This window comes from Euprymna scolopes, chromosome 41 (genome assembly GCF_053919585.1).
Source record: "Euprymna scolopes isolate OS-2025 chromosome 41, ASM5391958v1, whole genome shotgun sequence".
NCBI lineage: Eukaryota > Metazoa > Mollusca > Cephalopoda > Sepiida > Sepiolidae > Euprymna > Euprymna scolopes.
Genome location: NC_136522.1, coordinates 45380438 through 45629179, shown reverse-complemented (window position 1 = coordinate 45629179; position 248742 = coordinate 45380438). Strand labels below are relative to the sequence as shown.

General features: G+C 33.3%; 6 protein-coding genes and 1 pseudogene across 7 annotated transcripts; 2 read left to right on the top strand and 5 right to left on the bottom strand.

Annotated features, from left to right (window-relative positions):
* The first annotated feature begins 27935 nt into the window (after nucleotides 1-27935).
* Nucleotides 27936-59486, top strand: LOC145266499 (ATP-dependent RNA helicase with zinc finger domain-like). 2 transcript variants are annotated; one of them, XR_013864725.1, is made up of 10 exons: nucleotides 27936-28145; nucleotides 33104-33210; nucleotides 34193-34223; nucleotides 35646-35726; nucleotides 37509-37604; nucleotides 38240-38299; nucleotides 39080-39496; nucleotides 41242-42582; nucleotides 45646-45850; nucleotides 46727-46834. XR_013864725.1 is itself a non-coding variant. In XM_080122227.1 (9 exons), the coding sequence occupies exons 1-9, from the start codon at nucleotides 45773-45775 to the stop codon at nucleotides 58116-58118; spliced, it is 2592 nt and encodes an 863-aa protein (XP_079978353.1). In that variant the 5' UTR covers nucleotides 45705-45772; the 3' UTR covers nucleotides 58119-59486. The 2 variants fall into 2 exon arrangements, 1 of the variants encoding a protein (XP_079978353.1); XM_080122227.1 differs by lacking the exons at nucleotides 27936-28145; nucleotides 33104-33210; nucleotides 34193-34223; ... (3 more) ...; nucleotides 39080-39496; nucleotides 41242-42582 and adding exons at nucleotides 48265-48767; nucleotides 49333-49797; nucleotides 50968-51159; ... (2 more) ...; nucleotides 56508-56589; nucleotides 57733-59486 and having other exon boundaries at nucleotides 45705-45850.
* An 8685-nt stretch (nucleotides 59487-68171) lies between these two features.
* LOC145266501 (cytochrome b-245 chaperone 1-like) lies at nucleotides 68172-136175 on the bottom strand. The gene is made up of 4 exons (XM_080122229.1): nucleotides 135875-136175; nucleotides 79198-79291; nucleotides 77440-77584; nucleotides 68172-68398 (listed from the first exon to the last, which is right to left on the bottom strand). The coding sequence occupies exons 2-4, from the start codon at nucleotides 79214-79216 to the stop codon at nucleotides 68260-68262; spliced, it is 303 nt and encodes a 100-aa protein (XP_079978355.1). The 5' UTR covers nucleotides 79217-79291; nucleotides 135875-136175; the 3' UTR covers nucleotides 68172-68259.
* LOC145266675 (uncharacterized) lies at nucleotides 81522-82108 on the bottom strand. The gene is made up of 2 exons (XM_080122602.1): nucleotides 81859-82108; nucleotides 81522-81655 (listed from the first exon to the last, which is right to left on the bottom strand). Exons 1-2 carry the CDS (start codon nucleotides 82106-82108, stop codon nucleotides 81522-81524), a joined length of 384 nt encoding a protein of 127 aa, XP_079978728.1.
* LOC145266674 (ARL14 effector protein-like) lies at nucleotides 124487-124855 on the bottom strand. Its single transcript, XM_080122600.1, has one exon. The coding sequence runs from the start codon at nucleotides 124853-124855 to the stop codon at nucleotides 124487-124489; it is 369 nt and encodes a 122-aa protein (XP_079978726.1).
* A 469-nt stretch (nucleotides 136176-136644) lies between the features above and the next one.
* On the top strand, nucleotides 136645-167955 carry LOC145266673 (3'-5' exoribonuclease HELZ2-like). The gene is made up of 18 exons (XM_080122599.1): nucleotides 136645-136833; nucleotides 141794-141900; nucleotides 142874-142904; nucleotides 144458-144538; nucleotides 146281-146376; nucleotides 147013-147072; nucleotides 147578-147994; nucleotides 149737-151077; nucleotides 153353-153644; nucleotides 154145-154349; nucleotides 156145-156252; nucleotides 157689-158191; nucleotides 158781-159245; nucleotides 160415-160606; nucleotides 161027-161393; nucleotides 164082-164492; nucleotides 166141-166222; nucleotides 167356-167955. Exons 2-18 carry the CDS (start codon nucleotides 141829-141831, stop codon nucleotides 167739-167741), a joined length of 5109 nt encoding a protein of 1702 aa, XP_079978725.1. The 5' UTR covers nucleotides 136645-136833; nucleotides 141794-141828; the 3' UTR covers nucleotides 167742-167955.
* Nucleotides 167956-177378: 9423 nt separating this feature from the next.
* On the bottom strand, nucleotides 177379-188700 carry LOC145266502 (cytochrome b-245 chaperone 1 homolog). The gene is made up of 3 exons (XM_080122230.1): nucleotides 188606-188700; nucleotides 186832-186976; nucleotides 177379-178336 (listed from the first exon to the last, which is right to left on the bottom strand). Exons 1-3 carry the CDS (start codon nucleotides 188622-188624, stop codon nucleotides 178198-178200), a joined length of 303 nt encoding a protein of 100 aa, XP_079978356.1. The 5' UTR covers nucleotides 188625-188700; the 3' UTR covers nucleotides 177379-178197.
* Nucleotides 188701-227892: 39192 nt separating this feature from the next.
* On the bottom strand, nucleotides 227893-228011 carry LOC145266793 (U2 spliceosomal RNA; annotated as a pseudogene).
* Between the last annotated feature and the right edge of the window lie 20731 nt (nucleotides 228012-248742).

Sequence of the window (248742 nt, the reverse complement as noted above, 5' to 3'; positions counted from 1 at the left end):
GTCTTAAAATTTGGTGTTGCAAAATTCCCCCCCCCCCCAACTTCAATTGAAGTATGGCAAGGGGCATAATAAATAACTAGGGAAACTCTCTCCATAAACTCCATTCGCTGTTTTTTTTTTTTCTTAAGAGTCTCATCTAATTTTATGAATTAATCCATTGTTACCAATACACCAAATTTTAATTTTTTTTTTTTCCTGGGTCCGGCTGCAATTGCAGTGCACCTTATGCTGTGTGTGTTTTTTTTTTTTTTTTTTTTTTTTTTTTTTTTTTTTTTTATATAACCTTTAGTAGGCTCAATCAATTTGCTTATAACAAACTGCAAAGGATTTACAAGAACTCTTGCCAAATTTTGTGGAGAGATTGCTATGAAAATGCTGGTTGTCCAGTGGTCATAATGTGGTTTTGGGTCTGTTCGTTTGCATGAGCCTTTATAGGCTGATGCAGTTTTTCCGTATAGTGTAGATGAAGTTGCAACGCTAATCCCAGTTCCATTTAGACACTAAGTCCCTGTGACTTTGATAGTGGTTGTGATGTCTTCATGTGGACGGCCAGATTAGTGGGCGAAGAGGATAGCATCAAGCAAGGTGGTTCTAATAACTATGTACTATTAGGTTGGTGCAAACATGTTTGACGTTCAACCTAGTCAAACATTTTTACACCAACTTAATATTTGAGATCCAGTCTGATTAATATTGAATTAGTTCTGTCTTATTGAACCATGAACTGCTTGAAGTTGAAATGCCATGGTATTCAAGGTAAATCTGTTCATGCTGATAACTACACTTGTGTCAAAGAATTAAGGCCATTATGGTCACACATTAGGCTGAACAAATACCAACTGGGCTTTGTGTCTGCAAAGAGGTTGGCACTTGTAGGCCTGGTCCCCAAAATGCTAACTAAATCAACATCAGTTTGTTTTACAATCATGACTAGAACTGTGGGTACAGCTTTGAATCTGTTTATGACTTTGTTGCCTCTTTCATAAGTTGAGTTTAAGGTCTCTCAACTCCTCCTGTATCTGGCCCATTTCATTTTCAACATATAGTGAGTGGTGTCTGGGGTTATTTGTTTTTTACCTAGTATACCCTTTGGTGCAACTGGCAATATATTTGTCGGCTGAGCAAGCCAAAATATCAAGGTGTTTCTGTTGACGTTAGAGCAAAAACTTGTAACCAGTCCATCCATAAGCCCCAGAATAGGTTCTACCATAGCATTATTCCCTAGGCGGCTGTTCATTAGAGGCTGGTATGGGTTTTTATTATCCTGAGTCCTATTGATGACTAGGTCTCTGAAGTCTTTCTCTGATCGTCCTGTTTCCTTGATTTCTTTGAGGGCCTCTGATTGGTGGTAGGATACAGATTTTTTTTTTTTAATGTAAGGAGCTCTATTTCCATTCCTTAATATTACATTTAAAGAAATTTTGTGTTTGCATAATTTGATTTGTATGGGTTTAATTAAAGATTGGTTGACTAAAATGTCACTATTTAAGAAATATTGAAGCTGTGAATTTGCAAGCTCTATAAAAAATCTTTAAAAAGAAAATGAAACTATGGATTTTTCTTTCAAATGAAATAGAATTTTTTTTAATAGACAATTCAAAGCATAATTTGGTGCATTAATTTATTTTAAGAGAAAAACTCTCCACAGATTTGTACTATAAACTTGTCAAATCTTAATTGCGATAAAATAAAAACAGTTTAATCTAACTTTCAAGTCTTCATATATTTCTGTAGAAAGATTTAATTTCTTTTTCCAAGTTACATTTGTTAGCCAGTCTCAAAGTACTTTTTTTTTCTTTTTTTTTTTTAATTCAAAAAATTTATTTTAAGGTATTTAATTTTGAGCCAATTAGTTAAATTGTTAAAAAGGTGCAACAAAACAAGTCATGCTTTCCCTTAGTTTATGAAAGGATCCAATGCAAGAACATAAAGTACAGGTGACAGCAGACAACCTGAGGCTCAGCTGCATGCTGTTTATTTGTACCAGTATTGTTGGTTGGCAATACAGCTTAGAAATCCATTTACAGAATGAATTGTCAATCACTATGGATTGATAGATGCTGAATAGTTTTTTTTATTCCTACTCCTTATTTATATATCTGGGCATTTTTATTAATAAAATTTATCAAATGCTGGGAATTTTCTAGATGAGTCAAGCTTGAAGAGCAAAAATGGTGAAAGTTTGGATTAAGAGTATAAAACAGGACAACGCCGGAATTCATTGACCTTATGCTTATTTCTTTATAAAAACTTTTTTAGTGAATAAGTATTATCAATATAAGAATTTATTTTATCCCCCCTCCCCCAAGGATACAGCAATATAAGGTCAGAAATGGTTGCAACTGAATATTATACTAAGGATGTAAGGGAGATAAGCCCCTTTATTTTATTTCACATAGCAATTTTAGAATTCATTTCAGAAAAACTAATTAGCATGTCTAATTTAAGAGATTATAGACCAACATGTCACCCCAATATTTATTAGCCTGGTTCTTAATTTTTTTATAAAAACTTTATTTTATAGCAAATAAATATGCTTCACCATTCTGTATAAGCAGGAACTACACTTTATTCCTTGTCAAAAAGCTTGGTCTTTGCAAGTCACAATACAAATAAATTATGAAAAAGATAGTTCTTCTGGGCAATTGAATTTTAATTTATGACTTAACTTTGTAGAGCTTAATAGCTTGTTCAAATTCTTTTTCCTTTACTTTGTAACTTAATCCATTTTTTTTTTTTTTTTTTTTTTTTTTTTTTTACTAGAGTGGGTCTTTTTCTTAAAGTTGGAATAATAAACTTAGCATAGTATTTTTCTTGTAGAAAGAACACTTTACATTTTAGGAAATTCCCTTGTTTTAATATTTTAAGTAAATCACTTTTATATTCCAACAGCCAAACCTGCAACCTCAAGACAATGGTCGTAATATATATATATATATATATATATATATACACACACTGATTCTATTTTTTTTTTTTTTTCGTATTCATATTGAATGAAATGGAAAAAAGGCTTTTAATAAGAAAATACAACTTTGTTATATATGGGTCGTGGAATTGCATTCATCTGGAAAAGATCTAGCTAATTTGCATATTCTCTTAAACATTCATTTTAACTCCTTTTTTTTTTTCTTTTTTTTATGGGATCATTTAGTTACGTGAATTTTGGCTATCACCATTGAACGCTTGAGCCGGCTCCATCCGTTGAGTTAGCTGTATCTCGAATTGAGGTTCGGCGATCCGATTCCAGCGTTATATTCCGTAGAGTCGAGGGTCCAGAATCAGCTTAGTCTTCCTTCACTGTCCTGATCCAGGTCTTCAGCTGTCCTCCATGTCGCTTCTTCCAGCCCTGTAGTGGAGGCAGGTCAATGGCCCGGCAGATGAAGTCAGTCGGCTGTTGACGAAGGACATGGCCAAACCAACATAGTCTCTTCAAGTGGATGGTTTAGGGCAGAGAGGACGTCTTGCAGCACATGCGGACATCAGTGTTGGTGACAAATTGCTGCCAGCAAACCCGAAGGATGCGGCGTAGGCACTGATGATCAAACACTCCAAGTTTATGCTGATCAGCGACCCGCATATGCCACGTTTCACCTCCATACAAGGTGCAACAAAACAAGTCATGCTGTCCCTTAGTTTATGAAAGGATCCAATGCAAGAACATAAAGTACAGGCGACAGCAGACAACCTGAGGCTCAGCTGCATGCTGTTTATTTGTACCAGTATTGTTGGTTGGCAATACAGCTTAGAAATCCATTTACAGAATGAATTGTCAATCACTATGGATTGATAGATGCTGAATAGTTTTTTTTTTATTCCTACTCCTTATTTATATATCTGGGCATTTTTATTAATAAAATTTATCAAATGCTGGGAATTTTCTAGACTTTTTGCTTTGACAAATCACAAATTTGCAAAGTCTAGTGGGATAATCATTTCTAATCCCTACTGCCTCTTAACAAAGAGACGTTGCTAGACTTTATCATTATTTCTCTAAATATTAGTTGCCTGCCTTTTTAAATACAAAAATCTTTACAAGAATAGAGAACCCATATGGCAGAGGGCTGCAACCGAGCTCTTGCAATCGGACACCATGTACATTTGTGGCATCTGTAACAGCCTGTCGATCCAGGATAGGCTTGCAGTCACAGTTGCTGCAATTCAGCAACAGACTAAAACTGGAGGCGCAGAACTCCTCGTCTCCTAACACAAATGGATGCCAACAACTAATCTATGCTTTAATCTCAATTATTTAGTGCATCTTTTTTTTTTTTTTTTTTTTTTTTTTTTTTTTTTTTTCCCCGGAGTGCCCTCTGTAATCACAACGGACAGGGGCTCAGTTTCAATCAACTCTTTTTGCTGAATTCAACCATTTGTTGGGAACAAAACACATTAAGACTACTGCCTACCATCCTTGTGCAAACGGTATGGTGGAACGATTTCATAGACAAAAGCATCTTTGGCTATGAATGAAAACAAAGCGGACTTGTCAGACAATTTGCCACTAATTCTAACAATTCGCAACACTGAAGGAAGATTTGCAGAGCACACCTGCAGAATTAGTTTTCGGATCAGCACTGATTTTTACCGGGACAATTCTGCGAAAACAATACAGACATTTCCCCAACGACAACTTTTGTGACGGATTTAAAACATAAAATGTCATTAAAATTCACTCCAACCAAAAAGCCAGACACTAACATTTTCGTTCCAAGCGATATTCACACCTGTAAATACGTTTTCATCAGGAACAACGCAGTCAAAAAACCACTGTCCCAATTATTCCGGACCTTATCTAGTTCTCGACAGAAGTGAAAGTATTTTACCATATTAAAAAGAGATAAAAAGACACTATTGCAATAGACGGACTTAAACCTGCATTCATAGACGAACAATTACACATTTCTCCTAGTCCAATACAAGAACATACACACCCAAAAACGGACAAAGAAATTACAAAAAACAACACACCACAAACAACAAAAACAGATCGAAAAGTTCATGGGCCAAAACATTTCAAACAATACATAACTGATTATAAAAAAAAAAGAAAAAAAAATATACACTAACAAAAACGAAGTGTGTGTGTGTGTGTGTATATATATATATATATATATATATATATATATATATGACGAATGAACTTTTTCTGGGTCAACGGCCAACTAGCACCGTGTATATTTGTGTATTGGGGTGGAGAGGGCTCCCGTAAGCCGTGGTGAAGGCAACCTTTCTAGGAGAAGCAAATCTCTGATATAAAAAACCATAAAGCGGAAGACCATTACCCGCATTAAGCTGGTCTGCAGTTTAACTTGTTGCTGGCTATCTTGCTCTTGCTTGTTGCTGGATCTCAACATTTTGAACCGAGAGAGAGACTTGGCTGTTGTACAAAGCTAAGACTCTGTAACATCATCTGTGTATAGATACTCCCTCAGGCATTTGGGCTTATGGACTTTAAGTCTCTGAGGGAGTGGCACTCGTCTGACAAGATGTTGCAATCATCATATATATGTGGGGGAGTCTTGTTCGAACGTGTTTTTCCTCATATACACACCCATATGTATGCACGCATGTATATACGCACACATGCACGCATATACACATCCTCATACACACACCCACATGTACGCACGCACATATGCACAGACATGTACATATATTCACGTTCATATATATACACACGCGCTAACATGCACACATGTATGCATACACGGGAAACGTCACTTCCTCTGAAAGGAATTCTAGACATGCGCAGTCAGAACACTTACCCCGATATAAAAGTCAACAACACCGGAAATGGTTGCAACTGAATATTATAATCTTGTAAGAGAGATAAGTCCTTTTTATTTTATTTCACAAAACAATTTCAGAATTCATTTCAGAAAAACTATTTAATTTTTGTTAATTAGCATGTCTGATTTAAGAAGTTATAGACCAACATGTCACCCCAATATTTTGTAATATTTGTTTATTGGTTGTTATAACTGACAAAGTTGATACAAATATTAGTTTGAGAGGAATATTTTATTTTATTTTTTTTACATACTTTTAGAATTCTGTGTCTGCTCTTCAGTGTGACAAAGTAGAAGCCTGGAGACTGTCCAATCCTTTTTAGGTCAATCATCAGTCAGAGAGAGAGGCAACAGCAGAAGAGAAAAGGGAAAAGATTTTTGGGTATCTTGGTTAGTTGAGTTCTTTTAGAGAAAGAGAGGATTAAAGAAACAATGCCTTTTCTTCATGGTAGTAGTATGTGGCCTGAGGTCACTTAGGTTCACTCCTACAATTTATTTGCCTTGTTTTTATAAATTTTATTTTTTTTATAAAAACTTTATTTTATAGCAAATAAATATGCTTCACCATTCTGTATAAGCAGGAGCTACACTTTATTCCTTGTCAAAAAGCTTGGTCTTTGCAAGTCACAATACAAATAAATTATGAAAAAGAGTTCTTCTGGGCAGTTTAATTTTGATTTATGACCTTTAACTTTGTAGAGCTTAATAGCTTGTTCAAATTCTTTTTCCTTTTTTTACTTTGTAACTTAATCCATTGATTTGTGTGAGACTAGGAAAGGCTCCCACAATCCTAGTTCTTTTAATTCAATTTAACATGTAGTTCGCCTCTTTCTCAATTCAATTAATTTTTCATATTTTGTATGACTGGTGGATGTATATGTCCACCAGTCCACTAGAGATTTCTTTCTCCTTCCATTTTAGTCTATGTTCGACCACTCCCATTTTTTTTTTTTTTTTTTTTTTTTTTACTAGAGTGGGTCTTTATTTTCTTAAAGTTGGAATAATAAACTTAGCATAGTATTTTTTTTGTAGAAAGAACACTTAACATTTTAGGAAATTCCCTTGTTTTGATATTTTAAGTAAATCACTTTTATATTCCAACAGCCAAACTGGCAACCTCAAGGCAATGGTCCTAATATATATATATATATATTACTGATTTTTTTTTTTTTTTTTTTTTTTTTTCGTATTCATATTGAATGAAATGGAAAAAGGGCTATTAATAAGAAAATACAGCTTTGTTATGAGTCGTGGAAAAGATCTAGCTAACTTGCATATTCTTTTAAACATTCATTTTAATTCCCTACTTTTTTTTTGAGATCATTTAGTTAGGAATTGCATGTAATTATATTAATGCAGATATTCTACATGATTTTTATTTGCATAAAAGGTTATAGTAAACGTAAACCTTTTAATATATATATATATATATATATATATTTTTGTCTGCTTTATATATGTATTTTATTCAAAAAAATTTGTCTAGCAAACTCCTGTAAATTTTAGGTCTTGAAACTTCAAATATAGGGCATTTGAACCCATGCAAATTTTTATATTTGGGTTTTAGCCAGGGGAAAAACTGTACAAGTGCGTTTACAATAAAAAAACAAAACTGGAATTGCCAGGTGATGGTTGGACGACGGCATTACGAATATGCATGCGTAATGTAATAGCTTTTAGTTTGTGTTTCAACTTGCAGCAAACATGTCTTCATAGCTCGGCCATTACGATCAAATTAAATTTTTGTTTTATGCGATTGCATATGGACACCTTGAGAATCTTCCCGAAAAAAAGCAGTTATTTTTAAGTTTAAACTTTCGTACATTAATTTAACCTAAAATGATGAATAATCTTAATGATGAATAAGCTTACAGAATTTATTTCCATGAGGAAAATAATTTTTGGTTAGTGTTCTAAAATGCTACAATGTCTCTGAAATGAAAAATCATTTTACGTCCAATTAATATTGAAGCAGATCTCCATCCTAAATTCTTAAATAATTGTTTTGTTTATTTTTCCACCAAGTTTTTGTAATCGCCTAAAAAAATAGAATCTTGTTTTATTTTAAGAGTAATCTAACCGAGAGACTCGATATACTACTACTACTACTACTACTTGTAAGTTCTTATATATTATAAGTTTAAATATGAGAAAAGAATAAAATTATAAAAATAGTAATTCTTCTAATCTATAAAACAGTTTAAATGTATTTAGAATGTATTTGTAGAAATACAATTACATTTTAATGTTGGCAAAATGTCCATATCTTTCAGTGGAAACAAACCACCCAAAGGTTTCAAGAATTTACTAGTAGTCCCGATGTTATTGCTTCTATACCCAAGAAAGCTTAATTTTACAATTAGATCCGATCGGGTGTGCAGAAACGAATATCCGAAATCAACCCAAAAGCTCTATTAGTGCCATGCACTGACTATTCATTAAATTTGCCTTGTGTACATACCGCTTCTGTAGTTGTTCACTCTGTTAATTTTTTCTTTTTTTCATATTAGACTGGTTGTTCTTGTTCTTTTCTGAATCTACACATCGCTGGGACGTCTTTATTCAGTTGACCGGTCTAAGTATCAAGCAGACTGTGGAAACTTTGGAGTAGTCGAGCAGATGCTGTAAATGTTGTGATAAAAGAATTATTGGGAATCGTCATTGTTCTGGAGCAGCTCACAGGAGAAAATGCAACCACAATATCAGATTCATCTTTAATTCTCAACTCTGTATTGTTGTTTCTTTTATTTCTGAGCCCTTGAAAAACTATTCTCCTAGAAACCAATGATGCCCAGAAGTATTTAAAAAAAAAGGGCTGGATCTGCAACAAAGTTCTGTCAGGCTGACGGCATTAAAAGATTGCTTTCTCCAAAATAAAGTAAAGATGGTGGATACTGCAATAGACGAGTCAAAAAAAACTGCTCTGAAATGGGGATAAGCATGGAGCATCATATCCGCAAAAAGAAACGAATGGGTGGTGAACGATTGACTGATGCAGTACTGGGGTTTCATACTAAGTTGAGACGGGTTGACTGAAGAAATATCTTGCAGATTACAAGTTCACAATCTTGCAAATAAGCACGCTTTTCTTACACTGTCAAATCTGCTAGATGATAATTATGATTGTCAGCTTGAAGTTGACGAAGATATAAAGATAAATTCTTTGCTAAAGTGAAGAGATTACAGTATTTGTGAAAGTTTCAGGAAAAGATAAAATCAATGGACCTCTTGAACGTTATACAGTTACCACTTTAGGGATTCCATCAATAATATTGTGATTTTGCTGCGCATTTTCCTTACACGACCTATTAGCATTGCCATCTGTGAGCGCACCTTGACACTGAAGTTCATAAAAAAAAAAACCCTTCCTTTTGATCAAAAATGAACCAGACAAGGTTTACAGACTTGGCAATCCTCTCCATAGATAGGGAACTTGTCGATAGTGAATTTTGATAGTTATTGATAACTTTGCTTGGAAAAAAAAAAAAAAAAAAAAAAAGCCAAAAGCATGTTTGTAAATTTTCAATAGGTGTCAGAATTTTTGAAATTTGACACCCCTGACAAAAAACTGCGAATAAAATATAAAAAAACTCGTAATTTCTCTTTAAAGTGGGTTGTTTAATAGTTTTTCGAAGTATATTCCATAAAAAAAAATAAAGTCGTTTAAAAAAAAATAGAAATATTTTACTTTTTAAAGTGTTTACAAAGTGCCTGCGAGCCTTCATGCAACCATTTTGTTTACATAATGAAATCCAATTGAATTTTATGAGTTAGATTTTTAAAGTGAAAAAATTGAAAAAATTATCAATTTTTCTATTGGTTCAATTTTTACAATATTTTCAGGTTCAATGTGAAATTTTATGCTCCTTCCAATAAACCGAATATAATATAATCTAGACAAGTGTTTTTTTAAATCCCTCCCCACCACTGAAATGTTTATTAAAATGAAAATAATTTTCTCACCTCAAATTTATATATAAAAAATTGAAGATAAAATATCAATAAATAAAATGAGCTAATTTAAAACAAAAAAGTTATTTGCAAATTTACCTGTAAAGTCCAAAGTTTAAAACCTTCTTTAAAGAAAAATTTAATGTGGTTTTTAAAGTGAAACCTTATGTTCTTATACGGCACAGAAAGTTTCTTTTAATTACAACACTTATTTCTATTTCATTCAATGTTTTTTATATAGGTAAATGATGTTTTGGAATTTATATACATATATTTATCGAAGCCAGTTAAAATTCGTTGATTTTCTTTAAATCTTTTTTAAAGAAAACCGGTTTAAAAAAACAAATATTGCATAATTTGCTATTAAACCTGTTATTTTTTAAAATATGGTTTTTTGCTCTTTTAATTGAAGAAAAAATTAGTTTGAATTCCATTTTTCAAGTAGTTATAACCTTGGAAAGATAAAGCAAATTCAATTTTTTATTGCATTTTTAATGTTGGTTTCTGACACTGCTAAATTTTCAACCCACTTGATGCCTTGCAATAGTTCTCACAAAAACAAATTTATAGCCTTATTTTCAATTCATAAATACATTTATTTAGAAAAATTTTTTAAACTATTTTTAAAAGGATTGAAACCATAACAAATTTAAATTTCCCACGTATTTTAAAAAGCATGGATGCAAGACCTATTTTTCTCTTCGGGAGGCTCGACCACTTAATAACATAAAAGAAAACTACATCGGAGAACCTCTCCTTGATACAGCCATGTGTTTGTTTTTTTATTTGAATTTTTTTTTTTTGTGAAAATTCTGAAATAACCAAAAAGTAAATAACAATTTTTTTTTTTTTTTTTTTTTTTTTTAATCATTTCTTAACCTTTTCATGTTTTCAAATATCCTCATTTCAATTTATAAAACATTTTCTAAAATGTGGCGCTTAAACCAAGCGATTACACAAGAATTTCAAAATGCGCAGATACAAGACGTTTTTTTTTCTCCTTGAGAAGCTAGACCACTTAATCATAACCTTATGAAAAAAATAAAACTACATCGGACTATCCTCTCTTTGATACAACTATGTTTTTTGTGAAAATTCGGACTTTAACAACAAAAAAGTAAATAAAAATGATTTTATCATTTCATAACATTTTCAGGTGTCCAAATGTTCTCATTTATATTTGTGTAGCCAATTAATTTAACATTAAATTTTAAAAAAGGGGAATTGTATAAACATTAGTTCAATGAAAATAAGTATATTGAAGGATTTTGGAATTTTGAAGGTTTTAACAGTTTGTCATATGCCAGCGTGGGGGATAATTATATGGGGACGGTAAATTTTACGACTGCCTTGGGCGGCAAAAACTGATGCTACGCCACTGATTACAGGTCGCCAGAGCATCAAGAACTATCTCCTTGTTATGACAACGTCTTTCTTTCTGATTTTTTCTGGATACCTTCGGGACAAACTTCGCACAAATCTTCTGCATCTTCAGTTCCTCATGAATAATTTCGTGTACAATTCCCACTCACATCAAACTGCATTTATTGTCTCTAGACAGATGACGGTCTTTAGCCAAATAAAGAATTTCATGGATAATCAACTCTATTGTTCTTACTTCCTTACTCCTCTCAAACCGCATCATCCTTCTGCCTTCCTTGAATCGCTTATGCCACTCAAAAACTAATGTTCGATTCATGCAAGATGGTCCAAAAGCTGTATAAGCATTCCATACATTTCTGTGCCATTTTTTCCAAATTTAAAAAATTTTATTGCATATATTTCTTCTAAAGTGCCTTTGCATCAAGATTGCGAGCTGTGACAATCCGGCTTTAGTCAGGTGTATTCCAATTCCTGCTGTAGCTGTTCATTTGAACCTGAAATCCAAACTTGGCCAGTCATCTTTTATGTATAGCAATAACTGAATTTTCAAGAGGCAGCAATAATTTTAAATGCCTGTATGAAAAGGCTGAAAACTTATTGAATGCACCTCATATATTAAAGGACATCCTTCTCCAAACTGAACCCTGTTTTATTTTTCCTCCCGCTTAGAACCTACTTCTATTTAGAGATTAACTTGTTAGTCTTTGAATCTGAACAAATCGGAAAACAATGGTTTTTACGATTTTGAGAATATAAATTTATATTTTGTGCAAAAAATAATGAAGAGTGTAGTATCTGTTCTGACGCTCCATTTAATTTTTGTCCTCAGTCAGTTAATAGTTGTTGTCTCCAGATCGTGTTCCCTTTTTTAACAAGGGACACATGCTTTAAGAGCACCGGTGTCTCATGCCTCGTTCTCATTCATCTCTGTGCGAGTTTTTTCTTATATAGTTTTCTTTCTTATTTCTTCCCTTCCTGCTCTTTCTTTATCAAAAAAACTTAGCCCTTTAGGCATTCCAAACAAAAGAAAAGGAAAAATTCCATGTCGCCATCTTTCGAGAACTCCGAGTTCACACGCGATCTCGTCTTAGTCTCGTTTTGCGATTCTGTCCTTCCTCATTTTCACCGCGGAATTTGAAATGATACGCACAGACTTACTCGACTCCATGAACTGGGCTTTCCCCGTTCTAAACCATGAGGTACGTTCAGAACATCCCATTATTCCTTTACCTGCCTATTCCTTCTATGAAGGACTTGAAACCCTGTTTATGTTTAATTAATCTAGTGTGTGACTTCTATATTCAATTGGAGAAATTCTAATTTATTCTTTCCTTCTTCGCTCGCACAGAACTTATATCTTTTCTCAGACTTCTATTCCTATTTTTATTTCGTAGGCGCCGGTGTAGTTTATGCGCCATACTAGAATAGCAACCTTCGTAAAAAAAAAAAAAAAAAAAAAAAAAAATTTCTAACTGCTCCATACTTTCACCTAACGATTTAATGGAGAAAAGACACTTTTCTAACTGTTACGGACTTTCACCTAACAGTTGAGTGAAAAAGATAATATATCCCAGAATTTGTTAATTTGGAAGCCTGTCCAAAACATAATTATTTTCATGTATTATTTCCCTTTGTTTAATTATGTTTTCTCCTTTTAACTATTTGTTTTGTTTTTATTTCAGATTTTTTTACATAATTAATAAAGCGTTTTCAACGTAATAGTTGTTTTCGTTATGTTAATTTGAGTTTATCTGTCTGCCCAACGCACGCTTTCTGAAGTTTGACTGCTAGACGGTATTGTAGGTACCTGAAAGCAAGATTCTGAGGAATAACTGCCGCGAGTTCCAGAACAGAAGTCCTTCTAGAATAGGGCAATTTTTTTTTTCACATTAACTGTCATTGATCCCATTTGTCTTAAACCTATTTCATTTACAAGTATTAAAAAGTTCATAAAAATGCATCGGTTGGATTACAAGAATAAGGTATTGTATTTAAAATTTGTTAGAAAATTTGCATCAGTGAAGCCAGTTTTTTTTTTTTTTTTTTTTTTTTTCAGAAATATTGTTCAAAATTACACACAGAATAATAAAAACAAATAAGCTCTTATGGCTTAATGGGATGATGGGACTAATTAATGAAAAGATGTTAATAAGACAACTTATTCTACCACTAACTCTAAATTCGAGGTGCATTCTTAAATTTAGAGTGGTAGTCATAGATTTAATTTTAGTGGTTGTTATAAATTTTTTTTACATTTTTCAGGAATGAGTCCTCCCATGGTTAAGCAACAAGCAATCAATTTATTTGTTGTAAATAAATAAAATGAAAAAAAAAACAAAACAAGTGCAAAACAGTTCAAGTGTGGCGTGACCGCCTCTGGATGTGATAGGGCTCCCCCCCCCCCCAAACAGTGGGCAGCGGTGAGTAACTTGGCTGAAAGGAAGAGTTAAGTTATGAATTGTTTTACAAAACAGACATATACTTTTTATTGTTTGGGAAAGATGACAAGTGATGTCATTTTGAAAGCTAGAACGAAATATCTCGTTCTTGGCTTTGCGAAACTCAACTCAAGTACGCCTGGCTTCTGACTACAAGGCCAGTGTCAACTCAATTCCATTCACACATTCAGAGAGGTTTTGATCCCAGATTTTCAGGCCGTGTAAGGCATCAGGAATTCCCCGGAATGGTGTGGTGATTGGTCTGGTGAGCAACCTTACTTACCCTGTCACCTTACAATATAAGCGAATGCCCATGCCAAAAATCTCAGATTGAGCTGGATCTCGAGAAGTGAACACTAACCAAAGAGATGCCCACCCCTCTCGATGGCCGCCACTGTAGACTGCGGAGAATAAGATTCAGGCGTGTTTTTTGTAATGAGATCGAACTGAACAATTGTACATATGTAACACACTTTGTAAATTTCGGTGAATTAATTTGAGTAGATTAGAAACATCTGAGTTTGTCTTCTTTTGGCCTGCATGAGAAGCTAATTATTTTTAGAGGATACCAGCATATCAACCTGATAACAGGCCTGTGGTGCGGAAGAATCCTGTAGAGAATTCTCGGAGGGAAGACGATTACGACTATTTTGATTTTGACGGGGTCAGAGGTCGCATAAGCAGTTATAAAAGAATTGAGTTTTACTGCGTTTAGTATAAGATATTTGTTGAGTTTTGTTATTTACAATTTCTGGACTACTAATTAATCTACACTTTTACAACTGACTTTGTTGCCCTATTTAAGACGCCTTCTAAGATACAGCATATGTCAACACCTCACAAAGCTACAGTTACTGCTGCTTCAGGAGTTTTACTTAACTGAAACATTGGTATTTTATTTAACGCTTTCCACGTGTATAAAAACAAAAGTGATTTTTTTTTTTTTTTTTTTTTTTTTTTTTTTTTTTTTTTCCCCCCTTCCTCCAAAAAGAGACACTCTGGGTTAAGCAATATATAATTTTTAATGTTTTTAAATCCTCAATTTAAAAGGATTTCTCCTTCATTGAGAAAGCACAGAAAATATATAGTATAGTATCATAATGAAAACTATACTTCAACGTTGATTCTATTTTGAAAAAAAAAAAAAGAAATAATTAAAATGAACGGAAAATAAAAAGATATTGTAAAAATTGGCAAATATTTAAATCGTAAAAGTTTTTTTTTGTTTTTTTTTGTTTTTTTTTAAATAATCAGAGTAAACAAAAATATATTCGATTGTGAATGGTGGTGGGCATGAAAAGTACTGCCCAATTTGAGGCAAAATAACACTCCCATTTCCAGGCCTTTTTAACGGTTTAGGACTGAAGACTGTTAACCAATTTTGTTATGGGGGATGAATTGTGAGTACTTTCTAAGGTGATCAGTTACCTTTCCAAACAATGAGGGATCATTTTAATATAATTTATATGAAATCCTGATCTTCCATTTTAAATTCTGAAATGTTTTTGGGGTGTTCACACGTACTCATCTTAAAAAAGCATAATCGCATTTTTGGAGGGGATATAGCTAAGTATCCTCATCTACTTTTAAATATAGACAGAATTTATTTTTTTAATTTGACAAACTTTATATATTTTTGCCAAGATTTTTATAAACTCGCAAGATTTTCATCTTTTGTCATTTTTTTTTTTTTTTTCCTCATCCATACACTTGTGCCATTTTTACATACCCTCCCCAATACCTTTTTCAGAACGGTTCTGAAATAACAATTAATTCACATGTAAGTTTGTTGCAGAGAATTCCTTCGACAATATTTATTATTTTTGAAAATCTCAGTTGGCAAGACTGATCAAAGTGTGGTCTCACATGTGAGCAGTTAAGTGTTGACCTCATCTAGAGTTTCATCTGAAACAAGGACTCCTGTTGACCCTAACTTTAAGAACAATTTATCTTACATTTATGAAAAATAAACTGGAGATAACCCCACCCCACACCCCGGCCATAAATGTCCCAGGGGATTAATAACTAATTAAATAAATTTAAAGGTTAGTGTCTCACACGCATACACATTCTGTCTGTCTCTTTCTCTCTCTCAGGCACACACTGCATTTCCAATATATCACTTATCAACTGAACATAAATATGTAGAGCTGATGAACTTTGACAAACAAAAAAGTGATTTTGCTTTTATGAAATTCATGAATTTAAAAGTAAATAAATTTGTTTATCAACAAATTGAATAATTATTTCCTGTATTTTTTGTTTATTATTGATTTATTTTTAATTCATTGTTTTTGTTTTGTTTATTCAATAATGAAACAAACATTACTCTAACACTGTAATTTCTTTTAGTCCCCACAATCCACCTAACATTCATTGTCTTTAATCCAAATGTGTAGCATGCGCTTCTTCCATCAGCCATGATGGGTAAAAGTAAATCGCAATTGTATTCGTCCTATGAAACAATAGTGTGTGTGTGTGTGTGTGTGTGTGTGTGTGTGAAAAAAAAAAAAAAAAAAAAAAAATTCCTTTTGTCCTCACGGTCCACCTAACATTCATTTTTTTTTTTTTTTTTTTTTTTATCCAAATGTGTAGCTTGCTCTTCCATCAGCCATAAAATCGCAATTGTATTCGTCCTATCGCCTGTACTGACGATTGAACCTTCGAGAAGATTGTCATTTTTAACTGAATTTTATCCGTTACGCCATTGGTCCTTGTGTACAATTTTAGTATTTATTTTGTAAGAAATAAATACTAAAATTGTACACAAGGACCAATGGCGTAACGGATTAGTATTTATTTTGTAAGAAATAAATGCTCCCTAACTGCTTAATATATCATGCCCACATTTATAAGTGCTAATTCCCCTTGATTCTTGTGAAAATTGCTGATAGCTTAAAGGTCCTAGCCAATGGAGTCAAAGGTTGACTTTATGACTGGATTTGAATCTCTTGATTAGCAGTAATTATCATTTCCTACACTGATTATGAAAGTATGAAACAATAGTGTTGTAGGTATTAAATTATATATATATATATATGTGTGTGATAGGTAGTTGAAATGCATTTTATCTCACAATTCCTTACTTGGATGAAATGTGAAAGATTTTGTGTAGCTTAATTGCTATATATTTTCATAACCCTCTCTTTCTATATATATATATATATATATATATATATATATATATATATATATATATTAGTATAGGTTTTGTGAAAACGTACACTCTTGTGATTATTTTTTACTCTTTTTGGGTACCAATCCCCCCTTTTTTAAATCAGAAGTTCTATGTTCGTTAAATATAACAGTATATAAATGAACAATTTTGTTATAACCCATTATTATAATGATCATCGAAAACAAGACTAGATCAAAGGAAGGTCACGCTAATATTATTGTCCAGATTTGCCAGACTGGCTTTTTAAAGCCAAATTTCATGAATTTTGCCTTTTTTTTTTAACGTAAGAACTAATCAAAGAAGGAACACAGATTATTACATAGATAATATTATATAGATGATAATATGTATGTGGGATAGTGCACCTTATCTCTAAGAGACTATCATGGGTGCCCGGCATTGCCCGGGTGTTTGGAGGTGTGTTGAGCAAAAATAAAAAAAATTAAAAAAAAATGGTAGTAGGCAGTCAGGCTTGAATCTGTATGATGAAGAAAAAAAATGTGACGTCTTTGCCATTGCGTCCAAAGTGGCGAAGGTTTAAATTAAGGCTAGTCAATCGAAAAGAGGGGATGACTTTCGAAAATATCGGTGAAAAAAACGACCCCTCCTTGTAGAAAAGTGCCCAGTTGAGGGTGAAGGAATTGATGTTTTTAGCCAATTTTTCAATATTTGTCGTCTATTTGTTTAAAAATAAAACTACTCTATCATTTTTTTTTATTGTAATTTTTGGAATATTATATTTCCGTTTCGTCACAAGATTTTTCTTGTAGTTTTTTCCTAACATTAAAAACTAACCTTGTGTTTAATACTGGCCGTGTGTGAAAGCAATTAAATAGGAACTATAATTTTAAAAATTCATTAAGAGAAATCGAAGCACGACAGAAGGAGTAATTGTATTCAATTACTTCTTCCTTTGCGCTTCGATTTCTCTTAATGGGAAAGTGGGGGGGGGTAGTTGGCGAGGTAGATTTAGTCGGAAGTAGAGGCAGCAGTTACAAGGGGTGTTAAAAAGGAAGGGGCAGGTCCTCTATTTTGGTATCAATGAACCCCCACCCACCGCTCCAGCAGGCGTGGTCTTCGTAAAGCACTTTAAGAAGGGCACGCCTCGAGAGCGCCCCTCCCCTCCTAGATCTGGAGAGTTCGTTTGAAATCTAGCGTGTAAATTTTGGATCTAGCTGCTAGTGGTTTTTTCCTCTAAAATCTGGAGATTTCGTTTTGAAGAAATTGAAATTGGCTTATATCATTTTTTAACACGCATTTTTTATTTTTAACAAAATTATTCTTTTTTTTTTTAAATAAGATTTTAAAAGTTAAATTACCTTGGGGGTAATCATGAAGAGAGAGCCTGTTTCCTCCCTTTAACTATAGGTGGCGTTACTGTCTGTCCACTCAGTTACGGAAGCACAAAATGTATATAATGGCAACCTTGAAATAAAATAAATGTTTTTGTTATATTTTAATTTAAAATGTTTTTGTTTTTTTTCCAAACATATTTACTTTTTATTTTTTATTGTTTTTGCAAACATATCTAGGTTTTATTTTTTTTTTTTGTTGCTTGTTTATTTTGAAACATTTACGGTTTTTTTTTTTTGGTTTTTTTTGCAAGCATAAACTAAATGTTTTTGCTATATTTTTCTTTTAAACATAGTTATGGGTACAACCGTTTTTCCGCGAGTATTTTTTACGCTCTTATAATAATAAAAAAAAAAATCAACGTTTTTTTTTTTTTTTGTTTTATCTTTTTTTTTTATTGACCCCCCCTATTTTCTTAATTTTTCTGCACTTATTTTACCTTTTCCGCGAGTTCATATATATATATATATATATATATATATATATATATATATATAAAATAATAGAACATTACGATTACAAGAAAAAAAAATCTGTCGAAAAATGCAGTTTTGTTTCTTTTATTGGAGTCAATACCGACTGATTTTTTGTTTGTTTTAGTAAAAAAAAAATGATTAAAAAGATCTAAAAGTTTTAGATCTTTTTAAACATTTCTTTTTGTCATTTTTGGGATTTTTACTAATTTCGACATGACATGTAATTAGGTAATGTTTTTAGTTAAAATGTATTTTTGAGTTTTATTTGTTTTTTTGTTTTGTTTTTTTTTATTATGCAAATATTTATTTGAATTGTATTTTGCAATAATTTCTTCGGTGATATTATGATCTTAAATTTGTAATTTAATTTTTTATAAAAGTTGTGATTTCATAATTTGTTTCTTACACAAGCAAAACCTCCCACTAACCAAATAGCAACACATTAATATTTGTGAAAAAGTAATATTTATTTGCAAAAGTCAGATACATTAATATTCGCAAAATGATAAATAAAACAGACAAATTCATATCTGCACATATTTCCATAATTAATATTTTATCCTGTTACTGCTGCGAAAAAAGTCATTGGTAAAATCTGACAATCATTTTGGGAGCTAATTAAAACTTGTTTCTTTTTTTTTTTTAAATCTTAAATTGTAAATTCTAATTTACAGAGTTTATTATTCAACAAGGAATATGATTTGAAACTTATAATTTATTGAGTGTTTGTGTAAGGGAGCTTCCGTTCTGTCTCCACTTGGATCTTCCGACCACTCTGTTGTATCAATTAGGATAAAAATGAAATGTAAAAAGTCTTCAAACGTACCTCTCCATCGTACAGTATATCGATACTCTATGCCAGACTGGGATAGCTTCCGTACATTTATATCAGATCTACCTCTGCGTTCCATGTTTAAAAAGGATGTGTCCTCTATAGCATCAGTCCTGATAGAATGGTTAATTGTAGGTATTGACGGTTTCATACCCTCAAAAAAGTTCCAGCAAAAAACCTAACAGCCAACCGTGTTTCTCTCCAGAATGTGCTGCTGCCATTGCGCACAGAAATCACTTTTTCCATTGTTTCAAACGTAATAGATGTACTGAGACTAAAGCTGCTTTCAGAACTGCCAGCAACCATTGTAAAAAAAAAAGTAATAAAGTACGCAAAGAGTTGTATGCTCAGTCCATCAAGTCCAAAGTAGCTGAGCAGTGGCTTGGTTCCCACTAGTTTTGGCAAATAGCAAACAGAATCCTAAACAGAAACGTGTTCTCTATCACAACTATCATCAATGGACCTGAGGTAATCTTGTCAGCATCATACAAAGCCAAACTCTTTGCAGCTAATTCACAGTATTCAGGGTTCCATCTTGGGCCCAACTCTCTTCCTGATTTACATTAATAATCTTCCAAATCACATCCTTACATCATTCGTAGACATTTATACTGATGACACTACCATCTATGGTAGCACATCTAAGACGCTAAATGACCACGTTCTCTCCAATTCTCTCTCCTCTGATCTTGAGCACGTGATACAATGGGGAAAGGAGTGGCTGGTTACTTTTAATGCATCTAAAACCAAGCTTATATCTTCACATCATCAACGCTCTGATCCCCATCTGGCATCAGTTGAAATGAATGGGTATCATCTTGGGGAGGTCTCATGTTTTGACAAGCTTCTGGGCTTCACCTTTACTCCTGATCTGAAATGGAACATGTACATCAAATCTGTTGCCAAGGCCGCTGGAAAAATGGTGGGATCCTTCTATTGACCCAGTAAATATCTCACTGCTGATGCAATTCTCTATCTATATAAGAGCCAACTTCGTCCAAGGATCAAGTACTGTTGCCACATCTGAGCAGGAGCTGCTAGAAAGGATTTATCCTGCCTTGAACTTCAATCTATGCCCCCCCCCCACATCCCCGTCAAACTTTCACAAGAAACACTAGTCTACCTGAAAACACTATCAATAATCCCCCCCCCCACTCTTTATCTGTGTCTAAACCTAAACGTAGATTCCATGAACAAATCTTCTTTCTTAGAACTGCATGCCTGTGAAACTGTCTTCCGTTTTCCTGCTGGCTACAATATGGTTGTCTTCAAGTCCAATGTAAACAAGTTCTTGATAAGCCGTTCACCTAAAGTTAACAAATTTACTGAATTTCCATTACTGACAATTACTATATTGTCCAATTGACTACTGTACACTATTTAACCCTTATTCTCGAGTGGCCCCTGGGCTTGGATAAATGGTGATGCCTATGAAAAAAAAGAAAAAATGTATGGTACTTATGCAGAATACTGATTGCACAATAACTTTATTATTTAGAAACCTATTCTTAACGTGGGAAGATGGGCTTTTTTGTTAATTATTCTGAACTTTTACCTAACAATTTAAAAACAAAATCACACATTCGTTGTAAAACTTCCTTCCGCGAATAACCAAGATCGACTTGTCTTTTTATTTATTCGTCTAATTCTTCTCATGTGAGTATATATTTTTTAAACCCCCTTTTTTGTTTTAATACTGTTTTGTTACCTTTAAATTCTTAGCATTGCTTGGGGTATTTTAACTCTTATTTTCCTTTTTGCAATTCTTTTTCAAATATGAATTTTTGAAAACGAAATTTAATTATTTTTTTTTTTTATTAAATTATAAATTGAATGAAATTGTTGCAATTAATACTTTTTTTTTAATGAATATTGATTTAATTTTTATTTATAAAATTATTGGATAAAAACACTGTCTGCGGTTTGTAAACTACACATAGATTCAAATAGCGGAGATGGGTCTAAAATTCGAGCCTTGATCACATACCATTGACGGTATCACAGTAACTAACATAACCTCCTCTGTGTGTGGATTTTCAGCCCCCCCCCCCCTTCTTCCTGTTATTTTTTTCGTATTTTTTTATCCATTTTTGAACGATTTTGGGAATCGCTCAAAAATGAACCAGAAATGAGAATGGCGCTATTTTTTTACCCCCTCCCCATCTTTCTCTCTCACACACACGCACGTGCGCACACGCAAAACAAAGTTCAAAGAATTTTCGAGCAATTATTATAGACAACAAACTGAAAAAGTGGTAAAAAACAAATATCTAAAAATAAATGCCAAAGTCAAGATAAGTTACTGTTTTCCCTACCTGGATGAGTTTTTAGAGTGCTTAACATGTAGGTACGTGAAAGAAATATTCAGAGTTAACATATCTCAAAATGGAACAGCTCAGCAGAAAGAGTATGCAGACCATTCTAATGATACTTGAACCATCTCTGTAGGACAAATAATAAAGTTACAACAATTCTAAAGGTGAAATTTGAGGCTAATTTTGGACAATAGAATCAATGGATTTCCTTAAAGTTGTGACCGATATCAAGATTTTTCTCAGTTATTTTGTCATAACTTTCTTATTTCTTGTCCGATTTCAAAAAAACATATCACTGGAGAGCAAGAAAATATATTTTGAAAGTTTATTAATCAATTATTTACAAGATTAAGAGGTGAAGGGAGATGCTGGGGCGGAAGATACAGTCAATTTCTAAGGCAATATTACATACCCGTGTTGCAGGGCCGATCGTCCGGAGACAGTCGATCCAACAACTAGAAAAATCCACTGTTCTGAAAGTAATAATTCCCCCCCAAAATACTGTTAGAAATTCGCTCAATATATATTACCGTGACATAGGTTGACATATTCGGTGTTTTTTTTTTTTAATAATATATTGTCTAGTTTATTATTTATAACACCTTTTCTCGAACTTACCGTGTTTAAGAGAAAGTCGGCCGCCATTTTGAATTGTCCAATACATCGGTAAACACTGTATGGTTTTCGAGCTGAATAAATGTTACATTGAATAAAAACACAAAAAAATACATCCAGTTTGGTAGAAAAGTAACTTATCTTGCTTTTGATAACATTTATTTGTTATATATTTGTTTTTTGACAACTTTTTCGAATCTGTGTACAGTAATACAAACCCGTTGCTTTAATTCCAACATTTTTTAATTGAATTTATAATTTCAATATTTCATTTAAATTATTTATTCGAAAAAAAAAAAAAAAAAAAAAAAAAATACACAAACAAAAGTTACTTTTTTTTAATAAAAATTCAATGTTGTTTTAACTCAAAAATTGTTGTTTGTTACTCATTTGCCAGTTGAATCCTTTTATTTATCTTTTTTTAATTTTTATTTTCTTGCAAAACTGAAATATTATTTAGTAACACATACTTAACAGGGAGAGGGGGGTATTCTCAGTTTCAGAAAAGTAGAACTTCATAACGAGAAAAAGAACCCCCTTAAAAGTCATTAAATTTATTTGTTTTCAAAAAATTTTTTTTAGTTTTTTTTCCCTCAGTTTTGCGGGCACCATTTTTTTTTTTTTTTTTTGTGCTGGTGGTGGGGGGGAATTATTACTTTCAGAACAGTGGATTTTTCCGGTACGTGGTAGGGGGAGGGGCAATTCCAGAAATGTTTTTCCGGTAGGCGGCTGTCTCAGATTTGTTTATGGCGCGCAACAAAAATGGCCACTGAAGAACACAATGCATAATACAACTTTTTATATCTTGAGAACTACTTATTTCTGCAAAATTTCAATGCGATATTCGTATTCAGCATAGTCGAAAACCTATAAAAGTCATTTAAAAGAAAATTGGAGGTGGACCTAATCTGAAAATTTACCGTTTTTTCTTGCCCCCGCGACACCCGCATATGAAGTCTGATCAAATTAAATGATTTTTTCTGTATGAATACTTTATCCCATGACGAGTACGTACGATGTATATTTTTTTAATATTTCCATTTTTTTAATGTCATGAAAACTGCAGAAGCACTTTTTTTTTTTTTTTTCCTCCTCATACAAATACCAATAAATATAATTTTTTTTTTTTTACATTTCTCCTGAACTTTTAGCATATAAATTAAAAGTTCTTTTAAATTATTAAAACTTTTAGAATTTAAAGTTTGCAAAATGTGCATCATAAAAAATATATTTATGAAATTTTTAAAATTAAAAATAAAACTAACTCTTGTATTTTAATTGTAAATTGGTTTATTAGTTTATTATAGAAAAAGCAAAGTAACAAATGGAAGAAAAAAAAAGCAGCTCAAAATAATAAAATAGAAAAAAAAAAATACATTGACGTTTGATTTTGCCGCGGAGAAATGTTTTGGTTTAAAGAAATTAAAATAATTTAAATCCTAAAAGTTCATTATGCTGAAATAAATTTTTATATGCTAAAAGAAATTTTATACTTTTAGCCAGCCGTAGTCTGGTGTTATTGCCGTCGGAAAATATTTGTAAACAAAGTGCGTAGGTTAAAGATGGCGTTGATGAAATTTTGAAAATTTTTGTAACGGCTTCACATTTTAGGTAAACTCAAAACCAATGAAGGTAAAGTCATATAGGCTTCATATTTCGCACAAATAAGGTTTAATATCTATATTAATGAATATATATAGTTTCAAAACTATTACAACTTGCCTTCAGGTCGAATAATGATGACTTAAATGACACAAAACTTCACTTCAAAAATTTTTTCACTTCTACTGAACGTATGAAAATAATTCAAATACCAGCATGTAGCGAAACATGTGTGCTATGTCATCAGTATCCGTGCTGTGTAGTTAACCCCCCCCCCCGGATACAGATGCTAAGCGCAAATCTATGACACATACCCCAGTGCACAGAATTACGGCTTACTCAAGTTACCAGTGCCACTTAACCCTCGCAAAAGCCTTGGCATTTTCACATACCTAGAGCGGGTTCTAGTAGTTCTGCTGGAGCATCGAGACACACAGTCGAACTCGGTGGGAAAATTTTGGTCCGACATTGTGACTGATAGCTTGGAATGAAGTAGGTCCCAAACAAACCAAACATATAACGTTAAAGACTGCGTAGGGTTGAGGATCCACGAATAAAGTAATAATTATATAAAATTCTACGGTATAGAGGAAGTGGCAGTGTTGTACCAAGACCGTCTCAAAAGACAAGTGTGACTTTATTTCAGGAACATATTTTCGACAAATTTTATGAACATTATTTACGTAGTCGTGCACGTTATCCAAGCTAGGAGGCAGTGTTGTACAAAGACCGTCTTAAAACGTCTTTATAACGAAGTACTCTGTCCCGAAAATGTTCAATAACTCTTGGCGGTTCACAATTTACTATGACACCGTCTAAGCAGGTGCGCGTTCATATTAATTTGATTTTACGCAGACGAATTTAAATAAATAATAACCCGACACTTTTTCATTCAAGTTTCGATAAATTTGCACGTTTTTTTTTTTAATACGCACGTTAAAGTTATTTCAAGTTATTACAAATAAATTAATTTCGAACAAACAAAATATTGAATAAAATGATAATTGTATTTAAGTTTTTGAATAAAAATTATTTAACACGAACAAACAAAATATGTCGGATTTTAACCGACTGAATGGGGGGCGAGGCGTTTCTGCAACTCAACGGCTAAACCTGAACTCGACGTAGAAGGAAAAAACAATGAAACTTTTAACTTGTGTGGAGAATCCTTCTCGGCTTTTCTCGGCTAACTGGAGTTGCAACGTATTGCCTCGTTGCTTACAACGACAAATTGTCTTTGTAATAGTAACTGTGAAACGTGTAACTTGACCAAACAAAAAAAGTCCAACTAACACATCAACGATAGAGGTGTTTTATAACCCACAAGTTGATGCTATGCAAAGTTCAGTCCAACCCACGTGGTGGACAACAAACTACTACTATAAAATCAGTCGACCAAGCACTTTTTTAAACCCTTTGCTTGAACGACTGCCTCCCAAAATTCCACTGCGCCCCCCCCTCCACATGGAGTTCCGGTCAGTAATAATTACCACAAATATTGAATAACATGAAAATTATTTAACAGGAACATTTTTATTAAGCATCTTGCTCTCGAAACAAAATATTGAATAAAATGGTACTTGTGCAGTTTTGCATAGACATGAAAAATATTGAATAAAATTTATTTAACACGAACAAACGAAATATTGAATACCATGAAAATTATTTAAGAACATTTGTTTTAAAACATATTGCTCTCGAATGCATTTAATGCTGTGAGGAAATGCGTGCTCCTTCAATCCTTCTCGCGTCGTCTCCACAACTCTTCCATGAGATGAGAGTGGAATAAATTCTCATTTGTCGCTACTCTCCTAAGTTTTCTTTTTATGATCTTATAATTGGAAGTAGTGTGTCCCGATCCCTTCGTTCTACCAATCCAAGATTGCATCGACTACTTCCTCTTTCTACAGCTCCAAAAACCCACACTCCATTTTTTGCTCTTCCTCTATTATATTCCCTCCTGAAGAATAGAGACTCGTCGATCTCAACTTCTTTTGGTACATTTGTCTCTATTTGTATTCCACCCAGCATCATTGGGTTGTCTATGATATCTTTTTCACAGACTTCTCGGATGAAAGACATCCAGTCAACTATTGTGTGTTCCTGTTCCGATACACCGATTTCATCTTTTATTCTGCGCTGGATCATTTATGTCAGCAACTTACTTATCGGCAAGCGGCTTCTTTCGAAGAAGGAGCTTTTCCTGACAGTGGCTGTGGATTTGCAAGAATCTGAGGGACAATTCCACACATATCCATCAGAAGTTTTTGACCGTTTATGCAGAACCCTACGATTGTTGCAACTTTGGCATACGCTAGTATTCTGTATCAGGCCTAAAGAAGCTGCAGCGTGTAGCTGATCAGTTCCAATGACTTCGGTAAACTTTGCAAATGTCCAACTCGTTTCATGTATTTCGGCAATTGCTAACACACGGTTAACAATTTCTGTTCTCATATTGAACAGATAAATAAAAATAAATAAATAATACAAAGATAAATTAATTTGTAATAACTAGAAAGAACTTAAAAAATTAAAACGTGAAAATTAAAAATAAATTAAATAATTGTGTATTTGTAATAACTTGAAATAACTTTAACGTGCGTATTAAAAAAGTGCAAATTTATCGAAACTTTAATGAAAAAGCGACCGCGTGCTTTTAGACGGTGTATTTTATTCAATTTCGTTTGCATAAAATCAAATATGAACGCGTACCTGCTTAGACGGTGTCATAGTAAATTGTGAACCGCCAAGAGTTATCGAACATTTTCGGGACAGAGTACAACCAAGAACAACACTGCCTACTTAGCTTGGATAACGTGCACGACTACGTAAATAATGTTCATAAAATTTGTCGAAAATATGTTCCTGAAATAAAGTCACATTTGTTATTTTAGCGAGGATATTTTCGCACGCAAGTTTTTGAAACAGTTCGTTATATATATTAAAACAAGAGTTCGTAAGAAGAAATATTTTTTTTCTTAAAAAAAAAAAAAAAATTTAGGCCGTAGCAATTTGACTGAAAGTTGGCCCTTGCACTTCGTAGGGCTGCCGTTCGCAAATATAACAAGGTGGTATCGTTTTTTTTTTTATTACTAAAAAAAAAAAAAATCGCAAATATTTTACCTTGTTGCAAAAAGAGTTTTCGGTAAAACTATACAAACACCGTGACAGCGAATTAACCCTAACCCTAACACTAACCCTAACCCCAACCCTAACCCCAACCCTAACCCTAACCCTAAACCTAACCCTAATCCTAACCCTAACGCTGTCACGGTGTTTGTATAATAATACCGAGTTTTCACTGTAACGGTAGCACAGGGGCCAAAATGAGGACTAGAGGACAACGGATGAAGAAAATATAATTTTTATTTTCCACGTGGTCGCACCGGCGCACCGCATTCGCAGTTTACAATTCTTCAACGTGAAAACTGAAATAAAATAAATGCAAAGAGTAGAGAAGAATACCTAATAACAATGTCCAGTAAATTTGAGAAATGATTTGAATGAAATTCTTCGTTTCCTCATCTCTTTTATGCCTCAAGTTGACCCACACGCACAAGGATGTTTTCTAAAAGCGCGCCATTCTAGTCTATGCGTTAAACGGTGTTTACGGTGATTTTTCCCTTACGTAGATTTAGGCCGCGAAAAACTACTCGATCATTTTTTTTATTGTCATTTTTGGAATATTATATTTCTGTTTCGTCACAAGATTTTTCTTTATTTTTGTTTTTTCCTAACATTAAAACTAACCTTGTGTTTAATACTGGCCTTTTGTGAAAGCAATTAAATAGGAACTATAATTTAAAAAATTCATTAAGAGAAATCAAAGCACGACGGAAGGAGTAATTGTGTTCAATTACTCCTCCCCTTGTGCTTCGATTTCTCTTAATGAATAGATAATGGGAAAGTGGCGGGGGGGGGTAGTTGGCGTCGCAAGCAGGAAAAAGGGTGCTGGCAGGCGTCACAGGCAGCAGCAGCAGCTATAAGGGGTCTTAAAAAAAAAGGGAAGGGACAGGTCCTCTATTTATCAATGAACCCCCCCACCACGCTCTAGCAGGCGTGGTCTTCGTTAAGAAGGGCACGCCTCGAGATACACTTTTCCCATAAATTAAACCACATTGACCGCTTTCACACATTCGTTGTAAAACTTCCTTCCGCGAAATAACCAAGATAGACTCGTCTTTTTATTCTTTCGTCTAATTCTTCTCATGTGAGTATATATTTTTAACCCCCCCTTTTTGTTTTATACTGTTTTGTTACCTTTAAGTTCTCGGCATTGCTTGGGGTATTTTAACTCTTCTTTTCCTTTTTGCAATTCTTTTTTAAATATGAATTTTTGAAAACGAAATTTAATTATCTTTTTTTTCATTAGATTATAAATTGAATGAAATTGTTGGAATTAATACTTTGTTAATGAATATTGATTTAATTTTTATTTATAGAATTATTGGATAAAAACACTTTGTCTGGGGTTTGTATTACTGTACACATAGATTCAAATAGCGGAGATGGGTCTAAAAATCGAGCCTTTCAGTTTCTGAAAAGTTAGATCGCATAACTAACATAACCTCCTCTGTGTGTGCGGATTTTCAACCGCCCCCCCCTTCTTCCTGTTATTATTTTTCCGTATTTTTTATTTATCCAATTTTGAACGATTCTCGGGAATCGCTCAAAAATGAACCAGAAATGAGAATGGCGCTATTTTTTTTTACCCCCCCCCGCATCTCTTTCTCTCTCGCAGACACGCACGTGCGCACACGCAAAACAAAGTTCAAAGAATTTTTGAGCAATTATTATTATAGAATAACTGAAAAAGTGGTAAAAAAACAACTGTATTAAAAAAATATATCAAAATATAATTTTAATGTGTTAATATAATTTTTTTCAATGAGTGATTCATAACTGAAAATAAAATAATAAATGTGATAAAAACACAAAACATAGATTGTTTTTAGAATTACTTTTTTAACGGTAAGGTTGTATAAAAATATAATTTAAAAATCATCAAGCATTTATAGAGGTTTAATAATAATCTTTTTTTAGTACAGAAAGATTGTATAAAAATTATCAAAATATAATTTAGAAAAAGAATTTTCTTTGGCTAACAAGCGACATCTTGAAACTAAAATCCACATATTCGCCTCATGTTGACAGTGATATGCAGAAGTGCCGAAAATTGTTTTATTAAAATTATATTTTCTTACGCAAACTTTTCAATATTTCTACAATTATATTTTTATACATTTTTATGCAATAAATGTTTCGGGTTTCAAATATTTTTGTGTTTGGAAAAAAAATCTTGTTTGTGATTTAACCAAGAAATATCCCTCGCCCGAATACTTTTTTTTATACTAAAACACCAAGAGTAGTTCTTCTTCTCGATGAATTTTTTTTCGTAACTATTTTCGACATGATTATTATTTTTGCTTGAAACGAAATTAAAAAGAAATGTGACCGCCATGTGGAACTTCAACAATTGCTCATAAATAAAAACTGAAACAAAAATGCAGTTGATAATTATTTTACCAATTGAGCGAAAATTTATTGTTCAACCAAACAAAATATTTTTTCTTATTAATTTTTCAATTTTTGGGCGATTAATGAGGTTCCACGAGGCGGCCTAATGTTAGCCATTTTTTTTTTCTTTAACCACTTTTCATACCACTGAGTATTGTAAAACAAACCGATTTGTGTTTATATTTCTTTGATTTTCACCCCTTTTTGTTCTGTTGAAAATCTATATGAGAAAGCTATTTATAATGGTAATTTTTATGGAGAATTGGGTTGGAAATTGTTAAACAAACTATTTTAATAGAAAAATTTATATCTGAAAACCGTAATCTTGACATGTTCCGTCGTTAGAAAAATAGAAGGCCGAATAGTTTTATGTATGAACGGAACTGACTTATTTGAAGCATTTAATTAAGTAGTGTGCTTGTTTTGTATTTCGTTTTACCTATAATCGATTTCCATTTTTATATAAAGCTCTACCCTGCCTTCCATTTTATTTCTGACGATGTGGATATGAATTAAAAAACATTTTTATTTTTTTCAGTTGATTTTTCACAATTTTATATTTGTTCTGGTCAAATTCTTGGCCGTTCTGCATGCTCTATATCTGCTAGAATGTAAGGATTTTTTTTCTTTTACTGTAACAGAACAAATAATAGGTGGAAAAATGCAACAAATAAATGTTACCAAAGACAAAATAAACTTATCCAGATAAAGAAATTTATTTGGTTTTATTAATTTAATTTTTTTTTAATTTAAAATAAAACTATTGTCCACTCTTAAGTTAGAGCAAAAAAAAAAAAAAAAAAAAAAATTGTTGTCCATAAGGTTTGTAACGAGAAACAGTTAATCGCTAAAAATCGAAAATTAAACAAAATACTGACAAAAGATTACATTTTTGCATGTTTGGTAACATTTATTGTAATACTTTTAATTTTCGATTTTTGAGCGATTATTAGTGGTCCTCGTGTAGGTTATGGAGTGGACATACATATTTTTTTCTAACTTAAGCGTGAACACTAGGTTTGTTTTGAACAAAACCAAAGAAATAAAACGCCTTCAAACAAATATTATAGACAGGGGTAATAGTGACTCGACTTGCCTTTAATTACATTTATTTTTTGCACTTTTGTTTGTTTGTTATTTAAGACACTCTGATTAAATATTAAACTAAGGGAAACTACGATATGAAATTCATTTAGGTACAACAAAGGTCCAATTAAAACCTTAATCTCAACGGTCCAGACTAGCGCTTGGGGGGGGGGGTCGTTAGTGTAAGGGAGATAACTAGCATTGACTAAGAAAATAAGACTCAATTTAGGATGTTGCGATAATCAATCGAACAATAAGTATTATGATAAATAAAAATGGAAACTTTTAAAAAGTTGTAAGCAGATTTAATATTTTTTTATTTTGCCAGAAATGCTAGTTTTATAATCTGATAAAACAATATTTAATTAAAGTAATGACATTTTATTTTTATACTTATTTGTAAGTGATAAAACCAGCTATTAAGAAAATGCATAGATAACATTTTTGTATTTGCAAGACATATTTTCACTTGAGTCACTTCCAAATATTGGAGAATCCATAGCTTAGTACTGGAAATTGAAAACCGTAAAAAATATGTAAAACGGCAGACAACACTAAGCATGTGAAAGGTTAGGTTAGGGTTAAAAATATTAGTCTCTACAAATGATTTCTCAAAAAATTATGGTTCTAGTTTATGATTGTCCAAAAAAGAAAAACTACTCCACTGCCAGAAAAAGTCGACTTTCGTAAAAAAATGTACACTTGCCCCCAAATATATTTTAATTGAGTATATAGCAATATGTGATACTAGATTTTTTTTGTCCTTTAAAAATATGCAAAAATTATAGTCTGTTGATTTAGAATGTGTGCTTTATTAATCCCTAACTGTGCATCAAACGGGTTAATTTGCTGTATTGTATCATAGAAAAAAGTCCTTACAAAATGCCAGCTAGATCTCCAACACATGCCACAGTTTTAACCCCCTGTATGTAACACGCTGTAACTGTAATTTAATTTAATATCTAATTTTTTTACCATTTAAAAAAAACTTCAAATAAACTGTTAATATTTCAAAAAAAAAAAAAATTACTGCATACAAAAATAATGAAGATGTGAGAGAACATGTGTTTACATTATTGACACTGTAAAACGTTTTGGAAGCTGTAGACGTACCCATGTTTTAAAAATCTAGCAAAAATCAAGTCATATTTTTCCTGAAATTTTCCATATTTATTCATTTGTAAATAAACTTAGATAAAAGTAGGTTTTGTCTAATATATTAGAGGAAATATTATTTTATGTGTTCTACCCCCCCCCCATATTTCATGTCATAAAAACTAAACAAAAAAATGTAGGTCAATAAAAATTTCAACATTTTTCTTAAAGCTGAAAAGATCAAATAATAAAGATTTCATATATATATATATATATATATATATATATAAATCCCGTTATTTTATTCATTTACCTTTAAATTGTAAATAAAATTGGTCATAAAATCAATATTATGTTAAAAAAATAAACACTTTTCTTTATTTTTTTCTAGAATATAATTTGAATAACAAAAAAAAACAACATAATTCTAAAGTAATTCTTTTTTAAAAAGTTTTAAATGATATTTAATTCAAATATTTACATGATATGAAGTTTAAACAAAGATTTTTTTATATAACAAGTTTTCAATAATAAAAAAACTATAATTTATATAATTAAAATTGCAAATGCAAAATCTACGAAAAAAATTTTTTTAATATAAAATGAAAGAGGGTGATTTTTTTTTTTTTTTTTTTTTTTTTTTGCTCCTTTTTCTAATGCCCATCCATAGAAATTGATCCAGAAAATAGCCGTGTGTAAAACGCTGTCCTTTTACATACGGCTTTGGAGGTGCCTTTAGATCTGCCCGATAGTTTCTGAGAAAACTTTTAGAATAAATATAATATTGTAATAATTAATCCCCAACTGTGCATTAATAAAATTTTATGTGAATTTTAAACTTTCTATTATAACTGTTTAGTGAAAGAGAAATGACACTCATGGAAATGTGGGGTGGGGGTGGGAATAACTAGCATCAATTAAGTAAAAATATAAACATTTTGTAAAGAATTAAGAATATTAAAAGAATTCCTCAAACAGGGAAACAATTCTAGGAAAAAAATAAGGCCTTGTCTCCACAAGAGCTGCATGAAGCTAGTCCCAGAAATTGTTGAGGCAATTTATGAAAGAGGGAAAAATTAAAAACAAAAACAAAGAAAACACTAAAAACTGAAATAAATTAGCGATCCTAATTATTAGGAATTTAAATAACCAAAATGAATACACCTATACCTGAACAATGATTTCCAGAAATGTCCTTTTTGTAAACTGATTTGGCAATTTCAGGGAGTAATATTGTCTTTTGTAGAGATTAGGTCTTTTTTACTTAAAATTGTTTCATTGTTCGATGCATTATAGCGTCTTAAATTATCTCATGCAAAATATGCTTATTTTTGTTTAGTCTAATTATCTCCCTCTAGAAAATCCATAAGCGTCATGTTTTTTTTTTATTTTTCTTTCAAAACAAATTAACATTTTTTTTTTTTTTTTTTTTTTTAAATTGCAAAAAAATCCTTTCCTTTTTTTCTTCAGACTCTTTTTGTAAAGAAGAAATTACATCAGCTATTATGAAGCTTGGTTTAGCGCGAGTATATGGTTCTTCTGATGAAGAAACACCTGAACTCCCAAGACAGCAAAAGGTAAGTAATATATATATATATATTGTGAAAGCTTTTTAACCTTGAAAATTATATTGAAAAATTTTTTTAATAAAAATTTCATTTTAGTTCTTATTTGGAAAATTTATCATTATGCCATTTGATCTGCAATCACAGAACCAACCTGCTTTCTCGAACAAACAATAGTCATAAGTTTTCAAGGATCATCAGTTGTTTACCATGAAATGCTGTTTCAGGGAATATATATACACATTAGTGTCTATAGGTATAAAAAATAATTAATATTTATTTGAAAAAAAATAAAGCCCCTTTTAAGAAATTGAAATTGTACTCTGTTTGGGGAATTAAGAAAAAGCAGTTAACTTTAGAACAAGTGCAACATTTTCACTTCCGGTTGTCAAATGCTTTCGTAACTATATACTTTGTTCGCTGCCTACATTGTATTCATAAACACTTTATTTCCTGGAGGAAAGATACTAGCCTATAGCGTCAAGGATGTTTTTATGACAGTTTAAATTTCCTGACTTGCAGTAAAGTGTCCAATTTATTCCAAACTCCCTGTACAAACTGCATTCTCACAGAAGAGATGTTATTAGTTTTACTCTATTCTTTTTATGTTCATGAAATGTTCTAGGCTGAGCTTCAATCTTAACAGCAAAAACTTTTTTTCATCCACCACTGCAAAGAATTTTCCCTTTTACTTGTGCCTAACATCAAATTGAATTTTCATGAACAGAATTTTCTTCCCAAGAGTTTTCATCTATGGAGCACATTGCTGCAGGGTTGCTTCCCTCCTTGCTAACACATGTTCAAATCCAATGTCAATAGATACTTGCTATAACTCGTCCTCATAAGCCATCAAATTTTAATTCATTATTGCCAAACTTATGTTCATGATTTAACTCATTTGACCATCGTATTAGCTTTTATCCATGAGTGGCTTCCAGCCTTGATAAGTGATGACTCATTAATAAATACAACACATTTTTCACTCTCTTTGTAGGTTTCCACTGAAACGTCAGAGCAATCAAACGGTAAATATATTTTCTGGAATGTTCATTCTTTTCCCAGTATTCCACTGAAAAGAATCCAATTGGATTTTAACCCAACATAGCCAATTCCATATTCCAAGTTATTTACATATTTTTCATGTTTTTTATTACCTATTAGTGTTGCCCGGGAATATTTATAATTTAATTTTTTGTATTGTCTGTAAAAATTAAAGTTTATTGTTAATTTAAAATCTTTCTGCTATCTTATGAAATAGTGAAAGTGCAGTCATATATTTGTCTGTCTCTCTCTCTCTGATTTTTTTTTTTTTTTTTTTTTACTCTTTCTTACTTTCTTTGAATTTATTTTAGTTCTCCTCCCACTCTCTCAATCTTTGATCTTTTTATAATAAACCAATTGTACCTACCCGATGTTGCCCGGGATATAGTGAAATCATCTTAGTTTTTAAATTTTGTTTGTACTTTTAAACTTATACAAGAAATAGAATTTTAATTGACAAGTTTTTTGTTTGTTTTAGGGGTGGTATAATTATATTTTTAAATTGTAGCCAATAACATGGTACAATGAGAAAATATGAAAATTAGTTGGACAGAATCAGTTTGATATGTCAACTAATATGCTACTTAGGTCCAACTTTCAAAAGTTATTTCTCTTGAGTTTTGTTTCTGGGGGGTATATATTATTTTCGCATGTATTTTTAATTAAATTGCAGTGAAGTGTGTTATTATAGTGTAAATAACTGGTAAAACAATAAAACATGAAAATTAGCTCAACAGAATATCTGTTTGATATGTCAGCTTAAATGCTACTTAAGTCCAACATTTAAAATCTTGCAAAATAACTGCATATGATTACACTAAATGTGAAATTCATCAGCATTTGTTTCCATTAGTCTTTTTCTATACACTTTAACACAAACTGCATGCGAAAATATTTAGTTCTGAGATTGAGTTATATTTTTTAAAAATCGATTTTAATTGGTCTCATTAGCCATAATTTATAATTAAATGAAAATATCCATCTCCCTTTGTTAGTGGTCTATGTATTTCTCTCTCACCAGTTACTTTGCATTTTACGCTTGTTCAACCATTTTTGCATGACTCAATGAGCATTTTGAGAAAGAGTGACGTATAAACATTATGCACCACAAACACATATGTAAATTAGATGTCATTAAAGAGGCACTCCAGATTGGGACAAAAATAAAAATTGCCACAGTCTAGAATGATTTCTTAATCATTGACAGGACTAAAGATAAAGTATAGTATCAAAACAGGTACTACACTTTAACATTAATTTTATTTGAAGTGTAAGAAAAAATGATTGCAAAGTTAGCAAATATTCAGACACCAGTTTTTATTTAATTATTCAAGCAGACAACTTTTCTTTAATTTCAAATGCTTGCAATTGATTAATTTTTTGCTTTTCATTTCTTAAAAACTTAGATTCATCGGACCCTGATTCCAGCAAAACCGTGGCACTGCCTAACAAGGCAGAGAAAAAACTAAAGAAATCAAAATCCTCAGGTACGTTTTACAATTACATAATTTTTAAATTCCTTTCTTTTAAACAAAACAAGGTCTTGTGTAGATTGGTGATCTTTTCAATTATGACCAATTCAAACAATGTAATTAAAAAAAAAAAAGGCAAAAATTTAATTTATTTAAAAAGAAAAATAAATATTTTTATCTTTGAGGAGGGAAGAAAACAATATTTTATTTCTAGTCTTTAAGCTAAACAACAATTTTTGAAAATAATTTTTTCATTTAGTGAAAAATATAATCTTTTTGAAAAAGAAAAAATATTTTTATAAAACATGTTTTTTTTTTATTTTGGGTGGGCTAGAAAGCAAAATTGATTTTATTTTTTAAAATAAATTTCAACTTTTAAGGGTGGGGGCAAAATAAATAAAAATAATTGATAAACTTGAAGTTTAGGTGAGAGATGAGATTTTTTTAAAAATATGCAGTAGCTCAAAAATAGTATTTCTGCTGAATTTATTGGTTATAGTATTATGAAATAAAACATTATGAAATAATAAAACATTATGAAATAATTATAGTATTATGAAATAATTATAGTATTATGAAGTAATAATACATTATAAAATGGAAAAATCGGTTTGTAAAGTTTTTAGTAGCTTTTTATAAAAATGATTTACATTAAAATATGTTTATAAAAATATTTATTTCAAAATATAATTGCTTTCACAACACAAAGAAAAACAAAAAACAAAACCATGAGAACATTCTAAAGTCTTAAATAAAGTACAGTGTATATATATATATATATATATATATATATATATATATATATATTTCTTACATAATAATTGTACTTTATTTCCCAAATAAACCCAGATTCTATTTTTTTGGAGGGCGATTACATGTAAGTAGTGTAAGTAACATTCTCCAAATAACATTCTCCAGAGCTTTATTATTTATTAACAAATAAAATAATTTGAGGACAGTGGAGGGGGGGTCCTCTTAAATATTGACACACATAAAAATCACTCCCTTCTGATAGCAGGCATAAAACAAAAACTTTCTGAAATAATCAATAATTGACACATATGCAAATGAAAAGTCAATAAGGCCACCTCCAATCACAAGTAAACAAATAACAAGTAAGCCATTTAACGTTTTCAAATTTATTTCAATATTTTTTCGTTATAGAAGCAACCAGAAAACTTATCCATTGGTTGGATTTTTGGGGGGAGGGGTCAATTTCTTTTAAATAAAAAAATAAAAAAAAATTGTGCATTAAATAGAAATGTAACACAATTTTTAAAAATATTACACATCCAATGTTGAATATTTTTATTTGATGGCGCAGGGAAATTCTTTTAGGAGATTGTTAATTAATGCCAGTGTTGTTGCATATCTAATCGTATTAATCCACCAAACTGCATATTATTACACAAGTCTCTCAACAAACATGGATTTGAAACTCCTAATGACAAATAATTTCTAGCCTTTGGCTTAGCAATAAATGCAAACCTTAAAAAACACCAAACAGATTTTTGGATTGATGAAAGTTATTGGTTATATTTTTAATTTTCGATTTTTCACCTGTAAAACATAACATTGAATCTTCAAACTAAGTAAAGAAGCATCTGTCATGTTTTCTTCTCACAAGACTCCAAGACAATCTTGAGAAAAATTATGTATAATGAAAAATCTTTTTAAGATTATTACATGATGCAAGAAACATTTCAAGTTAAAACTTGTTTAATATTACGCATGAAATCTGAAGAATAATATGTGACTGAGTTAGCATAATTGAGGTTTTTATATTTTATTTGTTAGAAACCGACACGGATTCATCGGACTTGAGTGATTCTGATGAGATCTCAACAGTGCCAAACAAGACAGTGGAAAAACTAATTGAAATCAAATCCTCAGGTATGTTTACAATTCCACCATTTTTAAATTGTTTACTTTTATGAAAAAATAAGATTTAAATTATGACAAATTCCAAAAATAATGTAATTTTTTTTTTTAGGGTGTGGAGGAAAGAAACTAAATATATTTCTTTATATTGGGGAAAATGGTAAAGGAGAAAAGGAAAGCATTTTTTATTTTTGTTTAAATTATATATAATTTTATTCAAACAATATGGCGAAAACGATCTCTTTAAAAAAATGTGATAGTTTTTTAATGTTATAAAGAAATCAAAGAAAATAGTTGTGACACGATGGCTCATGTTTACATCTAGTATTTGATTTACCTCCTTGTCACATTAAACACAATGTCAGATGTGGGCGTGAAAAGCCAGCATACTGAAATTAATGCCTAAAACAAAAAATGCCTGAGCTCCAGTGGTATTCCTAGCAGGGGGTGCATTAGATAAACTAACCCCGTTCTCTGTTAGAAAAGTTACTAACCTGCATGTGCATTGACACATGGAACAACAACAACAACCCTCATGAGTGGAAGTTCTGTTCCCAATTAGGGAGAGAGTATTTCATTTTTATTTTAAAAGCTATGTTGCTTTATTTTTTGAAAATCTTTCCAATGAATTTTATAATTCTTTCCAGAAATTGCCAGAGATTCAAATGCTTCCAAACAGAAAAAGAAACCAAACAAGAAATCTGCAGGTATGTTGTCATAGATGACATTTAAAGAATCAAGTGTAAATCTCTCCAAAAATCTGGCATATATAACTTGGTAATGATATGCTTTTCAAGTTCAGTATAGATGTATGTTGTTTAGATGTGCTTAATAAGTGAGGTTTAACTCCAGGTTCATCTGTTACTTTTTGGTTGAGATCAATTATGAAAGACTGATTGCTGCCAAAATGACTTTCCTTATTTGTCTGTAATTTCTTTTTTTTCTTTGTCTTGCTATTTCTTCTCTAATCCTTTGTGTTGTTTTGGCTCACCTTTTCCCTTTTGTGACAGTTTTGAAAAACTAAATTTTGTCTTCAAATGATTTATGAAGGGAGTAAAGGACTAATTATACAGATTTAAAATTGTTTCAGAATTTTTGAGATCTGAATTAATAATGAATATTCAGATTACTGTTCTCATCTTGAATCGTATGTTCACATTGGATGGTAACTCCCAACCTTCAGAGTTCGACAAGATGAAGAAGGTTGAAAGTTACATTGGCCAAAACATTGTGAGAATAACAGCCAAAATGACATTAATTTGATTAATCCAAAATGTTCAAATTTTAAATGTAACGTTACATATCAGAAGCACCATATCGAATTTTTTTCTTTTTGTACTGTCTCCCCTTAAGAGAGACACTCCCCCTTCACAGATAAGACTACTCCCCCCCTCTCCCCAGGTTGGAAAATAATCTCGATTTTGTTTTTATCATACGTTACTTGCATCCCACTTCATGTTTTAAAAATTTGTTTTTATTTTTCACAGTTAAAAATAAATCTCAGGCAAAGATTAACTCCAACGACCTCAAACTTGCGAAAGAGTTGAGCTACATAAGTTTTCCACTCGATGCGGATTATGATTTCCATCTCGTATGCACTCGGTGCCTCGTTAAAGAGAAAGAAGGTGTCAATGCTTTCTGTCTCAAAAAGACGTGCCCAACCTGTGCACGGGATAAGCTTGCGATTAAAAAGAAATCTAAAAACAGCTGGTTATCGGTTCGCAATCGCCCACTATTTTGCAGCATCTATGAAATGTGCCCAGACTTTAAACGCTGTGTCCCCTGTAAACAAAAACCATGTACTTTTGCTCACGGGGAAGGAGAACATCGGCTATGGACATACGAACTCGAAAAAAAATTCAAATTGGATACGTTCATAAAAGTACTGCGGAAAAATAATGTTGGTAAGTAAATGTGCTTTTCTACTTCCATAGGGTCCATGAATTCTACTTGTTTTAAAACGTGGCATAAATCTATTATATAAAGGACGAATGTCTGTCTAAAAGCCAAAAAATAATTACAAGTAAAACTAGAATTTATTGAATTATCGAATTTTATCATGTTTTAATGTGAAAGTGTTGTGCAGCTAATTCAGTATGACAAACAAGAGAGATAACTCTCAACTTCAATTTACTTAATGGTCTGCCATTGTTAATGCATTTCACAATTGTGGCTAATGTTTCCTTTAAAATACATCTACCATATCTTTTAATGGATCATTTTTGTAATTTTTGAAATGTAATAAAGTTATAACCAAAGATTTATACTGTATTTGTCAAAATAGCTTAATTGACTGTCAACAATCATAAACCCAGACCATATTGGTACATAATGTTTCTTTACCATAAACTTACCATATGCACAGTCATTAAAGAAAAAGTATCTTTGTTAAAAATGTCAATTTAAAAAAATTTTAACTCTGAACCTCAAAAACAACATGTTGAGTAATTCACATCTATAATTTATATTTTATGTCTTTTCCTCCATAAATCGAATAAGAACTATTTTCTTATTAGATATTAAAAGGGTGTATTTTTTTTTCTCCTTATATCCTGGAAATCTTAACATAAATTTCCCAAGTAGGCATAAAAATCCAATTCATGGATCCCAAAATAAATCACTAAATAAAATAGCAATCGGTATAACCATAGATGGTATAACAAATACAAGTTTTGCAATTTTTTGTTTGGGCTAGTGCTTTCATCTCAGATATTATTCTTGCAATATTTCAGCCAATCTAACTTCCAACCATCAGGTTTAATAACATCATTATATATAAATAAACTTTATTTTGACACAATTAAAAAAAAAATAATAAATAAGAACAAATTGATAAAAGCAACGAATATACATAACATTCAATTACACAATATTTTTGCTTCTACCAAAATTGCACACTAAAACAATGAACCCCCCCCCAAAAAAAAAAAACTCCTGAAGACTATCATCTGGAAATTTGCTTGCCGAGTTGAGACAACGATTAAGAAAATAGCGAAAAGAGGAAATTTTGTCATTTAGAATCGGACGTGTATTTATAATACTTTGCTTTTTTTCCCATTACTATGGTTCAATATAAACTATGAAAGTCTCACCTGAAATGTAGGATATTTTGTTGGACTTTAAATGTTTTTCTTTTATGGTTTTTTAATGATAGATTATCCTCAGCTGACTTAGAGAGGTACATGTCTTATATGCAGGAGTTACTTCTCTTACTGTCCTAGATGTGTGTGTGTATTTATGTATATCCATTAATTAGTAAACTATAAACATAATGTTTAAGACCCCTAAAATTCATGGTAGAAATGTCTGCTAATGTGTTCAGTCATAATCAGTTCCAAGTTATCTAGAGGTGGAAGGTTCGATTCTCAATGCACGTGATACTAAGAATACAATTACAAATTAAGATTTCTACTTGGTCATGGCTGATGGAATGAGAATAAGTTACCCCTGTGGATTAACTAAAAAGTTGCCTTCAAAATTGCATACAGATTTACAAGTTCAATAAACGATTCCAGAGTTTGACAAGACATACCTTAAGTCGGGTTACATTGTCTAAAACAAGAATAACATTTAAGATGAAAACTGTTGCTTGAATACAAATAATATAAATGAAAATATCTAATTTATTTTTTCTTGGTTTTAATTTCAGTGACAAGTCAGGAGTTACTGGAGGTGAAGTCGAAAACAACATACATTCCTGGTCTGACAAATTCAACCACTTTGAAATGTCTTCCAGACAGATGTGTTGAAAACTCAGCTTCGAGCAGCACCCATCTGACCGATAGAGCAATTGATGTAATTGGACGCAAACCTATCGTGCAAGCATCTCTTGACTCTGCAGCTATAACTAAGTTGGATGGTTTACCACCCCTTCCCGACTTGGTTATGGAAGCCATGAAAAGTGAATCCTCCAAACTTGAACTCTGCAACAGTAATTCTGCTACTTTACAAGAATGTGCATCATTGGATCTATCCCTAAAACCCGTCTCTGTTGAATATTGGCCGATAACAAATGAAAACCCACTTCAGAAGACCCATGATTTTCGGATGTTTTGTGCCGAATGTTTTCCTCACACTTTCATGACAACCTCACCCCATGAAAACTGCTTAAAAAACATTTTAGCTTTTGCCGAAAAGGGGACTTCTCATTGGTTGGAAGTCAGAGAACGAAAAAAGTTAGCTACTTTTAATAGGTACTACACTCTCTGTAGATCTCTAACAGAAAAGCGCAGCCTGTGCACATCTGGCCAGAAACATTGTTCGTTTGCTCACAATACCATTGAGCTTCTTTTATGGAATGCTGACAAGGAAGAAAAATTTGATTTAACAAAATTTTTTTATTCTGAGTTTAGTGAGAAACATCGTTTACTTAATTTCACCGCAAAATATGGGACATCCTTTTCATTCATCTGTGGTGCTTGCTTTGAATCTTCACGGCTGATCGTACACCAAGATAAAAGTGGAGTCGTCTGTGAAGGTTTAGAGGCCCACTGCTGGAGTTCCCACAAGACTCTTTTTTATGCTGCAGAGAAAACAATAATTAATAAAGTCCATAGGCTGTGTCTTTATAGAAAATGCTTCGATAAAAATTGTAAGCGAACGTGTTCTCTGGCACACAGCACTGTCGAAAGAGAAGTGTGGATTCTGTTGACTGTGGCAAACATCACAGAAGAAAAGTTCGTTGAGGAAATGAAATTTTACTCGCGTTGCTTTGTGGGGAAAAAAGGGAGATGTCCGTATGAACTTTTGCCGTTATGCGAAAGATGTTTCGTAAAGTATCCAAACATACCGGACAAAGAATGCAATTACTGGAGGAAGAGTTACTCCAAGATATATATAACGATCCCAGGGTTAAAACGGGTTCGTAGTTTACCATCTACGAACCCCCAAAAATTTCAAATTGATCACGAATGCAAATCTGAAAACAATTGTATTTCTGCACATTCTCAAGAGGAGTACGATGTGTGGAAATGGATGCTCATTAATAAGAGTAAGTATTTGTTTTGAGGCAATTTTAGTTTGTCAGTGCAAATGTGACCCAAGGCTGATAATTGAATGATTGTATTGCAAAAAAAAATTTGTAATAAAAATGAAAAATGTTAAATTCTAATATTATACGAATCCCATGAATCATATTGTCTGTTCAATTTTTAGGTGAGGGCTAAATATTTTGTACTGGCAAACTAAAAAGGAGCCTTTGCTTTTTGTCTTTTTTGTGCCCAATTCTACTATCAGACCATGTAATTAAAATGTCCACATTATAAATGCGTGACTTTTACACAGTACAGCTTGTTCAATTTTTAGGTGAGGGCTAAGAATTTGTAAACTAAAAGAACGCTTTAGTTTTTGTCTCTTATCCCATACATATAGCACTTTTTGATTAGAAGGACGAATTATATTTGTTCAACAAAAAAAAAACTTACACTAAAAATCTGAGGAAGTCTACAAATATGTTGTATTAATATAATTAATCCGGGTGAACACCAGTTTTACAGAGATTTTGCTTCTTGTCCAAAATTCCTTCTATATTTAAAACAAAAAAAGTCTGTGATGTACATACTCCTCCTGACTGAACGAAAACATATTCCAAAAATCACATAAATTGATCAAGTATATTTATTTTTAAATAAGAAAATCAAATTTTATGAGTATTTGAGACGTGACTTTCTTGCTTGCCACTTTGAAAAAATGTCAAGAAACAAAAGGAGATAACTCAACAATAATTCATACTAATTTATGTTGTAATGCTTACGAATTTACATTAATTACCTAGAGAGGTTTTTCTTTATAAAAATAAAACTACCTGATTGATTTGTATTTTGGAATATATTTTCATTTTATCACAGGTACATACATATAGATTTTTCTTATCTTTTTAATATCAATAATATTCTAAACAAAAACTGCAATCTTTGTGCAAGGTGTTTGATCAAATGCATGGTCAAGCAACATCCAGAAATGCAACAGAGCATGCAGCAAAAAATTGCTTCAAAAATCTCGCATATCTATAGAATTGAAAGATGGTCTCATTCCAACATTTAAAGCAACTTTATTATCTTTGTTAAAATTTATGAAAAAGAGAAATGAGAAAAAACTGTTGATAAAAAAATAATTCCATGATTATGGACGAAGACAAAAATGGTTAGGAAGTCCTGTTTGAAGAGAAAAGACTTCATGTATGTGTACTGTACACAGGTGTTGATGTCAGTGGTAGCCTTGATAAGATTGTTTCTTTATTAAAAGTCGAACCCAGGGCTAAAGATTAAAATTTGTAAACCGCAAACTGTCTCTTCTTCAGTAGTCATCTGTAGTTACTGCTGTTAGTGAAAGGGAGTGTTGTCAATTCAATTGTGTTAACACATCATCTTAACTAGAATGCATTTAAGTTTCTTAAAAAAAGAAAGTCATTTTAACAAAATACTTTGTAGAATTTCACATTTCTAGCTTTATTTTCTGTTCCTCATGTATTAATGTAACAGAATTAAGTCAACTCCAGGAAATGCTGGTCAAGAAAAACTATCTAAATGATGCAACAATATAGAATTCCTGCTTTGAAAAATAAGTCTGACTGGTTAAGCTGAGTAGAAGTATTGAAAGGTAACGTGAAAGCCTTACACTAAGGATATACCAGTTCCTACAATGAATACTTGTTCATTAAGGTGACTTGAATACAGTAACCAATATTACGAAGCTACTTCAAACAAATACACCCCTTTTGTTGTAGGACACTAAATGAATAAATTGTTATAGGACACTAAATGAATAGATAAAAGTTGAGCCGATTTCTTGCACAAACATTAAAGTCAAAATGACTATTTACAATTAATTCAACTTTGCACTATGGACTTTAGACTTCTTTTGGATATGCGAATCACAAGTTAACTAATTTACATGTTGGTTTTGAAAAATTTAATATTAATAATTACTCGTTATTTCTTAATTCGGTGATCGTTTTATTCCGTGGACCAATTTGTTATAATGTTCCTTCTTTAGAGGGTCCAGCTTGATTTTCATAAATTACAATCTAATTACTTTTTCTTTCAGTACGATCACATTAATATTTATGAATTAATGATGTTTTGTTTCATGTTTACAAAGTTATAAAATGTTTATTTTAAATTAATATTCACATACAATTTACAGCTCATCAGTACAGATATACGAAACCGAGACCCAAGTAACTGGAGTCTATTGGTTTTATTATTGTGAAAGCTTGCTAGTATATAAGATGTATAACTTGATCATGTTATGCTTTATTTCAGTCAAAAACCTGGAGAAAATACATTCATGTCAAGCATCCAATGAACAAGAGTTGCCCCCCCTCCTTCCTGCTGAAAAAATGTCGGAGTCCTCCTATACATGCGCCTATTGTGGTGTTTGGTACGCTAGCAAAATACAATATAACGAACACTGCACTACAAACCATCACCACTATAGGCGTGTGACGAACGATCAAGAACAACAGTGGAATTGTCGGCAACCACCTTTGTTAGAAATCTGTAAAAAACACCTTATATATTGGGAAAAAGAAATCCAAATTGAATTATGTGAAGCGTAAGTTGTAAATTTGTTGGATGTTCACTCGTTTTTTGTTTATATTAGTTTTTTATATTTTATAAATTAGCTTCTTAGAGGTTGAGTTATTCTTGGTTTAATATCTTGGCAAAACAATACAAGTCAACCATGGACAATTAGTCACTCACAGACGAACACAGCCCGAGACACAAAACTTTCTTTGAATTCTAATTAAAAAAAAAAAAGCTCGCTTTATTCTTCTAGATCTTTCAATATGTCTGAACTCTCATAACTTTAAAGTGTGGAAGTCATTGTGAAAGGTTGAATTGCTGAGTTCCACTTCCAAGCAAAATGACTGCCTCCATCAGTTCTTGTATAGTCATAAGGGCAGACAACTCACCGGTACTCCCTATATAAGGAGCAGATAACTCGTTCACTTCTGGCTGTTCCACATATTTGGGCATATGATTAGTTAATGATTATTGCTACAAATTTAACATTTGTTTATTTGTTTCCGTTTTATTTTTTTTTTTTACAGACATAAGACAAAAGAATGTCTATATTCAGACACCCCAGACATTAGCAATATGTGCCTAAATGCTCATGGGCATGAAGAATTCAAGGAATGGAGAAAACGGTATAAACTGCATTTGTTAAAGCTAAATATGGGCAAAATGCCACATATGGCTTATCTTGTCAAACTGCAGAAAACCTATCAGGAGTCTCTGATACCTTTCAATGTGGTAAGAAACTTTTAAAATAACTTTTTCGTTGTACATTTTACAAGGTTGAAACTGGAAAGAACTAAAGGAAGGCGGGGGAAGAGGGAGTAGGAACTATCCTCAATGACTAATGCTGGCAAGCATACCTCTATCTATAATAAAGATTATCACATCAGAAAGAATGAACGTTTTCTTTTGCGATGTTTAAAGAAAACTTATTTTATGATAATTGTAATGAATTTTCTGGATGCTACAAGAAATAGTGTTAGGAAGGTGTTGTGGTCCCGTAAGGGTCGAGAAGACACAACTCTATTGTGGTGAAAACGAAATATATTGAGCAGAAAAGCAAATACCACAAATAGTGTGGTTGTATGTCAGTTCGATTGGCAGGTATACATGACTTGTATGCTAATGCCAAGGGACATGTTCTCCCCGCCGGTATAGTAAAAGGAAGAATTCATTTTATCAGTAGGGTGGACACCCAGCAAGAGTAGGTCTACCAGGATGAGAGTTCTTTCTTTCTTTTTTTATGTTAGTTACTGGTGGAGACCTGTAAGACTGCTAGAACAGTCTTTGTTGACAGTGTTCGAATCTCCTGACCAGCAGTAATTAGCACTTCTTACACTGATGATTGCATAAGCATGAAGCACTTGTGTCTGTAGATATAAAAATTAATATTTATTTAAAAGTATTATAGTCATATATAAGGCTTTGCACAGATTCAATCCTAATGTGGATATTAAAAAATATTAAATGCTACAACTGGGAGTTTTTTTTTTTTTCCTTGTTATAAACAATTTTTTGAGTTCTATTATATTTGTTATGGATTTTATTGCCTGCATTAGATGGGGGAAAACACAAAAATTTCATCTGTTATTTAAATATTTTTTTTATTAGATGAGAAATAATATTCCAGATGTCCAAGTTGAAGTGATTGGTGACATGACTATATTATCAGTAGAATCAAAATTCTCCTACATATGGAAAATCATGGTGACCAGTGAGGTAAGGAGCTTTGTTTGATTGCAACACAAATAATTTTGAATTTTTGGCACTTTCAATCTGTCATGCTTAAGTTTGAAGAAGATTTTCGTTTTTATTTGCCACGCTCCAGTTGGAAATAAGTTTCCTGTGTTTGGGCACATTTTTCAAGTGCATCTATTCTCATTTCTTGGCTTTCCTTCTACATTGCAATGGAAATAATTTATGGTCATGGATTTTTCAGACAAAGATTGATTATTGTTAGGATTTTTTGGACTACTGTTCTCATCTTGAGTTCTATATTAATGTTTCAGTCGATGTAACCTTCAGCCTTCTTCAGGTTCTTGGATTTTGTTAAACTGAATATTTTTGTTGAACTCAAAGATCTGCATGGAATTTCGAATGGAACCCCTTTTTTGGGGGGGTTTGTAGATCCAATCCTCAGTGTGGGTGACACCCATAATGCAATTGTGAATTGGAATTTCTACCACATCATGACGGATGGAATGAGAGCATGTTAAATAAAGGGTTTGTAGTTCAAAATTCCTTGCAGATTCTAGAGTTGAACAAGATGCACCTGAAAAAGGTTGGAGGTTACATCAACCGAAACCTGGTGAAAATAATGTTGAAGATTGGAATTATAGTTTGAAGAATTCAAATATGTGGAATTAATTTGTGTTAAAATGTGAAAGAAACAAATATTTATTTGAAATGCATTTTATAAGTGCGTTTAAAATAAATATTTTTGTTTCTTTCAAATTTTAGTCTGGTGTAGGGATCTCTCTGCACAGATCTAAAACAGTTTTTGTAATACTTGTCAACCTCGTCCTTGCATGAAAACTATTTTGGAAGTTAATTTCTTAAAGCAGGTCAAATTGGACATTAGACCAAATATGATGACTAAAATAAAGAAACATAAAAAAAATACTAATAAAATATAGTATTGAACATTTGTAAAATATTTTTATCCATTTTTAATGAAAAATGTAAAAAGTAAATAATGCATAGTTGTCGCATCTTTGAAAACATTTTGATTCGTGGAAAATATTTGATAAACAAAAGGTTATGAAATATTTTATTAAATTAAAATCATCTTATTTTTTTATTTTTTATTTTTTTCTAAGACTTTTGGCATAATACATCTTCAAAGAAGACTTATTTAGTTTTCTCTTCATTTTCTGGTGATATGAACCCTGAAATGTCAGCCCCTCCATAAGAGATCTATCCAATCTTGTTGACATTTGTAAGCCTGAAGTTGATGTTGAAGTCCCTACACCTACTTGGTGCAATGTTTAAAAATCGTATTTTAATGTTTAAGAACAATTTTTGGTTTTTAAATTAAACTTTCATAATAAGAACGGTCAATAACATTAGATGTATACTTTCTCATTCCAACTTGTTTTGATATATTAAAATTCTATCACTAACATTCTTAACCTTCTTCTCACCAACAGACAAAGGAATTGCAAAAAGTTTCCCTTCTCGATGACAAGGATCGGTTGCATTTCATGCTGACGACTGATTTCAACAAAAGTAAATACCAGATTTTGGATGGCCATCTCTGCAAACAGAAAGGAACGATCAATCATTGGGAAGTAACAATCAGTTTCAATGCCAACATGCATGGGTCATTTAGACAACGAGTCCTTTTTGATTTTGGAGACAAGCCATTACTTTTTCAAGATCTTAAGGTTGAATTGGGAAAGCATCATGAAATACAGCAACTATTGACAACATATGAGAAGACACAATTTTTAGTGTGGACACCAGAAAACCGTGAAGTTATCCTTCTGGAAGAAGAATCAGATTTAATGAAAAAATACAAACCACCAACAAGTATCGAAAATATTCTGACCCATGAGGTGACTTCAACCAAGTTAAATAGGCACAATTATGTGCAGAAGATGCACAAATTACTTTACTTGGAAGAGTTTGCACGTCAGCAAAAGATGGCGAGGTAATTTTATTTTATGATAATTGGAGGTGTGTAGCAAGCTAGAAACAAATCTGACTGGAACAATTTTGATTTATGTACCCGTCATGGGTTGAAAATGTAGTAATCCAAATATTACTTGACTACTTTTAAAATTTTTTATTTTTTTTTATTTTTTTAAACTAAAATCAACTTTTAATCGGATCTTTAAAAAATCTGACTTCAACATGTTTTAAAAATCAAGGCAGACAATGCAATTCAACTGCCTAGGTTTTTTGCTTGTTTTAATCAGCCTTGTAATATGAAACATTGCTAAAAATCATAAAATTGAATTTGCTTAGTTTAAAAATTAATCAATTCATGTGATTTTTGGACTATGACACTTTGGTTCTGTGATGAGTACATATACCATAAAGATTTTTCTGCATTTTTGTTATTTTTATTTATTTATTTTTTTTAAGTTGAATTCTGGATAAGAAGTACTTTTTTAAATGACTTTATTGTTTTACTCTTTCTCTCTCTCTCCTCAATATGTTATATATCTTTGTACCTGCTTTCCTCATTTCTTTTCTGATATTTTCCTCTTTAGGTACAGTTTGAGTGGATCCATGTTTGTGACGGACGTCATTCATGAAGGACCATTTTACATCCAGAGACCTGGTGAATGTTTCGCTAAGATTTGTTTACCAGAAGAACTATCCGAAGACACAGACCTCGGCCGGCTGATACTGAACAACTGCACATCTGTCTATATTGCTTTGCCCACAGCTGACAGCAAAGTCTATGAAATGGAAATATTTAAAGAGGATTCAGTACAATTCAAAGGTCAAAATCGAAATTTTATTTACCTTACCTTAACAAGGTCTTGCATGTTAGATCTTGGACTGAGTTGTAATTCCTACTGCCCTATAGAAACACAGTTTCAACTCAACCGGCGACCATTCTGTCAGATGCATTTTGCACTTGACAACATAGACATAGACCACATTAATATGCTCTTTCCTAATCCTATAATGTACCCCTTAAAGTATGAAAGGAAAGCAATCAAATACGGGTGAGTTCATTCAACTGCTTTTTTCCTCTTTTGACTTATTTAATGTTAAGACTTTTTAAAAAAAAAATTTTTTAACTTTTTCTAGCGTGTTGTGTTTTGCAAATTAACTCTTGACCCTATTATCTCACTCACTGGGTGCACTGGATCTATTTCAAGTTTAAATGTAATGTGAACAGACATCTTGCTTCTCAACTTCTTACAATCCTTGGTTTATGATAATCCCAAATAGTAGCCCCTTATGACTAAAGTAAGAATACACTTTGTTTGGGGTGAAAAAGTAAAATGAAAAGTTGTTGTTTAGCAAAAATTACATTTTACCCATTTCAAAATGAATTATTCTTAAATCGAATAAATTGTCATAAATAGAATTCTGTCAGTCTCAACTTAAACAGTTTTAAAACTTTTTGCATCCTAATCCATCTAAATGTTACAATTTTCAATAAGTGAATTATCTTAAAATGAATTGTTACATGATAATTGACCATGATCATGCAATTGTTCTGTTAGTCCGAGGATAGCTCATCAATTCAATTCGGGCTTTGAAGTATCACCCGCATGTGGGACACATGTGAGATTATTCAGTAGCAGAGGTACTGACTGCTCTGCTTCATTTTGTGTTCTTCAATGCAGATTCAACAACTGTAGCTCCTTTGTGGCTTGCGATACTCCAGGAGTATGTTTCTTGGGTTAGGTATTCCCATGAGTTAGAATGCAGACTGAACTGGGTTTTTTTTCCCCCCCTTTTGAACAGCTCACCATAAAGGTGTCTTTGGTGTCTTGAATCTGCTATGTGGCATATATGCCAAATTGTTACATGTAGACAAATTAAAAGGTGTAATTTAAAAAAAAAATATATCTGATAAGTATTTGTACAGTAAGACAAACAACAAGGAGTTAAGCATCTCTGGAATTCCTACTAGGTCTTGTTAATTAATCTTTAATGTGTTTAATTTCCAGAATTAACTCTGAATCAATAAGTTCAAAGGTTAACATTGCAAATGTAAGTCAAGCAAACTTATATAAGTTCTACCTAAATATATTCAGAAAATTAACGTGTTGATACCATTCTATTTTTGGTCTTTCATGCACTTTTTGTTTCATAATTTTTTCTTTAGCTTGATATTTAAAAAATAAGAAATATTAAAAGAAACTGTTTTATTCTCTACACAGCTCTAACTTTTTAAATAAAGAACAAATGCATGCCGTGAATTACAGTGTTAACCCACAGAAGAATGACCCTGTTCCATTCATACTAAATGGTGCTTACGGCACTGGAAAAACGGAAACGCTTGCACAAACCACAATGTTGTTGCTTGACGAGCAACCAGATGCCAAGATTCTAATATGTACCCAGTGTAACAGGTAAGTTGAAAAAAATCCGTTTGAAATGATTGGAAACTTTGTACATTTTTATTGTTAATGAATTGAACTATTCATCTATTACATCGCTCACATTCTCCTACTATCAATCATTTTACTTTATGGTTATAGCATGTTATTTACAATAAAAAAACGTAATAGCTTCAGGATTTTTTTTCCCTTAGAAAATAAATTCTTTGTCAAATAATATTTTTACAATAAAGATAATTTTAAATGGCCTAACCCCCCCCCCCCAAAAAAAAAATGTAAGGGAGATAGTTCATATTTTAAGTTAAGAACGACTTGTCTCCATTACATTTAGAGATTTTTTTTTCCCGCGTTTTTATTTTTAATTTTAAAATAAAATGACATTGATTAATCCCAGATATGTATATATATATTCTTTTTCTTTTTTTTTCTTCTAGTTCTGCAGATCTTTTTATTCTTAAACACTTGGATGATTACGTGCAGCAGCGAAGCGAACCAAATATATTATTGCGTATATATTATGCTGGAAGACGGATCTCGTCAATCCCAATAGAAGTGCAGAAATATATATTAAGGTCGCCCAGACAAGACGAGTTTATCAAAATTATTAAACATCACCGTGTCGTCATCTGCACACTTGAGAACTGCTATGAGTTGATAAACCTTAATATCAAACACTTTACCCACATTTTTATTGATGAAGCCGCCCAAGAATTTGAAGCTAAGATTTTGCTTCCTCTATGTTTGTCCTCAAGCAGCACCCGTATTATCCTTTCGGGTGATCGTTACCAAATGGGCATTAAGGCAAGTAATCTGAACAACTCTCTGCATTTTGTAGACCTCATATTGTCATTATTTATAACTACTGTGCTCCTTAAAAAGGGGTTTTCATTATTTTACAATTACATTTTCTTTTTTTATATTTCAGTATTGTTTTTATCTGCGGATATATACCATTATTGTGGGTTCTACAGTTTTTGTCAAAATCCTCTTATATATAAGTTGATTTCTGCCAAATTGCTAGGGCTTACCTGATTATTTTATCGCTACTGTTTAACTGGATTTTATTTCTTCCCTGCTCTTGCTTTATCTTGCCATTTTCTTTTTGTCGATCTGCATTTCTATACACCATATTGTCTTTATTTCTAACTACTGTGAGTCTTAAAAATAGACTTTTATTATTTGCAACTCTTGTATTTCTTCTTTTTGATCTGATATAACATTTTAGTATTTTTTATACGGACAATACTTGTTGCTAAAATATCAGTAATCTGATGTTCTTGCATAATGTAAACAGTATTGCTGATTTCTTTTAACCTTTCTTTAAACCATGAACAAAAAAGTATTTTGAGGCATTAATTCCAATCTGGCCTTTCTCTAAGTTACCATAATGGATTGAAGTGGTCCTGATATTGTGCCAAGACAACTGAATGCAGAGTCTCTCTTAGATCTGTGGTAGTGTGCTGGGAAGCATCCATTTGGTATTGTGTTCCACAGATGGGTAGTTTTTGAAAATTTGGTTCATGGATGTTTAGTTTGGGGCAGAGAAGCAAAATTCCTTACAGCGGTTGTATCTAGACAAATTTTTGTTAATGTTTTACTGGGAAGAACCATAGATTGGAACTTCGAGCATCTACCATGAAAATAGTGATAGAGATTAGCAACCTCTGTCTTGTGAGAAAGAGTCTGTTGGCAAGAGAAACGGACATCTTCCACTAGACTTTGATTTTGTAAACCTGTGTTATTTTTTTCACTGGTAAGTAGAGGTCATTTCAAAACAAAGGACAAGGACAACTCGGCTTGTTGTATAATAAAAACAAGATAATTATTCAGTGTTAGTTACAATTGTTGACCGTTTCTGACTCCAGATACTCTGGGCAACCAACCCTAAGTCTGAGGGGGCCTGTCTCTTCACAGTGTGGGCTCAGTGGTTTGGAGCAGAGTGAGATCCAAGTGAAATGTGTTTTCTCTCAGGTCTGGGTCTTCTGACAGTCGGGCAGAGGTGTCCTCGAGGCTATTGTTGCCTTATATTCAGAACCAGGTAGTCTTAGCCCCGCCCATGATCAACAGAACTTTATTCCACTATTCTCCATAAACCATCTCAAAAAGGATTGTCCTTCTCAAGCTTCAAGGAACTTTTTCGCTTTCTTCTCTCTCAATCCATACCTCTCATCCTCACTAAAATGGGAGGGCCCCAGTGCGTTCACCCTCACTCCCGTTAAGGCTTTACCTTTTTTCTATCACTTATGAGATAGTTTTCCAAAGACCATCTGTATAAGGTAGGATAAGTGTTGACCTTCTTTCCAAAGTGATTTCACGGTCAATCCAATAATTAAAATCCACTTGACAATTTATCTACTTGACTGAAAAACATTTTATGATTCCAACTTAGGTCTTTCAGCTATCCAGCTTGTGGAGGGGGGGGGTCATTTTGATTATCTGTTAAAGAAGACATTCTTTTGGGCATCATCATCACTGTTACATCCAACAATGTGAAATCCCCCCCCCCAACTTATGTCAAAAGGACCACCCAGATGCTATTTCCTAACTCAGCAAGCAGGGCCACTCAGCGTTGCCCAGTATAATTGGAAATTGTTTATTTTTATTTATTACAATTAGTCAGAATCATTTTTATAATTGGAATGCTTTTGGTTTAAACTTATTTTTACTCTGCAAACAGATGTAGATTGTGCTTTAGTTAATGAATCTGCATAAAGTCCTCTTTGTTGGTTGCATTTATTAATTGGGAAAATTGCAAGTTTTTGTAGTAAAACAGTATTTAATAACTAGGGCTGTGACACCAGAATATTCTTTTCATTGTTTTGATTTTTGAGCATTTAATATCTTATGTTTTTATATAGACTGATGTGGTTCTCAGTTGATTGTCTGTGTCGGATATATAATCAAGAGTCAAAACAATGAAAAGAATATGCTGTTGTCACAGCCCCATTAATGACAGATTTGAAATAGAAAATAGACCAGTGTGTTTTTTTGTTTTTTTAATAGTCTATTGGTGCAGTGGATAAAGTACAGGGTAAAATTTGGTCGCAAGTTACACTCTTCTGGAGATTGAAAGTTCAATTCTCAGTTATGGGCGATACTCAAAATATAATTGCGAATTACTTTGAATCCAATCATGGCTGATAGTATTGCTACCTCCATGGATTAAATAAAAGGTTACATTTGAAATTCTGTGCAGATTCACGAGTTTGACAGAAAGATTCCAAAGTTCAAGAAGATTTCTTTATATTTTTTTTCTCTTTTATTTATTTATTTTTTACTTTATTTTTTATCCAGATCCATTCTCCTGAAGCCCGGCGACTTGGTCTTGGAATATCCATCATGCAAAGACTTTTTGACCACTATGAGAAACATTATCCTTCGAATGCGATAACTAATTCACCTCTGCACACACTTTTGATGCAAAACTATCGCAGTGTGAGCGAGATCACTCGCTTCATTTCCACCTGTTTTTATGGCATTACGATCGAGTCAAACAACGTACCGGCCATTTCCAATCTAAAACCTTTACAGTTTTATGCCGTGTCTGGTATTGAGGACTATCACTCAAACATCCCGTCCTATTTCAATATAAAAGAAATTCAACAAGTTGTCAATTGTGTGATTTCTGTAGCGTCAACTTGGCCGGATATGCTTGGACCTTTTGAACCGAAATCTGTTTGCGTTGTGTGTTCATACAAAGAACAAGTAAGTTGAATCTTTTTTTTCAACGAGTGAAGGTCACTCGAGGGTTAATGATCAGGTCAGTAGCTGTAGAAATAAGATAGAATTTGATTAAGAGGACATCTCAACAAGAACTTGTTTATATTGGAATTGAAAATGATCCTGTTGTTAGCTGGAAAGCAGCCCTGCAGTATAGAATTCCACAGGCGAGCAGTTCTAGGAAAAAAACTTGTTCATGTAATTTGCAGGAGATAGATAGTAAGAAATTGACATTTGTTTTAGCTAGATGTGTTTGTGAATATTTTGGTGGGGGGGGGGTCCATAGATTAAAGCTCAATTGAACACTCGCTATAAAAATGATAGAGCAGAGATAGACTAGCAATGTCTCTTTTGTAAGAAAAAAGTTGTGAGAAGAAAACGACATTGCTTACTAGATTATGAAGACCTTATTTTATTTATTTTTTTTTTTTTTCATCTTGCCTCATGTTTGAAGTTAGACATGTCGGAAATGACTTCTAACTTTTCCTGCCTATTGAAATCTTAAATTTGAAATGTGTTCAAAATCATGTAATGGAATTTGTTCAAAATTGGGGATTCTAAAGGTTTCGTTTAATATTTTGATTTTCATGTCTTGTAAGAGGACAAAAAAAGTTGTGCAAAACTGGAATTAGATTTTATGACATATCTTTAAATGCTGAAAAATTAAAATTTGGAAATCTTGATTTTAATGATTTAAATATAATACTATTATATAATGATTTAAATATAATACTATTATATAAAAGGAGTTTGTTCCCTATGGACTCCAAAATGGCTGAACCGATATTTATGGAATTTCACATAAATGTCCGTTGTGTCTGATATTTATCAAAGACGCTTCAATACAAAATATAAGAACACTACCAATCGAAATAATCTGATGAAAGAAGGAACAGGCAATTTTGAGCAAAGTTAACACCTTACACAGCCTAACATCACAAGTGCATTTGAGAAGTTTTATCACCACACAATCCAAAAGGCCAGATATAAAGAAATCAATAGTAGGTTCTTTGATATAATAGGGGTGCATTCAAAATGAATGTTTCTGCTTAGAGCACAATTGAAACATGATACTTGACTTTTGCATTTTAAGCTTTAATGCAAGCCATTTTATATAAAAATAATTTTATAGAATCAACAGTAGGTTCTCTACAGTGCAATGTAGACTATGTATAGTGGACTGTCACTGTGGAGAGGCATGTGAAGTTTTCTCCTGGTGCAGGCCACGATTCGATTTGATTGAAAAATGGTCAAGTTGAATCGGTGAAAATAAAACTATGGAAGTGTGAAACCTTCAATCCTAGGCAACGTCAGGTCTCCCTGCTAGTAAAAAATAAGTCTAGATTGGCTCAGTTATGAATGTCTCCATGAAATTTTTAAGTATTTGCACTTGCAACATTTTTGTGAAAAAACAAAAACCCGCAGAAGATATTTGCTTTATTGCTGAAATTTAAATGAATTTTTCTCACGTTTACTAAGTATCAGGCTTAATCTAATGTTTTAATTGTATTTTTTAAAAATCCGATTTCAATTTCCTGCATGTTTATTCTTTTTGACCAAGAGCAAAAAATCTACACCTGCAGACAAACACCGAAATTGAAGATTATCACGCAAAATCTATTTTTTCAAACTTTTTTCAGATAACTCAGATCCGCATTTGTTTGCGTAACCACTCGGAAAACCTAGCCAATGTGGCTGTTGAACATGTTGAAAATCTTCCAGGTAAGTAATCCCATATGTAGATGAATTTTTTTCTTCATTTTAAATTTCAGAAAAAGCATTTCTGATTTTACTATTTTTACATAAAACTAAATTATGCATTTGTTGGGATTTGTTTATAATATAAATTATTTTAATGTTTTAAAAATGTTTTGAGGCTAATCAAAATAATTATAAATCATTGTGGAATTATTGTCTTAGAGATCTTTGAGATCTGGCTTTTGGTACTATCATAGAACCACAAGTAATGTGTTTGGACCAATTCTTTGATTATAGTCCTAGGCTCATTTTGTGATTTGGATCTTCAAGACTTTTAGTTCACTTTGTCTATAATATGAAGCACAGTTGCCTGCATATGATGTCCAACTAGAGAGGAATGGGCTGAACAGAGGAGAAAGAGAGAGGTAAAATAGTCAAATGGAAAGAGACGTATAAAGAGGCAACTAGAGTGATAAAGTTTTAATAGAAATATTTTACACTTTTGCCTTGGGCAACACCCTGTAGTCTTGCTAGTTGTATTTAATATCTTGTACAAATATCATGTTTAGGTCTGAAATAACTAAAAAAAAAAAAATTGTTATTCTATTGAAAATGCCTTTTATTTTTTGCAAAAAAATAAAAATATTTTTAAAAATATATTTTCAAGGGATGCATTTTTTTTTATACTCTGATGAAAATGGAAAACTTTCATTGTCATAATATCTGGTTTGAATTTGATGAGTGAATAAATATTGTAATTTAATTTTACTTTCATTTTTTTTTTTTTTTCTGTTTGTGCTGTGAATTATTAATGCATTCTCTGGATCTGAAATATAGCTAAAATGGTATTCTTAAAAGGCTTCATTAATAATTTCATATACATAAACAAAAAATAGGGTGCTCTTCCAGCAGTGCAATACCAAATTGAAAGGTTTATTTGGAATGTTAAAACTTACACAATTGAAAAATAATCTTAAATCCAGTCTAATTCTTTGAGTACATTAAATATACATTTTAAAAACAATTTTTATCATTTAGTTAAATTCAATAAAAGTGAAAAAAAATTTTGTTATTTTTAACTCCTTGACATAAAATTTAAGTTAATGGTGATTATATTAAAGAATAAAACTTGATAGTTAACTAATTTGTATTTTCTTTCTTTTTCAGGAAAAGAATTCAATGTGATCATCATTAGCACTGTGCGTACCCGGAGATTTTTTGATATAAGCTCGGAGAATCTTGCCAATTACTGCGATGAAACAAATGAGTTTGGATTTTTCTTCAACAAGAAGTTACTTAACACAGCTATGACACGGGCTAAATATGCCATTATTGTTGTAGGCGACCCTGTTGCTCTCATTGGCTATGGAAAATGTTCTACAATTTGGCGGCTGTTCATGCATCACTGCAACAAACTGCGCAGTATTCATCCACCACATCTCACCTCTGACGCTATACGACAGGAACTAAATGATTTCATTCTAATTCGAGAGATATGTAATGAGAAGAAGGATGAAGTTGAACAGATGGCGAGCACTATTTTAGCAGCATAAAAAAACAAAGTGAGAGAGAAAGAAATAACCATTTATGATTTCTGATGTCTGGTCAGAGATAAACAGAAAACAGAAATTTGTATTATTTGGGTATCCTGCCCACAAGAACCTGTCGTGTAGTGGATAAAGTACTTGGTAAAATTCAGTTGTAAAGAGAGGTTGAAGGTTCAATCCTTACTGCAAATGATGATAAAAAAAAACAACTGCAAATTACTTGTAAGAGAAATGAAAAAATAATCAGTGTATGGCAACCAAATACCCAAATACATGGGACAGTAATGCTCATAACGTATTACTTTTATTGTTTTATTTCATCATATTTTTCTTTGAGGGTCGTTGAATGACTTAGAGGAACCGATCCATACAAGTTGCCATTGTGAAGAACACATTTTAAACTTCTTTTCGAACTGTCTATAAAAAGGCACCATTTTCTATTGAATGTTATGAAAGTTCCAGGCTGAAGTAGTCTTGAGTCAAGATTCTTTGGAAAGGTTCAAATCTCTAGTAAAGTTCTTCTTGAGATAAAATTAGTAATGAAGGAGGAAACCAGACTCCCATTTATTGTCTCTTGAATTTCGGGTTTAAAACACTATCACAGAAACTTCTGATCCCGTATCCACTAAAGCTCTCTAAGTTTTATCCTAATTTAAAGGGAATTTGATGTGTCCATATTGCTGATTATGTGTATCGGTAACCTCTTGTTCCATTCGTGGCCCAGTGGATAGAGGCGCTGAATCTATGGGTGAGCATAGTCTGAAGATAGCAGTTTCAATTCTACCCAAAGCAGGCCAGAGCAATAGCTGGCCAAAACGTGGTGAAACAACTATGAAAATGAGGATAACAGTCCGCAAATATTTAAACATTACTCATCTCAAAGAATTCCAATAAAATGTATAAATAAAATCAAAGTTTGTTTTTCTTTTTCTTCATTTAGGAAGATTAGAGGCAGGGCTTTTCTGTTTATAATAAAAAGGATCTAATGTTTATTTAAGATGAGTGGGGAGGGCTTTTACATTTTTCAATGTAATACTTTTCATTATGACCAACAAGAAATTTAGTTTAAAAGTAAATATTTACAATTATTAAGAGAAAACCTTTATAATTTTTATGCAGAGTTTCTTTATTTTTTAATAAATTCTTCCAAAGTACAGGATGGAACGATCGATGAAAGTGTTGTCCTTAAGAAAACAACACTACAGCTTTATTTTAAAACTTTTATTGTGAAAATCAATTCAAGTAACTTGATTATGTAGTAGAGCTATTCTTATCCTTAACCGGGAGAGATTTTCCACAATTTATGGAGACCCATTAGCTGTTCTTAAATTTATTACTGTCTCTTATAGTTCAAGTCCCTGTATAAGTGCATTTAAAACACTATTTACTACAGAAATTTCTGTCCCCATATTCACTAGAGTTTTATCCTAATTGAAAAGTAGTTTGATGTGTCCATATTACCGATTATGTGTCGGTAACCTCTTGTTCCATTTGTGACCCAGTACCCAGTGGATAAAGGCATTGAATCTCTATGGGTAAGCATTGTCTGAAGATAACTGTTTCAATCCTACCCAATGCAAGCCAGAGGATTAGTTGGCCAAAACATGGTGAGACGACAACTATGGAAATGAGGATAATGGTCCGCAAATAAATATACAAATTACTCATCTCCAAAGATTTCAATAATAAAATAAAAATAATCAAAGTTTGTTTTACTTTTCATTACGACCAATACCAACAAGAAATTTAGTTTAAAAATAATAATCATTAATAGAAAACATTTGTTAGTCATTGGATTTTATGCAGATTTTTTTGTTGTTTTTTTCATAAATTATTCCAAAGTAATTCAAGTTCTTGTATGTAAATGTACATAATGATTTTATTATTGTTATCTCTGAATCCATGCAACACGTCCTCTACCCTCAATAACCAGTTTTCATTTCTATACATCATCACACTGCATTCACATACTTGGTAGACTCTTCTCTTGCTCAACAGTGGTAACACTCTGCTGGTTAGTAATGACAATAATTCCATGAACTTCATCCAATCTTAACTCTTGCAATCACATTAGCACTTGCTCCTCCCTGTGCTTCATTGGTCACAAAACTTCTCCACAGCCTAGATATACATTCTCATTATAGTTTATCCTTGAGTAGCTTTTGGCTTCGATAAGTTACGGCACAAGAGTTTAAAAAAATGAAAATCAGGAGTCAAGTTTCAGTTTATAAATTTTATGAATTATTTACATTAATGGATTTATTGAAAATATTTCATCACATTTGACAATTATAATACAGATTTCATATCGTAACATCATGATCATAAAATATTAAACTAAAATTCAATATCACAAGAATTTCATTTAAAAATTATTTTTGAAAATAATTTGAAAAAAAAATGTTAAGACCCTTTTTTTTAATCCTGAATGTGAGTGATCCAATGATCCAAAAAAATGATCCCACCTGTATGCGTTTGTGAAAAAAATGAATAGCATAAAAAAGAACTAAAAACTTGTGATAAGTAGCAAAAACATTGAAAATAATTTGAAAAAAAAATGTTTAGGGAAATTAAAATCTTGGTTAAAACAAATTTATTAATCATCAGATGGAATGAACTGATTGGTCAATTATTCAGATTTTTTTTTTTTTTTTTTTTTTTGAAAGGAGAGGAAGCTTTGTTTTTCTAAACATGAAAAAAAATAAAGAGAAAAAGAAATAACCTTTAGGCAGATAGCATAAGAAAAAATAAAGGTAAAACTTTAAGGAGAGAAGAAAATGGATCTTTACTTTCGGCTTCCTCGTAAGTTATGCTTCCCTTGTTTTGTCGTTTAGTTCTTACATTCCATGAGCAATGTTACTGACAAAGGGGAAAGAATTTATTACTACTGGCTACATTTTGTGTTTTATTTTATAGCTACTTACATCAAGTGGCTTCATGCCTTGTCTAGAATGACTCCATAAAAAACTTTAAGCAAAAATGTTTTTTTTTTTTTTTTTTTTTTTTTTTTTTTAAATGGATTTCAACTAAAAAGTTACTTAACACACATCTTAAGTAGAAATCTGCTTTTGCTGGATCAAGAAAAATCTGCTAAAAAGTGCCAAATTCATATCCCTGTAAATTTACAAATAAGTCAATCAGTTTAATTCATTGAACTGACAGATCAATTTTCCAAATTTGTGTGTGGAAAGGTGGGACTTGCTTGAATGGATTTTTCTTCCATGCATCAAAGAAACTTCGAATTACAATAAAACTGAAAGCAAAAGAAATTGATTTAAGATCTCAATTTGTAAAGGAAAAACAAATTTCAGTTCTATGAAAACGGAAATTCCATGAGCAAAGTTTATTTCCTAGAACTGTCCATCTGTGGTACACAATACTGTGGAGCTGCTTTCTAATTGACTATAATACTGTCATTTTCAAGTCAAATGTAAATAATTTCTTGCTGAGCTGTCATCTTATATAATTAAACCCTAAGTTCTACTATTGTCACTGTGTCACCGTCTACCTAACACCCATTAACCCTTATCCTAGACAAGCATTGAACCCCCAGTAAATAAAAAAAATAAAAAAAAAAACTGCTGGAAAAATTAAAGTGGCTTGTACTGCTTTTATTTTCTTATGAATAAAATATCTTAAAACTACAAGGTCATTGCTCATGGCGCCATGGGGAAAATAATACGAGCAAGGTGAATGTCAAAATAAGAATGAATTAATAGGGGCGGAGGTGGGAGTTGATCAAAGTAGGTAACTCTTAAGTTAAGGAATATTACTTCACCTATCTGAACATCTAATGCATAAAAAATGATATTCTGAACATCTTTTTTATTCAATTATCCATTCATGGACTAAATGGAGTTCATGAAGAATTTTCATGTAAACCTTTGATAAGGATGATCTTTTTAGGAAAGTATTAAAATGTTTTTATCTAAAGTTTTTGCTATGAAAAATAAATACAACTCTGTATGTTGTACATACCTGTGAGGCAAAGAAATATCGTACACCAAAAAATCATGTAAATTGATCAAATAGTTTTATTTTTAAATCAAAAAATCAAATTTTATGGCTAAATAAGTGACGATATTGCGACACCATCTTGAAAACAGTCCGAAGGAACAAGACAGATAACTCTAAATCGAGATTCTAGAAAGCCATTCTTAACACTGAGAAGGAGGGTATTCAAAAAATTCAAATCTGCTTAAAAATGGCTTTCTTTATTAAAAAGAAAACTATTTGATCAATTAACGTGATTTTAGGTGTACAATATTTTCTGTCCATCATGGTTACGAACATCAAAAAGATTTTCTTTTATTTTTGTTTTTACAAGGAAATTTTGGACAAGTGCCAAATATTCAAAACATTGTTTATATTTCATTGGAATTTTCAGTTTAGCCTCACACTAAAATGGAACCATTAAAAGCTGGGACCAATGTATTTGTTGAAATCATGTTACCCTTTCATTGCCTTTTAGAATGGGATATGAAAGATTATTGGAATTTTATAAAAACCTTAAGAAGCCTGTTTCCAGATTGTATATTTTGTACAAAAGAAAATGTTCCTCTGTAACAATACTTATAAATGTGATCAATAATTTTTTTTGGAAAATCAAAAATACAAAATAAAAAAATATCAAATCTGCGATCAATCATCTTAAAAATAACTGTCACCTCCATGATTAACTGTTGTTTAATTGTTGTGGACTTCCATTTCTTGTAATAAATAATTTTATCAAGAATTCTTAAGTTTTGGCTTTAATTATAGCTGATAGCACTCAAGTCATTTATTTTTTTATAATTTTACCAAGAATTCTTCATAAATTTTGGTTTCGGTTTCGATTCAAGCTGATGCATCCAAGTCATATGGATATATTTTTTTATTTTTGAAATCACAACTTTATTTTTGAAATTGCAACTTTTAATATATAAAAATTGATAAAACATTAACTATAATATATATGAAATCTGCAAGAATTAAAATATCATATTCAAGCGTACTTTACAACCAGGTTATGCTGGGCGTCCTTGCTAGCTATGATAAATACTTTTGCAGTTTTAACAAAAGAGCTACAATAAATATCAAAACGTCTCCATTTACACTGAACATCTACAGAATGCCAGCATCAATATATTACATACGAATGAGTCTGTGGAATTTCCACAGGTCTCACTATTCTATATTATTTAGACTTTTTCTCAAGAAAAAGTTTGAGAAGGCTTGTAAAAAAAAATTATGTTTTTGCAAAAACCTACAAAGAATTGCATTTTTCTTTATTGTACTGTTAACTAATTAATAATAATGGTAGGCAAGGGTAGAGATTTTGGTGTCTATTTATGATGAGAAGCCAGTCAAAATGATTTATGAAAAAAATAAAACATGCTAATGACTACTTCCCATGTTAGCAATAAAGGGTGGTTTAAAATTTGACATATATATATATATATATATATATATATATATATATATACATACACATACTTGGAGTTTGATTTTGAATCTTGCTAGATTCAACCAAGCTGATGAGTCCTATAATGATGAAACATGTTGAAATGTGTCCGTGGATAATGAAATTAAAAAATATGCACATATATGTTCACATTAGGAATGATTTTCTCTTCACTAATCAGCAATAAAAACATATACAATGCTCTTTTGAATGAATTGAAAGGTATTGCAAGAAAATCCAAATAAATGATGTGTAATGGAAAATATGGCAATAATATTCCAACGTGATGGAGAAATGAAAAAGGAACAAACCAAAATTATAAGTTTATCAATATTTCGTCTTTATTTCAACACTTCCTTGGGATGATTGAGTTAAAGAAATAAAATACCTGTTCAATATTTGAAAATATACTTGTGTTTGTAATGTAAAATGGATGTTTTTGTTCTATTTTCGAACAAGAAAAAGCCGTTAGCATTCAAAATGTATATAGCATTTATAACATGGAGTGAGTGCGATTTTTTTTTTTTTTTTTTTTTTTTAAATGTTTTGGTAGGTAAGTATGCCTCAAGGGTTCGGTCCTCAAAGTTGGAAATTAAAGTGTGAACAAAAAAAGAGTGCGACGTTAACCAATGGGTTTGAATTTATTTAATTACTTAAATTAGCAGGTGCACGTTTTAATGACTTAATGAGGTCAACTTTTGACTGCGGGGTAGCATTTCATTTCGTGCGGGAACGCTTTTTTTTTTTTTTTTTTTTTTTTTTTTTCCCCAAGATGTTGGGAGTAGAGGGAAACAGCTCCACTTGTCCAAATTTAATGGCAATTGTCTTCTGATATAAGGAAATAATATTTTCACATTGATCAAAGCTGATTGCTTTCGGACATTTCCGCCGATCGAGACCGGAAAAATACCTAGAAAATTAGCGTCGCTTTTATTATAGGAAAAGGCCTAACCCACATGCGGCGAGCGAAAGCTGTTGAATATTTATCTTCCTGTAGTCGACAAAATTAAATAGACAGGTGAGCTCCGTTGTTAACTCTGAGATATTACGATTTACATGTGATATAAAAAGTTGTTAGGCGACCGACCGCTTCTCTGAAAAAAGCCTTTCTTGGACATACACAAAAAGAGAACACACTTTCGCTTTTATATATATAGACTAGCGAGGGGTACCCGGCGTTGCCCGGGTGTTTGTAGGTGTGTGTGAAAAAAAAAAAAAGCCTTGACGCGCAGTTGGAAAATAGTAAAGTGTGAAAAAAAAAAAACAGGTGCGCATTTTTGATTGACGTGATGGTGATAGCTATTCAGCAGTTAGCATTTTGTGCGGGACAGTTTTTAATGAGGTCAAATCGGTTTGTTTGTTTTTAAAAACCCGCTCCCTCGTCTCGAAATGAAAGCTACCATCTGATTAATGAGGTCAATAAATCGGTTTGTTTGTTTTTAAAAACCCGCTCCCTCGTCTCGAAATGAAAGCTACTGTCTGATATGACGAAGTCGACATTGACCAAACGTTACTTAGCTCTGTAGAGACCACTGGCTCTGGGCCTGTGATTAGAGTCGAGTTTCGCTTTTTGTTTATACCGAAAACCGAATGTAACGCGTGCCAATGCAGGAAATGTGGAATAATTAACGTTTGAAAGTCAATAAAATTAAATAGACAGGCGAGCTCCGTGGTTAACTGCGAGATATTACATTTATAGATGATATAAAAAGTTTTAAGAAGTTGTGAAGCGAGCGAGCGCTTCTCTGAAAGAAGCCTTTTGTGGACATCGAGGAAAAGCGTACATACATACATTTTCGCTTTTATATTTATAGATGAATTTAATGAGTTTAGTTTGTTTTAAGTCAAAAGAATGACCATGCTACAATGAATAAGAGAATAATGTATTGAGGGAATTTTAAGTAGTTTTTTTGGCTGCAAGATTTTGTTACAATAACTTGCTGCAAACATAATGGTGTTTTTCTTAATAGCAAATGAAAATAAATATATACTAGCAAGCTGCCTGGCATTGCCTGGTCATAAAATACACTTATATATAATATTTTAATTCATGCAGATTTCATATTTATTATTATAGAGTGAATTCTCTATTGATTATTATATTGTACCCATTATATATAGAAATGATTTCAAAAGTTAAAAAGAATTACTTCAGTGCCATCAGCTGGAATCAAAGCCAAAACATTCAGCACTCCAGACTTCAGATTTGGTGTTTCAGTCTTCGTCATTATCGTCTGAGCGATCACCAGGTGGATAAAAATGGTTAAAAGATTAGGTGACTTCAAGATAAAAATGTCTAAGCATATTTAAAGATTAGTTGATTTACTCTTGCCAAGGTCAACTGTTTTTGTTTTGATTTTGACCTCTTAATATTTTTACAGGCTAAAAACAAAATCAAAAGTGTTCCTGAGGTCCTAATACCCTACATATCAAGTTTCAAGTCTGTACACCAAATATTCAGAGAGGAGTTTAGAAGAGATGTTTCACACACAGACAAGGCCACTTATGATATATATATATATATGTGTGTGTGTGTCCATGTGCTAGAACGTCTTCATTTTAACTTCTACAGAATTATGCACAATGTAGAAATTATGCATAAAAAGAATTAAACGTAATAGTTAAATGAAACCAATCTAATAAAAAACCTTAATAAATGAATACTCGTTTTCCAAAAGAAAAATGCAAATTAGTTAATCCTCATGAAATCTCTTGCATGACTGGGTATATTAAGAATTCATTGTAATAATTTTTGGCACTTCTACATGACAGTAACATGAGGCGAATGTGTGTATTTTAGTTTCAAGAACGGCTGATGGAAGGCATGTGTCAGCCAAACAAGGGTCGATAACTCGTACCTTTCTTAAACTCTATCCCTTGTAACTGTGCAAATATACTATATTCTAAAAAGGTTTCAATGAAAATCACTCATTGAAAAAAAAAACAAACAAAAAAACAATATTATTAAAAACTTTCTATAAATTTTTATAAATAAAAACTATATTAAAATTATATTTTGCTACATTAACAAACAAAAATTATATTTTCATGTTCATACAATCTTACTGTGAAAATAAAATAAAATATCTTTGTACAAAAAAAAAAATATTCTTAAGCTTCTATAAATGTTTCATGTTTTTAAATTTTAAATATGCTTGTACAATCTTATTGTGAAAAAAAAAACAATTTTTCTGTAAAAAAGAATTATTCTTAACCCTATAAATGTTTTATGTTTTTAAAATTCTATTTTGCTACATCGACAAACTAAAATTATATTTTGATACATTAAATCACTCACTGAAAAGAAATTATATTAATACATTAAAATTATATTTTGATACATTTTTTATTCAATAAATGTTTCGATTTTCATATATTTTTGGGTTATTTCGTTATATATTTTTGTGTTATCGTAAACATTTGTTTATATTTGAGGTTCACATAATGGCTGCTAGATGTCATTTCTCTTTCAAAGAACAAGGGTTGATAACTCGTTTCTGTTGCTAATATGTCACTGTCATGCAGAAGTGCCTAATTTTTAAATAGAAAATGTAGGTTTTAATATGTACTCATCAGTAGAATATATTCAAGCTCAGAACTTGAAAAGTAATATGGTTAAGCTTAAACATGGAAAAGTAAAGGACTAGTTGTTAAAACTGGAAAGAAAAGGACAAGATATTCAAGTAAAAAATATAAATTTATAACTTAAAATATTGCAGCATTAAAAATTGATTATATAATGTTAAATTGAATTAAAAAAAAAAAAATTCTTAATGCTGCAATATTTTAAGTTATAAATTTATTATATTTTTTACTAGAATATCTTGTCCTTTTCCAGTTTTAACAACTAGTCCTTTACTTTTCCATGTTTAAGCTTAACTATATTACTTTTCATGCTCACATTTTTCTATTGTAATCCATGATTTTTCCAGGCTAAATTCACTTGTTCTTTTTTAATTTCAGTCTTATTTTTTGCCCTCATAAACATAACATACACATATGTAATAACAATGTACGGCACTCATCTGCTTTCAATACCCCCCCCCCCAAATTATCTCCCTTTAATTCTTTCATTCTGTTTCACTTGTTACTTCTCTTTTCACGAGAACAGTGAATTGATAGCAACACTAGTCGCTGAAGCGATGTAGTTGCTATGGAAACCAGTCATAAAAAAAGTGGCTCACCTCTTTACGTTTTTTTTTACGATTTTGAACACCAGTAAATTCATCATAACTTTTGTTTTAAAGAACGAAAATTAAAAAAAAATTTTTCACAATATAGTTGAGAAGGTGATCTATAAACTGTAATAATTGTTTGAAAGTTGGTTGAAAAATTAGTGAACGGTGAAGCTTTAAACAGTTCTAAATGACTAAAACTGCCACTTAACCATATATTCAAACATTATCGTGTTTGAATGATACAATATAAACATTTTCTGAAACAGCACTCCAACAACCACATGGCATCACTAATCCATTGTAACAACATTCCCTTCCGTACAAAAAAAAAAAAAAAATACCAGTTTAATGAAAATACTCATAAAAACAATGATAAACCAGAGAAATATGTGTTGAACTAAAAGTAAACAGCATTGATTTAAAAAAAATATTTCAGTGTAGACTTTAAAAGGATTTCATTTCAAATATCAGAAAAACTGTTTAGAGGAGGTGATTTCATGTAAGATGGAGGGTCAGAAAGCAAATCTTAGTGGTTGATCTGTTCAAAATTGTCTTCCTCGGAGGAAGAGCTGTCACCAAGATAATCATCATCATCATCTTGAGATGTCTGTGAGATGTAGGGCTCCAAAAATCTCTGGATTACATTGGCAATTGTGGAGTGGTGACTAGATGAATGAATAAACAAAACTCAAATTAAAAATGAAACGTTTATAACAGAAAGAAAATAACAAACGGGCAATATTTTTGATAAAATAGTTATTATCAAGGTAAGTCAAAGAAAATTTGCCACCTTAGCAGCCCCAGCTAGAGAAAATTTGTTGTTTTTCCAGCTAGAGCAAATTCATTGCCTTAGCAACCCCAGCTAAAGCAAAAATAAATTCATCTCATCAGTTCCAACTAGAGAAAATTTGTCGCCATAGCAATTCAAGTCAGAGAAAATTTGTGGCTTTAACAATTCCAGGCAGAGCAAATTTGTTGCTTTAGCAATCCCAGCAAAATCTAATGGAGAGTAGATAATACAGTGGATGCGTTATCGGCAGCTCCAGTAACTCTCGCTTCTCCTATTTTGTCATTCAGTCCTCATTCAATGAGTGATTTTTCTGACAAAGGGTAAAGAAAAAACTGCTTAAAGGTCGGTAGTACTTGGTGACCAGTAGTCTTAGATGTCGGAAATTTTTCTGACTCTGTCTGTCCTTGTGGCCATGTCACTAGTAAGGGTGCTGGAGGTAAACGTTTTGTCTGGGCTGACGTTATCCGCCTGATAGTCAGGGACCCGAACCTTGGATTAACCACTAAGGAGGCTGTCCTATCAGCAGGCGCAAAGTACTGGGACTGCTGTATTGCCATTTGGTGAGTGGATCAGGACCATGCAGTAGTCTCTGGTGGGGCATCTCGATGCCATACTAGTGGGTAATTGTTACAGCTTTACCTTTTCGTGTGCTACAAAAAAAAAAAAAATTTTCCTGTTTTTTTCTCTCTTACTTTCCCCCTCTGTACTGCTCTAACCAAGTATGCCGACCTATTCCACAAATCCCAAAACCTCAACATGAAATATCTCCAGAATAAAAACTCGATTAAACCTAGAACCCCATCTTCCAACGTAGACCCCTACTACCAGGTCTCCTTCTCCAACATCAGGGGTCTATGTTCCAACCTTCCAGAGGTTGAAACCCAATTACAGGAGACGAAACCGGACATATTATTTCTAAGTGAAACAGGAATAGGGCCGACCACTTCCTTAGATGAGTTCATAATTAACGGATACTCTAATTTAACAGCTAAATCTGACACCCAAGATCGCCATGGGCATGGAATATGTGCCTACATTAAGGATGGCTTCCCGTGTGGCAGAGATATCTCTAGAGAAGATCCTAATTTACCCTATATGTGCTTCAGGGTTGCACTTACTAACACCACTGCATTTATATTTGCCCTCTATAGGCCCAACAACAGCGGAGTTACTATCTTTAAGAGCATATCTGAGAAAATAGACCACATACTATCTTCACATCCCTCGGCTAACATCCACATCTGTGGTGACTTCAACGTCCATAACGTGGAATGGCTGACCCATTCAAATAAGACAGATGATGAGGGGAGGTTTTGTCATGATTTTGCCATTGCTTATGACCTCACTCTGATTGTTCGCAAACCCACCCGTGTGCCCGATACACCCGGTCAATATGAAAGCCTCTTAGACCTTTTTCTCTCAACTTCCCCTGAGCTATGTTCATGTTCCGTTCATTCTCCTCTAGGATCCTCCGACCACTCCGTCGTATCAGTTAAGATAAAAATGAAATGTAAGAAGCCCTCAGACGTACCCCTCCACCGTACTGTATACCGATACTCTATGGCTGACTGGGATAGCTTCCGTATATTCATATCTGATTTACCTCTGCACTCCATGTTTAAAAAGGAATTGTCCTCTATAATATCAGATCTGACCGAATGGTTAATTGTAGGCATAGACCAATTCATACCATCTAAAAAATTCCAACAAAAGCCTAACAGCCAGCCATGGTTCTCCCCAGAAAGTGCTGCTGCTATCGCGCACAGAAATCACTTTTTCCATAGCTACCAACGTAATAGATGCACTGAGACTAAAGCTGCTTTCAGGACTGCCAGCAACCACTGTAAAAGAGTAATAAAAAATGCAAGAGAGCTATATGCCCAGTCTGTTAAATCCAAGGTAGCTGATCAGCGGCTTGGATCCCACCAGTTTCGGCAAATAACAAATAGGATCCTGAACAGAAGTGTGCGTTCTATCCCAACCATTATCAATGGACCAGAGGTCATCTCGTCAGCGTCAGACAAGGCCAAACTATTTGCAAAGAACTTTGCAGCTTATTCTACCCTATGCGACGAAGGCCATCAACTCCCCATATTTCCTCCTATAACACAGAACAAGCTAGGTAACATACAAATATCCGTGCATGAGGTCGCCAAGCTAATCAATAACCTAGATTCCAGTAAAGCAACTGGCCCTGATGGCATCCCAATTATAGTGTTAAAAAAGCTTCAACCAGAACTTGCTCCCATACTTACGAAACTAAGCTCTGCCTTAAGGAGAAGTGCTTTCCGACTCCCTGGAAGACCTCATCAGTTTGCCCTGTATTTAAGAATTCAGGTGATAAATCATCTCCCTCTCAGTACAGACCTATAAGTCTCCTGTGTGTTATGAGTAAGTTGCTGGAATCCATATTAAATAGAGAAATAGTCAACCACCTCAGCAGGAATAACCTTCTTAGTGACACACAATATGGTTTCCGCTCTGCAAGATCTACCGCAGATGTGCTGACGGTTATATCCCACAGGATTAGTGAATCTCTTGACAAAGGCTTCCTTTCTAGGGCAATTGCTCTTGACATATCAAAGGCCTTTGACAAGGTATGGCATAAGGGTCTACTTCACAAGATTTCCAGCTACGGTATAACTGGAAATGTTTTCTCAATCATTAAATCATTTCTCTCCGATAGGCTCATAAGAGTAGTGGTAGATGGACAAAAATCGGAGGCCTGCAATATAAATGCTGGAGTCCCTCAGGAGTCAATCCTGGGTCCAACTCTCTTCCTGATCTACATCAATTGCCTCCCTAAACACATACTTAAATCATTCGTTGACATCTATGCTGATGACACGACCATCTACGGCAACACATCAAAGGCTGTAAATGACAAAGTTCTCTCTGATTCTCTCTCCTCTGATCTTGAGCGCGTGGTTCAGTGGGGGAAGATGTGGCTGGTTACCTTTAATGCATCCAAAACCAAACTCCTATCCTTACATCATCAACGCTCTGATCCCCAGCTGGCATCAATTGTGATGGATGGCTCTCATCTGGGTGAGGCCCCGTGTTTTGACAAGCTTCTTGGTTTGACCTTTACTCCTGATCTGAAATGGAACACATACATCAAGTCTGTTGCCAAGGTCGCTGGAAAGATGGTGGGATCCTTCTACCGCTGCAGAAGATATCTCACTACTGATGCAATTCTCTATCTATATAAAAGCCAAGTACATCCAAGGATGGAATACTGTTGCCATATCTGGGCAGGAGCTGCTAAAAACAGCCTATTCTGCCTTGACATAGTACAAAATAGACTTTGCGGCTTAGTGGGGGATGCCCTTTTCTCTACCCTGCAACCTCTCTCCCACAGAAGAGACGTTGCGAGCCTATCCTTGTTTTATCGTTATTTCCATGGCAGGTGCTCGTCTGAACTCCAATCTCTGGTCCACCCTCGCCAATCTTTCGCGAAAAACACCTGTCTAGCTGAATCCACTGTCAAAAGTTTCCCCCCACTCTTTATCTGTGCCTAAATCAAAACGCGGATTCCATGAACAAGGCTTCTTTCTTAGAACTGCACGCCTGTGGAACTGTTCCGTCTGCCTGCTTCCCACCGGACTACAACTTGGATGTGTTCAAGTCCAACGTTAACGTTCCTAATGAACCGCCACCTTAAGTAAACACTTCATCAAATCTCCACACTAACGTAATGTACTTGCAATAACCCTTATCCCTGAGTGGCTTCCGGGCCTTAATAAGTGGTGATCACTGTGTAAAAAAAAAAAAAAAGCAAATTCATATCCTTTGCAGTTCCAATCAGACTAAATTCATCGCTTCAACAATCCTGGCCAGAACAAATTTATTATAACAGTTCCAGCAAAAGCAAATTCATTCCTTTAGCCATTCCAGTCTGAGACATCGAAAAAGGAGTATTTTGTCACACAATAAAAACAAATTTGTTGTCTTAGCAGTCCCAGCCAGAGAAAATTTGTTCCCTTAGCAGTCACAGTAAAAGCAAATTCATTCTTTTGCAGTCCCAGCCAAAACAAATTCTTTGCCTTAGCAGTTTAATATTCAACACTGTTTGTATTCATCCATTCATCCCAAGCGAGCTTCTAGCTGTTAAATAATCACTCTCTGCATACAAGGTGAAATAATCAATCAAACAAAAAAATTAAAAAAATTAAAAAAATTAAAAAAATTAAAAAAATAACGATGTGACAAAGTCGAAGTTGAGGTCAAAGAATTTTTAGAACAGTTTAGAATGGTTGAGTGGCCAAGAAAAAAGAAAAGAAAGACAGATTTTGGGGAAAAATGCAATTTCAACTTTGTATGTGTCAGACCCCCCCCCCTCAAAAAAAAAAAATCACCGTGTTAGATTAAACAAAATGCTATTTCAAACTTATGCATGTCAGACCAAAAAAATCATTATTTCAAAACAGTTCTGAAACTCTTGAATGAAGGATTTGTTGAATGATAATTCAAAGAGACAAAGAATGAAGCCAAAGATACAAAAAATTGGAATGTAGAATAGTATAAGTAAAACGCTTTTGGGTGCTTGTTTACATTAGTGATCTTTTAAACCAACACATTTCAGGTGAAAACATTATTATGTACTTACATGTGCTGGCAAAATTAGTATAAATTCCAAAAATTATGAAAAATGCTCCAGTAGAAGATCTGTAACATATAGACAATCGGGACCCACACGTTGTATGCAGCGTACGTCGCAAGAAACATAGGACAAGTAATCAATTAACTCTTTGTAACCACGACGTTTATTTCCTCATTCTCCTGCCATGCGTGACTTCTCGTTATGACTGTGATGTCACCCACATCACAAACGTGCTCTCTCTCTCTCTCTCTCTCTTTTATAATCTTTTTCCTTACTGTGATGTCATTTCGCACACAATTCCGTATTTGCATATAACCGTCATAATTAGTGTTGGGACGATTCCTAAATTTTTTCCGATTCCAGGAAAATGTTGGTTAATGATTCTGATACCAAATACGATTCCGATTCCCATGGAATTGTTGTTTTGAAATATACCATTATATAATCGAAAGTAGCAAAAAAATTTGGTGCAGCAAAAAAGTAGAAATACCACTAAGGAAATCTCAAAAACGATTTGATTTTTTTCATAAAATTTCTTTCATTGAAGATAAAAGTCTAAACAAATATTTTAACCATGAATGAAACATGCACCATGAAATTAATAACAATCAATTTCAGGAGTTATTTTATATATTAAAAAATATAAAGAAAAAGTAAAACGTTAACAAATTCCTAATGAACCGCCCCCTTAAGTAAACACTTCATCAAATCTCCACACTAACGCACTGTACTTGCAATAACCCTTATCCCTGAGTGGCTTCCGGGCCTTGATAAGTGGTGACCAACGTGTAAAAAAAAAAGGAAAAAAAAAGTCATGATTAATTCAACAAAAATACAATAACATCAAATTTCAAGTTTTTTAATCTTTTGATATTCATTTTTTTGTTTTATTTTCTCTTTATCTTCGATAACTCTTTAAAATTTAACATTTTTTTTTTGCAGCTTCAATCGTTAACTGATTTTTATTCCACTTTCTAGAATATTCTTATTTCTAAATGAAATTTAAAAATAACTAAATCTTTGATTAAATTTTTAGCCTTTTATATCCAATCGTCTGAAATTATTCCTATTTATTTATTTGACTTTTTAAACATATTTTTAACAATGATTTTAATTTTTAAATCGAAATAAATTGGTTTGGTAAATGTTACCTTACGCTACAACAGAACATTGATCTAATTTGTTTTTCTAAGGGTATTTGAGGTCGCTGACAACGAATCTAATAATCAAACCCGCCGCAAATTTACCGTTTGCATGGTATGAACCCCTAGACCTTGGGACTATTTTGTGCCATTTCACCGCCTTTGGTAGTGTTTTTCTAACATGATACATTCCTGTGTGAATGGGCATAGTGAAGTGTCTTATCAGTAATATGGCGGCTGAAAAAGTTTTTCAACCCCAATAAAAACATTACAATACATTTATTCTAACTAGCCACTACTTGTGTTTAAAACTAAAAAAAATTTTTTAAAAAAAGCACTTTAAAATAGTAAAAACACTAAAGCTTTTTTTGTTTTGGAAGGGAGGTTTAAGGCGCCCCTATTATCCCAAAGAACCAGCTATGTAAACACTTTGCAATATTTTTCAATAATTATTCAAAAAAAAATTCTTTACAATCAATTTTTATTTTAAATTAAGAAATTATTTTCTAAAATATTTTGTTTATATATGTTTACATTTTGTTTTTAAGTAAAATTAAGAAATTGATTTGAAAAATATTGTTTATATCCATCTTTGTTCAAAAGGGTTACTTTTCGGTAGCTTCACCGGTTGTTAACCTAAATTTTCCGAATGTCAGAACGAGGCTCGTCAGCGGAACCTATGTTTCTCAGCTTCACTCTAATCATGGCCTCGAAGTTTTGAAACAGACAGACAGCACCTATGTATGTGACGGAAAAATCTCACTTCAAACAAACAGTTCAACTTAAAAATATAAGAGAATCGTAATGAAAGAATCGTAAATCTAAGTTATTTTTTTTAACGATACAATTCCGATGCCCCTCAAAATACACGATTCTTACAATTAACGATTCCGAATCGGATTAATCATCTCACCACTAGTCATAACAAAAAAATAATCCCAATTATGTTTGGTTAAAAAAATGGCAGACTTTTGATTTAAAATCAATTTAAGTCAAGGGAGATAAGTCAGTTTGTCATATGAATTAGTTGCACAACTCTTCCACATTAAAACATACGATAAAACTCAATAAATTCTATTTTTACTTGTAATTATTTTTTTACTGGATCATATTTGTAATATTGGAAAATATACAAATTTTGCCATGCCTTGTGAGTATATAATAATGTTTACACCTGAAATGTGTTGATTTAAAAGATTGCCAAAGTAAACAAGCACCTGCTCATGTTCTCAATCCCTTTATCATAAGTGTATGTGAGTTCTGAAATGTTGAAATACTAAAACAATGGATTTTTGTTTTTTTACTCATGTTCACTCCAAAGAAGGCATATTACCACTTGGATGTAAGGGTTCATTATTTGGGACCATGTTTATTGGGGATGATGCAAAGAGAAGAACGAGATGTTGGTTTATATTATATTTAAACGTCTGCATGTCAGTACAGTCAAAGAAGCAGGAAACAGGGAGGAAATTCCAAAGTCTAGCAGTTCAAAAGAAGAATCTATTAGAGTAGAAGCCTTTCTGGCATCTAGAGACCTCTACACTGAAGGAATGAGATTTGGTTGCTAAAAGGGTTTGTCGGGGGATATATACATCGAGGGGGTACAAGTGCGATGAGTTTATCAGAGCCCATTCTATTACAACACTTGTAAAACAGTCACAACGATGAAACACTGCAGCGATGGGACAGAAATTGAAGCTTAGTGGACAGTATGGAACCTATTAGATTGGAGACTCTTTTTTGGACCCTGCCCAAGAGGGAGAGACTAGTGATAGATGCATTAGCACAGTTGTGGCAACAATACTCCATGCAGGGGTTAATTGTGATTTAGTAGAGATGCATCTGTGAGTAATTTTCTAGCACAGCAGAGGGAGCCCACCTTCTTTGTAGCAGCCTTTGCAATGTCCTCTATGTATTTGTTCCAGTTCATTGTTACCTGTGAATGTTAAACCAAAAAGCATTCTCAGATAGGGTGTTATGGTTAGCGGTGGTTGAAAAGGTTTTCTTGTAATTGTTAAAGGAAAGAAGTTTAGTCTTAGTAGCAGTAAATTCTACTATGGATTAGAAGTTATTTTCTAAGGATTCTGCCATTGACTTTGATATATGTATACCCGTTTTTCCCTCTTGCCTATTATAGCCCATTGTATCATCAACAAATATACTCATCTCAAACACAGTTTATCAGGGAGGTCGTTTATGAATATCAGGTATAATAATGGTCTAAAGATGTGTTGCGGCTTTAACCAAAAGTACCGCTCATCAAAAAAGGATCTCCATCCAAAATGTAAAAACCACAGTCAACAGCCCTTTTGACAAGTACTTTGATATGAATAATTTTTCCGTGGAACTCTGAATAGCACGATTCCTGCTAGAATAATGCTCACAACTTTCCCAGCTTCAATTTGATATGACATACGAATATAAACCTTAAACAGATGACTCCCTACAGCACTTTAAAGAAACAAAAACAAACACAATTCAAGAACGAAAAACGATGATCAATGCTGCAAAATCATGATGTCTACAACTACGTCCGCTGGACGAGTATAAATACATCGAGTTATTCCAACCAGAGGCAGACCAGCCCGGCTCATCAGGCAACAAGGATCCCTCCGTCAGCGGCCCAATCCAATTCAGCAGCAGTCATGTCCACGCAGAACTGTTTTGACTACCTCCCCGACAATGGCTGAAGCAGCAGTGACCACTCACCGTCGACACATCTGATTCCCAGCAGTCCAGCTTCTCAAGACAGCACGTTTCCTGTAGCCACTAGTGACGACCTCGCAGCCGTGCCCATTCCAACACCAGCTGGATTTCAATCCTCAGCCTGAGACCTCCTACCACTATTCGGTTTCTTTAACAAAAATAAACCTGAACGGATTTATATTCGTTCACGACGGTACCCGCTGCGTTTGTCATCTCTTCTTTGCCATTGTCGTTTTTTTCATCTTTTTCTTGCCTGTGTCATCTTTTAGTTGTAGAGTCGATTGTCGCCGACATTTGGCCCCACAATAGATAGACCCCCTGAGGCACTTCAGAGAGAACAGAGGTCAGAGAGAAGGAGTACAACGATGAGAAGAAATCAATAAAAACCACAACCCATTGCAATAAAATGTGCACGCAATAAAAATCCTTGTTCAATTTTAATTAGAAAAGTAAGAATATACTTACAATATATTTTCCATTGTAAAAGATTCTGTGATCCCAAGGATGGCACCCGTATGGAGGTGTAGGACAACCTGCCGCCCTTTACCCAAATATTTCAACTCTTTTTCTTCCACTCTCACATCTATGATATTATCAAGATTTGCCACAACTAAAAAAGATGAAAGAAATGATTATATGCACATTTATTTTCGTTAGTTTTTATTCAACCTCTGACCTTCTTCGGGTGCATCTTTTGAAACTTAGAAAGCTTATGTTGAAATTGGACATCTATATGGAATTCTAAGTTTGACAAAGATTCTCAAGTTAAAAAAACAAAAAAAACCTGATTTAGATTTCTGACTATATTTGAACACTGGATTGGTTTTGTTTTTGTCAAATGTAATTACCAATAAAAATTAGTATTATTTGGAGTATTCAAACTAGAACTATGGATTGAATGGATTTAAGACAACTTTAATTTATTATCATTATGAGACATTTTTTCTTTTTGCTTCTTTATTGATTTATGTTTTGTCTTTCCTTTGTTTTGTTTTTTTAAACTTACCAGTTTTAAATGTTTTAATTTTGATCCATTATATATTTTTTCGTGATCATTATCATTATTATTATTATTATTAGTAGTAGTAGTAGTAGTAGTAATAAAAGTATTATAAATGCATAGAGATATACAACATCAAATTTGAAAACATATAAATAAAAATAAATCACCTGTCACCGAAAATAGTAACCTAATTTTGAAGTACAGGGTGACCCCCCCCCCTCCAAAAAAAAAACAGAGGACATTCAATTGTTTTTCTGAGCATTTTACAATCAACGGAGAAAAAAAGGCCCAAGACCCTGTTTTGATGTGATAGGTGTGTCAGAAATTTCGTGGAAAATATTGAATAATTCCACCACGTCTTTCCAAGCTTATAACTCCTCGAAAAATGTAATTCAGGCTCTAATTTTTTTTTCAATTAAAGGAGCAAGGATCAAGGTTTTATTAAAAAAACAAACAAACAAACAACGTGTTTTTTTTTTTTAAAAAAAAAGGTTTTAAACTTCGGACTTTACAGGTAAATTTCTAAAAAACACTTCTTTTTTTTGTTTTAAATTTGAATATATTATTTATTGATCTTTCATCTTCAATTTGTGATATATAACACTTTGGTGAGTAAATTAATTATTTACTTTTTAATAAACACTTGAAAAGGGGGGGGCGTGAATTAAAAAAAAACGTTTGTCTAAAATATTATATTCGGTTTATTGGAAAGAGCATAAAATTTCACATTGACCCTGAAAATGTCATAAAAATTGAATCAATAGAAAAATGTTGATAGATTTTTAAAGTTTAAAAATTGAAAAATACTGAGCTTGTAAAATTCATTTAATTTCATTACTGTTTTTTTTTTTTAAATAAAAAAAATATTTCTATTACTTTTAAAACAACTTTATTAGTTTATTTTGGAAGTATAATCCATAAAGAAAATAAACAACTCACTTTTAAAAGAGAAATTACGAGTTTTTTTATATTTGCAGTTTCATGTTAGGACTCTCAAAAATTCCTACAAAAATTCTGATACACCTATTGATGTGATGTTTTGAATATAATAAACTAGTTATGACCAAAGTTTCATTTCATTCGGACAAAACACTAAGAAACGGGGCCTAATTAGAGTTGAGGCCCGTTTTTTGAGGGGTGGGGGTCACCCTGTAGCAAGAAGAAAAATCTGTTAATGACACAAAGGAAACAATTTTTTTATGAAAAGAAAAAGAACTTACCCACAGATTGTTTCATCATTAGTGGCAGAAACTTTTGCAATAAACTTTTCTTTTGGATTGTGACTTGTCCTTTGACTTTGTCAAAAATACATTCCTGTCAAGAAAAACAAAACAAAAACAATACAAAACAAAATAAAACTTTTCCCATCAAGGGAGGTAATATATATAAGTTACTTCCCTTTACAAACCAATTTTAATGGTTAACACTTAAGTACTATAAAAAAAAACAACAAAAATAATAATTTATTAACTGAAAGGAATAGAACATAAAGAAAGAGTAAGGTAAAACATAAAAGGAAATGATAAGGATGAACTTGACAAAAAGAGGGATAAATAAAGACCTGGTCAGAGATAGGTTCACTGAGAAGTAAATATCTAACACATGTCAGCATACAAAATGGACATTAAACCGATGGTTATGATTTTTTTTACAAAAGAGTCACCAATTATCAAGGCCCGAAGCCCACTCGAGGATAAGGGTTAATAAGTGTACAGTAGTCAATGGGACAATGTCGTAGTAATCGTTAGAAGTGGAAATTTGGTAAACTGGATTACTTAATGAGAATGGCTCATCAAGAATTTGTTTATGTTGGACTTGAAGACAAGCATATTGTAGTCAGCAGGAAAACGAAAGAGAGTTGCACAGGCGTGCAATTCTAAGAAAGAAGCTTTGTTCATGGAATCTATGTTTACGTTTAGGCACAGATAAAGAGTGGGGGGGGGGGAATTATTGATAGTGTTTTCAGTTAGACAAGTGTTTTTCATGAAAGTTTGGTGAGTGGGGGAGGGGGATATAGATTGGATCTCAGGCGATAAAGCAGAGACTGGCTTGCAATGTCTCTTCTGTAGGAAAGAGGTTGCAGGAAAGGGAAAAGGTTGTCTGCCACAAAGCTATGAATGGCAACAGTACTCCATCCTTGGACGTACTTGGTTCTTACACAGGTAGAGAATTGCATCAGCAGTGAGATATTTTCTGGAGTGGTAGAATGATTCCACTATTTTTCCAGTGACCTTGGCAACGGATTTGATGTATGTGCTCCATTTCAGATCAGGAGTAAAGGCCACACCCAGAAGCTTGTCAAAACATGGAGCCTCTCCAAGACGAGAGCCATTCATTTCAATTGATGCCAGATGGGGATCAGAGCGTTGATGATGTAAAAATAGAAGCTTACTTTTAGATGCATGAAAATTAGCCAGTCACCTCTTTCCCCATTGTACCACATGTTCAAGATCAGAGGAGAGAATCAGGGAGGACTTAGTCATTTATGGCCTTTGAAGTGTTGCCATAGATGATGATGAGGAATAATAAAAACAGTGTCTAGGTCTTAAATCAATTACATTCAGTTATACTCTTTGCATTATAGTAATTTAACTGTAATTGTATTCAGTTATCTCCCATTTTTGGAACTCTTTGCTTTCGGTATGGAAACAGTAATAAACTAATATTTGCTCTTTTAAAAGTTTTTCCTTAATTTGAATAAAAAATTATATCCCAGAGTTTCTTTTAGTCCTCAAAACATACTCTCAAAACAATTACATCTACTTTTGGAGCCTCATCTGCTTCTTTTCTGTTTTCCTTTAGCTCTTAATGCATTTGCTTCTATGATCAGATTCCACTTGTAGCTTTTTTCAGCTTCTGCACAAAGATTGTCTGCCTTGTCTAACAATACTGATGCCTCTGACTGTAGCCTCTTTTCCTTCTTCTGACATTCCTTTAATTCAGAAAGCAATTTTTGTATACTACTTTCAGCCTCACTATTTTTGGGGGCTTTTTCTGGTCCTCCGAAAAGGCAGAATACCTCTGCTATGACTGCTTGCAGGATTTGAGCAATTCCTTGCTGACTGGGATGTCATGAAATTCACATTTCATGTGCTTCACCCCATCATAGACAGTTTTAAATGCCTTCACAGTATCCTCTCCCATGTTACAGAAAAGGATATATTTGTTCTCTGAAAAACCATGCAACAACACTAAAACCAATTTCACTACCTTCCACAGGACATTGTAGTGTGGCTTTTCAGCAAAGAACTTGAAGAAGAATTTGTCCAACCTCTGACAAGTGGTGAATGCCTCAAATTCTTCTTTGTGATACTTCTGAACTTCAGTCAGAAGAACATCAAACTGTCGTTTGGCTACATCACACTCATCTGCCTTGAATTGGTGACACACTAGCAGTTTTGCTAAGTCTCTCGAATTTTCGAGTTGCATCATCAGGCTGAAGGGCCATGTGTCTTGGATCAAGGGCAGACAAACTTCTCACTAGTTTGTAATTCAAGAGACATCTTTCCAGAGTCTTTGCTGTTGCTGCTATTAAGAAAGTTTGTCACTCAGAGAAAATGGAGAATATCTGCAATTGAGAAACTTTCCGGTCTTTTTGCAGCTTTTTTGTAATGGCCTTAACAACAAATCCAACATCAACATCCTTTGGAGGTAGCAAGTTGTCCTCTTTTTCAAGTTCTATATTGACCAACTTTGCCGAAGAGGATGCAGTGTCAAATTGTGTTCAAAATAAAACAAAATCTTCAGCAACTTCACAAGCTCTTCATAGAACTTCCAATTTGTGGAGGGCCCATCCATGGAAACCTGAACCATGGTAGCCTGATTAAGGGGTTACAATCCTTTCAAAAACTTGTCACATAGATCTGCAGCTCTGGTATGACCTAAGAACTCTGACCCAAAATACCGAGTAAATACTTCTTTCACCTCATCATCCCAATACCTTACAAGGAGATCCATCTGCTCTTCTTGGATGACTTTGTTAAAGGACTCATCAAAAGACACAGAAAACAATGTTTCTGCTTTAGAAAGGACACTGAGCATTTTCTCATAGAAATAGGGAGCTAATCCATACATCACCAAGTATGCACAATGTTTTTCCAACTTTTTAGCAATTTCAGAGTCTGGGAACATCTATTGAAACAGTTTGTCTGTGTTGCTGCTAGATGAGCTAGAGTAATGCTTCATGATTGTCTTGACTGCCCAATCAATTTCTGCTTCTAGAACACTATCTTTTAACATAAAGGAAGCCAGGTTTTTTTGCCCGTTTTTGGCCTCTGAGCGCTGCCCCAGTGGTTTTCCTTGTGGTGGTTCAGATATTGTTAACTGATCTGCAAGGGGTGCAACCTTTTCCTCTGCATCTGCGGATGAAGCAGCTACACAAGCATCGCTATTCGAAAGCATTTTAAGTGACTGTTGTTCTTGTTTGCCTTTCAGCAAAGATTTCAATCGGGCCTTATGCTTATCTCCAGCTGCATGGGAAGACGGAGCCTTTCTGCCCATATTTCCCAGTTCAATGTTCTTTCCACAAGGGACACATTTTGTTTTGTGACTGTCCATTGAGAAAAGCTAGGATCTGCAAGCCACTGAAGGTTAAAACTTGTCTTCTTACTCATCTTTCCAAATCACAGCATTTCTGAAATAGATAAATACAAGCATTATTGAAATGGAGATCTAAGTACTTTTCTGTTAAATTTACTAACATGGGACTAAGGGGACTCTTTGCCAAAGTGATCAGAGTACCAACACCACCAGTTAGCCTCTTATGCCAGGCTAAACCATGAGCAGTAACCATGGGAAATCCTGTTCAGCTAGGCTTCAAGGTAAGTGGACTGTTAAAATAATGTTGTTCTACAGTGCAATACAATGGCTACATATGAGAATGAAATTCTTGTGTTACCTTGACATTGACAGCTCGCATTATTCACCGTAGAAAAACACCACTGAGATGGCAGTAAATAAATTAGTACTCTTAAAATTTCACTTTTCTCTGACTTTTTTTCAAAGATGTCATTTTTCCCTGACTCAAAGTGAAATTCCCTGACTTTTCACCTTGAAGAATATTTTTTTCCCTGAATATTTTCTGACCTGTGGCAACCATGTTTTTTTATAAAAATTACCAAGGTAGCACTTGCTTTGATGATTCTGGAATTGATTTCATTGGGAAGGAGGAGAGTACTGCCAAGGTGGGTGAGCTTGTCAACCATATTGAATCTTTGCCCTTTAATTGAAATGTTGGGTTCTGCATATTGTTTTCCTAAAGCAGATTGGCACATCACCTCAGTCTTCCTTATTTATTGATTGTGAGACCAAAGTTGTCAGAGGTGTTCGAGAATATGTCTGCACTGTGTTGCAATGGGCACAGTCATCAGCAAACAGAAAACCATTGACAGTGTTCGGAATAACCCGGGATTTTGCTTGCAGCTTTTTGAGATTGAAAACTGACCGGTCAAATCTTATTTTAGCAATACACATGAAAAAATTTAAATGGCTTAAAATATTTCAATATTGGTATACATAGAAAGAGCTTGATAAGCTAAGAAAGAATCTTTTTAAATTTTTAAAATTCAATTAAAATTAAGGAAGTTATGACTATTTTTATGCCCTGCGTGTTTGGATATTTGCCCCTCTTTAAGACCATATGCCATATAAGTGTATTTTTGTGCAAGGAATCTGAATATGCTACTAAAAATCTCCAGAAATGAATGGTTTCCAAATAATCTGCAGTAAATGCACATAAATATGCTGCGATTGCTTAAAAATGCCATGTATTCATTAAAAGAAAAGAAGTTAGAAACCTCAAAGTTTAGTTGTAATGCATTTTATGTGCCAAAAACTGAAATCGAAATCTAGGATTGGTTAAAAATGAATATATTGCAATATTTCTTTGGTATTATTGTAGATTAATACCTTCTGCTACCCCTCCCCATCTGACCACCTCTCCAAAATATGTGATTCTACCTTTATAGACAATTGCATGTGAACAACTTGAAAAACTTTAATAAAAGGTAAACAAAAATTATTTTAGAATTTAATGTAAAATGATTTCCCATTTTGAATCATTTGAGCGTTTTAGGGCAGTTATCCGCCCCCCCTTTTCCTATGATAGATAAATCCTGGGTGTTTTTTGTTTGTTTGTTTGTTTTCTAAAAGGCGATTATGTGTGGTTTTAAGAGTCTTTGTGCAATTATGAGAAGGTGGGGAGGTTGCCACTCTGACTTTGGGTTAATGATAGGGCTAAGGAAAATTATGTGTGAACATCCTGAAGACTTGATAGAAACAAAACAAAAACAATTTTAGAATTTAGAGTGGGGGTTGGTTTCACATGAATGTAAAATAATTCACCATTTCAAGACGACCCTAGCGTTTTAGGATAGTTGACCAATTTCTTTTTTTATGGGAGATTAATCATGTGCACTTTCTTTAAACGTTTTTTATGCTTTTTTTTTTTTTACGCTTATATGAGCTCACAGAGAAAGTTTGTTTAGTGGGAGACTTGTACTTAGCGTTATTGTTAAGGCTAAAGGTTTTAGGAGGAGGCTTGCCCCTCATACCTAGGATTAAACATAGAATTAAGTGAGTTTTTTTTTTTTTTAAGAGGGTGTTTGATACGCATTGTGAAACTTTACAAGAATTATGACAAACAGACAAAAATAAATATTATTTAAAAAAAAGTGACGTCCCTCTAAAAGAAAACATGATGCTTGGAAAAATATCAAGTATTTAAATTCTATTTAAATATAAAAAAAGAAACAAGTTTTTGCTAAAGCTGACAAATTGTTAAAAATTTTGAATTAATGTTATTTTGATTTTTAATTACATTTCATGTCTTTTCCTACCGTTTTTATTTTTTAACTGAGCACCTCCTACAAATATTTAAATATTGATTATTTTTTTTATTTAATTTTTTTTTAATAATCAGGTAGATTAGTTTCCATTCGATAATAATTCACTGAAAACATTTTTTAAGGGATGAAAATTAGAAGTGTGTGTTACCGTTCGTACACGTGAACCAAAACAATCATAGTTCACATTTTCGCTTGTTAAAATATTTTCAAATTTACTACTACCCAATTTTTTTTTAAATATTTGTATGGTTGATAACAAAATAGCTCTAACTAAACATGTAAGAATTTTTTTTATAACCAGATTTTCAATTAAAAAAAATCGATTTAGAATAAAAATGAACAAAAACAAAACGTCTGTTTACGCCATGCTGCTGCTATCACTAATACTACAGAAGTCTTGATTCAAATTCATAACGATTTTTTCGGATATTATATTTTTAAATTGCTACGTACCACTAGAGAAAACACTGTTCAATCATCTTTTTAACGAATAAACATAGTAAAAAGATTGTTTTATTTAATAGTGTAGGCACCGCCAAAACTGGAGGGGGCAGGTCAGTACTTTTTGACGGACCGTCTTTTTAAAAATCTACCAAAAATCAGGTAATTATCCGATCAATACGAAATTTTCAGCGATTATTAGGAGAAGAATGAACTTTATAACAGTGTACTTATTTTTCATAAACGATATTTATATATATATATTTTTTTTTGCTTACAACCCCCCCCCTTGTTTTGAAGTGGGAACAAATATGTTTAAAATAATCATCTGAAACTGAACACAAGATATTGTGTTGTTGTAAGGGACAGAATTATAGATTAAAAAAAAAAAAAAAAAAATTGTTTGCATACCTTATTTTGACGTCTGAATATCAGAACTTCGATTGTGTTTAATTATCCCGCTTTTGAGTTTTGAAGTGTGAAATTCGGTGAATATGTTAAGTAAAATAATTAATTTAAGTTAAGCAAAACAAAAAAAAATTTTTTTTTTAATATTTATACGAAAAAAGCCATTTTAAAATTTTTGATAAATAAATTAACAATTTTTTTTAGCGAGCCGAATAATGCATGACCATTATTAAACAGGGCATGCTTTGAATAATCGATACAAAAAAAAAATTCGATAAATATTGTGCTCTTTGTGTTAAAAATAGCATCATTTTTTTCGATCCCGTTTGAAAACGTTTGCCGCCTTTCAACTACGGTGGACCAAACGCGCTGAAATAATTTTTTTTATTCTGCTTTAAATTGCCCCCACCCCCATTTTGGGGAGCCTGGCCCCCACACACATACACATTAAAACCAAACTTATACAAATGGTCACCCATCTGGTACTGGCCAGCCTCAGCTTAATAATACATTGAAATTTTCGTCACTGAAAAATAAGTTTTTTTGGCCTGTTTGGTCTTCCATAGTTTTCTTATCAAACGCAAACGTAAACAGTGTCGCTGTAGACTCTAGATCGACGCGAAATATCTGGTTACCTATATGAATAAGTGGAATTATTTGAAATTCAGGTACTTATATTATAATATTTTTGCATATTCTCTTAGAAAATCATCCTAAATCTTAGTTAGACAATAAATAAATAAATTAATTATTTCAAAAACCTTCTTTTTTTTAAATATTTATGTACGTTTTTTGTGCAAGACAAAAAATGTCAATAGTTAACTTTTTGGGAAAATTTAACGTTTAAAATTTAATTAAAAATAGTAGAAAAAGTTTTACATTATTCTGTTTTCTATATGATAAAATTCAGGGTTTTATCTTTCTGGAAAAAAAAAAGTTACTCAGAAATAATGGATTTTAATAAATGTAATTTCGTTTTAAAAAACAACAACAACTTGATTTTTCGGCCATTTTTGGCGGTGCCTATAATAGTGAGTGTCCGAAGAAAATCTTTTCAAAATACTCATCATTTTGAAATCTTTTTTTAAACACAACAAAAAAATGAGTGGTGAAATGAATTTCGGACACTCGAAATTATTAAGAATGACATCTCTTTTGACTAATTTCCAAATTTCATAAAAAATTCTTTGCAGAGACACGGTACGAATGTTTAGAAATTAGGGGGGGGGCGTTACAAAATCTTACCGAAAATGCCGTTTTATGATGTTCACATTTTTATCAACTTATTTGCTTAAAACTCTAAAAATATATAATATATATATAATATTATTATTTACCAATTCATTTGAAAGTATATTCATTTCTGAACAAAACGGTGATATTTTTAAGACTTAAAGTGGTTTGGTTTTTAAAATATGACTTATTTTAGCAGAAACCCCTTGAAATCTGTGATTATCCAAAGCGTTTTAACGGCCATGTCTATTGCTACTTATTTCAATGCCCATGCCGATGCCCTCAAAAGTGTCTATTAGAACACGAGGCTGAACAGGATGGGAGCCAAAACCCTAACCCCTGTTTCACTCCATTTATGACTTTGAAAGGGTCTCCCCACCATCTTGTACTCATAAAACTGGCAAATGATGGCGATACATTTTCTAGGCCACCAATACTTTGCCATGATTCTCCAGAAGCCTTCTCTGCCTACATTGCCAAAGGCACTGGTCAGATCAACATAAGTGAAATAAAGAAAACAAACCTAATCCGATTTGAAACATCCCGTATGTCTGATAAAAAACACTTAATGCACACTCTGTAGCAACCACGAAAATGACAAGTTACTTTTAGTTTACTTACTAACTTATGATGCTTGATGGAATGAAAGTTCAACTTTGTTTGTTTTTTTTTAAATGGTACTACCTGCTATTGCCATCTGACTCCATCATTTCATCTCCAGAATCTAAGGCATTTGCAATCAAATGCATCTGACTTCTCTTGACTGACTTAAAGATGTAAAATTTCATTTCTATATTTTGATTTTTAAAAACCAAATTTTAATAATTTATGCTTAAATATGATTTAATTTGAGAAGACTTTTATACAAATATCTTGCAAATTTTATAAGCTTTTAAAGCCAACTTAAATTTCTACCTAAAACTTGAACCAGTTGATTAAAACTTTATTTTAAATATTTTCCAAATACGATCCTTCAATTATCAGCATTGGGTCACATCTGCACTGGTAAACTAACTTTGCTTCAAAACTAATATTCATGAATGTGCATCCATTTCCACAGCTCAAACTCTTGAATGGGAAAGCATAATTTTGTGGGGAATTATTCATAAATTCCAAAATTTATTTGGATTCATAGATTTCTAATCTACGAACCCGTTTTAGTCCTAGGGTTGTTGCATAAATCCCTGAACTTTTCCTCCAATAGTCTTGGATACTTCACGTAGCACCTTCCACAGACAGTTCGTATGAACATCTCTCCACAAAGCAACACTTTTCATCTACCTTTTTCTGTTTGCCACATGAAACAAAATCTACTTTTTTGACAGTAATGTGTGCCAGGGAATGTTTTACTATTTTTGTCCCTTTATCTCTACAATTTGATAAATGCAACTTTATACGAGTTCGTCCCTTATAGACTCCAAAACGGCTAAACAGATTTTCTTTAAAATTTATAGAACTTTAGTGTATAATTCTGGGAGTGATGTTAGTTGAATTCTCAGAATATCCCCAATAATTAGCGATAATCGAAGCCGTTATTTGAATTTATCTATTGGTAAAGCCATTTTTTTCATGTTGTCGCTTAGCAACAATGATAGAACGGGCTGTGAAAATTCTACTGTTGGTAAATCGATAGCGTTTTTCTTTTTTTTTTTTACATGTGGCCTGTAGGTTCAAACTACGCATGTAAATTCTTTTCCAGTTTCTTGTTAACTGGAAAGTAATTTATATAAGAGTATTTTCTATAAAGTGCAATGTAGAATAACATTTTGGACTAAGTTAATGCATCAAGGCATGTGAAGCTTCCTCCTGGGTGATTTCATGGGTTTCGACTATAAAAGTATAGTGAAATGTTTGTTGATCTTATCTTATCACCGGAAAAATGATTTGTGCCAGGTAAATATCTAGATATAGGTACTTATAGATGGGTGTACTATACAGTTTCGACGTATGAGGCTCTTACAATTTCTCCTTTGTTTAATTCCCTCATGAAACCCAAATCCTGTGAGACTTGCAAAGTCCAGATTATTCAAGTGAATAACCTGATGCATAAAGTTAGTCCCTTTTTGTATTGATGAATTCTTCAATTCATTGTAACAGTTTTTGACATTTTCGTTTTCTGATTGAGCATCTTTCAATTTGTCTTGGTATCTCGACAAGTGGTTTCGACCTTTCTATGACCACAAGCCAACTTTTTGTAAACGAGTTTTTGTTCTTCATCACTTCTAGTATGACCAGGCCAGCGTAATTAAGACTGTATCAGAAAGTTTTCTATCCAACCAATCTTGCTGGTGTTGAAATGATTATTAGTGACTTTATATCTCTACAACCACCCTTGTGGAATACATCCAGTTGATGGATGTAATACTGGTAAGGAGTTTACGAATCTAATGTATAGACATTTATAAATACTATAGCCTTTCATACTTTTACTTTAGTGTATAACCAAGTATCTTTTTCTAAAGGACTAAGCTTTCAAAAATGCATTGGCATTTTGGAAATTCAGTTGACAGAATTTAAAAAATAGCTATAAAAAATCGCCTGTAGTTCACAAATGAAACTGTCCTGTTTCCTCATTGTTAAAGTAATGGTTCTAGTTTTGTCGGTAACTTGTTTTAGGCATTGAGATATCATTTTTCTGTTTCTGGGAATAGGTTATTTGTCCATTATACTATTACGGATTCTTAGACTCGATTGATTATTCTAGTAATTGCTTTAGAAACACTTTGTAGAGCTTATTAGGACCTACTGCTGACTTCTGGGATTATTTTCTTTGGTTTCGTAGATGATAATCTATGAACCCGTTTTAGCCCTGGGATTGTTACATAAATGCCAGAACTATATTTCAAATGCCAGAATTATATTTCCTTCAGTAAGTACAGCGTTTTGTTTGAATATTTCATGTAACCTCTTTTACATGGACGAATGTTTGTATGAACATTTTTTTTTTTCTCCCCACAAAACAAATTTTCATCTCCATTTACTTTTCCTGTTTACCACGTGCAACAAAATCAACCCTTTCGACAATGCTGACCATCAAGGAACATGTTTGCTTACGATTTTTGTCACAGAATAATCGAAAATCATGTCCTTAATTGAATGGCCAAAATTCAACATCAGAGATTAATCTGATGGCTCCCTTTTTGATTGAGCAACTACTGAATAATTGTCAGTTGTTTTTTTTTTTTTGCTGTGAGATTTGAATCCTTCATGGTATGAAGGTTTGAAAAGTTAGGATGATTTCCTTATGGCTTCAAAAGGAAAAGGGTAGCAAATCGTCCAACTTATTTGAGTGAAGAGATGGTTGGAAAGTGTTTACCTTTGATTACATTGATTTCTTTATCAGTCAGACCTGTTGGAATGGTGGCTGAAGCCTCTTTCGATATTTGGGTCAGACATTTTGAAGAAGCCATCGAATTTGTGACAGCCGAGGAATATATGTAGTCTTTGACTTTACCTCCTAACTCCTGATATACAATTAAGTTTCATTCATATTTGGGCAACTCTTCATCTTGGAACAGGAACAATGTGTGTGATGGAAGGGGGATATAGTGTACAGTTTCGACATGACTCCCACAATTTCACATTGAACTTTCGTAAAAATTTAAATCCTGTGTATTATCTGATGTATAAAGTTGGAATATTTTCTCTCCAGTGTATCTTAAGTTACTCAGATAAGTTGTCATGAATTAATTCACATTAATTGTTAGATTTCACTTTTCATCTTGTGCAGTTTTTGACATCTTTGCGAGATCTTTCGATTGCTATTTGAGCATCTTTCAAGATCTTTGTATCTTTACTAGCAGCAACCTTGCTTTCTATGACAACAAGCCAACTTATTGTAAACGAGTTTTTAATATTCTTCTTTCATCACTAACATGACCAGTCAGCATAACTAAGACTAACTTTTTTTTTTTTTACTGTTTATCAAACCAATCTTGCTGGTGTTGAAAAGGTCAATATTAGTAACTTTCTGAATGCTCTTGTGGAATACTCGGTTAATTATAATAATGGTGAGGTGTCTATGACTCTGTAAATTTATGGCCTTGTATAACTTTTACTTTGGGATCTAATTGAATACGTCTCCTTTTAAAGACTGAGCTTTCTAAAATTCAGTTTTGGGTTACTACTTTGTTCAATACAAACTAAAAATTTTGAGCCGATTTGACTTTTTTTTTTTTTTTGAAACTTCACACACTTAATGTCTGGGAGCATTCTTAGGTAAGTTTTGTATCGTAATGCCTCTGATAAGTATCGATAAAAAATCCGATTAAAGAAGTCCAATTTTGACAGAAGTTAAATGAATGTCATGAATTTAAAATAAGGTTTTATGCTTTTTACAGCAAGGGCTGTAGAATATGGTGACTGAACTAAAGCAGAGATAAATCTTTCTTTCCTTAAGATTACTTGCTAAAATGGTGCCGACTTAATTTGGCAAACCTATTATGGAGATATCAATTTACTTGTACAAAATATATATAACACTGGTAAGGTGTCCACGATTCTGATCTAGACATTTGTCAATATTATAGCCTTTCATACTTATATTTTAATGCATAACCAAATATCTATTTCTAAAAGACTGAGCTTTCAAAAATGCATTGGCATTTTGGGAATTCAGTTGAAGATCTTACTGAAAGATCCAAAAGGGATAACTTTGCTTCCAAGTGAACATTTTTACATAACTTTGCTGTTTTTAACTATTTAACTTGAGTGACTTCAGAAAGTTGTGGTAGTTGTCTTTGCTTCAGTTTCGATTGTAGGACGAGGTTGGATTACCTGTCCTCTTAAAATTGGTGAGGCTAGAAGCCTTGAATAGTTAAAAACTTAAAATGTTGAGAGCAGGGAGTAAAGGCTTCCTAAACTTGTAGACAATTGGCACAAAATGACCCAACGGGCTGATATGCTGTAAAATCCAGCAAAAACAAAGGTGCTGAGCATCAAAGACCTTGCAGTTAGATCTGTATGATCCACAAAGCGAAGTGTAGGGTGGCCTCCCATAGAATTGTTCTGGATTTAAATATGGTTTTAAAAAACACCTGTAATTGAAAAATGAAACTTTCCTGTTTCCTCATAAACAGCCATGTTTGTGACTCGCTGAGAAGATCAGTGCAAAAAGTGCAGTTGCATAACAGGGCCTTTACCTTTACCGAGATTAAAATTAAAAAAATACCATTTATAATCCAATCTGCACTAAAAATTGCACAAAATTTACAACTTATGCTTCACATAGTTCAATCTTCATTCCACTTTCCAATATGAGGTGCTTTTTATATTTTTGTAGAAAGGGTGCTTCTCTATCATTCCACTGTTGCTCCTTATCTTTTACATGTCTATAGTGGTAATTCGTCAGACAATGGTCATATTCTGCTTTTTTAGAGTACAAAATGACACAATAGACACAATATTTGTCTCTGACATTTCAGCAGCAAGGAGGGGGGGAGCAACCGTCTCTTGACCTGAAAATATTTCCTCAAGTTCTTTGACTGAGACGAAGCATAACATGATCATGTTATACATCTTATATACTAGCAAGCTTTCACAACCCAGTAATAGTCGACTCCAGTCACTCAGGTCCCGGTTTCATATATCGTTGGATTCAACTGCATTGTATGTGAATACTATTTTCTTTGAAATATTTTACAATAAACATTTCATAACTTAGTAAAGATGAAACAAAACATTTATCATTAAATAAGATAAATATTTTAATTGTGATTCTACCGAAAGGAAAAGTAATTAGGTCATAATTTGTTTTTGAAAAATCAAGTTGGACCCTCTAAAGCAACATTTTACACAAATTTCTCCAATAACATGTAAATTAAAAAATAAAGACTTGTGACTTGCATATCCATATATCTATAAAATCAAATCAAACCTAATTTTTGCTTTGGGGTGGAACTCAGCAATTCAACCTTTCACAATGACTTCCACACTTTAAAGTTATGAGAGTTGAGACATATTGACAGATTTAGAAGAATAAAGCGAATTGACTTGCATTGTTTTGCCAAGACATGTTATATTGAACAAAGAATAACTCCACCTCAAATAAGCTAATTTACAAAAAACAAAACGCAAATGAACATCTAACAAGGAATATTAAACAATCACATAATAGACTGTAACCCTCAAGACATCTTAATGAAATAAAAAAAAAATTGAAAAAAAAAAATTTACTGGGAGTAAAACTAAGAATACCATTTATAATCCAATCTTCTATAAAATTTGCCCAATTTACAACTTGCAATTCACATAATTCAATTTTCATTCCACTTTCCAATATGAGGTGCTTTTATATTTTTGTAGATCTAGAAGAATAAAGCAAATGGAAAATATCGGAAGCGTTTTCACTTTGACTTCAATGGGACCAATCATGCATTTCACTGAATTAAAAAAACAAAATAAAAAACTTGTTACCTTTGTCAAAATTTGACCAATCTTTGAATCTCGAGTTCAGAAATGAATTCTCAACAATAAAAAATCCTTCAAAATGGAATAGAAAATGGCACAGACCTAAATGCGAGATGGTGACAAGTCTGTCATCACTAACTCTAATCTCGCATGACTAGTTTCATTCATAAACATTCACCAAAATCCTTTATTTATACTTTAATATTTACATACATGCACACGTGCGCACACATAAATACGTGTGCATGCACACACATGCAATAGTAGCTATATTTTCTAGTTCAGTCTCTCTCCAGCATCTTTTAACTTAATCAGACAAGTTGTCATGAATTCTTCCGTTCATTGTTAGATTTCCCTCTTCACCTTTCTTGTGCGGTTTTTGACATATTTGTGAGATATTCAGTTTTGGGTTACTACTTTATGAACAGATTTGTCTACAATTCTTGAAATCTTCCCTATCAAAGGAAATAGTACTCAATGCTTTTTAATAAGCATTTTATTTGCACCATAAGAGTTTTGTTAGAATTGTAACGAGTTTTAAATGCTCACAAATGTTAGCACCTGTAATTTTATGTAGAAATTGATTTGATTTGAAGTAAACACAGGATCTGTGACATGATTCCATATTTTCTGACAATTGGAAATTTTTATGTTTACATTAAATTATCAAATCTTTATCAAATTAGTCCTCAGCATTCCACATTGGATAAAGATTTGATAATTTAGTCTTTATAAGCATTCCACAGAAATTGTCAGATCAAATCTTCCTTCCTATATTTAAATCCGTCACCTGTTGGAAGTTTTGGCAGACCTAAAGATAGATACAAACATTTAAACAGGCCGGTGAGATTTATATTATAAAAGATGGAAATGGGGTTTGATTAATTAAACCCAGTTCTAACACTTTATATGAATCTGGACAAATCTAATTTTGCTTTATCAGCATTCCACAGCACCTGCTCGACCGTATTGTGAGCAATTAACAATTTGTCATATTTGCATGGTGTGATTTGTCCAGATCAAAATTCTTAATTATGTCAACCTGTTTCTATTATCTCTGGATCATTTGTCAGTTTCTACTCCTCTTTCTTTATTTGATCGTGGGCAAACTTTTCAGGTATTTCCTTCCTTTGAATAATCCATATTTTCTTTCGATGATGTTGGTTGGGCAATGTTGCTGCTGTTGAATTGAGGTTGCCCTTTTAATAGGTGAGTGAAATGAATTTCATGGGATCATTTCATGGAAAGTTTTTAAAGCGTTCTAACCTGAATTTCAACCTAAAACTTGAACGATGTACTAGAAAGTTTTTCTAAAAGTTTCTTGCCACATTAAAAAGTATTAGAATCCAGAAACGTTTTTTGCAGTTCGATAATGTGTGCCATTTTGCTCATATTTAGTTTTAAGGAATAAAATATTTTCCTCATTTTTCCAAGCCCAAGAGCATTCGGGTACATTGTTAATGTCTTCAGCATCTTGTTTTATGTCTGAAGTTAATAAAAATAAATTGTAAGTTAAATTTGTAGTAATCAACTACTCAAATGCCCAAATATGTAGAACGGCCAGAAGGTACTTATATGGGTAAGTTATCTGCATTTAGGACTATATAAAAACAGATTGCTGCAGCCATTTTGCTTTGGCGTGAAACTTGACAATTTACCCTTTCACAATCCCTGCCAAACTTTAGAGTTCAGATATAGAAAAATCTAGAATTATTTTTAGTTCAACGATGTAGTGTAAGTTTTTCTAAGTTTCTTACCATATTAAAAAGTACTAAAGAATCCAGAAACATTTTTTGCAGCTCAATGTATGGAATATGCAGTGTCTTGCCCACACTTAATTTTAAAAAGTATAATTCGAACCGTTTCTTAATTCTTTCAATTAAGCACATGAGTATTCGGGCACATTAATATCTGGAGTCCATTGTCTTATAGCGGTTAAAAATAAAATGGAAACAAATTATAAAACAAGTTAAATTTGTATTATTAACTAATAACTTGCCCAAATGTGAAACGGCTTTTCTTTTTCTTAACCAATTTCCTCAAACTTTGTCCATGGCTGATTTGTAATTCCATTGTTCCTCATCGTTGGTGATGCATCTATACCAATGATTTGTAGCACAATGCTCGTCATATTGAATTTTACCAGAATACCAAATGCTACAATAAGCATAGGAATAGAACTCTGGCATTTCTTTAGCAGCAAGGAGTGGGAGGGGGCAACTCTTGAATATTGGACACTGTTTTCAACCGTTTCGCTTTACCTAAAATTACTCCAAGTTCTTTGACTGAAATAAAGCGTAACATGATCATGTCTTATGCCAAGTTTCACAACTCTGTAATGCTTTTACATTCTTGTAAAAAAGGTGATTTTCTGTAGTTCCATTGTTGCCCCTCATCATTAGTCGCACGTCTATAGTGGTGATGGTTTGTAATGCAATGTTCATTATATTCGACTTTGTCAGAGTACCAAATGCCACAATTTGGACTCTTGCATTTCAGCAGCAAGGATGGGAGGGGGGAAACTTTTTCATTGGACGCTGTTAACCGTCTTACAAGTAGAGCTTAATAGCTTGTTCAAATTCTTTTTCCTTTTTTTACTTTGTAACTTAATCCATTGATTTGTGTGAGACTAGGAAAGGCTCCCACAATCCTAGTTCTTTTAATTCAATTTAACATGTAGTTCACCTCTTTCTCAATTCAATTCATTTTCATATTTTGTACGACTGGTGGATTTATATGTCCATCAGTCCACTACAGATTTCATTCTCCTTTCATCTTAGTCTATGTTCGATCACTCCCATTTTTTTTTTTTTTTTTTTTTTTTTACTAGAGTGGGTCTTTATTTTCTTAAAGTTGGAATAATAAACTTAGCATAGTATTTTTCTTGTAGAAAGAACACTTTACATTTTAGGAAATTCCCTTGTTTTGATATTTTAAGTAAATCACTTTTATATTCCAACAGCCAAACTGGCAACGTCAAGGCAATGGTCCTTATATATATATATATATATATATATATATATATATATATATATATATATATATATATATATATATATTACATTTAAATAAAAGGGGCGGAAATCTCTCAAAAGCTCTTTCGACTATCATCTCGTCAGGAGAGAATCGATAGTATAAAATTAAATAACATAATGCCGAAATAAAGAGCAAAAGGGGGGAACGAGTACTAAAAGTGCCAGACAGACGATTAAAAGTAAATTTAATTGGTGAAGAGAAAAAAGCGTTTAAAATGGCACCGCGAGGGAAGGACAAAAAAAAAAAAAAAGGGTTATAGTCTTTGAAGTTTTTAACCTTTAAAACTATACAAAAAATTACTTTTTATCATTCGTTAAAAAAAACAACATCTAGTCAGTAAGTCATTTAATCACCTGCAATCACTGCATCAACTCTATCGAATTTACTATAATACCAATTTTTTTTTTGTTTTAATTTTTCAAGGGATCATCTGTTCAATATATATTGAAATTGAGTAACACTTATATATATATATATATATATATATATATATATATATATATATATATATATTACTGATTTTTTTTTTCTTTCGTATTCATATTGAATGAAATGGAAAAAGGGCTATTAATAAGAAAATACGGCTTTTGTTATGAGTCGTGGAAAAGATCTAGCTAATTTGCATATTCTTTTAAACATTAATTTTAATTCCCTACTTTTTTTATGGGATCATTTAGTTAGGAATTGCATGTAATTATATTAATGCAGATATTCTACATGATTTTTATTTGCATAAAAGGTTATAGTAAACGCAAACCTTTTTCTATATATATTTGTCTGCTTTATTTTATTTATTCAAAAATTTGTCTAGCAAACTCTTGTAAATTTTAGGTCTTGAAACTTAAAAAATAGGGAATTTGAACCCATGCAAAATTTTTATATTTGGGTTTTAGCCAGGGGAAAAACAGTACAAGTGCGTTTACAATAAAAAAACAAAACTGGAATTGCCAGGTGATGGTTGGACGACGGCATTACGAATATGCATGTGTAATGTAATAGCTTTTAGTTCATGTTTTAACTTGCAGCAAACATGTCTTCATAGCTCGGGCATTACGATCAAATTAAATCATAAGCTGAACGTTTTGGTTTTGATTCTTAGTGGTGGCGCAGAAGTCTTTACTTAAATCCTTATTATATATTGGGTCCCGCATAGTATAAACATATTTAAGCATATTTTACGACCGGGCAATGCCGGGGCAGCCTGCTAACATACACTAGTCTGGAAACCTGACGTTGCTCGGGATTGAATGATCAAGTGTTTCAAACTCCAATATTTTTGTCATCAAAATCAGTGAAATTGCCCATTTCAATAACAATAAAAATATGAAAGTGTGAAGCATTTGATCATCATTCAATCCCGGGCAACGCCGAATCTCCTTGCTAGTATAAACTAAAACGGGTACTGTTAACTTCCTGAAACTGAACAATTTTGCACCACCCTGTAAGTTTAAAATCTATATAATGCATGGAATCCTTATTCTAACATTGCTAAATCGACTACACATTCTAGAAAACCTTTTAAATTTAAGGCCTAAACTTAAAAAAATTGAAATTTATGGGATTTTGTTTAATTAATCTAATGAATATGGATTAAAATTAATGCAAATCTGAAATATTTGAATCTTCAAATAGAAAGTTGTTTAATTGAAATTTGGATAGTATTTATGTATACTTATTGTTAAATTAACGAAAAGTGGAAATCTGCCCTTTCAGGAAGGGCTTCCATCCTCTTTGCTCACTATAAAACCAAATATAACCCACATTACGATCCCTTACACCTAACAGCTCGATTTTAAAATTCCTAATGATTGATCGATTTGTTCAGAAGTGAATTCTGTACATATGGCCGCTGACCTGATGTGTATGTATCTATGCTTATAATTTCAGTTTTCATGCTATTAGCTTGGGGCAATGCATATTATCTCTTGCTAAGTATAAATATTTTAAACCTTAACAAGGCCCTTTTGCTAGGAGCAAATCTTAAATCAAACTGCCAAATCCGTAAAACCAGCGAAATCCCTTTAAGATAAATGTACAGAATTTATTTCCCATATCAAAATAAAATGGTTAAGTCCTAAAACGTTACAGTGGCTTAGAAATATGGGATTATTTGAAACTGAGTAACACTTTTTTTTCTTTTTATCCTCCATCACTGCCTGCCATAAATCAAATATTTGCTGATTTACAATATTTCTATTTCTTTTCAACTTTTTTTTTTTTTTTAAATTTTAAAATAGAATTAACCTGTGTTCTGATATTATGCTTTATCTTTGTTTTCGGTCGGTGAAAGAAAAATCGTTCTAGACTGAGTCAATTAATTTTTTTCCAATCCAGGTTGGTGTAATGTGGTTGTTACTTTTTAAACTGTTACACTTCAAACTTCTTGGAACTATATGCTGTCTGGCACAAAAAAAATCTGAAATCCGACTTCTTTTTTAACAAAAGGCATTTATTACTTTTACTTTCCAAACAAATTTCTTTTTTTTCTCTTCATTTCGTCTGCCATGAGATTAACAAAACCGTGCCGCTTGGGCATCAGCTTAAGTCTGTCACTGCCACCACGGTGGGCACATGAACATCTCACTCTGCAGGCGTTTTTCTTTCTGCTCCTTGCCACGTGGTGCATTTTTTCCTCTTGCCCCCCCCCCAAACATCCCATTTCATCCTTTGCTCGGTTACATGCTGTATTTTTCTTTGCTAATTTGCATACATGCTTTAATGGCTGATGCTAATATTTTCTCACTGTTATAGTGTCTCATTTAGGAAGGTGAATTTTCCCCACATGAAAAACTGGACTTATGCCTAATTGTTCTCCTGGTGATGCAAGTAGATGTTACACTTTTTCAATATGTAAAACAAAAAAAAAACGCATTCCACTTTTGAGTGCACTCAAAACTTTCGATAAACATTTTAAATCGCCATATTTTAAGAAAGTATTTGTAGAAATCCAATTACATTTTAATGTTGGCAAAATGTCCATATCTTTCAGTGGAAACAAACCACCCAAAGGTTTCAAGAATTTACTAGTAGTCCCGATGTTATTGCTTCTATACCCAAGAAAGCTTAATTTTACAATCAGATCCGATCGGGTGTGCAGAAACGAATATCCGAAATCAACCCAAAAGCTCTATTAGTGCCATGCACTGACTATTCATTAACTTTGCCTTGTGTACATACCGCTTCTGTAGTTGTTCACTCTGTTAATTTTTTTTAATTTTTTTTTCATATTAGACTGGTTGTTCTTGTTCTTTTCTGAATCTACACATCGCTGGGACGTCTTTATTCAGTTGACCGGTCTAAGTATCAATCAGACTGTGGAAACTTTGGAGTAGTCGAGCAGATGCTGTAAATGTTGTGATAAAAGAATTATTGGGAATCGTCATTGTTCTGGAGCAGCTCACAGGAGAAAATGTAACCACAATATCAGATTCATCTTTAATTCTCAACTCTGTATTGTCGTTTCTGTTTCTTTTATTTCTGAGCCCTTGAAAAACTATTCTCCTAGAAACCAATGATGCCCAGAAGTATTTTTAAAAAAAGGGGCTGGATCTGCAACAAAGTTCTGTCAGGCTGACGGCATTAAAAGATTGCTTTCTCCAAAATAAAGTAAAGATGGTGGATACTGCAATAGACGAGTCAAAAAAAACTGCTCTGAAATGGGAATAAGCATGGAGCATCATATCCGCAAAAAGAAACGAATGGGTGGTGAACGATTGACTGATGCAGTACTGGGGTTTCATACTAAGTTGAGACGGGTTGACTGAAGAAATATCTTGCAGATTACAAGTTCACAATCTTGCAAATAAGCACGCTTTTCTTACACTGTCAAATCTGCTTGATGATAATTGATTGTCAACTTGAAGTTGACGAAGATATAAAGATAAATTCTTTGCTGAAATGAAGAGATTACAGTATTTGTGAAAGTTTCAGGAAAAGATAAAATCAATGGACCTCTTGAACGTTATACAGATACCACTTTAGGGATTCCATCAATAATATTGTGATTTTGCTGTGCATTTTCCTTACCCGAGCTATTAGCATTGCCATCTGTGAGCGCACCTTCTTGACACTGAAGTTCATAAAAAAAACCTTCCTTTTGATCAAAAATGAACCAGACAAGGTTTACAGACTTGGCAATCCTCTCCATAGATAGGGAACTTGTCGATAGTGAATTTTGATAGTTATTGATAACTTTGCTTGGAAAAAAAAAAAAAAAAAAAAAAAAGCCATGTTTGTAAATTTTCAACAGGTGTCAGAATTTTTGACACCCCTGACAAAAAACTGCGAATAAAATATAAAAAAAACTCGTAATTTCTCTTTAAAGTGGGTTGTTTAATAGTTTTTCAAAGTATATTCCATAAAAAAAATAGTCGTTTAAAAAGTAAAATATTTCTATTTTTTAAAGTGTTAATTTAAAACAAAAAAGTTATTTGCAAATTTACCTGTAAAGTCCAAAGTTTAAAAACCACATTAAATTTTTCTTTAAAGAAGGTTTTAAAGTGAAACCTTATGTTCTTATACTGCACAGAAAGTTTCTTTTAATTACAACACTTATTTCTATTACATTCAATGTTTTTTTATATAGGTAAATGATTTTTTGGAATTTATATACATATATTTATCGAAGCCAGTTAAAATTTGTTGATTTTCTTTAAATCTTTTTTAAAGAAAACCGGTTTAAAAAAACAAATATTGCATAATTTGCTATTAAACCTGTTATTTTTAAAAATATGGTTTTTGCTCTTTTAATTGAAGAAAAAATTAGTTTGAATTCCATTTTTCAAGTAGTTATAACCTTGGAAAGATAAGGCAAATTCAATTTTTTTTATTGCATTTTTAATGTTGGTTTCTGACACTGCTAAATTTTCAACCCACTTGATGCCTTGCAATAGTTCTCACAAAAACAAATTTATAGCCTTATTTTCAATTCATAAATACATTTATTTAGAAAAATTTTTTAAACTATTTTTAAAAGGATTGAAACCATAACAAATTTAAATTTCCCACGTATTTTAAAAAGCATGGATGCAAGACCTATTTTTCTCTTCGGGAGACTCGACCACTTAATAACATAAAAGAAAACTACATCGGAGAACCTCTCCTTGATACAGCCATGTGTGTTTGTTTTTTATTTATTTAAAAAAATTTTTTTTGTTTTTGTGAAAATTCTGAAATAACCAAAAAGTAAATTTTTTTATCATTTCTTAACCTTTTCATGTTTTCAAATATCCTCATTTAAATTTATAAAACATTTTCTAAAATGTGGCGTCTATACCGAGTGATTACACAAGAATTTCAAAATGCGCAGATACAAGACGTTTTTTTTTCTCCTTGAGAAGCTAGACCACTTAATCATAACCTTATGAAAAAAATAAAACTACATCGGACTATCCTCTCTTTGATACAACTATGTTTTTTGTGAAAATTCGGACTTTAACAACAAAAAAGTAAATAAAAATGATTTTATTATTTCATAACATTTTCAGGTGTCCAAATGTTCTCATTTATATTTGTGTAGCCAATTAATTTAACATTAAATTTAAAAAAAGGGGAATTGTGTAAACATTAATCTGAAGGAATTGTGTAAACATTAGTTCAATGAAAATAAGTATATTGAAGGATTTTGGAATTTTGAAGGTTTTAACAGGTTGTCATATGCCAGCGTGGGGGATAATTATATGGGGGCGGCAAATTTTACGACTGCCTTGGGCGGCAAAAACTGATGCTACGCCACTGATTACAGGTCGCCAGAGCATCAAGAACTATCTCCTTGTTATGACAACGTCTTTCTTTCTGATCTTTTCTGGGTACCTTCGGGACAAACTTTGCACAAATCTTCTGCATCTTCAGTTCCTCATGAATAATTTCGTGTACAATTCTCACTCACATCAAACTGCATTTATTGTCTCTAGACATGACGGTCTTTAGCCAAATAAAGAATTCCATGGATAATCAACTCTATTGTTCTTACTTCCTTACTCCTCTCAAACCGCATCATCCTTCTGCCATCCTTGAATCGCTTATGCCACTCAAAAACTAATGTTCGATTCATGCAAGATGGTCCAAAAGCTGTATAAGCATTCCATACATTTCTGTGGCATTTTTTCCAAATTTAAAACAAAATTTTATTGCATATATTTCTTCTAAAGTGCCTTTGCATCAAGATTGCATTTTTGAAATTCGCCAGCTGTGACAATCCGGCTTTAGTCAGGTGTATTCCAATTCCTGCTGTAGCTGTTCATTTGAACCTGAAATCCAAACTTGGCCAGTCATCTTTTATGTATAGCAATAACTGAATTTTCAAGAGGCTGCAATAATTTTAAATGCCTGTACGAAAAGGCTGAAAACTTATTGAATGCACCTCATATATTAAAGGACATCCTTCTCCAAACTGAACCCTGTTTTATTTTTCCTCCCGCTTAGAACCTACTTCTATTTAGAGATTAACTTGTTAGTCTTTGAATCTGAACAAATCGGAAAACAATGGTTTTTACGATTTTGAGAATATAAATTTATATTTTGTGCAAAAAATAATGAACAGTGTAGTATCTGTTCTGACACTGCATTTAATTTTTGTCCTCAGTCAGTTAATAGAAGTTGTTGTGTTTCCAGATCGTGTTCCTTTTTAACAAGGGACACATGCTTTAAGAGCACCGGTGTCTCGTGCCTCGTTCTCATTCATCTCTGTGCGAGTTTTTTCTTATATAGTTTTCTTATTTCTTCCCTTCCTGATATTTCTTTATCGAAAAAAACTTAGCCCTTTAGGCATTCCAAACAAAAAAAAAGAAAAGGAAAAATTCCATGTCGCCATCTTTTGAGAACTCGGAGTTCCCACGCGATCTTGTCTTAGTCTCGTTTTGCGATTCTGTCCTTCCTCCTTTTCACCGCGGAATTTGAAACGATACGCACGGACTTACTTGACTCCATGAACTGGGCTTTCCCCGTTCTAAACCACGAGGTACGTTCAGAACATCCCATTATTCCTTTACCTGCCTATTCCTTCTATGAAGAACTTGAAACCCTATTTATGTTTAATTAATCTAGTGTGTGACTTCTATATTCAATTGGAGAAATTCTAATTTATTCTTTCCTTCTTCGCTCGAACAGAACTTATATCTTTTCTCAGACTTCTATTCCTATTTTTATTTCGTGGGCGCTGGTGTAGTTTATGCGCCATACTAGAATAGCAACCTTCGTAAAAAAGAAAAAAAAAAGACATTTTCTAACCGCTCCATACTTTCACATAACGATTTAATGGAGAAAAGACACTTTTCTAACTGTTACGGACTTTCACCTAACAGTTGAGTGAAAAAGATATATCCCAGAATTTGTTAATTTGGAAGCCTGTCCAAAACATAATTATTTTCATGTATTATTTCCCTTTGTTTAATTATGTTTTCTCCTTTAACTATTTGTTTTGTTTCAGATTTTTTTACATAATTAATAAAGCGTTTTCAACGTAATAGTTGTTTTTATGTTAATTTGAGTTTATCTGTCTGCCCAACGCACGCTTTCTGAAGTTTGACTGCTAGACGGTATTGTAGGTACAAGATTCTGAGGAATAACTGCCGCGAGTTCCAGAACAGAAGTCCTTCTAGAATGGGGCAATTTTTTTTTTTTTCACATTAACATTAACTGTCATTGATCCCATTTGTCTTAAACCTATTTCATTTACAAGTATTAAAAAGTTCATAAAAATGCATCGGTTGGATCACAAGAATAAGGTATTGTATTTAAAATTTGTTAGAAAATTTGCATCAGTGAAGCCAATTAGTGTTTTTTTTTTTTTTTTTTTTTTTTTTTTTCAGAAATATTGTTCAAAGTTACACACTGAATAATAAAAACAAATAAGCTCTTATGGCTTAATGGGATGATGGGACTAATTCATGAAAAGATGTTAATAAGATAACTTATTCTACCACTAACTCTAAATTCGAGGTGCATTCTTAAATTTAGAGTGGTAGTCATAGATTTACTTTTAGTGGTTGTTATAAATTTTTTTTACATTTTTCAGGAATGAGTCCTCCCATGGTTAAGCAACAAGCAATCAATTTATTTGTTGTAAATAAATAAAATGAAAAAAAACAAAACAAGTTCAAAACAGTTCAAGTGTGGCGTGATCGCCTCTGGATGTGATAGGGCTCCCCCCCAAACAGTGGGCAGCGGTGAGTAACTTGGCTGAAAGGAAGAGTTAAGTTATGAATTGCTTTACAAAACAGACATATACTTTTTATTGTTTGGGAAAGATGACAAGTGATGTCATTTTGAAAGCTAGAACGAAATATCTCGTTCTTGGCTTTGCGGAACTCAACTCAAGTACGCCTGGCTTCTGAGTACAAGGCCAGTGTCAACTCAATTCCATTCACACATTCAGAGAGGTTTTGATCCCAGATTTTCAGGCCGTGTAAGGCATCAGGAATTCCCCGGAATGGCGTGGTGATTGGTCTGGTGAGCAACCCTACTTACCCTGTCACCTTACAATATAAGCGAATGCCCATGCCAAAAATCTCAGATTGAGCTGGATCTCGAGAAGTGAACACTAACCAAAGAGATGCCCACCCCTCTCGATGGCCGCCACTGTAGACTGCGGAGAATAAGATTCAGGCGTGTTTTTTGTAATGAGATCGAACTGAACAATTGTACATATGTAACACACTTTGTAAATTTCGGTGAATTAATTTGAGTAGATTAGAAACATCTGAGTTTGTCTTCTTTTGGCCTGCATGAGAAGCTAATTATTTTTAGAGGATACCAGCATATCAACCTGATAACAGGCCTGTGGTGCGGAAGAATCCTGTAGAGAATTCTCGAAGGGAAGACTATTACGACTATTGTGACTTTGACGGGGTCAGAGGTCGCATAAGCAGTTATAAAAGAATTGAATTTTACTGCGTTTAGTATAAGATATTTGTTGATTTTTGTTATTTACGATTTCTAGACTAATTAATCTACACTTTTACAACTGACTTTGTTGCCCTATTTAAGACGCCTTCTAAGATACAGCATATATCAACACCTCACAAAGCTACAGTTACTGCTGCTTCAGGAGTTTTACTTAACTGAAACATTGGTATTTTATTTAACGCTTTCCACATGTATAAAAACAAAAGTGATTTTTTTTTTTCCCTTCCTCCAAAAAGCGACCCTCTGGATTAAGCAATATATATTTTTTAATGTTTTTAAATCCTCAATTTAAAAGGATTTCTCCTTCATTGACCAAGCACAGAAAATATAAAGTATAGTATCATAATGAAAACTATACTTCAACGTTGATTCTATTTTGAAAAAAAAAAAAAGAAATAATTAAAATGAACCAAAAATAAAAAGATATTGTAAAAATTTGCAAATATTTAAATCGTAAAAGGTTTTTTTTTTTTTTTTTTTTTTAAATATTCAGAGTAGGCAAAAATATATTCGATTGTGAATGGTGGTGGGCATGAAAAGTACTGCCCAATTTGAGGCAAAATAACACTCCCATTTCCAGGTCTTTTTAACGGTTTAGGACTGAAGACTGTTAACCAATTTTGTTATGGGGGATGAATTGTGAGTACTTTCTAAAGTGATTAGTTACCTGTCCAAAATGTTAAATTGGCCAAGCAATGAGGGATCATTTTAATATAATTTATATGAAATCCTGATCTTCCATTTTAAATTCTGAAATGTTTTTGGGGTGTTCACACGTACTCGCCTTAAAAAAGCATAATCGCATTTTTGGAGGGGATAGCTAAGTATCCTCATCTACTTTTAAATATAGATAGAATTTATTTTTTTAATTTGACAAACTTTATATATTTTTGCCAAGATTTTTATAAACTCGGAAGATTTTCATCTTTTGTGATTTTTTTTTTTTTTTCTCATCCATACACTTGTGCCATTTTTACATACCCTCCCCAATACCTTTTTCAGAACGGTTCTGAAATAACAATTAATTCACATGTAAGTTTGTTGCAGAGAATTCCGTCGACAATATTCAATATTTAGATGCACCATTACTGTAATGCTTAATTTGTAACATGTTTTGATTAATTTTTAATAAACATTTTTTTGTTTGTTTATTGCAAAACAGAATATACTCTTCTACAAAAACTGATACAATTTGGCAGCCATATTGAGAGCTAGCCGCTTCAATATAATCCTAAAAAAATAGAGAAAGCACTGGATATTTTGTATCTTCATATCTTTATGTAAGGCATGAAGTTAAAATAGTTTTTTTTTTTTTTTTGTGGTGGTGGTGGTGGTGGTGGTGGTGGGGAGATTATTTTTGAAAATCTCAGTTGGCAAGACTGATCAAAGTGTGGTCATTCACATGTGAGCAGTTAAGTGTTGACCTCATCTAGAGAGTTTCATCTGAAACAAGGACTCCTGTTGACCCTAACTTTAAGAACAATTTATCTTACATTTATGAAAAATAAACTGGAGATAATCCCACCCCGGCCATAAATGTCCCAGGGGATTAATAACTAATTAAATAAATTTAAAAAAGGTTAGTGTCTCACACACATACACATTCTGTCTGTCTCTTTCTCTCTCTCAGGCACACACTGCATTTCCAATATATCACTTTTATCAACTGAACATAAATATGTAGAGCTGATGAACTTTGACAAACAAAAAAGTGATTTTGCTTTTATGAAATTCATGAATTTAAAAGTAAATAAATTTGTTTATCAACAAATTGAATAATTATTTTCTGTATTTTTTGTTTATTATTGATTTATTTATTTTTAATTGTTTTTGTTTTGTTTATTCAATAATGAAACAAACATTACTCTAACACTGTAATTACTTTTAGTCCCCACAATCCACCTAACATTCATTGTCTTTAATCCAAATGTGTAGCATGCGCTCCTTCCATCAGCCATAAAATCGCAATTGCCTGTACTGACGATTGAACCTTCGAGAAGATTGTCATTTTTAACTGAATTTTATCCGTTACGCCATTGGTCCTTGTGTACAATTTTAGTATTTATTTTGTAAGAAATAAATGCTCCCTAACTGCTTAATATATCATGCCCACATTTATAAGTGCTAATTCCCCTTGATTCTTGTCAAAATTGCTGATAGCTTAAAGGTCCTAGTCAATGGAGTCAAAGGTTGACTTTATGACTGGATTTGAATCTCTTGATTAGCAGTAATTATCATTTCCTACACTGATTATGAAAGTATGAAACAATAGTGTTGTAGGTATTAAATTATATATTTATGTGTGTGTGTGTGATAGGTAGTTGAAATGCATTTTATCTCACAATTCCTTACTTGGATGAAATGTGAAAGATTTTGTGTAGCTTAATTGCTATATATTTTCATAACCCTCTCTTTCTCTCTCTATATATATATTAGTATAGGTTTTGTGAAAACGTACACTCTTGTGATTATTTTTTACTCTTTTTGGGTACCAATCCCCCCTTTTTTAAATCAGAAGTTCTATGTTCGTTAAATATAACAGTATATAAATGAACAATTTTGTTATATCCCATTATTATATTATAATGATCATCGAAAACAAGACTAGATCAAAGGAAGGTCACGCTAATATTATTGTCCAGATTTGCCAGACTGGCTTTTTAAAGCCAAATTTCATGAATTTTGCCTTTTTTTAACGTAAGAACTAATCAAAGAAGGAACACAGATTATGACATAGATAATATTATATAGATGATAATATGTATGTGGGATAGTGCACCTTATCTCTAAGAGAGACTATCATGGGTGCCCGGCATTGCCCGGGTGTTTGGAGGTGTGTTGAGCAAAAAAAAAAAAAAAAAAAAAAAGTGGTAGTAGGCAGTCAGGCAGGCTTGAATCTGTATGATGAAGAAAAAAAAATGTGACGTCTTTGCCATTGCGTCCATTGCCAAACCAGAAGTGGCGAAGGTTTAAATTAAGGCTAGTCAATCGAAAAGAGGGGATGACTTTCGAAATTATCAGCGAAAAAAAAAACAAAAAACGACCCCTCCTTGTAGACAAATGCCCAGTTGAGTGTGAAGGAATTGATGTTTTTAGTCAATTTTTTTCAATATTTGTCATCTATTTTTTAAAAATAAAACTACTCGATCATTTTTTTTTTTATTGTAATTTTTGGAATATTATATTTGTTTCGTCACAAGATTTTTCTTGTAGTTTTTTCCTAACATTAAAAACTAACCTTGTGTTTAATACTGGCCGTGTGTGAAAGCAATTAAATAGGAACTATAATTTAAAAAATTCATTAAGAGAAATCGAAGCACAACGGAAGGAGTAATTGCATTCAATTACTTCTTCCTTTGTGCTTCGATTTCTCTTAATGGGAAAGTGGGGGGGGAGGGGGGTAGTTGGCGAGGTAGAGATTTAGTCGGAAGTAGAGGTGTGTTAAAAAGGGAAGGGACAGGTCCTCTATTTTGATATCAATGAACCCCCACCCACCGCTCCAGCTGGCGTGGTCTTCGTAAAGCACTTTAAGAAGGGCATGCCTTGAGAGCGTCCCCCCCCCCCCCTAGATCTGGAGAGTTCGTTTGAAATCTACCGTGTAAATTTTGGATTTAGCTGCTAGCGGTTTTTTCCTCTAAAATCTGGAGATTTTGTTTTGAAGAAATTGAAATTGGCTTATATCATTTTTTTAACTAGCATTTTTTATTTTTAGCTAAATTATTATTTTTTTTTTTAAACAAGATTTTAAAAGTTAAATTACCTTGGGGGGTAATCATGAAGAAAGAGAGAGCCTGTTTCCTCTCTTTAACTATAGGTGGCGTTACTGTCTATCCACCCAGTTACGGAAGCACAAAATGTATATAATGGCAACCTTGAAATAAAAATAAATGTTTTTGTTATATTTTAATTTTAAACTTTATTTTTTTTTTTTTTTTTTTTTTTTTTGCAAGCATAAACTAAATGTTTTTGCTATATTTTTCTTTTAAACATATTTATGGGTACAACCGTTTTTCCGCGAGTATTTTTTACGCTGTTATAATAATAAAAAAAAAATCAACGTTTTTTCTTTTTTTTTTTTATTGACACCCCCCTTTTTCTTAATTTTTCTACACTTATTTTACCTTTTCCGCGAGTTATATATATATATATATATATATATATATATATATATATATATATAAAATAGAGTAGAACATTACGATTACAAGAAAAAAAAATCTGTCGAAAAATGCAGTTTTATGTTTCTTTTATTGGAGTCAATACCGACTGATTTTTTTTTTTTTTGTTTTAGTAAAAAAAAAAAAAAAAAAAAAAATGCTTAAAAAGAAGATCTAAAAGTTTTAGATCTTTTTAAGCATTTCTTTTTTTTTTGTCATTTTTACTAATTTCGACATGACATGTAATTAGGTAATGTTTTTAGTTAAAATGTATTTTTGAGTTTTATTTGATTTTTTTTTTTTTGTTATTTTTATTATGCAAATATTTATTTGAATTGTATTTTGCAATTTCTCCGGTGATATTATGATCTTAAATTTGTAATTTAATTTTTTATAAAAGTTGTGATTTCATTTGTTTCTTACACAAGCAAAACCTCTCACTAACCAAATAGCAACACATTAATATTTGTGAAAAAGTAATATTTATTTGCAAAAGTCAGATACATTAATATTCGCAAAATGATAAATAAAACAGACAAATTCATATCTGCACATATTTCCATAATTAATATTTTATCCTGTTACTGCTACGAAAAAAGTCATTGGTAAAATCTGACAATCATTTTGGGAGCTAATTAAAAATTGTTTTTTTTTTTTTTTAATCTTAAATTGTAAATTCTAATTTACAGAGTTTATTATTCAACAAGGAATATAATTTGAAACTTATAATTTATTGAGCATTGAACATTAATACAGACTTTACAAAATGCATTGTCTTTCTTTGTAATCCGAGTTTCGGATATATAGGAATTCATAACAATTCATAACAATTATTGGATATATAGGAATTTATAACAAAGTCGCGTTACACGTCCTCATGACAAATGTCGTCTTTTACCAGTATTTCTTTCTATTTCAGCGCTCCAGTTCTCCCTGTCATCGGAGGCGCCCCGAAGTGGGAGCCTACCGAAATGGTGACCTCTAATTAGTACCCATGTTAATGTATGGTAATAATACCGTAGACACATTAATATTCACAAAATGATAAATAAAACAGACAAATTCATATCTGCACATATTTCCATAATTAATATTTTATCCTGTTACTGCTGTGAAAAAAGTTATTGGTAAAATCTGACAATCATTTTGGGAGCTAATTAAAACTTGTTTCTTTTTTCTTTTTTTATTTTTTTTAAAAATCTTAAACTCTGTAAATTAGAATTTACAATTTATTATTCAACAAGGAATATAATTTGAAACTTATAATTTATTGAGTGTGTGTGTGTGTGTGTGTGTGTGTGTGTGTAAGGAAGCTTCCATTCTGTCTACACTTGGATCTTCCGACCACTGTTGTATCAATTAGGATAAAAATGAAATGTAAAAAGTCTTCAAACGTACCTCTCCATCGTACAGTTTATTGATACTCTATGCCAGACTGGGATAGCTTCCGTACATTTATATCAGATCTACCTCTGCGTTCCATGTTTAAAAAGGATGTGTCCTCTATAGTATCAGTCCTGATAGAACGGTTAATTGTAGGTATTGACAGTTTCATACCCTCAAAAGTTCCAGCAAAAAACCTAACAGCCAGCCGTGTTTCTCTCCAGAATGTGCTGCTGCCATTGCGCACAGAAATCACTTTTTCCATTGTTTCAAACGTAATAGATGTACTGAGACTAAAGCTGCTTTCAGAACTGCCAGCAACCATTGTAAAAAAAGTAATAAAGTACGCAAAGAGTTGTATGCTCAGTCCATCAAGTCCAAAGTAGCTGAGCAGTGGCTTGGTTCCCACTAGTTTTGGCAAATAGCAAACAGAATCCTAAACAGAAACGTGTGCTCTATCACAACTATCATCAATGGACCTGAGGTAATCTCGTCAGCATCATACAAAGCCAAACTCTTTGCCAAGAACTTTGCAGCTAATTCACAGTATTCAGGGTTCCATCTTGGGCCCAACTCTCTTCCTGATTTACATTAATAATCTTCCAAATCACATCCTTACATCATTCGTAGACATTTATACTGATGACACTACCATCTATGGTAGCACATCTAAGATGGTAAATGACCACGTTCTCTCCAATTCTCTCTCCTCTGCTCTTGAGCATGTGATACAATGGGGAAAGGAGTGGCTGGTTACTTTTAATGCATCTAAAACCAAGCTTATATCTTTACATCATCAACGCTCTGATCCCCATCTGGCATCAGTTGAAATGAATGGGTCTCATGTTTTGACAAGCTTCTGGGCTTGACCTTTACTCCTGATCTGAAATGGAACATGTACATCAAATCTGTTGCCAAGGCCGCTGGAAAAATGGTGGGATCCTTCTATTGACCCAGTAAATACCTCACTGCTGATGCAATTCTCTATCTATATAAGAGCCAACTTCGTCCAAGGATCAAGTACTGTTGCCACATCTGAGCAGGAGCTGCTAGAAAGGATTTATCCTGCCTTGAACTTCAATCTATGCCCCCCCCCCTGTCAAACTTTCACAAGAAACACTCGTCTACCTGAAAACACTATCAATAATCCCCCCCCCCACTCTTTATCTGTGTCTAAACCTAAACGTAGATTCCATGAACAAATCTTCTTTCTTAGAACTGCACGCCTGTGAAACTGTCTTCCGTTTTCCTGCTGGCTACAGTATGGTTGTCTTCAAGTCCAATGTAAACAAGTTCTTGATAAGCCGTTCACCTAAAGTTAACAAATTTACTGAATTTCCATTACTGACAATTACTATATTGTCCAATTGACTACTGTACACTATTTAACCCTTATCCTCGAGTGGCCCCTGGGCTTGGATAAATGGTGATGCCTATGAAAAAAAACGAAAAAATGTATGGTACTTATGCAGAATACTGATTGAACAATAACTTTATTATTTAGAAACCTATTCTTAATGTGGGAGGATGGGCTTTTTTGTTAATTATTCTGAACTTTTACCTAACAATTTAATAAACAAAAGCTACCGTAAAAATTGAATTTAACTTGAAATTCATGTCTAAAAAAGCACGCTCTGTACTCTGCATAAATTAAACTACATTGATCGCTTTCACACATTCGTTGTAAAGCTCCCTTCCGCGAATAACCAAGATCGACTCGTCTTTTTATTTATTCGTCTAATTCTTATGCGAGTATATATTGTTTAAACCCCCTTTTTGTTTTAATACTGTTTTGTTACCTTTAAATTCTCGGCATTGCTTGGGGTATTTTAACTCTTATTTTCCTTTTTGCAATTCTTTTTTAAATATGAATTTTTGAAAACGAAATTTAATTATCTTTTTTTTTTTTTTTTTTATTAAATTATAAATTGAATGAAATTGTTGCAATTAATACTTTTTTTTTTTTTTTAATAAATATTGATTTAATGTTTATTTATAAAATTATTGGATAAAAACACTGTCTGCTGTTTGTAAACTACACATAGATTCAAATAGCGGAGATGGGTCTAAAATTCGAGCCTTGATCACATACCATTGACGGTATCACAGTAACTAACATAACCTCCTCTGTGTGCGGATTTTCAGCCCCCCCCCCTTCTTCCTGTTATTATTTTTTTCGTATTTATTTATCCATTTTTGAACGATTTCGAGAATCGCTCAAAAATGAACCAGAAATGAGAATGGCGCTATTTTTTTACCCCCTCCCCATCTCTTTCTCTCTCACACACACGCACGTGCGCACACGCAAAACAGTTCAAAGAATTTTCGAGCAATTATTATAGACAACAAACTGAAAAAGTGGTAAAAAACAAATATCTAAAAATAAATGCCAAAGTCAAGATAAGTTACTGTTTTCCCTACCTGGATGAGTTTTTAGAGTGCTTAACATGTAGGTACGTGAAAGAAAAATTCAGAGTTAACATATCTCAAAATGGAACAGCTCAGCAGAAAGAGTATGCAGAGACCATTCTAATGATACTTGAACCATCTCTGTAGGACAAATAATAAAGTTACAATTCTAAAGGTGAAATTTGAGGCTAATTTTGGACAATAGAATCAATGGATTTCCTTAACAAAGTTGTGACCGATATCAAGAGTTTTCTCAGTTATTTTGTCATAACTTTCTTATTTCTTGTCCGATTTAAAAAAAAAACAAATATCACTGGAAAGCTTATTGAATGGAGAACAAGAAAAATATATTTTGAAAGTTTATTAATCAATTATTTACAAGATTAAGAGGTGAAGGGAGATGCTGGGGCGGAAGATACAGTCAATTTCTAAGGCAATATTACATACCCGTGTTGCAGGGCCGATCGTCCGGAGACAGTCGACCCAACAACTAGAAGATAGACACGGGTAAAGAAAACGGTGAACAAGGCAAAGAAAGAATGACTGACAAGGGATGCTCGTTTTTAAAGGACAAAAATCGTCCTTTTATTCGTTAAAAAAAAGTGTTTTTATGTATGCAAGGTAAGTGTTGTTCTCATTAGTTGGATGTTGGTGTGCTCGGGACTGCTGGACGTCAGGAACCGGACCGGTTAGATGGCGGAAACGCAATGCAGGAACAAAATGGACCAACAGGAAGGTTGGATGTCAGGAACCAGAGCCGCAGCAAACTGTAGCAGGAAATGCAAGAAAAAAAAGGACCGCTGACAGGTGTCGCAGGCTGCTGGCAGGCGTCACAGGCAGGAAAAGGTGCTGGCAGGCATCGCAAGCAGGAAAGGCCGGGCCGCAGGAAACTCTGGGAGAGCAGGAGGCGACAAGCAGTAAATCAAAGGGGAAAGGTCTTTCGAAGTACCTAGCCCTGAAAAGGGCTTTTTGAGTTGCTGCTGCATGAGATCCTTCGGCAAGTGAAGTGGATCTCCGATTCGGGGGACTCTTAGCCCTCTGCCGAAGTTGGAGATTTTTGGTCAAAAAGACGCTGGCTTCATGCGAAAGTGTCTTATCAGTGACGTCGCTCCCGAAAATGAGATAGACGAAGGTCATTAAGTTCTAGGCGAAATCCCTACAATCGAATTACGTTTTTGGGTACAACGATTGTATTTACATGGATTTCGCCTGATACAGAAAAACCATCGTTCATTTAGTTTGTGTTTATTTGTCAAAAACACAAACAAGAAAGTTGTAAATAAAAGGAAGTTGTAGAAAGAGAAACCGAAGTAGGTCAAACAAAGCCTCGCTTTTTCGCTTTGTTGTTGGGAGTTTATTCGTCCGCGTCCCTTCTTTCTCTCTGCTGGAAAGTCGGTCGGTCCTTCTGTTGTGTGAAACCGTGGAGTGGGGAGAAGACGAGAGAACAGTTTTTTTCGGTATTTTTTCAGATTAGGTCCACCTCCACAATTTTCTTTTAAATGAAGACTTTTATAGGTTTCCGACTATGCTGAATACAAATATCACATTGAAATTTTGCAGAAATAAGTAGTTCTCAAGATATAAAAAGTTGTATTATGCATTGTGTTCCTCGACGGCCATTTTTGTTGCGCGCGCGCACCATAAACAGATCTACTGAGACAGCCGCCTACCGGAAACACATTTCTGGAATTGCCCCTCCCCCTACCACGTACCGGAAAAATCCACTGTTCTGAAAGTAATTCCCCCACCACCACCACCAAAAAAAAAAAAAAAAAAAAAAAAATTGTGTGTGTGTTTTTTGTTTTTTTTTTCGAATAAATAAATAATTTAAATGAAATATTGAAATTATAAATTCAATTAAAAAATGTTGGAATTAAAAGCAACACTGGATTTTTATGAAATTGAACTGTTTTGTGGGTTCCCCCCCCCCAAACAAATAATTTAAATGAAATATTGAAAATATAAATTTAATAAAATTTTGGAATTAAAGCAACATTGGATTTTTTATAAAATAGAATTTTTTTTTTTTTTTTTTTTCCAAACGAATAAATAATTTAAACGAAAATCAACACTGAAAAGCGCCATGCGTTACTTTACTGCTCATGGTTCTCTGAACCATGTGTATACATTTTGGAAGCGTGACTGTAGTAACTTCGACTTACCTCTTTATCAGAAGTGAAAGTGATATCTAGCCAAGTACTGATTCATGTATTGTGCTCAAATGCCAGGCCTTTTCATCCACTCTTTTAGGTCTTGCCACAGGCGTTTCAATATTCTGTGTGTGAATATTTGGGTTTTCTTTATCAACAAAATTTTTCGAATGGTTAACAATGTGGTGCGTATAATTCTGGCTGAGGTTATTGTAAGCTTTCCAGAAGTCGCTGTAGATAATTGAACCTGGCAGAACAAATTTTCTTATTAACCGACCAAGCGTCTCCTCATTTCTTCGTTCATTGGGGCCTGTCAAAGCGACCACAAAACTCTTTTTAGACTTTCTTTCGATGCCCCCAAAAAGCCAAATTTGACTAAGCGTTCTACCTCGGTTGTATTTGCTTCTCACGATTAAGGTTTCGTCAATTTCAATATCTTGGCCTCCTATTGGGTCTTGATTTTGCAGCCAGATATCGCAAACTTCAGAGCAGAAAGATCTCCAGTCAACAGCGGAACAGCTAGAGATGTCAAGATTTTCCATGATAGTTTGGTGATCCCACAGGTTACTTAAGAAATGGTTAACAAATAGGATAATCTTCCAGCACTCCATGCGTGTTTGGTCCAGAAAAGTTCCTTTCGCATCGCTTATACTGAAGCCACAGTATTTTCTTTTTTTTCTATATGGCTCTATACAATAATTGGTGCATCGCCATAAACATTTATCCTCCCTGTATGAACAAGGTTGCTTACATTTAGGGTATGTTACACTTTTTGGTAACACACTATGTTCTCTAAGGAAATTTCTACTCTTTTCTTCTTGTAACATGAACCCATAAATTGTAAGAAAGTACTTGTTACAGCACATGTCACAAGTTTCTGTGGTAGAACTCATTGTCAGCTATTATTTTTATGAAAGAAAAAACAATGAAATTCTTATGATAATATGTGCAAAAAAATGAACTTTTTATGATAAATTATGTGCAAAAAATGTCCTGCGATTTTTTTTTTTTTTTTTTTTTTTGTAAGTGAACAAAAATGAAATTCTTATAAAAAGAAAATGTGAAAAAGTGTTAGTGGTGTTCTGTATGAAGCGATGTAACTGTTCGGGCCAAAAAATCTTTGGGGCTTGTTTACACACGCATGCGTGCGTAAACAAGCCGTGTCAGACATTCTTGTGCACATTGCCATGTGAAATTCTATAATACAGGTCTTTTTTATCTCGCAAATTACTTTTTTCTGTAAAATTTAAATGAGATTTTCGTCTTCAGCATAGTCGAAAATCCAATTAAGTCACAATTTTAAAGAAATTTGTGGATTGTTCCTATTTACAATGCCTCCCCACGGGGCAGAGTCGTTTTTTAACGTGGAGAAGGGACACAAAAATTAAAATTGTCTTAGTCATGAAGGATTTCTCCTCCACTGACAGAAAAGAAATAGAAATGCAGCACTTTGATCTTGACCCGAAGGACAAGGAGAAATTTGTGGATTGTTGGTCGCGGAGAAATACATTTGTTTGTAGTGCTTTTTAGTACCCAGTGGCGCCAAAGCATGTTTATTTTTTTTGGAGCGAGCACTGAGAGGATTTCCAAACGGAATTTTGTGAGCCCTCTGACAGGTCCCAAGGAATGGAGAAACGATCATCTACATGTGATATTCGTTTTCAGCATACCCGAAACCAATAAAAGTAATTTTAAAGGTGAGTGTTTTCAACTAGGCTGAATATGAAAATCACACTGAAATTTTACAGACACAAGTCCTTATCGAAATATAAATGTTATATCATAAACCCTTTGGGTTATTCCAGTCCAATTCATCCAGCCCCGACACACCCCCTCTTGGATTTTTTTCATATTTACACCATACAAACTTTTGGTTAAAACTAAGAGAAATCTGCAATTTCAGCCCAGTTGGATTTGAGGAACATATTTTTTTCACAGTCGGTTTTGGCCTGGAAATCAAAAATTGCTATCTCATGACGTAGAATTTTCGACCCCCCGGCGTTTTACAAAGTTTGCATTTTTGTTGCAAAAAATAAAGCTCTGGAGCTAAATATTCACACAGGTAAGGTTTTGAGGGCAAGGAATCCAAAAATCATGGTTAGAAAGATGGCAAATGAGAGGAAGTACCTTATTTTTACCATTTTAGGTGATGCCGCAGCACTTTTTTAGAGCTTGTTTGGGGTGATATTTTGTTGAGAAAAAAACATAACTGTGGTGCTTTGCCAGACTTCTCCTTTGGATTTTTAAAGTGACTTTGGGTTGGAAATTACAAGAATCAAATAAAACCTTTCGGCATATTTGACATTTCCAGACACTAAAGCCTCAAAATTGGCATTTTTATAAAAATTTAAGGATTTTTTGGTGAATTTGGCAACAATCTAATCTTAAGTTATGATCAATATCTAGAGCTGGAAAAGGACTTCGATCGACCCATTAGAGCCCATTTTCATGATATAATATCAAATTACATCATATAAAAGGATATGGACCCCTACTTCAGTCAAAATGGACAAAAAATAGTCGAAAATAAAAGACTGCTGCATAATCTAATTTATCGTAAGAAAAACTGTCAAACAAATATAAAACAGACATTTGTTATAACTCCAACTATCGACTTAAACTGTGAAAATAGTTCTGAATCTTATTTTTCTCCTCCTCGGTGATGAAATATGTGTAGTACTTACCAACACAACAAACGCCCTCGTGTTTGTGCCTTGTATAGGCATGCGCGACAACAAAACTTGGGTTTTTATAAGCAGAAGTCTCGAGGTTGTCAGGAATCTGCATGCGCAAGAGAAGGGATTGAGATAGTGGTATAAAGGCAGGTCGAGTGAGAAGGTTGTTGTTGTTGTCATTGGACGTTACAGTGACGCGTGCGTTAGCAGGTGATTAAGAGGCGGTTTATTTTTGTGTGTCAAGTCGCACACCTCGGTGAAGGTCATATAAATCGTTCACCTCGGTGAAGGTGAAGGTCATAAGCTATTTCGGCTATTTCATTTTGTCTCTTTTCCTGGACAACTATGGCTGGGGCAAAGTTTGATTTAAAACTGATACCCGAATTCGACGGATCCACTTCTGTTGTCGACTGGGTCGAAAGGGTTGAGCTGACCTGCAACCTCTGTGAAGTAAAGGGGGTGCATACTGTGATTCCCCTAAGATTGGCTGGAGGCGCCCTAAGTGTATATCAGCAACTGAGTGCTGTGGAGAAGGCTGATATTACCTGTATAAAAAATGCTTTATACAAGGCATTTGCCATGGATCCCTGTACGGCCTACGAAACATTTGCCACTAGGAAGCTCGTGCCAGGAGAAACTGTGGATGTCTTCTTCGCGGAGCTGAAGAAACTTGCAGTTCTATTTGGCAATGGAGTGTCAGAGCAAACACTGGCGTATGCGTTTGTGGCCGGCCTTCCCACCCATGTTAAGGAACTGTTGAGGGCTTCCACCAGCATATCTGTAATGCCCATGGAACATTTGTTAGAACGCGCTCGAGCCATTATCAGAGATGAGGAGGACCTGAGGGAACCGGTTGTAATGATGGCGCAGGCAGCCAAGACTAATGCTGAAAAGAGTCTCAGTTTGAGACCCACGACCAATGGGAGATGTTTCTGCTGTAGCCAGCGAGGCCATATCGCAAGAAATTGTACTAACAAGGGGCGGGGGCGCCCGCGCTGTTTCCAATGTGGTAGCTATGGACATTTATCCCAAAATTGTGCGGGAAATGCATCAGGGGGCAGGCCGTCAGCGCCGCCCTGTTCCCCGGACAAGATTTAATTGAGGCGCAACCGACAATAAATGTGTACGTGGACCAAGTGCTTTGTTCAGCTCTTCTCGACTCCGGGTGCTCACACACCATCATGAGTGCCAAGTTGTGTCGAAACTGGACAAAGCAGAACATCAAAGTAACCACAATAGGTGGCAATATGCAAGCTTGCTGTGGAGCCGGAACTGTCAAAGTCCACACAGACTCTGGTGTGGCCGCAAACATTAATGTGCTGGTGATGCGAGGGGATTTGCTGGGATTCGATGTACTGTTGGGATATGATGCTATTAAGGCACTGGGGGGAGTGGTTATCGGAAGAGATGGGACTGTGTGATTTTTGGAAACCCCAGTGTGTGCTGCAGTTCACATTGATCGGCCTGATTTTAAGGTGGACTACGACCCTCACCAAAAAGCATGGACTGCATCGTGGAAGTGGACAGAAGGAAGGGTGCCAACCGAACTCAAGAATAGCATTGTAGAGTACTCGATACCCGACGAGGCCCGTAATGATTACGAGAAGGAACTTGAGGCATGGATCCAGGATGGATGGCTGATCCCCTACCCCAACAAGCTGGGACCACCCAAGGGTCTGATTCCCTTAATGGCTGTAGTCCAGCATAGCAAATCAAAAGTTTGTCCGGTGCTGGACTATCGTGAACTCAATAGATACATTGAGACGTACACTGCCGATGCTCACGTGTGCGCCAGCAAGCTGAGAGAATGGCGCCAGAAGGGCTCCAATGTGTCTATAGTAGACTTGCGGAAGGCTTATTTGCAGGTGCGAGTGGATGAGACATTGTGGCCGTTCCAGACAGTGTGGTTCCGGGGTCAGAGATACTGCCTTACTCGACTTGGCTTTGGGCTGAATGTGGCACCGCAAATCATGAAGACCATCGTAAATGCAGTGTTGTCCCAGGAAAAGACCACTGAGGACGCAATATCGGCCTATATTGATGATGTGTATGTCAATGAAGACGTACAATCTGCGTCGCACGTCAGAAAAGTTAGCTCAATTCGGGTTGGAGTGCAAGGATCCCGAACGTCTGAGAGATGGAGCACGGGTATTAGGATTGGACGTTTGCGGGAAAGACGGTACCTTACGATGGAGGCGTGGCAGTGAGATTCCAACCATCCCTGATTTTATTACGCGGCGGACTATTTTTTCCTTGTGTGGGAAACTTATTGGTCACTTACCAGCGTGTGGCTGGCTCCGAGCAGCTGTGGGCGTCATCAAACGCAGGGCAAGTTTAGTAACTACAGGTTGGGATGATGTATCTGATGATGCTCTTCTAACTCTGATGACGACAGAAACCCTAGAGAGAGTTAACAAGGAGGATCCTGCCCGTGGAGAATGGTGTGTCGATGGGGACACTGTGAATGTGTGGGTTGACACTAGTTCTTTGGCATTGGGAGTGTTATTGGAGCAACGTGGAAATTTAATTGAAGACGCATGTTGGCTGCGACCCGTGAATGATGCTCAACACATCAACCTGGCGGAACTGGATGCTGTTGTGAAGGGTTTAAATCTGGCACTGCAATGGCAGTCGAAGAAGTTACACTTGTACACAGATTCTCTCTGCGTCTACCACTGGGTGTCCGACACTCTCTCGGGACGAACAAGAGTCCGTACTAAGGCAGCCAGTGAGATGTTAATCCGGCGGAGGCTAAACACCCTGAAGAGTCTGGTATCAGAATATGACCTGTCGGTGAGTGTAACGCTCGTGGCATCACACTGTAATCGTGCAGACCAACTAACTCGTGTGCCTCACAAATGGTATGAAGCTGTGAAGACAGGCGTGGAGTTCACTGCTCGATCTTGCGCAGTTGGCATGATTAGCTCATGCCAAATACAAAGAATTCATGTGCAGAGTGGACATCCAGGTATCAAAAGAACTTTGTATTTTGCGAGGCGTGTGGACCCGGCAGTGACAAGGGCGGATGTCAGGCAGATCATCAAGCACTGTGAGGCATGCCAGTCTATCGATCCTGCACCTGAGCAATGGCAGAAGGGGACGATTGGAAGTTGAGCATGTGTGGCAACGATTAGCGATGGATATTACCCATTACAGTGGTAAGCCCTTTCTAACCCTTATCGACTGTGGACCCACTCGTTTTGCGGTGTGGCGGCAAATGACCAGGCAGGACTCAGCGAATGTTGTCCGCCAACTGTCATCTATCTTTTCTGAGTGAGGTGCGCCGGAAAAGATATTGACGGACAACGATGCTGCTTTTTGTAGCCACCAAGTTCGGCAGTTGTTGAATGAGTGGGGTGTCCGACTACGACTGCGATGTGCTCATGTGCCATCAGGGAATGGCATTGCTGAGAGGAGCCATCGCAGCATCAAGAGAATTGCTGCCAAAAAGCAATGCACCATTACGGAGGCCACGTATTGGTATAACATCACACCAAAGGATGGGAAGACACTAACAACAGCATCGGCCAATGCCATACACAAATATCGTGTTTGGATAAAGGGCATTGACACTGTCCAACCAATCGACGAGGAGAGTCATAACAAATACAAGGTAGGGGATCCAGTTTGGGTTAGACCCCCTGGAAACCGGTGCACTATCAAGTTCAAGCGAGGATGAATATCTGGAGTGGTCAGCCAGCAGTCGGTCCTTGTTGATGGAACCCCACGCCATGTGCGCGATCTTCGCCCGGCTAGTGAAGTACATCCTACAACTACAGAGAGCGATGAATCATCAGATGATGAGCTGCTAATGAGTGAGATCACCGAGCAAGAGAGTGGTAGTTGTAGTTCGTCTGATCAGGCAGGATCAGAACCTCACACAGAACCAGAACCTGAATCTGAGAGTGTAAATACCACCCTTCGCAGAAGCCAACGAACTAAGAGGCCACCCCCGGAGTGCACTCTATGTGATCATCAGATCAGGGGGGAGTGTAGTACTTACCAACACAACAAACACCCTCGTGTTTGTGCCTTGTATAGGCATGCGCGACAACAAAACTTGGGTTTTTATAAGCGGAAGTCTCGAGGTTGTCAGGAATCTACAGGCGCATGCGCAAGAGAAGGGATTGAGATAGTGATATAAAGGCAGGTCGAGTGAGAAGGTTGTTGTTGTTGTCATTGGACGTTACAGTGACGCGTGCGTTAGCAGGTGATTAAGAGGCGGTTTATTTTTGTGTGTCAAGTCGCGCACCTCGGTGAAGGTCATATAAATCGTTCACCTCGGTGAAGGTGAAGGTCATAATATGTTCTACCATTCACTGAAATACTTGGGGTCTGCACTTTCATAACGACCTTGCTCAGTGGAATATAGCCTCGATTCCTATTAGTTGGCCAGTGGAATTTATGTGATGGTTCATGTGGATGCAGGAACTTGCAAGTAAGATCTTTCTCTTCCCTGTTGACACTCTCAATCAATGCTAACCACCAATATCCATCAAAAAGGCAAGTAACGTAGTCATTGCATTTGAGCAACTCCAGAGTTTCATCTAGCGGCGCAGGCATGTCCAGGAAAGAATGGTCAATAAAGATCGTTGTGTCAGCACTCAATTGCTTGCCCTGAATAGTAAACTGAGAAGTTGGTTTGAAATAGTGATATACCAGGCACAGTATCTCCCAGTTTATCTCATTTGAAGTTTCTCTCGAACTGAAACCATGTCTTCTTTGTCGATCTTTAGAAACATGATACAAGTGATCGATGATCTGCAAAAGTCTGCAACAGCATGAAAGGTAAGTATTTGGTCTTTTATTGGCCTTTGCAAGCTGGCACGGAGAACTTTGCGTTTGACAGCCCCACCAATTCCATCACAGGGTGATTTGCCATGGCTAATTGCAAAAAATGGCCAAGTTGCATCAATTCCAAAATCTGATGAGTGATGGCAAAGGTTAAGAAATGCTTTGAAGTTTTTATATTGGCCAGTGCAACCATTGCTGAAGTACTCTACGCTCTTGATCCAGGGAAATTTCTCTTTGATGTACAACATCACCATTCTTTGCAGGTGTCATGCTCAAGGTCATCTGAAATGATGCATAATGAGATCTGTTGAAGTTTGCCATTGTTGTCTTTGTAATAAATTACCACTGGATGCATGGTACACTGGTCTTTGTTCCAGTGATATCCCTGGATCTCATCTTGCATCACATAGTGATAATTTTCCGCAAAGTCTAGGAGAAGGATACATTCCGTCTCAGTTATTTCTTCTCTTTTTTAGATACTGAGCTTGGCTCTTTGCTGTGAAGGAATGGGTCATTAGATTATCAACATTGTATACCAATATCTCTATGAAGTCATCTACATCAGCCATCTGTGTCCGTAGCATTGTCCTATCCACACTCTCCCACTGACTATATGACATCTCACTGTCAATTTCCAATTCAGTAAATTTATCTCTGATATACTTCTCTAAAGCAGGGAAACCTGGCCATTTAGGACAACAGTGGACCATACATTCAAGACTATTGGTGTCGCAAACTATCAAGGCCATCAAATCTTTGTAAGTGATATTAAAATTGGGACTTTCAGTTGATACATTAGCAGCACTCTCATCTCTGAATTCTTCAGCTTTCCTTCTGAGCAGAGTCTTGACAGCTGAAACAAAGCAGTCAACAAGCAATTTGCTGTTTTGATGGTGGGTGCAAACACAAACTGAATGAGAACCTGATGTCAAGACGGTGACACACCATTTTGGATGGAGCTCACAGAACTTTGAAAGACCTATTTTGTGTTCAGCATAACTTTCTTTGTAAGCTACATAAAGCTCCTTAAGATTGCATAATAGGAGCCGTTTCTGGACATGAACTTTGTTACCAATGCTCACAAAATCTTTCCCTCCAGGCATTAACCGTGAAAATTCATCGTCCTCATAGAAAGCCAAGACAGAATTGATAACCTCTTTTGAGAGACCTCTCCCCTTCTTCTTCTGTGGCAATGAAAGAATACCTCGATCCTTTTTCAGTTGCCGTGCTTCACATACTATATATTCAGAGACATTGAAATATTCAGGCACCTCTTTTTGAGACCAACATTCCGGAGCTAAAGTCATCAACTGGATCCTCTCACTGGTTTTCATTTCTTTATTCTCAAGTTTGGCCTTCATTGCATCCAACAAACGATCATGATCTTTTGCCTGTGCCACTAAATCCGTTTGACTCGTTTGGCTGCTAATAGGGCTTCCTAATTCAGGGCTAGAGATGTTAAGGACTTTGGCAGCTGCCTCTACTTGCATTTCATAGCTTCTTTCTAATTTCTCTCTGACAATATTGATTTTTGTGCGCTTCTGCATTCTACCGGTTTTTATATCAAACATCATTAGACTGTCATTCAGTTTCTCTCTCTTTTGCTCAATTTGCGACTCATTTTCAAGGTCTTGATTGTCACTTTCTTCTGTTTCACTTGGATCTTCTAACTTCTTGGCAGCTGCTTCACAGTGACGCAAAGCTTCCAGCCAGGAACAACATGGTAGCCCTTCTGCTTTAGCATCTCGGCCATGTCTAACTTGATAGCACGATCACCCTCTACTTTCTTTTTGTGCTTCAAAAAGATGTTGCAGCACTTCGTATATTTTTTCTCAAAGTAATGCCCCAAATGAAGTTCGTGATACCTGCAAATGTTAGCAACAGTTTCATCAGTGAGTGTGACACCAGCTCTTAATTTGAGCACAGTTCCTACATCATGCTCTAATGCAGTTATTGGTGTTGAAGATGGCTTCAGATTGCAGTGACATGCACTCTTCATTAGTAATCCAAAAGAACATTGAGGAGCACTTGTCATGGATCTCATCCCTCTCTTTTCCTTGTTTCAGAAGATATTCTTCATTTACTGCTCTGGAAGAAAGATGTGAAATAATTATTACAATATTATCATAAAAATAATAATTCACAATGATCAGAATCTGCAATCCCCAACTGCAACATTAAGAGATTTACAGATAGTATAATACACAAATGATGTAACAGTAGCACATTCTTGATCAGAAACAAAGGCACTGTAATCAAAGAAATGAAATTTGCAAAAAGTAATATTTATCTTAGTTTCTGACCATTCAAATTTGATAATGAAAAAAGATTTATTATGGTAATTTCTAAAGTGTGAAATTCAACTGCATGTATTTCAAGGTGCTACAGAACTGCATTTCTGGGGTATAAGAAATTCTATTTTAACCATTATTATGCCTTGAGGTTAGTGGGCTAAACGATAATTTAGTGAGAAACCATAAAAAAGTGATGGGAAACAATAAACTTGGATTATTGACAAACTTAGAAGTTCACACCAAAGAATGCATTATTAGATCAATGCAACGATTAAATAGCCTGAAAGAGAAGAAAATTAATCATAGCAGCAATGAAATATAACTATGAGATGTCATAACTAGCCAAAGAGAGACACCCATTTATCCAAAATGGTTTCATATGAAAGTTTCTATGCTGAAGATTACCCTTACAAATATATATCTTGTTTTTGAGAGCCACAAATGTTGACTTCCCTGTTTGTCTTTGACAGTATTTAACATGCTCAGGTAATAACTCTGAACAAACTGTGTTGAAAATGTATCACCAGAAACAGAACAAAATTGATCAATCAAAAACATAACAGCAAGAAATCATTGCATGAATACTTCACAACTAAAGTAATGTCATTTTGAGTGAAACTGATCAAGAAAAGGTATATCCATTTGAATCAACATGAAACAATCAGAACTGAAGTCAATGTAGTGTCTTTTGAGTGAAACTGAACAGGAAAAAGAACATTTAAATCAAGATTTAAAAAAGAAGCATAGGACATTATTCGGGTATCATATGATAGAGGAATTTGCTCTGACACTCAAACTTGATTACTCAGGTGGACATGATTCTGGGCAGCTTAAATGCATTGATTGAAAGTATTTGCTGATTTAATGGTTTATGAACTGCATGGCACGATTGTATGATGTGTGCCTGAAGGTATAAATAAAAAACACAATATTTTATTCCCACTGACTTTTTGGTAAACTGAGTCGACTCTACACTACCCCTAGTCACAATTCATCAACACATACAAATGAAAGAATACTGTTATCATGATCAGTACTATTCTACTGCACATTTTTAATTAGATCATAAAAGAGAAGGAAAGAGAGGGTTAGATCTTGCCTCAGTTTGATAATGAGCAGAATGTTATGCTTAAAATGAAAATGTAACCACTTCATTCATATCTGAACGTTACAAATTTTTTTTTGTGTGCGCGACAATGCACAAAAATTCTTATGTTTATAAGCACTTGTCAGTATTTTTTTTTTTTTTTTTTAATTACATTTTCCCCCCAAACAAGGCACATTGTCACTTTGATGTAGGGGGGGGGGCTACTTTCCTCTAAATTTTAAGCTGTTGATATCTGCAAATCAAAAGACAATGGCCAAAAGTTGTTTTTTTGAAAAACTCAAATGTCCAAAACTTGTACATAATTAAAATTGCTGTCCATATGTCCATATATGTGTCAAAAATCTTATTTTCAACTAGTTTTTGTCTATTTTGACTGAAGTAAGGGTCCATATCCTTTTATATGATGTAATTTGATATTATATCATGAAAATGGGCTCTAATGGGTCGATCGAAGTCCTTTTTTAGCTCTAGATATTGATCATAACTTAAGATTAGATTGTTGCCAAATTCACCAAAAAATCCTTAAATTTTTATAAGAATGCCAATTTTGAGGCTTTAGTGTCTGGAAATGTCAAATATGCCGAAAGGTTTTATTTGATTTTTGTAATTTCCAACCCAAAGTCACTTTAAAAATCCAAAGGAGAAGTCTGGCAAAGCACCACAGTTATGTTTTTTTCTCAACAAAATATCACCCCAAACAAGCTCTAAAAAGTGCTGCGGCATCACCTAAAATGGTAAAAATAAGGTACTTCCTCTCATTTGCCATCTTTCTAACCATGATTTTTGGATTCCTTGCCCTCAAAACCTTACCTGTGTGAATATTTAGCTCCAGAGCTTTATTTTTTGCAACAAAAATGCAAATTTTGTAAAACGCCGGGGGTCAAAAATTCTACGTCATGAGATAGCAATTTTTGATTTCCAGGCCAAAACCAACTGTGAAAAAAAATATGTTCCTCAAATCCAACTGGGCTGAAATTGCAAATTTCTCTTAGTTTTAACCCAAAGTTTGTATGGTGTAAATATGAAAAAAATCCAAGAGGGGGTGTGTCGGAGCTGGATGAATTGGGCTGGAATAACCCCTTTTTAAGAATTCAGAACTCAACAACCAGTCCGTTTTTTTTATTTCTCCTGTTGTTCTTGCTTATGGTAGATAGAGAGAGAGAGAGAGAGAGAGAGAGACAGAGTGGGAGAGCGACAGAGAGAATTTTATCGTGGCGCCCACTTGTTTGACAATCAAATCTCCAATCTTTTTTGGATCTATGTGTACAGTAATACAAACCCGTTCTTTTTCATAAAAATCCAATGTTGCTTTGGGTTTGTATTACTGTACACAGATTCGAAAAAGTTGTCAAAAAACAAATATATAACAAATAAATGTTATCAAAGGCAAGATAAGTTACTTTTCTACCAAACTAGATATATTTTTTGTGTTTTTATTCAATGTAACATATTTATTCAGCTCGAAAAACATGCAGTGTTTACCGATGTATTGGAAAATTCAAAATGGCGGCCGACTCTCTCTTAAACACGGTAAGTTCGGGAAAAGGTGTTATAAATAATAAACTAGACAAAATACTGTTAGAAATTCGCTCAATATATATTACCGTGACACAGGTTGACATATATTCGGTGTTTTTTTTTTAATAATATTTTGTCTAGTTTATTATTTATAATACCTTTTCTCGAACTTACCGTGTTTAAGAGAGAGTCGGCCGCCATTTTGAATTGTCGAATACATCGGTAAACACTGCATGTTTTTTGAGCTGAATAAATATGTTACATTGAATAAAAACATGAAAAATATATCCAGTTTGGTAGAAAAGTAACTTATCTTGCCTTTGATAACATTTATTTGTTATATATTTGTTTTTTGACAACTTTTTCGAATCTATGTGTACAGTAATACAAACCCGTTGCTTTAATTCCAACATTTTTTAATTGAATTTATAATTTCAATATTTCATTTAAATTATTTATTCGAAAAAAAAAAAAAAAAAAATACACACAAACAAAAGTTTGTTTTTTTTAATAAAAATTCAATGTTGTTTTAACTCAAAAATTGTTGTTTGTTACTCATTTGCCAGTTGAATCCTTTTATTTATCTTTTTTTAATTTTTATTTTCTTGAGAAACTGAAATATTATTTAGTAACACATACTTAACAGGGAGAGGGGGGTATTCTCAGTTTCAGAAAAGTAGAACTTCATAACGAGAAAAAGAACCCCCTTAAAAGTCATTAAATTTATTTGTTTTCAAAAAATTTTTTTTAGTTTTTTTTTCCCTCAGTTTTGCGGGCACCATTTTTTTTTTTTTTGTGCTGGTGGTGGGGGGGAATTATTACTTTCAGAACAGTGGATTTTTCCGGTACGTGGTAGGGGCAATTCCAGAAATGTGTTTCCGGTAGGCGGCTGTCTCAGTAGATTTGTTTATTGCGTGCGCGCAACAAAAATGGCCGCTGAAGAACACAATGCATAATACAACTTTTTATATCTTGAGAACTACTTATTTCTGCAAAATTTCAATGCGGTATTCGTATTCAGTATAGTCGAAAACCTATAAAAGTCGTCATTTAAAAGAAAATTGTGGAGGTGGACCTAATCTGAAAATTTACCGTTTTTTCCTTGCCCCCGCGACACCCGCATATGAAGTCTGATCAAATTAAATGATTTTTTCTGTATGAATACTTTATCCCATGACGAGTACGTACGATGTATATTTTTTTTAATATTTCCATTTTTTTAATGTCATGAAAACTGCAGAAGCACCTTTTTTTTTTTTTCCTCATACAAACACCAATAAATATATTTTTTTTTTTTTACATTTCTCCTGAACCCAATAAAAGTAATTTTAAAGGTGAGTGTTTTCAACTAGGCTGAATATGAAAATCACACTGAAATTTTACAGACACAAGTCCTTATCGAAATATAAATGTTATATCATAAACCCTTTTTAAGAATTCAAAACTCAACCAGTCCGTTTTTTTTATTTCTCCTGTTGTTCTTGCTATAATATATTAATGAAATTTTTAAAATTAAAAATTAAACTAACTCTTGTATTTTAATTGTAAATTGGTTTATTAGTTTTTTATAGAAAAAGCGAAGTAACAAATGGAAGAAAAAAAAAAGCAGCTCGAAATGATAAAATAGAAAAAAGAATACATTGACGATTGATTTTGCCGGGGAGAAATGTTTTGGTTTAAAGAAATTAAAATAGTTTAAATCCTAAAAGTTCATTATGCTGAAATAAATTTTTAATAATTTATATGCTAAAAGAAATTTTATACTTTTAGCCAGCCGTAGTCTGGTGTTATTGCCGTCGGAAAATATCTGTAAACAAAGTGCGTAGGTTAAAGATGGCGTTGATGAAATTTTGAAAATTTTTGTAACGGCTTCACATTTTAGGTAAACTCAAAACCAAAGAAGGTAAAGTCATATAGGCTTCATATTTTGCACAAATAAGGTTTAATATCTATATTAACGAATATATATAGTTTCAAAACTATTACAACTTGCCTTAAGGTCGAATAACGATGACTTAAATGACACAAAACTTCACTTCAAAAATTTTTTCACTTCTACTGAACGTATGAAAATAATTCAAATACCAGCATGTAGCGAAATATGTGTGCTATGTCATCAGTATCCGTGCTGTGTAGTTACCCCCCTCCCCCGATACAGATGCTAAGCCCAAATCTATGACACATACCCCAGTGCACAGAATTACGGCTTACTCAAGTTACCAGTGCAACTTCACTCTCGCAAAAGCCTTGGCATTTTCACATACCTAGAGCGGGTTCTAGTAGTTCTGCTGGAGCATCGAGACACACAGTCGAACTCGGTGGGAAAATTTTGGTCCGACATTGTGACTGATAGCTTGGAATGAAGTAGGTCCCAAACAAACCAAACATATAACATTAAAGACTGCATAGGGTTGAGGATCCACGAATACAATAATAATTATATAAAATTCTATGGTATAGAGGATATAAAGTTAACACTAAATGGCAGTATTGTACTCTGTCCCGAAAATGTTCGATAACTCTTGGCGGTTCACAATTTACTATGACACCGTCTAAGCAGGTGCGCGTTCATATTAATTTGATTTTACGCAGACGAATTTGAATAAATAACCCGACGCTTTTTCATTAAAGTTTCGATAAATTTGCACGTTTTTTTTTTTTTTGCACGTTAAAGTTATTTCAAGTTATTACAAATAAATTAATTTCGAACAAACAAAATATTGAATAAAATGATAATTGTATTCAAGTTTTTGAATAAAAATTATTTAACACGAACAAACAAAATATTGAATAACATGAAAATTATTTAACAGGAACATTGGTACTGGTCGCGATAAGAGTTCCCTGCCAAACACCCTAAAAAAAAAAAAAAAAAAAAAAAAAAAAAAAAACAATGACTTCTCCCCACGCATGCGCAAAGGACATGTTTTAGTTGCCATAGTAACTAAACGATCATGAATTTTTATCAACTTTGTTTTACTGTTTATGAATATTGAAATAAAAGACATTACTACACATTTATTAATATCTCACTTTTATCGACTTTTTTTTTTTTTTTACTGTTTTACTGTTTGTGTCACTTTTATCAACTTTTTCTTTTCTTTTTTAAATATGTTTTTAGTTTTGTGTGTTGAATGAAACTTTTTTTCATTACAACAATAGTTATCAACCCCGGTTAGCTAATTCCGTAAAATGAGATTCTACTTTTTTAGGCGAATTTGTACCCTCCCCATGTTAAGAATGGCTTTTTAAATAATTTCTTTTTAAATGACGACGTTTTTACTGTTTATGAATATTAAAAGAAAAATAATTACTAAACATTAATAAATAAAAAAATGGGTGCTAGTGCACTTATGATCCGTGCTATATTTTAAATCGTATTTCTAAGCTTAATTAAAGTTTAGGGTTTGTATTACTGTACACAGATTCGAAAAAGTTGTCAAAAAACAAATATATAACAAATAAATGTTATCAAAGGCAAGATAAGTTACTTTTCTACCAAACTGGATATATTTTTTGTGTTTTTATGTAACATTTATTCAGCTCGAAAAACAGTGTTTACCGATGTATTGGAAAATTCAAGATGGCGTCTGATTCTCTCTTTAACACGGTAAGTTTGGTAAAAGGTGTTATAAATAAAAAACTATACAAAATACTATTAAAAACATGCCGAGTATATGTCAACCTTTGTCACGGTAACATATATTGAGCGTGTTTTTAACAGTATTTTATCTGGGTTTTTATTTATAACACCTTTTCCCAAACTTACCGTGTTAAACAGAGAATCAGACGCCATCTTGAATTTTCCAATACATCGGTAAGCACTATGTTTTTCGAGCTGGATAAACATGTTACATTGAATAAAAACACGAAAAATATATCCAGTTTGGTAGAAAAGTAACTTCTCTTGCTTTTGATAACATTTGTTATATATTTGTTTTTTGACAACTTTTTCGAATCTGTGTGTACAGTAATACAAACCCAAAGTTTAATGTTTTTTTATTCAATTGTAAGGTTAAAGTAGAAACACTCTCCCCATGTTAAGAATGGCTTTTTAAATAATTTCTTTTTAAATGACGACGTTTTTACTGTTTATGAATATTAAAAGAAAAATAATTACTGAACATTTATTAATAAAAAAAATGGGTGCTAGTGCACTTATGATCCGCGCTATATTTTAAATCGTATTTCTAAGCTTAATTAAAGTTTAATGTTTTTTTTTTTATTCAATTGTAAGGTTAAAGTAGAGAATAGGTACAAAACTCCCTCCCCATGTTAAGAATGGCTTTTTAAATAACGTTATTTCAGCACGGATCATTAAGTGCACTAGTACCACAAAATGGTGATAGAATAATAAATTTACATACGTTTGTTTATTTAATAAATGTTATTTTCGCACCATTCAAAATTTATAAATTATAAAATTAAAATAAACTAAAAAGAAAAGTAACTAAACAATTTTTCGATAATCTTTAACTACAATATTTATTTACAAACAAAATTGGAAAAAAAATTTTATGGGTCGGAATATTTGTTTCATCATTGTTGTAATGAAAAAAGTTTCATTCAACACACAAAACTAAAAACACAGTAATAATAAATGATTTATTTTATTCATTAAATGAAAAAAGTTAAAAATTAAAAAAAAATAGTTGTTTATATGCGCATGTAACATGTTTGTACAAGTGGGAAATTATTTTAATATTCATTTTAAGAAAATGCTATTAAAAAAGAAAAAAGTCGATAAAAGTGAGACATAAACAGTAAAACGTAGTCATTTAAAAAGAAAATGCTATTAAAAAAATAAAAAGTCGATAAAAGTGAATGAATGGTGCGAAAATAACATTGATTAAACGTAAGTAAATTTATTATTCTATCACCATTTTGTGGTACTAGTGCACTTATTGATCCGTGCTGAAACAACGTTATTATTTTAAAAGCCATTCTTAACATGGGGAGGGTGCAAATTCGCCTAAAAAAGTAGAATCTCATTTTACGGAATTAGCTAACCGGGGTCGATAACTATTGTAGTAATGAAAAAAAAAAAGTTTCATTCAACACACAAAACTAAAAACATTTAAAAAAGAAAAGAAAAAGTTGATAAAAGTGACACAGACAGTAAAACAGTAAAAAAAGAAAAAAAAAAGTCGATAAAAGTGAGATATTAATAAATGTGTAATAATGTCTTTTATTTCAATATTCATAAACAGTAAAACAAAGTCGATAAAAATTCATGATCGTTTAGTTACTATGGCAACTAAAACATGTCCTTGACTCCTTTGCGCATGCGTGGGGAGAAGTCATTGTTTTTTTAGGGTGTTCGGCAGGGAACTCTTATCGCGACCAGTACCTGAACATTTTTATTAAGCATCTTGCTCTCGAAACAAAATATTGAATAAAATGGTACTTGTGCAGTTTCGCATAGACATTAAAAAATGAAAAATATTGAATAAAATTTAACACGAACAAACAAAATATTGAATAAAATAATTATTTAAGAACATTTGTTTTAAGCATATTGCTCTCGAATGCATTTAAATAATGATGCGAGGAAATGCGTGCTCCTTCAGTCCTTCTCGCGTCGTCTCCACAACTCTTCCATGAGATGAGTGGAACAAATTCTCATTTGTCGCTACTCTAAGTTTTCTTTTTATGTGGGACCAAAATCCCTCCACAGTTTGTGTGTGGACTGATGAGTCTACTGGATTTACGAAATTTTGTTCGTGGAGCACCTTATCGTGACTGGGCATACTTCCGTAGGCCGCCCATCCGTCACTGATGATCCTGGTCCCTGGCAGAATCCAAGATCTTATAATTCGAAATAGTGTGTCCCGATCCCTTCATTCTACCACTGTAAGGTTGCATCGACTACTTCCTCTTTCTACGGCTCCAAAAACCCACACTCCATTTTTTGCTCTCCCTCTATTATATTCCCTCCTGAAGAATAGAGACTCGTCGATCTCAACTTCTTTTGGTACATTAGTCTCTATTTGTATTCCACCCAGTATCATTGGGTTGTCTATGATATCTTTTTCACAGACTTCTCGGATGAAAGACATCCAGTCAACTATTGTGTGTTCCGATACACCGATTTCATCTTTTATTCTGCGCTGGATCATTTATGTCAGCAACTTACTTATCGGCAAGCGGCTTCTTTCGAAGGAGCCTTTCCTGACAGTGGATTTGCAAGAATCTGGGGGACAATTCCACACATATCCATCAGAAGGTTTTGACCGTTTATGATTGTTGCAACTTTGGCATACGCTGGTATTCCGTATCAGGCCTAAAGAAGCTGCAGCGTGTAGCTGATCTGTCGGATTTTAACCGACTGAAGAGGGGGGGAAGGCGTTTCTGCAACTCAACGGCTAAACTTGAACTCGACGTAGAAGGAAAAAACAATGAAACTCTTAACTTGTGGAGAATCCTTCTCGGCTTTTCTCGGCTAACTGGAGTTGCAACGTATTGCCTCGTTGCTTACAACGACAAATTGTAATAGTAACTGTGAAACGTGTAACTTGACTAAACAAAAAAGTCCAACTAACACATCAACGATAGGGGTGTTTTATAACCCACAAGTTGATGCTATGCAAAGTTCAGTCCGACCCACGTAGTGGACAACAAACTACTACTATAAAATCAGTCGACCAAGCACCTTTCTTTTTTTTTTTTTTTTTTTTTTTTTTACACCTTTTGCTTGAACGACTGCCTCCCCCCTCCACATAGAGTTCCAGTCAGTAATAATTACCACAGATCAGTTCCAATGACTTCCGTAAACTTTGCAAATGTCCAATTCGTTTCATGTATTTCGGCAATTGTTAACACACGGTTAACAATTTCTGTTCTCATATTGAACAGATAAATAAAAATAAATAAATAATATAAAGATAAATTAATTAATTTGTAATAACTAGAAAGAACTTAAATTAAAACGTGAAAATTAAAAATAAATTAAATAATTGTGTATTTGTAATAACTTGAAATAACTTTAACGTGCGTATTAAAAAAAAAAAAAGTGCAAATTTATCGAAACTTTAATGAAAAAGCGACCGCGTGCTTTTAGACGGTGTATTTTATTCAATTTCGTTTGCATAAAATCAAATTAATATGAACGCGTACCTGCTTAGACGGTGTCATAGTAAATTGTGAACCGCCAAGAGTTATCGAACATTTTCGGGACAGCGTACAACCAAGAACGGGGTTTGTATTACTGTACACATAGATTCGAAAAAGTTATCAAAAAACAAATATATAACAAATAAATGTTATCAAAGGCAAGATAAATTACTTTTCTACCAAACTGGATATATTTTTTGTGTTTTTATTCAATGTAACATATTTGTTCAGCTCGAAAAACATGCAGTGTTTACCGATGTATTCGACAATTCAAAATGGCGGCCGACTCTCTCTTAAACACGGTAAGTTCGAGAAAAAGTGCTATAAATAATAAACTAGACAAAATATTACAAAAACACCGAATATTTGTCAACTTATGTCACGGTAATATATATTGAGCGAATTTCTAACAGTATTTTGTCTAGTTTATTATTTATAACACCTTTTCTCGAACTTACCGTGTTTAAGAGATAGTCGGCCGCCATTTTGAATTTTCCAATACATCGGTAAACACTGCATGTTTTTCGAGCTGAATAAACATGTTACATTGAATAAAAACACGAAAATTTATCCAGTTTGGTAGAAAAGTAACTTATCTTGCCTTTGATAACATTTATTTGTTTATATTTGTTTTCTGACAATTTTTTCGAATCTATGTGTACAGTAATACAAACCCCAAGAACGTATTTATAACGAAGGCCACGGTACAACACTGCCTCCTAGCTTGGATAACGTGCACGACTACGTAAATAATGTTCATAAAATTTGTAGAAAATATGTTCCCGAAATAAAGTCACATTTGTTATTTTAGCGAGGATATTTTCGCACGCAAGTTTTTGAAACAATTCGTTATATATATTAAAACAAGAGTTCGTAAGAAGAAATATTTTTTTTTTCTTAAAAAAAAAAAAAAATTTAGGCCGTAGCAATTTGACTGAAAGTTGGCCCTTGCACTTCGTAGGGCTGCCGTTCGCAAATATAACAAGGTGGTATCTTTTTTTTTTTTTCGCAAATATTTTACCTTGTTGCAAAAAGAGTTTTCACTGTAACGGTAGCACAGGGGCCAAAATGAGGACTAGAGGACAACGGATGAAGAAAATATAATTTTTATTTTCCACGTGGTCGCACCGACGCAGTGACGCACCGGATTCGCAGTTTACAATTCTTCAACGTGAAAACTGAAATAAAATAAATGCAAAGAGTAGAGAAGAATACCTAATAACAATGTCCAGTAAATTTGAGAAATGATTTGAATGAAATTCTTCGTTTTCTCACCTCTTTTATGCCTCATGTTGACCCACACGCACAAGGGTGTTTTCTAAAAGCGCGACATTCTAGATTCTATGCGTGAAACGGTGTTTACGGTGATTTTTCCCTTACGTAGATTTAGGCCGCGCAATACTACTCGATCATTTTTTTTTATTGTAATTTTTGGAATATTATATTTGTTTCGTCACAAGATTTTTCTTTATTTTTGTTTTTTCCTAACATTAAAAACTAACCTTGTGTTTAATACTGGCCTTTTGTGAAAGCAATTAAATAGGAACTATGATTTAAAAAATTCATTCAGAGAAATCGAAACACGACGGAAGGAGTAATTGCATTCAATTACTCCTTCGTTTGTGCTTCGATTTCTCTTAATGAATAGATAATGGGAAAGTGGCGGGGGGGGAGTTGGCGTCGCAAGCAGGAAAAAGGGTGCTGGCAGGCGTCACAGGCAGGAAAAGGTGGGGGGGGGAGCAGTAGCAGCAGCAGCAGCTATAAGGGGTCTTAAAAAAAAAAAAAGGGGGAAGGACAGGTCCTCTATTTATCAATGAACCCCCCACCCACCACGCTCTAGCAGGCGTGGTCTTCGTTAAGAAGGGCACGCCTCGAGATACACTTTTCCCATAAATTAAACCACATTGACCGCTTTCACACATTCGTTGTAAAACTTCCTTCCGCGAAATAACCAAGATAGACTCGTCTTTTTCTTCTCATGTGAGTATATATTTTTAAACCCCCCCCCCTTTTTGTTTTATACTGTTTTGTTACCTTTAACTTCTCGGCATTGCTTGGGGTATTTTAACTCTTCTTTTCCTTTTTGCAATTCTTTTTTAAATATGAATTTTTGAAAACGAAATTTAATTATCTTTTTTTTCATTAGATTATAAATTGAATGAAATTGTTGGAATTAATACTTTGTTAATGAATATTGATTTAATTTTTATTTATAGAATTATTGGATAAAAACACTTTGTCTGGGGTTTGTATTACTGTACACATAGATTCAAAAAGCGGAGATGGGTCTAAAAATCGAGCCTTTCAGTTTCTGAAAAGTTAGATCGCATAACTAACATAACCTCCTGTGTGTGTGCGGATTTTCAGCCCCCCCCCCTTCTTCCTGTTATTATTTTTCCGTATTTTTTATTTATCCATTTTTGAACGATTCTCGGGAATCGCTCAAAAATGAACCAGAAATGAGAATGGCGCTATTTTTTTTACCCCCCCCCCCGCATCTCTTTCTCTCTCGCAGACACGCACGTGCGCACACGCAAAACAAAGTTCAAAGAATTTTTGAGCAATTATTATTATAGAATAACTGAAAAAGTGGTAAAAAAACAACTGTATTAAAAAAATATATCAAAATATAATTTTAATGTGTTAATATAATTTTTTTCAATGAGTGATTCATAACTGAAAATAAAATAATAAATGTGATAAAAACACAAAACATAGATTGTTTTTAGAATTATTTTTTTAACGGTAAGGTTGTATAAAAATATAATTTAAAAATCATCAAGCATTTATAGAGGTTTAATAATAATCTTTTTTTAGTACAGAAAGATTGTATAAAAATTATCAAAATATAATTTAGAAAAAGAATTTTCTTTGGCTAACAAGCGACATCTTGAAACTAAAATCCACATATTCGCCTCATGTTGACAGTGATATGCAGAAGTGCCGAAAATTGTTTTATTAAAATTATATTTTCTTACGCAAACTTTTCAATATTTCTACAATTATATTTTTATACATTCTTATGCAATAAATGTTTTGGGTTTCAAATATTTTTGTGTTTGGAAAAAAAATCTTGTTTGTGATTTAACCAAGAAATATCCCTCGCCCGAATACTTTTTTTTATACTAAAACACCAAGAGTAGTTCTTCTCGATGAATTTTTTTTCGTAACTATTTTCGACATGATTATTGTTTTTGCTTGAAACGAAATTAAAAAGAAATGTGACCGCCATGTGGAACTTCAACAATTGCTCATAAATAAAAACTGAAACAAAAATGCAGTTGATAATTATTACCAATTGAGCGAAAATTTATTGTTCAACCAAACAAACTATTTTTTCTTATTAATTTTTCAATTTTTGGGCGATTAATGAGGTTCCACGAGGCGGCCTAATGTTAGCCATTTTTTTTTTCTTTAACCACTTTTCATACCACTGAGTATTGTAAAACAAACCGATTTGTGTTTATATTTCTTTGATTTTCACCCCTTTTTGTTCTGTTGAAAATCTATATGAGAAAGCTATTTATAATGGTAATTTTTATGGAGAATTGGGTTGGAAATTGTTAAACAAACTGTTTTAATAGGTACCCCAAAAGAAAAATTTATATCTGAAAGTGGTAATCTTGACATGTCCCGTCGTTAGAAAAATAGAAGGCCGAATAGTTTTATGTATGAACGGAACTGACTTATTTGAAGCATTTAATTAAGTAGTGTGCTTGTTTTGTATTTCGTTTTACCTATAATCGATTTCCATTTTTATATAAAGCTCTACCCTGCCTTCCATTTTATTTCTGACGATGTGGATATGAATTAAAAAACATTTTTATTTTTTTCAGTTGATTTTTCACAATTTTATATTTGTTCTGGTCAAATTCTTGGCCGTTCTGCATGCTCTATATCTGCTAGAATGTAAGGATTTTTTTTCTTTTACTGTAACAGAACAAATAATAGGTGGAAAAATGCAACAAATAAATGTTACCAAAGACAAAATAAACTTATCCAGATAAAGAAATTTATTTGGTTTTATTAATTTAATTTTTTTTTAAATTTAAAATAAAACTATTGTCCACTCTTAAGTTAGAGCAAAAAAAAAAAAAAAAAAAAAAAATTGTTGTCCATAAGGTTTGTACGAGAAACAGTTAATCGCTAAAAATCGAAAATTAAACAAAATACTGACAAAAGATTACATTTTTGCATGTTTGGTAACATTTATTGTAATACTTTTAATTTTCGATTTTTGAGCGATTATTAGTGGTCCTCGTGTAGGTTATGGAGTGGACATACATATTTTTTTCTAACTTAAGCGTGAACACTAGGTTTGTTTTGAACAAAACCAAAGAAATAAAACGCCTTCAAACAAATATTATAGACAGGGGTAATAGTGACTCGACTTGCCTTTAATTACATTTATTTTTTGCACTTTTGTTTGTTTGTTATTTAAGACACTCTGATTAAATATTAAACTAAGGGAAACTACGATATGAAATTCATTTAGGTACAACAAAGGTCCAATTAAAACCTTAATCTCCACGGTCCAGACTAGCGCTTTGGGGGGGGGGGGTCGTTAGTGTAAGGGAGATAACTAGCATTGACTAAGAAAATAAGACTCAATTTAGGATGTTGCGATAATCAATCGAACAATAAGTATTATGATAAATAAAAATGGAAACTTTTAAAAAGTTGTAAGCAGATTTAATATTTTTTTATTTTGCCAGAAATGCTAGTTTTATAATCCGATAAAACAATATTTAATTAAAGTAATGACATTTTATTTTTATACTTATTTATAAGTGATAAAACCAGCTATTAAGAAAATGCATAGATAACATTTTTGTATTTGCAAGACATATTTTCACTTGAGTCACTTCCAAATATTGGAGAATCCATAGCTTAGTACTGGAAATTGAAAACCGTAAAAAATATGTAAAACGGCAGACAACACTAAGCATGTGAAAGGTTAGGTTAGGGTTAAAAATATTAGTCTCTACAAATGATTTCTCAAAAAATTATGGTTCTAGTTTATGATTGTCCAAAAAAGAAAAACTACTCCACTGCCAGAAAAAGTCGACTTTCGTAAAAAAAAATGTACACTTGCCCCCAAATATATTTTAATTGAGTATATAGCAATATGTGATACTAGATTTTTTTTTTTTTGTCCTTTAAAAGTATTCAAAAATTATAGTCTGTTGATTTAGAATGTGTGCTTTATTAATCCCTAACTGTGCATCAAACGGGTTAATTCGCTGTACTGTATCATAGAAAAAAGTCCTTACAAAATGCCAGCTAGATCTCCAACACATGCCACAGTTTTAACCCCCTGTATGTAACACGCTGTAACTGTAATTTAATTTAATATCTAATTTTTTTACCATTTAAAAGAAACTTCAAATAAACTGTTAATATTTAAAAAAAAAAAAAAAAAAAAATTACTGCATACAAAAATAATGAAGATGTGAGAGAACATGTGTTTACATTATTGACACTGTAAAACGTTTTGGAAGCTGTAGACGTACCCATGTTTTAAAAATCTAGCAAAAATCAAGTCATATTTTTCCTGAAATTTTCCATATTTATTCATTTGTAAATAAACTTAGATAAAAGTAGGTTTTGTCTAATATATTAGAGGAAATATTATTTTATGTGTTCTACCCCCCCCCCATATTTCATGTCATGAAAACTAAACAAAAAAATGTAGGTCAATAAAAATTTCAACATTTTTCTTAAAGCTGAAAAGATCAAATAATAAAGATTTCATATATATATATATAAATCCCGTTATTTTATTCATTTACCTTAAAATTGTAAATAAAATTGGTCATAAAATCAATATTATGTTAAAAAAATAAACACTTTTCTTTATTTTTTTCTAGAATATAATTTGAATAACAAAAAAAAACAACATAATTCTAAAGTAATTCTTTTTTAAAAAGTTTTAAATGATATTTAATTCAAATATTTACATGATATGAAGTTTAAACAAAGATTTTTTTATATAACAAGTTTTCAATAATAAAAAAACTATAATTTATATAATTAAAATTGCAAATGCAAAATCTACGAAAAAAATTTTTTTAATATAAAATGAAAGAGGGTGATTTTTTTTTTTTTTTTTTCTCCTTTTTCTAATGCCCATCCATAGAAATTGACCCAGAAAATAGCCGTGTGTAAAACGCTGACCTTTTACATACGGCTTTGGAGGTGCCTTTAGATCTGCCCGATAGTTTCTGAGAAAACTTTTAGAATAAATATAATATTGTAATAATTAATCCCCAACTGTGCATTAATAAAATTCTATGTGAATTTTAAACTTTCTATTATAACTGTTTAGTGAAAGAGAAACGACACTCATGGAAATGTGGGGTGGGGGTGGGAATAACTAGCATCAATTAAGTAAAAATATAAACATTTTGTAAAGAATTAAGAATATTAAAAGAATTCCTCAAACAGGGAAACAATTCTAGGAAAAAAATAAGGCCTTGTCTCCACAAGAGCTGCATGAAGCTAGTCCCAGAAATTGTTGAGGCAATTTATGAAAGAGGGAAAAATTAAAAACAAAAACAAAGAAAACACTAAAAACTGAAATAAATTAGCGATCCTAATTATTAGGAATTTAAATAACCAAAATGAATACACCTATACCTGAACAATGATTTCCAGAAATGTCCTTTTTGTAAACTGATTTGGCAACTTCAGGGAGTAATATTGTCTTTTGTAGAGATTAGGTCTTTTTTACTTAAAATTGTTTCATTGTTCGATGCATTATAGCGTCTTAAATTATCTCATGCAAAATATGCTTATTTTTGTTTAGTCTAATTATCTCCCTCTAGAAAATCCATAAGCGTCATGTTTTTTTTTTATTTTTCTTTCAAAACAAATTAACATTTTTTTTTTTTTTTTTTTTTTTTAAATTGCAAAAAAATCCTTTCCTTTTTTTCTTCAGACTCTTTTTGTAAAGAAGAAATTACATCAGCTATTATGAAGCTTGGTTTAGCGCGAGTATATGGTTCTTCTGATGAAGAAACACCTGAACTCCCAAGACAGCAAAAGGTAAGTAATATATATATTGTGAAAGCTTTTTAACCTTGAAAATTATATTGAAAAATTTTTTTTATAAAAATTTCATTTTAGTTCTTATTTGGAAAATTTGTCATGTCATTTGATCTGCAATCACAGAACCAACCTGCTTTCTCAAACAAACAATAGTCATAAGTTTTCAAGAATCATCAGTTGTTTACCATGAAATGCTGTTTCAGGGAATATATATACACATTAGTGTCTATAGGTATAAAAAATGATTAATATTTATTTGAAAAAAAATAAAGCCCCTTTTAAGAAATTGAAATTGTACTCTGTTTGGGGAATTAAGAAAAAGCAGTTAACTTTAGAACAGGTGCAACATTTTCACTTCCGGTTGTCAAATGCTTTCGTAACTATATACTTTGTTCGCTGCCTACATTGTATTCATAAACACTTTATTTCCTGGAGGAAAGATACTAGCCTATAGCGTCAAGGATGTTTTTATGGCAGTTTAAATTTTCTGACTAGCAGTAAAGTGTCCAATTTATTCCAAACTCCCTGTACAAACTGCATTCTCACAGAAGAGATGTTATTAGTTTTACTCTATTCTTTTTATGTTCATGAAATGTTCTAGGCTGAGCTTCAATCTTAACAGCAAAAACTTTTTTTCATCCACCACTGCAAAGAATTTTCCCTTTTACTTGTGCCTAACATCAAATTGAATTTTCATGAACAGAATTTTCTTCCCAAGAGTTTTCATCTATGGAGCACATTGCTGCAGGGTTGCTTCCCTCCTTGCTAACACATGTTCAAATCCAATGTCAATAGATACTTGCTATAACTCGTCCTCATAAGCCATCAAATTTTAATTCATTATTGTCAAACTTATGTTCATGATTTAACTCATTTGGCCATCGTATTAGCTTTTATCCATGAGTGGCTTCCAGCCTTGATAAGTGATGACTCATTAATAAATACAACACATTTTTCACTCTCTTTGTAGGTTTCCACTGAAACGTCAGAGCAATCAAACGGTAAATATATTTTCTGGAATGTTCATTCTTTTCCCAGTATTCCACTGAAAAGAATCCAATTGGATTTTAACCTGACATAGCCAATTCCATATTCCAAGTTATTTACATATTTTTCATGTTTTTTATTACCTATTAGTGTTGCCCGGGAATATTTATAATTTAATTTTTTGTATTGTCTGTAAAAATTAAAGTTTATTGTTAATTTAAAATCTTTCTGCTATCTTATGAAATAGTGAAAGTGCAGTCATATATTTGTCTGTCTCTCTCTCTCTGATTTTTTTTTTTTTTTTGACTCTTTCTTACTTTCTTTGAATTTATTTTAGTTCTCCTCCCACTCTCTCAATCTTTGATCTTTTTATTATAAACCAATTGTACCTACCCGATGTTGCCCGGGATATAGTGAAATCATCTTAGTTTTTAAATTTTGTTTGTACTTTTAAACTTATACAAGAAATAGAATTTTAATTGACAAGTTTTTTGTTTGTTTTAGGGGTGGTATAATTATTTTTATTTTAATTTAAAAAAAAAAAAAAATTTTTTAAATTGTAGCCAATAACATGGTACAATGAGAAAATATGAAAATTAGTTGGACAGAATCAGTTTGATATGTCAACTTAAATGCTACTTAGGTCCAACTTTCAAAAGTTTGTACATAACACAAATGTAATTTAGATGTCTTTAACTTGTACAAAAAATAAATACAATTTTAGTTGTAATGGACAGATTTTATATTCTTCCTAAAAATGACTTATTTCTCTTGAGTTTTGTTTCGGGGGGGGGGGGTATATATTATTTTCGCATGTATTTTTAATTAAATTGCAGTGAAGTGTGTTATTATAGTGTAAATAACTGGTAAAACAAAACATGAAAATTAGCTCAACAGAATATCTGTTTGATATGTCAGCTTAAATGCTACTTAAGTCCAACATTTAAAATCTTGCAAAATAACTGCATATGATTACACTAAATGTGAAATTCATCAGCATTTGTTTCCATTAGTCTTTTTCTATATACTTTAACACAAACTGCATGCGAAAATATTTAGTTCTGAGATTGAGTTATATTTTTTAAAAATCGATTTTAATTGGTCTCATTAGCCATAATTTATAATTAAATGAAAATATCCATCTCCCTCTGTTAGTGGTCTATGTATTTCTCTCTCACCAGTTACTTTGCATTTTACGCTTGTTCAACCATTTTCGCATGACTCAATGAGCATTTAGAGAAAGAGTGACGTATAAACATTATGCACCACAAACACATATGTAAATTAGATGTCATTAAAGAGGCACTCCAGATTGGGACAAAAATAAAAATTGCCACAGTCTAGAATGATTTCTTAATCATTGACAGGACTAAAGATAAAGTATAGTATCAAAACAGGTACTACACTTTAACATTAATTTTATTTGAAGTGTAAGAAAAAATGATTGCAAAGTTAGCAAATATTCAGACACCAGTTTTTATTTAAATATTCAAAGCAGACAACTTTTCTTTAATTTCAAATGCTTGCAGTTGATTAATTTTTTGCTTTTCATTTCTTAAAAACTTAGATTCATCGGACCCTGATTCCAGCAAAACCGTGGCAGTGCCTAACAAGGCAGAGAAAAAACTAAAGAAATCCAAATCCTCAGGTACGTTTTACAATTACATAATTTTTAAATTCCTTTCTTTTAAACAAAACAAGGTCTTGTGTAGATTGGTGATCTTTTCAATTATGACCAATTCAAACAATTTAATTAAAAAAAAAAAGGCAAAAATTTAATTTATTTAAAAAGAAAAATAAATATTTTTATCTTTGAGGAGGGAAGAAAACAATATTTTATTTCTAGTCTTTAAGCTAAACAACAATTTTTGAAAATAATTTTTTCATTTAGTGAAAAATATAATCTTTTTGAAAAAGAAAAAATATTTTTATAAAACATGTTTTTTTTTTATTTTGGGTGGGCTAGAAAGCAAAATTGATTTTATTTTTTAAAATAAATTTCAACTTTTAAGGGTGGGGGCAAAATAAATAAAAATAATTGATAAACTTGAAGTTTAGGTGAGAGATGAGATTTTTTAAAAATAGGCAGTAGCTCAAAAATAGTATTTCTGCTGAATTTATTGGTTATAGTATTATGAAATAAAACATTATGAAATAATAAAACATTATGAAATAATTATAGTATTATGAAGTAATAATACATTATAAAATGGAAAAATCGGTTTGTAAAGTTTTTAGTAGCTTTTTATAAAAATGATTTACATTAAAATATGTTTATAAAAATATTTATTTCAAAATATAATTGCTTTCACAACACAGAAAAACAAAAAACAAAACCATGAGAACATTCTAAAGTCTTAAAGTACAGTATATATATATATATATTTCTTTTTACTTACATAATAATTGTACTTTATTTCCCAAATAAACCCAGATTCTATTTTTTTGGAGGGCGATTACATGTAAGTAGTGTAAGTAACATTCTGCAAATAACATTCTCCAGAGCTTTATTATTTATTAACAAATAAAATAATTTGAGGACAGTGGAGGGGGGGGGTCCTCTTAAATATTGACACACATAAAAATCACTCCCTTCTGATAGCAGGCATAAAACAAAAACTTTCTGAAAGAATCAATAATTGACACAAATGCAAATGAAAAGTCAATAAGGCCACCTCCAATCACAAGTAAACAAATAACAAGTAAGCCATTTAACGTTTTCAAATTTATTTCAATATTTTTTCGTTATAGAAGCAACCAGAAAACTTATCCATTGGTTGGATTTTTGGGGGGAGGGGTCAATTTCTTTTAAATAAAAAAAAAAAAAAAAAAAAAAATTGTGCATTAAATAGAAATGTAACACAATTTTTAAAAATATTACACATCCAATGTTGAATATTTTTATTTGATGGCACAGGGAAATTCTTTTAGGAGATTGTTAATTAATGCCAGTGTTGTTGCATATCTAATCGTATTAATCCACCAAACTGCATATTATTACACAAGTCTCTCAACAAACATGGATTTGAAACTCCTAATGACAAATAATTTCTAGCCTTTGGCTTAGCAATAAATGCAAACCTTAAAAAACACCAAACAGATTTTTGGATTGATGAAAGTTATTGGTTATATTTTTAATTTTCCATTTTTCACCTGTAAAACATAACATTGAATCTTCAAACTAAGTAAAGAAGCGTCTGTCGTGTTTTCTTCTCACAAGACTCCAAGACAATCTTGAGAAAAATTATGTATAATGAAAAATTTTTTAAAGATTATTACATGTTGCAAGAAACATTTCAAGTTAAAACTTGTTTAATATTACGCATGAAATCTGAAGAATAATATGTGACTGAGTTAGCATAATTGAGGTTTTTATATTTTATTTGTTAGAAACCGACACGGATTCATCGGACTTGAGTGATTCTGATGAGATCTCAACAGTGCCAAACAAGACAGTGGAAAAACTAATTGAAATCAAATCCTCAGGTATGTTTACAATTTCACCATTTTTAAATTCTTTACTTTTATGAAAAAATAAGATTTAAATTATGACAAATTCCCAAAATAATGTAATTTTTTTTTTTTTAGGGTGTGGAGGAAAGAAACTAAATATATTTCTTTATATTGGGGAAAATGGTAAAGGAGAAAAGGAAAGCATTTTTTTTTGTTTGTTTAAATTATATATAATTTTATTCAAACAATATGGCGAAAACGTTCTCTTTAAAAAATTGTGATAGTTTTTTAATGTTATAAAGAAATCAAAGAATAGTTGTGACACGATGGCTCATGTTTACATCTAGTATTTGATTTACCTCCTTGTCACATTAAACACAATGTCAGATGTGGGCGTGAAAAGCCAGCATACTGAAATTAATGCCTAAAACAAAAAATGCCTGAGCTCCAGTGGTATTCCTAGCAGGGGGTGCATTAGATAAACTAACCCCGTTCTCTGTTAGAAAAGTTACTAACCTGCATGTGCATTGACACATGGAACAACAACAACAACCCTCATGAGTGGAAGTTCTGTTCCCAATTAGGGAGAGAGTATTTGATTTTTATTTTAAAAGCTATGTTGCTTTATTTTTTGAAAATCTTTCCAATGAATTTTATAATTCTTTCCAGAAATTGCCAGAGATTCAAATGCTTCCAAACAGAAAAAGAAACCAAACAAGAAATCTGCAGGTATGTTGTCATAGATGACATTTAAAGAATCAAGTGTAAATCTCTCCAAAAATCTGGCGTATATAACTTGGTAATGATATGCTTTTCAAGTTCAGTGTAGATGTATGTTTAGATGTGCTTAATAAGTGAGGTTTAACTCCAGGTTCATCTGTTACTTTTTGGTTGAGATCAATTATGAAAGACTGATTGCTGCCAAAATGACTTTCCTTATTTGTCTGTAATTTCTTTTTTTTCTTTGTCTTGCTATTTCTTCTCTCATCCTTTGTGTTGTTTTGGCTCACATCAAAATTCATACTAGCTAACTTAATAACGTTACATATCAGAAGCACCATATCGAATTTTTTTCTTTTTGTACTGTCTCCCCTTAAGAGAGACACTCCCCCTTCACAGATAAGAATAAACCCCCCCTCTCTCTCCAGGTTGGAAAATAATCTCGATTTTGTTTTTATCATATGTTACTTGCATCCCACTTCATGTTTTAAAAATTTGTTTTTATTTTTCACAGTTAAAAATAAATCTCAAGCAAAGATTAACTCCAACGACCTCAAACTTGCGAAAGAGTTGAGCTGCATAAGTTTTCCACTCGATGCGGATTATGATTTCCATCTCGTATGCACTCGGTGCCTCGTTAAAGAGAAAGAAGGTGTCAATGCTTTCTGTCTCAAAAAGACGTGCCCAACCTGTGCACGGGATAAGCTTGCGATTAAAAAGAAATCTAAAAACAGCTGGTTATCGGTTCGCAATCGCCCACTATTTTGCAGCATCTATGAAATGTGCTCAGACTTTAAACGCTGTGTCCCCTGTAAACAAAAACCATGTACTTTTGCTCACGGGGAAGGAGAACATCGGCTATGGACATACGAACTCCAAAAAAAATTCAAATTGGATACGTTCATAAAAGTACTGCGGAAAAATAATGTTGGTAAGTAAATGTGCTTTTCTACTTCCATAGGGTCCATGAATTCTAATTGTTTTAAAACGTGGCATAAATCTATTATATAAAGGACGAATGTCTGTCTAAAATCCAAAAAATAATTACAAGTAAAACTAGAATTTATTGAATTATCGAATTTTATCATGTTTTAATGTGAAAGTGTTGTGCAGCTAATTCAGTATGACAAACAAGAGAGATAACTCTCAACTTCAATTTACTTAATGGTCTGCCATTGTTAATGCATTTCACAATTGTGGCTAATGTTTCCTTTAAAATACATCTACCATATCTTTTAATGGATCATTTTTGTAATTTTTGAAATGTAATAAAGTTATAACCAAAGATTTATACTGTATTTGTCAAAATAGCTTAATTGACTGTCAACAATCATAAACCCAGACCATATTGGTACATAATGTTTCTTTACCATAAACTTACCATATGCACAGTCATTAAAGAAAAAGTATCTTTGTTAAAAATGTCAATTTAAAAAATTTTAACTCTGAACCTCAAAAACAACATGTTGAGTAATTCACATCTATAATTTATATTTTATGTCTTTTCCTCCATAAATCGAATAAGAACTGTTTTCTTATTAGATATTAAAAGGGTGTATTTTTTTTTCTCCTTATATCCTGGAAATCTTAACATAAATTTCCCAAGTAGGCATAAAAATCCAATTCATGGATCCCAAAATAAATCACTAAATAAAATAGCAATCGGTATAACCATAGATAGTTTTGCAATTTTTTGTTTGGGCTAGTGCTTTCATCTCAGATATTATTCTTGCAATATTTCAGCCAATCTAACTTCCAACCATCAGGTTTAATAACATCATTATATATAAATAAACTTTATTTTGACACAATTAAAAAAAAAATAATAAATAAGAACAAATTGATAAAAGCAACAAATATACATAACATTCAATTACACAATATTTTTGCTTCTACCAAAATTGCACACTAAAACAATGAAACCCCCCCCACCACCACCAAAAAAAACTCCTGAAGACTATCATCTGGAAACTTGCTTGCCGAGTTGAGACAACGATTAAGAAAATAGCGAAAAGAGGAAATTTTGTCATTTAGAATCGGACGTGTATTTATAATACTTTGCTTTTTTTTTTTCCATTACTATGGTTCAATATAAACTATGAAAGTCTCACCTGAAATGTAGGATATTTTGTTGGACTTTAAATGTTTTTCTTTTATGGTTTTTTAATGATAGATTATCCTCAGCTGACTTAGAGAGGTACATATCTTATATGCAGGAGTTACTTCTCTTACTGTCCTAGATGTGTGTGTGTATTTCTGTATATCCATTAATTAGTAAACTACACATCTAATAAACATAATGTTTAAGACCCCTAAAATTCATGGTAGAAATGTCTGCTAATGTGTTCAGTCATAACCAGTTCCAAGTTATCTAGAGGTGGAAGGTTCGATTCTCAATGCACGTGATACTAAGAATACAATTACAAATTAAGATTTCTACTTGGTCATGGCTGATGGAATGAGAATAAGTTACCCCTGTGGATTAACTAAAAAGTTGCCTTCAAAATTGCATACAGATTTACAAGTTGAATAAACGATTCCAGAGTTTGACAAGACATACCTTAAGTCGGGTTACATTGTCTAAAACAAGAATAACATTTAAGATGAAAACTGTTGCTTGAATACAAATAATATAAATGAAAATATCTAATTTTTTCTTGGTTTTAATTTCAGTGACAAGTCAGGAGTTACTGGAGGTGAAGTCGAAAACAACATACATTCCTGGTCTGACAAATTCAACCACTTTGAAATGTCTTCCAGACAGATGTGTTGAAAACTCAGCTTCGAGCAGCACCCATCTGACCGATAGAGCAATTGATGTAATTGGACGCAAACCTATCGTGCAAGCATCTCTTGACTCTGCAGCTATAACTAAGTTGGATGGTTTACCACCCCTTCCCGACTTGGTTATGGAAGCCATGAAAAGTGAATCCTCCAAACTTGAACTCTGCAACAGTAATTCTGCTACTTTACAAGAATGTGCATCATTGGATCTATCCCTAAAACCCGTCTCTGTTGAATATTGGCCGATAACAAATGAAAACCCACTTCAGAAGACCCATGATTTTCGGATGTTTTGTGCCGAATGTTTTCCTCACACTTTCATGACAACCTCACCCCATGAAAACTGCTTAAAAAACATTTTAGCTTTTGCCGAAAAGGGGACTTCTCATTGGTTGGAAGTCAGAGAACGAAAAAAGTTAGCTACTTTTAATAGGTACTACACTCTCTGTAGATCTCTAACAGAAAAGCGCAGCCTGTGCACATCTGGCCAGAAACATTGTTCGTTTGCTCACAATACCATTGAGCTTCTTTTATGGAATGCTGACAAGGAAGAAAAATTTGATTTAACAAAATTTTTTTATTCTGAGTTTAGTGAGAAACATCGTTTACTTAATTTCACCGCAAAATATGGGACGTCCTTTTCATTCATCTGTGGTGCTTGCTTTGAATCTTCACGGCTGATCGTACACCAAGATAAAAGTGGAGTCGTCTGTGAAGGTTTAGAGGCCCACTGCTGGAGTTCCCACAAGACTCTTTTTTATGCTGCAGAGAAAACAATAATTAATAAAGTCCATAGGCTGTGTCTTTATAGAAAATGCTTCGATAAAAATTGTAAGCGAACGTGTTCTCTGGCACACAGCACTGTCGAAAGAGAAGTGTGGATTCTGTTGACTGTGGCAAACATCACAGAAGAAAAGTTCGTTGAGGAAATGAAATTTTACTCACGTTGCTTTGTGGGGAAAAAAGGGAGATGTCCGTATGAACTTTTGCCATTATGCGAAAGATGTTTCGTAAAGTATCCAAACATACCGGACAAAGAATGCAATTACTGGAGGAAGAGTTACTCCAAGATATATATAACGATCCCAGGGTTAAAACGGGTTCGTAGTTTACCATCTACGAACCCCCAAAAATTTCAAATTGATCACGAATGCAAATCTGAAAACAATTGTATTTCTGCACATTCTCAAGAGGAGTACGATGTGTGGAAATGGATGCTCATTAATAAGAGTAAGTATTTGTTTTGAGGCAATTTTAGTTTGTCAGTGCAAATGTGACCCAAGGCTGATAATTGAATGATTGTATTGCAAAAAAAAATTTGTAATAAAAATGAAAAATGTTAAATTCTAATATTATACGAATCCCATGAATCATATTGTCTGTTCAATTTTTAGGTGAGGGCTAAATATTTTGTACTGGCAAACTAAAAAGGAGCCTTTGCTTTTTGTCTTTTTTGTGCCCAATTCTACTCTCAGACCATGTAATTAAAATGTCCACATTATAAATGCGTGACTTTTACACAGTACAGCTTGTTCAATTTTTAGGTGAGGGCTAAGAATTTGTAAACTAAAGGAACGCTTTAGTTTTTGTCTCTTATCCCATACATATAGCACTTTTTGATTAGAAGGACGAATTATATTTGTTCAACAAAAAAAAAACTTACACTAAAAATCTGAGGAAGTCTACAAATATGTTGTATTAATATAATTAATCCGGGTGAACACCAGTTTTACAGAGATTTTGCTTCTTGTCCAAAATTCCTTCTATATTTAAAACAAAAAAAGTCTGTGATGTACATACTCCTCCTGACTGAACGAAAACATATTCCAAAAATCACATAAATTGATCAAGTATATTTATTTTTAAATAAGAAAATCAAATTTTATGAGTATTTGAGACGTGACTTTCTTGCTTGCCACTTTGAAAAAATGTCAAGAAACAAAAGGAGATAACTCAACAATAATTCATACTAATTTATGTTGTAATGCTTACGAATTTACATTAATTACCTAGAGAGGTTTTTCTTTATAAAAATAAAACTACCTGATTGATTTGTATTTTGGAATATATTTTCATTTTATCACAGGTACATACATATAGATTTTTCTTATCTTTTTAATATCAATAATATTCTAAACAAAAACTGCAATCTTTGTGCAAGGTGTTTGATCAAATGCATGGTCAAGCAACATCCAGAAATGCAACAGAGCATGCAGCAAAAAATTGCTTCAAAAATCTCGCATATCTATAGAATTGAAAGATGGTCTCATTCCAACATTTAAAGCAACTTTATTATCTTTGTTAAAATTTATGAAAAAGAGAAATGAGAAAAAACTGTTGATAAAAAAATAATTCCATGATTATGGACGAAGACAAAAATGGTTAGGAAGTCCTGTTTGAAGAGAAAAGACTTCATGTATGTGTACTGTACACAGGTGTTGATGTCAGTGGTAGCCTTGATAAGATTGTTTCTTTATTAAAAGTCGAACCCAGGGCTAAAGATTAAAATTTGTAAACCGCAAACTGTCCCTGCTTCAGTAGTCATCTGTAGTTACTGCTGTTAGTGAAAGGGAGTGTTGTCAATTCAATTATTGTGTTAACACATCATCTTAACTAGAATGCATTTAAGTTTCTTAAAAAAAGAAAGTCATTTTAACAAAATACTTTGTAGAATTTCACATTTCTAGCTTTATTTTCTGTTCCTCATGTATTAATGTAACAGAATTAAGTCAACTCCAGGAAATGCTGGTCAAGAAAAACTATCTAAATGATGCAACAATATAGAATTCCTGCTTTGAAAAATAAGTCTGACTGGTTAAGCTGAGTAGAAGTATTGAAAGGTAACGTGAAAGCCTTACACTAAGGATATACCAGTTCCTACAATGAATACTTGTTCATTAAGGTGACTTGAATACAGTAACCAATATTACGAAGCTACTTCAAACAAATACACCCCTTTTGTTGTAGGACACTAAATGAATAAATTGTTATAGGACACTAAATGAATAGATAAAAGTTGAGCCGATTTCTTGCACAAACATTAAAGTCAAAATGACTATTTACAATTAATTCAACTTTGCACTATGGACTTTAGACTTCTTTTGGATATGCGAATCACAAGTTAACTAATTTACATGTTGGTTTTGAAAAATTTAATATTAATAATTACTCGTTATTTCTTAATTCGGTGATCGTTTTATTCCGTGGACCAATTTGTTATAATGTTCCTTCTTTAGAGGGTCCAGCTTGATTTTCATAAATTACAATCTAATTACTTTTTCTTTCAGTACGATCACATTAATATTTATGAATTAATGATGTTTTGTTTCATGTTTACAAAGTTATAAAATGTTTATTTTAAATTAATATTCACATACAATTTACAGCTCATCAGTACAGATATACGAAACCGAGACCCGAGTAACTGGAGTCTATTGGTTTTATTATTGTGAAAGCTTGCTAGTATATAAGATGTATAACTTGATCATGTTATGCTTTATTTCAGTCAAAAACCTGGAGAAAATACATTCATGTCAAGCATCCAATGAACAAGAGTTGCCCCCCCTCCTTCCTGCTGAAAAAATGTCGGAGTCCTCCTATACATGCGCCTATTGTGGTGTTTGGTACGCTAGCAAAATACAATATAACGAACACTGCACTACAAACCATCACCACTATAGGCGTGTGACGAACGATCAAGAACAACAGTGGAATTGTCGGCAACCACCTTTGTTAGAAATCTGTAAAAAACACCTTTTATATTGGGAAAAAGAAATCCAAATTGAATTATGTGAAGCGTAAGTTGTAAATTTGTTGGATGTTCACTCGTTTTTTGTTTATATTAGTTTTTTATATTTTATAAATTAGCTTCTTAGAGGTTGAGTTATTCTTGGTTTAATATCTTGGCAAAACAATACAAGTCAACCATGGACAATTAGTCACTCACAGACGAACACAGCCCGAGACACAAAACTTTCTTTGAATTCTAATTAAAAAAAAAAAAAGCTCGCTTTATTCTTCTAGATCTTTCAATATGTCTGAACTCTCATAACTTTAAAGTGTGGAAGTCATTGTGAAAGGTTGAATTGCTGAGTTCCACTTCCAAGCAAAATGACTGCCTCCATCAGTTCTTGTATAGTCATAAGGGCAGACAACTCACCGGTACTCCCTATATAAGGAGCAGATAACTCGTTCACTTCTGGCTGTTCCACATATTTGGGCATATGATTAGTTAATGATTATTGCTACAAATTTAACATTTGTTTATTTGTTTCCGTTTTATTTTTTTTTTTTACAGACATAAGACAAAAGAATGTCTATATTCAGACACCCCAGACATTAGCAATATGTGCCCAAATGCTCATGGGCATGAAGAATTCAAGGAATGGAGAAAACGGTATAAACTGCATTTGTTAAAGCTAAATATGGGCAAAATGCCACATATGGCTTATCTTGTCAAACTGCAGAAAACCTATCAGGAGTCTCTGATACCTTTCAATGTGGTAAGAAACTTTTAAAATAACTTTTTCGTTGTACATTTTACAAGGTTGAAACTGGAAAGAACTAAAGGAAGGCGGGGGAAGAGGGAGTAGGAACTATCCTCAATGACTAATGCTGGCAAGCATACCTCTATCTATAATAAAGATTATCACATCAGAAAGAATGAACGTTTTCTTTTGCGATGTTTAAAGAAAACTTATTTTATGATAATTGTAATGAATTTTCTGGATGCTACAAGAAATAGTGTTAGGAAGGTGTTGTGGTCCCGTAAGGGTCGAGAAGACACAACTCTATTGTGGTGAAAACGAAATATATTGAGCAGAAAAGCAAATACCACAAATAGTGTGGTTGTATGTCAGTTCGATTGGCAGGTATACATGACTTGTATGCTAATGCCAAGGGACATGTTCTCCCCGCCGGTATAGTAAAAGGAAGAATTCATTTTATCAGTAGGGTGGACACCCAGCAAGAGTAGGTCTACCAGGATGAGAGTTCTTTCTTTCTTTTTTTTTTTAAATGGATTTCCATATTTTTCTTTCATCTAGAAAAGGTTCATTTTCACTTAAATTGCCAAGACGTCAAATGATTCATGAAGGGGGTTAGGGGGAGTTAATGACTTTTGTTTTCATCAACAATGACTTCCTGTCTCCTTCCCTAACATAGACACAACCTTCCATTTTAAAAATTCATCTTTTAGATTTGCATTAAATTTAATGTGTAGCGTTAGACACTAAATAAGCAAGATTCCTGAAATTTCAATTTCTTTAGACCTCTTAAGCCTCATATTTTAGACATTTTCTAGAATCGAAATAATATGATGCAATTTGATCAAAATGGAATAAGGATTCTCAACATAAGGTTTAGTAACATTGTACGATATAATCAACTACTTTAGACCAGTTAAGAACTTCAATTAGCATAATTTGCCAGATCTTGATAAACTTCAAATTATGTATGAGATCATTTTTTAATTTTATATTTTTATGGAAATCTCTTCAGACAAGGCATGAAGCCATTTTATGTAAGGAGCTAAAAAGTACTACTTCCAAGTCAAAAACTAGCCAGTGATAAATGTTAGATAGATGCTAACCCAGAAAACAGCAATTTTTCCCTGTTCTGACAAGAAACACCACTCGTGGAATGTGAGGACTAAAGGACAAAATCAGATCAGCAAAAGTTACAAAGTTGCCAAATTAAACCAAAGATCCACTTTCTACTTTCCTTATAATAAAATGATACACAGTTAGAGATCTTTGTGACAATCAATTTTTATTCTTTTTAGCTTTTTACATCAAGTGGTTTCATGTCTTGTCTAAAGCGATTTCATAAATTAGCTGTAATTTACAAGTTTTCATTTCTTTCTTATCTGTCAACTGTGAAAGCCCTAAAAAAACTGGCATTAATAGGTACTTATTTTCTTCCAATTACATGTTAGTTACTGGTGGAGACCTGTAAGACTGCTAGAACAGTCTTTGTTGACAGTGTTCGAATCTCCTGACCAGCAGTAATTAGCACTTCTTACACTGATGATTGCATAAGCATGAAGCACTTGTGTCTGTAGATATAAAAATTAATATTTATTTAAAAGTATTATAATCATATATAAGGCTTTGCACAGATTCAATCCTAATGTGGATATTAAAAAATATTAAATGCTACAACTGGGAGTTTTTTTTTTTTTCCTTGTTATAAACAATTTTTTGAGTTCTATTATATTTGTTATGGATTTTATTGCCTGCATTAGATGGGGGAAAACACAAAAATTTCATCTGTTATTTAAATATTTTTTGTTATTAGATGAGAAATAATATTCCAGATGTCCAAGTTGAAGTGATTGGTGACATGACTATATTATCAGTAGAATCAAAATTCTCCTACATATGGAAAATCATGGTGACCAGTGAGGTAAGGAGCTTTGTTTGATTGCAACACAAATAATTTTGAATTTTTGGCACTTTCAATCTGTCATGCTTAAGTTTGAAGAAGATTTTCGTTTTTATTTGCCACGCTCCAGTTGTAAATAAGTTTCCTGTGTTTGGGCACATTTTTCAAGTGCATCTATTCTCATTTCTTGGCTTTCCTTCTACATTGCAATGGAAATAATTTATGGTCATGGATTTTTCAGACAAAGATTGATTATTGTTAGGATTCTTTGGACTACTGTTCTCATCTTGAGTTCTATATTAATGTTTCAGTCGATGTAACCTTCAGCCTTCTTCAGGTTCTTGGATTTTGTTAAACTGAATATTTTTGTTGAACTCAAAGATCTGCATGGAATTTCGAATGGAACCCCTTTTTTGGGGGGGTTTGTAGATCCAATCCTCAGTGTGGGTGACACCCATAATGCAATTGTGAATTGGAATTTCTACCACATCATGACGGATGGAATGAGAGCATGTTAAATAAAGGGTTTGTAGTTCAAAATTCCTTGCAGATTCTAGAGTTGAACAAGATGCACCTGAAAAAGGTTGGAGGTTACATCAACCGAAACCTGGTGAAAATAATGTTGAAGATTGGAATTATAGTTTGAAGAATTCAAATATGTGGAATTAATTTGTGTTAAAATGTGAAAGAAACAAATATTTATTTGAAATGCATTTTATAAGTGCGTTTAAAATAAATATTTTTGTTTCTTTCAAATTTTAGTCTGGTGTAGGGATCTCTCTGCACAGATCTAAAACAGTTTTTGTAATACTTGTCAACCTCGTCCTTGCATGAAAACTATTTTGGAAGTTAATTTCTTAAAGCAGGTCAAATTGGACATTAGACCAAATATGATGACTAAAATAAAGAAACATAAAAAAAATACTAATAAAATATAGTATTGAACATTTGTAAAATATTTTTATCCATTTTTAATGAAAAATGTAAAAAGTAAATAATGCATAGTTGTCGCATCTTTGAAAACATTTTGATTCGTGGAAAATATTTGATAAACAAAAGGTTATGAAATATTTTATTAAATTAAAATCATCTTATTTTTATTTTTTTTTTTTTTCTAAGAGTTTTGGCATAATACATCTTCAAAGAAGACTTATTTAGTTTTCCTTTGTTCTCTTCATTTTCTGGTGATATGAACCCTGAAATGTCAGCCCCTCCATAAGAGATCTGTCCAATCTTGTTGACATTTGTAAGCCTGAAGTTGATGTTGAAGTCCCTACACCTACTTGGTGCAATGTTTAAAAATCGTATTTTAATGTTTAAGAACAATTTTTGGTTTTTAAATTAAACTTTCATAATAAGAACGGTCAATAACATTAGATGTATACTTTCTCATTCCAACTTGTTTTGATATATTAAAATTCTATCACTAACATTCTTAACCTTCTTCTCACCAACAGACAAAGGAATTGCAAAAAGTTTCCCTTCTCGATGACAAGGATCGGTTGCATTTCATGCTGACGACTGATTTCAACAAAAGTAAATACCAGATTTTGGATGGCCATCTCTGCAAACAGAAAGGAACGATCAATCATTGGGAAGTAACAATCAGTTTCAATGCCAACATGCATGGGTCATTTAGACAACGAGTCCTTTTTGATTTTGGAGACAAGCCATTACTTTTTCAAGATCTTAAGGTTGAATTGGGAAAGCATCATGAAATACAGCAACTATTGACAACATATGAGAAGACACAATTTTTAGTGTGGACACCAGAAAACCGTGAAGTTATCCTTCTGGAAGAAGAATCAGATTTAATGAAAAAATACAAACCACCAACAAGTATCGAAAATATTCTGACCCATGAGGTGACTTCAACCAAGTTAAATAGGCACAATTATGTGCAGAAGATGCACAAATTACTTTACTTGGAAGAGTTTGCACGTCAGCAAAAGATGGCGAGGTAATTTTATTTTATGATAATTGGAGGTGTGTAGCAAGCTAGAAACAAATCTGACTGGAACAATTTTGATTTATGTACCCGTCATGGGTTGAAAATGTAGTAATCCAAATATTACTTGACTACTTTTAAAAAAATTTCTTTTATTTTTTATTTTTTTAAACTAAAATCAACTTTTAATCGGATCTTTAAAAAATCTAACTTTCATGAGTAGCCCAAATGGATTCAACATGTTTTAAAAATCAAGGCAGACAATGCAATTCAACTGCCTAGGTTTTTTGCTTGTTTTAATCAGCCTTGTAATATGAAACATTGCTAAAAATCATAAAATTGAATTTGCTTAGTTTAAAAATTAATCAATTCATGTGATTTTTGGACTATGACACTTTGGTTCTGTGATGAGTACATATACCATAAAGATTTTTCTGCATTTTTGTTATTTTTATTTATTTTTTTTTTTTAAGTTGAATTCTGGATAAGAAGTACTTTTTTAAATGACTTTATTGTTTTACTCTTTCTCTCTCTCTCCTCAATATGTTATATATCTTTGTACCTGCTTTCCTCATTTCTTTTCTGATATTTTCCTCTTTAGGTACAGTTTGAGTGGATCCATGTTTGTGACGGACGTCATTCATGAAGGACCATTTTACATCCAGAGACCTGGTGAATGTTTGGCTAAGATTTGTTTACCAGAAGAACTATCCGAAGACACAGACCTCGGCCGGCTGATACTGAACAACTGCACATCTGTCTATATTGCTTTGCCCACAGCTGACAGCAAAGTCTATGAAATGGAAATATTTAAAGAGGATTCAGTACAATTCAAAGGTCAAAATCGAAATTTTATTTACCTTACCTTAACAAGGTCTTGCATGTTAGATCTTGGACTGAGTTGTAATTCCTACTGCCCTATAGAAACACAGTTTCAACTCAACCGGCGACCATTCTGTCAGATGCATTTTGCACTTGACAACATAGACATAGACCACATTAATATGCTCTTTCCTAATCCTATAATGTACCCCTTAAAGTATGAAAGGAAAGCAATCAAATACGGGTGAGTTCATTCAACTGCTTTTTTCCTCTTTTGACTTATTTAATGTTAAGACTTTTTAAAAAAAATTTTTTTTAACTTTTTCTAGCGTGTTGTGTTTTGCAAATTAACTCTTGACCCTATTATCTCACTCACTGGGTGCACTGGATCTATTTCAAGTTTAAATGTAATGTGAACAGACATCTTGCTTCTCAACTTCTTACAATCCTTGGTTTATGATAATCCCAAATAGTAGCCCCTTATGACTAAAGTAAAAATACACTTTGTTTGGGGTGAAAAAGAGTAAAATGAAAAGTTGTTGTTTAGCAAAAATTACATTTTACCCATTTCAAAATGAATTATTCTTAAATCGAATAAATTGTCATAAATAGAATTCTGTCAGTCTCAACTTAAACAGTTTTAAAACATTTTGCATCCTAATCCATCTAAATGTTACAATTTTAAATAAGTGAATTATCTTAAAATGAATTGTTACATGATAATTGACCATGATCATGCAATTGTTCTGTTAGTCCGAGGATAGCTCATCAATTCAATTCGAGCTTTGAAGTATCATCCGCATGTGGGACACATATGAGATTATTCAGTAGCAGAGGTACTGACTGCTCTGCTTCATTTTGTGTTCTTCAATGCAGATTCAACAACTGTAGCTCCTTTGTGGCTTGCGATACTCCAGGAGTATGTTTCTTGGGTTAGGTATTCCCATGAGTTAGAATGCAGACTGAACTGGGGTTCCCCCCCCCCCTTTTGAACAGCTCACCATAAAGGTGTCTTTGGTGTCTTGAATCTGCTATGTGGCATATATGCCAAATTGTTACATGTAGATAAATTAAAAGGTGTAATTTAAAAAAAAAATATCTGATAAGTATTTGTACAGTAAGACAAACAACAAGGAGTTAAGCATCTCTGGAATTCCCACTAGGTCTTGTTAATTAATCTTTAATGTGTTTAATTTCCAGAATTAACTCTGAATCAATAAGTTCAAAGGTTAACATTGCAAATGTAAGCCAAGCAAACTTATATAAGTTCTACCTAAATATATTCAGAAAATTAACGTGTTGATACCATTCTATTTTTGGTCTTTCATGCATTTTTTGTTTGATAATTTTTTCTTTAACTTGATATTTAAAAAATAAGAAATATTAAAAGAAACTGTTTTATTCTCTACACAGCTCTAACTTTTTAAATAAAGAACAAATGCATGCCGTGAATTACAGTGTTAACCCACAGAAGAATGACCCTGTTCCATTCATACTAAATGGTGCTTACGGCACTGGAAAAACGGAAACGCTTGCACAAACCACAATGTTGTTGCTTGACGAGCAACCAGATGCCAAGATTCTAATATGTACCCAGTGTAACAGGTAAGTTGAAAAAAATCCGTTTGAAATGATTGGAAACTTTGTACATTTTTATTGTTAATGAATTGAACTATTCATCTATTACATCGCTCACATTCTCCTACTATCAATCATTTTACTTTATGGTTATAGCATGTTATTTACAATAAAAAAAACGTAATAGCCTCAGGAGTTTTTTTCCCTTAGAAAATAAATTCTTTGTCAAATAATATTTTTACAATAAAGATAATTTTAAATGGCCTAACTCCCCCCCAAAAAAAATGTAAGGGAGATAGTTCATATTTTAAGTTAAGAACGACTTGTCTCCATTACATTTAGAGATTTTTTTTTCCCGCGTTTTTATTTTTAATTTTAAAATAAAATGACATTGATTAATCCCAGATATGTATATATATATATTGTTTTTCTTTTTTTTTCTTCTAGTTCTGCAGATCTTTTTATTCTTAAACACTTGGATGATTACGTGCAGCAGCGAAGCGAACCAAATATATTATTGCGTATATATTATGCTGGAAGACGGATCTCGTCAATCCCAATAGAAGTGCAGAAATATATATTAAGGTCACCCAGACAAGACGAGTTTATCAAAATTATTAAACATCACCGTGTCGTCATCTGCACACTTGAGAACTGCTATGAGTTGATAAACCTTAATATCAAACACTTTACCCACATTTTTATTGATGAAGCCGCCCAAGAATTTGAAGCTAAGATTTTGCTTCCTCTATGTTTGTCCTCAAGCAGCACCCGTATTATCCTTTCGGGTGATCGTTACCAAATGGGCATTAAGGCAAGTAATCTGAACAACTCTCTGCATTTTGTAGACCTCATATTGTCATTATTTATAACTACTGTGCTCCTTAAAAAGGGGTTTTCATTATTTTACAATTACATTTTCTTTTTTAATATTTCAGTATTGTTTTTATCTGCGGATATATACCATTATTGTGGGTTCTACAGTTTTTGCCAAAATCCTCTTATATATAAGTTGACTTCTGCCAAATTGCTAGGGCTTACCTGATTATTTTATCGCTACTGTTTAATTGGATTTTATTTCTTCCCTGCTCTTGCTTTATCTTGCCATTTTCTTTTTTCTCTTTTTGTCGATCTGCATTTCTATACACCATATTGTTTTTATTTCTAACTACTGTGAGTCTTTAAAATAGACTTTTATTATTTGCAACTCTTGTATTTCTTCTTTTTGATCTGATATAACATTTTAGTATTTTTTATACGGACAATACTTGTTGCTAAAATATCAGTAATCTGATGTTCTTGCATAATGTAAACAGTATTGCTGATTTCTTTTAACCTTTCTTTAAACCATGAACAAAATTGATTTCTGCCAAATTGCTAGGGCTTACCTGATTATTTTATCGCTACTGTTTAACTGGATTTTATTTCTTCCCTGCTCTTGCTTTATCTTGCCATTTTCTTTTTGTCGATCTGCATTTCTATACACCATATTGTCTTTATTTCTAACTACTGTGAGTCTTTAAACCATGAACAAAAAAGTATTTTGAGGCATTAATTCCAATCTGGCCTTTCTCTAAGTTACCATAATGGATTCAAGTGGTCCTGATATTGTGCCTAGACAACTGAATGCAGAGTCTCTCTTAGATCTGTGGTAGTGTGCTGGGAAGCATCCATTTGGTATTGTGTTCCACAGATGGGTAGTTTTTGAAAATTTGGTTCATGGACGTTTAGTTTGGGGCAGAGAAGCAAAATTCCTTACAGCGGTTGTATCTAGACAAATTTTTGTTAATGTTTTACTGGGAAGAACCATAGATTGGAACTTCGAGCATCTACCATGAAAATAGTGATAGAGATTAGCAATCTCTGTCTTGTGAGAAAGAGTCTGTTGGCAAGAGAAACGGACATCTTCCACTAGACTTTGATTTTGTAAACCTGTGTTATTTTTTTCACTGGTAAGTAGAGGTCATTTCAAAAAGGACAAGAAGGACAACTCGGCTTGTTGTATAATAAAAACAAGATAATTATTCAGTGTTAGTTACAATTGTTGACCATTTCTGACTCCAGATACTCTGGGCGACAAACCCTAAGTCTGAGGGGGCCTGTCTCTTCACAGTGTGGGCTCAGTGGTTTGGAGCAGAGTGAGATCCAAGTGAAATGTGTTTTCTCTCAGGTCTGGGTCTTCTGACAGTCGGGCAGAGGTGTCCTCGAGGCTATTGTTGCCTTATATTCAGAACCAGGTTGTCTTAGCCCCGCCCATGATCAACAGAACTTTATTCCACTATTCTCCATAAACCATCTCAAAAAGGATTGTTCTTCTCAAGCTTCAAGGAACTTTTTCGCTTTCTTCTCTCTCAATCCATACCTCTCATCCTCACTAAAATGGGAGGGCCCCAGTGCGTTCACCCTCACTCCCGTTAAGGCTTTACCTTTTTTCTATCACTTATGAGATAGTTTTCCAAAGACCATCTGTATAAGGTAGGATAAGTGTTGACCTTCTTTCCAAAGTGATTTCACGGTCAATCCAATAATTAAAATCCACTTGACAATTTATCTACTTGACTGAAAAACATTTTATGATTCCAATTTAGGTCTTTCAGCCATCCAGCTTGTGGAGGGGGGGGGGTCATTTTGATTATCTGTTAAAGAAGACATTCTTTTGGGCATCATCATCACTGTTACATCCAACAATGTGAAATCCCCCCCCCCCCGCCCCAACTTGTGTCAAAAGGACCACCCAGATGCTATTTCCTAACTCAGCAAGCAGGGCCACTCAGCGTTGCCCAGTATAATTGGAAATTGTTTATTTTTATTTATTACAATTAGTCAGAATCATTTTTATAATTGGAATGCTTTTGGTTTAAACTTATTTTTACTCTGCAAACAGATGTAGATCGTGCTTTAGTTAATGAATCTGCATAAAGTCCTCTTTGTTGGTTGCATTTATTAATTGGGAAAATTGCAAGTTTTTGTAGTAAAACAGTATTTAATAACTAGGGCTGTGACACCAGAATATTCTTTTCATTGTTTTGACTTTTGAGCATTTAATATCTTATGTTTTTATATAGACTGATGTGGTTCTCAGTTGATTGTCTGTGTCGGATATATAATCAAGAGTCAAAACAATGAAAAGAATATGCTGTTGTCACAGCCCCATTAATGACAGATTTGAAATAGAAAATAGACCAGTGTGTTTTTTTGTTTTTTTAATAGTCTATTGGTGCAGTGGATAAAGTACAGGGTAAAATTTGGTCGCAAGTTACACTCTTCTGGAGATTGAAAGTTCAATTCTCAGTTATGGGCGATACTCAAAATATAATTGCGAATTACTTTGAATCCAATCATGGCTGATAGTATTGCTACCTCCATGGATTAAATAAAAGGTTACATTTGAAATTCTGTGCAGATTCACGAGTTTGACAGAAAGATTCCAAAGTTCAAGAAGATTTCTTTATAATTTTTTTTCTCTTTTATTTATTTATTTTTTACTTTATTTTTTATCCAGATCCATTCTCCTGAAGCCCGGCGACTTGGTCTTGGAATATCCATCATGCAAAGACTTTTTGACCACTATGAGAAACATTATCCTTCGAATGCGATAACTAATTCACCTCTGCACACACTTTTGATGCAAAACTATCGCAGTGTGAGCGAGATCACTCGCTTCATTTCCACCTGTTTTTATGGCATTACGATCGAGTCAAACAACGTACCGGCCATTTCCAATCTAAAACCTTTACAGTTTTATGCCGTGTCTGGTATTGAGGACTATCACTCAAACATCCCGTCCTATTTCAATATAAAAGAAATTCAACAAGTTGTCAATTGTGTGATTTCTGTAGCGTCAACTTGGCCGGATATGCTTGGACCTTTTGAACCGAAATCTGTTTGCGTTGTGTGTTCATACAAAGAACAAGTAAGTTGACTTGAATCTTTTTTTTCAACGAGTGAAGGTCACTCGAGGGTTAATGATCAGGTCAGTAGCTGTAGAAATAAGATAGAATTTGATTAAGAGGACATCTCAACAAGAACTTGTTTATATTGGAATTGAAAATGATCCTGTTGTTAGCTGGAAAGCAGCCCTGCAGTATAGAATTCCACAGGCGAGCAGTTCTAGGAAAAAAACTTGTTCATGTAATTTGCAGGAGATAGATAGTAAGAAATTGACATTTGTTTTAGCTAGATGTGTTTGTGAATATTTTGCAGGGGGGGGGTCCATAGATTAAAGCTCAATTGAACACTTGCTATAAAAATGATAGAGCAGAGAGACTAGCAATGTCTCTTTTGTAAGAAAAAAGTTGTGAGAAGAAAACGACATCGCTTACTAGATTATGAAGACCTTTTTTTTTTTCATCTTGCCTCATGTTTGAAGTTAGACATGTTGGAAATGACTTCTAACTTTTCCTGCCTATTGAAATCTTAAATTTGAAATGTGTTCAAAATCATGTAATGGAATTTGTTCAAAATTGGGGATTCTAAAGGTTTCGTTTAATATTTTGATTTTCATGTCTTGTAAGAGGACAAAAAAAGTCGTGCAAAACTGGAATTAGATTTTATGACATCTTTAAATGCTGAAAAATTAAAATTTGGAAATCTTGATTTTAATGATTTAAATATAATACTATTATATAATGACTTAAATATAATACTATTATATAAAAGGAGTTTGTTCCCTATGGACTCCAAAATGGCTGAACTGATATTTATGGAATTTCACATAAATGTCCGTTGTGTCTGATATTTATCAAAGACGTTTCAATACAAAATATAAGAACACTACCAATCGAAATAATCTGATGAAAGAAGGGACAGGCAATTTTGAGCAAAGTTAACACCTTACACAGCCTAACATCACAAGTGCATTTGAGAAGTTTTATCACCACACAATCCAAAAGGCCAGATATAAAGAAATCAATAGTAGGTTCTTTGATATAATAGGGGTGCATTCAAAATGAATGTTTCTGCTTAGAGCACAATTGAAACATGATACTTGACTTTTGCATTTTAAGCTTTAATGCAAGCCATTTTATATAAAAATAATTTTATAGAATCAACAGTAGGTTCTCTACAGTGCAATGTAGACTATGTATAGCGGACTGTCACTGTGGAGAGGCATGTGAAGTTTTCTCCTGGTGCAGGCCACGATTCGATTTGATTGAAAAATGGTCAAGTTGAATCGGTGAAAATAAAACTATGGAAGTGTGAAACCTTCAATCCTAGGCAACGTCAGGTCTCCCTGCTAGTAAAAAATAAGTCTAGATTGGCTCAGTTATGAATGTCTCCATGAAATTTTTAAGTATTTGCACTTGCAACATTTTTGTGAAAAAACAAAAACCCGCAGAAGATATTTGCTTTATTGCTGAAATTTAAATGAATTTTTCTCACGTTTACTAAGTATCAGGCTTAATCTAATGTTTTAATTGTATTTTTTAAAAATCCGATTTCAATTTCCTGCATGTTTATTCTTTTTGACCAAGAGCAAAAGAGCAAAAAATCTACACCTGCAGACAAACACCGAAATTGAAGATTATCACGCAAAATCTATTTTTTCAAACTTTTTTCAGATAACTCAGATCCGCATTTGTTTGCGTAACCACTCGGAAAACCTAGCCAATGTGGCTGTTGAACATGTTGAAAATCTTCCAGGTAAGTAATCCCATATGTAGATGAATTTTTTTCTTCATTTTAAATTTCAGAAAAAGCATTTCTGATTTTACTATTTTTACATAAAACTAAATTATGCATTTGTTGGGATTTGTTTATAATATAAATTATTTTAATGTTTTAAAAATGTTTTGAGGCTAATCAAAATAATTACAAATCATTGTGGAATTATTGTCTTAGAGATCTGGGTTTTGGTACTATCATAGAACCACAAGTAATGTGTTTGGACCAATTCTTTGATTATAGTCCTAGGCTCATTTTGTGATTTGGATCTTCAAGACTTTTAGTTCACTTTGTCTATAATATGAAGCACAGTTGCCTGCATATGATGTCCAACTAGAGAGGAATGGGCTGAACAGAGGAGAAAGAGAGGGTAAAATAGTCAAATGGAAAGAGACGTATAAAGAGGCAACTAGAGTGATAAAGTTTTAATAGAAATATTTTACACTTTTGCCTTGGGCAACACCCTGTAGTCTTGCTAGTTGTATTTAATATCTTGTACAAATATCATGTTTAGGTCTGAAATAACTAAAAAAAAAAAAATTGTTATTCTATTGAAAATGCCTTTTATTTTTTGCAAAAAAATAAAAATATTTTTAAAAATATATTTTCAAGGGATGCATTTTTTTTTTATACTCTGATGAAAATGGAAAACTTTCATTGTCATAATATCTGGTTTGAATTTGATGAGTGAATAAATATTGTAATTTAATTTTACTTTCATTTTTTTTTTTTTTCTGTTTGTGCTGTGAATTATTAATGCATTCTCTGGATCTGAAATATAGCTAAAATGGTATTCTTAAAAGGCTTCATTAATAATTTCATATACATAAACAAAAAATAGGGTGCTCTGCCAGCAGTGCAATACCAAATTGAAAGGTTTATTTGGAATGTTAAAACTTACACAATTGAAAAATAATCTTAAATCCAGTCTAATTCTTTGAGTACATTAAATATACATTTTAAAAACAATTTTTATCATTTAGTTAAATTCAATAAAAGTGAAAAAAAATTTAGTTATTTTTAACTCCTTGACATAAAATTTAAGTTAATGGTGATTATATTAAAGAATAAAACTTGATAGTTAACTAATTTGTATTTTCTTTCTTTTTCAGGAAAAGAATTCAATGTGATCATCATTAGCACTGTGCGTACCCGGAGATTTTTTGATATAAGCTCGGAGAATCTTGCCAACTACTGCGATGAAACAAATGAGTTTGGGTTTTTCTTCAACAAGAAGTTACTTAACACAGCTATGACACGGGCTAAATATGCCATTATTGTTGTAGGCGACCCTGTTGCTCTCATTGGCTATGGAAAATGTTCTACAATTTGGCGGCTGTTCATGCATCACTGCAACAAACTGCGCAGTATTCATCCACCACATCTCACCTCTGACGCTATACGACAGGAACTAAATGATTTCATTCTAATTCGAGAGATATGTAATGAGAAGAAGGATGAAGTTGAACAGATGGCGAGCACTATTTTAGCAGCATAAAAAAACAAAGTGAGAGAGAAAGAAATAACCATTTATGATTTCTGATGTCTGGTCAGAGATAAACAGAAAACATAAATTTGTATTATTTGGGTATCCTTCCCACAAGAACCTGTCGTGTAGTGGATAAAGTACTTGGTAAAATTCAGTTGTAAAGAGAGGTTGAAGGTTCAATCCTTACTGCAAATGATGATAAAAAAAACAACTGCAAATTACTTGTAAGAGAAATGAAAAAATAATCAGTGTATGGCAACCAAATACCCAAATACATGGGACAGTAATGCTCATAACGTATTACTTTTATTGTTTTATTTCATCATATTTTTCTTTGAGGGTCGTTGAATGACTTAGAGGAACCGATCCATACAAGTTGCCATTGTGAAGAACACATTTTAAACTTCTTTTCGAACTGTCTATAAAAAGGCACCATTTTCTATTGAATGTTATGAAAGTTCCAGGCTGAAGTAGTCTTGAGTCAAGATTCTTTGGAAAGGTTCAACAAATCTCTAGTAAAGTTCTTCTTGAGATAAAATTAGTAATGAAGGAGGAAACCAGACTCCCATTTATTGTCTCTTGAATTTCGGGTTTAAAACACTATTACAGAAACTTCTGATCCCGTATCCACTAAAGCTCTCTAAGTTTTATTCTAATTTAAAGGGAATTTGATGTGTCCATATTGCTGATTATGTGTATCGGTAACCTCTTGTTCCATTCGTGGCCCAGTGGATAGAGGCGCTGAATCTATGGGTGAGCATAGTCTGAAGATAGCAGTTTCAATTCTACCCAAAGCAGGCCAGAGCAATAGCTGGCCAAAACGTGGTGAAACAACTATGAAAATGAGGATAACAGTCCGCAAATATTTAAACATTACTCATCTCAAAGAATTCCAATAAAATGTATAAATAAAATCAAAGTTTGTTTTTCTTTTTCTTCATGTAGGAAGATTAGAGGCAGGGCTTTTCTGTTTATAATAAAAAGGATCTAATGTTTATTTAAGATGAGTGGGGAGGGCTTTTACATTTTTCAATGTAATACTTTTCGTTATGACCAACAAGAAATTTAGTTTAAAAGTAAATATTTACAATTATTAAGAGAAAACCTTTATAATTTTTATGCAGAGTTTCTTTATTTTTTAATAAATTCTTCCAAAGTACAGGATGGAACGATCGATGAAAGTGTTGTCCTTAAGAAAACAACACTACAGCTTTATTTTAAAACTTTTATTGTGAAAATCAATTCAAGTAACTTGATTATGTAGTAGAGCTATTCTTATCCTTAACCGGGAGAGATTTTCCACAATTTATGGAGACCCATTAGCTGTTCTTAAATTTATTACTGTCTCTTATAGTTCAAGTCCCTGTATAAGTGCATTTAAAACACTATTTACTACAGAAATTTCTGTCCCCATATTCACTAGAGTTTTATCCTAATTGAAAAGTAGTTTGATGTGTCCATATTACCGATTATGTGTCGGTAACCTCTTGTTCCATTTGTGACCCAGTACCCAGTGGATAAAGGCATTGAATCTCTATGGGTAAGCATTGTCTGAAGATAACTGTTTCAATCCTACCCAATGCAAGCCAGAGGATTAGTTGGCCAAAACATGGTGAGACGACAACTATGGAAATGAGGATAATGGTCCGCAAATAAATATACAAATTACTCATCTCCAAAGATTTCAATAATAAAATAAAAATAATCAAAGTTTGTTTTACTTTTCATTATGACCAATACCAACAAGAAATTTAGTTTAAAAATAATAATCATTAATAGAAAACATTTGTTAGTCATTGGATTTTATGCAGATTTTTTTGTTGTTTTTTTCATAAATTATTCCAAAGTAATTCAAGTTCTTGTATGTAAATGTACATAATGATTTTATTATTGTTATCTCTGAATCCATGCAACACGTCCTCTACCCTCAATAACCAGTTTTCATTTCTATACATCATCACACTGCATTCACATACTTGGTAGACTCTTCTCTTGCTCAACAGTGGTAACACTCTGCTGATTAGTAATGACAATAATTCCATGAACTTCATCCAATCTTAACTCTTGCAATCACATTAGCACTTGCTCCTCCCTGTGCTTCATTGGTCACAAAACTTCTCCACAGCCTAGATATACATTCTCATTATAGTTTATCCTTGAGTAGCTTTTGGCTTCGATAAGTTACGGCACAAGAGTTTAAAAAAATGAAAATCAGGAGTCAAGTTTCAGTTTATAAATTTTATGAATTATTTACATTAATGGATTTATTGAAAATATTTCATCACATTTGACAATTATAATACAGATTTCATATCGTAACATCATGATCATAAAATATTAAACTAAAATTCAATATCACAAGAATTTCATTTAAAAATTATTTTTGAAAATAATTTGAAAAAAAAATGTTTAATAGACCCTTTTTTTTTAATCCTGAATGTGAGTGATCCAATGATCCAAAAAAATGATCTCACCTGTATGCGTTTGTGAAAAAAATGAATAGCATAAAAAAGAACTAAAAACTTGTGATAAGTAGCAAAAACATTGAAAATAATTTGAAAAAAAAATGTTTAGGGAAATTAAAATCTTGGTTAAAACAAATTTATTAATCATCAGATGGAATGAACTGATTGGTCAATTAAGATTTTTTTTTTTTTTTTTTTTTTTTTTGAAAGGAGAGGAAGCTTTGTTTTTCTAAACATGAAAAAAAATAAAGAGAAAAAGAAATAACCTTTAGGCAGATAGCATAAGAAAAAATAAAGGTAAAACTTTAAGGAGAGAAGAAAATGGATCTTTACTTTCGGCTTCCTCGTAAGTTATGCTTCCCTTGTTTTGTCGTTTAGTTCTTACATTCCATGAGCAATGTTACTGACAAAGGGGAAAGAATTTATTACTACTGGCTACATTTTGTGTTTTATTTTATAGCTACTTACATCAAGTGGCTTCATGCCTTGTCTAGAATGACTCCATAAAAAACTTTAAGCAAAAATCTTTTTTTTTTTTTTTTTTTTTTTTAAAAATGGATTTCAACTAAAAAGTTACTTAACACACATCTTAAGTAGAAATCTGCTTTTGCTGGATCAAGAAAAATCTGCTAAAAAGTGCCAAATTCATATCCCTGTAAATTTACAAATAAGTCAATCAGTTTAATTCATTGAACTGACAGATCAATTTTCCAAATTTGTGTGTGGAAAGGTGGGACTTGCTTGAATGGATTTTTCTTCCATGCATCAAAGAAACTTCGAATTACAATAAAACTGAAAGCAAAAGAAATCGATTTAAGATCTCAATTTGTAAAGGAAAAACAAATTTCAGTTCTATGAAAACGGAAATTCCATGAGCAAAGTTTATTTCCTAGAACTGTCCATCTGTGGTACACAATACTGTGGAGCTGTTTTCTAATTGACTATAATACTGTCATTTTCAAGTCAAATGTAAATAATTTCTTGCTGAGCTGTCATCTTATATAATTAAACCCTAAGTTCTACTATTGTCACTGTGTCACCGTCTACCTAACACCCATTAACCCTTATCCTAGACAAGCATTGAACCCCCAGTAAATAAATAAATAAAAAAAAAAAAACTGCTGGAAAAATTAAAGTGGCTTGTACTGCTTTTATTTTCTTATGAATAAAATATCTTAAAACTACAAGATCATTGCTCATGGCGCCACGGGGAAAATAATACGAGCAAGGTGAATGTCAAAATAAGAATGAATTAATAGGGGTGGAGGTGGGAGTTGATCAAAGTAGGTAACTCTTAAGTTAAGGAATATTGCTTCACCTATCTGAACATCTAATGCATAAAAAATGATATTCTGAACATCTTTTTTATTCAATTATCCATTCATGGACTAAATGGAGTTCATGAAGAATTTTCATGTAAACATTTGATAAGGATGATCTTTTTAGGAAAGTATTAAAATGTTTTTTTTTATCTAAAGTTTTTGCTATGAAAAATAAATACAACTCTGTATGTTGTACGTACCTGTGATGCAAAGAAATATCGTACACCAAAAAAATTGATCAAATAGTTTTATTTTTAAATCAAAAAATCAAATTTTATGGCTAAATAAGTGACGATCTTGCGACACCATCTTGAAAACAGTCTGAAGGAACAAGAGAGATAACTCTAAATCGAGATTCTAGAAAGCCATTCTTAACACGGAGAAGGAGGGTATTCAAAAAATTCAAATCTGCTTAAAAATGGCTTTCTTTATTAAAAAGAAAACTATTTGATCAATTAACGTGATTTTAGGTGTACAATATTTTCTGTCCATCATGGTTACGAACATCAAAAAGATTTTCCTTTATTTTTGTTTTTTACGAAGGAAATTTTGGACAAGTGCCAAATATTCACAACATTGTTTATATTTCATTGGAATTTTCAGTTTAGCCTCACACTAAAATGGAACCATTAAAAGCTGGGACCAATGTATTTGTTGAAATCATGTTACCCTTTCATTGCCTTTTAGAATGGGATATGAAAGATTATTGGAATTTTATAAAAACCTTAAGAAGCCTGTTTCCAGATTGTATATTTTGTACAAAAGAAAATGTTCCTCTGTAACAATACTTATAAATGTGATCAATAATTTTTTTTGGAAAATTAAAAATACAAAATAAAAAAATAAGATCAAATCTGCGATCAATCATCTTAAAAATAACTGTCACCTCCATTATTAACTGTTGTTTAATTGTTGTGGACTTCCATTTCTTGTAATAAATAATTTTATCAAGAATTCTTAAGTTTTGGCTGATAGCACTCAAGTCATTTATTTTTTTATAATTTTACCAAGAATTCTTCATAAATTTTGGTTTCGGTTTCGATTCAAGCTGATGCATCCAAGTCATATGGATATATTTTTTTATTTTTGAAATCACAACTTTATTTTTGAAATTGCAACTTTTAATATATAAAAATTGATAGAACATTAACTATAATATATATGAAATCTGCAAGAATTAAAATATCATATTCAAGCGTACTTTACAACCAGGTTATGCTGGGCGTCCTTGCTAGCTATGATAAATACTTTTGCAGTTTTAACAAACGAGCTACAATAAATATCAAAACGTCTCCATTTACACTGAACATCTACAGAATGCCAGCATCAATATATTACATACGAATGAGTCTGTGGAATTTCCACAGGTCTCACTATTCTATATTATTTAGACTTTTTCTCAAGAAAAAGTTTGAGAAGGCTTGTAAAAAAAAAAATTATGTTTTTGCAAAAACCTCCAAAGAATTGCATTTTTCTTTATTGTACTGTTAACTAATTAATAATAATGGTAGGCAAGGGTAGAGATTTTGGTGTCTATTTATGATGAGGAAGAAGCCAGTCAAAATGATTTATGAAAAAAATAAAACATGCTAATGACTACTTCCCATGTTAGCAATAAAGGGTGGTTTAAAATTTGACATATATATATATACATACACATACTTGGAGTTTGATTTTGAATCTTGCTAGATTCAACCAAGCTGATGAGTCCTATAATGATGAAACATGTTGAAATGTGTCCGTGGATAATGAAATTAAAAAATATGCACATATATGTTCACATTAGGAATGATTTTCTCTTCACTAATCAGCAATAAAAACATATACAATGCTCTTTTGAATGAATTGAAAGGTATTGCAAGAAAATCCAAATAAATGATATGTGTAATGGAAAATATGGCAATAATATTCCAACGTGATGGAGAAATGAAAAAGGAACAAACCAAAATTATAAGTTTATCAACATTTCGTCTTTATTTCAACACTTCCTTGGGATGATTGAGTTAAAGAAATAAAATACCTGTTCAATATTTGAAAATATACTTGTGTTTGTAATGTAAAATCGATGTTTTTCTATTTTCGAAAAAGAAAAAGCCGTTAGCATTCAAAATGTATATAGCATTTATAACATGGAGTGAGTGCGATTTTTTTTTTTTTTTTTTTTTTTTTTTTTTTTTTAAACATGTAGCTGTTAGAAATTTGAAAAGATATGATGCGATTTCTGTTCTTGTTAGAAATGATTACAATTGTTAGAATTCAAAATGTTGGATGTATATATGAAATGGGTGTTTCTTTGCTTTCATTTTATAATTTTTTATTTCATTATTTTCTGTGGTGAAAGTAAATCTGTATTTAAATTTAAGTTGTGTGTTCTTTTAAAATAAGTTTATTGATTAAAGGAGATAAATTGTACAATTCATTGTTTGATCGTGTTTGAGTTTGCAATGAGCATTAATTCAAAAAGTCTTCGGTGAGATTTATTTAAAACTAGTGAGGGGTACCTGGCGTTGCCCGGGTGTTTGGAGGTGTGTGTGGTTTTGGGTAAATCAAAACTCCGGAGGGGTGGGGGGAGTTAAAATAAAAAAAATGTTTTGGTAGGTAAGTATGAGGACCGAACCCTTTAGGCAAAGTTGGAAATTAAAGTGTGAACAAAAAAGAGTGCGACGTTAACCAATGGGTTTGAATTTATTTAATTACTTAAATTAGCAGGTGCACGTTTTAATAACTTAATGAGGTCAACTTTTGACTGCGGGGTAGCATTTCATTTAGTGCGGGAACGCTTTTTTTTTTTTTTCCCCCCCAAGATGTTGGGAGTAGGGGGAAACAGCTCCACTTGTCCAAATTTAATAGCAATTGTCTTCTGATATAAGGAAATAATATTTCCACATTGATCAAAGCGGATTGCTTTCGGACATTTCCGCCGATCGAGACCGGAAAAATACCTAGAAAATTAGCGTCGCTTTTATTATAGGAAAAGGCCTAACCCACATGCGGCGAGCGAAAGCTGTTGAATATTTATCTTCCTGTAGTCGACGAAATTAAATAGACAGGTGAGCTCCGTTGTTAACTCTGAGATTTTACGATTTACATGTGATATAAAAAGTTGTTAGGCGACCGACCGCTTCTCTGAAAAAAGCCTTTCTTGGACATACACAAAAAGAGAACACACTTTCGCTTTTATATATATAGACTAGCGAGGGGTACCCGGCGTTGTCCGGGTGTTTGTAGGTGTGTGTGAAAAAAAAAAAAAGCCTTGACGACGCGCAGTTGGAAAATAGTAAAGTGTGAAAAAAAAAAAACAGGTGCGCATTTTTGATTGACGTGATGGTGATAGCTATTCAGCAGTTAGCATTTTGTGCGGGACAGTTTTTAATGAGGTCAAATCGGTTTGTTTGTTTTTAAAAACCCGCTCCCTCGTCTCGAAATGAAAGCTACCGTCTGATATGACGAAGTCGACATTGACCAAACGTTACTTAGCTCTGTAGAGACCACTGGCTCTGGGCCTGTGATTAGAGTCGAGTTTCGCTTTTTGTTTATACCGAAAACCGAATGTAACGCGTGCCAATGCAGGAAATGTGGAATAATTAACGTTTGAAAGTCAATAAAATTTAATAGACAGGCGAGTTCCGTGGTTAACTGCGAGATATTACATTTATAGATGATATAAAAAGTTTTAAGAAGTTGTGAAGCGAGCGAGCGCTTCTCTGAAAGAAGCCTTTTGTGGACATCGAGGAAAAGCGTACATACATACATTTTCGCTTTTATATTTATAGATGAATTTAATGAGTTTAGTTTGTTTTAAGTCAAAAGAATGACCATGCTACAATGAATAAGAGAATAATGTATTGAGGGAATTTTAAGTAGTTTTTTTGGCTGCAAGATTTTGTTACAATAACTTGCTGCAAACATAATGGTGTTTTTCTTAATAGCAAATGAATATATATATATATATATATATATATATATATATATATTACAAGCAAGCTGCCTGGCATTGCCTGGTCATAAAATACACTTATATATAATATTTTAATTCATGCAGATTTCATATTTATTATTATAGAGTGAATTCTCTATTGATTATTATATTGTACCCATTATATATAGAAATGATTTCAAAAGTTAAAAAGAATTACTTCAGTGCCATCAGCTGGAATCAAAGCCAAAACATTCAGCACTCCAGACTTCAGATTTGGTGTTTTAGTCTTCGTCGTTATCGTCTGAGCGATCACCAGGTGGATAAAAATGGTTAAAAGATTAGGTGACTTCAAGATAAAAATGTCTAAGCATATTTAAAGATTAGTTGATTTACTCTTGCCAAGGTCAACTGTTTTTGTTTTGATTTTGACCTCTTAATATTTTTACAGGCTAAAAACAAAATCAAAAGTGTTCCTGAGGTCCTAATACCCTACATATCAAGTTTCAAGTCTGTACACCAAATATTCAGAGAGGAGTTTAGAAGAGATGTTTCACACACAGACAAGGCCACTTATGATATATATATATATATATGTGTGTGTGTGTGTGTCCATGTGCTAGAACTTCTTCATCTTAACTTCTACAGAATTATGCACAATGTAGAAATTATGCATAAAAAGAATTAAACATAATAGTTAAATGAAATCTAATAAAAAAACCTTAATAAATGAATACTCGTTTTCCAAAAGAAAAATGCAAATTAGTTAATCTTCATGAAATCTCTTGCATGACTGGGTATATTAAGAATTCATTGTAATAATTTTTGGCACTTCTGCATGACAGTAACATGAGGCGAATGTGTGTATTTTAGTTTCAAGAACGGCATGTGTCAGCGAAACAAGGGTCGATAACTCGTACCTTTCTTAAACTCTATCCCTTGTAACTGTGCAAAAATACTATATTCTAAAAAGGTTTCAATGAAAATCACTCATTGAAAAAAAAGAAACAATATTATTAAAAACTTTCTATAAATTTTTATAAATAAAAACTATATTAAAATTATATTTTGCTACATTAACAAACAAAAATTATATTTTCATGTTCATACAATCTTACTGTGAAAATAAAAAAAAACTATCTTTGTGCAAAAAAAAAAATTATTCTTAAGCTTTTATAAATGTTTCATGTTTTTAAATTTTAAATATGTTTGTACAATCTTATTGTGAAAAAAAAAAACAATTTTTCTGTAAAAAAGAATTATTCTTGACCCTATAAACGTTTTATGTTTTTAAAATTCTATTTTGCTACATCGACAAACTAAAATTATATTTTGATACATTAAATCACTCACTGAAAAGAAATTATATTAATACATTAAAATTATATTTTGATACATTTTTTCTTCAATAAATGTTTCGATTTTCATATATTTTTTGGTTATTTCATTATATATTTTTGTGTTATCGTAAACATTTGTTTATATTTGAGGTTCACATAATGGCTGCTAGATGTCATTTCTCTTTCAAAGAACAAGGGTCGATAACTCGTTTCTGTTGCTAATATGTCACTGTCACGCAGAAGTGCCTAATTTTTAAATAGAAAATGTAGGTTTTAATATGTACTCATCAGTAGAATATATTCAAGCTCAGAACTTGAAAAGTAATATGGTTAAGCTTAAACATGGAAAAGTAAAGGACTAGTTGTTAAAACTGGAAAAGAAAAGGACAAGATATTCAAGTAAAAAATATAAATTTATAACTTAAAATATTGCAGCATTAAAAATTGATTATATAATGTTAAATTGAATTTTAAAAAAAAATTCTTAATGCTGCAATATTTTAAGTTATAAATTTATTATAATTTTTACTAGAATATCTTGTCCTTTTCCAGTTTTAACAACTAGTCCTTTACTTTTCCATGTTTAAGCTTAACTATATTACTTTTCATGCTCACATTTTTCTATTGTAATCCATGATTTTTCCAGGCTTCCAGTAAATTCACTTGTTCTTTTTTAATTTCAGTCTTATTTTTTGCCCTCATAAACATAACATACACATATGTAATAACAATGTACGGCACTCATCTGCTTTCAATACCCCCCAAATTATCTCCCTTTAATTGTTTCATTCTGTTTCACTTGTTACTTCTCTTTTCACGAGAACAGTGAATTGATAGCAATACTAGTCGCTGAAGCGATGTAGTTGCTATGGAAACCAGTCATAAAAAAAGTGGCTCACCTCTTTACGTTTTTTTTTACGATTTTGAACACCAGTAAATTCATCATAACTTTTGTTTTAATGAACGAAAATTAAAAAAAATTTTTTTCACAATATAGTTAAGAAGGTGATCTATAAACTGTAATAATTGTTTGAAAGTTGGTTGAAAAATTAGTGAACGGTGAAGCTTTAAACAGTTCTAAATGACTAAAACTGCCACTTAACCATATATTCAAACATTATCGTGTTTGAATGATACAATATAAACATTTTCTGAAACAGCACTCCAACAACCACATGGCATCACTAATCCATTGTAATTTTACAACATTCCCTTCCATACAAAAAAAAAAAAAATACCAGTTTAATGAAAATACTCATAAAAACAATGATAAACCAGAAAAATATGTGTTGAACTAAAAGTAAACAGCATTGATTTAAAAAAATATTTCAGTGTAGACTTTAAAAGGATTTCATTTCAAATATCAGAAAAACTGTTTAGAGGAGGTGATTTCATGTAAGATGGAGGGTCAGAAAGCAAATCTTAGTGGTTGATCTGTTCAAAATTGTCTTCCTCGGAGGAAGAGCTGTCACCAAGATAATCGTCATCATTATCTTGAGATGTCTGTGAGATGTAGGGCTCCAAAAATCTCTGGATTACATTGGCAATTGTGGAGTGGTGACTAGATGAATGAATAAACAAAACTCAAATTAAAAATGAAACGTTTATAACAGAAAGAAAATAACAAACGGGCAATATTTTTGATAAAATAGTTATTATCAAGGTAAGTCAAAGAAAATTTGCCACCTTAGCAGCCCCAGCCAGAGAAAATTTGTTGTTTTTCCAGCTAGAGCAAATTCATTGCCTTAGCAACCCCAGCTAAAGCAAAAATAAATTCATCTCATCAGTTCCAACTAGAGAAAATTTGTCGCCATAGCAATTCAAGTCAGAGAAAATTTGTGGCTTTAACAATTCCAGGCAGAGCAAATTTGTTGCTTTAGCAATCCCAGCAAAATCTAATGGAGAGTAGATAATACAGTGGATGTGTTATCGGCAGCTCCAGTAACTCTCGCTTCTCCTATTTTGTCATTCAGTCCTCATTCAATGAGTGATTTTTCTGACAAAGGGTAAAGAAAAAGCTGCTTAAAGGTCGGTAGTACTTGGTGACCAGTAGTCTTAGATGTCGGAAATTTTTCTGACTCTGTCTGTCCTTGTGGCCATATCACTAGTAAGGGTGCTGGAGGTAAACGTTTTGTCTGGGCTGACGTTATCCGCCTGATAGTCAGGGACCCGAACCTTGGATTAACCACTAAGGAGGCTGTCCTATCAGCAGGCGCAAAGTACTGGGACTGCTGTATTGCCATTTGGTGAGTGGATCTGGATCATGCAGTAGTCTCTGGTGGGGCCTCTCGATGCCATACTAGTGGGTAATTGTTACAGCTTTACCTTTTCGTGTGCTACAAAAAAAAAAAAAAAATTTTCCTGTCTTTTTCTCTCTTACTTTCCCCCTCTGTACTGCTCTAACCAAGTATGCCGACCTATTCCACAAATCCCAAAACCTCAACATGAAATATCTCCAGAATAAAAACTCGATTAAACCTAGAACCCCATCTTCCAACGTAGACCCCTACTACCAGGTCTCCTTCTCCAACATCAGGGGTCTATGTTCCAACCTTCCAGAGGTTGAAACCCAATTACAGGAGACGAAACCGGACATATTATTTCTAAGTGAAACTGGAATAGGGCCGACCACTTCCCTAGATGAGTTCATAATTAACGGATACTCTAATTTAACAGCTAAATCTGACACCCAAGATCGCCATGGACATGGAATATGTGCCTACATTAAGGATGGCTTCCCGTGTGGCAGGGATATCTCTAGAGAAGATCCTAATTTACCCTATATGTGCTTCAGGGTTGCACTTACTAACACCACTGCATTTATATTTGCCCTCTATAGGCCCCACAACAGCGGAGTTACTATCTTTAAGAGCATATCTGAGAAAATAGACCACATACTGTCTTCACATCCCTCGGCTAACATCCACATCTGTGGTGACTTCAACGTCCATAACGTGGAATGGCTGACCCATTCAAATAAGACAGATGATGAGGGGAGGTTTTGTCATGATTTTGCCATTGCTTATGACCTCACTCTGACTGTTCGTGAACCCACCCGTGTGCCCGATACACCCGGTCAATATGCAAGCCTCTTCGACCTTTTTTTCTCAACTTCCCCTGAGCTATGTTCATGTTCCGTTCATTCTCCTCTAGGATCCTCCGACCACTCCGTCGTATCAGTTAAGATAAAAACGAAATGTAAGAAGCCCCCAGACGTACCCCTCCACCGTACTGTATACCGATACTCTATGGCTGACTGGGATAGCTTCCGTACATTCATATCTGATTTACCTCTGCACTCCATGTTTAAAAAGGAAGTGTCCTCTATAGTATCAGATCTGACCGAATGGTTAATTGTAGGCATAGACCAATTCATACCATCTAAAAAATTCCAACAAAAGCCTAACAGCCAGCCATGGTTCTCCCCAGAATGTGCTGCTGCTATCGCGCACAGAAATCACTTTTTCCATAGCTACCAACGTAATAGATGCACTGAGACTAAAGCTGCTTTCAGGACTGCCAGCAACCACTGTAAAAGAGTAATAAAAAATGCAAGAGAGCTATATGCCCAGTCTGTTAAATCGAAAGTAGCTGATCAGCGGCTTGGATCCCACCAGTTTTGGCAAATAACAAATAGGATCCTGAACAGAAGTGTGCGTTCTATCCCAACCATGCAAGATCTACCGCAGATGTGCTGACGGTTATATCCCACAGGATTAGTGAATCTCTTGACAAAGGCTTCCTTTCTAGGGCAATTGCTCTTGACATATCAAAGGCCTTCGACAAGGTATGGCATAAGGGTCTACTTCACAAGATTTCCAGCTACGGTATAACTGGAAATGTTTTTTCAATCATTAAATCATTTCTCTCCGATAAGCTCATAAGAGTAGTGGTAGATGGACAAAAATCGGAGGCCTGCAATATAAATGCTGGAGTCCCTCAGGAGTCAATCCTGGGTCCAACTCTCTTCCTGATCTACATCAATGGCCTCCCTAAACACATACTTAAATCATTCGTTGACATCTATGCTGATGACACGACCATCTACGGCAACACATCAAAGGCTGTAAATGACAAAGTTCTCTCTGATTCTCTCTCCTCTGATCTCGAGCGCGTGGTTCAGTGGGGGAAGATGTGGCTGGTTCCCTTTAATGCATCCAAAACCAAAATCCTATCCTTACATCATCAACGCTCTGATCCCCAGCTGGCATCAATTGTGATGGATGGCTCTCGTCTGGGTGAGGCCCCGTGTTTTGACAAGCTTCTGGGTTTGACCTTTACTCCTGATCTGAAATGGAACACATACATCAAGTCTGTTGCCAACGTCGCTGGAAAGATGGTGGGATCCTTCTACCGCTCCAGAAGATATCTCACTACTGATGCAATTCTCTATCTATATAAAAGCCAATTACGTCCAAGGATGGAATACTGTTGCCATATCTGGGCAGGAGCTGCTAAAAACAGCCTATTCTGCCTTGACAGAGTACAAAATAGACCACGGCTTAGTGGGGGATGCCCTTTTCTCTACTCTGCAACCTCTCTCCCACAGAAGAGACGTTGCGAGCCTATCCTTGTTTTATCGTTATTTCCATGGCAGGTGCTCGTCTGAACTCCAATCTCTGGTCCCCCCTCGCCAATCTTTCGCGAAAAACACCTGTCTAGCTGAATCCACTGTCAAAAGTTTCCCCCACTCTTTATCTGTGCCTAAATCAAAACGCGGATTCCATGAACAAAGCTTCTTTCTTAGAACTGCATGCCTGTGGAACTGTTCCGTCTGCCTGCTTCCCACCGGACTACAACTTGGATGTGTTCAAGTCCAACGTTAACAAATTCCTAATGAACCGCCCCCTTAAGTAAACACTTCATCAAATCTCCACACTAACGTAATGTACTTGCAATAACCCTTATCCCTGAGTGGCTTCCGGGCATTAATAAGTGGTGATCATTGTGTAAAAAAAAAAAAAAAAGCAAATTCATATCCTTTGCAGTTCCAATCAGACTAAATTCATCGCTTCAACACTCCTGGCCAGAACAAATTTATTATAACAGTTCCAGCAAAAGCAAATTCATTCCTTTAGCCATTCCAGTCTGAGACATCGAAAAAGGAGTATTTTGTCACACAATAAAAACAAATTTGTTGTCTTAGCAGTCCCAGCCAGAGAAAATTTGTTCCCTTAGCAGTCACAGTAAAAGCAAATTCATTCTTTTGCAGTCCCAACCAAAACAAATTCTTTGCCTTAGCAGTTTAATATTCAACACTGTTTGTATTCATCCATTCATCCCAAGCCAGCTTTTAGCTGTTAAATAATCACTCTCTGCATACAAGGTGAAATAATCAATCAAACAAAAAAATTTAAAAAATTAAAAAAATAACGATGTGACAAAGTCGAAGTTGAAGTCAAAGAATTTTTAGAACAGTTTAGAATGGTTGAGTGGCCAAGAAAAAAGAAAAGAAAGACAGATTTTGGGGAAAAATGCAATTTCAACTTTGTATGTGTCAGACCCCCCCCCCAAAAAAAAAAAAATCACCGTGTTAGATTAAACAAAATGCTATTTCAAACTTATGCATGTCAGACCAAAAAAATCATTATTTCAAAACAGTTCTGAAACTCTTGAATCAGTTTCAAATCAGATTTTGTTTAACTTGACACACAGGTTCTAAATGTGGTAACTGGAAGATATAGAAAACAGAAACCGTCATCAGTGAATGATGAAGGATTTGTTGAATGATAATTCAAAGAGACAAAGAATGAAGTCAAAGAGACAAGAAATTGGAATGTAGAATAGTATAAGTAAAACGCTCCAGTAGAAGATCTGTAACATATAGACAATCGGGACCCACACGTTGTATGCAGCGTATGTCGCAAGAAACATAGGACAAGTAATCAATTAACTCTTTGTAACCACGACGTTTATTTCCTCATTCTCCTGCCATGCGTGACTTCTCGTTATGACTGTGATGTCACCCACATCACAAACGTGTTCTCTCTCTCTCTCTTTTATAATCTTTTTCCTTACTGTGATGTCATTTCGCACACAATTCCGTATTTGCATATAACCGTCATAATTAGTGTTGGGACGATTCCTAAATTTTTTCCGATTCCGATTCCAGGAAAATGTTGGTTAATGATTCTGATACCAAATACGATTCCGATTCCCATGGAATTGTTGTTTTGAAATATACCATTATATAATCGAAAGTAGCAAAAAAATTTGGTGCAGCAAAAAAGTAGAAATACCACTAAGGGAATCTCAAAAACGATTTGATTTTTTTTCATAAAATTTCTTTCATTGAAGATAAAAGTCCAAACAAATATTTTAACCATGAATTAAACATGCACCATGAAATTAATAACAATCAATTTCAGGAGTTATTTTATATATTAAAAAATATAAAGAAAAAGTAAAACGTTAACAAATTCTTAATGAACCGCCCCCTTAAGTAAACACTTCATCAAATCTCTACACTAACGTACTGTACTTGCAATAACCCTTATCCCTGAGTGGCTTCCGGGCCTTGATAAGTGGTTACCAACGTGTAAAAAAAAAAAAGAAAAAAGAAAGTCATGATTAATTCAACAAAAATACAATAACATCAAATTTCAAGGTAAATAACTTGTTTTGTTTTTCTTTTGATATTCATTTTTTTGTTTTATTTTCTCTTTATCTTCTTTTTTTTTTTGCAGCTTCAATCGTTAACTGATTTTTATTCCACTTTTTAGAATATTCTTATTTCTAAATGAAATTTAAAAATAACTAAATCTTTGATTAAATTTTTAGCCTTTCATATTCAATTGTCTGAAATTATTCCTATTTATTTATTTGACTTTTGAAAAATATTTTTAACAATAATTTTAATTTTTGAATCGAAATAAATTGGTTTGGTAAATGTTACCTTACGCTACAACAAAACATTGATCTAATTTGTTTTTCTAAGGGTATTTGAGGTCGCTGACAACGAATCTAATAATCAAACCCGCCGCAAATTTACCGTTTGCATGGTATGAACCCTTAGACCTTGGGACTATTTTGTGCCATTTCACCGCCTTTGGTAGTGTTTTTCTAACATGATACATTCCTGTGTGAATGGGCATAGTGAAGTGTCTTATCAGTAATATGGCGGCTTAAAAAGTTTTTCGACCCCAATAAAAACATTACAATACATTTATTCTAACTAGCCACTACTTGTGTTTAAAACTAAAAAAAAAATTTTTTAAAATGCACTTTAAAATAGTAAAAACACTAAAGCTTTTTCGTTTTGGAAGGGAGGTTTCAGGCGCCCCTATTATCCCAAAGAACCAGCTATGTAAACACTTTGCAATATTTTTCAATAATTATTCAAAAAAAAAATTCTTTACAATCAATTTTTATTTTAAATTAAGAAATTATTTTCTAAAATATTTTGTTTATATATGTTTACATTTTGTTTTTAAGTAAAATTAAGAAATTGATTTAAAAAATATTGTTTATATCCATCTTCATTCAAAAGGGTTACTTTTCGGTAGCTTCACCGGTTGTTAACCTAAATTTTCCGAATGTCAGAACGAGGCTCGTCAGCGGAACCTATGTTTCTCAGCTTCACTCTAATCATGGCCTCAAAGTTTTGAAACAGACAGACAGCACCTATGTATGTGACGGAAAAATCTCACTTCAAACAAACAGTTCAACTTAAAAATATAAGAGAATCGTAATGAAAGAATCGTAAATCTAAGTTATTTTTTTTAACGATGCAATTCTGATTCCCCTCAAAATACACGATTCTTACAATTAACGATTCCGAATCGGATTAATCATCTCACCACTAGTCATAACAAAAAAATAATCCCAATTATGTTTGGTTAAAAAAATGGCAGACTTTTGATTTAAAATCAATTTAAGTCAAGGGAGATAAGTCAGTTTGTCATATGAATTAGTTGCACAACTCTTCCACATTAAAACATACGATAAAACTCAATAAATTCTATTTTTACTTGTAATTATTTTTTTACTGGATATAATTTGTAATATTGGAAAATATACAAATTTTACCATGCCTTGTAAGTATATAATAATGTTTACACCTGAAATGCGTTGATTTAAAAGATTGCCAAAGTAAACAAGCACCTGCTCATGTTCTCAATCCCTTTATCATAAGTGTATGTGAGTTCTGAAATGTTGAAATACTAAAACAATGGATTTTTGTTTTTTTACTCATGTTCACTCCAAAGAAGGCATATTACCACTTGGATGTAAGGGTTCATTATTTGGGACCATGTTTATTGGGGATGATGCAAAGAGAAGAACGAGATGTTGGTTTATATTATATTCAAACGTCTGCATGTCAGTACAGTCAAGAAGCAGGAAACAGGAAGGAAATTCCAAAGTCTAGCAGTTCAAAAGAAGAATCTATTAGAGTAGAAGCCTTTCTGGCATCTAGAGACCTCTACACTGAAGGAATGAGATTTGGTTGCTAAAAGGGTTTGTTGGGGGATATATACATCGAGGGGGTACAAGTGCGATGAGTTTATCAGAGCCCATTCTATTACAACACTTGTAAAACAGTCACAATGATAAAACACTGCAGCGATGGGACAGAAATTGAAGCTTAGTTGACAGTATGGAACCTATTAGATCGGAGACTCTTTTTTGGACCCTGCCCAAGAGGGAGAGACTAGTGATAGATGCATTAGCACAGTTGTGGCAACAATACTCCATGCAGGGGTTAATTGTGATTTAGTAGAGATGCATCTGTGAGTAATTTTCTAGCACAGCAGAGGGAGCCCACCTTCTTTGTAGCAGCCTTTGCAATGTCCTCTATGTATTTGTTCCAGTTCATTGTTACCTGTGAATGTTAAACCAAAAAGCATTCTCAGATAGGGTGTTATGGTTAGCGGTGGTTGAAAAGGTTTTCTTGTAATTGTTAAAGGAAAGAAGTTTAGTCTTAGTAGCAGTAAATTCTACTATGGATTAGAAGTTATTTTCTAAGGATTCTGCCATTGACTTTGATATATGTATACCCGTTTTTCCCTCTTGCCTATTATAGCCCATTGTATCATTAGCAAATATACTCATCTCAAACACAGTTTATCAGGGAGGTCGTTTATGAATATCAGGTATAATAATGGTCTAAAGATGTGTTGCGGCTTTAACCAAAAGTACCGCTCATCAAAAAAGGATCTCCATCCAAAATGTAAAAACCACAGTCAACAGCCCTTTTGACAAGTACTTTGATATGAATAATTTTTCCGTGGAACTCTGAATAGCACGATTCCTGCTAGAATAATGCTCACAACTTTCCCAGCTTCAATTTGATATGACATACGAATATAAACCTTAAACAGATGACTCCCTACAGCACTTTAAAGAAACAAAAACAAACACAATTCAAGAACGAAAAACGATGATCAATGCTGCAAAATCATGATGTCTACAACTACGTCCGCTGGACGAGTATAAATACATCGAGTTATTCCAACCAGAGGCAGACCAGCCCGGCTCATCAGGCAACAAGGATCCCTCCGTCAGCGGCCCAATCCAATTCAGCAGCAGTCATGTCCACGCAGAACTGTTTTGACTACCTCCCCGACAATGGCTGAAGCAGCAGTGACCACTCACCGTCGACACATCTGATTCCCAGCAGTCCAGCTTCTCAAGACAGCACGTTTCCTGTAGCCACTAGTGACGACCTCGCAGCCGTGCCCATTCCAACACCAGCTGGATTTCAATCCTCAGCCTGAGACCTCCTACCACTATTCGGTTTCTTTAACAAAAATAAACCTGAACGGATTTATATTCGTTCACGACGGTACCCGCTGCGTTTGTCATCTCTTCTTTGCCATTGTCGTTTTTTTCATCTTTTTCTTGCCTGTGTCATCTTTTAGTTGTAGAGTCGATTGTCGCCGACATTTGGCCCCGCAATAGATAGACCCCCTGAGGCACTTCAGAGAGAACAGAGGTCAGAGAGAAGGAGTACAACGATGAGAAGAAATCAATAAAAACCACAACCCATTGCAATAAAATGTGCACGCAATAAAAATCCTTGTTCAATTTTAATTAGAAAAGTAAGAATATACTTACAATATATTTTCCATTGTAAAAGATTCTGTGATCCCAAGGATGGCACCCGTATGGAGGTGTAGGACAACCTGCCGCCCTTTACCCAAATATTTCAACTCTTTTTCTTCCACTCTCACATCTATGATATTATCAAGATTTGCCACAACTAAAAAAGATGAAAGAAATGGTTATATGCACATTTATTTTCGTTAGTTTTTATTCAACCTCTGACCTTCTTCGGGTGCATCTTTTGAAACTTAGAAAGCTTATGTTGAAATTGGACATCTATATGGAATTCTAAGTTTGACAAAGATTCTCAAGTTAAAAAAGAAACAAAAAAAACCTGATTTAGATTTCTGACTATATTTGAACACTGGATTGGTTTTGTTTTTGTCAAATGTAATTACCAATAAAAATTAGTATTATTTGGAGTATTCAAACTAGAACTATGGATTGAATGGATTTAAGACAACTTTAATTTATTATCATTATGAGACATTTTTTCTTTTTGCTTCTTTATTGATTTATGTTTTGTCTTTCCTTTGTTTTGTTTTTTTAAACTTACCAGTTTTAGATGTTTTAATTTTGATCCATTATATATTTTTTCATCATCATTATCATTATTATTATTATTATTAGTAGTAGTAGTAGTAGTAGTAGTAGTAGTAGTAATAAAAGTATTATAAATGCATAGAGATATACAACATCAAATTTGAAAACATATAAATAAAAATAAATCACCTGTCACCGAAAATAGTAACCTAATTTTGAAGTACAGGGTGACCCCCCCCCCCTCCAAAAAAAAACAGAGGACATTCAATTGTTTTTCTGAGCATTTTACAATCAACGGAGAAAAAAAGGCCCAAGACCCTGTTTTGATGTGATAGGTGTGTCAGAAATTTCGTGGAAAATATTGAATAATTCCACCACGTCTTTCCAAGCTTATAACTCCTCGAAAAATGTAATTCAGGCTCTAATTTTTTTTTTCAATTAAAGGAGCAAGGACCAAGGTTTTATTAAAAAAACAAACAAACAAACAACGTGTTTTTTTTTTTAAAAAAAAGGTTTTAAACTTCGGACTTTACAGGTAAATTTCTAAAAAACACTTCTTTTTTTGTTTTAAATTTGAATATATTATTTATTGATCTTTCATCTTCAATTTGTGATATATAACACTTTGGTGAGTAAATTAATTATTTACTTTTTAATAAACACTTGAAAATGGGGGGGGGGCGTGAATAAAAAAAAAACGTTTGTCTAAAATATTATATTCGGTTTATTGGAAAGAGCATAAAATTTCACATTGACACTGAAAATGTCATAAAAATTGAATCAATAGAAAAATGTTGATAGATTTTTAAAGTTTAAAAATTGAAAAATACTGAGCTTGTAAAATTCATTTAATTTCATTACTGTTTTTTTTTTTAAATAAAAAAAATATTTCTATTACTTTTAAAACAACTTTATTAGTTTATTTTGGAAGTATAATCCATAAAGAAAATAAACAACTCACTTTTAAAAGAGAAATTACGAGTTTTTTTTATATTTGCAGTTTCATGTTAGGACTCTCAAAAATTCCTACAAAAATTCTGATACACCTATTGATGTGATGTTTTGAATATAATAAACTAGTTATGACCAAAGTTTCATTTCATTCGGACAAAACACTAAGAAACGGGGCCTAATTAGAGTTGAGGCCCGTTTTTTGAGGGGTGGGGGTCACCCTGTAGCAAGAAGAAAAATCTGTTAATGACACAAAGGAAACAATTTTTTTATGAAAAGAAAAAGAACTTACCCACAGATTGTTTCATCATTAGTGGCAGAAACTTTTGCAATAAACTTTTCTTTTGGATTGTGACTTGTCCTTTGACTTTGTCAAAAATACATTCCTGTCAAGAAAAACAAAACAAAAACAATACAAAACAAAATAAAACTTTTCCCATCAAGGGAGGTAATATATAAGTTACTTCCCTTTACAAACCAATTTTAATGGTTAACACTTAAGTACTATAAAAAAAAACCCAACAAAAATAATAATTTATTAACTGAAAGGAATAGAGCATAAAGAAAAAGTAAGGTAAAACATAAAAGGAAATGATAAGGATGAACTTGACAAAAAGAGGGATAAATAAAGACCTGGTCAGAGATAGGTTCACTGAGAAGTAAATATCTAACACATGTCAGCATACAAAACGGACATTAAACCGATGGTTATGATTTTTTTTACAAAAGAGTCACCAATTATCAAGGCCCGAAGCCCACTCGAGGATAAGGGTTAATAAGTGTACAGTAGTCAATGGGACAATGTCGTAGTAATCGTTAGAAGTGGAAATTTGGTAAACTGGATTACTTAATGAGAATGGCTCATCAAGAATTTGTTTATGTTGGACTTGAAGACAAGCATATTGTAGTCAGCAGGAAAACGAAAGAGAGTTGCACAGGCGTGCAATTCTAAGAAAGAAGCTTTGTTCATGGAATCTATGTTTACGTTTAGGCACAGATAAAGAGTGGGGGGGGGAATTATTGATAGTGTTTTCAGTTAGACAAGTGTTTTTCATGAAAGTTTGGTGAGTGGGGGAGGGGGATATAGATTGGATCTCAGGCGATAAAGCAGAGACTGGCTTGCAATGTCCCTTCTGTAGGAAAGAGGTTGCAGGAAAGGGAAAAGGTTGTCTGCCACAAAGCTATGAATGGCAACAGTACTCCATCCTTGGACGTACTTGGTTCTTACACAGGTAGAGAATTGCATCAGCAGTGAGATATTTTCTGGAGTGGTAGAATGATTCCACTATTTTTCCAGTGACCTTGGCAACGGATTTGATGTATGTGCTCCATTTCAGATCAGGAGTAAAGGCCACACCCAGAAGCTTGTCAAAACATGGAGCCTCTCCAAGACGAGAGCCATTCATTTCAATTGATGCCAGATGGGGATCAGAGCGTTGATGATGTAAAAATAGAAGCTTACTTTTAGGTGCATAAAAATTAGCCAGTCACCTCTTTCCCCATTGTACCACATGTTCAAGATCAGAGGAGAGAATCAGGGAGGACTTAGTCATTTATGGCCTTTGAAGTGTTGCCATAGATGATGATGAGGAATAATAAAAACAGTGTCTAGGTCTTAAATCAATTACATTCAGTTATACTCTTTGCATTATAGTAATTTAACTGTAATTGTATTCAGTTATCTCCCATTTTTGGAACTCTTTGCTTTCGGTATGGAAACAGTAATAAACTAATATTTGCTCTTTTAAAAGTTTTTCCTTAATTTAAATAAAAAATTATATCCCAGAGTTTCTTTTAGTCCTCAAAACATACTCTCAAAACAATTACATCTACTTTTGGAGCCTCATCTGCTTCTTTTCTGTTTTCCTTTAGCTCTTAATGCATTTGCTTCTATGATCAGATTCCACTTGTAGCTTTTTTCAGCTTCTGCACAAAGATTGTCTGCCTTGTCTAACAATACTGATGCCTCTGACTGTAGCCTCTTTTCCTTCTTCTGACATTCCTTTAATTCAGAAAGCAATTTTTGTATACTACTTTCAGCCTCACTATTTTTGGGGGCTTTTTCTGGTCCTCCGAAAAGGCAGAATACCTCTGCTATGACTGCTTGCAGGATTTGAGCAATTCCTTGCTGACTGGGATGTCATGAAATTCACATTTCATGTGCTTCACCCCATCATAGACAGTCCTAAATGCCTTCACAGTATCCTCTCCTATGTTACAGGAAAGGATATCTTTGTTCTCTAAGAAACCACGTTCAATGCCAGCTTGGCCATGCGACAACACTAAAACCAATTTCACTACCTTCCACAGGACATTGTAGTGTGGCTTTTCAGCAAAGAACTTGAAGAAGAATTTGTCCAACCTCTGACAAGTGGTGAATGCCTCAAATTCTTCTTTGTGATACTTCTGAACTTCAGTCAGAAGAACATCAAACTGTCGTTTGGCTACATCACACTCATCTGCCTTGAATTGGTGACACACTAGCAGTTTTGCTAAGTCTCTCGAATTTTCGAGTTGCATCATCAGGCTGAAGGGCCATGTGTCTTGGATCAAGGGCAGACAAACTTCTCACTAGTTTGTACTTCAAGGGACATCTTTCCAGAGTCTTTGCTGTTGCTGCTATTAAGAAAGTTTGTCATTCAGAGAAAATGGAGAATATCTGCAATTGAGAAACTTTCTGGCCTTTTTGCAGCTTTTTTGTGATGACCTTAACAACAAATCCAACATCAACATCCTTTGGAGGTAGCAAGTTGTCCTCTTTTTCAAGTTCTATATTGACCAACTTTGCTGAAGAGGATGCAGTGTCAAATTGTGTTCAAAATAAAACAAAATCTTCAGCGTGAGCTGGAGCATCATGAAACAGATTATAAACAGATCTGAGAAGACTATCAATGTTCCAACCTGTTTTTTGTGCTCCTGTTTTGAAAGCTCCATGTATGACATCTAGACTGCAGGAACCCAGGTTTAGTAGCAAGAAAATATCTGAATCCTGTTCATTATGCAACTTCACAAGCTCTTCATAGAACTTCCAATTTGTGGAGGGCCCATCCATGGAAACCTGAACCATGGTAGCCTGATTAAGAGGTGACAATCCTTTCAAAAACTTGTCACATAGATCTGCAGCTCTGGTATGACTTAAGAACTCTGACCCAAAATACCGAGTAAATACTTCTTTCACCTCATCATCCCAATACCTTACAAGGAGATCCATCTGCTCTTCTTGGATGACTTTGTTAAAGGACTCATCAAAAGACACAGAAAACAATGTTTCTGCTTTAGAAAGGACACTGAGCATTTTCTCATAGAAATAGGGAGCTAATCCATACATCACCAAGTATGCACAATGTTTTTCCAACTTTTTAGCAATTTCAGAGTCTGGGAACATCCATTGAAACAGTTTCTCTGTGTTGCTGCTAGATGAGCTAGAGTAATGCCTCATGATTGTCTTGACTGCCCAATCAATTTCTGCTTCTAGAACACTATCTTTTAACATAAAGGAAGCCAGGTTTTTTTGCCCGTTTTTGGCCTCTGAGCGCTGCCCCGGTGGTTTTCCTTGTGGTGGTTCAGATATTGTTAACTGATCTGCAAGGGATGCAACCTTTTCCTCTGCATCTGCGGATGAAGCAGCTACACAAGCATCGCTATTCAAAAGCATTTTAAGTGACTGTTGTTCTTGTTTGCCTTTCAACAAAGATTTCAATTGGGCCTTATGCTTATCTCCACCTGCATGGGAAGACGGAGCCTTTCTGCCTATATTTCCCAGTTCAATGTTCTTTCTGCCCATATTTCCCAGTTCAATGTTCTTTCTGCCCATATTTCTCAGTTCAATGTTCTTTCTGCCCATATTTCCCAGTTCAATGTTCTTTCTGCCCATATTTCTCAGTTCAATGTTCTTTCTGCCCATATTTCCCAGTTCAATGTTCTTTCTGCCCATATTTCCCAGTTCAATGTTCTTTCTGCCCATATTTCCCAGTTCAATGTTCTTTCTGCCCATATTTCCCAGTCCAATGTTCTTTTTTCCCATATTTCCCAGTTCAATGTTCTTTCTGCCCATATTTCCCAGTTCAATGTTCTTTCTGCCCATATTTCCCAGTTCAATGTTCTTTCTGCCCATATTTCCCAGTTCAATGTTCTTTCTGCCCATATTTCCCAGTTCAATGTTCTTTCCACAAGGGACACATTTTGTTTTGTGACTGTCCATTGAGAAAAGCTAGGATCTGCAAGCCACTGAAGGTTAAAACTTGTCTTCTTACTCATCTTTCCAAATCACAGCATTTCTGAAATAGATAAATACAAGCATTATTGAAATGGAGATCTAAGTACTTTTCTGTTAAATTTACTAACATGGGACTAAGGGGACTCTTTGTCAAAGTGATCAGAGTACCAACACCACCAGTTAGCCTCTTATGCCAGGCTACGCCATGAACAGTAACCATGGGAAATCCTGTTCAGCTAGGCTTCAAGGTAAGTGGACTGTTAAAATAATGTTGTTCTACAGTGCAATACAATGGCTACATATGAGAATGAAATTCTTGTGTTACCTTGACATTGACAGCTCGCATTATTCACCATAGAAAAACACCACTGAGATGGCAGTAAATAAATTAGTACTCTTAAAATTTCACTTTTCTCTGACTTTTTTTTCAAAGATGTAATTTTTCCCTGACTCAAAGTGAAATTCCCTGACTTTTCACCTTGAAGAATATTTTTTTCCCTGAATATTTCCTGACCTGTGGCAACCATGTTTTTTATAAAAATTACCAAGGTAGCACTTGCTTTGATGATTCTGGAATTGATTTCATTGGGAAGGAGGACTGTACTGCCAAGGTGGGTGAGCTTGTCAACCATATTGAATCTTTGCCCTTTAATTGAAATGTTGGGTTCTGCATATTGTTTTCCTAAAGCAGATTGGTACATCACCTCAGTCTTCCTTATTTATTGATTGTGAGACCAAAGTTGTCACAGGTATTCGAGAATATGTCTGCACTCTGTTGCAATGGGCACAGTCATCAGCAAACAGAAAACCATTGACAGTGTCCGGAATAACCCGGGATTTTGCTTGCAGCTTTTTGAGATTGAAAACTGACCGGTCAAATCTTATTTTAGCAATACACATGAAAAAATTTAAATGGCTTAAAATATTTCAATATTGATATACATAAACAGAGCTTGATAAGCTAAGAAAGAATCTTTTTAAATTTTTAAAATTCAATTAAAATTAAGGAAGTTATGACTATTTTTATGCCCTGCGTGTTTGGATATTTGCCTCTCTTTAAGACCATATGCCATATAAGTGTATTTTTGTGCAAGGAATCTGAATATGCTACTAAAAATCTCCAGAAATGAATGGTTTCCAAATAATCTGCAGTAAATGCACATAAATATGCTGCGATTGCTTAAAATGCCATGTATTCATTAAAAGAAAAGAAGTTAGATAACTCAAAGTTTAGTTGTAATGCATTTTATGTGCTAAAAACTGAAATCGAAATCTAGGATTGGTTAAAAATGAATATATTGCAATATTTCTTTGGTATTATTGTAGATTAATACCTTCTGCTACCCCTCCCCATCTGACCACCTCTCCAAAATATGTGATTCTACCTTTATAGACAATTGCATGTGAACAACTTGAAAAACTTTAATAAAAGATAAACAAAAATTATTTTAGAATTTAATGTAAAATGATTTCCCATTTTGAATCATTTGAGCATTTTAGGGAAGTTACCCCCCCCCCCCTTTTCCTATGATAGATAAATCCTGGGTGTTTTTTGTTTGTTTGTTTGTTTGTTTTCTAAAAGGCGATTATGTGTGGTTTTAAGAGTCTTTGTGCAATTATGAGAAGGTGGGGAGGTTGCCACTCTGACTTTGGGTTAATGATAGGGCTAAGGAAAATTATGTGTGAATATCCTGAAGACTTGATAGAAACAAAACAAAAACAATTTTAGAATTTAGAGTGGGGGTTGGTTTCACATGAATGTAAAATAATTCACCATTTCAAGACGACCCTAGCGTTTTAGGATAGTTGACCAATTTCTTTTTTTATGGGAGATTAATCATGTGCACTTTCTTTAAACGTTTTTTATGCTTTTTTTTTTTTTTACGCTTATATGAGCTCACAGAGAAAGTTTGTTTAGTGGGGAGCTATGCTACTTGTACTTAGCGTTATTGTTAAGGCTAAAGGTTTTAGGAGGAGGCTTGCCCCTCATACCTAGGATTAGACATAGAATTAAGTGAGTTTTTTTGTTTTTTTTTAAGAGGGTGTTTGATACGCATTGTGAAACTTTACAAGAATTATGACAAACAGACAAAAATAAATGTTATTTAAAAAAAGTGACGTCCCTCTAAAAGAAAACATGATGCTTGGAAAAATATCAAGTATTTAAATTCTATTTAAATACTAGCGGGGGTACCCGGCGTTGCCCGAGTGTTTATTTCCGGGACGGGGGGGGGGTTAAAAAATGTTATGGTAGGTAAGTAGGAAGGATCAAACCCGGAGTCATGAGTAAAAGTAGGAAAATAAAGTGTGAAAAAAAAAAAAAAAAAAAAAAAACATCTGCAACGTTAACAGTTCGGCCACCAAGAAAAGTCCATTCCAGTTGTTTAGGAAAAAAAAAAAAAAAAAAAAAACGACTACGGTAAGTCGGCGCGAACGTGAAAATATAATGTGAATTGTCCAGCACGCTAACCACTACGCCACAGAGCACTGCAGCTTAGTTTAGTGATTTTAAATAACTTCACATGAAAGAACTACGAAGCCAAACCGGTGTTCTCTTCTCAACTGTTCCTTGTGAACGATCCCCAAACGGTGTTAAGTGGTGGCAGGGGGAGGAGGAATTTATTAGAGAGAAAATATTTTACCACTTCCATTGATCTTAACCGATTTTGGCCGTGACTTCTCAGCAGAAAAAGTATAGAAATCTAAGATTATCGAGGAATTTGAGAAATAATAAGCCTATAACACACCTCAGATATTGTTCTGCCGTTTTTGCATATTATATTTGCATGAAATATCTTGATTTTTAATCCTATTAAGGTCAAAATCCGACGGGAAAAAATGAGTTCATTTTATTTATATAGAGAAGAGAAGATAAAAAAAGAAACAAGTTTTTACTAAAGCTGACAAATTGTTAAAAAGTTTGAATTAATGTTATTTTGATTTTTAATTACATTTCATGTCTTTTCCTACCGTTTTTATTTTTTAACTGAGCACCTCCTACAAATATTTAAATATTGATTATTTTTTTATTTAATTTTTTTTTAATAATCGGGTAGATTAGTTTCCATTCGATAATAATTCACTGAAAACATTTTTTAAGGGATGAAAATTAGGAGTGTGTGTTACCGTTCGTACACGTGAACCAAAACAATCATAGTTCACATTTTCGCTTGTTAAAATATTTTAACATTTATTACTACCCAATTTTTTTAAATATTTGTATGGTTGATAACAAAATAGCTCTAACTAAATATGTAAGAATTTTTTTTATAACCAGATTTTCAATTAAAAAAAAAAATCGATTTGGAATAAAAATAACAAAAACAAAACGTCTGTTTACGCCATGCTGCTGCTATCACTAATACTACAGAAGTCTTGATTCAAATTCATAACGATTTTTTCGGATATTATATTTTTAAATTGCTACGTACCACTAGAGAAAACACTGTTCAATCATTTTTTTAACGAATAAACATAGTAAAACGATTGTTTTATTTAATAGTGAGTGTCCAAAGAAATTTTTTTCAAAATACTCATCATTTTGAAATCTTTTTTTAAACACAACAAAAAAACGAGTGGTGAAATGAATTTCGGACACTCGAAATTATTAAGAATGACATCTCTTTTGACTAATTTCCAAATTTCATAAAAAATTCTTTGCAGAGACACGGTACGAATGTTTAAAAATTAGGGGGGGGGCGTTACAAAATCTTACCGAAAATGCCGTTTTATGATGTTCACATTTTGCTTAAAACTCTAAAAATATATAATGTATGTTATTATTTACTAATCAATTTGAAAGTATATTCATTTCTGAACAAAACGGTGATATTTTTAAGACTTAAAGTGGTTTGGTTTTTAAAATATGACTATTTTAGCAGAAACCCCTTGAATTCTGTGATTATCCAAAGCGTTTTAACGGCCATGTCTATTGCTACTTATTTCAATGCCCATGCCGATGCCCTCAAAAGTGTCTATTAGAACACGAGGCTGAACAAGATGGGAGCCAAAACACACCCCTGTTTCACTCCATTTATGACTTTGAAAGGGTCTCCCCACCATCTTGTACTCATAAAACTGGCAAATGATGGCGATACATTTTCTAGGCCACCAATACTTTGCCATGATTCTCCAGAAGCCTTCTCTGCCTACATTGCCAAAGGCACTGGTCAGATCAACATAAGTGAAATAAAGAAAACAAACCGAATCAGATTTGCAACATCCCGTATGTCTGATAAAAAACACTTAATGCACACTCTGTAGCAACCACGAAAATGAAAAGTTAATTTTAGTTTACTTACTAACTTATGATGCTTGATGGAATGAAAGTTCAACTTTGTTTTTTTGTTTTTTTTAAATGGTACTACCTGCTATTGCCATCTAACTCCATCATTTCATCTCCAGAATCTATATTTTGATTTTTAAAAACCAAATTTTAATAATTTATGCTTAAATATGATTTAATTCGAGAAGACTTTTATACAAATATCTAGCAAATTTTATAAGCTTTTAAAGCCAACTTAAATTTCTACCTAAAACTTGAACCAGTTGATTAAAACTTTATTTTAAATATTTTCCAAATACGATCCTTCAATTATCAGCGTTGGGTCACATTTGCATTGGTAAACTAACTTTGCTTCAAAACTAATATTCATGAATGTGCATCCATTTCCACAGCTCAAACTCTTGAATGGGAAAGCATAATTGTGTGGGGAATTATTCATAAATTCCAAAATTTATTTGGATTCATAGATTTCTAATCTACGAACCCATTTTAGTCCTAGGGTTGTTGCATAAATCCCCGAACTTTTCCTCCAATAGTCTTGGATACTTCACGTAGCACCTTCCACAGACAGTTCGTATGAACATCTCTTCACAAAGCAACACTTTTCATCTAACTTTTTCTGTTTGCCACATCCAACAAAATCTTTGACAATGTGTGCCAGGAAATATTTGTTTACTATATTTGTCCCTTTATCTCTACAATTAGATAAATGCAACTTTATACGAGTTCGTTCCTTATGGACTCTAAAACGGCTAAACAGATTTTCTTTAAAATTTATAGAACTTTAGTGTATAATTCTGGGAGTGATGTTAGTTGAATTCTCAGAATATCCCCAATAATTAGCGATAATCGAAGCCGTTATTTGAATTTATCTATTGGTAAAGCCATTTTTTTCATATTGTCGCTTAGCAACAACGATAGAACGGGCTGTGAAAATTCTACTGTGGGTAAATCGATAGCGTTTTTCTTTTTTTTTTTCCATGTGGCCTGTAGGTTCAAACTACGCATGTAAATTCTTTTCCAGTTTCTTGTTAACTGGAAAGTAGTTTATATAAGAGTATTTTCTATAAAGTGCAATGTAGAATAACATTTTGGACTAAGTTAATGCATCAAGGCATGTGAAGCTTCCTCCTGGGTGATTTCATGGGTTTCGACTATAAAAGTATAGTGAAATGTTTGTTGATCTTATCTTATCACCGGAAAAATGATTTGTGCCAGGTAAATATCTAGATATAGGTACTTATAGATGGGTGTACTATACAGTTTCGACGTATGAGGCTCTTACAATTTCTCCTTTGTTTAATTCCCTCATGAAATCCAAATCTTGTGAGACTTGCAAAGTCCAGATTATTAAAGTGAATAATCTGATGCCTAAAGTTCGAGTAGTCTCCCTTTTTGTATTGATGAATTCTTCAATTCATTGTAACAGTTTTTGACATTTTCGTTTCCTGATTGAACATCTTTCAATTTGTCTTGGTATCTTGACAAATGGTTTCGACCTTTCTATGACCACAAGCCAACTTTTTGTAAACGAGTTTTTGTTCTTCATCACTTCTAGTATGACCAGGCCAGCGTAATTAAGACTGTATCAGAAAGTTTTCAATCCAACCAATCTTGCTGGTGTTGAAATGATTATTAGTGACTTTATATCTCTACAACCACCCTTGTGGAATACATCCAGTTGATGGATGTAATACTGGTAAGGAGTTCACGAATCTAATGTATAGACATTTATAAATACTATAGCCTTTCATACTTTTACTTTAGTGTATAACCAAGTATCTTTTTCTAAAGGACTAAGCTTTCAAAAATGCATTGGCATTTTGGAAATTCAGTTGACAAAATTTAAAAAATAGCTATAAAAAATCGCCTGTAGTTCACAAATGAAACTGTCCTGTTTCCTCATGGTTAAAGTAATGGTTCTAGTTTTGTGGGTAACTTGGTTTAGGCATTGAGATATCATTTTTCTGTTTCTGGGAATAGGTTATTTGTCCATTATACTATTACGGATTCTTAGACTCGATTGATTATTCTAGTAATTGCTTTAGAAACACTTTGTAGAGCTTATCAGGACCTACTGCTGACTTCTGGGATTATTTTCTTTGGTTTCGTAGATGATAATCTATGAAACCGTTTTAGCCCTGGGATTGTTGCATAAATGCCAGAACTATATTTCAAATGCCAGAATTTTATTTCCTTCAGTAAGTACAGCGTTTTGTTTGAATATTTCATGTAACCTCTTTTACATGGACGAAACTTTGTATGAACATTTTTTTTTCTCCCCACAAAACAAAATTTTCATCTCCGTTTACTTTTCCTGTTTACCACGTGCAACAAAATCAACCCTTTCGACAATGCTGACCATCAAGGAACATGTTTGCTTACGATTTTTGTCACAGAATAATCGAAAATCATGTCCTTAATTGAATGGTCAAAATTCAACATCAGAGATTAATCTGATGGCTCCCTTTTTGATTGAGCAACTACTGAATAATTGTCAGTTGTTTTTTTTTTTGCTGTGAGATTTGAATCCTTCATGGTATGAAGGTTTGAAAAGTTAGGATGATTTCCTTATGGCTTCAAAAGGAAAAGGGTAGCAAATCGTCCAACTTATTTGAGTGAAGAGATGGTTGGAAAGTGTTTACCTTTGATTACATTGATTTCTTTATCAGTCAGACCTGCTGGAATGGTGGCTGAAGCCTCTTTTGATATTTGGGTCAGACATTTTGAAGAAGCGATCGAATTTGTGATAGCCGAGGAATATATGTAGTCTTTGACTTTACCTCCTAACTCCTGATATACAATTAAGTTTCATTCATATTTGGGCAACTCTTCATCTTGGAACAGGAACAATGTGTGTGATGGGAGTGGGATATAGTGTACAGTTTCGACATGACTCCCACAATTTCACATTGAACTTTCGTAAAAATTTAAATCCTGTGTATTATCTGATGTATAAAGTTGGAATATTTTCTCTTCAGCATATCTTAAGTTACTCAGATAAGTTGTCATGAATTAATTCACATTAATTGTTAGATTTCACTTTTCATCTTGTGCAGTTTTTGACATCTTTGCGAGATCTTTCGATTGCTATTTGAGCATCTTTCAAGATCTTTGTATCTTTACTAGCAGCAACCCTGCTTTCTATGACAACAAGCCAACTTATTGTAAACGAGTTTTTAATATTCTTCTCTCATCACTAACATGACCAGTCAGCATAACTAAGACTAACTTTTTTTTTTTTTACTGTTTATCAAACCAATCTTGCTGGTGTTGAAAAGGTCAATATTAGTAACTTTCTGAATGCCCTTGTGGAATACTCGGTTAATTATAATAATGGTGAGGTGTACATGACTCCGTAAATTTATGGCCTTGTATAACTTTTACTTTGGGATCTAATTGAATACGTCTCCTTTTAAAGACTGAGCTTTCTAAAATTCAGTTTTGGGTTACTACTTTGTTCAATACAAACTAAAAATTTTGAGCCGATTTGACTTTTTTTTTTTTTTTGAAACTTCACACACTTAATGTCTGGGAGTATTCTTAGGTAAGTTTTGTATCGTAATGCCTCTGATAAGTATCGATAAAAAGTCCGATTAAAGAAGTCCAATTTTGACAGAAGTTAATCTCTTTTGTACAACCTAACATCACAAACATTCAGGAATTTTTATCACTGCACAAGTAGAAAGGCTAAACTAATAGAATTAACAGTGTAGTGTTTGAAAATACAGGGGCGCATTCGAAATGAAGGTTTCTGTTTCAAGCACAATTGAACCATGTGACTTTTACATTTAAAAATTTAATTTGAGCCTTTATACAAAAATAATTTTAAGCATTTTTTACAGTGTGATATACACCAGTGTATTGTAAACTCACTGCAGGAAGGTATGTGAAGCTTCTACAGAGGGGCCGTTCTCAACTAGAGCAGACAATCCTTTGAAAAATGGATGATTTCATGAAGCTTGATAAAGTATGGAAGGGTAGAATGTTTGATCTTCATTCAATCCCGGATATCATTGGGTGCCTTTGCTAGTTCAAGACATTGATCACTTGGAATTAAAAAGATCTTTTCTGGGGTTATACAGACTGATTTTTAAAAATAATTTTCAGGATTTTGATTAAATGAGATCTAAATCTTCCTGGATAAACCTTGTTTACTCTAGAACACCTGAAAACATGTAAATTGTTTTCTGGGAATTTATTTATTCACAAATATAAAATTGATACATGCATGCAGATTATATGCAATGGAGATTTTTCCAAAATAGGAGTCGAATGTGTCATTATTAGGAAGATGAGTGGAGAGGGCCTTTACCAACAAGAAATTTAGTTTAAAAAATATTTAAGAGGAAACCTTTTAGTCATTTAATTTGTACATAATGAGTTTAATGAAATGTTATCTCTGAATAACTAACCACTTTTCTTTCCTTTCACCAAAAGTTATGATTTTTAAATGTCATGAATTTAAAATAAGGTTTTATGCTTTTTACAGCAAGGGCTGTAGAATATGGTGACTGAACTATAGCAGAGATAAATCTTTCTTTCCTTAAGATTACTTGCTAAAATGGTGCCGACTTAATTCGGCAAACCTATTATAGAGATATCAATTTACTTGTACAAAATATATATAATACTGGTAAGGTGTCCACGACTCTGATCTAGACATTATAGCCTTTCATACTTATATTTTAATGCATAACCAAATATCTATTTCTAAAAGACTGAGCTTTCAAAAATGCATTGGCATTTTGAGAATTCAGTTGAAGATCTTACTGAAAGATCCAAAAGGGATAACTTTGCTTCCAAGTGAACATTTTTACATAACTTTGCTGTTTTTAACTATTTAACTTGAGTGACTTCAGAAAGTTGTGGTAGTTGTCTTTGCTTCAGTTTCGATTGTAGGACGAGGTTGGATTACCTGTCCTCTTAAAATTAGTGAGGCTAGAAGCCTTGAATAGTTAAAAACTTAAGATGCTGAGAGCAGGGAGTAAAGGCTTCCTAAAATTGTAGACAATTGGCACAAAATGACCCAACAGGCTGATATGCTGTAAAATCCAGCAAAAACAAAGGTGCTGAGCATCAAAGACCTTGCAGTTAGAGCTGTATGATCCACAAAGCGAAGTGTAGGGTGGCCTCCCATAGAATTGTTCTGGATTTAAATATGGTTTTAAAAAACACCTGTAATTGAAAAATGAAACTTTCCTGTTTCCTCATAAACAGCCATGTTTGTGACTCGCTGAGAAGATCAGTGCAAAAAGTGTAGTTGCATAACAGGGCCTTTACCTTTACCGAGATTAAAATTAAAAAATTACCATTTATAATCCAATCTGCACTAAAAATTGCACAAAATTTGCAACTTATGCTTCACATAGTTCAATCTTCATTCCACTTTCCAATATGAGGTGCTTTTTATATTTTTGTAGAAAGGGTGCTTCTCTATCATTCCACTGTTGCTCCTTATCTTTTACATGTCTATAGTGGTAATTCGTCAGACAATGGTCATTATATTCTTTTTTCAGAATACAAAATGCCACAATAGATACAATATTTGTCTCTGACATTTCAGCAGCAAGGAGGGGGGGGAGCAACCGTCTCTTGACCTGAAAATATTTCCTCAAGTTCTTTGACTGAGACGAAGCATAACATGATTATGTTATACATCTTATATACTAGCAAGCTTTCACAACCCAGTAATAGTCGACTCCAGTCACTCAGGTCCCAGTTTCATATATCGTCGGATTCAACTGCATTGTATGTGAATACTATTTTCTTTGAAATATTTTACAATAAACATTTCATAACTTAGTAAAGATGAAACAAAACATTTATCATTAAATAAGATAAATATTTTAATTGTGATTCTACCGGAAGGAAAAGTAATTAGGTCATAATTTGTTTTTGAAAAATGAAGTTGGACCCTCTAAAGCAACATTTTACACAAATTTCTCCAATAACATGTAAATTAAAAAATAAAGACTTGTGACTTGCATATCCATATATCTATAAAATCAAATCAAACCTAATTTTTGCTTTGGGGTGGAACTCAGCAATTCAACCTTTCACAATGACTTCCACACTTTAAAGTTATGAGAGTTGAGACATATTGACAGATTTAGAAGAATAAAGCGAATTGACTTGCATTGTTTTGCCAAGACATGTTATATTGAACAAAGAATAACTCCACCTCAAATAAGCTAATTTACAAAAAACAAAACGCAAATGAACATCTAACAAGGAATATTAAACAATCACATAATAGGCTGTAACCCTCAAGACATCTTAATGAAATAAAAAAAAAATTGAAAAAAAAAAATATCGGAAGCGTTTTCACTTTGACTTCAATGGGACCAATCATGAATTTCACTGAATTAAAAAAACAAAATAAAAAACTTGTTACCTTTATCAAAATTTGACCAATCTTTGAATCTCGAGTTCAGAAATGAATTCTCAACAATAAAAAATCCTTCAAAATGGAATAGAAAATGGCACAGACCTAAATGCGAGATGGTGACAAGTCTGTCATCACTAACTCTAATCTCGCATGACTAGTTTCATTCATAAACATTCACCAAAATCCTTTATTTATACTTTAATATTTACGCTCCATAAATCAAAAGTGTTTACATATAAGAATATCCTACTTAACATGTGCGTGCACACACATAAATACGTGTGCATGCACACACATGCAATAGTAGCTATATTTTCTAGTTCAGTCTCTCTCCAGCATCTTTTAACTTAATCAGACAAGTTGTCATGAATTCTTCCGTTCATTGTTAGATTTCCCTCTTCACCTTTCTTGTGCAGTTTTTGACATATTTGTGAGATATTCAGTTTTGGGTTACTACTTTATGAACAGATTTGTCTACAATTCTTGAAATCTTCCCTATCAAAGGAAATAGTACTCAATGCTTTTTAATAAGCATTTTATTTGCACCATAAGAGTTTTGTTAGAATTGTAACGAGTTTTAAATGCTCACAAATGTTAGCACCTGTAATTTTATGTAGAAATTGATTTGATTTGAAGTAAACACAGGATCTGTGACATGATTCCATATTTTCTGACAATTGGAAATTTTTATGTTTACATTAAATTATCAAATCTTTATCAAATTAGTCCTCAGCATTCCACATTGGATAAAGATTTGATAATTTAGTCTTTATAAGCATTCTACAGAAATTGTCAGATCAAATCTTCCTTCCTATATTTAAATCCGTCACCTGTTGGAAGTTTTGGCAGACCTAAAGATAGATACAAACATTTAAACAGGCCGGTGAGATTTATATTATAAAAGATGGAAATGGGGTTTGATTAATTAAACCCAGTTCTAACACTTTATATGAATCTGGACAAATCTAATTTTGCTTTATCAGCATTCCACAGCACCTGCTCGACCGTATTGTGAGCAATTAACAATTTTTGTCATATTTGCATGGTGTGATTTGTCCAGATCAAAATTCTTAATGATTATGTCAACCTGTTTCTATTATCTCTGGATCATTTGTCAGTTTCTACTCCTCTTTCTTTATTTGATCCTGGGCAAACTTTTCAGGTATTTCCTTCCTTTGAATAATCCATATTTTCTTTCGATGATGTTGGTTGGGCAATGTTGCTGCTGTTGAATTGAGGTTGCCCTTTTAATAGGTGAGTGAAATGAATTTCATGGGATCATTTCATGGAAAGTTTTTAAAGCATTCTAACCTGAATTTCAACCTAAAACTTGAACGATGTACTAGAAAGTTTTTCTAAAAGTTTCTTGCCACATTAAAAAGTATTAGAATCCAGAAAAGTTTTTTGCAGTTCGATAATGTGTGCCATTTTGCTCATATTTAGTTTTAAGGAATAAAATATTTTCCTCATTTTTCCAAGCCCAAGAGCATTCGGGTACATTGTTAATGTCTTCAGCATCTTGTTTTATGTCTGAAGTTAATAAAAATAAATTGTAAGTTAAATTTGTAGTAATCAACTACTCAAATGCCCAAATATGTAGAACGGCCAGAAGGTACTTATATGGGTAAGTTATCTGCATTTAGGACTATATAAGAACAGATTGCTGCAGCCATTTTGCTTTGGCGTGAAACTTGACAATTTACCCTTTCACAATCCCTGCCAAACTTTAGAGTTCAGATATAGAAAAATCTAGAATTATTTTTAGTTCAACGATGTAGTGTAAGTTTTTCTAAGTTTCTTACCATATTAAAAAGTACTAAAGAATCCAGAAACATTTTTTGCAGCTCAATGTATGGAATATGCAGTGTCTTGCCCACACTTAATTTTAAAAAGTATAATTCGAACCATTTCTTAATTCTTTCAATTAAGCACATGAGTATTCGGGCACATTAATATCTGGAGTCCATTGTCTTATAGCGGTTAAAAAATAAAATGGAAACAAATTATAAAACAAGTTAAATTTGTATTATTAACTAATAAATTGCCCAAATGTGAAACGGCTTTTCTTTTTCTTAACCAATTTCCTCAAACTTTGTCCATGGCTGACTTGTAATTCCATTGTTCCTCATCGTTGGTGATGCATCTATACCAATGATTTGTAGCACAATGCTCGTCATATTGAATTTTACCAGAATACCAAATGCTACAATAAGCATAGGAATAGAACTCTGGCATTTCTTTAGCAGCAAGGAGTGGGAGGGGGCAACTCTTGAATATTGGACACTGTTTTCAACCGTTTCGCTTTACCTAAAATTACTCCTAGTTCTTTGACTGAAATAAAGCATAACATAATCATGTCTTATGCCAAGTTTCACAACTCTGTAATGCTTTTACATTCTTGTAAAAAAGGTGGTTTTCTGTAGTTCCATTGTTGCCCCTCATCATTAGTCGCACGTCTATAGTGGTGATGGTTTGTAATACAATGTTCATCATATTCGACTTTGCCAGAGTACCAAATGCCACAATTTGGACTCTTGCATTTCAGCAGCAAGGATGGGAGGGGGGAAACTTTTTCATTGGACGCTGTTAACCGTCTTACAAGTATTCTCTTCAATTCTTTGACTGAAAATATTTTCAGTTCTTTGACTGAAATGAAGCATGTTATACATCATATATACTAGCAAGCTTGCTATGTGAATTAAACCTTTCACAATGACTGAGGTTGAGAGTTCAGACATTGAAAGATCCAGAATCCTAGTTTAATTAGGATTCAAAGAAAGTTGCTCGTTTTAACTCAACCTCTAACAAGCTAATTCGCACAAACACGAATGAACATCTAACAAGGAATATTAAACAATCACATTAATAGACTGTTAACCTCAAGCCATCTTAAAAAAAATTTACTGAGATTGAAACTAAAAGAAAAACATTTATAATCCAATCTGCACTAAAAATTGCACAAAATTTATAACTTATGCGTCACATAATTCAATTTTCATTCCACTTTCCAATATGAGGTGACTTCTAGATTTTTGTAGCAAGGGTGGTTTCCTGCAGTTCCACTGTTGCTCCTCATTGGTGATATGTCTATAGTGGTGATTTGTCAAACAATAGTCATTATATTCTGCGTTGTTAGTACAAAATGCCACAATAGACACAATATTTGGGCTCTGACATTTCAGCAGCAAGGGGAGGGGTCAACCATTTCTCTTGACCTGAAAATATTTGCTCCAGATCATGTTATACATCTTCATATATCGTCAGATTTAACTGCATTGTATGTGAATAACTCAACCTCTAACAAGGTAATATAAAATACAAAACAAAAACGAATGAACGTCTAACAAGGAATATTAAACAATCACATTATTAGACTAAACCTCAAGCCATATTAAAAGAAATTTACTGAGATTAAAACTAAAAGAAAACCATTTATAATCCAATCTGCACTAAAAATTGCACAAAATTTACAACTTATGCTTTACATAGTTCAATCTTCATTCCATTTTCCAATGAAGTGCTTTTTATATTTCTGTAGAAAGGGTGCTTCTCTATAATTCCACTGCTGCTCCGTATCTTTGGTAGCATGTCTATATTGGTAATTCGTCAGACAATGGTCATTATATTCTGCTTTGTCAGAGTACAAAAGGTGACAGTAGACAATATTTGGACTGACATTTCAGCAGTAAGGAGGTGGAGCAACCGTCTCTCATGATCTGAAAATATTTCCTCCAGTTCTTTGACTGAAACGAAGCATAACATGATTATGTTATACATCTTATATATTAGGCACAAGAATATTTGGACTCTTGCATTTCTTCAGTGGCAAGGAGGGGCGGGCAACTTATTCATTGGACGCTGTTAACCGTCTGTTGACATAAAAATATTTTCTCCAGGTTTTTGACTGAAATAAAGCATTATATGATCATGTTATACATCTTATATACTAGCAAGCTTTCACAACCCAGTAATAGTTGACTTCAGTCACTCAGGTTCCGGTTTCATATATCGTCAGATTTAACTGCATTGTATGTGAATGCCATTTTATAAACAATATTTTACAGTAAACATTTCATAACTTTGTAAAGATGCAACAAAATATTTAGCATGAATTCATAGATAAATATTGTAATTGTGATTGTATCGAAAGGAAAAGTAATTAGGTCATATTTTTTTAGAAAAATCAAGTTGGACCCTCTAAAGAAAAGAACATTTTTAAACAAATTTCTCCAAAATAACATGATCACTGAATTAAGATACAATAAGTTAACTGCTAATATTAACTTTAGCAAAATCATAAAGTCGTTAGTGAAAAGTTGAATTGTCATTTTCACTTTAATGCAAGAAATGGTTAAAATTTTTGTATATTCAATTGGTGTACCTTTCGATGCAAAGTTTAATTAATTTTAAGTAGTCATTTTGACTTTAATGTTTGTGCAAGTGTTATATTCCTAAATACTTAGGAAATAAAGACAAACGTGAGTTACACCGAGTGGTATGTGTAATGGGGTTTATTTATAATACAGAAACGTAAGGCTGCTCGCCTAAGGTAAGTAGAAGTACATAGTAACAAGTATGGGGAAGAAAGTCTGATAATCAACACGTAAGACTATCCGTCTTACTGCGACTGCTTGTCTGCCGCTGTCTGCCAAACAGTCCAATATATATATACAGTTTGTAACCGGTGTATAGCCAGTTATGTTCCTTCACAACACCTCCCCCTGAAGCTGAAATCTTCCTGATTTTAGCTTAAATACCTCTTCCTTTTAGGGTCAGGGCTTAATCTCCTGGTAACTTTTCTCTTTCTTGCGCTTTTCCTTCTGGTCAGCGTTACCCGGGGTAAAGGTTTCTGTCCAGCCCGTATGGTCGGTTCAGGCGAAATATTCATTGTTTGCGGTACACACGCTGGTTTTGGTATATCAAAAATATCGCACAATGTTTCCATTGGTGTCTCTTCCACATTTGGAGACAGTCTGGGACGTATTTGATTTCTGTGTCTTTTGCAGACAAAACTTAATCCTTGGATGGTATAGACCATGCTCCCAATCCTTTTTTTGATAATACCTTCAACCCACTGATTTCGTCCATTTTGAAAATTTTTGAAATATACATTTTCACCTGGGGAGAAGCACTTGGTATTAAGGTTTTCTTTTTTGAAAACTTTCTTTTTCTCTGGTAGCAGCCTATCGAAGACAGATCTTATCTTTCTTGCAAACATTAGCTCAGCCGGGGAAGAATTGACATTATTATTAGGATTTGGTGTCACCCTGTAAATTGCTAAAAATGTTTGAATACATTGTTCGTCTGTGTCCGTAGTAAGATTTTTCTTAAGTGCCCTTTTAAACGTATCTACAAATTTTTCGGCCAACCCATTCGATCGTGGATGGTACACAGGTGTTGTCATATGTAGAATATTTAGTGAGTCACAGAATTCTTTGAATTCATGAGCAGTAAATGCTGTTCCATTATCGCTCACTAAGGTTTTTGGCACTCCAAAACGGCTAAAAATTTCATTAAGCGCACTCACAGTGTTTTTTGCTGTTGGATGTCTAAACTTAAATATTTCTGGCCATTTTGAAAAAGAATCTACAATAATCAAGTAAAAATAACCATTTATAGGTCCCGCATAATCAATATGCAGACGTGACCAGGGTAGGTCCGTCTTTGGCCATGGCGTCGTTTTTACTGGAGGATCTCGAGCTGCTAATTGACATCCTCTGCATGTCTTGACACATTTTTCAACTTCCTTGTCCATACCAGGTCAGTACACATATCCTCTCATAAGGGATTTCATTCTCGAAATGCCCGGATGACCTGTATGAAATTCCTTCAGAATTTTCCTCTGTAACGTCAGTGGAATTACGATCCTCTCACCATACATGAGCACATCTTCACAGATGGAAAAAGGCGTTGTTTGATCTACCTTTTTATTTTTTTTTATCCATCCCAATTGATTTTTCATTTTCTTAATGAAAATGTCATTTACTGCCTCTTTTTTTATTTTTTCGAAAGTTACCGGAAGTTCACGTATCATATTACACATTGAACTTGTACATTCACTTTCGTCTTTAAGCGCAGCAATTACCGTTTCTTCGAAACTTTCGCTTCTTTTAGGGATCAACCGTGATAATGCATCTGCGTGTCCTAACTTTTTTGAGGATACATGTTCCATCTTAAACTGATAGTTTAAGAGGGTTACAGCCCATCGCTGTAATCGATTCGCAGTATGTGTGGGAATGCCTTTCTTTGATCCAAATATGGTAAGTAGGGGTTTATGGTCGGTTTGCAAAATAAAAGATCGTCCATGGAGAAATCGATTGTACTTTGTAATTCCAAATATTATCGACAGCGCCTCTTTTTCAATTTGGCTGTAATTTTTCTCCGCTGCAACCAACGTTCTTGAAGCATGGGCGATAGCTTTTGTCCTACCATCCTCATACTTGTGAAGTAATACAGCGCCAACACCGTAATCACTGGCGTCCGTTGCTAGTATTAGTTCCTTTTCTGGATTGAAATGTGCCAATGCTAAGTCTGACAGTAGACATCTTTTGATATTTTGGAAAGCAGATTCACATTCCTTATTCCAGTTCCATTTAACACCCTTTTTCAGTAACTCGTTAAGAGGAGCTCTTAAATTATGTATGTTAGGGATGTAAATTGCATAGTATTGAACTAATCCCAAAAACGATTTTAATTTTGTCACTGAATCTGGAGCAGGCATCTTTTCAATTGCTTCAGTCCTTTGTGGATCCGGTCTTCGACCCTCTTTGTCGATTATTTGACCTAGATATTTAATTTTTTTCATAAAAAAATCGCATTTTTCTGGGCTCAATTTAAAACCAAATTCCTGTATTCTTTTGAATACTTCTTTTACATGCTTCTTATGATCTTGCAAATTTTCACTTTTAATTAGGATATCGTCAAGGTAGGCCATTGAAAATTCCAACCCTGCCAGCATCGTGTCCATAATTTGCTGGAAAATAGCAGGAGCAACCTTTAATCCAAAAGGAAGCCTCTTTAGCTTAAAAATGCCCTTATGAGTATTTATGCCTAAGTATTTGGAGCATTCATCGCTGATCTTAATTTGCAAGTAAGCATCTGAGAGGTCTATCTTAGAAAAAATTTTTCCTCCGTTAAGCTTAGAGAACAGATCTTCTGCGGACGGAAGGGGATAATTATGGTCCAATAGACAGTCATTTAAACCCGTTGAAAAATCTCCACAGACCCTTATTCTGTTATTTTTTTTCTTTACATACACGGTTGGACTTGCCCAATCTGTGTGGTTAACTTTTTCAATGACTTCCAGTTGTTGAAGTCTATCCAACTCTTTTTCGATTGCGTCCATCGCTGAAAAAGGCACATTCCTTTTAGGTTTGAATACTGGAGTGGCATTTTTCTTTAATTCAAATTTTGCCTCTGTCTTAATACAGAGTCCTAGTCCTTCGGCAAAAACATTGGGAAATTCAGTTTTCAAATCCTTCAGGAAGTCTTCCCTTTGGTTTGCTTTTTCTGCAGTTAAAACGTTACAAAACGAATTTATGGGTTTCTCCCATAAATTAAACAGGACAATCCAATCTACCCCAAACAGGCATGTATTCTTTCCTGGTACGACGTACACTTTGGATTTATGAGTCTGGTTAGCGAATGTCACTTTGCATTTTAATTCTCCCTTGAACTCTAATCTTTTGCCGCACACACTTCTCGCCGTCTTTCTGGTTTTCGTTAATTCAGGTCGACCTATCCTTTTCCATATATCTTCATTTATAATACTAATATCTGCACCGCTATCCAGAAGCAATGTAACCAGATGTCCATTTATCCAAACATCAACATATTTCCGTCTTTCGCAGCTTTTTTCTTTATTCATGCGAAGCGTATTTACATTATCGGTCCCTTGTCTTTTCTTCTGGGCACAGTATGTTCCCTTGTGACCTCTGAGACCACATTCATAACATATTTTGTTCCTAAACCAGCAGGTCTTATTGTTGTGTCTTAAACTACCACAACATTTACACTTTAGCTTTGGGTCTTTGTATCCTTTAAGGATCCTGTGTTCTTGGAACCTGGACTTTCTTGTGGTCCCTTGCCTTTTTACTTGCTGCACCTTAAAAATATTTTTCTCTTCAATGCGAGTGTTGTCTTTCTTTATGTTAATCAGACGTTGACACTCTTCAGTGACTTTTTGCAATGTTATGTTAGGATCCGCCTCCATAATTGTTAGGATCCGTGAACGTATATCTTTGTCCCTTGGTGCTGTGAGACCTTGTACAAAGATTAAACATTTAAATTGGTCTGCGGAAATTTCATTCAATTTAAATGATTCGCATAAACAGTTCACAGTGCAAGCATATTCTAGATAGTCTTCAGCTTCTGCCTTCTGAATGTTCAAACATTTGTATCTAGAGTGAAATAGGCTATCCCTTTTATCAAATATTTTCGACAAGGTACTAATTGTTTCCTCGAACGAAACCTCCTCCGTTTTTTTTGGTAGAATTAGATTTGCATACTTGGTGTTTTCATCAGTACCCAGTTTTTGTAGTAGCAGGGTAACTTTTTCCTCATCGGTCCAGTCTAAACATCTTTTCGTAAAAATTGTTTCGTATCTTCTGTAGTATGCAGGGAAAGTAACACCAGTATCCGGGGAGTAACGAAATTCCGTTAGTGAATTTGAAATACCCTCGGCAGAAAAATTAGTCTTCTTCCCGGTCGACGTTAGAATTAGCTTTTCTAAATTCTTTTGCTGTGTCGACATTTGTCGTTGTAGTATGTTTGTTTGTTCTTGTTGTGCCTCTAAAGTTTTTTGTGTTCTTTCTTGTTGTTGTTGCAGCTGTTGCTGTAGCTGTTGTTGTTGAATTTGTTGTTGTTGTTGTTGTTGCGCTAAAAATTGTTGAGTCATTTTTGTCTGTTCCTGGATACTAAGGGCTAGAGCCTTAGTTAACTCTGCTAATTGTTCCATGTTAGCTTCTAGTACAAAAATGTCTTTTCGAATTCTACACAATAATTCCAAAGAAAAATCGTAAATTTACGTATATCGTAAATTAGTAGCAATATGCCGACACAACACGTTTCAACAAAGTTCATCCATAGTAATTCAACAGGCTTTGTAAAATAATTCTTTTTTTTTTTTTTTTTTTTTTTCAACAACGTAAGTTCATACACAAAATATTTCTTACTTCCCACGACAAATAGTTCCAATTATTTATATAAAGGCAATAACAAACAATTAATTTTCCAAAAAAAAAAAAATATATGGCTGCCGTTCCCACGTGGCATAAAATGGTACAATAGTCGTTGTATTTATATTTTTTCTTTCGAAACTCGTAATCCTTTAGTGTAGTTTCGAATTCAACTTGCGACCATTTTTTTTTTTTTTTTTTTTTTTTTTTTACTTGTCAAAATAAATATAAATTCCACTTTACCTTGAACATGTTTCTATAATTTCTTGTGAGTTCTTTACGAAGAAAAATCCGTACTTTTCGCTACTTTAGGTAGGAAAAATTTTTAAATTCATTGACGCACGTGGTCAAAAATCCTTGTGTAGTTTGTTTTTTTCGTAAAACAAAAAATCCTTGCATTGTACACAGTCCTTGGTACGGTAATTTATCTCTGTTAAGAGAAAGAACATCCTTTCGTCGCCATTGTTATATTCCTAAATACTTAGGAAATAAAGACAAACGTGAGTTACACCGAGTGGTATGTGTAATGGGGTTTATTTATAATACAGAAACGTAAGGCTGCTCGCCTAAGGTAAGTAGAAGTACATAGTAACAAGTATGGGGAAGAAAGTCTGATAATCAACACGTAAGACTATCCGTCTTACTGCGACTGCTTGTCTGCCGCTGTCTGCCAAACAGTCCAATATATATATACAGTTTGTAACCGGTGTATAGCCAGTTATGTTCCTTCACAACAGCAAGAAATCTGCTCAACTTTTTTATTTATTCATTTAGTGTCTACAGCAAAAGGGATCCATTTGTTTGAAGTAGCTTCGTGGTCTTGACGACTATATTTAAGTCGCCTTAAATTTTTTTTTTTATTTATGCCTCTCCTAGGCAACTTAACCAGCCAAACCAATTTTTGTAAGGAAGAACTGCATCATTTCAAGAGTTTTTCGTGACCAGCATTTTCTGGGAGTTACATTCAATACATGAGAACTAGCAAATAAATGATTGCAGTTTTTGTTCAGAATTCCTGATGTTTAGACAAAAAAAACCGGTGTTCACTTGGATCATTTATATTAATACATCTGTAGGTTTCCTCAGATTTTTAGTGCAAGTTTTACTAAACATAAATATGGTTCCTATTAGAATTGGGTACAAAACACAAAAGGCTCCTTAGTTTGCTAGTAAAAATGGAATTTCTATATTTTCTAAAAGTAGTGATTCCTTCTTCTAATCAAGTTGTATGGGGTAGTTAAAAACTAAAGTGTTCTTTTTAGTTTACAAGTACTTAGCCCTCACCTAAAAATTAAACATTTTTTTTTGCACTGTGAAAATGTCATGCATTTATGTATAATTTTAATTACATGGTCTGATATTTTATTACAATTGTGTACAAAGAGACCAACCAAAACCTTATTTTAATTTGCCAGTACAAAATATTTAGCCCTCACCTAAAAATTGAACATACAATATGATTATTAGGATTTGTACAATGAGACTTTTTAATTCACTTTAATTAAATTATTTTATTTTGCAAGACGATTTTAATTTTCTGCCTTGAGTCTCATCTGCACTGGTAAACTAAAATTGTCTCAAAACAAAGTAATACTTTCATTAATGCACATCCATTTTCGCATTGTACTCCTTGAGAATGTATGGAAGTACAATTGTGTGGGGACTTGCATTTGATAAATTTTAAATTTCTTTGTTTTAACCCTGGGATTATATAAATCCCGTGGAAACTCTACCTCCAGTAATTGTATTGTTTGCATATTTTACAAAGCATCTTTCATGTAGGCAGAAATTCGTATTGACATCTCCCCCCCCCACACACACACACAAAACAGAATTACATTTTAATTTTCTAACCTTTTTTGTGTGCAATTCTGCCGGGAAATTGCATTAATGCTAGATTTTAAATTTCTTTAGGTTTGTAGATTACTATTACTGTCTTTCCCATCATGCACTGCTTTTCCCACCATGCACTCGAAGTGATTAATGAGTCGGTCATTTTTTTCTTCCACATGGAGCGACACAGGTAAGCCCTTCATTTTGTTTGCAGATAGACAAATGCTACACCTATACTGTCAAACGTGGTTGATTCAAGGGAGAACGGTAGAGAATATAACTAATGCAGTGTGGTAAGGCTAGTATAAATCACATATAACCAATTGAATTAAAAACGGCAATTTGATTAATTTTTGAAATAAAATGTAACCTCCATGGACCGTAAGTGGGTAATCATTCCACCTTAAATTTATATAGGGTAGCAAAAATAAGTTATAATTTTGTATGAATTTTACTGGCTAATGATATACAAAGGCTTTTCTATAAAATTGAAAAGCCAAAAAATTCTCCAGACATGAATTATTGTCCTTGTGATCTACCCTATTCTATTTTTCTGTGGTCGTTATGATTAATCGGTAGATGTGAAAAGCGAAATGAACAACCTATCAACCCATTACTTCTGTACTTAATACAATTTTTTTTCTCCTAGGGTCAGTTCAAAAGTACTATGAAATTTTATTTTGGAGGAAGAAATAACAGCAAGTTTTTATTGCATTGATTTTTGTCTAATCAAAGAAATTCACTAATAGATGGAATTTTTTTCCACTTTATATTTAGGTATGGCAATAGGTGGAAGGTTTTATTTGCCAAGGTTTATCTCCAAATACATAACTACTCAAGATGGACAAATTTTAATTACTTTGAAAGCAATTACTTAATTAAATGGGTCTGTAATTTTTCAGGGAGATGGCATGGCACTTGGGCCTGGGCTTTTTAGAGGGAGTGCTGGTTCTTGAGGATCCTTTTCAAGTTTCTTAGCTCCAGGAATTTCTTTCCTTAGTCTTTCATTTTGCTGATTTTTTTTCCTCTTCGCTCATTTTCTGAAAGAGAAACTCGTCCAAATGATTTTGCCCCCCCTCAGTAACTAGCAACCACTGTCTTTCATTGTTCATTGCCTCTGGTTAGGTTGGAATATGTTAGGGGTGCTTATGGTTGATGATGCAAGTGATATTTGAACCCCAACCTTAATACCCTAGTCAGCCCGTCTTATTTTTTTAATTTTTTATTTTATTTATTTTTTGATCACTATTAGATTTGCTATATTAATTTTGGGTGGGCATGCGCTGATCAGGTGCCTCACTATTCCACAGGACAACATGGCCTCTTTCGTGTGATGCTAACAGGAATCTGCTTATATCATGTGTTCTTCCGTGATTTCTTTTTGAGACAACTTCATGCACTCTTGGCTTGCAAAAGTATGCTCCATGTATGGAATTGTTTGTATTTAACAATTCTAAGGGGTTCTATTCCGGTTGTATGAATTAACTTTAACATCTTGATGCAGTGATTATTTTTTATTTTTTATTTATTTATTTTTTTTTGCCAATGATAAAATTTTGAATGCTTCCAGTTTGGAAAGTCAAAAGTTGTTTCTCCATCATGGAGCGGTTATGATTCTGCTCTTTTTAAATATTCCTTGACAATGATTTTATTTATTTTTTTTTGCAATTTTGGGGGAGGAGGAGATTCATCCGATCCCTTCGTCATGCTTAGTTCTTTAGCATCCATCACCAGAACAAAATCCACAATAGACAGCAAAAAACGATAACATCAACCATAATAACGAGTGAGAAAGCACAGAACTGTCTATAAAATATCTATTTATAAAAAAAAAAAAATAGCCACAAAATGTTCATGCTGTTTTTTTGTTCCCCCCCCCCATGTCGACGACTCCATCATTTCAAGTTCAAAATAATAATCAACTTCAAAATGGACTTTTTTTCTTTTTTTTTGTGGATCGATCAACAACTAATAATACAAATAAATTTATCATTTTTTACTTCAAAGGGATACAAAATAATATAAACGTTCCTTAGAAATTTAAAATTAAATATCTAAATTAATTGCAATTGTATTCCAGATATGAAATAAGTGCAAGACTCAGCGGAAATAGCCGTGGAGATAGTTGCTTCTAACTTGCTGAGGTGAAATTTTTTAGTTAAAGATCTCTGGCTATCACCCCTTAAAATTCAATTGAGTCTGCTATACTTTTTATGTCAGCTTTTATAACTGACCAAACCTTTTCAATAGGACTTAATATTGAACTATAGGGGAGCAAGTCTTAAAATTTGGTGTTGCGAAATCCCCCCCCCCCCCAACTTCAATTGAAGTATGGCAAGGGGCATAAATAACTAGGGAAACCCTCTCCATAAACTCCATTCGCTGTTTTTTTTTTTTTTTCTTAAGAGTCTCATCTAATTTTATGAATTAATCCATTGTTACCAATACACCAAATTTTAATTTTTTTTTTTTTTTTTTTTTTTCCTGGGTCCGGCTGCAATTGCAGTGCACCTTATGCTGCTTTTTAAAAAAATTTTTTTTTTTATAACCTTTAGTAGGCTCAATCAATTTGCTTATAACAAACTGCAAATGATTTACAAGAACTCTTGCCAAATTTTGTGGAGAGATTGCTATGAAAATGCTGGTTGTCCAGTGGTCATAATGTGGTTTTGGGTCTGTTCGCTTGCATGAGCCTTTATAGGCTGATGCAGTTTTTCCGTATAGTGTAGATGAAGTTGCAACGCTAATCCCAGTTCCATTTACAGTCAAAGTCCCTGTGACTTTGATAGTGGTTGTGATGTCTTCATGTGGACGGCCAGATTAGTGGGCGAAGAGGATAGCATCAAGCAAGGTGGTTCTAATAACTATGAACTATTAGGTTGGTGCAAACATGTTTTTTTGATGTTCAACCAAGTCAAACATTTTTGCACCAACTTAATATTTGAGATCCAGTCTGATTAATATTGAATTAGTTCTGTCTTATTGAACCATGAACTGCTTGAAGTTGAAATGCCATGGTATTCAAGGTAAATCTGTTCATGCTGATAACTACACTTGTGCCAAAGAATTAAGGCCATTATGGTCCCACACATTAGGCTGAACAAATACCAACTGGGCTTTGTGTCTGCAAAGAGGTTGGCACTTGTAGGCCTGGTCCCCAAAATGCTAACGAAATCAACATCAGTTGGTTTTACAATCATGACTAGAACGGTGGGTACAGCTTTGAATCTGTTTATGACTTTGTTGCCTCTTTCATAAGTTGAGTTTAAGGTCTCTCAACTCCTCCTGTATCTGGCCCATTTTATTCTCAACATATAGTGAGTGGTCTCTGGGGTTATTTGTTTTTTACCTAGTAGACCCTTTGGTGCAACTGGCAATATATTTTGTCGGCTGAGAAAGCCAAAATATCAAGGTGTTTCTGTTGACGTTAGAGCAAAAACTTGTAACCAGTCCATCCATAAGCCCCAGAATAGGTTCTACCATAAGCATTATTCCCTAGGCGGCTGTTCATTAGAGGCTGGTATGGGTTTTTATTATCCTGAGTCCTATTGATGACTAGGTCTCTGAAGTCTTTCTCTAATCGTCCTGTTTCCTTGATTTCTTTGAGGGCCTCTGATTGGTGGTAGGATACAGATTTTTTTTTTAATGTAAGGAGCTCTATTTCCATTCCTTAATATTACATTTAAAGAAATTTTGTTTGCATAATTTGATTTGTATGGGTTTAATTAAAGATTGGTTGACTAAAATGTCACTATTTAAGAAATATTGAACCTGTGAATTTGCAAGCTCTATAAAAAATCTTTAAAAAGAAAATGAAACTATGGATTTTTCTTTCAAACGAAATAGAATTTTTTTTAATAGACAATTCAAAGCATAATTTGGTGCATTAATTTATTTTAAGAAAAACTCTCCACATATTTGTACTATAAACTTGTCAATAAATCTATTAATTGCGATAAAATAAAAAGTTTAATCTAACTTTCAAGTCTTCATATATTTCTGTAGAAAGATTTAATTTCTTTTTCCAAGTTACATTTGTTAGCCAGTCTCAAAGTACTTTTTTTTTTTTTTTTTTTTTTAATTCAAAAAATTTATTTTAAGGTATTTAATTTTGAGCCAATTAGTTACATTGTTAAAAAGGTGCAACAAAACAAGTCATGCTGTCCCTTAGTTTATGAAAGGATCCAATGCAAGAACATAAAGTACAGGCGACAGCAGACAACCTGAGGCTCAGCTGCATGCTGTTTATTTGTACCAGTATTGTTGGTTGGCAATACAGCTTAGAAATCCATTTACAGAATGAATTGTCAATCACTATGGATTGATAGATGCTGAACAGGTTTTTTTTTTTTTTTTTTTTATTCCTACTCCTTATTTATATATCTGGGCATTTTTATTAATAAAATTTATCAAATGCTGGGAATTTTCTAGACTTTTTGCTTTGACAAATCACAAATTTGCAAAGTCTAGTGGGATAATCATTTCTAATCCCTACTGCCTCTTAACAAAGAGACGTTGCTAGACTTTATCATTATTTCTCTAAATATTAGTTGCCTGCCTTTGTAAATACAAAAATCTTTACAAGAATAGAGAACCCATATGGCAGAGGGCTGCAACCGAGCTCTTGCAATCGGACACCATGTACATTTGTGGCATCTGTAACAGCCTGTCGATCCAGGATAGGCTTGCAGTCACAGTTGCTGCAATTCAGCAACGGACTGAAACTTGAGGCACAGAATTCCTCGTCTCCTAACACAAATGGATGCCAACAACTAATCTATGCTTTAATCTCAATTATTTAGTGCATCTTTTTTTTTTTTTTTTTTCGGAGTGCCCTCTGTAATCACAATGGACAGGGGCTCAGTTTCAATCAACTCTTTTCGCTGAATTCAACCATTTGTTGGGAACAAAGCACATTAAGACTACTGCCTACCATCCTTGTGCAAACGGTATGGTGGAACGATTTCATAGACAAAAGCATCTTTGGCTATGAACGAAAACAAAGCGGACTTGTCAAACAATTTGCCACTAATTCTAACAATTCGCAACACTGAAGGAAGATTTGCAGAGCACACCTGCAGAATTAGCTTTCGGATCAGCGCTGATTTTTACCGGGACAATTCTGCGAAAACAATACAGACATTTCCACAACGACAACTTTTGTGACGGATTTAAAACATAAAATGTCACAATTAAAATTCACTCCAACCAAAAAGCCAGACACTAACATTTTCGTTCCAAGTGATATTCACACCTGTAAATACGTTTTTATCAGGAACAACGCAGTCAAAAAACCACTGTCTCAATTATTCCAGACCTTATCTAGTTCTCGACAGAAGTGAAAGTATTTTACCATATTAAAGAGATAAAAAGACACTATTGCAATAGACACTTAAACCTGCATTCATAGACGAACAATTACACATTTCTCCTAGTCCAATACAAGAACATACACACCCAAAAACGGACAAAGAATTTACAAAAAACAACACCCCACAAACAACAAAAATAGATCGAAAAGTTCATGGGCCAAAACATTTCAAACAATACATAACTGATTATAAAAAAAGAAAAGGAAAAAAAATATACACAAAAAAAAAAAACGAAATGCGTTTCTCTTGTGTGTGTGTGTATATATATATTTTTCTCCCCATGAGGGGGGGTCTTGTTCGAACGTGTTTTTCCTCACATATACACACCCACATGTACGCATGCACACACGCACGCATATACACATCCTCATACACACACCCACATGTATAAGCAGGAACTACACTTTATTCCTTATCAAAAAGCTTGGTCTTTGCAAGTCACAATACAAATAAATTATTAAAAAGATAGTTCTTCTGGGCAATTTAATTTTGATTTATGACCTTTAACTTTGTAGAGCTTAATAGCTTGTTCAAATTCTTTTTCCTTTTACTTTGTAACTTAATCCATTGATTTGTGTGAGACTAGGAAAGGCTCCCACAATCCTAGTTCTTTTAATTCAATTTAACATGTAGTTCACCTCTTTCTCAATTCAATTCATTTTTCATATTTTGTACGACTGGTGGATGTATATGTCCATCAGTCCACTACAGATTTCATTCTCCTTCCATCTTAGTCTATGTTCGACCACTCCCATTTTTTTTTTTTTTTTTTTTTTTTTTTTTTTTTCACTAGAGTGGGTCTTTATTTTCTTAAAGTTGGAATAATAAACTTAGCATAGTATTTTTCTTGTAGAAAGAACACTTTACATTTTAGGAAATTCCCTTGTTTTGATATTTTAAGTAAATCACTTTTATATTCCAACAGCCAAACTGGCAACGTCAAGGCAATGGTCCTTATATATATATATATATATATATATATTACATTTAAATAAAAGGGGCGGAAATCTCTCAAAAGCTCTTTCGACTATCATCTCGTCAGGAGAGAATCGATAGTATAAAATTAAATAACATAATGCCGAAATAAAGAGCAAAAGGGGGGAACGAGTACTAAAAGTGCCAGACAGACGATTAAAAGTAAATTTAATTGGTGAAGAGAAAAAAGCGTTTAAAATGGCACCGCGAGGGAAGGACAAAAAAAAAAAAAAGGGTTATCAAATTTCCCCAAAGAGATTCAACGCCTTCACCGTATCCTTCTGCCGGCATAAAGATGGTTTACGAAAGGCAATAGAGACAGATTCCAAAATTCTTAAATGATTTTTGGAGTCCGCTCTCTATATATTACTGATTTTTTTTCTTTTTTTCGTATTCATATTGAATGAAATGGAAAAAGGGCTTTTAATAAGAAAATACAGCTTTTGTTATGAGTCGTGGAAAAGATCTAGCTAATTTGCATATTCTTTTAAACATTCATTTTAATTCCCTACTTTTTTTATGGGATCATTTAGTTAGGAATTGCATGTAATTATATTAATGCAGATATTCTACATGATTTTTATTTGCATAAAAGGTTATAGTAAACGCAAACCTTTTTCTATATATATATATTTGTCTGCTTTATATATATATTTTATTTATTCAAAAAAATTTGTCTAGCAAACTCCTGTAAATTTTAGGTCTTGAAACTTCAAATATAGGGAATTTGAACCCATGCAAATTTTTATATTTGGGTTTTAGCCAGGGGAAAAACTGTACAAGTGCGTTTACAATAAAAAAACAAAACTGGAATTGCCAGGTGATGGTTGGACGACGGCATTACGAATATGCATGCGTAATGTAATAGCTTTTAGTTTGTGTTTTAACTTGCAGCAAACATGTCTTCATAGCTCGGCCATTACGATCAAATTAAATCATAAGCTGAACGTTTTGGTTTTGATTCTTAGTGGTGGCGCAGAAGTCTTTACTTAAATCCTTATTATATATTGGGTCCAGCATAGTATAAACATATTTAAGCATATTTTACGACCGGGCAATGCCGGGGCAGCCTGCTAACATACACTAGTCTGGAAACCCGACGTTGCTCGGGATTGAATGATCAAGTGTTTCAAACTCCAATATTTTTGTCATCAAAATCAGTGAAATTGCCCATTTCAATAACAATAAAAATATGAAAGTGTGAAGCATTTGATCATCATTCAATCCCGGGCAACGCCGAATCTCCTTGCTAGTATAAACTAAAACGGGTACTGTTAACTTTCTGAAACTGAACAATTTTGCACCACCCTGTAAGTTTAAAATCTATATAATGCATGGAATCCTTATTCTAACATTGCTAAATCGACTACACATTCTAGAAAACCTTTTAAATTTAAGGCCTAAACTTAAAAAAATTGAAATTTATGGGATTTTGTTTAATTAATCTAATGAATATGGATTAAAATTAATGCAAATCTGAAATATTCGAATCTTCAAATAGAAAGTTGTTTAATACAAATTTGTATAATATTTATGTATACTTATTGTTAAATTAACGAAAAGTGGAAATCTGCCCTTTCAGGAAGGGCTTCCATCCTCTTTGCTCACTATAAAACCAAATATAACCCACATTACGATCCCTTACACCTAACAGCTCGATTTTAAAATTCCTAATGGTTGATCGATTTGTTCAGAAGTGAATTCTGTACATGCAAATATAGAAACCTGTACACATATCCATTTTTATATAAATGGACATTTAAGATATATATATATATCTCATTTTGTCTTAATTCTAAGTTATAATTTGGTATGTCTGCCGACTGCTATGCAAGTATTAGCCATTAGATGTATATGGCCACTGACCTGATGTGTATGTATCTATGCTTATAATTTCAGTTTTCATGCTATTAGCTTGGGGCAATGCATATTATCTCTTGCTAAGTATAAATATTTTAAACCTTAACAAGGCCCTTTTGCTAGGAGCAAATCTTAAATCAAACTGCCAAATCCGTAAAACCAGCGAAATCTCTTTAAGATAAATGTACAGAATTTATTTCCCATATCAAAATAAAATGGTTAAGTCCTAAAACATTACAGTGGCTTAGAAATATGGGATTATTTGAAATTGAGTAACACTTTTTTTTTTTTTATCCTCCATCACTGCCTGCCATAAATCAAATATTTGCTGATTTACAATATTTTTATTTCTTTTCAACTTTTTTTTTTAATTTTAAAATAGAATTAACCTGTGTTCTGATATTATGCTTTATCTTTGTTTTCGGTCTGTGAAAGAAAAATCGTTCTAGACTGAGTCAATTAATTTTTTTCCAATCCAGGTTGGTGTAATGTGGTTGTTACTTTTTAAACTGTTACACTTCAAACTTCTTGGAACTATATGCTGTCTGGTACAAAAAAAATCTGAAATCCGACTTTTTTAACAAAAGGCATTTATTACTTTTACTTTCCAAACAAATTTCTTTTTTTTCTCTTCATTTCGTCTGCCATGAGATTAACAAAACCGTGCCGCTTGGGCATCAGCTTAACTCTGTCACTGCCACCACGGTGGGCACATGAACATCTCACTCTGCAGGCGTTTTTCTTTCTGCTCCTTGCCACGTGGTGCATTTTTTTCTCCCCCCCCCCCAACATCCAATTTCATCCTTTGCTCGGTTACATGCTGTATTTTTCTTTGCTAATTTGCATACATGCTTTAATGGCTGCTGCTAATATTTTCTCACTCTGTTTTAGTGTCTCATTTAGGAAGGTGAATTTTCCCCACATGAAAAACTGGACTTATGCCTAATTGTTCTCCTGGTGATGCAAGTAGATGTTACACTTTTTTCAATATGTAAAAAAAAGAAAAAAAAAAAAAAACACATTCCACTTTTGAGTACACTCAAAACTTTCGATAAACATTTTAAATCGCCATATTTTAATTCATCTCCTGCAGCAGTGTAAACCTAGTTTTAACTAGCCTGGGTGGCCGGCATTGCCCAAGTGTTTGTGGATGTGTTAAGCAAAAAGTGGTGGCAGGCAGGCTCAAACCTGTGATGCAAAGGAGAAAGTGAAAGAAAATCTGACGTCTTACTACTACTCTGACACGACCGCGAGTCCAAAGCGTTAAAATTTAATGTAGTCATTGCGAAAATAACATTGCTTTTAAACTTCCCACAAAAACAAATGCAAAGTCGTTTATAATCGGGGAGGGATCACCAGCTCCCCCAGAAAGGAGCGCTCTGGCAGTATCCAAATAAATAGTAATTGTCTCGGTATGAAGGGTTTCGTCAATTTACAGAACAGATACTACCTCGCCCAAAGGCCAGGCAGTTGCGTTCCAAGAGTTTCGCTTTATTTGTATGAAAAAAAACAAACACTGGAGACGCACGGCTCGGGAATTTTGTTTCTTTTTTTCAAAAAGAGGAAAGAAAGGATGTCCATTTGCAAATGCGATATTATGATCTGGGAAGTATGCAAAAACTTCTCGCGGAATCTGACATGAGAATCCTGATGCAAAAAGTCTTTCGTGGACATAAACGCTCGCACCCATTTTGCCGTTTTGTATGTTAGAATAGTGTGTATATATAAAAGATGGTCAGCATGGATCTTTAGCTAAGAGGTACGGGCAAAATGAATGCCGATGCTCAAAATGTATAAACATTTTGACCCTCCCCCCCACTTACTTTCCAGATTTTTTGGTGAATTTAAAGTAACAAATTTTAATGAAATTTTCAGTATTTATCAAATGATCGCGGAATATAATGAACTCATTATTTTTATTTAAATCTGAGTGGAAATGTATTTGGTTTAAATAAAAAATACCTTTTACTAAAGTTATGATTTTCAGTAGTAAATAAAAACGCAAGAATTTATTTTTGCTTTTTATATATAAAGCATCATAATTTGTAACAAAAACATCCTTTTTACAGGAACATTATGAAAAAAGCCTCTGAAGTTTGTATTAATGAATTCGATATAACTAGAAGAAAAATGAATTGCTTGAACTACCGATATTACTATTGAATTAAGCATTGTTTATTTAATATTTTCACACACACAAAAAAAATTATAGCGAAAATATATATTTTTATTTTTGTCAATTACAGATTTCGCATAATTTTTATATGCAAGATTTTAATTTCCTTGCTCGCACGAATGTGAAACCTTCGGCGAAACATAATTTTTATATAATCTCAAACAATAATTAAATTCATTTAAAAACAGGAACACAAACTTAAAATAAAAATTGATACAAACGTTCAGAATAGGAGTGTATGGATACACGTCTGGGGGGAATCTGACACTGCTACCTCCTTTTACTATCATGACTTCATTTTGAAACAGCGTTTCGATTGGCTGAAATTTTGGACCTTATAATCGTGTTTACAAAATTTTAGTTTGTTGCGTTTTTGGGGAACGGTAAATTACTTGCTTTTTGAGGGCTAATTAAGTTATTTTTGCACAAATAAGGTTTTTTTTTTTTTTAAATTCAATATCTAAGGACTTTACTAATTATCTTTGCGATAGACCAAGAAAACAAATATTTATCTTAAAGGATTTTTACAATGAATTTATAACTTCAAAATTTAGCTGAATTGGTTAGTTCGTTGTGAAAACATTTTTCATAACTTTTTTTTCACGTCTACAAATACAGTATAACTCCTATAATTTGAACATCTGCTTCGTTCAAATTAGAGGATGCTGTTCCAGTTTTGTGATAGAAAATTAAAGTTAACTGCAGCACATTTTTTCTTTTCTTAAGAAATAGTAAATGAAATTCATTGCTATATGATACTTCAAGTATATATTAAGTAGAGTTTACGATATATTGCAAGTAAGAATTGTTAAATATTATTACCAGGAACAAAAACATTGAAAATAAATCTACTCTTACTTGTTAGGTATTTATTACCTAAGTAATCATCCACAGAAATCATTTATGTAAAATAGTTTAAATTTTTTTTTTTTATTCATAGACTGAGCTCTCGGGCACTGCCATTGTATTCTGTAAGCGATCACGAAAATCTACAATTTCTTGGTTCTGTAGCTTCTTTATGATTATATCTCTTCGGAGTGACATTGCTTGCAAAACAGTTGTCACTAAAGTAAGGACTTTTTCCTAGAAATTTTATAACCGTCTCCATAGACTTTTCTGCATCATCCCATGATATTGCTTCAGTGTTCTTGGTTATTTACATTAGGGTCAAAGGAACGGGAGCTGTCGCTATTTTCATCACCATTACTGCCTTCATCAGGATATTGATCAGAAGTTTCCTCGTCTTGTTGCACCCACATTTCAACATCATTTGCATTAAGTGATTTAAGAACAGCATGGTTGGTCGGTAACCGTTAGGTTTCAAGAATTTTTTTCTAGACCAGATGTATTTGGATTCTTTAAGTTCAGAAGCCTTTGGCGCTGGGCATAATTTACCCTATGCTTTTGTTAATGTGCTTGCTCGAACTTGATTCCATACACTTGTGAGAAAAAATATGGCATCTTTGATAGTAAAATGGCACTGAAAATTGCTTATACTCACGGTACTATTTATCATATTCATCATGAAATCATTTCTGTAGAAACATTTAAAGTTCCAAATAATCCCTTGATCCATAGGTTGGATGAGAGAAGTCACATTAGTTGGTAAATAGCACACAAAAATATTCCTGCAAAATGACACTAGTTCTGACTCGGGAGGATGTGTTCTACAATTGTCCAACAGAAGCAAGCACTTAAATCAGGTTTACCTTTTTCAAGAAAACGCCTCTAGACAATTGCCACAAATTCTGGCAAAACCCATTTTTTAAACAACTGTTGATTCATCCATCCATTTCGTGAAGAATAGGATATTGGCAAAGGCGAAACTCCTTTCAATGCTCGGACACTTTGATTTGCCGATGGCAAGAAGCTTGAGTTCCAGAAGCATTAGCCTATACCATCACTTTTAGTCCTTATTTAATTTGAATCCTTTTATTTTCTGCTTCTCGGATCTGGCTAATGTTTTTGTAGGTAAGCACTTCCAATTTACGCCACTTCATCAGTGTTGTAAACATCCTCTGGTGTTAAACCATAATCGGCAATTATCGTCTTGAATTTGTCAATTTGATGCTGCATGTGTATCAGCAGACCGTTGTTCGCCTGACATTGTTAATTGTCTTATACCATGTCTACTCTTAAAGCTCCTAAGCCAGCCTTCACTGAATTTCATATCTTCTGCGATATTCTACTCTTCGTTAAGAGATTTTCCTTTAGCAATTAACATGGGCTCAGATATTGCTACACCTTCATTCCGTTTTGCTACAAATCACTTGTGCAATATTTGATCGAATTCAACTTGCTTTGGTCTGCGGAGAGTCCTTCTTTTGACATGTCTTTTATTTGAAGAGATAGGAGCGGCCTTCAATATTTCCTCCTTTTTCTTTTTGATGTAAAACCGTGTACTTCTTCCATTCTTATAATCTCTCAATATAACGCTACTTTCAACTCCAGCATCTAATTTTTCTATAATTTAACGTTTTTCGAGTAAAGTCAGTCACTTGTTTTCTTTTAGAGTTGCAAGCCATTGTGATGGGTTGTTTTACACTAAATTTTTTTTTTTTTTTTTTCAGATTGCTATATTTAAAATACAGTTAGTGTAAATTATCAATAGCTAATCTACATTAATTACATAGTACCAATATTAACATTTCTGTGGATTATCTGACTAAACCATGTAAACAGTTTTACTGCAACTCCACATCAAATATGCTAATACAATTTCAATGACGAGAAGGTTCAAGCTTAGAGAAAGTTCAGATTTACAAGTCCAAATGTGAGGAAGTCCAACTTTAGAGGAAGTTCAAATTAAAGGAGTTTTACTGTATTTTTTTTCCTTTAGGAAATTAACTTTAGTCTCTAATCTTTCAAATACAATCCAAAAGTAGTCGAAAACCTACAAAAAAATTATAAATTAGCTTTCAAAATTAGGTCCCCCTATTTTTGCCCGCCCATTTTGCCCGTACCTATTAGCTAACAATGTTATTCAGTGTTCAACTACGCCCAGTTTTAGCCAAGTGACCTTACTTCATCTTGTAGAAAAACAAGGCTGATAGCCATTAGTCACATGCTCTCGTGTAATGAATAAATGCGTGAATATAGAATTGACATGAAATTCCTAAAGATAAACTAAAATGACCAAAAAATGGGCTGAAATGACTTAAATAAATAAAAAGTAGAATGCCTTTAATGAACTTAAGGATGAATTGAATGACCATAAGAATGACTTGAATGCTTAAAAAATAACTTGAATGATCTAGAGAATGACTTGAATGGCTTTGAGACTGACTGGTTGTAAAGTGGGTGATCATTTTACATTAAAGAAAAGTGATCCCCCCACTTTATATCACAATAAGTACAGCATGTAGTAAGAACAGGTACTACACTTTGATCTTGGCCAAAAGGCCAAGAAAAGTGGTATTTATTTACTCCCCCACCGAGCAAATTAAGCACAAGGCCGATTTTTAAAGTGAGGAGTGAAGGGGAAATGGGGAGCAGCTCCCCGGGGAGTAAGGAAGCTGGATAGTGACAATTGGTATGAAGGGTTGCCCCTACATTGACCAAAGTCTTATATATAGGGGTTGCCCACCACATATGGTCTTTGCTTGCAGTATCTGCCGGAACAGATACTACACTTTGAGATTAAATTTTTTTTTATTCACGGGAAGAAAAATACAATTGGGGAAATGAACCAAAAACTTAGGCACAAGGCCAACTCAAAGAAAGGGGGATGGTGAGGTTGGTTGATCATCTCGTCTGTTGTAAATTTTAAATGATTTTTCTCTCGGCCAGCGTCTTTTATCATGGTTACCCCTTTAAGTGTGTGTGTGTGTGGGGGGGAAGTTCCTACTTAAACCCAATTTTAAAACATTTTTCATTTATATCAAAAAATACAGAAAATAACAATATTAATAAAATTTCATTTGTGTCGAGGGACTTGGGGGGAAAACAAAACAAAAAAAACGTTTAGTAAGGCCTTCCCAACCCTATCTGAAATGCTAGACCACCCGTTTCACTCTGGTTTGTAAAGGAACCAGGGTTTCACAGGCAGCCTCTAAATGGAGGGGGAGGGGTTGTCCTAAATTGGGGAGAAAAGAAAAAAATTGGTGAGGGTGGGTGGGGGGTGTTAATGTTTGATTTGATTTCCTCCAAGCTGGGTTGAATTGAGAGGAAGTGGGTGGGGGGAATTGTTTTTGGAGGTTGGGAGTCTTAGAGGCTTTATGTAAGGGAAACGATTTATTCAGCTGGCTGAGAGGCTGAAGGAAGTAGAATTGGAAATGGGCGGGTGTCCGACAGAAACACCCAGAACCGTGCGCTCCACACCTAGGCGGGGAACATGTATTCAAATTTGGCCCCCTCTTCGTACACACATTTTGCTAACTGTATCCATTTTCTTTCAAAAGCCACGCGATGCAGCCTTCTTCTGTCGCATCTGATCTTTACTTGTAGTTGGTGTTTAAAGAAAGCGATCGGATCCTGATCAGAAAAAGGCAGCACCCCCCCCCCTCCCCCGGCCATCTTGCAGTATCAACGTCCAAATCACCATTCTCACCACGGCCAGAATTGCGATGTAGACCATTGTCTCTCCCGGTCCCACAGCGGCCTCACATTGTCAACTATGTTGGATACAGTAATCAGGCGAGGATGCTCGGGGTCGATGCGAGTCATCACCTCGCCAACATGTGACCACTTTAATCTTGGCCAAAAGGCCAAGAAAAGCTTAAAAAGCTAAGAACAGCATCTATTAACAGACCTTTGATCTTAACCAAAAAGGCCAAGCACAAAAGTGTTACCGACGGACTGACTTATAGTCGCTTGCACATGACTAAAAATTCTACAGGATATTAGTAAGGGGGTTGCTGATGGCATTTTAAGGGGTTAAAAATAGAAAAAGTAAATAAAACCTACCAAAAAACTTTAATTTTATACCGAAAAGTTTGTAAAAAAAATCGGAACTTTTGGATGTATCGGATTGCAAAAATGTGTCCCTAATTTATGATTCCAAAACCGATCGTTTTAAATTTTTAATTTAATTTTTTCATTATTGGTACTAATGATAAATATTTGTTTTTAAATTGTCATAAATCTAAAATGATAAATATACGATGTAAATTTATTTTATTTGTAAAACAATTTTTTTTACAAAATATGCACTTAGTGTGTGGGGGGGCAGACATAAATATACAGGGGAGTCTAAATACTTTTCTCAAATGTTTTCCTTTTAATTGATTGAAAATAATGAAACTAAAGATGCATTTCTTTTAAAACAAAGCCGATTTGTCATTAGTTGGCAAAATGCTATTTGAATATTTCATAAATTTGAATATTTCATAAACAATTGAAAATGATTAACGATTGTTATGCAAAATAAAACGGTATAGGGACAGAATAGTTAACAAAGTCCCCTCTCCATTTTTAAACACGAGTTTCTAAATAACACAGTTACTATACAGAAAAACAATTCTTAATTTAAGAACTGATATGAACGTATTAACTAGTCTATATATTCTCTCTACCAAACAAGGTTCATGTGTTTACCCTAATCATAAATATTTGCCCTGTTATTAAGACTGACAATGTTATATATATGTAGTAGATTGATAAAATGCAAAAAAAAAAAAAAAAATGAAACAAGATACAGAATTATAATAGAAACACTTTTTAATAGTATTGTGAGAATTTTAGACTCACACTTGGCTAAAAATTATATTTTTTTTGTTTTATTTGACTTTCATTTTGTTTTATGCGATTGCATATGGACACCTTGAGAATCTTCCCGAAAAAAAGCAGTTATTTTTAAGTTTAAACTTTCGTACATTAATTTAACATAAAATGATGAATAATCTTAATGATGAATAAGCTTAAATAATTTATTTCCATGAGGAAAATAATTTTTGGTTAGTGTTCTAAAATGCTACAATGTCTCTGAAATGAAAAATCATTTTACGTCCAATTAATATTGAAGATCTCCATCCTAAATTCTTAAATAATTGTTTATTTTTCCACAAAGTTTTAAGGTGTTAACACGTAATCGCCTAAAAAAATAGAACCTTGTTTTATTTTAAGAGTAATCTAACCGAGAGACTCGATATACTACTACTACTACTTGTAAGTTCACAATCTTGCAAATAAATACGCTTTTCTTACACTGTCAAATCTGCTTGATGATAATTATGATTGTCAAGCTTGAAGTTGACGAAGATATAAAGATAAATTCTTTGCTGAAATGAAGAGATTACAGTATTTGTGAAAGTTTCAGGAAAAGATAAAATCAATGGACCTCTTGAACGTTATACAGATACCACTTTAGGGATTCCATCAATAATATTGTGATTTTGCTGCGCATTTTCCTTACCCGAGCTATTAGCATTGCCATCTGTGAGCGCACCTTCTCGACACCGAAGTTCATAAAAAAAAAAAACCCCTTCCTTTTGATCAAAAATGAACCAGACAAGGTTTACAGACTTGGCAATCCTCTCCATAGATAGGGAACTTGTCGATAGTGAATTTTCAAAGTTATTGATAACTTTGGAAAAAAAAAAAAAAAAGCCAAAAGTATGTTTGTAAATTTTCAATAGGTGTCAGAATTTTTGAAATTTTTGACACCCCTGACAAAAAACTGCGAATAAAATATAAAAAAAAACTCGTAATTTCTCTTTAAAGTGGGTTGTTCAATAGTTTTTCGAAGTATATTCCAAAAAAAAAAATAAAGTCGTTTAAAAAATAATAGAAATATTTTACTTTTTAAAGTGTTTACAAAGTGCCTGCGAGCCTTCATGCAACCATTTTGTTTACATAATGAAATTTTATGAGTTAGATTTTTAAAGTGAAAAAATTGAAAAAATTATCAATTTTTCTATTGGTTCAATTTTTACAATATTTTCAGGTTCAGTGTGAAATTTTATGCTCCTTCCAATAAACCGAATATATTCTAGACAAGTGGTTTTTAAATCCCTCCCCCCACTGAAATGTTTATTAAAATGAAAATAATTTTCTCACCTCAAATTTATATATCAAAAATTGAAGATAAAAGATCAATAAATAAAATGAGCTAATTTAAAACGAAAAAGTTATTTGCAAATTTACCTGTAAAGTCTAAAGTTTAAAACCTTCTTTAAAGAAAAATTTAATGTGGTTTTTAAAGTGAAACCTTATGTTTTTATACTGCACAGAAAGTTTCTTTTAATTACAACACTTATTTCTATTTCATTCAATGTTTTTTATATAGGTAAATGATGTTTTGAAATTTATATACATATATTTATCGAAGCCAGTTAAAATTTGTTGATTTTCTTTAAATCTTTTTTAAAGAAAACCGGTTTAAAAAAACAAATATTGCATAATTTGCTATTAAACCTGTTATTATTTAAAATATGGTTTTTGCTCTTTTAATTGAAGAAAAAATTAGTTTGAATTACATTTTTCAAGTAGTTATAACCTTGGAAAGATAAGTCAAATTCAATTTTTTATTGCATTTTTAATGTTGGTTTCTGACACTGCTAATTTTCAACCCACTTGATGCCTTGCAATAGTTCTCACAAAAACAAATTATTTTCAATTCATAAATACATTTATTTAGAAAATGTTTTAATCCTATTTTTAAAAGGATTGAAACCATAACAAATTTAAATTTCCCACGTATTTTAAAAAGCATGGATGCAAGACCTATTTTTCTCTTCGGGAGCATCGACCACTTAATAACATAAAAGAAAACTACATCGGAGAACCTCTCCTGGATACAGCCATGTGTGTTTATGTTTATTTATTAAAAATTTTTTTTTTTTTTGTGAAAATTCTGAAATAACCAAAAAGTAAATAACAATTTTTTTTATCATTTCTTAACCTTTTCATGTTTTCAAATATCCTCATTTAAATTTAGAAAACATTTTCTAAAATGTGGCGCTTAAACCGAGCGATTGCACAAGAATTTCAAAATGCGCAGATACAAGACGTTTTTTTTCTCTTTGAGAAGCTAGACCACTTAATCATAACCTTATGAAAAAAATAAAACTACATCGGACTATCCTCTCTTTGATACAATTATGTTTTTTGTGAAAATTCGGACTTTAACAACAAAAAAGTAAATAAAAATGATTTTATCATTTCATAACATTTTCAGGTATCCAAATGTTCTCATTTAAATTTGTGTAGCCAATTAATTTAACATTAAATTTAAAAAGCGTGGGGGATAATTATATGGGGGCGGCAAATTTTACAACTGCCTTGGGCGGCAAAAACTGATGCTATGCCACTGATTACAGGTCGCCAGAGCATCAAGAACTATCTCCTTGTTATGACGTCTTTCTTTCTGATCTTTTCTGGGTACCTTCGGGACAAACTTCGCACAAATCTTCCGCATCTTCAGTTCCTCATGAATAATTTTGTGTACAATTCCCACTTACATCAAACTGCATTTATTGTCTCTAGACAGATGACGGTCTTTAGCCAAATAAAGAATTCCATGGATAATCAACTCTATTGTTCTTACTTCCTTACTCCTCTCAAACCGCATCATCCTTCTGCCTTCCTTGAATCGCTTATGCCACTCAAAAACTAATGTTCGATTCATGCAAGATGGTCCAAAAGCTGTATAAGCATTCCATACATTTCTGTGGCATTTTTTCCAAATTTAAAATTTTTTATTGCATATATTTCTTCTAAAGTGCCTTTGCATCAAGATTGCATTTTTGAAATGTGACAATCCGGCTTTAATCAGGTGTATTCCAATTCCTGCTGTAGCTGTTCATTTGAACCTGAAATCCAAACTTGGCCAGTCATCTTTTAAGTATGTATAGCAATAACTGAATTTTCAAGAGGCTGCAATAATTTTAAATGCCTGTACGAAAAGGCTGAAAACTTATTGAATGCACCTCATATATTAAAGGACATCCTTCTCCAAACTGAACCCTGTTTTATTTTTCCTCCCGCTTAGAACCTACTTCTATTTAGAGATTAACTTGTTAGTCTTTGAATCTGAACAAATCGGAAAACAATGGTTTTTACGATTTTGAAAATATAAATTTATATTTTGTGCAAAAAATAATGAACAGTGTAGTATCTGTTCTGACACTGCATTTAATTTTTGTCCTCAGTCAGTTAATAGAAGTTGTTGTCTTCAGATCGTGTTCCCTTTTTTAACAAGGGACACATGCTTTAAGAGCACCGGTGTCTCGTGGCTCGTTTTCATTCATCTCTGTGCGAGTTTTTTCTTATATAGTTTTCTTTCTTATTTCTTCCCTTCCTGATCTTTCTTTATCGAAAAAAACTTAGCCGTTTAGACATTCCAAACAAAAAAAAGTAAAGGAAAAATTCCATGTCGCCATCTTTCGAGAACTCCGAGTTCCCACGCGATCTCGTCTTAGTCTCATTTTGCGATTCTGTCCTCCCTCCTTTTCATCGGAATTTGAAACGATACGCACGGACTTACTCGACTCCATGAACTGGGCTTTCCCCGTTCTAAACCATGAGGTACGTTCAGAACATCCCATTATTCTTTTACCTGCCTATTCCTCCTATGAAGAACTTGAAACCCTATTTATGTTTAATTAATCTAGTGTGTGACTTCTATATTCAATTGGAGAAATTCTAATTTATTCTTTCCTTCTTCGCTCGCACAGAACTTATATCTTTTCTCAGACTTCTATTCCTATTTTTATTTCGTGGGCGCTGGTGTAGTTTATGCACCATACTAGAATAGCAACCTTCATAAAAAAAAAGACATTTTCTAACCGCTCCATACTTTCACCTAACGATTTAATGGAGAAAAGACACTTTTCTAACTATTACGGACTTTCACCTAACAGTTGAGTGAAAAAGATATATCCCAGAATTTGTTAATTTGGAAGCCTGTCCAAAACATAATTATTTTCAGGTATTATTTCCCTTTGTTTAATTATGTTTTCACTTTTTAACTATTTGTTTTGTTTTTGTTTCAGATTTTTTTTTACCTAATTAATAAAGCGTTTTCAACGTAATAGTTGTTTTTGTTATGTTAATTTGAGTTTATCTGTCTGCCCAACACACGCTTTCTGAAGTTTGACTGCTAGACGGTATTGTAGGTACCTGAAAGCAAGATTCTGAGGAATAACTGCCGTGAGTTCCAGAATAGAAGTCCTTCTAGAATGAGGCAATTTTTTTTTTCACATTAACATTAACTGTCATTGATCCCATTTGTCTTAAACCTATTTCATTTACAAGTATTAAAAAGTTCATAAAAATGCATCGGTTGGATTACAAGAATAAGGTATTGTATTTAAAATTTGTTAGAAAATTTGCATCAGTGAAGCCAATAAGTGTTTTTTTTTTTTTTTTTTTTTTTTTCCAGAAATATTGTTCAAAGTTACACACTGAATAATAAAAACAAATAAGCTCTTATGGCTTAATGGGATGATGGGACTAATTCATGAAAAGATGTTAATAAGATAACTTATTCTACCACTAACTCTAAATTTGAGGTGCATTCTTAAATTTAGAGTGGTAGTCATAGATTTACTTTTAGTGGTTGTTATAAATTTTTTTTACATTTTTCAGGAATGAGTCCTCCCATGGTTAAGCAACAAGCAATCAATTTATTTGTAAACTAGCGAGGGTACCCGGCATTGCCCGAGTGTTTGTTTCCGGGGGGGGGGGGAGTTTTAAAAAATGTTATGGTAGGTAAGTAGGAAGGATCAAACCCGGAGTCATGAGTAAAAGTAGGAAAATAAAGTGTGAAAAAAAAACAAAAAAAAAACATCTGCAACGTTAACAGTTCGGCCACCAAGAAAAGTCCATTCCAGTTGTTTAGGAAAAAAAAAAAAAAAAAAAAGACTATGGTAAGTTGGCGCGAACGTGAAAATATAATGTGAATTGTCCAGCACGCTAACCACTACGCCACAGAGCACAGCAGCTTAGTTTAGTGATTTTAAATAACTTCACATGAAAGAACTACAAAGCCAAACCGGTGTTCTCTTCTCAACTGTTCCTTGTGAACGATCCCCAAACGGTGTTAAGTGGTGGCAGGGGGAGGAGGAATTTATTAGAGAGAAAATATTTTACCACTTCCATTGATCTTAACCGATTTTGGCCGTGACTTCTCAGCAGAAAAAGTATAGAAATCTAAGATTATCGAGGAATTTGAGAAATAATAAGCCTATAACACACCTCAGATATTGTTCTGCCGTTTGTGCATATTATATTTGCATGAAATATCTTGATTTTTTAATCCTATTAATGTCAAAATCAGACGGGGGAAAAAATGAGTTCATTTTATTTATATAGAGATAAATAAAATGAAAAAAACAAAACAGTTCAAGTGTGGCGTGACCGCCTCTGGATGTGATAGGGCTCCCCCCCAAACAGTGGGCAGCGGTGAGTAACTTGGCTGAAAGGAAGAGTTAAGTTATGAATTGTTTTACAAAACAGACATATACTTTTTATTGTTTGGGAAAGATGACAAGTGATGTCATTTTAAAAGCTAGAACGAAATCTCGTTCTTGGCTTTGCGAAACTCAACTCAAGTACGCCTGGCTTCTGAGTACAAGGCCAGACCAGAGGTCAAAGTGTCAACTCGATTCCATTCACACATTCAGAGAGGTTTTGATCCAAGATTTTCAGGCCGTGTAAGGCATCAGGAATTCCCTGGAATGGCGTGGTGATTGGTCTGGTGAGCAACCCTACTTACCCTGTCACCTTACAATATAAGCGAATGCCCATGCCAAAAATCTCAGATTGAGCTGGACCTCGAGAAGTGAACACTAACCAAAGAGATGCCCACCCCTCTCGATGGCCGCCACTGTAGACTGCGGAGAATAAGATTCAGGCGTGTTTTTTGTAATGAGATCGAACTGAACAATTGTACATATGTAACACACTTTGTAAATTTCGGTGAATTAATTTGAGTAGATTAGAAACATCTGAGTTTGTCTTCTTTTGGCCTGCATGAGAAGCTAATTATTTTTAGAGGATACCAGCATATCAACCTGATAACAGGCCTGTGGTGCGGAAGAATCCTGTAGAGAATTCTCGGAGGGAAGACGATTACGACTATTGTGATTTTGACGGGGTCAGAGGTCGCAGAAGCAGTTATAAAAGAATTGAATTTTACTGCGTTTAGTATAAGATATTTGTTGAGTTTTGTTATTTACGATTTATAGACTACTAATTAATCTACACTTTTACAACTGACTTTGTTGCCCTATTTAAGATGCCTTCTAAGATACAGCATATGTCAACACCTCACAAAGCTACAGTTACTGCTGCTTCAGGAGTTTTACTTAACTGAAACATTGGTATTTTATTTAACGCTTTCCACATGTATAAAAACAAAAGTGATTTTTTTTTTCCCTTCCTCCAAAAAGAGACACTCTGGATTAAGCAATATATATTTTTTAATGTTTTTAAATCCTCAATTTAAAAGGAGTTCTCGTTCATTGACCAAGCACAGAAAATATAAAGTATAGTATCATAATGAAAACTATACTTCAACGTTGATTCTATTTTGAAAAAAAAAAAAAAAAAGAACAATTTATCTTACATTTATGAAAAATAAACTGGAGATAACCCCACCCCGGCCATAAATGTCCCAGGGGATTAATAACTAATTAAATAAATTTAAAAAAGGTTAGTGGCTCACACACATACACATTCTGTCTGTCTCTTTCTCAGGCACACACTGCATTTCCAATATATCACTTTTATCAACTGAACATAAATATGTAGAGCTGATGAACTTTGACAAACAAAAAAGTGATTTTGCTTTTATGAAATTCATGAATTTAAAAGTAAATAAATTTGTTTATCAACAAATTGAATAATTATTTTCTGTATTTTTTGTTTATTATTGATTTATTTTTAATTCATTGTTTTTGTTTTGTTTATTCAATAATGAAACAAACATTACTCTAACACTGTAATTTCTTTTAGTCCCCACGATCCACCTAACATTCATTGTCTTTAATCCAAATGTGTAGCATGCGCTTCTTCCATCAGCCATAAAATCGCAATTGCCTGTACTGAGGATTGAACCTTCGAGAAGATTGTCATTTTTAACTGAATTTTATCCGTTACGCCATTGGTCCTTGTGTACAATTTTAGTATTTATTTTGTAAGAAATAAATGCTCTCTAACTGCTTAATATATCATGCCCGCATTTATAAGTGCTAATTCCCCTTGATTCTTGTGAAAATTGCTGATAGCTTAAAGGTCCTAGTCAATGGAGTCAAAGGTTGACTTTATGACTGGATTTGAATCTCTTGATTAGCAGTAATTATCATTTCCTACACTGATTATGAAAGTATGAAACAATAGTGTTGTAGGTATTAAATTATGTGTGTGTGTGATAGGTAGTTGAAATGCATTTTATCTCACAATTCCTTACTTGGATGAAATGTGAAAGATTTTGTGTAGCTTAATTGCTATATATTTTCATAACCCTCTCTTTCTCTCTCTATATATATATATTAGTATAGGTTTTGTGAAAACGTACACTCTTGTGATTATTTTTTACTCTTTTTGAATACCAATCCCCCCTTTTTTAAATCAGAAGTTCTATGTTCGTTAAATATAACAGTATATAAATGAACAATTTTGTTATATCCCATTATTATATTATAATGATCATCGAAAACAAGACTAGATCAAAGGAAGGTCACGCTAATATTATTGTCCAGATTTGCCAGACTGGCTTTTTAAAGCTAAATTTCATGAATTTTGCCTTTTTTTTTTAACGTAAGAACTAATCAAAGAAGGAACACAGATTATTACATAGATAATATTATATAGATGATAATATGTATGTGGGATAGTGCACCTTATCTCTAAGAGAGACTATCATGGGTGCCCGGCATTGCCCGGGTGTTTGGAGGTGTGTTGAGCAAAAAAAAAAAAAAAAAAAAAAAAATGGTAGTAGGCAGTCAGGCAGGCTTGAATCTGTATGATGAAGAAAAAAAAAATGTGACGTCTTTGCCATTGCGTCCATTGCCAAACCAGAAGTGGCGAAGGTTTAAATTAAGGCTAGTCAATCGAAAAGAGGGGATGACTTTCGAAATTATCAGCGAAAAAAAAACAAAAAACGACCTCTCCTTGTAGACAAATGCCCAGTTGAGTGTGAAGGAATTGATGTTTTTAGTCAATTTTTTTCAATATTTGTCATCTATTTTTTAAAAATAAAACTACTCGATCATTTTTTTTTAATTGTAATTTTTGGAATATTATATTTGTTTCGTCACAAGATTTTTCTTGTAGTTTTTTCCTAACATTAAAAACTAACCTTGTGTTTAATACTGGCCGTGTGTGAAAGCAATTAAATAGGAACTATAATTTTAAAAATTCATTAAGAGAAATCGAAGCACAACGGAAGGAGTAATTGCATTCAATTACTCCTTCCTTTGCGCTTCGATTTCTCTTAATGGGAAAGTGGGGGGGGAGGGGGGTAGTTGGCGAGGTAGAGATTTAGTCGGAAGTAGAGGTGTGTTAAAAAGGGAAGGGACAGGTCCTCTATTTTGATATCAATGAACCCCCACCCACCGCTCCAGCTGGCGTGGTCTTCGTAAAGCACTTTAAGAAGGGCATGCCTTGAGAGCGTCCCCCCCCCCTAGATCTGGAGAGTTCGTTTGAAATCTACCGTGTAAATTTTGGATCTAGCTGCTAGTGGTTTTTTCCTCTAAAATCTGGAGATTTCGTTTTGAAGAAATTGAAATTGGCTTATATCATTTTTTAACTAGCATTTTTTATTTTTAGCTAAATTATTATTTTTTTTTTTAAACAAGATTTTAAAAGTTAAATTACCTTGGGGGGTAATCATGAAGAAAGAGAGAGCCTGTTTCCTCCCTTTAACTATAGGTGGCGTTACTGTCTATCCACCCAGTTACGGAAGCACAAAATGTATATAATGTCAACCTTGAAATAAAAATAAATGTTTTTGTTATATTTTAATTTTAAACTTTTTTTTTTTTTTTTTTTTTGCAAGCATAAACTAAATGTTTTTGCTATATTTTTCTTTTAAACATATTTATGGGTACAACCGTTTTTCCGCGAGTATTTTTTACGCTGTTATAATAAAAAAAAAAAATCAACGTTTTTTCTTTTTTTTTTTTTATTGACGGGGGTGTCAATAAAAAAAAAAAAAAGAAAAAACGTTGATTTTTTTCTTAATTTTTCTACACTTATTTTACCTTTTCCGCGAGTTATATATATATATATATATATATATATAAAATAGAGTAGAACATTACGATTACAAGAAAAAAAAATCTGTCGAAAAATGCAGTTTTATGTTTCTTTTATTGGAGTCAATACCGACTGATTTTTTTTTTTTTTTGTTTTAGTAAAAAAAAAAAAAAAATGCTTAAAAAGAAGATCTAAAAGTTTTAGATCTTTTTAAGCATTTCTTTTTTTTGTCATTTTTACTAATTTCGACATGACATGTAATTAGGTAATGTTTTTAGTTAAAATGTATTTTTGAGTTTTATTTGATTTTTTTTTTTTTTGTTATTTTTATTATGCAAATATTTATTTGAATTGTATTTTGCAATTTCTCCGGTGATATTATGATCTTAAATTTGTAATTTAATTTTTTATAAAAGTTGTGATTTCATAATTTGTTTCTTACACAAGCAAAACCTCTCACTAACCAAATAGCAACACATTAATATTTGTGAAAAAGTAATATTTATTTGCAAAAGTCAGATACATTAATATTCGCAAAATGATAAATAAAACAGACAAATTCATATCTGATCATATTTCCATAATTAATATTTTATCCTGTTACTGCTACGAAAAAAGTCATTGGTAAAATCTGACAATCATTTTGGGAGCTAATTAAAAATTGTTTTTTTTTTTTTTAATCTTAAATTGTAAATTCTAATTTACAGAGTTTATTATTCAACAAGGAATATAATTTGAAACTTATAATTTATTGAGCATTGAACATTAATACAGACTTTACAAAATGCATTGTCTTTCTTTGTAATCCGAGTTTCGGATATATAGGAATTCATAACAATTCATAACAATTATTGGATATATAGGAATTTATAACAAAGTCGCGTTACACGTCCTCATGACAAATGTCGTCTTTTACCAGTATTTCTTTCTATTTCAGCGCTCCAGTTCTCCCTGTCATCGGAGGCGCCCCGAAGTGGGAGCCTACCGAAATGGTGACCTCTAATTAGTACCCATGTTAATGTATGGTAATAATACCGTAGACACATTAATATTCACAAAATGATAAATAAAACAGACAAATTCATATCTGCACATATTTCCATAATTAATATTTTATCCTGTTACTGCTGTGAAAAAAGTTATTGGTAAAATCTGACAATCATTTTGGGAGCTAATTAAAACTTGTTTCTTTTTTCTTTTTTTTTTTTTTTTAAAAAATCTTAAACTCTGTAAATTAGAATTTACAATTTATTATTCAACAAGGAATATAATTTGAAACTTATAATTTATTGAGTGTGTGTGTGTGTGTAAGGGAGCTTCCATTCTGTCTCCACTTGGATCTTCCGACCACTCTGTTGTATCAATTAGGATAAAAATGAAATGTAAAAAGTCTTCAAACGTACCTCTCCATCGTACAGTATATCGATACTCTATGCCAGACTGGGATAGCTTCTGTACATTTATATCAGATCTACCTCTGCATTCCATGTTTAAAAAGGATGTGTCCTCTATAATATCAGTCCTGATAGAACGGTTAATTGTAGGTATTGACAGTTTCATACCCTCAAAAGTTCCAGCAAAATACCTAACAGCCAGCCGTGTTTCTCTCCAGAATGTGCTGCTGCCATTGCGCACAGAAATCACTTTTTCCATTGTTTCAAACGTAATAGATGTACTGAGACTAAAGCTGCTTTCAGAACTGCCACCAACCATTGTAAAAAAAGTAATAAAGTACGCAAAGAGTTGTATGCTCAGTCCATCAAGTCCAAAGTAGCTGAGCAGTGGCTTGGTTCCCACTAGTTTTGGCAAATAGCAAACAGAATCCTAAACAGAAACGTGTGCTCTATCACAACTATCATCAATGGACCTGAGGTAATCTCGTCAGCATCATACAAAGCCAAACTCTTTGCCAAGAACTTTGCAGCTAATTCAGTATTCAGGGTTCTATCTTGGGCCCAACTCTCTTCCTGATTTACATTAATAATCTTCCAAATCACATCCTTACATCATTCGTAGACATTTATACTGATGACACTACCATCTATGGTAGCACATCTAAGATGGTAAATGACCACGTTCTCTCCAATTCTCTCTCCTCTGCTCTTGAGCATGTGATACAATGGGGAAAGGAGTGGCTGGTTACTTTTAATGCATCTAAAACCAAGCTTATATCTTTACATCATCAACGCTCTGATCCCCATCTGGCATCAGTTGAAATGAATGGGTCTCATGTTTTGACAAGCTTCTGGGCTTGACCTTTACTCCTGATCTGAAATGGAACATGTACATCAAATCTGTTGCCAAGGCCGCTGGAAAAATGGTGGGATCCTTCTATTGACCCAGTAAATACCTCACTGCTGATGCAATTCTCTATCTATATAAGAGCCAACTTCGTCCAAGGATCAAGTACTGTTGCCACATCTGAGCAGGAGCTGCTAGAAAGGATTTATCCTGCCTTGAACTTCAATCTATGCCCCCCCCCCCCCTGTCAAACTTTCACAAGAAACACTCGTCTACCTGAAAACACTATCAATAATCCCCCCCCCCACTCTTTATCTGTGTCTAAACCTAAACGTAGATTCCATGAACAAATCTTCTTTCTTAGAACTGCACGCCTGTGAAACTGTCTTCCGTTTTCCTGCTGGCTACAGTATGGTTGTCTTCAAGTCCAATGTAAACAAGTTCTTGATAAGCCGTTCACCTAAAGTTAACAAATTTACTGAATTTCCATTACTGACAATTACTATATTGTCCAATTGACTACTGTACACTATTTAACCCTTATCCTCGAGTGGCCCCTGGGCTTGGATAAATGGTGATGCCTATGAAAAAAAACGAAAAAATGTATGGTACTTATGCAGAATACTGATTGCACAATAACTTTTATTTAGAAACCTATTCTTAACGTGGGAGGATGGGCTTTTTTGTTAATTATTCTGAACTTTTACCTAACAATTTAATAAACAAAAGCTACCGTAAAAATTGAATTCAACTTGAAATTTATGTCAAAAAAGCATGCTCCGTACTCTGCATAAATTAAACTACATTGATCGCTTTCACACATTCATTGTAAAGCTTCCTTCCGCGAATAACCAAGATCGACTCGTCTTTTTATTTATTCGTCTAATTCTTATGTGAGTATATATTGTTTAAACCCCCTTTTTGTTTTAATACTGTTTTGTTACCTTTAAATTCTCGGCATTGCTTGGGGTATTTTAACTCTTATTTTCCTTTTTGCAATTCTTTTTTAAATATGAATTTTTGAAAACGAAATTTAATTATCTTTTTTTTTTTTTTTATTAAATTATAAATTGAATGAAATTGTTGCAATTAATACTTTTTTTTTTTTTTTTAATAAATATTGATTTAATGTTTATTTATAAAATTATTGGATAAAAACACTGTCTGCGGTTTGTAAACTACACATAGATTCAAATAGCGGAGATGGGTCTAAAATTCGAGCCTTGATCACATACCATTGACGGTATCACAGTAACTAACATAACCTCCTCTGTGTGTGGATTTTCAGCCCCCCCCCCTTCTTCCTGTTATTTTTTTTTTCGTATCTATTTATCCATTTTTGAACGATTTCGGGAATCGCTCAAAAATGAACCAGAAATGAGAATGGCGCTATTTTTTTACCCCCTCCCCATCTCTTTCTCTCTCACACACACGCACGTGCGCACACGCAAAACAGTTCAAAGAATTTTCGAGCAATTATTATTATAGACAACAAACTGAAAAAGTGGTAAAAAACAAATATCTAAAAATAAATGCCAAAGTCAAGATAAGTTACTGTTTTCCCTACCTGGATGAGTTTTTAGAGTGCTTAACATGTAGGTACGTGAAAGAAAAATTCAGAGTTAACATATCTCAAAATGGAACAGCTCAGCAGAAAGAGTATGCAGAGACCATTCTAATGATACTTGAACCATCTCTGTAGGACAAATAATAAAGTTACAATTCTAAAGGTGAAATTTGAGGCTAATTTTGGACAATAGAATCAATGGATTTCCTTAACAAAGTTGTGACCGATATCAAGATTTTTCTCAGTTATTTTGTCATAACTTTCTTATTTCTTGTCAGATTTAAAAAAAAAACAAATATCACTGGAGAGCTTATTGAATGGAGAACAAGAAAAATATATTTTGAAAGTTTATTAATCAATTATTTACAAGATTAAGAGGTGAAGGGAGATGCTGGGGCGGAAGATACAGTCAATTTCTAAGGCAATATTACATACCCGTGTTGCAGGGCCGATCGTCCGGAGACAGTCGACCCAACAACTAGAAGATAGACACGGGTAAAGAAAACGGTGAACAAGGCAAAGAAAGAATGACTGACAAGGGATGCTCGTTTTTAAAGGACAAAAATCGTCCTTTTATTCGTTAAAAAAAAGTGTTTTTATATATGCAAGGTAAGTGTTGTTCTCATTAGTTGGATGTTGGTGTGCTCGGGACTGCTGGACGTCAGGAACCGGACCGGTTAGATGGCGGAAACGCAATGCAGGAACAAAATGGACCAACAGGAAGGTTGGATGTCAGGAACCAGAGCCGCAGCAAACTGGAGCAGGAAATGCAAGAAAAAAAGGACCGCTGACAGGTGTCGCAGGCTGCTGGCAGGCGTCACAGGCAGGAAAAGGTGCTGGCAGGCATCGCAAGCAGGAAAGGCCGGGCCGCAGGAAACTCTGGGAGAGCAGGAGGCGACAAGCAGTAAATCAAAGGGGAAAGGTCTTTCGAAGTACCTAGCCCTGAAAAGGGCTCTTTGAGTTGCTGCTGCATGAGATCCTTCGGCAAGTGAAGTGGATCTCCGATTTGGGGGACTCTTAGCCCTCTGCCGAAGTTGGAGATTTTTGGTCAAAAAGACGCTGGCTTCATGGCGAAAGTGTCTTATCAGTGACGTCGCTCCCGAAAATGAGATAGACGAAGGTCATTAAGTTCTAGGCGAAATCCCTACAATCGAATTACGTTTTTGGGTACAACGATTGTATTTACATGGATTTCGCCTGATACAGAAAAACCATCGTTCATTTAGTTTGTGTTTATTTGTCAAAAACACAAACAAGAAAGTTGTAAATAAAAGGAAGTTGTAGAAAGAGAAACCGAAGTAGGTCAAACAAAGCCTCGCTTTTTCGCTTTGTTGTTGGGAGTTTATTCGTCCGCGTCCCTTCTTTCTCTCTGCTGGAAAGTCGGTCGGTCCTTCTGTTGTGTGAAACCGTGGAGTGGGGAGAAGACGAGAGAACAGTTTTTTTCGGTATTTTTTCAGATTAGGTCCACCTCCACAATTTTCTTTTAAATAAAGACTTTTATAGGTTTCCGACTATGCTGAATACAAATATCACATTGAAATTTTGCAGAAATAAGTAGTTCTCAAGATATAAAAAGTTGCATTATGCATTGTGTTCCTCGACGGCCATTTTTGTTGCGCGCGCGCACCATAAACAGATCTACTGAGACAGCCGCCTACCGGAAACACATTTCTGGAATTGCCCCTCCCCCTACCACGTACCGGAAAAATCCACTGTTCTGAAAGTAATTCCCCCACCACCACCACCACAAAAAAAAAAAAAAAAAAAAAAAAAAAAAAAATTGGGTGTGTGTTTTTTGTTTTTTTTCGAATAAATAAATAATTTAAATGAAATATTGAAATTATAAATTCAATTAAAAAATGTTGGAATTAAAAGCAACACTGGATTTTTATGAAATTGAACTGTTTTGTGGTTTTTTTTTCCCCCCCAAACAAATAATTTAAATGAAATATTGAAAATATAAATTTAATAAAATTTTGGAATTAAAGCAACATTGGATTTTTTATAAAATAGAATTTTTTTTTTTTTTTTTCCAAACGAATAAATAATTTAAACGAAAATCAACACTGAAAAGCGCCATGCGTTACTTTACTGCTCATGGTTCTCTGAACCATGTGTATACATTTTGGAAGCGTGACTGTAGTAACTTCGACTTATCACTTTCACTTCTGATAAAGAGGTATCTAGCCAAGTACTGATTCATGTATTGTGCTCAAATGCCAGGCCTTTTCATCCACTCTTTTAGGTCTTGCCACAGGCGTTTCAATATTCTGTGTGTGAATATTTGGGTTTTCTTTATCAACGAAATTTTTCGAATGGTTAACAATGTGGTGCGTATAATTCTGGCTGAGGTTATTGTAAGCTTTCCAGAAGTCGCTGTAGATAATTGAACCTGGCAGAACAAATTTTCTTATTAACCGACCAAGCGTCTCCTCATTTCTTCGTTCATTGGGGCCTGTCAAAGCGACCACAAAACTCTTTTTAGACTTTCTTTCGATGCCCCCAAAAAGCCAAATTTGACTAAGCGTTCTACCTCGGTTGTATTTGCTTCTCACGATTAAGGTTTCGTCAATTTCAATATCTTGGCCTCCTATTGGGTCTTGATTTTGCAGCCAGATATCGCAAACTTCAGAGCAGAAAGATCTCCAGTCAACAGCGGAACAGCTAGAGATGTCAAGATTTTCCATGATAGTTTGGTGATCCCACAGGTTACTTAAGAAATGGTTAACAAATAGGATAATCTTCCAGCACTCCATGCGTGTTTGGTCCAGAAAAGTTCCTTTCGCATCGCTTATACTGAAGCCACAGTATTTTCTTTTTTTTCTATATGGCTCTATACAATAATTGGTGCATCGCCATAAACATTTATCCTCCCTGTATGAACAAGGTTGCTTACATTTAGGGTATGTTACACTTTTTGGTAACACACTATGTTCTCTAAGGAAATTTCTACTCTTTTCTTCTTGTAACATGAACCCATAAATTGTAAGAAAGTACTTGTTACAGCACATGTCACAAGTTTCTGTGGTAGAACTCATTGTCAGCTATTATTTTTATGAAAGAAAAAACAATGAAATTCTTATGATAATATGTGCAAAAAAATGAACTTTTTATGATAAATTATGTGCAAAAAATGTCCTGCGATTTTTTTTTTTTTTTTTTGTAAGTGAACAAAAATGAAATTCTTATAAAAAGAAAATGTGAAAAAGTGTTAGTAGTGTTCTGTATGAAGCGATGTAACTGTTCGGGCCAAAAAATCTTTGGGGCTTGTTTACACACGCATGCGTGCGTAAACAAGCCGTGTCAGACATTTTTGTGCACATTGCCATGAGAAATTCTATAATACAGGTCTTTTTTATCTCGCAAATTACTTTTTTCTGTAAAATTTAAATGAGATTTTCGTCTTCAGCATAGTCGAAAATCCAATTAAGTCACAATTTTAAAGAAATTTGTGGATTGTTCCTATTTACAATGCCTCCCCACGGGGCAGAGTCGTTTTTTAACGTGGAGAAGGGACACAAAAATTAAAATTGTCTTAGTCATGAAGGATTTCTCCTCCACTGACAGAAAAGAAATAGAAATGCAGCACTTTGATCTTGACCCGAAGGACAAGGAGAAATTTGTGGATTGTTGGTCGCGGAGAAATACATTTGTTTGTAGTGCTTTTTAGTACCCAGTGGCGCCAAAGCATGTTTATTTTTTTTGGAGCGAGCACTGAGAGGATTTCCAAACGGAATTTTGTGAGCCCTCTGACAGGTCCCAAGGAATGGAGAAACGATCATCTACATGTGATATTCGTTTTCAGCATACCCGAAACCAATAAAAGTAATTTTAAAGGTGAGTGTTTTCAACTAGGCTGAATATGAAAATCACACTGAAATTTTACAGACACAAGTCCTTATCGAAATATAAATGTTATATCATAAACCCTTTTTAAGAATTCAAAACTCAACAACCAGTCCGTTTTTTTTATTTCTCCTGTTGTTCTTGCTTATGGTAGATAGAGAGAGAGAGAGAGAGACAGAGTGGGAGAGCGACAGAGAGAATTTTATCGTGGCGCCCACTTGTTTGACAATCAAATCTCCAATCTTTTTTGGATCTATGTGTACAGTAATACAAACCCGTTCTTTTTTATAAAAATCCAATGTTGCTTTGGGTTTGTATTACTGTACACAGATTCGAAAAAGTTGTCAAAAAACAAATATATAACAAATAAATGTTATCAAAGGCAAGATAAACTTTTCTACCAAACTGGATATAATTTTCGTGTTTTTATTCAATATAACATTTTTATTCAGCTCGAAAAACATGCAGTGTTTACCGATGTATTGGAAAATTCAAAATGGCGGCCGACTCTCTCTTAAACACGGTAAGTTCGGGAAAAGGTGTTATAAATAATAAACTAGACAAAATACTGTTAGAAATTCGCTCAATATATATTACCGTGACATAGGTTGACATATATTCGGTGTTTTTTTTTTAATAATATTTTGTCTAGTTTATTATTTATAACACCTTTTCTCGAACTTACCGTGTTTAAGAGAGAGTCGGCCGCCATTTTGAATTGTCGAATACATCGGTAAACACTGCATGTTTTTTGAGCTGAATAAATATGTTACATTGAATAAAAACATGAAAAATATATCCAGTTTGGTAGAAAAGTAACTTATCTTGCCTTTGATAACATTTATTTGTTATATATTTGTTTTTTGACAACTTTTTCGAATCTATGTGTACAGTAATACAAACCCGTTGCTTTAATTCCAACATTTTTTAATTGAATTTATAATTTCAATATTTCATTTAAATTATTTATTCGAAAAAAAAAAAAAAAAATAAATAAATAAATAAAAAAAAATACACACAAACAAAAGTTATTTTTTTTTAATAAAAATTCAATGTTGTTTTAACTCAAAAATTGTTGTTTGTTACTCATTTGCCAGTTGAATCCTTTTATTTATCTTTTTTTAATTTTTATTTTCTTGCGAAACTGAAATATTATTTAGTAACACATACTTAACAGGGAGAGGGGGGTATTCTCAGTTTCAGAAAAGTAGAACTTCATAACGAGAAAAAGAACCCCCTTAAAAGTCATTAAATTTATTTGTTTTCAAAAAATTTGTTTTAGTTTTTTTTCCCTCAGTTTTGCGGGCACCATTTTTTTTTTTTTTGTGCTGGTGGTGGGGGGGAATTATT

Bases quoted from the DNA above. Each gene is read 5' to 3' on its own strand.
- LOC145266502 (XM_080122230.1), bottom strand. The intron at 178,337-186,831 runs GTAAGTATATTC...TCATTCATCTAG, and splicing joins TTTACAATGGAAAATATATT to TCACCACTCCACAATTGCCA.
- LOC145266673 (XM_080122599.1), top strand. From the start codon at position 141,829: ATGAAGCTTGGTTTAGCGCGAGTATATGGTTCTTCTGATGAAGAAACA. The intron at 147,995-149,736 runs GTAAGTAAATGT...TTTTAATTTCAG, and splicing joins ACTGCGGAAAAATAATGTTG to TGACAAGTCAGGAGTTACTG. The intron at 159,246-160,414 runs GTGAGTTCATTC...TTCTCTACACAG, and splicing joins AGGAAAGCAATCAAATACGG to CTCTAACTTTTTAAATAAAG.
- LOC145266501 (XM_080122229.1), bottom strand. The intron at 68,399-77,439 runs GTAAGTATATTC...TCATTCATCTAG, and splicing joins TTTACAATGGAAAATATATT to TCACCACTCCACAATTGCCA.
- LOC145266674 (XM_080122600.1), bottom strand. From the start codon at position 124,855: ATGACAAGTGCTCCTCAATGTTCTTTTGGATTACTAATGAAGAGTGCA.
- LOC145266499 (XM_080122227.1), top strand. From the start codon at position 45,773: ATGGGCAAAATGCCACATATGGCTTATCTTGTCAAACTGCAGAAAACC. The intron at 51,949-54,441 runs GCAAGTAATCTG...TTTTTTATCCAG, and splicing joins GTTACCAAATGGGCATTAAG to ATCCATTCTCCTGAAGCCCG. The intron at 54,853-56,507 runs GTAAGTTGAATC...AACTTTTTTCAG, and splicing joins TGTGTTCATACAAAGAACAA to ATAACTCAGATCCGCATTTG.
- LOC145266675 (XM_080122602.1), bottom strand. From the start codon at position 82,108: ATGTTCCCAGACTCTGAAATTGCTAAAAAGTTGGAAAAACATTGTGCA. The intron at 81,656-81,858 runs GTCATACCAGAG...TGGTCAATATAG, and splicing joins TTTTGGGTCAGAGTTCTTAG to AACTTGAAAAAGAGGACAAC.